This window comes from Camelina sativa, chromosome 4, assembly GCF_030686135.1.
Source record: "Camelina sativa cultivar CO46 ecotype springtype chromosome 4, ASM3068613v1".
Lineage (NCBI taxonomy): Eukaryota > Viridiplantae > Streptophyta > Magnoliopsida > Brassicales > Brassicaceae > Camelina > Camelina sativa.
In genome coordinates, this window is record NC_141883.1 from 232194 (window position 1) to 498897 (window position 266704).

The following is a 266704-nucleotide window of genomic DNA, read 5'->3' on the forward strand; positions in this document are numbered from 1 at the left end:
CCCCCAAACTTAGTCTTTGCTTGCCCTCAAGCAAATGATCAAGACATAAGAAGGTAGGTGAGGTTTGAAAGTGGGATCTCAGCTCCTAAAGCTTGCAAATAGACCATCTAGAATCAATGTCCAAGTTACTAGTACTATGATGCAAGTTGAATTAGCTGTACTTAAAGATTTTGGACAAGCATATCACAACCTTTACTGATTTGAGCCTTAGATGTCCACATGCATTCAAATAAACCATTTCCTTTAACATTCATTAATCAAGAACATGAATCAATTATATGCAATGCTTAAACTCATTTGGCTTGGTAGTAAAAGGTTTAGAGACAATGATGGTCTCTTTTTAGAGTAGGGCTTATCAACATCAAGGTTCTCTCATAAAAAATGGATTGAGCTTTAGAAGAATGCTAAAGGTAAGAACACTTAGACACATACAAGAACAAAACCTTGTCTACCCAAAGGCACCCAAAGTGTTTATCCTATCAATCTAAACCCAATTGATCCTAGTGCTACCCTTTAACTTCTTCTCTTCTCTTTCACCCTTTTCTCTTTTGATTTTAAACTCTTAGGAGAGGTTTCTTATTTGATCTTTCTAGTGGAATGGGAGATTCTTACTTATTTGCTATGGTTTTCTTTTCTTCTTATTCTTAAGACATAAAAGCATTTTGCTATACTCTTCTTTTTCTTTCTTTATTTTCTTTGACTGAAACCATCTTTAAACAGTATCATACTTCCCATTCTTTCACTAGATTTTGATTTTACTTAAACACATTCCCCTCCTAAAGACTCTAACCTTTTTCTTTCTCTTTTCCTCTTTTCTTTTTTTTCTTTTTCAAACAACCAAATCCCAAACCCAACAATGAAATCACCTAGTCCTATCTAGTTTGGAAAATGCAAACTACAACTACACAAGGCATTATTCTTGTCAGTTCAAACCTAACACTTTCTACCAAGCTCAATCCCAAAAAGGCCTCACACACTCAAGAATAAACATGGCTTGAAAGAAGGGTCGATTAAGGGTATTGGAAACTGATTTTAATGATTCAATCAGCTATTTGGATCAACAAGAGTGGTAAAAAGGAGAAAGATGATCCAAATATGTATATGATATCCATGAGTTTAAAGCAATGCACACATTGATATTTAACAGTCAGTATTAAGTTCTTATAAGTAGGAGATGGTGTCAAATCACAACATGCTTCAATTTAGACCAAAGGCAATGCAGGAATTCAAGGCTTGGTTCAATCTTATGCTTCTAACCACTCAACTAGCATCAAAGTACTATTAACTTGGGCATTGATCCTAGTCTAGTGAATAAAACAAGCTAACAAGGCAAAACTCATCATAGATCCCTAATGCAAATATTATATAATCCTACATGAAACATGCTAAACAAGATCCTAATATGTAATGCAAACTACATGAACACTCTTTTTTTTTTATAAAGATTTTGGCAAAAAATTTCAAATTTTTAGGGTTTTTCTATGCCTTAGATGCTAACATGATGATGCTAAAAATGTGAAATAAGAAAACAAAACACAACATTAAATGCTATCTCAAACCCTCCCCCAAACTTAAATCACACAGTCCTCTGTGTGAAAGAAATTTGTAAGAGGATTCAAGATCGAAAACAAAACACAATATCAAATGCTATGGTATTAAGCAATATGTCAAAAATCAAACAAGACTTCTAATCTCTTAGCAAGCCTAATGATAGTCTCTAGATCTAGCCTTATCTATGCTCCTTAGACATTGGTGTGATGCTAAGAGGCTTGAAATCAGATCCTACCCTCTCAGATATAGGATCAGCATTAAGAACATCTAGCCTAGAAGAGATCTACAACAATCAAGCTTGACCAAATCAAACAAACCTCAAACACAATCCAGCCTAACCCATCCTCAAGATCCTAAGCAACTACTCACAAGAACACATGATGAACAACAAAGTCATAAACCCAGAAAATACTGAAACTTACATCATTAGAAAGCTAAATCAAAGATCTACAATATTGAAGAAAGAACCAAACTCAAATTCTCAATATTAAGAAAGTTATGAAACCAACAATATTGAAGAATTTTGTCTTTTTCTCCTTTTAAAGAAGTACAAGATCTAAGAAAAATTGATGTTCATATATTTTACCTTGTTTTCCCTTAGTTTATTCACAACTTTTTCATCTTTTGCTATCCATTTAGGCCATTATTGTGTAGCTTTAGGACTAATCATGCATTAGAGTATAGTTGCATTGTGTTTGCATCTTTTCATGCATAAACAGGTGATTTTGGAGCTTAAGGAGCATAGAAGCAATGCTGAGGAGAAGTGAAGCTGTCCTGAGGAGAAAACAAGAGAGTCAAGGCTGTAGAATCAAGGTCCGGAGTCCAACTCGACCGCACCACTCGACCACCACTCGACCGTGTGCTGAGGAGGACTCGACCGAGTGGAGAATGCACGAGAGAAGCCAGCTCGACCAGCCACTCGACCGAGCACTGGTCGAGTTGACCGAGCCGTTGACCACTTTGACTTTTTGCATTTTTTAGGGCTTCCACCTCACCTCCTATATAAGGCCCTTGTACTTGCAGCCACAAAAAGAATCCAGCTTTTTAGAGAGTCTAAAACCTAGTTTTTACCTTTTTTAGATATTATTCCTTTTGCACTTTTATTTTATTTTTAGATTTTGTACTTGTTTGAGAGAGAAAGACTAGATTCTTATATTTTGTTTGTTTCATAACTTTCAAAGTATTAAGATTTCGAGTTTATTTCCTTCATCAATATTGTAGATCTCTGTTTCATCTTTCTAATGATGCAAGTTTCATTATTTTCTGGGTTTTTGACATATTTCACCATGTGTTCTTGTGAGTAGTTTGCTTAGGACCTTGAGGATGGGTTAGGCTGGGTTGATCTTGTGGTTTGTTTGATTTGGTCAAGCTTGATTGTTGTAGATCTCTTCTAGGCTAGATGATCTTAATGCTGATCCTATATCTGAGAGGGTAGGGTTTGATTTCAAGCATCTTAGCATCACACCAATGTCTAAGGAGCATAGATAAGGCTAGATCTAGAGCTTACCATTAGGCTTGCTAAGAGATTAGGAGTCTTGTTTGGTTTGAGATGTATTGCTTAATGCCTGCTTGTGTAGATTCTTTTCTTTGTGAGAACAAGTCTAGAATTGCATAGGTTTGATTGTTTCTTGCCATGAGAGTGGATTAAACATGTATTAGAATAGTATGTCTAGAGATCAGCTCAATGTTTGCTTGAGATTTGTTGACCAAGTTAGATAACCACAATGATTAGCTCAGCCCATGAATCCCTCCTCAAGGCCTTCTTTGTTTATTGAAATCTTAGTCTAAATATCATTGCTTGCTTGTTGTTTGATTGGTTTTAGCATTGCTCTGTTTTTCTTGTGTTGCTCTGTTTTCACGTTTAAGTCTAGCTCGACCACCCACTCGACCTACACTCGGTCGAGTGCTGCTCGAGTTCATCCCCAGAACTTGTGTTTTTGATTTGTAATTGTCTTGTTTCATTCCTGTTTCATTTCCATTGCATTCACGTAGTTTCCTGTTCATTACTTGTCTTGCATTAGTTCATTAGCATAGTTTCTATCTTTGTTCTAGTTTCATTATAGCTTCAAGTTGTTTGTTCTGTTTGCATTTAGTATCATGTTCTAGTTGTTTTTACCTTCTGCATTTCATATCTCATTTTAGGATTGTTAGTGACAAACAATCTTTACAATTGGCTTGACTTAGACTCATATGCACATCTTAATTGTTCACAATCACTCAGATAGGATTGACACCTCTTATACTGCAACTGCATAAGGGGAATTGAAACACCCTGACTTCTATTCATTCCATACATCATCATTCCATACATCATTCATTCATACACCACAAAGAAAAGTCAGTTTCAATTTGGCGCTGTTGCCCATTTGAGTGTGTTTTGTGACATTTAGGATCCCTATTAGTCTAAGATTAAGTTTATTTTACACACTTGTGCAGTTATTGAACTTGAATCTTCCTTTGCTTGGCTGTTTTGTGTTTCAGGTACCCACTCGACCACCTACTCGACCACCACTCGACCGAGCTGTGATCGAGCACTTGATCGAGCCAGAAGCCGGATCAAATTAGCCATAACTTCCCAGTCGACTCGACCACCCACTCGAGCCTGCGCTCGACCGTGTACCTGTTCGAGTCCGTAGTAGAGTTTGTTGATGCACACAAGGTCAAAAGGCAAAGATAGTCTTCAACAGCCTATTGACAACATCCACAGGCTACAAAAGGGTTTGAGACATAAGCAAGGAAGAGTAGTTCAACAACAACAAGGTCAAGACATCATGGAGCAACAAGCTATCCATGAGCAAAGACCAAGGCACATTGGTGCAGGAGATGCACCCAATACTCACAACCAAAGGGCTGGAATTGTGCCACCTTCAGTAGCAAACAATAACTTTGAGATCAAGAGTGGATTGATCTCAATGATAAAAGCAAACAAGTTTCATGGGTTGCCAATGGAGGATCCACTAGATCACCTTGATGAGCTTGACAGAATATGTGGACTCACTAAGATCAATGGAGTGAGTGAAGATGGATTCAAATTAAGACTCTTCCCATTTTCTCTTGGAGACAAAGCTCACCTTTGGGAGAAGACTCTACCTACTGGAGCTATCACCACATGGTATGCATGCAAGAAAGCTTTTCTGGCCAAGTTCTTCTCCAATGCAAGGACTACTAGGCTGAGGAATGAGATTTCTGGGTTTGCTCAAAGGAATAATGAGAGCTTTTGTGAAGCTTGGGAGAGGTTTAAAGGATTCCAAACTCAGTGTCCTCACCATGGTTTCAGCAATGAGTCACTTCTAAGCACCTTGTATAGAGGAGTGCTTCCCAAGATAAGAATGCTTCTTGACACAGCCTCTAATGGCAATTTCCTCAACAAGAATGTGGAAGAAGGATGGGAGTTAGTTGAGAATCTTGCTCAATCTGATGGCAATTATAATGAGGACTATGATAGGACCATAAGGAGCTCCTCAACTGATCAAGAGGACAAGTATAAGAAGGATTTGAAGATGGTCAATGAGAAGCTTGACAAGATCCTCCTCAGCCAATCCAAGTCCATTCACTTCATAAGTGAAGAGGAAGCTCCAGTTCAAGAGGGGAAGCCTGAATTTGCTGAGTTGTGCTACATGCAGAACCAGGGAGGATTCAAAGGCTACAACCAAGGAGGTTTCAAGACCAACAACAATCTCTCTTATAGGAGCACCAATGTGGCCAACCCTCAAGACCAGGTCTATCCACCTCCTCAACCTCAACAGCAACAAAACTACATCCCCAAGCAGCAACACCAAGTGTTCCAGCCCCAATTGTGTCCCCCACCAGGGTTTCAGACTAACCAAGGCCAGGAACAAGACTTAAGAGCAATGATGCAACAGTTGTTGATTGGGCAAACACAAGGCAAGATTGAGGAAGCCAAGCAGTTTGCTGAGTTGAATCAAAGGCTCACATCACAGTACAATGATCTGAACATGAAGTTTGAAGGTCTCAACTCCAGAATGAAGTATATGGAGAGTAACATTGCCTCTACTTCAGCTCCTAAACCCAACCAACTCCCTGGAAAAGCTGTTCAAAATCCAAGGGAGTTCACTGCAAAAGCCATTCATATCTCTGATGGGGAAGTCACTGAGGACAGTGAAGTCCAAGTTTGGGGGAACTCATTAGTTACTGAAGCCCCAAGTGACGTTTGTGCAAAGCAACTGGAGTCCGGCATCTGGCTCGACCAAGTACTCGAACAGCCACTCGATCAAGCGCATGCTCGAGTGGTCGATCGAGTTGCAGACTCAGAAGCTGTCAAGCCTGCTAAGTACACTCCTCCTGCTTACAAGCCACCTCTTCCATTCCCAGGACGTTTCAAAGCACAAAAGATTAAGGAGCTTAGGGAAATCATTGAGAGAAAGGAGATGATGGCTAAGCAACAAGAGGAAGAGAAGGCTTTGAAGGAAGTGGTTGTGATTGAAGAAGCTGTGGTTGAGGAAGTGTTGGCCATACAAGAGATCACCATTGCTTACCAAGAAGAAGAGAGAGGACCTGCCTTGGAACAGTATGATCCATATCCTCTCTACAAAGACTTTTTGCTTGATTTATCAAAGAAGAAGGCTGAAGCTCAAGATGAGAAGGATCTTGAGGACCTTGGAGGAGTTATCATTCCAATCAAGCTTAAGGATCCAGGTCCATTCTATCTGCCTTGTACACTTAGCTATCTTCACTACAACCAATGCCTTTGTGACTTGGGAGCTTCAACAAGTGTGATGCCATACTCCATAGCACAAAAGCTTGGGAGAACTGATTTCAAGTCCACCAACCTTCATATATGTTTAGCTGATGGGTCAAACAAAGAAATAGTTGGAAGGTTGGAGAATGTCCCAGTCAAGATAGGGAAGGCAAGGGTTCACACTGATTTTGTGGTGTTGGAGATGGACAAGGAACCTGAAGATCCAATCATTCTTGAAAGGCCATTCCTAGCCACTGTTGGAGCAGTTATTGATGTCAAAGAGGGTCTTGTGACCTTGAACATTGCTAAAGATATAGCCATGAAGTTCAACATCCATAACCCAACCAACCTTCCTACCATTGATGATCAACCTTTTACTATCAAGGACAAAGGAGGTCAAGAAGGTTCAAGTGGTGAAGCAACTCCAAAGGCTAAGCTCTCCTTTCAGGATGATTATGTGGAAAAGCTTAAGAGGTCAGTTCAAGAGTTGACTAGTATGGTTGAGGATCTTCAAGTTAAGCTGAACAAGAGGTCCTTAAGGAAGGCAAGACCAAGGCTCAAAATCAAGAAGAAACATGGTTTGTGTGTTAAGGGTGAGGTGATCAAGGATCAACTTCACAGTGATCAAGAGGTTCCAGGGAGGATTTCATCACCTCCTTGGTATCTAAACCAAGTCTAAAAAGGACACCAAAGTCAAGCTTAGTGACTTTAAACAAGCTCACTAGGGAGGAAGTCCCTAAGGTATCCTTTGTAAATATGGTTTATTTTCCTTGTAGTTTTGATATGTTTTCTTTTTTGTTTGTGTTGGACAGGCCTTTAGGTGAGAATGTAGTTGGGTAAGGAGGGAATTAGACTTGGAGAAGGAGACTCGCAAGCCCACTCGACCTACCCACGAGAGGTACTCGACCGAGCTGGAGAGGAATTGAGGCCCATTTGATCTTCAAATCACTAGAACGATCGAGTTGAGGGAAGAACAAGAAGAAAAATTTTGAAATTTCAAAATTTGGTCAATGTGCTCGACCGTGTACAGTCGAGTGTGGGGTCGAGTGGCAGCAAAAAGCAGGTCAAAGATTCCCATTTCAAATTTGAATGGTATGGACGCTCCACCCTTGTCTCTTTGTCCCCTTAGCTTCTTTATATAGACCTTGCACGAAACTATGCCTCTCACATTCTCTCATTTGCTCAAAACCATTGAATTCAAGTTTTAAAGTCTCTCTCTTAGCCTATCTTTTGCTCAAGCTTAGTTCTTTCAAGTTTTTGGTTCACTAACCTATTAACTTTGAGCTTTGAGTCTATTCCCTTCAGTTCTATTTGAAAAAATGTCTTCAAGAATCACTAGGAAGTCTCAACAAACCACTGCAACCTCCATGGAATGTCATGATGCTAGCCTTGAATCAAGAGGACAAGCTGGAAGGACCACTCGACGCCCCACTCGATCATGCACTCGACCGAGTGGTGGTTCGAGCAGCCGGTCGAGCCAGATGCCGCGTCCAAGGGGAGAGAGAGTTGAGGAAGATCCTGAGAGGACTGAGAGTGAGGAGGAAAGAGAGTCAACTCTCAATGAGTTCATGAGGAGACACAAGGCCAAAGGGAAGAGGCCAGCAGTTGAGGTTGAACAAGAGGAGAGTGAGAATGAGAGTGAGGAAGAAAGTGAAAAAGAAGAGATAGAAGATGATGGAGAAGCTGAGTCATGTGGGTTGTCAAAGAGGCAACTCTATGATGCTTTCATGAGAATGGAGTTCTTAGGGACAAGATATCCACACAAAGAAATCATGGAGAAGCTAGTCATTGGTGAAGATGTGGAGTACCTCTTTGAAAAGAGCAACCTGACCAAGTTTATGGGGCTTTGCATGGAGGGCTACAAAGAAGAGAGTTGTGAGTTTCTGGCCACAGTCAAGCTGCATACATATGCAAGGAAGGATGCTGAGTTTGGAGCTGGCCACATTGATTTCACAATCAAGGGGAAAAGGTATGAACTCTCAATGAAGAAGATAGCCAATGTGTTTGGTTTTGAGGTTGGGAGCAATAGGAGTTTGATGATTCCAAGAGATGAGCTCTATGCTGTGTGGGAAACCATTGGGGACAACAAATACTACTCATCCTCCAATTCCAAGAGTTCAAGGATAAGGAGCCCAGTCCTAAGGTACTTCCACAAAGCTCTTGCCAACACCTTCTTTGCTAGGAAGGAAACTGGGAATATTAATGAGGGGGAGCTAAAAATGATTGATTTGGCTCTCAATGGAGTCATCTTCCAAGCAAGAAATGGCACCATCATTCTTGGGAGCACTGTGGAGACTGACCTAGGAATGGTGCTCATTGATCACATGATTAACTTGAGAAGTTGGGTAGGAAAGTTGGAGAATAAGGGATCAAGAGGAGCACTAACCATTGGAGGCATCATTACTCGAATCCTTCAAGCTGCTAAGGTTCCACTTAGAGGAGAAAGGGTTTCACCAAGATGGATTGACTCTAGCTACCTCACCTCTACTCTCATCCTAGCCAAGGAGATGCATCAAGGGAATCACATTTTCAACTTTGAACTTCCAACACTTGGGAAAAAGCAACTGATTTTGCCTAACCAAGAGCTCACCACCATTCAAGAAGGAGCCAATATTGACTTTTGGCCAGCTGAGGAGCATTTGTTTGATGGGATAGTTCAACTTAGAGTTGATGAAGCTGGAGATGTGCAGATGGCTGATGGGGAGGAGCAATTTTACTTTGAGGATTATGAGCTCAACCCAAGAGATAGTAGAGGAGTGAGGGAGGCTACCAAGAGATTAACCCTTCTGCAAAAATGGAACAAATGGCATGGGAAGAGGTTTGATAAGCTGAAGAAGAAGGTGACCAACATGGCTAAGTCCATCAAGGGCTTAAAGAAGGAGATTGCTGAGTTGAAGAGTGGGAATTCTTCACCTACACCATCAAGCCCTTTGAGGAGGAGTAGCTCAACTAGAGCACTTTCTAGAGTTGCGAACCCTGTGGAACCAGCTAGGGCTTCAATGTGTGAGCCAAATCAGAGGAAGAGGAGCTCAAGTACCCGAGAACAACCCTTTTCAAGGTACTCGACCGGGTCACTCGAGCACCCACTCGACCGAGCACCCCCAATGCACTCGGTCGAGTTCCAGCCCAGATCACCCTATGGTTTCCCACCTCCAGCTGCTTATCCAGGATATCAAGGTTACCCTCCCATCCCACCCCAGTACTTCATGGATCCAGCACTCTACCAGCAGTTCTACCAGCAGCAAGGACCGCATTTTGACACTCGTGGTCCAGCTCGACCCCCCCACTCGAGCACGTACTCGACCGAGTCCCGGTCGATCCCCATCGTCGAGCTGCCCCAATCTCCACCTCCAAGTCACCAACAAGACCCCAACTACTCCTATGATAGCATGCAGATGGATGTGGACAGCTACTTCCACAATCCCTAAGGTACCACTATCACCTTCCCTTGTAGATATCATAGCATTTGACATTGTGTTTTGTTTTTTGTTTTTCATCTTGAATCCTCAATCAAATTTCTTTCACACAGGGACTGTGTGATTTAAGTTTGGGGGAGGGTTTGAGATAGCATTTGACATTGTGTTTTGTGATTCTTATTTCAAATTTTTAGCATAATCATGTTAATACTTGCATAGCATCTAAGGCATAGAAAAACCCTAAAAATTTGAAATTTTTTGCAAAAATCTTTATAAAAAAAGAGTGTTCATGTAGTTTGCACTGCACATTAGGATCTTGTTTAGCATGTTTCATGTAGGATTGTATAGTACTTGCATTAGGGATCTATGATGAGTATTCCCTTATTAGCTTGTTTATTCACTAGACTAGGATCAATGCCCAAGTTAATAGTACTTTGATGCTAGTTGAGTGGTTAGAATAAGATTGAACCAAGCCTTGAATTCCTACATTGCATTTGGTCTAAATTGAAGCATGTTGAGATTTGAAACCATTTCCTATTTATAAGAACCTAATATTGACTTTCAATTATCAATGTGTGCAATGCTTTAAACTCATGGATACCACATACATATTTGGATCATCTTCTTCCTTTTTACCACTCTTGTTGATCCAAGTAGCTGATTTCCTCATTAAAAATCAGTTCCCCTACCCCTAAACCAAACCTTCTTTCAAGCCATGTTTGTTCTTGTGTGTGTGAGGCCTATTTTTGGGATTGAGCTTGGTAGAAAGTGTTAGGTTTGAACTGACAAGAGTAAAGCCTTGTGTAGTTCTAGTTTGCATTATTCAAACTAGATAGGACTAGGTGGTTCACTTGTTGGGTTTGGGACTTGGCTATTATGAAAAGAAAAGAGGAAAAAGAGAAAGAAAAGGTTAGAGTCTTTAGGAGGGGAATGTGTTTAAGAAAATTTAAAGTCTAGTGAAAGAATGGGAAGAATAAGGTGGTTTAAAGATGGTTCTAGTTAAAGAAAAGAAAGAAAGAAAAGAGAAGTCTAGCAAAATGCTTATATGTCTTAAGAATAAGAAGAAAAGAGAACCATAGCAAATAAGTAAGAATCCCCCATTCCACTAGAAAGATCAAATAAGAAACCTCTCCTAAGACTTTAAAACCAAAAAGAGAAAAGGGTGAAAAAGAAGAAAAGAAGTTAAAGGGTAGCACTAGGACCAATTGGGTTTAGATTGATAGGATAAACACTTTGGGTGCCTTTGGGTAGACAAGGTTTTGTTCTTGTATGTGTCTAAGTGTTCTTACCTTTAGCATTCTTCTAAAGCTCAATCCATTTTTTATGAGAGAACCTTGATATTGATAAGCCCTACTCTAAAAAGAGACCATCATTGTCTCTAAACCTTTTACTGCCAAGCCAAATGAGTTTAAGCATTGCATAGAATTGATTCATGATCTTGATTAATGAATGTTAAAGGAAATGGTTGATTTGAATGCATGTGGATGTCTAAGGCTCAAATCAGTGAAGGTTGTGACATGCTTGTCTAAAGTCTTTAAGTATAGCTCATTCAACTTGCATCATAGTACTAGTAACTTGGACATTGATTCTAGATAGTCTATTTGCAAGCTTTAGGAGCTGAGATCCCACTTTCAAACCTCACCTACCTTCTTGTGTCTTGATTATTTGCTTGAGGGCAAGCAAAGACTAAGTTTGGGGGTGTTGATGTTCATATATTTTACCTTGTTTTCCCTTAGTTTATTCACAACTTTTTCATCTTTTGCTATCCATTTAGGCCATTATTGTGTAGCTTTAGGACTAATCATGCATTAGAGTATAGTTGCATTGCATTTACATCTTTTCATGCATAAACAGGTGATTTTGGAGCTTAAGGAGCATAGAAGCAATGCTGAGGAGAAGTGAAGCTGTCCTGAGGAGAAAACAAGAGAGTCACGGTTGTAGAATCAAGGTCCGGAGTCCAACTCGACCGCACCACTCGACCACCACTCGACCGTGTGCTGAGGAGGACTCGACCGAGTGGAGAATGCACGAGAGAAGCCAGCTCGACCAGCCACTCGACCGAGCACTGGTCGAGTTGACCGAACCGTTGACCACTTTGACTTTTTGCATTTTTTAGGGCTTCCACCTCACCTCCTATATAAGGCCCTTGTACTTGCAGCCACAAAAAGAATCCAGCTTTTTAGAGAGTCTAAAACCTAGTTTTTACCTTTTTTAGATATTATTCCTTTTGCACTTTTATTTTATTTTTAGATCTTGTACTTGTTTGAGAGAGAAAGACTAGATTCTTATATTTTGTTTGTTTCATAACTTTCAAAGTATTAAGATTTCGAGTTTATTTCCTTCATCAATATTGTAGATCTCTGTTTCATCTTTCTAATGATGGAAGTTTCATTATTTTCTGGGTTTTTGACATATTTCACCATGTGTTCTTGTGAGTAGTTTGCTTATGACCTTGAGGATGGGTTAGGCTGGGTTGATCTTGTGGTTTGTTTGATTTGGTCAAGCTTGATTGTTGTAGATCTCTTCTAGGCTAGATGATCTTAATGCTGATCCTATATCTGAGAGGGTAGGGTTTGATTTCAAGCATCTTAGCATCACACCAATTTCTAAGGAGCATAGATAAGGCTAGATCTAGAGCTTACCATTAGGCTTGCTAAGAGATTAGGAGTCTTGTTTGGTTTGAGATGTATTGCTTAATGCCTGCTTGTGTAGATTCTTTTCTTTGTGAGAACAAGTCTAGAATTGCATAGGTTTGATTGTTTCTTGCCATGAGAGTGGATTAAACATGTATTAGAATAGTATGTCTAGAGATCAGCTCAATGTTTGCTTGAGATTTGTTGACCAAGTTAGATAACCACAATGATTAGCTCAGCCCATGAATCCCTCCTCAAGGCCTTCTTTGTTTATTGAAATTTTAGTCTAAATATCATTGCTTGCTTGTTGTTTGATTGGTTTTAGCATTGCTCTGTTTTTCTTGTGTTGCTCTGTTTTCACGTTTAAGTCTAGCTCGACCACCCACTCGACCTACACTCGGTCGAGTGCTGCTCGAGTTCATCCCCAGAACTTGTGTTATTGATTTGTAATTGTCTTGTTTCATTCCTGTTTCATTTCCATTGCATTCACGTAGTTTCCTGTTCATTACTTGTCTTGCATTAGTTCATTAGCATAGTTTCTATCTTTGTTCTAGTTTCATTATAGCTTCAAGTTGTTTGTTCTGTTTGCATTTAGTATCCTGTTCTAGTTGTTTTTACCTTCTGCATTTCATATCTCATTTTAGGATTGTTAGTGACAAACAATCTTTACAATTGGCTTGACTTAGACTCATATGCACATCTTAATTGTTCACAATCACTCAGATAGGATTGACACCTCTTATACTGCAACTGCATAAGGGGAATTGAAACACCCTGACTTCTATTCATTCCATACATCATCATTCCATACATCATTCATTCATACACCACAAAGAAAAGTCAGTTTCAAAAATAAAAGTGCAAAAGGAATAATTCTAAAAAAGGTAAAAAGTAGGTTTTTTGACTCTCTAAAAAGCTGGACTCTTTTGGTGGTTGTAGGTACAAGCCCTTATATAAAAAAAGTAGTGGAAGCCCTAAAAATGCTAAAAGACAAAATAGCCAGGCGGCTCGACCAACTCGACCTGGTGCTCGGTCGAGTGACCGGTCGAGTTGGCTCCTCTTGTGCTCCTCCCACTCGGTCGAGTCCCTCTCAGCACACGGTCGAGTTGGACTCCGGACCTTGTTTCTTCAGCCTTAGCTCTCTTGCTTTCTCCTCATGATTGCTTCACTTCTCCTCAGCGTTGCTTCCATGCTCCTTAAGCTCCAAAATCACCTGTTTATGCATGAAAAGATGCAAATGCAATGCAACTAAACTCTAATGCAAGAACAGTCCTAAAGCTATGCAATAATGGTCAAAATGGATAGCAAAAGATGCAAAAGATGTGAATATATTAAGGGAAAACAAGGTAAAATATATGAACATCAATCTGAGCGAAAGGATTGTCACATTGTGGAAACAGGTCTTACTCTCATGTCAATGGCATCACTACTGAAGGTTGCCACTGTTGTTTACAAAATCAACCGGATGCCAACTCCAATTCTTGTTATTTAGTCACCGTTTCATAAGATATTTCAACAACACCAAATTATGAGAAGCTTCAGGTATTTGGGTGTTTGTGATTTTTGTGGCTTTGTCCCTATACACAACATAAGCTTTTTGATCGCTCTCAAGGGTGTGTTTTCCTTGGCTACTCAGCTACTCAAAGTGTATACTATTGCTTTCACATCCCGTCTGGCTGCATATATACTTCTTGTCATATTCAATTCGTTGAACATGTCTTCCAGTTTCGTGAAATGGTATCGGACCGTCCTGTACATCCTATATTGAGTATTGGTGCACCGTCTTTTACGTTGTAAGTCACCTTGATTCGGGTGGCTCTGTTGATAGTGCAACTACCACCGTCTCAACCTTCTTCTTCACCACCATCGTCTTTGCCATTGTCTCGACCTCCTCTTCTCTACACTTATCAACGACGTGATAAAAGTGTGGGTCAAACTCAAGGCCCATCAGCAAATTCTCATGTCCAACACAAGTCCACGGCCCAACAACATCCCAATCATCATCACGACCCACTCTTTCTTTGGCTGTCTCTGGTCCGTTGTCAACCCCGTCTTCTTCAACTCCGAGTTTGATACCCTCCGACACCGATCTTCACTTGCCATCGTCACCATCATCCCGTCAGCACCCTCAGGTATCGCCTCCTCTAACTTCCTCTTCTCCTTCTACAATCTCGGAGCCCACTGCTCCTCCTAACAATGAGTCAAGACCCAAGACTAAGCCACACCCTCGATCCATTGAGCCTACTGCTCGACCACAAAATGAGTTGTGACCCACAACTTAGACACAACCAGCACAAATCCAACCACCACACCAAGCTATTCCCAATTGTAACGCCCGCGATCCTGAATCGGATCGTGGGCCGTGACTTAGTTCGAGATGGCAGGGAGATCTCGAACAGGTGGGGAAGGAACTACTCGGTAGCTCGGACATTGAGGGAAGCGTGCCAAGTATGGAACAAAGGATCGACCAGCTAAGGACAGCTCGACCAGCTGCCGGCCAGCTAGGGTCAGCTCTGCCAGCTTCCAGTCAGCTATCACTAGCTCGACCAGCTGCCAAGAAGCTCAACCCAGCTCGACCAGCTGGACGGTAGTTGTATTGACCCTCACTACAGGGTAAAATTAAAATAAAAACCCATGACCAAAGGACCTGGAAAGGACTTGGAAAGAAGGAAAGGAAGGAAGGTAGAAGAATTGTCGAAGAAGTGTCCGAGAGAATGTGGATGGTTTGAGAGATGGCCGAGAGACTGACGATGGTACCGTACCATGTACCATACCATGTACTGTACCGCGTACCGCAGAGTCGTTCGTGTCGTACCGCAGAACCATCTGTGACCATACTTACCGCGCACGGTGTCACGTACCGCGTCGCGTACCGTTGACTGCACCGTGGTATCGCTAACCCGAGCATACAAGAATCTGGAAATTAAGGCTGATTTGTCTCCTTAATCTACCAATAGGATTTCATGCAAGAAAGTGGGAGACATAATTATTACTTTTCTTAAAACGTAACCGATGAGATTTCATGCAAAAAGAGATGGGAGGCATCATCATTTTGTCTTCATTAGATATGGCCAATGAAGACTCATGCAAAGAGGAATGAGAGACAAAGGATAGGAGAGGAGATTCTCTAGCCAAGTGGTGTGCGATTTCACCAAGTATTTTCGTGGCACCAAAGGAGAACACTTGCTCAACATCCATTGGTTGGTAGAACCGCCCAAAATCACACCTTCCACTATATATAGACCCCTTAGGAAGCCATTTCGTTTCCATCCCACCCTTAGAGAAAATTAGAAAAGTTAGAAAGAAGTTAGAGTGTTACAGAGAAGTTAGAGGGTTAGAAAGAGAGTTCTTTCCTTAGAAGCTTTTCTCTTCCACAAGTAGTTAGCCGCGTCTGCTTAGGTCGTTCCGGGTTGCTAGCTAGGACTAGAAGTCTGTTAGATTCGATTCTTTCAGCCAAGTCCAGGTGAGTCTCGAAGCATGTATTATGGTACATAATAGGTTGAGTTTTTGTTGATTTTCGCTTAGGATTTTTGTGTTAAATCTAGGCATTTTTGGGTAGATTTGTTTCTTATCTTCTAGATCAAATTCTAGGTAGTTAAGTCTCGTTTATTGCTTCCTTGCATGTTATAGTGAGGTTGCGTCTAGCTCTTAGTCTCTAGATTTTATTCTAGTTACTTAAGTTGCTTGTTTGTTGTTGCATGTTTGCTTGAGTGCATTGCATGTTAGTATTTAGCGCTTAGTCTCTAGCCTTTATTCTAGTTACTTAAGTTGCTTGTTTGTTGTTACATGTTTGCTTGAGTGCATTGCATGTTAGTACTTAGCGCTTAGTCTCTAGATTTTACTCTAGTTTCTTAAGTTGCATGTTATTGCTAGTGGTTTGCATGTTTAGTGCTTAGTCTCTAGATATTTCTCTAGTTAATTAGGCTTGCATACCAGGCCCATAAAAGTAAAAATTTAAAATATTTCTTTTATTCAAGTTTATTGTTGTTATTGTTTTGATTGCTTGCTAGATTTGTTTGTTTAGCTCATTATCTTCCGCATGCTTTCTCTGATTTATTGTTTGATTGTTTGCTTGCATGTTGATAGCTTAGTCTTGCATGTTGATAGCTTAGCCTTTCATGTTGATAGCTTAGCCTTGCATGTTGACAGCTTAGTCTTGCATTTTGATAGCTTAGCCTTGCATGTTGATAGCTTAGTCTTGCATGTTTGTTTAGCTTAGGCTTGCTTGTTTGTTTTCTTGCTTGTTGGGGTTGGGGTTGGGTTCTGGTTCTTGTTAGGTTCCTCAACTCACTGAGTGATTAGCACTCAAGACTCCATAAATTGTTTTGCAGGTAACCTTAGTGGGAAAAGCCTTAGGGGGAGCACGGGATGTTAGGCTAGCAGGTGTAGTGTTGTATTGCCTTTGCAAGTTGTTGTTTTTGTAAAACTTAAAGTTTATCGTGTTTTTGGCCTTAGGCTTGGTGCCATTTTCGTATAAATGTTTTCTGAACTTATTTATGAAATAAATAAAGTATGAAGTTGTTTTTCGTTTAGGTTGTGTGGATTCAAATGGTACTAGCCTTGTCCGGGCCAACACAACGCACCAGACCGCAAGGGTTGCAAAGCCTAAGTAGTCTCGGTTGCAGGCGGAATTGTGCTAGGGAGGACCAGTCAGGAAGCTCCTGCTTCCGTCCCTCGACTGGACCACCTTGGCGCAGTTCCCATCGTAGTGTTCTGTGACTGTCCGTTGGCCTGTCTGGCCATAGGACGGATCGGGGGCGTTAGAGTAGTGGACAGTGTGCAGGTCAGCTAGGGAGCTTGTGAACGGTCAGGATGGTGGGACGTGGTGACCGAACAGGTACGGTCGAACGTACACGACCGAACGGCAGCGCCATTCATTCCAACACACCATCGAAAACAGAAAACACAACAAAAACTCGAGATAGAACGAGTATAAAATAAAGAAGAAATATTCCAAGACCGAGAGTTCGGAAGGAAGAGTGGAGGGTCAAGAGGTACGGTACAGTACCGACCTTATGGGTTCTGAGAGATGGGGTATTTGCATCTGCAGAAGTATTTATAATGCTTCGGTTGGTCCAGTTGGTCGGAGGAAAAGGGGTGCGGCTCGGAAGTGGATCGGGAACCACTAGGTTCACCGTGATACGACTGAACTGATGTGCATGCTACCTCCCTACCGATCAGCGTACCACCCGGAGTGTCCATGTGCGGACAGTATGGTTGGAGAAAAGTAAACGCGGCTCGGCGGCTGGACTGGGATCTGTACAGATACCTTGGTACACCGTCGAATTGATGCGCGGGATAACTTTCTACCAGCCAATTGCTATACTGGGCAGATATTATGACTTAGCATGCATTGCATGACATTGTATGGCCTTGCACGGCCTAAGGGAATGTTATTGATGGCTACTTGGATTTCATGAAAGGAGAGTGATTGTGGAAAGGGAACTGCTTAAACGCGAGACTCATGGTCGGGAAGATGAGTGGTGGTTCAGAGATATGTATATATCAATATACGAATAGGGATCTTGTAATTATTGTAACCCTAGTCTCCCTATGTACTATAAATATGTGTGTAACTCATTATGATTAATGACGGAATATTTCAGCCTCTATACCTATATCACATTGTAATATACCACGTTTGGAGAGACCGTAACACTAGACGCCACCATAAAGAGCACAGCCCGTGCAGTCACCTCATTACCATCATCGACAAGACCATTCGAGATCATCACCAGTCTTCACTATCAAGGCACCAGCAAATATGCAAAGCTTCAGAACGCTGGCGTAACTGACGAGATAGTTTGTAATGCTCTGTTTTGTCCTCATCTCCTAGCTCTGTTTTGTCCTCATCTCCTAGCTTTTTTCAGCGTAGTTTACTTTTCCAGCTTTTCTTATCAAAACTATGTATACATTTTTTCGTTGCTAACATTTCAACAAACGAAAAAAATATGTATGTATAAATGCCGCATGCGTTACTGTTTTGATAAAGTAGCTTTAGAAGAATGCAGTGTGTTGGGAATAAGAGTAATGTTGTTTTGTGTTTACCAAATTACAGCACATCATAGACATATTCATTCTTCATGCTCATGACAGTACCTAGAATTAAAAACTAGTGATGACATCACTAGAGGAAACTCCTAACTAATAAGGATTAGGATAGACAACACTACATGTGGTACACTCAACAGATGCCATGTGATACAACTCAAAGATTATCTGCTGAAACCTTATCCAACTGATCTTCAGCCCCAAGCAGTGATGTAGATGGCTGGTCGAAGGCGAGAGCATGGTCTGACTGATGGTAAGAAGCGTTCAAGCCTGATTCTAGTATTGGGTGCGCCACTACAATATCAGGTGTATAACCAGCTGCACCTCTCACCAATCTGGGCTTCTTTGATGATCTCTCATCTCCTCCGCTCTCATCTGGAGACCCAATGTTACACCCTGAGTCCGGTGTTAAAGGCTCCCGGTAAGATGAGAGAGACTCGTCAACTGAGAGGCTCTTATCTGGTCCACATTCCTTGCCAGACTTGTCTTGAAGGGGAGACTCAGATGTTGGGGCAGGGGTTGCAGGATCTGATTCCCCTGTAACTGGGGCTGAGGGTTCCCCAAGTACTCCACTGAGTCGTTGTTGCTCTTCGATTATCTTCTTCAAGTACTTCCCTTGTGCCTCTATCCGTAGTTGCAGCTGCCTTTGCACCTGAAAAAAATACACATCAAAGAATGTCATATGTAATGGAAACTAAGTGCTCCACTGAAATCCTGACAAATTGTTTCGTTTTTTCCTTGTCTTTCTTAAAAAGTAAGTATGGTGAAGCATACTTCTAGTTGCTCGTGCAATCGTTTCTGAACTTCCATCTGCAACTTGAGGGCTTCAGTTATCTGCATTCCCCTGTAATCTCGAAAAGATAATGATCACATAATCTGAGGCAACAGGTAAGAGCATCACAAAAAAATCAACTCAAAGAATGAAATTTCACGTACGACGAGCCGTCCAACCCAGAGAGCATATCTCCAGATTCTTTCTTATCAGTTTTTTTCCCTGAAAATTATAAAAGATATCAGTTTTCAGGTAAAAATAGGCAACTGGTAGAATGAGAAAAAAAAAAAAAAAAAGAGAGATGAAGGAAATCAATGTCCACCCTACTACCTTCAGAAGACGAATCTGGAAGATACTTTGCAAGTCGATATTTCTGACTCCAAAAAAACGCAAGTGCAAAAAAATCAGCACGGGTAAGTGGAAGAGAGACGAGACGAGACACATTTGAAAATACCTGTAAGTGACTCTTGACATGATATATAGTTAATCCTTGTACACCCATAACTCTAAGAACGCCTTTGGGTGTAGCTCCTTTTGGAAATCAAAAGAAGAAAAATATTTAGAAAACCTAAAAAGCAAACAGATGATGGGGCTTTCCCTCTCATGACTAGTAGTAGCATAAACCGCAATCTGATCAATCATATTGGTGTGCATACATATTATCACCACAGAATCTATTGATGAGTTACTAATTTACAATAGACTGACTTGACTATACAAAAAAGAAGGCATGCCAGAAAGAAAGAAAAAGGAAACTTACTATCAGGGCCACCAAGTTGAGCAACAGCATCAACGAAGCGTTCATGTAGCTCATGCGTCCAACGCAAACGTTGTTTGGATGCATGACTAGAATTGGTGCCTCCTCCGTTATCTGCTTCCATGAGGGCTGGCTAAGATGAAAAAATCGTTCAAGGGAAATTTATAAATGAGTTGTTGAAAAGAGATATATAGCTCGTCAGAAATATATACAGTACTGTATGAGGCAGTCATTTAATCGCAGTAAATGTAATGGCGAAAGCGAGAGAGAGAGAACTAGGAATGGAAAGAAGGATTTCTCCTAGTCCGTCATGTCTATCATATGAAGAAAAATTGATTGATTGAGAGGACTTTGTTGGTTAATTTACCGAAATAGCACGAATTTGTCGAAAACTATGTAACTTTTGGAGAAAAGAACAGATAGGTAGTAAAAACAGTGAAGTCAAGTTTAAAACTTGCTCCGGCAGATCGATCCACCACCACCACCAGAGGGTTTGAGAGCCGTGTAAATCAGAGACATGAACCACATGGTCACGGGTGGGTTTCGGAGGAATCTGTCACTAAGAAATTAAAATAAAAATAAAAAATCCAAGGAATCTACGAACGAACCTGCGGGGGAGAGGGTGGGATGGATCTATACAAGAATCAGACGACGTCCCTCCATTTCCCGAACTTGCTCTTCTCCGACACACTCCCCCAATCTAATCTAAATCTGAAATAGATTTTGCTGTGTTATAGAGTAGTTTACTGAGTCCGATTGATTGGTTTATTTACTGGGCGGCGATGCAGCACAGCAGAGCAGAGTCCTCCTCAAAATCAAAAACAAAAAGTTCCAGTCGTCCCAGACTCTTCTCTTTTCTTTCCTTTTTTTTTTTTTTTTTTTTTTGTTTCTTATCGCTCGATCGAAAAATTCCAGGACCAGCAGTGTCATTTATTCATTGACTATTTTTTCTCTTTTTTTTGGTGGGCCGGAACACTCGTTATGAGCCTAAAACCATCCTAAAGCCCAAGCATTATATGTTTAAGTAGGTGGCTGGCTGGGTCCAACCAAAGTCAGCAAGGTAGACCAACTCTGCAGCTAGCTGCTGTTCTCTTCTCCCGCTTCCAGTTAATTCCCATTTCCAGGCCGAGAAATCCTCCTCCTCCTCCTCCTCCTCTTCCTTCCCCAATAATATGGAAAAACTGATCCACCTGTCTCTGCTGCTTCTTCTCTCTTTCCACTTTCAAATCGCAGGGGCCTCCACCCACATCTACCCCTCCCAGCCCTTCCACGATGTCGGTAATTCTCTTCTCCTCTACGGTGGCAGCGAGGGCATCTTCGCCTCTTCCCGATCTTTCATCAGGTTGGTAATATTTATATATCCATCCTTCAACTCTTGTGCTGTCCTCACTGGTCTGTCCTGTCGTGCAGGTTTGAGAACATCACTCTCTGGAGAACAATTACTACAACTGATAACCGCCGCCACAGCAATGGGTTAGTCCAAGCAGTGGTCTTTGAAGCCTCCGATCGTAACAATATCGGTGGTTCAGCTTACGGCGGTCAAAGATCTATTTGCTGCACTCCGGATCTGGCCAAGCTTCAAGGTTGTAAGCAGGGTGAGATCATTAGGATTCCTTCTGCACATGACCCTAGATGGCCTATCCTCTTACGTGTCCGCTTCAGAGGAAGACGTTTGTCTGCTAAGATGGAAGACACTCAGATTCTGATCGGCAAGACTGGAATCTATAACCTCTTATTCATATCCTGCGATCCACAACTCAAGGGCCTCAAAATGACCGGAAAGACTGTTTGGAAAAATCCCGACGGCTATCTCCCTGGTAGGATGGCTCCCCTCATGAATTTCTATGTCTATATGTCTCTCGCATATTTGCTGCTCAGTGCTGTCTGGTTCTTCCAGTATGTGAGGTTCCGGATGGATATATTGCCGCTTCAACATTGCATAACTGCTGTCCTTGTTCTCGGATTGCTTGAGATGCTCTTTTGGTACTTGGATTATGCAAATTTTAACAACACGGGGATGAGGCCTTTAGCCCTCACTACATGGGTTGTTACCATTGGTGCTTTCAGAAAGACTTTTTCCCGCATTCTCATACTCTGTGTTTCCATGGGATTTGGGGTTGTCAAATCCACTCTTGGTGGTCTCACCTCTAAAGTCCTCCTTGTTGGAGTTACTTACTTCATAGCTTCTGAGATGCTTGATATAGCTGAGCACGTTGGCATCATTGACGACATGTCCGGAAGATCAAAACTTTTTCTTGTCCTTCCTGACGCCTTCCTGGATGCATTTCTCATTTTGTGGATATTTACCTCTCTTTCGAAAACGCTCCAACAGTTACAGGTTTCTCTTCCTTTCCAAATTAGCAACTCTGTAGTCAGACTCTGTAAGTTGTAAGGTTTTTGTTTGTGGCTAAAAAGTTTCTTTATTGTTTTTTTCTTGCGCAGATGAAGAGGACCTCGGTGAAGTTGGAAATTTACCGCAAGTTCTCAAATGCTCTTGCAGTGATGGTTGTTGTCTCTGTTGTATGGATAGTGTATGAGGTACCATCCTGTCAATCCCGATTTGTTGCTGAATTAGTAACCTCAAATCTTACTTTTAAGGAAATTTAACTGCTCAACTAAAACTGGCATAGAATTCAAGCTAGGAAAAAAGAAGCTCCTTCTTTCTTGGAATATACCCACCTTGCCTGATGATTTGTTCCCTCCCTGCAGGTGTATTTCAAAGCAACAGATCCATTCAATGAACGATGGCAGACTGCTTGGACCATAACTGCCTTCTGGGATGTTATTGCATTCTTGTTGCTATGTATTATTTGCTATCTCTGGACCCCCTCACAGAACTCCCAGAGGTATATTCCATCACTCAAAAGATTTTGATACCTGTTCAGCATACCAACCAATAAATAAGCTTGGTTTTGCGAGCTGCGAGTTACTTGCTTGTGGGAAGTCTTGGTTCACTTTGTTGTCCCAGGATGTGACAGGGATGCATGCTAATATGAAACTAATGATGGACAGATATGCGTATTCGGGAGACGTGGATGAAGAAAACGAGGAAGCTCAGTCACTGACAGGGGGGAAGCAAGAAGGTGATATTAGCTTAGTTAAGCAAGAGAAGAATGCCGACTCGGACAGTGAAGAAGATGTCGAAGAAGATAAGAGAGAGTGAGGAGAGTCGGCAAAGAAACGGCTAGGCATCTGTGTTTGATCATGAGCTGAGGGAAGTAGAAATATCAGCATGAGGGTCAACTATAGCACAAGGCAACAAAGCTACGACGTCTTAATACATATATGTAATTGTGTGTTTGTATTTTATTTTAGTTTATTTTTTCTGAAGTACAGATTAAACTTTGCAATATTCGAGTATCAGTTTTGTGATACAACATATGTCCTTACTGAAGAACCAACATCTGAGTCATCTAATCCTTCTCCCGGTGTTGCTGTCATAGAATTTAGAAATCGCCTCGTACACGGCCCTAGTGATAAAACTTTTGATTCTGTTTGTGGTGTAAGATGAAGAGGAGAGGGTGAGATTTGCCTAAAATAAAATGCTGTAAATCTATATTAACATTTTTGAAGTACATTTTGGTTTATGTCATTGAAGTTTATCTTATTTAATTTGTTTTTTTTGCAACATTAACCCTTACAGATTTTCCTAAAATAACATTTCTACTTAATTAATTCCTACAGATTTTCCTAAACTAACATTTCAAATTAACTCAATTAATGGAACTATAGGAATGGTTCAAATTTATTAATGTTTATTGTCATACACAGCATGACACCATCATTTAAGAGATCGAGAATAAATGCTCAAAACTTATTTAATACATATTTTATGATATGTTGAATGTAAATTGACCCACTTTGAGAAACAAAAAATTACAACCTCAAAGATTATTATGACATCGATAACGTCCTTAAACACGAGAACCAAAATTAAGGAAATCACATTTTAGCAAATATATAACTTTGTAAGCAAGAAATACATTTATTTCTGTACATATCTCCTTTAGAAACTAAATATAATTCTGCAATATTCTCACAGCTCCATTAGGCATACAAAAAAATCTCGTGTTTATTGCTAAGGATCGTTTGACACCTTGCTCAGCAAGCATTTATTCAATTATAAATCTATATATACATTTTTGAAATACATTTTGGGTTCTACCCTTTTAGTTTTGTTTATTTTAAATTTTATTTACAATCTTAATCCCTAGAATATTGCACAAAAAAACAATAAGTAATATATGGTAAAACATAACTGATTACTCTAATAATATATCTTAAAATCGAGAAATCATTTAGCTTCCTAAAATATCTCTACTAATTAATATAGATGAAATCGAGATATTATATCCAATGGAAACTAAATAACTATACATATGAGATTTTTAGAATATTCCTTACCTAAATCAGAAAATCCTTTACTTTGAAACGTAAATGTCATATTTTTAGAGATTTTTTTGCTTGCTCACCAATTTATTCTCAATTCCATATTACACCTAATTCAATCAATCTTAAAGCACTATAAATAACCTCTCGCTAGCTAAATGAGTGCACCGAACATACTTATAACAGCAAAAGAAACTTTATTAAAATCGATGGAAATTGCTTTATATTTTCTTTATTCTTCTCTTACTTTTGATGTTTATTTTTCGTTGTAAATTAGTCACTCTGCTTTTAAGATATGAATCATACTCATCACTAAAGATTCAATGTGTATGTTTTCATCGTGTTGTATATTGTTTTGCTTATCATATCAATAAAATTAAGTTTTCAGTTTCTACTCATGACTAACCACCGTATCTTTCCTCATGTCTATGTTTTTCGTTAACTAATATGCACTATATGCCAATTATTTCGTTGATATATTCGTTTGTCCAAATACTATATGTTGATAATTTCCTTCATCTCTCTCAGTTTTACGGAAACGTTGCATAAGTTTTATTTTAACGTACATGTATGTGATTGTATGAATCCCTTTAAAAGTTAATTATTTCACTAAAATTCTGCTAACCTAGATTCAAATCTAGCCAAGACTATCTAGAAAACTAACCAATGAATTGGCCACACAAGGACAAAGAGGATGACGGATGACTAGCAAATAATAGAGCAACAACGATTAAGATAATAAGTCACATACTCACAAGTCACAACCATATATAAGAGACAAGATGAGTCATGAGCACATCTTTCCGCCGAGGACTCACTCAGAGGACATAGTAGACACATAGAATTCATTAATTCAATATCACCCACTTATAAACAATTTTTGATAGATTTTGTTAGTTTATCTTTTATTATCATTTTTTATATTATTAACTAATTTTTTTACAGCTATTGATTAACTTGAATAACTGTTTAAAACATGTTATCTCTAAGTAGAATGAGTAAGACATTTGAGCTCTTTAATACATACATGTCTATACTAATCAAGTTATATGAGATTCTTACGCTTTTTTTTTCTTTCAAAAGACAAGAAAATAACTGAGATCACCATAGAAAAACAAACACTTATCTTTTTTTCACAGTAACATTATCTTTTCAAAAATAATATTTTCTATATTTTACTTGTTTATCATAACATCATTTCAAAAATTTCAGAGTATGATTATTGATATAACTAAAATTAATAAAAAATAGAATATTATGTATATGTAAACTTATTAATGTTAAAAATATCATAAAACGGGGTTATTTTGCATAAAGGATAATAAGAAAAGACGGTTTATATTAACATTAGTATAAATTTAGTCTGACACTTGAACACGGGTTAAATCTTTATCTGATTATTTTGTTAGTAATTTTAGAATATTAGGCATATCTAATTAAGTTGATTAATTACGATTATGTAAAAAATTGAATAATAGGTGAAATTCTAGAATTAATAATCAAAATAAAATTTTACAATCTTAAACACTAAACAAAACAAACAATATTAATAAACAAACAAATATAAGTTGATAAAAAAACAAATGTAACTTAAAATTAGAATACTTTAATTATAAAAAGTTATTCCACAATGTATTACGGGTTAAAATCTAGTTAATAATATTTTATTGATGGTTAAAATTGGTATTATTGTGCATTATTAATTCGTCAATTACTGTCCAGGACGCGGAAACGGGGACGCTCTCTCTCTCTCTTATTGTGCTTCTAACACACCGCCATTTACAGATTAGTAGACTAGAGATTGCAAGTGGATTGAAGTGAGAGTGGAAAGGGAGAGGGAGCTTCCTGCTTTCACTTATAATTATGCCTCCTTCTCCTCCTACTACTTCCAGGCCAGGTATCAACGGACATGGACGTCCTCCGATCGCGGCTGAGACGGTGTTGGTTAGGCACCAGCAGCCGTATTACCGGAGCTACTCGTCGTCTTCGTCGTCGGCGTCGCTGAAGGGATGCTGCTGCTGCTTGTTCTTGCTGTTCGCGTTCCTGGCGCTGCTAGTACTGGCGGTGGTGCTCATAGTAATACTGGCGGTGAAGCCGAAGAAGCCGCAGTTCGATCTGCAGCAAGTGGCAGTGGTGTACATGGGAATCTCTAACCCTAGCGCTGTTCTGGATCCAACCACCGCCTCCCTCTCCCTGACCATCCGCATGCTCTTCACCGCCGGCAACCCCAACAAGGTCGGGATCAGGTACGGGGAGTCCAGCTTCACGGTGATGTACAAAGGCATGCCACTGGGGAGGGCGACGGTGCCCGGATTTTACCAGGACGCGCACAGTACGAGGAACGTGGAGGCCACCATTTCCGTCGATAGAGTCAATCTTATGCAAGCCCACGCCGCCGATCTCGTCAGAGACGCTTCCTTGAACGACCGAGTGGAGCTCACAGTCCGCGGAGACGTTGGCGCTAAGATCCGAGTCATGAATTTCGATTCACCGGGAGTTCAGGTTCTCCTTCTACTCCCTTCTTCCCTTTCGTCACAATCGGGGATCTGGCCTAGCTAAGCCTAGTGTGAACACTACTAAACTCTTCTTGACTCTTGAGAAAGAAATTACCACCTGGTCCACCCAGTCAACACACACACATTCGTAAAAACAATTGCGGGTAAAAGTTAAAAAAAAAAAAAAAAAAAAAAGAAAGAAAAGAAGTTGTTAAGTTAATAGATTCCTTACACCACTAGTCGTGCTCTCTGTCCCCACTCTGCTTTGCTTTTCGCCTTTGCTTCTCCTTCACTTTTGATATTTTCTAGGATCCACGTACGTATGCGTATGCCACCACCTAAAAAAAGCTAAATAATAATAATAATCCATCTATGTATATTGATTGAGCTGTAAATAATTAACCATCCATCGGCCATCGCCTTCCTGTGATATTGATTAATGATATTGATGTGAAAAAATGACCGATGCATTGCAGGTATCGGTCAATTGCGGGATAGGCATTAGTCCCAGAAAGCAAGCTCTCATTTACAAACAATGTGGCTTTGATGGCCTCAGCGTCTAATTCCAAACTGTAACATAAATATATATTTTATATATTTCTTCTACTGACCACTCCCAGCCTGCGAGGAGTTGCAAAAAGACTAAAAGATCCCAGCCAAAACTGGTAAGTAAAGAAATTGGAACGAGATCCATCCTTCCCCTGCTTCTTTGGGAAATTTTTGTTTGTACAAGCTCAATTTGCAAAAGTAACAATGTTTATTTACCAAAGATAAATTTACTCACCCAGTAATTTACTCACGCTGCAATCCCTTGGCCCATCTAAGGAGCATTCGTTTCTATTTATCAATTAAAGAGATGTGCACTCATCATCCGCTAGCTACACAGCAAGTATATTGAGTGATTTTTGTGAGGCTTGCTCTGAAAAACTCTGACATACGCTTTCTCCTGTTTGGTTGAATTCGACGAAATGCAAATACTCGTGCATCACACGCTGCTAAGTTGAAGTGAACTGCTCCAGAATTGACAGGTGTTAATAGATAGCTTTCAATATTGATTTTCTTGATTCGGTTACAATCCGAGAGTGGATGGTCTGCCATTCATTTGATGGTACCGCAATATGCAAAGCAGTATTAGAATACTTAAATTACCTGGTCAATATGCGACTGAAATGACCCGACACTGTTCTTTTCGGATTACATATCGGAAGATACGTGATCAGTTCCACCAACCTCTCAATCGACTATTTGGTAGCAATCCATCGCAAGTGTCTAGAGCTTGTGAAAAGTGAGTTTCTAATCAAGCCTCCACCTCCTTAATTATTCCCATTGTAACTTGCCTGTTATTATCTTATCCTTGGCAAGTGTCTAAAAGCATGTGATAGAGAGAATAAGGAGTCTAAAGCTTGTGAAAGTGATTTTCTAATTTAGCCTCCACCTCCTTATTCGCTTTTGTAACCTGTTATTACATCTGTAGCATTTTTAGCAGCCTCCACCTCCTTGTTGTCATTCTTTTTGCTTGGCTTTTAGAGTCTTTTATCTTTCTCCTTTACAACCTTTTTCAGTAAAGCTTTCTATATCCTGGTATGTCTTATTGTCCTTCCGGAGCGCCCTTCTTAAAAGGGGCTTCCGTCAGTTTTACCTTGTAATACACCGGAAACCTTCTCACAAGTCACTCAACAATGTTGAACGGCTTACACACTCAAGCACTAAGGCGACTTTGCCTGAGCGTATGTACGAGCACGACCTAAGAAACAAATTTAACTGTACACCAATTGCCCCATCGAGGCTTGTTTATGGAGGAAAAAGACTGGGAAGCTTCCTCTTCGAGCGAAAACGAAGCTGGTTTTCCAAACGATGATGACGAAGAGTTTCATTCTGGTGGTTCAGTGCCCAAGTTACAGCACAGGTGAATAAAAATCCGCGACTAATTTTTCGTTTTACTAGCCCTCATCATAAACTGCTAAGTCAACAGTTCATACGCTCAGTTTCTCTTTTATATTGGTGCTTGCAACATGTAGAGTAGGATCTTCGAAGGCTCGTTGGATTGCCGAATGAGGAATGGCTGAAGTTGAGGTTAAAAGGGGGAAACTTTGGACAACTACTGGAATCATTCGTAGTGGAAAGACATATTGCTTCATAGAAGAGGCTTTGTATGTGGCAAACTAAAGTTTTATGGATCTTTGATTTCTGAAATATTCATATTATGAAGTCTGTTCCTTTTTAGGATTCTCTTCTTCTCGTGGCAGGTATTTGAGTGAAATAGGAGAGTTGCAGATCTTAGGTAGTGAAGATGATGTTGTGATCCCATTGAAGGACTTGTATGAGAAAGTTGCAGAGGAAAAAAGCGGTTGCTGTTGGGAAAACTACGAGGTTTATAGATACTAAGGGTCTTGGTTACATCCTAGGCAGGCATAGGGTTTCTTGGACGTCAAAGGATGCTGCATTTACAGTTCGTTCCGGTGAATGTCCTGAAGACAAGGATACTGTAGCTAAACTCTTGGGAGATATGCAGATCTGTGATGGGAAAGCGGTGTATGACGTGTATTTGCCGAATAGCCGGTTCAAGAAGTCTTCTCCTGGTGTACAGAGCTTTGTGGCTTGCTTCTCGGGGTAAGGGCTTTCGTTTGTTGGAACTATGGAAGCAAGTTTTGCATTACACATCTTACTCAATATGTTCATCCTCTTTTACAGGGACTCTCCACCAAGCAGAGAAGATATTAAAGTGCTGCCAAAACGCATAGCTGTACCATTAATGTTTTGTCATATCGCTCAGGGCCGTGCCAGTTTCTTTTCCTTCAGTTCCATAGACCTCCGTGTCTTACCATAAAATGTTGCAAAAGACTGAATAATCTTGTATTCTTTCGACAAATTCACAATACAAAGTAACTTTGATGTACGTATATATCTACGACTCTTATGTATTTTTACTAAGGGGAGAATCTTGTAAAAGGATTCAGACAAAAAAATGGAAAGACAAAAGCTTCTTTGAGTGAGATTGCTTGTATCCCCCTTAGATCATCTAAGGACTGCAGAGGTTTCTCAGGTCCCTTGACTTGGCAAACCACTTGGGTGTTACAGATTAGGATACAAGTCCTTGTATGTTCCTTTTATCGTTTTTTTTTTCTGCAATTCCAGTGAATTTTATATGACTTGCAACTCATAAACTTTCAGTATGTTAGAGAAAGAGAGACAGCTAGCTTGCTATAGTCTGTATAAAGACTGTTTTCGGTTTCAAGAAAAGGAAATGTGTCATTGCAGCCCCAAGTACACCGATCATCACATTGCTTGGATTCAAACATCTATAGATCTTTGCCAGCTCCGTTGTTTTATCCGGTCTGAAAACCTCGACAACGAATCCAATTTCCTCAGCTTGTTCCACCAAAAGACTCTCATTCAGTATCTCGACAGAATCACTAGTTTCGGTTTCTTGAACCCGTCGTCTCCAACTCCTTTACCAGTCTTGTTCACTGACTCGAGTTTTTCCTCTTGAATCAGTCCACGGATGCGAGGCCAGTAAGCTCGATCCAACACATTTCTGAAATCAAGAATCGTTTTATTCCCAAACATCAACGATGGAGTAAGAGTATATATGGAGTAGCATTTAGAATGACCAAATCTCCAATGATTTCATTAGGAGAGGTTGCTCCTTAATGGTCTCCTGTTTCCCAGGAGACATAAACAAAAACGGCACGCTGTGCTTTGGTCTTGTACATAAACGGCACGCAAACCATATATATGTGTACCTGTATAGAAATAAATATATTTAGAGCACGAGAGAGAAAATCGCGAGACGAACCGAACCGAACCGTCGTCTTTTGTTCTCAAAAAGAAGCGAAGCCCTAGCTAGCGTCTCCGTCCGTCTTCCCCTATCTGTTCCTTTCCTTTAAGGTAAGCTCTCTCTCAGATTTTCAGATTCTCCTAGTTTAAATCAAGATCTGACTTTTTGCCACTCACGGATCATCATCGATCTTTAAGATCTGTGTTCCGATTTCTCCGATCCACTAAATCCGTAGGGATTTGTTTTCTCGTCTCTAGGTCGCTTATTTTTCGTCTCTTCCATGCCAAGAGTCTTATTTTATCGTATACTTTCTGATGTTTGGATGATTCTAGTGATATATATTATGCCCCTAAAATATGATGAGTTGCCCCTCTTTTGCAGATTCATAATCTGTTTTTGTTGTAGGACTGCCTCTCCTCTTTGGCTTATCATAACCTCTCTCACTCGCATCAGGTAAGAAGTTTGGTTCAGATTTAGTGAGGCTTATCGCTTTAGTTTCAAAGCTTATCAGCTCGCCATGTTGGAATAACCTATAATAGCAACAACTGGAATTTTGATCCCTTCTAGATCATCAACAAAACTTAGTTAGTCCCTATTGGATTGATTTTTTAGCTGTTTGATTCAAGAGCCTTTATGTATGATGGAACGCTTTTACCCTAATATATAATAGCAACAACTGCAACTTACTGTAAAGTATGTTTTTTTTTTGTTTTGTTTATTCCTTGTGTGCTTTGGCTTCTATTTATTGCGCTCATGAACCGCTCGTTTGATGGAAGAGCTAACATTGTTTTTTCTTCTCTTTTGTGAGATGCACTTTTGGTTATCTTCATACCAAAATGCAGATTTTCAGTTGCATTTTCAATCCAAATGGACTGCAAGAAGTTCATCCAGATGGTCGAGGAGAAGAAACGAAGAGTTCTAGAGAAGCAAGAAGCTCCTTTGAAATGGGAGCAGAAGCTAGAGGCAGCTGCCAACGCTAAAGCGGACTCGGACACCAAAGCAAAGAAGTCAAAGGCCAGTAAGAGAAAACAAAGAGGTGCGTCTGAATCTAGCTCAGAAAGTGATAGTAGCTCTGAGGTGAGAAGAAAGTCTAGAAGATCTCACCATAAGCACCGGAGACATGCACACTCTGATTCAGATGACGGTGATAGGATGAAAGAGAAGAAATCCAGGAGGCAGAAACGAAGGTCCTTGAATCCAAGCGATGATAGCAGTGATGAGTATAAAAACGGGTCAGAGGATGAGCTGAGGATGAAGATAAAGCACCATAGGAGGCACAAGTGGCATAGCTCAAGAAAGACTTGGGATGTCGACAATACCGAAGATGTAAACAGAAGACATTTAAAGCATCACAGGCGCAGTGAGGTGGTCACTTCAAGTGATGGTGAGGAAGACAGTGGAAGAAGAAGGCGAGGCAAATATAACAGGCACATCAGAGGTTCAGCTTGGTCGAGTGGCTCGGAAGATAGTGGGAAAAGTAGGAAGAGAAGGCATCGTTGGGCAGAGTCTTCAAGTGAGGACGATGGAGCAATAAGAAGGAGAAGGCATAAAAGACATGACAGAGATTCAGCATCCGAGTCTGATGGAAGAAGGATATCAGATGAGAAAAGCGAGCACAACTTGGACAAATGAAAATGGAAATTGTATTTGTTTTAAATTCACGTCATAAGATCTGGATGTTGTGGTAACTAAACGAGCACATGATTTCTACCCAGATGCTGGGACCCAAAGATGATGAATATTCTGTTGAATTACAATTGTAGCACTTTGTCTCTGTTCTTAGATTTTCGTTTCACATTTGTCGCAAGAATGGTTTTTGGTTTGATAGTTCCTCATGTTGCAAATTATCTTTGATCAAGTTGGCTTGTGAACTTCCCTCTGCAGGTCCTGGGTCCAGTTTGATTTTTCTTCATTATTTTGAATATGGAATCACTTGTATTGTATGTTTCATGGAGTGCAGCACACATAGCCATTGCAGCATCTAAAAGATTAGACTTTGATCTCCAGAATTTGAATTATATAATTGACGATATATGACCCTCCCCTTAACCTTGTTGCTCTTTTAGGTCTATAAATTTTGTACATCCAAAGAAGATAAACACTTTTGGATCACAAACTGTGGTCTAATGCATGGAAAGTGTAATAATATACTCTACAAGATACATGATTGAACAACCAAGTTTCTCACCGACCTGTGAGCTTGACCATCCATGCACCACCCAAGTAGAGCCCTAGAAGCGGTGTAGCTAGGAGCATTTGAGTGACAGGGTCTGTCGAGGGTGTGACTACAGCTGCTGCAACCACCGCACCTACCACCACATATCTCCAAATTGAAAGCATTTGATCTCCTGACACCACCCCTACTTGTCCCAGGAGTAACTGAATGACTGGAACCTGTAAACCAAAAAGAAAGAAGCAGCAGGAAAATTCCAGGTGAAGATGGCTAAAGCAATGTTTGAGAACCAAGTATATATATATTATCATCGGCCACATACCTGGAAAGACAGGCCCGTGCTGAACATAAGCACTAATACAAACTCGAAGTACTGGTCGATAGACCACAGAGATTCAACCACACCTTCAGCGTAATTGACAAAGAAATTCAAGGCTGCAGGGGTTAAAACCCAGTAGGAGAAGGCAAGTCCAGCATAGAAGAGCAAGGAGGAACCAAAGACAATTGGCCCCAGAAACCTTCTCTCAGCCTTGGTCAGGCCGGGAAGGACAAAAGCTATAATCTCATACAGGATCACTGGGCTCCCTAGTAGAAGCCCGCAATAACCCGAGACCTGCACCGCAAAACAACAACAACAACAACAACAAAAAAGCATCTTTCTTGTTCATTTGATGCCTCTATCTATCTGTCTATCTGATAATTAAAATTAGCTAGTTGAAGAAGAAGACCTTTAAAGTTGTGAAGAAAAATTCGCCTGGAGCAAGCTGCAGAAACCGCACACCCTGAGTTTTGACGGGAGCTTCAAGAAAGACAATAAGATCTTTGGAGAAGGCGAAGCATCCCAAGATTGCAGCTCCCACAGCCAAAACCGAGACAAATATCCTCTCCCGGAGCTCCTCGAGATGATCGAATATAGTCATTTCTTTGTCATCAGGGAGCTCCTCTTTACGGGGATAGAGAAACTCATAGACCGGACTTGCTCTATCTTCTTGCTCAAAGGACACAGCTGTGTATGTATGTAATCCATCAATCAACCCGGGAAGCTCTACTTAAAAGAGGGTGACCTCTTGACACCAACACATATGATTTTTAAAAAAGCAATCAAAGAAAGGTAGTAGAGTTTCTCTCGTATTACCTGGTGGTCTGTCTTCTACAGCAGAGCCAGCGCCGGGGGTGGACTCCGTTGGTGAATCGTCAGAACTATCATCCAGAGCTGACAAGCGGCCTAAGCCTTTGCTCCGGCGTTGCGTCACAGCGTATCGGAGTCCAGCTTCCCTCCACGAACTGCAGAAATTTACAGCGTGAGGACGCTTTGTAGGCGAATCCAAGTTGCGAGTGGTGAGGCGGAAATGGTGGACTAGAGCAGAGCTGGTGGTGCTTGTGCTGCCCATCTCTAGAATCCAAGAGCTTCACAGAAGGAACGATTGGTTCCGGTCGAGTTTCGTTGCCCACATCTGATATTTCCAAAACCCAATCCTTTATTTTCCTTTTTTTCTGTTGAACACTTCCGTCACAAAACTTGCTAACACCGTGTAAAACGACCTCGTTTAGAGAGAATACCACCATGGCCCTTGATTGTCGGAAATAGCCCATTAAGGCCCATACAGTTCTCATTCACCCCTTCGTGATTGAGTGAGTGAGTGAGGGGGCTGGCCTGCGTAATTTTCCCGCCAAGTTGGGTTCCCGATGGGCAAAGAGATTATTCCGGCGGCGGAGAAATCCCTAAATCTGATTCGCGGGAGACTCTGCGATCCTAGTTATGTCTTCAGACCTCTTTCCGCTTCGTCAGACAGCAACTACAGGTCTGATTGCTTCACCACTTTGGTAACGAATTCGATTATATATATTATTATTATATACGGGCCCTAGGTGTGCCTAATACACAAATTTGTCTTGTCTATAACACACAGTAAGTTGAAGTTCATTGTATCAACCTCTATCACGGAGGGATGCAACAATTCCATCTTGCTTCTCGGCCCTCGCGGCTCTGGAAAAGCTGCTGTATGGCTCCCTCCTCAAACCATCTTCTACTCTCTCCCTTCTTGGATTTTTTTTTTCTTCTAAATGGGTTGATTTCAGGTCTTGGATCTCGTTGTTGGTGATTTATTGGAGGAGTTCCCTGATTCAGTATCACTGGTATGTGTGATTTTTTTTAGCGCATTTTCTTTTTAATCTCATCCCATCTTATCGTATCTTACACTACCCATCTCAAATTGTGATGCAGATCAGACTGAATGGTCTCTTGCATAGTGATGATAACTGTGCTTTTAAGGTCTGATCCCTTAGCATTCTCAATCCCTTAAGGAAGGGTACACCTTTATTATATATTCACCGACTTACACTGATTTTTTCAGGAAATTGCCAGACAGTTGTGCATGGAACACCACCTGCTCTTCTCCAAAATGGTATGCCTTTGTTCTCTCCAAATGTTCTTTTTCTTCTTCTCCTCTTAGCTTGGTTTAGCCGATGCCTCAATTGGCCTGATTCTCCCAGGCATCATTGGATGAGAATTCACAGTTCATAGTAGCCATGTTGCGGTGAGTTTATAATTGACGATATATGACCCTCCCCTTAACCTTGTTGCTCTTTTAGGTCTATAAATTTTGTACATCCAAAGAAGATAAACACTTTTGGATCACAAACTGTGGTCTAATGCATGGAAAGTGTAATAATATACTCTACAAGATACATGATTGAACAACCAAGTTTCTCACCGACCTGTGAGCTTGACCATCCATGCACCACCCAAGTAGAGCCCTAGAAGCGGTGTAGCTAGGAGCATTTGAGTGACAGGGTCTGTCGAGGGTGTGACTACAGCTGCTGCAACCACCGCACCTACCACCACATATCTCCAAATTGAAAGCATTTGATCTCCTGACACCACCCCTACTTGTCCCAGGAGTAACTGAATGACTGGAACCTGTAAACCAAAAAGAAAGAAGCAGCAGGAAAATTCCAGGTGAAGATGGCTAAAGCAATGTTTGAGAACCAAGTATATATATATTATCATCGGCCACATACCTGGAAAGACAGGCCCGTGCTGAACATAAGCACTAATACAAACTCGAAGTACTGGTCGATAGACCACAGAGATTCAACCACACCTTCAGCGTAATTGACAAAGAAATTCAAGGCTGCAGGGGTTAAAACCCAGTAGGAGAAGGCAAGTCCAGCATAGAAGAGCAAGGAGGAACCAAAGACAATTGGCCCCAGAAACCTTCTCTCAGCCTTGGTCAGGCCGGGAAGGACAAAAGCTATAATCTCATACAGGATCACTGGGCTCCCTAGTAGAAGCCCGCAATAACCCGAGACCTGCACCGCAAAACAACAACAACAACAACAACAAAAAAGCATCTTTCTTGTTCATTTGATGCCTCTATCTATCTGTCTATCTGATAATTAAAATTAGCTAGTTGAAGAAGAAGACCTTTAAAGTTGTGAAGAAAAATTCGCCTGGAGCAAGCTGCAGAAACCGCACACCCTGAGTTTTGACGGGAGCTTCAAGAAAGACAATAAGATCTTTGGAGAAGGCGAAGCATCCCAAGATTGCAGCTCCCACAGCCAAAACCGAGACAAATATCCTCTCCCGGAGCTCCTCGAGATGATCGAATATAGTCATTTCTTTGTCATCAGGGAGCTCCTCTTTACGGGGATAGAGAAACTCATAGACCGGACTTGCTCTATCTTCTTGCTCAAAGGACACAGCTGTGTATGTATGTAATCCATCAATCAACCCGGGAAGCTCTACTTAAAAGAGGGTGACCTCTTGACACCAACACATATGATTTTTAAAAAAGCAATCAAAGAAAGGTAGTAGAGTTTCTCTCGTATTACCTGGTGGTCTGTCTTCTACAGCAGAGCCAGCGCCGGGGGTGGACTCCGTTGGTGAATCGTCAGAACTATCATCCAGAGCTGACAAGCGGCCTAAGCCTTTGCTCCGGCGTTGCGTCACAGCGTATCGGAGTCCAGCTTCCCTCCACGAACTGCAGAAATTTACAGCGTGAGGACGCTTTGTAGGCGAATCCAAGTTGCGAGTGGTGAGGCGGAAATGGTGGACTAGAGCAGAGCTGGTGGTGCTTGTGCTGCCCATCTCTAGAATCCAAGAGCTTCACAGAAGGAACGATTGGTTCCGGTCGAGTTTCGTTGCCCACATCTGATATTTCCAAAACCCAATCCTTTATTTTCCTTTTTTTCTGTTGAACACTTCCGTCACAAAACTTGCTAACACCGTGTAAAACGACCTCGTTTAGAGAGAATACCACCATGGCCCTTGATTGTCGGAAATAGCCCATTAAGGCCCATACAGTTCTCATTCACCCCTTCGTGATTGAGTGAGTGAGTGAGGGGGCTGGCCTGCGTAATTTTCCCGCCAAGTTGGGTTCCCGATGGGCAAAGAGATTATTCCGGCGGCGGAGAAATCCCTAAATCTGATTCGCGGGAGACTCTGCGATCCTAGTTATGTCTTCAGACCTCTTTCCGCTTCGTCAGACAGCAACTACAGGTCTGATTGCTTCACCACTTTGGTAACGAATTCGATTATATATATTATTATTATATACGGGCCCTAGGTGTGCCTAATACACAAATTTGTCTTGTCTATAACACACAGTAAGTTGAAGTTCATTGTATCAACCTCTATCACGGAGGGATGCAACAATTCCATCTTGCTTCTCGGCCCTCGCGGCTCTGGAAAAGCTGCTGTATGGCTCCCTCCTCAAACCATCTTCTACTCTCTCCCTTCTTGGATTTTTTTTTTCTTCTAAATGGGTTGATTTCAGGTCTTGGATCTCGTTGTTGGTGATTTATTGGAGGAGTTCCCTGATTCAGTATCACTGGTATGTGTGATTTTTTTTAGCGCATTTTCTTTTTAATCTCATCCCATCTTATCGTATCTTACACTACCCATCTCAAATTGTGATGCAGATCAGACTGAATGGTCTCTTGCATAGTGATGATAACTGTGCTTTTAAGGTCTGATCCCTTAGCATTCTCAATCCCTTAAGGAAGGGTACACCTTTATTATATATTCACCGACTTACACTGATTTTTTCAGGAAATTGCCAGACAGTTGTGCATGGAACACCACCTGCTCTTCTCCAAAATGGTATGCCTTTGTTCTCTCCAAATGTTCTTTTTCTTCTTCTCCTCTTAGCTTGGTTTAGCCGATGCCTCAATTGGCCTGATTCTCCCAGGCATCATTGGATGAGAATTCACAGTTCATAGTAGCCATGTTGCGGTGAGTTTATTATTTACCTTGACATAAATGAGCCTTTTTTCTTTCTTTTTTTTGCTATGTTGATATTTAACGCAGACGAAACTGATAGAGGTGGTATTTCAGGGAATGTGGACTAGCACATAAGACGATCATCTTTGTGCTTGATGAATTTGACATGTTTGCACAGGCAAGAATTCCTGATTTTCTTATAGCTTGCTAATTGTATTCGTACTCGTTTTCCCTATGATCTTTGTCTTGATATACAAAGGAATTGGACACTGGTGTTTTCTATCCACTCACCCTATTTATTACCTGGTTATAATATCTAGGGAAAGCAGCGGTTGCTATACAGTTTGCTGGATGCTATGCAATCTGTAACATCACAAGCTGTTGTCATCGGTCTCAGTTCTCGATTGGTATGAGCATGCCTATATAGATATACATGTTTTGGGTTTTACAAATTGTTTCTTTTTAATTTATCATTCTACAACTGTATGCTGTTTATGTTTGATGACAGCTGACTTTGGTTGTTGTTAACTGTACTCTGGTTCAAAATCTTATAATATCTCTCACCACAGGACGCTGACCAACTTCTGGAGAAAAGAGTGAGATCTCGCTTTTCACACAGAAAAATATTGTTTCTTCCTCCATCCAGGGAAGAATTTGACGGGTAATGAGCAGCCAGCTTCTTTTCTGTTATTACTTATTAGCAGTCAGCTTTTTTTTCCAATGAACTTATTTAATTAATAGAAACTATATACATTATCTAGTTTGTTGGAACACCTGCTGTCTCTACCAGCAGACTCAAGCTTCCCCAACGGATATGTTTCTCGGTTCAATGAAAAGATTAAGGTTCTAATATCCACTCCCAATTAGTACTATGACACGCTTAGCTTTTCTATGATGGTTAATTCTTCTTCTGAAGAACTGATACTTGTACCAATTTCAAAAAAAATAAAAGAAACACCTTCTGTGCAGAATATAACATCAGACACGAGATTTAAAGACATACTCAAGACATTATTTAATGCCAATTCTACCGTAAACAGTTTGCTGAAGTTTATGTAAGTTCTTCGGTTACAATAGTGAGATGTTTCCTTAAGATGTCATTTCCTCTGTGTTGAGTCTATCTCTTGATGTTAGATTCCGCGCTGTTTCTTTAATGAATTTGGAATCTGGCCTCCTCTCTCTTGAGAACTTCAAAGCAGCACTTTCAAGTATGCAAAGGCAACCAAAGTTGGAAGCCGTTAGAGGTATGATAAGCTGCGGTGTTGCTTCTACATTTTCCTAGGGAACATCAATTGACATTATCTTTGTTGAGCAGATTGTTCCATACTGGAGCTTTATCTCCTGGTATGTATGAGGAGACTAGAAGTGAAGGAGCAAAGCGCATACAACATCATTAGTGTGATGAAAGGTAATCTGTAAGTTTGGCTTAAGAGAAAATGCAGGTTGCACTACTACGAAAATGATTTGAGATTTCATGTGTTCCAGAGTATAAGACGATACACGAGTCTTTTCAAACCTCGGACTACTACGCACAAAATGTCTGCCTACGGGTATGTTTACAGCTCTCATGAGATGCCATGGTTTATATGTGGTGGTCTAAATGGTTGACATGACAGGCATTTGAGCACCTAAGAGAGCGACAAGTTATACGCTACACAGAGAATAGAGTACAGTCTCAGACAGGTGAGTACCGTCCCATGAAGCTTTTGATATCAGCCTCTGAGCTTCATCAGGGAATGAGATCTCATGCGTGTTGCCCCGTAAGCCTCCTTTTTTTATCTATACCCTCCTTTTCTTCCCTTTACTTTTGTAAACTGATTTCAACTTCGTGATAATTCCCCCCCCCCCCCCCCCCCCCCCCGCTGGAACAGGCCATCCTTCTCAAGTTATTGGACCATTGATCTCTGTGTTTTTGTCCCTTGGGAATAAGACAGTCTCTGAAAGTCCTGTGATATGTAATGTTACTTCATGGGAAATGTTACTTCATGGGAAAAGCTACTTGGTTAAAAAACAGTATCTTTAGTTTTGCCTTTGCTTTGTGTTTTCATGTAAAGGGAGAGAGCATGTCAAAACAATACTTGCTCAGTTTCTGATTACCAATTACACTACTTCAAGTAGGCAACTTTCTCTAATACATACACCCAAACCCATTCGTGTCTCATCATTAAACCCTTCTACTCATACAATTACACCTCATGCTAACAATTAAAACCCATACAAATTGAACATATTAATTCACAATATCCAGATCAACTCAATCTCTCTCCCTTTCTGTTTGTTGCACCAACGAAGTTTGCTCCCCAGCTCCACCCTTCCACCCGGTTTGATTACACAGAGTTGCTCCGAGTCTATTCTCTTTCTTCTCACTTGTGCTTCCAGGCTGGCCCAGGAAAATTATGGACTCCACAAAAACGGCTTTTTCATTTTACCTTCTACAAGGCAATGGTCTCAGGCTCTCTGAGAAGCAATCAGAGGTGATCCTTCTTGCTTTTCTTCAGCAGCTTTGACATATGGTTCACCTGCTCATGACTTTCCTTAGCCCCGCCCCTCAGCCATTGAATAGCCTCAGCTGCCGCATCTTTCTCAGCACTCTTCTTGTTGCTGCAAGGTTGTCCTATGATCTGTGTCTCATTAAATTCTACTGTTGTTTGGAACTTGTTGCTCATCAATTGCTTAGTCTTATAAATTGGTGCTGCATAACCAGCCCTAGTGAGTACTGTTTGGAGCTGACTCTTGGAATTGTCACCCCCCAGCCCACTTTCGGTCCTTGAAAGCAATGTCGGTTTTGTTGACAAAGCCGATGTTTCTAAAGGCCTACGTATTTGGCGACCAAACACAAATCTCCCATCACATCCATCCCCAGAGACTAACAACCGTATAGCTGATAAGAGTTCACGGTGTGCTTGCACGTCCATTTTAGGATTAAGTAGCTGGAATGTTTTTTAAAAGTATCACAACTCAGATATGGATTCCCTAACCAGATCTGTTATCACAGTAGAAATACCTGACAGAATAAAACAACAACAAAGCCACAAAGGTGGGTTCTTTTGAGGTTTTATGAAACTCACTTTGTTCTGTATCAGCTCGTCAAGCTCTTTCTTCAAGGTTTGGCATATCTCTGCAACAGCAGGTTTCATGAAAAACTCCAAGTATCCTCCCAACATTTTCAGGTGGCCATCCTGCCAAAAAGCCCAAAAAACAAGAAGTTGGTTGGGAATGAAATTGCTGTCAATTCTAACAACAAAAACATCAAGAAAGACCGATAGAGTAAAAAGCTCACAATGTCTCCTTTGGAGATGCTACCGCCAAAGAGGATAAGAGTAGAGTCAGAGACAGCTGTCGAATCCCTCAAGAAAACAGAGTTCACTTTTATCTTCTCGTTGAACACCAACCACGGATATGGTATTTTTGTTTCCCGTGCATTTACAGAATTCTATGAAAAAAACACCCAAAAAAATGAATGTTATAAATTTCCAACCAAAGTATACTATCATTAATTTTGACTGGACGGATGCGTACTGAATAAAGAAGAACTTGGCCATCCTCCATCGTCTTCAGGGAAAATGATCTCTCATTATGCTGCATGTATCATATATATAGATGCTCAATAAAGCAAACTGCTGAATAGAGAGAGGCCACTGCAGGGCAACTAAATTCACGAGAAGTACTCACCACAACTGAGCAGATTCCTGGATACATGCCATAACAAATAACGGCTCTGGTAAGATTCGCATCATTCCCCTCTGAATTGCAGATCGATTTGTTTCCATCTATGAGTCCAGTATCCTTAAGTAATGAGAAGAACTCTTTTCGGAGAGAATCAATAGCTCTCAGCGACTGTATTGACAGAAAGTTTTTCCAGCAGTAATCATATACAGCAGACTCTTCCTCAGCGTTTCTCCACCCCTCATATGCCCGAACAAGTGCAAGATGATCACTGTGATCCCGTGAAAACTGGAATTTTGCAGCTTCTGCGAGCTGGGAAAGTTAAAAACGAAACATCATATTCTATGGTCTTTCAGAGGACACAAGAATTCTCAACACTACGTCCAAAGAGAAGAGTTTTACCGTAATTAACTCAAGGTCAAGTCACCTTGGCTAACAGAGAGACAGAAAACCATAAATGCTAATGAAGAGTTTTACTGTAACTAACTCAAGGTAAAAACATAAACTAAGATTCATATATTTTCCAGCCAGATAAATGGTATAACTATACAGTACAAGGTGGGAGAAGGACTTACATCTTTCTTGTCCTGAGGTGTCAAGAAAGGATCTCTTACACTCAGGCCAGCGACAACAGTCAATATAGGATCAAGGCAACCAAGAATAGCTCCTAGTATGAGCATTTTTCCAAGCTTTGGCTCCATGGGAAGCTTGGACAAATAACGACCTGCAAAGAATTTCAAAAACATGAAATAAATTTCAGTCCTGCCTGCTCAAAACTGTCATGATTCAGCATATTTCCTCTTACCTAGAGTTGTGAGGTATTCATTCTCATCTAATGCGCCTATTATCTTCAGATATTCTATGGCCTTTTGAACCTGCGGGAAAATTTGAAGAAACAAAATTACTGTCTCGTTGATTATTATAAGTATGGTTCAAATCAAACACCTTCACTTGAGTAAAGTTCTAAATCAGAAAATCTTACCAAAGAATTAAACAAATAAGACGTACCGCTAGTAGTTCGGGAGATTGCAGCGCCCTTGACAAGAACTCGGATATGCTCCCGAGATTTAAGCTTTTGATTTGCAGACACAGTGACTGTAAAGGCGTCCTCAAAATTTCAGGCAACTGATATTCTGTAAAAGCTTCATATACACACTTTGGGTAAAGATGATAACACTGCCCAGGTCGAACACGACCGGCTCGTCCTCTTCTCTGCAATCACAAACGGAGCATGAGAATCAACAAAAAAAAAAAAAAAATCAATAAATGTAAGCCCACGGAGCTGTCAGAGAATTAAACTTGTAGGCAATGAATAGTCATACTCAATTTTACTGGTCCAGTGTATTCGAAATGCAACTCCGCATAAGACAAACAAAGAACATCTAATAGCTGATAAATTTACGTCTACTAATCCCTCTCTTTGTTCCTGTCGGTAAAATTGACTAATGGCCATTCCTATTATGAATCTACAGTATGGGGAATTGGCTCTGTAGTCTCATTAATAGTATTATTACAGTTTGGTTCTCAAAAGGTATCAACTCTAACAAACTAAAAATACCTGCTGAGCTGAAACCTTGGAAATCCAAGAAGGAAGCAAACAGGGAGTATTGTTTAATGCATCATAGGAGGTCTCTTTTGCCTTTCCACAGTCGATGACAAAAGCAACATCATTAATCGTGATGCTCGTTTCTGCGATATTGGTGGCCAGAATTATCTTTCTTACTCCACTTGCAGGTTCTTCAAATATTAACCTCTGCATTTACTCAAAAATAAAGTCAATGGTTAATGATAAATATGTTTCCTTTAAATACATGTTCCAGATGCACAGAATTGGTAATAGCTCTGCAACGGATGAACACTAGCATATGATACGGGTTGAGATCAGGAGAAAAAAGTATAAATCACCTGCTCAAAACTTGCCATAGAACCATGGCAGGCAAGCAACATAACCCGATCTGGGTTGCCAAAGATTGGATGAATCTGCAGTTTTTCTTTCAGAGCGCTGATATCATCCCACCCAGTCATAAAAACTAAAATACCACCAGGACCCTCATTCTCACATATATCGCAAAGGAGAAATTCTATGAGATTAAAACCAATGCAATCAGGATTCCAACAAGATAAAGACTCTTGAGTCTCAGGGCTAAACTCCTTGAAGTCAGCAGCTCTCAGTGCGTCCTGTTTACATAAGGGAAAAATAAATGAGGAGGACCTATCATGTAGAATTGAGCTACTGATATTCTTATTCAAATACCTCAACGACAAAGGCAATTTGGCTCTTGCGTTTTTTTGGGATCTGTTTGTTCATCTTCCACATTCTTTCTTGACCATAATCATCAATTTGATTGTATGGAGTCATTCTATACCTGGTCATCTCCAGAATATCCTCTAGGAAATGGCTGCGGACTGGATATGTAAATCCCTATATAGTGAGGAAGACATTACTGAGGTTAATCAGAGCATGTAGATCCAAGGAATATCGAATCAGCCAACATTTAAATATTTGAAATGTTCTAGCGAGGATAAACAAAAATATTCATCCCATGAAGATTGAATAGTTCCAGACAACCTCCTCACTAGTATATTCTGTTTCTTACTTACTGGGATGTGAATGACACCTGCCCCACCAAAGTATGACGAAAAAAGCTCAGCATCTAAAGTTGCACTCATCAGAACCAGCTTAAGCTCTGGGCGACGAGATAGGAGCTCCTTAAGAATGATAAGAAGGAAATCTGAAACACAAAAGTAATATAGTAAGACACCAAAATCAGGTTAAGCGCCTACAAATGAGGAGCTGCGTAATAAGCACAACTTTACCTTCATTCATTCCACGCTCATGAATTTCATCCACGATAACATGAGTAACACCTCTTAAATTTCTATCTACCAACAACCGTCTCAACAAAATGCCTGTGGTGCAGAAGAGTAGGCGGGTATCTCTTCCTCTAACACCTTCCAATCGAACTTTATATCCAACCTTCACCAAAAAAAGCCACATCGAGCTTAATTATGTAGTAAAATAAAGTGAGGAATTCCAAGTATAAGGCTCCAAAGCCAACTACATATAGAAGCATGCAGAGTTAAAACTTACGGATTCACCCAACTGCTCTCCTCTCTCGTAAGCAACCCTCTCCGATACAGACATAGCAGATATTCTCCTTGGCTGAGTACATATGATACTGCAAAAAGCTCCACGGTTTGCTTCAATCTCGGATTCTAATATAAACTGCGGAATTTGTGTGGTCTTGCCACAACCTGTTTCTCCAGAGATAACAATAACCTGTAAGACGAACATTGATGTGGGTAATCGTCGAAACTAATACAAAACAAAGAAGACTGTCAAGTTGAGCACAAGCGTTCTCTTCTCTTCTTTGCAGACCTGATTTTGTGAAATTGCTGTCAATACTGAATCCCTTTGCTTGGAAGCAGGGAGACTTCTCCGAGATTTCACCATTCTTCGGCCTTCTACTGAAGCCTAATCAATGGAACACGTCAAAAATAAAATGGATGCTGAGGGAGAATAGTAAGTTTAGTATCAAGGACCTAATATAATAATAAATATTAGAAAGGAGAGTACACAGAACCTCCCAATATTCTTGTCGATCACGCAGCTGTAAACTCCTTCGCCAAAGAATTTTGTCCAGCGTAGTTTTGCTGGCAGGCATGGGCTCTGGTTGCTCAAAAAGCCATTCATCGGGACTGCTTATGCTACTAGTTCTTGCTAAGGAATTGGCAGGGAATCTATCTACTACACTCTTTGATTTTTTACTGAGGTATACTCTGAGGTAAGCTTCGACTCTTTGAAGGAAGTCAGTATGCAAATTCACCTGTCAAATTTGTTTTATAGTTTGCTCTTTAAATAGGATGCAAGAATAATAAGAAGAGAGCGAGGGAGCAGCAGATAATACCTCCCTCTGTGGCTTCTTGTCATCTAGATCAAACCTATAGTTGGGGAGTGGGACCTTACTGAACACAACAACCTTAGCATATGCATGACTGTCAAAAGAAAAAAAAAGAAAGATATATACATAAAGAAACTGTACTTTTGAGAAAAAAAAAAAAAAAAAAAAAAAAGGAGCATAATAAGGAGTGTGATTGATGTTAGAGAGGAGGGGGTACACCTATACAATCCCAGGGTTGTAGCCAGTGCAGCAAGTTTATCAAAATCCCTTCTATCTTTTTTCTCCCTGGAAACAACTTCTTGCTTTACAGAATCTTGCAAAAGCATAGAAAAGTTCCTATTCCATTCATCCAAGTTGGCACAACGAATTGTACCCTGCTGCAAAGCAAAATTGATATATATATATATATATATATATGGTTCCAGTTCATGAGTTCAAGCCCGGGCAGAGGAGAGGATGAGAAGAAGAAGAAGATGAGATAATAAAGGAACAAAAAAAATTATATAAGGATGTTTCAAGTTGCTCGCTCACATACATTATGATATGATCGTGACTTGCGGAGTCTTTCTCAGAGCCAAAAAAAACAAACAAGAAAAGCACAAAAGGTACAAATTTGGAAGAAAACAAAAAAAAAAGACAACAAGGGTCCTTCTTATTACGACGATCTCTGACAAAATGAACAATCTCAGTAGGTGTAACCTTTGACAAACATTCCTTTCTTGGCGTCCTCGTTCTCTCCCTCGGCTGAGTATTTGCCAAGCTGGGCCAGTGAGTTGGCCTTTGCCCTCACCAACAGTGCCTTCTGCGAGGCCTCGATCTTCTCCGGGTTGCCTTGCCACGTCCTGAGCACAGAGTTCTGCAGGGCACGTGCGTAGGAGAAGGACACATGCCATGGGTTTGGGCTCTGGTTCATGGCGTTCAGGTTCAGTGTGGCCTCTGCCTCCGATTGTCCTCCAGACAGAAACATGATTCCTGGGACAGCTGGAGGGACCCTCCTTTTCAGCATGGTGAGCGTGAAATCCGCAACGGTCTCGGGAGAGGCCTTGTTCTTGTGCTCAGCGCCTGGGGTGACCATGCTCGGCTTCAGCAGAATGCCCTCGAACATGACGTTGTTCTGGGCCAAGTAGAAGAAGACCTCGGACCACACTTTCTCTGCCACCTCGAGAGTCCTCTCAATCGGGTGGTCCCCGTCCAGAAGGATCTCCGGCTCCACAATGGGGACAAGACCATTCTCCTGAGAGATGGCCGCATAGCGAGCAAGGCCCCACGCAGCTTCTTTGACAGCCAGTGCTGAAGGGCCACAAGGAACACTCACAACTGTCCTCCTGGAGAAACACACACACACACATTTTTCAATTTTCATCATCATAATTATTAACTAGGAAGAGCAGATTCACATCAACCAAAGAAGGAATAAAGAGAGAGAGCTATAAGAACACCACATGGTGAGATATTATGAATGACATACCACTTGGCAAAACGAGCGCCTTGCTTGTAGTACTCAGCAGAGCGTGAAGCCAATCCATCGAGGCCTTGGCACCAAGACTCGTCGTTGGAGCCGGGGAGAGGAGACAAGCCCTGTCAGGAGGCAACAGGTGGATTGTCAATTTTTGACACAGATAAATGATATGATTGAATACAACAGATGGATGGAATTGGATAGTTCATAGTTGAATCCAAAAAGAAAAAAGAAAAAAAAAAACAGAACGAAGAAAAAAACCTTGTCAACTTTGATGCCAGGGACGATGTTGGCATCGCGAAGGCAATCGACAAAGGTCTTGCCGTCCTTAGTGGACTGGTAAAGCGTCTCCTCGAAGAGAATGGCACCAGAGATGTAATCGCCGAGGCCAGGAGTGGTAAGCAAAAGTTGCCTGTATGCCTGACGGTTGTCCTCCGTGTTATCCAAGCCGATAGATGCGAGCCTCTTCCCACAGGTTGCGTTCGACTCATCGATAGCGAGGATACCTCTCCCGGGGGATGCCACGCTTTTCTATTACCGCAAAAAAATCACAATACCACAAAAATCTCACATTAAAATCAACAACTAACGTTTGACTTTGTTGAATCGAGTGGACAAGACGACTAATTAAAAAGCGTATTATTAACGATTAAAGGATGATAACAAGGGAATTTGGCATGAGAGAGATCTAGCGCTGGAAAAAGGGACCAAAGAGATGAAAGTATACTCACGGCAGTTTTAACAAGCTCGTCGGAGTAAGCACTGGCACGGATCGCGAAGGAGACTCGAGGAGGAGGAGGAGGAGTAGAAGCAGAGGGGTGGGCGCGCCCAGCGGAGCGCTGGCCGATCCATGGAGAAGAGAGAGTGTTTGGCTTTACAAAGGTGGAAGACGCCATAGTAAAGCAGCAGGCTAGAACAAAAGTGGTGATCGATCGATCTCTCTCGGGGACTCCGCAGCGATCTGGTGTGGAGAGAGTGTAAAAGAGAACCAAAACAAAATGCTTCTTTCCTCTGATTGATGCGAATATTATTTATTTTACTTTTAAGTAGTAGTATTACTAGTCGAGTCGTCTCCTCTGCTTTGGCATCAAATCACCTACTACTCCCACCCTCCTCCAATCGCCTCCTTTTATTTACCATCTTACCCTCTTTCTATCGTAAATGACGCTTTTAACCTTCTCCTAGAGACGATTTTCCTAACTACTAAACACAATTGCAAATCCGGCCCATGACAACCCCCATCGTGCGTGATTCGAGGACCCGAGTCTCTCTGACTCTTTGGTGTAAACAATAGTACACAGTCTATTTAAAGGGCTCATACTGTATTATTATACTATCTTTCTCGGTTTCAACCATTTTGTCTACCCAAACTGCCCTTGTCTCTTCGTCTTAGTCAAATATTAGTTTCTACTACCTCTTTTGTTCACTCTGTTTCAAAATATAGGATGTTTTAGTGAAAATACGCATATTAAAAAATAGTTACTTTTAAGAAGTTTAACCAATCATAAACAAGTCTGCATACTATAAAATATAAATTTAATCTAAAAGTTGCATCGAAAGTTGAAAACATTATATATTATAAAACAAAAATATTTCTCTAAACATCCTATATTATGAAACGGAAGGAGTATAATATAACATTTCTTCCTCCAACCAACAGATGCTATAAATTTTTTCTTAAATTTATCAATACTTACAAGCCCCTAACCACCATCCTATAGGAGTGAAAATTTAGAGGTCGGATATGCCGTTGGGGCACAATACGCCTAAAACAAAACAACATAAAATCCTCTCTTTCACAGTTGGGCCCAGTAATGATGGGGCTTAGTTTCAGTTAAACAATATGAGTCCACGCCAAAGACTGCCATGCTATAGATAGATACGTCTAAATATTGGTGTTTCTCGTAACAGGCGAGGTAGTTGTAAAAAAAAGAGGGATGGATAATGCAAGTTCCGAGGACCGTTTTGTGAAAACTTCATTCTTTTATAGTTTTTTTTACCTTATTAACGTACATGCATGTGTTTTTTCCTTTTTACATATTTTTACATATTTACATAGACTGTGTATTTTTACATATTTTTCCAAATCTGTTGTCTATTATTACGAACAGCTGTTACACTAAATTTTTAAAATATACTACTAGATTTTAACCTGCGTATACCGTGGATCTATATTATTTTTATTATTTTGATTATTTACAAACATAAATTTTTGGGCGCTTGTGCGACTAAATGTTAATACTGATTCAAATTCGCTTAATATGTAAATTATTTTACAGGAAAACAAATAATTAGTTTAATTAAGTATATCACAGAATATAATACAGATAGTGAACTGTAATAAAAATGAATATATAAAACAAAAATAAAATCTGAACATATTAATACTCATACTAGGATTTACCCCGTAGTACACCACCGGTCTATTCGTTTTCATAAATCATTTAAATAGGTTAGTATACTAACATAATCAGGTTTTTTAGTTAGTTAATATAAATATTACAATATTATATATATGTTGTTGTATTTGCAAAATTTATCCCATAGTAAATTTCTTTGTTTTGTAATACCAATGTTACACTGTTATATATATTTTGGTGTTTTTACAATAACTAGGTATGGAGCCCCCGCGATATCGCGGGAGAACTCATTTTAGGAAAATATTTATTACAAAAAAATTTTAATTAAATTTATTTATTAAACTATTGAGATTCTTAAACTATTTAATAAAAATTTCAAAAACATACAATTTTTTGAAAATTTCTTTATATTTTATTTGAAAAATATACTTAAAAAAAAATATTACATTAACATATGATTAAATAGATAATTATTAATGCTACACAGTACACACATCAAATTAAACAAAATTTTACGATTAACTGCCATGAGATTATATTGAAGTCGTGTCATTTCGTTCGCTTTTATTCGTAACCTTTCGTTCGCATCTTTTCAATGTAACATTTTATCTGTGTCTTTTAGTAATAACTTTTCGTAAATATTTTTTAATTTCTGAAAAAATGAATAAATGCAATCTACAGTCGTGTCTTCTCTTCTTAATCTTACAGTCATATTTTTCTATATTTTATGAACCATTACAACTTGTTCTATTGTTGTCAAATATGATATGTAAATGATTATATTTTTAAATTTCTTTCTTTTTGTTTTGTTTTAAACGATAAAAATTATGAATACATTGTGTAAGACACTATAAATTTCTTTAATAATCATATAACAAATTACAAATATTAAAATTATTAATTGAGGACCATTCTTAATATGACATAATGCTTTGTTTAAATTCATTTAAATTAATTATTTTTTATCTTTTTTAGCATAACTGAAACATATTCTATTTCCAAAATCAATTTTTACTTCATAAAAATGAATATTAATATTATTATTCAGTCAATCAGTAAGAAACTTACCAATCCTCTCAAATTTGAATATAACTAAACAGAAAATTATCACATATTTTATTTACTTGAATCAAAACTCAGTTATATATTCATATAAAAAAGAATATATCTATTTTCATAAAGGCAGTATTGTAAATGAATATATAATACAAACAACTATCGTTTTATAGATGAAACATATTTCTATATAAAAAAAACCTATAGTCATTAAACATTTTGGCAATTATAATAGATTATATATATATATAGTTAATCCAATATTGAATGTACTTACTACTTATTTTTCTCCGCCTAAGATGCTGGTTAATTATCTCGAGTCACACATAAATAAATACTAGAGGAGAAAAATAATAGTTAAAATTTATAACAATAATATTTAGGTGTATGATGTAGCATCACAATGTGCGCGTCTAAGGAAGATGGTCGGCCAAGGACGATCGGGTTCATTGCTCTCAACACGCTTCTCTTTTTGTTTGGCAGTCAGAATCTAAAACCTTTTCAAACTTTTAAAATATTTCATATTCAGTATATTTTGTTGTTAAGATTTCAATTTGAGTGTATTATGACTAGAACTAAATATACAAATTCCCTTAACCTATATAAAGTTGTAGATAAGTCTTTGTCGTCAAGATAGTTTATTGGACAATCATCTCAACCGTCAATTTTTCTGTTGATCACCGGTTTTTCATCTCCCAATAAAGTGAATATTCCCAACTGTAGAAAATATAATAGAACGAATTTTAATATTTTATTTTTATTTTTACCTTGATATTTCATAATCAGTTTTTTTTAAGAAATAAAAATATAGAAATCCATCTTGTTTTCTATAATACAATTAGTTTTCTAATCAAAAAGCATGGAGTAGACAAATATATACTTGTGACAAAAAAAAACAAAACGAGCCAATATGCTCTCATTTTCTGAAAACCCAACTTGAACCACATTTTTTAACAACTAAAAACCAAAATTTCGGTTTGGATTCATACCAATAGAATGATAACCCTCGATGAATAGATTTTTAAAGAGAGTGTCTTAAGATTACTTAAACAAAAACAAAAAAATATTTAAATATATTTTAGTATTGTAGACACAACCATAAATATCAAATTTACCAAAAAATTACAACGATTCATAAGATAAATCAAAAGTTTTAATGGTTCATTAAATAAACAAAATTTGTCGTGGTGTAATTAAAAGGTTGCAACAATTCATTTTAAATATATTTTAGTTATTTAAAACTAATAAATAATAATTTATGAATAGTTTATCCAAGTAATGTGATCTTAAATATTAATTATACCAATATTGTAATGGTTCAATTAAATGACTAAAATATATGTTTTAATATATTAAAATTAATAATTTATGAAGATGTATACCTAGAGACTGAATATAATTAAATATTACAACGATTAACAAAATATATTAAACTGCAGTAAATTTTTCACAGTGATGATATGTCATTTCTAACAAATTTTGTTTTAACTAATATAAATATAAAAAAAAATTTGAATACAATGATGAGAAGTTATTTATATATAGATTTATAAAAATGTGAAAATTTGAATAGACACAACTGTTTGTAAAAGACACAACTCTATATTCAACATACACAACTTTTGAGAGAGATGCAACTGTAAAAAATTTCTGTCAAAAATATAAAATTCTCTTATAACTAATACAAATATAAAGAAAATTTGAATACGATGAGAAGTTATTTATATATAGAAATTCCAATCGATTTGCCAGATCTCATATGTTCATTAGCTAGTCATCATAATTCACCTACTTCTTCTAGACTCTTCTATACACTGCCTCTGCGTCTTATAATATATATATATATATATATATATATATATATATATATATATATATATATATATATATATATCTAAGCTGTTGGTGAGGATCTTTGATTAACACTTTGGTCATGCATATGAAATCTAATGATTTTTAAACGATAAACTTCAAACGCGTCTTGATACAGTTCAGATGCACATGTCACCCAGAAGAAAGGATTGACTCTCATCAGATCTTTCTCGGTGTTTGTGTTCACTTGGCCACGCTCCATAATTTAACAACGATTTAAATATAGAAACAAGCTAATTAGACCATGGCCAATAAAGTAATCTATCTGAAATTACTCAAAAATAAATTAATCATATAATTAATATTAAACTAATTTAAGCAATTCAATAAGGATTTAAACCAAAATCATTTTCCACTAGAAAAACTTATGAAAGTTTCTCAATCATAAAACTGAAATTGTTTTGCAAGTTAAAAAAAATTATGTGCTCATTCTCTCAATACTTGCAATAATCATAAATAAAAAAACACAAACATTCAAATCCTAAACAATGGCATATAAAACATATGATGTGTAAGCCTTGAGGATTGAGACATACATATGGAGAATCAGTTGATGTAGGGAAAATCTCAGGCTCACTAGTCTTCCCTACAGCTTCTTTCACAGCATTTCCTAAGAGCTCCAACCATGGATTTGAATCATCTTTAGCTGTAACTAAGTGCTTCTCTGGGATATCCTGATTTAACCGCCAAATCTGACATATACCAAGAACTTGTGAGCTTCAGACCAAAGCTACAGGGAGCAGCCTCTTTCACTCCGAGAGACGAGAGGAAAAAAAAGAGTTTCAAATGAGTTCTCTCGCGTAGCTTGAACTTGAATGAAGTTTACCTTGTGGAGAGAAAAGCTGGCAGAGCCTACTTCGATGGTTAAGTCACTCGTAACGTCCGAGACAGGCCTGAAAATCAGAAGTCAGCAACAACAATATATAAAAAGAAGAGATGCATAACTCAAGATTATAATACTAGACAAAGAAAGCAGAGAGGATGTTTTAGCAATCCGATATTATTGCCAAGACCTGCAAATATGTTCCCATTCCTACAATAAGTCATGCTTCTATCGAAAATATCAATATCAGTGAAGTAGAAGGATACAATTGCAAAAGAAGAAGGTCTTTCGAATATTTTCTAAGCCATACCGAGCACAGGAATCAATCACACCTTTATAGCGTCAGCTCTAGGAAAGTTATCAGAATCCTTTATACCGAGCACAGGAATCAATCACACCTTTATACCGAGCATAGGTATCAATCACAACCGCTAGAAACCTACACAGAAAAATTAGAGAGAGTCTCAGGAACTTACATGTTTGCAAGGTATACCAAAATTCTTGAGTCTAAGCGTACGAGTCACAAGCAGTTTCGAAAGATCACCAATCTCAGTTTCAAGTTTTGCAATGTGAGTCTCAACTCCTCCGCCAATCCCACTCAAGAACTCAGGTATCCCAACCTTCACTACAAAATATGACAACAACAAGCAATAAAAAAACACATTTTAACTCAATCGAAACACACCATTCACAATCCAACCATGAACCTCTGCACAAATGAAACTTCCAAGATCCCTAAGGTAACGAACCATCCAATTCACATTTCACCGAAGCAAAAAAAAATCCGCAAGACTAAAAAATATATTTACCGGAGTTGGAATAGAATCTAGGAAGGGTAAGAGTCGACGACGGTGGTGTTGTCGTTACAACGTGTTGTCGTTTTTGCATGTATCTTCTTCCCCACAAGCCTTCAAATCCCAACCAGATGAAATAATATAACATCCCACCATAGTTTCCAGCATAAGAAGCATGTGAATCCATCTCAGCTGAAGAATGGAGGATCCGAAAACGAGAAATTGTTTATGGGGATTTTGAATTCATTACCTGTTAAACTGATTTGGACATGACCGATCCGAAATTGGTGATGGATAAACCAATAGAGGCGAAGAAACCTCCGCCGTTTTTTGGATCGTTAGAAGCCATCAATCACCACCGCTGATTACAGAAACAACGGAGTATTAGATCGATCAGCGACGGAGAAGACGAAGAAGCTGGTTCACCGTTTCATCGAGAGAGGAAAGAAGAAAATGAGAAGAAAAAAATCTGTCTTTTATATTTTATCGAAACCCAACCAGAAATTGACATTTACCGTGTCTTCACTGTTCCTTCTGATACTTTCCAGAGTAACGGTTCTACTAATTTGTAGGCCAGTTCTTTTAATTTTTCTTTTCTTTTGGGCTTAGAAATGGTCTAGAGTACCCCAATCCACTGGGCATGCTCTTAGTGTTTCCTACTCGGAAAAAAAAATAAATAATAAATAAGACTTGAGTTATATATATATTTGTCTTGTAATGGAACCTATTGAGTATTGTTGACAGGTTTGGTGCGTGGGGATAGCATAAGGTGATAGGACCACGTACGCTTGTTGTTTAGTTTGGCAATTCTTACTTGTGCTTTATCCATCTTCTCTTTATTTGACTTTTTCATTGTTTGTACACAAATTTACATCGATGATAATTATTTACAACAACGTGCTTACGTGGACGGTGGATAAACAATAATGAAAATGGGTTTGGTTTCTTGGTTATGTGAAAAGCATAGCATAAATCATCTTAAAACTTTGATCGATCGTAGCTTCTAATCCCGCCTAAATTTTGAATGGATCTAGTAGAGTTCCTCCTTAAGATTATAGTTCTTGGCTCCTTAAAAGAAAAAGAAAAAAAAAATGTTGAAATTGTATATAACAATTATAAGAAAAACAACGACACAGACAGATTGTCTGGCTAGGTGACGAGAGATGGTAAGTGGTTAAGATTTAGTGCTTATTATGAGTTTATGATGTAGATTAAGTGGAGAGAGGGTCAAATAATTAGGTCAAAGAGAGTCGATGTGGAAATGACTTTTATAAAACACTGACAACGCGACGATGGAGTCTAGAGTTTTCTCTCGAGAGCTTAGCGGCGGCGAATCTGACTTTACTCAGTAAAACCCTCGACCTCTTTCAGCAACTGAATCTTGTCAATTTTGCTGTCTCATTAGGCTAGTTTGGCCTCAGTTCTCTGGTTAGTTCTCGCAGTGAGTCGATTTAGGGATATTTCGGAGAGATAGATCTGTTCTAAAGAGCAGCTTTCTGGCTTAAGTGCTTTTAAGATGAATCGACTAAGGAAGAAGAAAGAACTATCTCTCATGGATGAGTTGAGGGAGCGTAATCTATTAAGGGAAGGAGAAATGGTGGAAGTCCCGGATCTGGGGAACGAAGATTTGATTGAAGAAAACTCTCTGAGTGTTATAGTGCGTTGTCTTAACCCTTCGGTTCATAAGGTGGGAGGTCTAGTTAAAGCGCTGCCACCCATCTGGGGTATGGAAGATAGGGTTAAAGGAAGAGGAGTTGGAGATAATAGAGTTCAATTTATCTTCGAATCCGAAGGAGATTTATACCACGTATTGTTTCAAGGTCCATGGTTTGTGAATGGCTGGATAGTATCACTTGACCAGTGGAAACCTAATCCAGGGCCAGATTTTCTTAATAGGATCCTCTTATGGGTTCGTATTAGAAATCTCCCTATCCACCTTCTGAAAAAACAAGCAGTGGAGAGCATTATAGAACCTCGGGGTCAGGTTGAAGCGGTGGAGCTACACGCAAAAAATTCCTCCTCGCTAGAATATGTGCGGACCATAGCATGGTTTAAGGCAGAGGATCCGCTGGAATTTGTAAAGAATGTGAAATTCTCTTCCAGGGAGATTGTGAAGGTGGAGTTGGAATATGAAAAGCTTTTGAAGGTTTGTTTTTCATATATGAGACTCACTCATGACCAGACAAATTGTCCCTTTGAAATCGCTAAAAGTGCATCCCAGAAAAGGAGCACCAAAAAAGATTTAGGGAAGGACCCTGGAAGATCCAAAAGTAAAGGCAAGAGGGTTGTGGTAGGAAATCAGGAACAATCTAACGAGGCAAAAAGATCTTTTGGGTCTCAATCGGAACACTCTGAACCGTCGACCAAAAACAAGAACGACTTGCAAGAACGACTTCAGTGGCCGAAGAAAGACAATCAGACAACCTCCTCCCGGGTAGCTCAGGTTTGGCAACCTAAGGAGATGGTGACTAGAGATGAGGATCAAAGGTCTGCAAAAGGGGATGGCCCAAAAAGTTCAAAAAGCTCAGGAGAATCAGCATATACGCCTTCCCAGCCTTCAAAAAGAAGGCGATTAAGTAATAGTGGGGACAGAAATACAAAGAGGGCTCGCTTAGGTGACCTAGACATCCCTGATCAGTCTCCTTCTGTTTTTGAAAGGCTAGGGAATCAAGACGACTTACCTTGCTCTCTCTGGATCAAGGAAAGAAAGGAGGATCCCCAGCTGATAAACGGAAGAGCGTCTCGACAGTCTTTGAACGATTGGGTTCCCAAACCTCAAGTTCTAGTCCAAGACATGGAGTGACTTTTACTCAATCGGAACATTCTGCTCCAGTAGCAGCTCATTCTGCTTTTATAGCAGCAAAGTCTCTCGACATCCCTGCTTATGGGAAACGGAGAGCAAACAAGAAAGAAGGGTTGATGATTAATTCCAACCCTTCAAGATCAATATGAGGATATTGAGCTGGAACTGTCAGGGGGTGGGGAATACCCCTACAGTTCGACACCTAAGGGAGATACGAGGTCGGTATTTTCCCGAGGTAACATTCCTCTATGAGACCAAGAAAAGGCGAGATTACTTGGAGAATGTAGTGAATCATTTAGGTTATTTTGATTTGCATACGGTAGAACCCGTTGGTAAGAGTGGAGGTCTTGCTTTGATGTGGAAAAATTCAGGGTCTGTGAAAATTATTCAATCTGATAAGAGAATGATAGATGCCTTGGTCTCTTGGCAAGGAAAAGAATTCTACCTAACTTGTGTGTATGGAGAACCAGTTCAAAGCGAGAGAGGGGAGCTTTGGGAGAGGCTCTCGAGGATTGGTATTAATAGACGAGGATGCTGGCTTTTAACAGGAGACTTTAATGAGCTAATAGATCCTTCGGAGAAGCTTGGAGGCCCAATGAGAAAGGACGCTTCCTGTAAGGAGTTCAGACAGATGCTCTCGGATTGTGGATTATGGGAAATCAAACATATGGGCTACCAATACTCATGGTTTGGCAATAGAAACAATGAACTGGTGCAATGTAGACTGGATCGAACAGTTGCAAACCAATTCTGGATGGAGCTTTTCCCTCAAGCACAAGCGGTATATCTGCAAAAAGTAAGCTCTGATCATAGTCCTTTGATAACCTGTTTCTTGGGTGAACAGTGGAAGAGTTGGGCAGGGTTCAAATATGATCAAAGATGGTGTGCTAGGGAGGGTTTTAAAGAGCTAATTGCTGATTTCTGGAAAGGCGTGGGAAACTCAAATAATGACTCAATGATGACGAGAATTGCTCAATGTAGAAAAGTTATATCCAGATGGAAGAGAGACAATCATCCTAGCTCTGCAAGGAGGATTCATGACTTACACTTCCATATTGATAGAGTTACCCGTCAAATCCCTTTCAGGAAAGAAGAGTTTGCAAGACTAAAAAAGGAGTTGAATGAAGAGTATCGACATGAGGAGCAGTTTTGGAAGGATAAAAGCAGACTGTCTTGGCTTAATAATGGGGATAAGAACACCAAATTCTTTCACGCTGCAACCAAAAATAGACGAGCACAAAACCGAATCCAATGCCTGGTGGATGACGAAGGAAAGGAATGGTTTGCAGACAGGGATTTAGGACGTCTTGCTGAAAAGTATTTTCAACTATTATTCGCCTCGGAGGATGTAGGGCACCAGATTGATGAGAGGGTGAATGCAGGAAATCAGATATCCCCAGAGCAGAATGAGCAGCTTCTAAAACCGGTAACAAGGGAAGAAGTCCGAAGAGCTGTCTTTAGCATTAATCCGAACAAAAGCCCTGGGCCAGATGGTTTGACAGGACATTTTTATCAGCAGCATTGGGATGTCTTAGGAGATCACTTGCTGGAGATGGTCCGAGAGTTTTTCAGAACAGGGCAAATGGATAGAGAAATGAATAAAACTCATATCTGCCTGATCCCAAAGAAGCATAAGTCGATGAAATTGTCGGAATTCAGGCCAATTAGTTTAAGCAATGTATTCTATAAGATCATTGCAAAAGTGTTGGCAAATAGGCTTAAGAAAGTTTTGCCGGATGTTATCTCTGATACTCAAGCAGCGTTTATCCAAGGAAGACTGATTTCAGACAATATCTTGGTGGCACATGAACTAATCCATGCTCTCAATTCGAATAATAAATGCTCCTCAGAGTTCATTGCGATCAAGACAAATGTATCCAAGGCTTTTGATAGAATTGAATGGTCTTTCCTGGCGAACTCACTAAAGCTGCTAGGTTTCTCTGAACAATGGGTGAGTCTTCTATTGAGCTGTGTGACCACGGTAAACTATCAAGTTCTGCTCAATGGTACTCCCTATGGAGAGATTGTTCCGACAAGGGGATTGAGGCAAGGAGATCCTTTATCGCCGTACCTATTCGTTCTATGTACGGAGATGTTGGTCAGAATGTTACAGAAAGCTGAAAAAGAAGGATCAATAACAGGACTTCCAGTTGCAAGAGGAGCTCCTCCTGTCTCTCACCTTCTCTTTGCTGATGACAGTATATTCTATTGTCAGGAGAAGGAGGAGGAGATTCAAAGTCTATTAAGCATTCTTGATGAGTACAGTCTAGCTTCTGGGCAGAGAATAAACTATCAAAAATCAAGCATCTATTTTGGAAAGAATATTCCTCAGGAGAGAAGACCTGCAATCAAAAGTAAAACTGGGATCACAGAAGAAGGAGGAGAAGGATTTTATCTGGGACTCCCGGAAACTTTTGGTGGTTCTAAAGTCACCATTCTGAACTACTTAAAGGAGCGGCTTCAACAAAAAATCTCAGGTTGGCAAACAAACTTTCTTTCTCCTGGGGGAAAGGAAATACTACTGAAAGCGGTGGCAATGGCGTTGCCAACATACACCATGGCATGCTTTAAGATCCCAAAGAAGGTTTGTCAACAAATGGCATCAGTTATGGCTGACTTTTGGTGGAGAAATAATCAAGACTCCAGGGGTATGCATTGGAAAGCCTGGGACCAACTGAGTAAACCAAAGAAGGACGGAGGGTTGGGCTTTAAAGACATTGAAGCATTTGATATTGCTTTACTCGGAAAACAGCTTTGGAGGATGCTAACTTGTCCAAACACGCTGATGGCCAGAATCTATAAAAGTAGATATTTCAGTAAAACCAATCCTCTACAAGCAAAATTAGGTTCCAGACCTTCTTTCGCGTGGAGAAGCATCTTTCAGGCGCAGGAGCTTTTAAAGCAAGGGGCGAGAATGGTAATTGGTGATGGTGGATCAACTAACATATGGCAAGATCATTGGGTTCAGCTGAAACCTGCCAGGAGCATCCAACGAATCAAACACATACCACCTTCACTAAGAAGCTCGGTGTCTAGACTTACCAAAGTAAGCGAATTACTCCTTGACAATGGGAAAGAATGGCGGAGAGAACTTCTGGATATGATCTTTACTGATGACGATAGGAATTGGATTGAGGATTTACGCCCGATGGGAAGGAACAGACGGGACGGTTATACATGGGATTATGCACGGTCTGGTCACTACTCGGTGAAGTCAGGGTATTGGGTCCTCACTCAGGTTATTAATGCCAGAAAACGATTACAGGAGGTGGACCAACCCAGCTTAAATCCTCTCATCCAACAAGTGTGGAAAACTGAAACTAGCCCAAAGATCCAACATTTTCTTTGGAAGTGCCTGACTAACAGTATCTCAGTGGCGAAGAACCTGTATTATCGTCATTTATCCAAAGAAAATGCTTGTCCAAGGTGCCCAAACTTAGAAGAATCGACTAATCATTTGATGTTCTCTTGTACCTACGCTCGTCAAGTCTAGGCTTTGTCACCTATTCCGGCTCCCCCAGGAGGCAATTGGAGTGATTCATTCTATGCTAATATGTACCATGTTCTAAATCTCCAGACAATACTGCCTCAATATGAAGGTTTGAGCAAAGTGATACCCTGGTTGCTGTGGCGAATCTGGAAGGCCAGGAATAATCTCATTTTTCAGGGTAAGGATTACACTGCTCAGGATACGGTCAGGAAAGCTCTGGAGGACATGGAAGAATGGACTCAACGAACAGAACAGAAAGGAAATGAAGGGGAGCGTACTGCAGAGAGAAACAGAGCCATTGAAAAATGGGAACCTCCACAGTACGGTTGGGTTAAATGTAACACTGACGGATCTTGGATGGGGGAGACCAATCACAGTGGTACAGGATGGGTTCTTAGAGACCATAATGATGAAGTTTTGTGGGTAGGAGCGCAGGCTATCCGGAAAGCACACTCTGTCTTGGAGGTAGAATTGGAGGCATTAAGGAGGGCGATTGCATCAATGGTATGTTTGAACTATACTCGTATTATATTTGAATCGGACTCATTAGGGGCAGTCAAATTAGTGCATAGTGATGAATGCTGGCCAGTGTTTGCCCCAATTCTTCAGGACATTCATGAGCAGCTCCTTACCATTTCTGATTTCAAGATCGTTTTTTCTCCTAGAGGTTGTAATAAAGTGGCTGATAGAGTAGCAAGGGAATCTCTTTCTTTACAGAATTATGATCCTAAGTTATACTCATTAGCGCCAACTTGGATAACACATGATGTAATGGTGGATAAACCAAGTGTAATTTGACATTGGTGAATATAAGTTGATGTTGAGCCAAAAAAAAAAAAAGAGAGTCGATGTGGTTGTCGCCGGTTGGCTAATCTCCATTTGCACAAACTTTTGGACGGCGGGACACCTACCTCACTTTCTATTTTTATTTTTAATTTTGTTTTCTCTAAACAAAATGATACTAGTAATTATATTTTTTTAAAAGAAGCTTATGATCGATCATTCAATATAGGTAGCACGAAGTGGACGAATACTAGAATTTTGCGTCAATAGAACTAATCAAGATCAAACATATGTAGTTAAGTGGATTAGTATTAGAGAAAATTTACAAGTAGCTAGCTAGATGTGCGTCACGGGGGAGACAAGAAGCGAGGCGAGGATCATGCTAAAATCTTCGTCAAAGTCACCAGAAATGAATAGAGCTATGAGCTATCTCATCTAATGCTAATGCTAATCTATATATAAAATTAGTTGGTTCCCTGTCAGTTGTTGATTAAGAATAATCCACAAACCGCCCACTTCCTTTTTATATTCCTGAAATGCTTCTTCTCCAATGTTCTAAACTTGAGTAAATCAATATCTATAAACAGGACGTAGATGGGTGAATTATTATTAAATGAAAGCCGTTTTTTAAAAATAGTAATTGAAACATACTCCGTAATTAAATTAGCTGAGGTTTTGTAGTGTGTCAAACAAAATAATAATAAATAATACCATAATGATGAAGGTCGACATAATTGAATACTATTTCATGCAATTTGGGCAGTTCTGAGAAATTTTAATCTATGGGCATTAATTTTTGTAGTGTGTTGGAGAAGGAATATCTTTGACGGGGAATCAAAACATATTTTTCCTTACTAGAGTATTGTCATTGGATTTATGATAAAAAATGTAAAACTAAACTAGTAAGTGGTGGCATTGTCATGTAATAATACTCCACAAACAGTGTAGTAATTCGTAAGAGGTACAGAACATTTAGTGTCTTGTTGGTTGGGGTTAATAATGCCATGAATGAGAATAGAACATGTAGTGTTTGTTTTGGATGTTGGTACTTTATTGTTACCATGATTGATGATTTTCCACGCAACACAATTACACAAGGAACCGGGACACAATAGAATAGGAGATGCCCATCATCATTTTATTTTCCAGTTTTTTTTTTTTTTTTTGGCTTCTCTGTTTTGTCTAAGGTTCCAAAACTCAATGATTGAAGTTGAAGGCCCTTATTAATTTTGCTTGGTCTTTTGGGATACAAAGAAGCTAGGCTAGACTTTATAGATAGATAGACAGTCATCAATCATGCTCGTCCGTGTGAATTCAACAACACTAGCGTCATTCACTTTTGAATCTTTTAATTTAGACTGTAATTATTCTCTCTCACTTCTCTCCTTCCAATAAAACCGAAAGAAATTTGAGGGAGAAAGGGTGGGGGGAGAGAAATGAAAAAGTGAAATGTTCTGGGGCATGTTTGTCAAACAAACAAGATAGCGGGTACAAAAGTATGAAAACAGAGAGAAAAAAAATGAAAAGGACTGAAAGCGAAAAGGCTTAACAAAAGGTAAAAACAGGGGGTCCCACAACACGTGGCCTGTGTCATTTGTCTTTTGTCTCTCTTCTCTCTGCTCTCATCTTCTCTCTTCTCTCTGCTCTCATCTTCTCTCGTCTTCGTCTATCCCTCCATATATATAAAGAAGAAGAGGAAGAAGAGCATATATATGCAACAAAACAAACCTAAAGAAAAAAAATTAAATCGGTATAATAAAGAAGAAGAAGCAAAAAAGAGTGGAAATGGGACTACAAGGTCAGCTCTCCGACGTATCCTCCGATTCGATCCCTCTGATGCTGGTCGCTCTCCTCGCCACTTTCTTCAGGCACGTCCGCTCTCTTCTCCTCCTCCCTTCCGCCCCCGTTGTTACCTCTGGACTCTCAAACATCAGCGCCCTCGCTGACCAGCTCAACCTTAACCGCCTCTTCTCCTACCGCTACGCCGATAACGCATCCTCCGACTGTATCGTGTGCCTGTCCACACTCAAGACCGGAGAAGAAGTGAGGAAGCTCTATTGCAGACACGTCTTCCATAAGCAGTGTTTGGAAGGCTGGCTCCAACATCTCAACTTCAATTGCCCGCTCTGCAGATCTCCGCTGCTGCTACCTCGTCCATGTCGTGGAAGTGATGATGCGGCGATCTCACCCTTCCATCTTGGCTCAACCACCACTACTCCATCATCATCTCATATGTGAACCAGTAGTTCAAAGAAATTAAGGAAGAAGATGGAGAGAGCCCCCGAGGATGTTTTTTTTATCTCGCCGCCCTTTCTCCTCTTTATTCGTCACTTAAGAAGATTCCTCAAAATCTCCCCTGCTCTCTTTTTTTTTTTTTTTCGAGGAATCTCCTCAGATCGGAGAGGTCCTTTCTTCTTCAGATTTCATGTAAATTTTTAGTATTAAATTTAGTCTTATTGTTTTTAGATGAATCGAATCTTTTTTATTAATTTCTTTATTTTTTTTTTGGGTTGAAACTTGAAATAGAGTAGTAGTAATCCAAGCTTGCAATATGCTAAATATTTTCGCACAAGATTGACAACTAGTAGTAAGTAATTCATTTTGCGTACTTCTCTCTCTCTCTATCTCTTATCCATTAGGAGAGTTTAGACAAGAATTGTTACCATTTTGACAATTAGTGAGTTAAGGATCCCTTTAGGGTTGTTTTGACATCTACATATGAGAATGAAAAGAGGACTTTTTTGTTAAGCTGTTGAGATTTCCGATCCGAGCCATTTGTCTTTCATGTCTCCTCTCCTCTCTTTCTTGCCTACTATCACATCTAGTCTTGCTGACATCTTAGTTTCTGGTTGGATTTGGTTTTTGGATATGCCTCCGTCCTGGGAAACATCAACAACAACATACTGGGCTTGAATCTTGCGGACTTTGTTCTCGTTTCCTCACTCCGCATTTATTGCTATTCAAGTGAATGGTAGGAGAATATTTATCATTGTGTCCCGATTTCTCCAAGAAAAATATCATAGCACCTCATTTTGTAACACAATACAACTGGCATTCGTTTTCTTGAATAGTTTATAGTTTTAGGCCCCGAATGGTAGTCCGTTTCGCGTGCGATTACGATTCAAGTGCGGGTGCGATGTGATTTGGGAGTGATGCGATTAGGTAAAATTGTGAATGGAAGTCCAATTCGGGTGCGATGCGGTTATATCATATTTTTGAATAGTAGAGCGATTGGGATATAACTTGAGTGTGATTAGAAAACAAAATTACTAAATTAACCTTTAATTATATTATCTTCTATTTTCAGTTTCCTTTGACATTAATTTAATTTATAATATATGAATATTACTAATATATAAACATTTTTTGAATTAGATTTATACATTAATGATATATGTAACTAACTTTCATTCTAAAATAAAATTATAAGTAGATAAAGTGATAAACTAATATAATTCTGAACAAACTGTCTTTACAACAAAAAGAGATTTTAAAATTCAAAAAAATTGTAGAAGAAATGAAACACAATTCTCAAAAGAGTTTGTCCACAGCTATTGCCTTGAGGACATCAACTGCAGATCATGACGATATTCTTAATCAGACACAATCAATACCCAACAGAGCCATAAAATGGTTCACACTACTGTACAGATAAAAACTAAGAACATCTAATTCAGCTCGTTCATTCACAATCATAAGAGAACAATCTCTAGATAAAAATAGTTAGGATACTCACATCCGACTCTCTCAGCATCAACCATACGGAGATCAACAGGAATCTCAAAAGTGAACTATGTAGAAGCATGAATCTCTTTGTTGTTGTCACTCATCTATAAACAGGGTAAACATACAAAAGTAGATTGCTAGAGAATAGGTTCTAAGGTTAATGGCTCATTATATTTTCTACAAAAATGTATAAGGTTAAACTTAAACTTACCTTGAAACGAGTTTTTTTTGCCCGTCATTCTCTCTAGGTATTCTATCTTCTTTATCTCGTCCGGAAGTGTCATGAAGATTTGTCGTCTCTGTTCATTTTTTTCAAGAAACACAAGGGCAGCCCAATACAACTCACCTTGTTTGTTAAGAAATACCATCTGTTCAAGCACCTTAACACATGCAGCAGAACTGTACGTATAAAAGCTCTCTCTACCTCCCATAAAAAATCTTCCCTGGTCCTCAATAAGATCTAAGACTCGATCCCACTGATTTTCTTTGGACTGCTTTCTAGATGATTTAGGTTGTTTGGATCTTACCCTCTTACCATTGTTATGAGGTTGTTCAGAATTTTGAGCTTCGGGAGAGTTGTTAAGCTCAATATCTTCAACAGAATTTGCTTCAAAAGGCAAATGACTTGCTCCATCATGGTGTTGCCAACCATCATCACCAACTGAAATTGTCTCCTCAGAAAAAAGTTGTTCAATAAGTGGAATATCTCTTATGGGATAGTTACGAAGAGTTTTCGCTTCAGGTTTTTCCTACAATGGAGAGAGACAAACAGAAACATTAGTCTAAAATAGATTATACAAATGAGTTTACTTTAGTTAATAGAATGTACCTTGATTAAATTTTCCCACCAAGAAAAAGGCATTTCGATTGCTCCAGTTTGTTCACAGAATCTCAGTTCAGATGAATCAGGTATAACCCGCTTGTATGATTCATGTTGTCTTTTAACGGTGTCTAGACGATTCCTGAACTTGTCATATTTCCAGTCTAACCCAAACCTTTTAAAAAACTCAGCCCTAAGGTTCATCCTACCAATTTCTGTTAAGCATTTACTTTGCCAATTCCCTTTCCTTTTCTCTTCTACACAGATTTCCAAGTGCCCACGAGCCAAATTAGGTGGCCACTTAAATCTTTTGCTATCAGTAGTTGGATCATCTGTAGATTGTTCCGATCTATGTTGCTTTGTCATTCTCTTAGCTTCTACAACTTATGAAAACAACATTATTAGAATCAAAAGACACAAATTTTGAAGCTTTAGACATAATTAGAATCAAGAGAAACAAATTTTGAATCATGATACTGTAGAATAGGTCCACAATATAATGTTAAAACCAATACCCAACATTAAAAAGAAGTAAAGAATTTATTTAGACATTTAGTCGAACACATGGTATGCAATATATATCAAATTTAACCTACTCAATCAAAACCTTATAAATCCATTACCACTAAAAATTGTTAATGAATGTCAATGTCAGTTACTACAATTTTATGATCAAAGACCCTTAAAATTCAAATTTTTGAATTGGTGAGAAAAGTAAACATACCGATTAGAGCATGAACGCATCAAAAACACGACAACAATGATGAAGAGGCACTGATGATGGAGAAGATGATGGTGACAGAAGACGGTGGTGGCTAAATCGTCGGCGATGAAGGTGGTGGCTGAAAATCACCGACGATGATGGTGTTGAAGATCCGACAACGATGATTTAGAAAAAAATGTTTCGTCAAATATGTATTAGAGTCTTTGTAATTCTTCCCTTGAATAAGGGTAAAATTGTAAATCATATATTAAATGAGACCTTGCCGCACCACAATCGCAGCTCGAGAGTGTGATTCGACGCCTTTTATATTTTTACTAAACTCATCACGGTCTTCACACACCTGAATCATGTCACAGTTGAGCCGGAAGATCATTCGTTGGTGACCCTGTGATTAGGGTCGTCACACCGGAGCCGTACCGGACTTCCATTCAACCTCTTAGTAAGAGTTAGTAATATTCAAACTAACTCATGTAATCAGAATGCTTGAATAGCTCAGTTGGTTAGAGCGTGTGGCTGTTAACCACAAGGTCGGAGGTTCAACCCCTCCTTCTAGCGACTTCTTTTCCCCTATAGGTCGTCTTGTCAGGCCTTAGTTTTCTTTGATGGGCTTCCTCGAGGCCCGTACTAAAACAACACTACACTTTTGTTTTGATGAAATAGGGAAAATGTGAGATTACTGACATGTTGTTGCTTGTTGTACATTAAAAAAAAAAAAAAACCAATTACAGTTTGAATGGCTTTACTATAACGATTGAAGCGTTGTTTCAGCTAAGAATATTGGAGACAGGACCCGTAAACCAGTGCCGGGCGCTGAGAAGCCAATATGAGAGGGTTATGGCCACCAAACCAGCGACCGCTACTGGAGTGTAATTGAGTGTCTCCGCGGTTATTGGATATGCTACAGGCAATGAGAAGAGGACGGAGATGGTTGCAACCCAAACGACTGCCACCCACCCGACTAGCATTCCGTACCTCCCCAGGCTGAATGGTCCAGGCACAAAGGTGTTGCGTGCAAGCGTCACTCTCAGAATGATGGGGATTGCGTATGCTATGTACAGTCCAATCGTTGCTATCGACACCATTGCTTGGAACGCCACTATGCTCCCCAGGGACTGCCAGTTTCATCACGTTAATCCCAAAACAGTAATCCCAACACAGAAAGAGAGAGAGAGACTTACGGTGAGAGCCATACAGAATGATATGAGGACAGAGAGCCAAACTGCATTAATGGGGACCTCTCTGCTGTTCACTTTGTGCCATAAAGGCGACAATGGCATCGCACCGTCTCTCGAAAACGCATAAGCCATCCTGATCAACCCAAACATACATGCATATGATCAAAGCCCTAAATGCAGAAAATGCAGTATAATTAAGCAAAGATGAATATATATACCTGGAATTGCTGGTGACAGAGCTCATGCCGCAGAAAAACACAGCAACGGCAACAATGCCTAAGCACACGATTCCACCAGTACCGCTCCCAAACCTATTCTTGAAAGCTAAGTAGAAGATCTCAGCAATGGCGTACCCACCAGAGTTGTTGGTCTCACTCAGAAGGGAAGGTATGTCTGTGACGGCATAGCTTATGCCCAAAATATAACCCCATCCAAAGATAATCGATATCCCAATTGCACTGATTATTCCTCTCGGCCCGTTCTTGTCTGCGTCGACCGTCTCCTCTGTCTGCAATTTTGCAATTTGTTTTTGGTTCCATCATGACGTATAGAAAAAAATACAAAATATGACTTTTCAAGTGTGGAGACTGACCATGTGGGCAGAGGCATCATACCCTGTAATGGTGTACTGGCTCATGAGGAGCCCCAGAACAAATATGTAAGCGTAGCTGGTGATGCCGAGGTCATTATCAGTGTTGAAATTGGTGAAGACAAACTTAGTGGTGGCTCTTTCCGTAGAAACCAAAGGAATCAGAATCATGAGCACCAAAACCCCTGGTGGTGGGATATTTATATATAAGAAGAGATGCTTGATAAGAGAGCATGGTATGGTATGAAACACACTAAGTTACAAAAGAGAAAGAAAGAAAGAAAGAGACGGGTGGGTACCAAGGAGATTCCAGAGAGCAGCAAGCTGTCCAATGAAAGACAAGACGGAGATGGGGAGGCTGTTGAGAAGAGCATGGATGAAGAGGATTCCACCATGGATGCCAATCACAACGTAGTCGGAACCTTCATATCCACCGCCGTTTCTACCGCCGGTGGAGAGAAGCACGATCACCTGAATCAGCTGTGCCAGAGAGAAGTCAACGCTCGCCGTAACAGCCCACTGCATATTAAACAAACCGTACCTTTAGCCTAAACAGTGATCTAATAAAATTAAAAAAAAAAAAAAAAAAAAGTGAAGCTGATGTGGTAAGATGATGAAAGGTCACCTGACCAACGATGTTGAACCTGAGAAAGATTTTGAAAAGCAACAACATCAAAAATCAATCAGACCGTAGATTGATTGATTCCATTGCAAATTCAAATTACAATTACAAAATCGTACCAGCCGGTCATCCAAGAGGCAAGTGGAGCCCATCGAGGGCCGGCGAGCATAGCACTCCAGTAGTAGAGACCCCCGGAGGTTGGGTAAGAGGAGCAGATCTCGGCCATCGATAAGCCAACACACATTGTGAAGGAGCCGGCCACGAACCATCCGTAGACAAGAGTGACGGTGCCGCCGAACATCAACCCCGTGTTGTAGGTGGTGGTGATCCCCGTGAGCACCGATATGATGGAGAAGGAGATGGCGAAATTGGAGAAGACCCTGAGAATAATATCTAACCATTGTTTTAAAAAAAAAAAATAATAAATAAAAAAAAAAAGCTTACAGAAATTGAAATCTACAAGAAGAAGAAGAAGAAATCAAGAGCGGAGACAGACGAGAGATCACGCTTAAGCTCTTGCTTGTATCCGAGCTCCTTGAGGCGGACTTGACCGGAATCCATGGCGGGCTGATAATCGCCGGAGTCTCCGCCCATAATCCTCGGAGTCTCCACACTTGTTAGTTTGTTGACCTGTCTGTCCGATTCTTCCGGATGAGATATTTTTCTCCTCCAAAGTTTATTTTATTTCTTTTACCTTTTATAGCTTTTTAAAACAAATCTAGTAGTATATATATGTAAAACTCGAGTAATAATAATAAATAAACCGTTAAGAGTCTTTGACCATCCTACTCTAGTTGACAATTTTCTTGATCCTCATACCACACCATTACCATTCCATATTGTGACAAACAAAACTATTGCAGTAGACATTATTAGTTTATTACAAAATAAAAAAAAAAAGGTTATTCATCATTTTTAACGGTAGTTATTTTGTATTATGTTGCTAAAAATGACATTCTTTCAAAAATTAATTCGACACGACATGTAAATGCCGTGTTCAATAGAATAGAGCCGTGTGGGGCTCAGCCTTCATTCGGATGGCTCTCTCAGTTACGAGAGAGGATCAACTTCTCTTCAGTTTTCAACGGTGGAAATTGCTCCCTTATCGTCCACTTAGATCCAGCACATACTATCATGAACATAATCCCCCTATAACTCTCGACCTTTGCGCATTATGAAAACCCAACTCAAACTGTATGTTAGAATTTTATCAAAATAAATTTGTCTCTCTACTTAATAAAAATAAATTAAAAAAAAAGGGCCGAAAAGCCAAAAATGAGAGAGTACATTTACAAATGCAAGGGTTTTTAGGTAGACGGTTTGAGTACACATACTGACATACATACATACGTAAACGTAGCTATACCGTACCATCTACAATCTCACAAACGACCAAAATGAAAAAAAAAAACCAAATAATGAATCAAATAATGGAATAGAAGAAGGATCATCATCATCATCATCATCATCATCTGGGAGCAGTGGAAGTGCCAGATTCCATGTTTTCTAGAGAAGTTGAATCCATCTGCAGAGACATTGTCCTCAAGGCATCTCCGTTTTGGGAGGTCATAGGGACTCCTCGTTCTTGAGCTGCCTTGAAATATGCGTAGGGACCCCATCCTTCTTCATGGTAAGGGTTAGGGTAGAACTGACGGTAGCAGAAGGCGGCTACAAGGGATCCGATGAGAGCTCCGGCGAAGACGTCTTGCCAGTGGTGCCAGTAGTCATCCACACGAGATATCCCAACAAGGCAAGCGGCGAGCAGAGGGAAGATCACGAGGCAGAGCTTAGCCACGTGTCCTTCTCCGTTGAAGGCCTTGATTTTGCCAGAGAGGTAGAGGGAGAGGAAGGTGAGCCCCGCAAAGGACCAGGAGGTGTGTCCGCTCGGGAAGCTCTTGTGGCCTTCCTTGACCTCTCCTGCTTCGCCGTGGCAGATCACACCACCCAAGGCATCATACAGCTCTTTGCCGTCGGGGAAGCAGCGCCAGTAGAAGTTAGGACGAGGGCGTCCGGTGGCGACCTTGATGGAGTCGGTGATGACACCAGTAATCAGAACGGAGAAGAGAAGCCCGAGGATGCTGTGGTGCAGATCGTACACACATGTTCTCTTCAGGTAGAAGCAGACGAAGACTAGGATGGGAAGGAGAACAGCGTAGACGGGGACGGTGTTGTCCTTGAAAGGGTACTTGAGGTCAGTCATCATGTCCTTTCCGACGTAACGGTAGAAAGGCGAGATGAGGTTGAGGCCGATCTCGATGGCAATCAAGATGACGAGTATGATCCAATCGTGCTTGTGTTTAGAGGCGACTCGCCCACAACCTAATGTTAATTTTTGTTGGATCCAAACAACAAACTAAGAAATGTACGTAAGACTTGGGGATGAGGAGGGTTTGAAAGAAACCTCCGGTTTGGGTGATAGTAATAAGGGAATGCAATTCATCATCTCTCTCTCGGATGAACAAAATAAATTGGTAAAAAAAAAGGCAGAAAGAAGAGTTTAACACACACAAAAAAAGAACTTTGTCAAAGGCACGTTGTGCTAAGCACAGTTGTAGTCAGGGGAGGGGTATTTCATCAATATTGTGTTCGTTGACTTGATTTTAACTTGCAACGAGTTGGTTTTTTCTCCTTTCTAAAGAAAACTTTAATTTTTTCAATTTATAATGATTAATAAATTAAAAAAAAAAACGAGAGGATAATTTTGAAGAAAGTAGGGAACAGAGAAGAGTCGCTTTGGGTGGGGACGGTTTACCTGAGAAGTGCCCCAGAACTTGAGAGAAGAGAAAAACGATCCAATTGTCATCGGGAAAGTGAAGATCTTGATTAAGCTTCTCCAAATAAAAGACCAGTAGAGATAGGGAGAGAGAGAGAAAGAGACTTCAAACTTGGGATTCAAATTAAAAAAAAAAAAAAAAAAAAAAAAAAAAAAAAGGAATGTGGATCGAAACTTATTAGGAGTAAAAAAAAAAAAAAGAGACGACGCAGACGAAATAAATCTGATCTGGTGCGATGACTGTGTGTTATAAAAACTTTAAAAGAGGAACAGATAAGCGAGGAAGAAGAAGAAGAAGACGCGTTTGTGTTTTCGTTAAATTTTCAAAATATCTCTTTTTCTTTTCTTTTCTATCTTCAAAAGGTATATTTGTACAAATAAAATAGTAGTTCGTAATTATATACGTTTGGTAAAATGGCGTCGCTTCACTCTGGGGGCGATTTTCTCTGCGATTTGCAGAACGGTCTGTTTTCTGTTATTCTAGTCGAAGTTTTGGTCCGATTGAAGTTTGTGTCACTAAATCTGTAACTTCTTTCGGTGTCTTTCTGTCTAAACGGTTATATGACAGTTTCTTTTGTCCGTTTATCTCGTTGAATAACCGTTCGAGGAAACCGTCATGGGCAAGCCTATATAAATTCATCATTCCCGGCAATTCTTCTCTTCTATCATTGTTCTCTAATCAATCATCTCTGGTTATTTTCACATTATCGTTGAGAATGAGTGATTACATCAGAAAATCCCTTCAAGATTTGGACTTGGGCATATCTGATGCCCCTATCCCACTGCCTCCGCAATTCATTGCAAAATCAGTTACCGCTAACCGGTATGCTTTGGTGGTCTCTACGGTGAACCCTCACAAGAAGAATTTGAGGGCTTTGATTGGACATATGCCCAGAATTTGGCGTGTTGAAGGTACCGTCGTTGGGAGAATCTTGGGGCCGGGAAAGGCTCTTTTTGTCTTTCAATCGGAGGAATCTCTCAACATGGTCTTACGTCACGACCCCTGGTCTTTCAACGAATGGATGTTGACGGTCCATCGATGGCATCCAAACATTACTGAGGAGACTATGAAGATAATCCCCTTTTGGATACAGATTCGAGGGATTCCACTGCTTTATCTCTCCAATGATATGGCCAGGTATGTTGGGGATCAGTTAGGACCAGTGGATACGGTAGACTTTGATGAAAATGCTCATATGGTGGAATTTGTAAGGGTTAGCATAGATTGGAATGTAGACTGACCTTTAAGATTCAAGCGTAACTTTCAATTCACTGTGGGAGATAACACAATCATTAAGTACCGTTTCGAGAGGCTTTGTAAGTTTTGTGCTAAATGTGGTTCTCTCAAACATGATGTTGCTGACTGTGACCTGAATGATGAGGATGCTGATTTCTATCAAGAGGAACCGCCACATGACAATGACGAAAACATGGCTGGTCCTCAGGCTGAGCGTGATGTCCTGTCTGATGGCAATACTTTCGAGACTATTGATCCTTTTGAAGCAATACCAGGATTACAGAATCACTCCTCGACTCCGGGTGCTGGCCCGAGTTCATCCGCTCAAAGTGCGTCCCCAAGTGTTTTTGAGGATACTGAACTTACGGCTGAAAGACTTCGTTACTTACATGCCAAGTTTAGTAAGCAGTTCATAGAAACCTTCTCCCCCATTCATGAGGAAAAGTGTCTGATTCTTGAGTCCTGTATGACAAGTTCTAAACGCAAAAGGGTGGAAGCTGAAGCTTTTTACCAACAATGGGAAGCTGTTGAAGATCAGGCGGTCCTGTGCCAGCTACGAAAGAAAGAACGGGTTGAGTCTGCTGGTTCCTGCTCTGCAACAAATGAGATCGACAGAGGCACGGGGGCCCGGTACCCCCACTGTGTCCATGACGATCATCTCCTGGAATTGCCAAGGCCTTGGCGCATCTATGACTAAATCTTGACTACATAGTATTTGTTGTATCTATAAACCTAATATGCTATTTCTTGTTGAAACTTTTAATAACTGTAATATGGTTGTTGACTTTGCTTATTCCTTAGGATTTACTAATGTAATTATTGTGCCCCCTTGTGGAAGGAGTGGCGGTTTGGCTTTGTTGTGGAAGAACAATGTTTCTGTATCTTTAATTTCTAAAGATGCTAGGATCATTGATGTAAACGTTAAGTATTATAACTTTCAGTTCTATTTGTCTTGTGTCTATGGTCATCCTGTTCAAGATCAAAGACATTATTTTTTGGGATTACCTGAAACACTTATCACAATCTAAAGATGGTCCTTGGGTTTTGGTTGGAGATTTTAATGAGATTCTTTCTAACAATGAAAAAATTGGTGGACCTTTGCGAGCAAATTTGACTTTTACGACAAATGATGTCCTACTGTGATCTATGGGATATAAAGTTTACGGGAGATAGGTTTTCATGGGTTGGTGAACGTCATTCTTACACTGTCAAGTGTTGCCTTGACAGAGTGATGGTGAATTCGGAATGGTCTGCTATATTTCCAAGAGGGGAAGCGGAGTTCTTGACTTTAATGGGTCTGACCACAGACATGTGGTGCTCCGTTTTGGTTGGCATGATCTGATTCTACGGAAACCCTTTCGTTTTGATAAGAGTCTGCTGGATGTTGTAAATTTTAAAAGTTATGTTAAAGAGGGATGGAATGTTTGCAAAGAACAACGTCATCATACCATTGTGGATCAAATACGACAATGCCGTACTTATATGGCTCGATGTAAACGAAGAAGCAATTTAAACTCTGCTAAACAAATAGATGAGCTTCAATATCGCTTAAAAAGAGCATTGTCAAGCCTACACAGGTCAGACAGAATTATGATTGGCATGATCTGATTCTATGGAAACCCTTTCGCTTAAGTATTATAACTTTCAGTTCTATTTGTCTTGTGTCTATGGTTATCCTGTTCAAGATCAAAGACATTATTTTTGGGATTACCTGAAACACTTATCACAATCTAAAGATGGTCCTTGGGTTTTGGTTGGAGATTTTAATGAGATTCTTTCTAACAATGAAAAAATTGGTGGACCTTTGCGAGCAAATTTGACTTTTACGACAAATGATGTCCTACTGTGATCTATGGGATATAAAGTTTACGGGAGATAGGTTTTCATGGGTTGGTGAACGTCATTCTTACACTGTCAAGTGTTGCCTTGACAGAGTGATGGTGAATTCGGAATGGTCTGCTATATTTCCAAGAGGGGAAGCGGAGTTCTTGACTTTAATGGGTCTGACCACAGACATATGGTGCTCCGTTTTGGTTGGCATGATCTGATTCTACGGAAACCCTTTCGTTTTGATAAGAGTCTGCTGGATGTTGCAAATTTTAAAAGTTATGTTAAAGAGGGATGGAATGTTTGCAAAGAACAACGTCATCATACCATTATGGATCAAATACGACAATGCCGTACTTATATGGCTCGATGTAAACGAAGAAGCAATTTAAACTCTGCTAAACAAATAGATGAGCTTCAATATCGCTTAAAAAGAGCATTGTCAAGCCTACATAGGTCAGACAAAATTATGATACCCAGATTGAGACAACAATTAAACTCGGCTTACAGATAGGAAGAGATCTATTGGAAACAAAAAAGTAGAAACTTATGGCTCCATGTTGGTGATCGAAACACGAAGTTTTTCCATGCTTCTACTAAAAATAGATTTGCTCAGAATTATATTACTTCGATCAAGAACGATCAAGAGCACGTTTTTAGTGGGGACACAACTATTGGACATCATGCGGAAGAGTACTTCCAAAACATGTATTCTACAACGAATCACTCGGTTTCACCATTGGAATTTGCTGACTTCATACCAACTGTCACACATGACATGAATGATGACTTGACGAAGGAGTTTTCATCTGAATAAAATTTTAAGGCTCTCTCAATTATTGGTGATGATAAAGCACCCAGTCCAGATGGTTTAACAGCTAGATTTTACAAACAATGCTGGGATGTGGTGGGTGAGGATATAACCAAGGAGGTTAAAGAATTTTTTACAACTGCATACATGAAACCTGGAATTAACAACACAAATATATGTATGATCCCTAAAAATACAGAGCCAGAAACTCTTGCTGATTATCGACCCATAGGACTTTGTAATGTCATCTATGAGATTATCTCTAAGTGTTTGGTCAACTGGTTAAAATGCCATTTGGATTCTATCGTTTCTGTTTCTCAAGCTGCATTCATTCCAGGACGTGTTGTCACTGATAATATATTGATTGCTTACGAACTAATGCACTCTCCCAAAGCAAGGAAATGAGTTTCGCAAACTTATATGGCAGTGAAAACAGATGTAAGTAAAGCATATGATCGGGTCGAATGGAACTTCTTGGAAACTACAATGAAATTAATTGGTTTTTCAACTACTTGGATTAACTGGATAATGGCTACGGTTTGATCAGTTGAATACGCAGTCTTGGTAAATGGTACACCATATGGGAAGGTACAGCCGAGTCGTGGGATAAGACAAGGTGACCCACTTTCTCCATATCTTTTCATACTGTGTGCAGACATTTTAAGTTATCTCATTAAGTCTCAAGTGTCCTCCAAATGCTTACAAGGAATCAAAATTGGCAATGGAGTTCCACCTATAACTCACCTACAATTTGCAGACGATAGTTTATTTTTCTGCAGAGCAAATAATCGTAACTGTCAGGCCTTAAAAGATGTTTTTGATGTTTATGAATACTACTCAGGCCAAATAATCAATAGCTCTAAATCTTTTATCACTTTTGGTTCTCGAGTTTTTGGTCACCGTCAAGCTGCTATGAAAAGAATTTTAGAAATACCAAATCAAGGGGGTGGAGGTAAATATCTTGGTTTACCGGAACAATTTGGTAGAAAGAAAAAAGAAATGTTTGAATACATTGTTGAACGAGTAAGACAACGTACGACAAATTGGAGTGGTAAGTTTTTATCACCTGCTGGGAAAGAAGTTATGCTTAAGTCGGTTGCAGCTGTAATGTCGATCTATGCTATGTCCTGTTTCAAATTACCTCTTGGACTCATCTCTGAACTAGAATCGATACTGATGCACTTTTGGTGGAAGAAATCAACTGCATTTAGAAGCATTCCTTGGATTGCTTGGAAAAGGCTTCAATACTCTAAGAAGGAAGGTGGTTTGGGATTTTGAGATTTAGCTAAGTTTAATGATGCTTTGTTAGCAAAACAAGCTTGGCGTATCCTTACATGTCCTAACAGTTTATTTGCTAAAGTCATGAAAGCTAGATACTTTCCTGATACTTCGGTTCTTGATGCCACGCCTAAAAAAATGCAATCTTATGGCTGGTCATCCATCCTTACTGGCTTAGACCTGCTTAAAAAAGGAGTATGAGTTTGTGTTGGTGATGGTTCTACAATACGTCTCAATGTGGATAATGTTATTGATGAGCATCCCCCACGGCCTATATGCTCCATTGACCCTCATGCTACGGGTTTGCTTTCATCTCTCATCGATGATACTAGTTCTATCAAATCATGGGATACAGCTGCAATTGTTAATATGGTTATACCGTCTGATATCGATGCTTTGAAACAAATTTACATTCCCCAATATAACACTCAAGATAAACTCATTTGGCACTATAATGCTTCTGGTGAATACCCTGTTCGGTCTGGTTATTGGTTGGCTACACATGACCTCTCCTTCCCGGTTCATGACCCTCCCATTCCCCATGGTTCTGTTGAATTGAAAAACAAAATATGGAAGCTACAAATTTTACCAAAAATAAAACATTTTCTTTGGAATGTTTTATCTAAATCATTAGGTACAACTACAAGACTTGTCTCTCGGGGTGTTGCCATTAGTCCACTATGCCAACGTTGTCATAGCGCTGATGAATCTATTAATCACACACTATTCACATGTCCTGCATCAAAGTTGGTTTGGGACTTAACTAACCAGCCATCTCTACCATCCTTTCATAACACAGATTGTGATTTCAATATTTCGGCTTTATTAAATTTGTTTGATGATCAATCATTATTCAAGGAACAGAAGCTACTACCGTTATGGCTTATGTGGAACATATGGAAGGATCGTAACAATTTCATCTTCCAAAATATTGCTTGTGATCATTATCGAATCGTTTCTCAATCTAAGGCTGATGTTTTTGAATGGATTAAGTCAAAACCACCTCGTGCATATGATTCAGTTTCTTTAGACCAGTCTTATAATCCTCATTGGACGCGACTAGCATCTCCATTGGTGAAATGTAACTTTGATGTGAGTCTCAGAACAGATACAAGGAAAACAGTTGGTGGATGGATAATCCGCAACCATCTCGGAGAAGCAATCTATTGGGGTTCGAGTGTTCTTTGAAATACGAATGAGGGAGAGGCACAAGCTTTACTACTAGCCATTCAACAAATTGCTGCTAAGGGATTCACCAATGTGTGTTTTGAAGGAGACTGCAAAACGTTAATTGATTGTCTAAATGGAAATACACAAGATGTCTCCATTCATAGTCTCCTATAAGATATCAAACTCTGTTCAAGAACCTTTTCTCATGTAACCTTTTTCTTTATTCATAGCACAAACAATGAGATTGCCTATTTGTTAGCTAAGTTGGGATGTAATACTGTAGATTTTTATTTAGATTCTTGCAATCCTCCTATATGGTTATTGGAACAGATTTTATTCTGAATAAATTTCATTTGCTGAAAAAAAAAAAAAAAGGTATATTTGTTTCCCTTCCACCTGACGACGACGGTTGAAGAAAGAAAGAAACTCGTATGTTTGATTGACTTTTCAGTTAATCGTCGGTCTAATCCGGCCTTCTTCTCATCCGCGTGATGTGGTGGGTCCCCCCGCATGTTTTTGGAAGTTTCGGAAATCTGAACATGGGGCCTTCCTTCATATGGGCCTTCTTCAGTACTGCTCTCCTTTCCTTTTTACTACATCTTTTAAATTTTATTTTCGAGAGATGATTGTGAGTCATATCCATTTTCCAAACTTTGATACCCGGCCCATATATCATTTTGGAAGCCCAGCCATTCCCTCCCTATACCAGCGGCATTTTCTTCGAAACGCACAAATCACAATAGCAACCAAAAGAATCTAAAATTGGGTAGAAAATAGGAAAGAATCAAAAATCGGATCACAATTGACGAAGAAAGTGGAAACTACTTTTTGCTTTTTTTGTGTGTGTGTGTGGGGGGGGGGGGGGGGGGGGGGGAGGATGCCCAGAGACTTGATGAAGTAAGTAATGAGAGAGGGTCGAAAAGTCACATACTCACAACTCTTGTCTGCATATACAGACATGGCAACTTGATTCGGACGTGACGTCGATGGACTTTCAAACAAATCTATGGTTGAACTAATAAATAACTCGAACATGAGTTTGTGGAGCACTTGATCGGACCCGAGAACGACCTCGTATTTTCCTTTGCAGCTAGCTATCTTTTTACCAACCAATAATATATTTGTAGTCTGTGTGTGATTAATAATAGTTGTGTAAGGACTGATATAGAAGGAATACTACTGATTTTAATAGTTACAGATAAGAGTAATATTTGTTAGCTTCTTATTTATTTTTATTTTGTTGTATTTCTGAAATCATATTTCATGCAATAATATGCTATTGTTTATTGCATTAGGGTAGAAATAACTACAGAAAACCGAAAACGAATTATTATGAGTTTAAGAAAAGAAAAGAGTACGGCTAGTTGGAGACTTGGAGTAAATACGTTACAGAGTGGGTCCAGTAGGTGGGGTGGCCTTTTTAAACTGGGTGCATCTCTTTTTTTTTTAATCCTCAACTTTTTACAAGTTTACAACACTATAGAAACAGATTTAATCTCACGTATGTGCAATGCTGCACGCTATAAATTTTATTTGATGAGGAAAAAAAGACAGTCAAGATTATAACCCGCGGTGTACCGCAGGACAATTTTTTAAAAAATAATAACATTTTAATTTTTTTGTTTTTTATATTTAGTTTGTTTTGTTTAATTAAATAATAATTTTGTTTGGATTGTCAGTTATTAGAATAATAATAGGGGAAATAAATACATAAATATGTAATTTATAAGCTATTGTCGGATTAAGTCACAATTTTACCAATGATTTAATTGTTTTACAAAATTTTAGTTAAATTACCCTGATTTAATATGTCTAATATTCTTATATTAGTGGTATTGACAAAATAATTAAATAAAGATTTAACCCGTGTTTCAAAACCAAATTAATAATATTTTATATTTATACTAATGTTAATTCAAACCGTCATGTTAATAATATGTCCTGCTATATAACAACAAACCGTCATATTAGTGGTTTAACCCGTGTTTCAAAACTGTCATATTAGTGGTTTTGGTTGTGTGTTGTGTTTTGTTTGTGAAGTTGATATTTATACATGGAAAATGCTTGATGAGCAAGGAGTTTACGATCCGTAGCAATAAAAGAGAGATTTTAGTGTTTTCCTATTTGAGTTGATAACATTATCGCAAAATAATATTCAGTTTCTTAACACGGTATATACTATATTAAATTTTTTTCTTGATGCTAAGGTTAAATATACCCGATTATTGAGTTTCTAAAAGTTGGGTTCTCGTTTTTATGAACTTTATTAACGTTAAAATAATTATTGCGATTGTAATAATTTGTTACTCAAACTCGGCTGTGTCATTTAAATTTAAGAGATCATACAGTCACTTAAATGTTAGTTACTAAATGGGCGTGTTAATTTGAAAAAGAGCTTTGTTGGCAAAGCGTTAATTGAGCAGTTATGGCCTGCCCCGGAAAATACCACGGCACTTGTTTATATATCTTAAATACTTTTCCCACGTCTAAAAAATTTGGCTGTCGTTTCGTTCGTTATGACGCTCGATTCTGAAGAGTTTATTTTTAAAAATGTTGCCCTTTCCAATTTCTTGTTAATTAGCATTACTGATAACGTATATACGACTAAGTTGTATTTACTGAAATATTTATGTTAGGAAAACAAATTATTCATCACAAGGCAAGTATCCAAAAACGATTCAATTTTTTGATAAGTAACTGAAAAACCCAAGCAAACACTCCAATTACAGAACCACTCAAAAGGCAAATTACGTTCTAGAGTTTTTAGGATGCATATGAGGAAATATATTAAGGAAGGGGATTACATGGTATGAATCGTTTAAGTAACAAAGCAAGCGATGTATTTTTACTGATACGCATTTGAATAAGAAAAGAGATTATAGAACAAAACCCACCATCGTTGTGACAATTCCCCACACAACCACGCTTTGCCATGCCTACAATCTTGCGTAACATCACCACATATCATTAATTTTTGACCCATAAAAATTCAAATTTCAGCACAAGAAAGGCAAAGCCAACTATTTTGTGATACCTCCTCTACTAGAATTTCATGCCTGAGACTGACCCACCGATTATTTTATAAGCCATCCAAATGTATTCTCTTTACCTAGAAACTGGCAGTGATGACTATGACGTCTATGATAAAGAGATCTTACAAGGTTGAAAGTGACTTATGATTGGCAAAGATATCTCCTGTCCACATTGAAAGTGAATTGCCACTTACATGTCTAGACAGTAACATTTCAAAGTTTAATACCTAGCAAAAAAGAAGTATACTAGTTCTCACAATCTATGGTTCTATAATAGCAAAATCACATATACGAAAGAGAACCCATTGCAGATATGGAATATGGAAGGTTACCACTTAGGTTGTTTCTCGACAGATATCTGCATTATAATTTCTTTCAACTGTTAGTTTGAAAGTGAACACTGTGAGTAAATACTATAAGAACAAACACATCTTTACATGCTTGTGAGATTCGGTGGCAATTGATATGGAAGTGTATCATGGATGGTGTTACCACTAACATCCCTGTAACCAAAATGAGAGAGAAGACCACAGTTGTTAAATCAAAATCTTAAAAACACACAAAGATCAAACAAACAGAAAAACAGAGTAAAATTCCAAAGACAATACAATTTTCTTAGTGACATTAGTCTGGAAGCAAGTATCCAAGAGTGCCAGAGACTCCTAAATCCGATATATATCTGTTCCAATCACGACAACAACAAACATAAGACATTCCAGAATGAATCAAATCCATGCAAGTGGAAATTTTAAAAAGTTGAAAAGCTGATTTTCTTACATAGTGACAACTGCTGAGCCTTCACAAGGAATCCCTTTCCATAACTCTCCACATGGATCACCACCACCATTTTTCCAATTGGTTAGCTGTGAAGGACTATTAAGTGAAGTATACAAAACCTGAAGTGCTTGAACTGCAATAAAGACCAATAAGAAGAGAACAACCCAGATGTCAGCTGACAAAAACCAATAAAGGATCTTTTGCTTCTACTCATTTTGTTCGGTTTCACAAAGGTTTCTTCGATTCAGAATCCAGATTCTAATCTAGATGACTGAAACCAGTACATCTAAATCAGCAATTTAAAACAATTAAGACCAAGATCAAATCAAATACAATGCAAACAGATCAAGAGAAAACATTGGGAACTTTGAAATCTGAGTTTCGAAACGATTAGCGGAACAAGAAATACAAACCCAAGGAGAGCATAGCAATCTTCACCACTGCAGTAAATCACTGACAAAGATTGGACGAACAAGGAGAGAAATAGGAGACTCGAAGCTCAGCACCACCGCTGCGTCACAAGCGACGCCATTCCTGGATTAGCCGTCATCGGCGAATCTACACTTAAAAAAAACCAGAAAGTGAGCTGCAGAATACACGTGGCAGAGTCTTAAGTGTTGAGGTGGCTTAAAGACGATCTCAACAAGTTTCAGTGAATCGGAAACTCACAGAGAGATCGATAGAGGTAAGAGAAGGAAGGACGCCGAAGACAACGGCGGAGCGGAGGGTGGTCGAAACGCCAGCGACGGAAACAAAATAATAACACTCATATATGGTTTTACAGAATTATAGAATATACCCAAACAAAATTACAACACGTTGATATAACCCCTTTTTTTTTATGGCTGACGGTTGAGTGCTCGGTAAACAGATTGTAGGCTAGACTAAGAAGGTTTGAAGCAGAATCACTTGGATTATGGTGGAACGAAGTAGAAGAAATGAAGCATGATTGATCAAGTCGGACCATGGTTTCATGGCGAAGAAGACGAAGAGGAAATCGACAATTTGAGATTTAAAAAAAAAACTGTTCGAGCTTTTATTTTTTTTGTTTTTTGTTTTTAATTTGACCAGCCGATCACTTGTATGAAGCCAAAGTTTTTGCTGTACAGCTGGACTGTGAGTGGTTTGACACTAATGGGCTACATTATAATTAGGCCCAGATTTGTTTTCATTTATTTTGTTGGAAGGAAGAGTACACATGTCACTCTTTTGGGTGCTGACGTGTCAAGCTGATAGTTTACTTTTAAACTATAGATTATTTTTTTAAAATCCAAAACGTCGTGAAAACTGCGTCGTACCTTATTTTATACTCTCTCTTCTTCTCTCTCTCCACCCACGACGTCACATACTGAGTGAGATGGCTCCGCCTTCGTATTTGGCCCATAGAATAGGATGATGGGTATGCAGATATAATAACCGACGTTTTCAGTTGCAATTTGTTGTCTTTTTTTCTTTTGTTGAATGCAAGATGGGGATTGTTGTATTGTCAAATCCTCCTATTTTTTAAAAAACCTCATACAAGTATTTGAGGAAAAGAGGTCGACCCTGTATAATATACATTTGGTAACAAATATATATCTTTTCCTTGGTAACAAAACTAAATTGCCATCAATTAATTTCTTTTGTTTAAAATAAATATTCTACTTACTAAAAATATTATGATAGTTATGATCGCCATCTGAATGATTATTATGCAACATATTTTTTGCATTTTACAAACATTTTTCTTGAATTAGAGCTCGATTTATACGAAAAACTGTGATTTATATTTAATACTATATATGAAAAATACTAATTCCCAATTCTAGTTAAATTTATATTTATTGTTGAGACATTATTAAGAATATACTAAATTTTAAAAGAAATTTAAAAGTTGCACTTAATCTTATAGTTATTTGAAAACTATACATTTTGAAATGAAAATTGACAGAAATATTCTTATTATTAAACAATTTTAAGAATTAAATAAAAATGATAAAAACTAAATTTATATTTAAAAATAATTCAACTTTAAAAACAAATTACTTTTAAAAATTGTTAAATTTATAATATTTAATAAATAAAACATATAATATAAACGTATTTATTGTATTTTAAATAATGACCACATGAATAAATTTTTGATTTAAAAATTTTGAATAAAAAAGAATTGAAATATTTTTGTTGATATTATTTAGATTTAAATTTATTTAAAGATAAATAATTCAATATTATACTATTTATAATATTTCTATATATATATATATCAATATTTTAGACTTATTTTAATGAATGTTGATTTATTTATAATGTCGATTTTTTGAACAATCGTTTTATTTTTGACTTCTGTTGACTTCATTATATTCGTCATCGACTTATATTAAAACAATTGACTTATTATAACATCCGTGAACCAAAAATGTGAGTTTTGGGGATGGGTGTTGATCGACACAAGGGTGGTGTCGGTCGACACAAAGGTGGTATCGTTCGACACCATTGATTTATGGTTCTGCAAGTTTGTTGTAATCGTCAATTTGGACCACTTTGGGTTGATGAAACCTTAGAACCGGTCTATTTAAGTGAGAAGTCGACGAAAAGGGTTTTGGAAGGTATTATTTTGTCGTTGTTTCATAGTTTTTAGAGATAATGGAGAGAAAAGAGTGTTCTTGAGAGTTGGAGGCTTTTTGGAGAGATTCTAAGCTGTTTTGGTGAGATCTGTTCCTATGGAGTGGAGATCTTGTGCTAGGAACAAAGGAGAAGGCTTCTAAGGGTTGGATTCGTCGTTGTTGGGTCAGAAACTTTCTACAAAAGAGGTGAGTGCATGACCATGGCTGATCTAAGCCTGAGAATCCTTTTTTTGCTTGATTTGTTGTTGTTTGTGGTGTTTTCTTGTATGTTTGTGGTTGGGATGTGGTTCCTATGTGTTTCCAAAACTTTTGGATGAGTTTCAGACGATTTGGAGGAGATGAGAAACGGTTCTTCGACTTTCGGCTTCATGCAGATCGTGTCTGCGGAGTCGGTGTCGATCGACACCAAGTGGCCAGTGTCGGTCGACACTAGAGGGTGTCGGTCGACACCAACCTGTTCAGCAGTCGGCTGATGCTTATTTTCCTGGTTTGTTTGTATTTGGTTGTTGTTTGTTAAACAATGGTTTCTCAGTTGCTTGTGTGTATAGCCCAGTAGATGGGAGAATTGTCTCACTAAGTATTTATGATAACTTACACATCTCAATTGTTGTTTGTGGTATCCAGGTATGTGACGTGGAATCATGGCGATGAGGAGGAGGATGATCTAGGGTCTTGGTTACGATGTTATGGTTATGTTGTTGATGTGGGAACCTTAGATAGAGTTATGTTAGGTTGTTGGTTAGAATGGTTAAGAATGTTATTGTATTGATGATATGTTGGTTTTGTATTGTTGGTACGTTTCCGTTGTGCATATTGGTTGTTGTTGGTTTATTGTTGAACTATGGTTTGATTGGTTTAACTAGGTAGTATGAGATGCTTAATTATATATTATATTATTATATAAAAAATGGGTCAGGTTGTTCCACTTATGTTATAGCTAGTGAATTTATAACATAGTCGATTTTTTAATAGTTGACTTATTTTTTTGTTCATCGATTTATATTTGTTTTCTGTTGATTTGTTTATTTATTGTTGATTTATTACATTCTACATTGATTTATTAATAAGGTCGGTATTTTGAATGGTTGACTTAAGTTTAATTTTTGTCGACTTATTATTTTCCATCGATTTATTTTAAAATTGTCGACTTTTTTTTGTTTGATTGTTTTTTTTACATAGTCGACTTTTGATGATGTTGACTTATTTGTTTTGTTTGTTGACTTATATTTTCTCCCGTCGATTTGTTTGGTCTTAGTAGACTTATTTCATTTTAAGTTGACTTATTAATATGATTAATTTTTTGAATTGTCGACTTATATTTTATTCCTGCTGATTTAGGATTTTTCTTTGTTGACTTATATTCAAAAAGTTGATTTTTTATTATTAATTGGTTTGTTATATATTCGATTTTTTGAACTATTGATTTATTTTCTAAAAGCTCACAATTTTTTTATTATTTTATTAAACTTAATAATTTTCTTAAATCCCAATTGAAACCCAGATTTAAAACACAACCCCAATTAAAACCCATACATGCTTTATCACCTGCCTTAAATACAAAACTATGAGATGAAATTAACCACGGTGGAAAATGTAGTCGATGACGGAGAGGACACAAAGGTGAGAGCCGGCGATGGGAAGAAAAGAATATAACTATGATTTTGTCCTTTTTGTATTGTTTATGTTTTATAAAATCACATTTTTATTTCTTTATGTGAATTTTAATTTTTTTATTGATTAATATTATCCATAATAAACTTTATAAACAGTAATTTGTTTAAATAATTTTCTAACATAAATTATTTAATTATTTTGTGGTTTTTTTTAACGTTTACTTAATTATTATCAAGGGCATATTTTATTTATTTTATTTGAATTTAATCTTTTAGTTATGGATTAATATTATATATAATAAATCAATTCATCATTTTCTAAAAACAATTTAGCACAATTCTGAATATCTAGTTTACATAATGTTTTTAAAAAATAATATTTTCTTATGAATTAATTTAATTATATTGTATTTATTTTTAATTAATTTGTAATTGAAGACAAAATAGTCATTTATTGCAATACATAAGGTATATTTCAAAGACTTAAAATTTAGTATAGATTTCAAATTCCCTATTAAGTTTAAGGTATGTATTCAAAAAATTTCTTTATTGTTTGACCGACAATATACATAATCGATCATGCATGAAATGGTATTTTTCTGGATTAATAGTTTCACATGTTGGGTTGTATAATATGTTGATTTTGTTGAAAACTCTTATTCCTAAAATCTAGCTAGATTAACTCATAAACTAAAATATGTCAGGGGCTATAAAGCACGGATCAACATTTTCTCCAAAAATTATAATACAATAATAAAAGTTATTGTTATAGTTGTTCAAAAAAATTATTTTGTTTGTGACAATATTTACTTTTAATATTGCAATTGTTTATTTACTTTTAATATTGCAATTGTTTGGTAAATCAACATATAATTTTTAAATACTAATTATCTTAGAATATTATAGAAATTTAATTTATTTGATGTATATTATCATTTTATATTGTTTGTCGGTTGTATTTACATCATTATTTTGTGAATTATTTTAAAGTATTAATTATTATATTTTAATTATGAGCCAATAAAATTTATTATTTTATTAATCACATAATTTTGGTTTTACCAACCCGTCGATGTGGAACACTAAAAACACCATTTTTTTATCATAGATTGAGTTATATGTCTTCGTTTTTAATAATTCAAATCACAACATATGCAGAAAAAATATACATATTTATTTATCATCAGTATTTTATGATAATTCAAAACAATTTGTATATGAAATAAAAGAAAGATGATAAGAGAATCATAATTTAAAATCTTAACAAAGTCTTCCAAATTTAGTTATTAAAATAATAATTTGTATACTTAGATAAAAATCTTACTTTTAAAAATTTTGATTGGTTTACAGTTTTTTAAAATTAATTAATAATTTTCGCCCATAATTAATTAAAAAGAGAATTTTTTTTTTTGGAAACTAATAATTATTTAAAAGATTATGTTTGTCATATATCTAAATTACATTTTTATCCTTACTAAAAAAAATTAAACATTTTCCTTTAAAACCAATGGTATGACAACGTAATTTTTTACACTTTATAAAGTTAGTTTTATATTTGTATTTCCCAATTAATATAGTAGGATTATACTAATTGACGAAGAATCTACATAATCGATTATGCATTATACAATATGTAAATTTTTGTTAAAGGTTATATGTTGATTTTGTTAATGACACTTATAGTAATCATTGGAAAAAAATCATTTTTCAACAATTAATTTTCTATCTATTTATTTTGAAATTTTTTCATATATGATAATGTGATTAACAACGTAAGATACTTTTCCGTGATTTTTTTTTGATATTCTATAAAAAATTATTTATTAAATAAAGTGAAAAATAAATTTAAAAAAAAACTGAAAGAAATAGGGTTAGAAAGAAAAAAGAATATGATCATAATAGGATAAAAATATTAAGGGATTTTGTATGGATATAATATGGAAATAGCCCTCTAAGGCTCTTATTGGGAGAGACTTTAAAAACTTTAAAATTAATTTGAAGTTTTAAAGCCAAAATTTTACCAATCATGCTTTCATTGCTTTATTATTTTTAAAAGCCTTAAAAGTCTAACTGTCCATTTTCTTAGTTTGTACGTACAAATTTTTAAAGCCACAAAATGTGAGACTTTTTTGGCTGTTAATAAATAAATAAATAAAAGGTGAAGTTATTTTTTCTCTTTCTTATTTTCTATGATGATTGAAATAATAATAAAACTCTCCACAAGTTTATATATATATATTTTACATATTTTATTTTTATATAATATTTATTCTTATTTTTTTCTTTTTTCTTTTAAGATCTATTTCAGTAATAATTAATTTTATTTTTATTATCATCATTTCAATTTTTTAATAATATAAGTAACAGTTATAGCTTTAAAAGTGTTTGTTACCAATCAAATTTTAACAGTTAAAGTTTGTACCGTCAAAGCATGTATAGCCAAATTCTCTACAGCTAAAATTTTAAGGTTAAAGTCTTTACAACCATAAGTAACAGCCGTTACCGATCGGAGCTAAGTATATATATTTTTTTAATTGAATAACTTTTAACAAAAAAAATACTAAACAGCAAAACATATAGTTTTGTACAGTAATTTAAATTAAATTGAAAGAGAAAATAAAGAAAGAAGGAAAAAAACAGCTGTAGTAGTCTTACATTAGTAAAGTAAAGACATACGAATCGTGGACTAGCACACCAGCCCCAGCACCAGCACCAGCACCGGCACCTAGTTATTATTATTGTAGTGAACTCTGATATTTTATGAGATTAACTGGGATTTTAATTTTTTTAGGATTTTGAGAGATTTGAGTGTAATTTTATAAGATTTGGTTATTAAATTTGGGATTTTAGGATTTGGTGAGATTTGGGTTTTGAGATTTGATTATTGAATTTTAGGTGATTTTGATATTTTTTTTTTTTTTAAAAAGAGCAACTGACAGAATCAAATGTCGTTGATTAATTATAAACCCAATAAGCTTCTTTCATACTTTGATTAAGAAGAAAAATAGACATTTGTCATGTTCTTTTTCCAATCGCTGGTGGAGTGACTGCAACATAAACCGGTTACAATGATGATCCTGAACAATATAATATTCCTCAAGTTCTTGAAATACAATCCTTCCTGTTGGGAAAGCTGCCTGAGAAAGCAAGTAAAAATCCAACTGTAGAACAGATATCACAAAAAGAGTGGAGAATGAGTATAAACAAATTGGTCTTACCTTTGAGATTGGAGCAGCTACACATCACCTCGACGTAATCGTCTCCCACATGGACTTGACTTATTTCTTGCAGCTCCTCTTTACTGAACAACTCCTTCGACCCACATTCTCTCTCCATCACCGATCGGGACTAGTAAAGAACGAATAAGGGATTCCTCCTAGTTAGTGTCGTAATATCAAGGTGGTAAACAAATTACGTATGCTCATGAAGAACAAATGGTGGTAAACAAAGTAAAATCTACTAATCTATTGGCAAGTTCATGGCCTCAAAATAGTTGCTAATCACTCTTGTTAAACATAATGATGACTATAAGCTTTAAAACCCCAAAGAGGTATTATAATCCACAAGAACCAAAAAGAAACAAGAACAACAACAAACTTTTTACACTTACAAGAGCCATGACTTGTGATGCGTCTTCTCTCTTCCAGTATTCCTCTCTATTACCTACATATACACAATAAGCAATGACTAATCAGAGCTTTTCAAGAAAGCATAGAGCTTTTCAATTCAGACAAAAGGAACAAAGCAGAGAGCTCTCACCAATCTCCAAAAAAATTGTTGGCTTGTTAGTTATTGGTCCATAATGAGTTGCTTCCAATGTAATCTACACAAAAGCAATTTGCATTCTCATCACCTCAAAACAAACTTCAGTTTAAATCATAAGGAAACAAATCAGCAGTTTTTTTTTTGGATTTTCATGATTGTACTCGTTTCCTTGATTGCAAAATCATATGGAAGTCGCAATATAATTCGCCTCGCGATTCCGAAGTCTGCTTATCGGAAATCGCATGGACCACACCAGGCTTAGGGTCCCTTGGGTCATGATGTTTGCGGGGCTCCTGGTAGTTGTCCCGATTTTTCTCTTTCGTCGAGATTGGATGCGTGGAGGGAGCTTTCGCGGCTCGCCTCTCCTCATCTTCTTCGACGTATGCAAATCGAGATCCCCGATGAAGTGCGTTGTCTAGATCCTTGGCTTCTCGCATATTAAGGTCCACTTGTAGGGGGACCCGGGGATGAGTCCCTTTTTGAAGGCGGCGATCGCGACGTCTTCCATGACCGAAACGTTGGCGTATTTTTCTTTGAACCTGGTCAGGTACTGTCGTAAAGGCTCGCCAAGTTCCTGAATCGTTTCTCATTGACATTTTTGAGGTCCTTCTTGTATTTCTCTTCAGACCCAGCGTCGCCATGAACTATGCGGTCATAGTCCTCATTATAGTTGCCGCCAGACTGAGCGAGATTCTCAACCAGTTGCCATCCTTCATCAACGTCTTTGTTCAGGAAATTACCGTTAGAAGCAGTGTCAAGCAGCATACGTATCTTTGGTAGTACACCACGGTAGAGAGTGCTTAGCAGTGACTCGTTGCTGAAACCATGGTGTGGACACTGGCTGTGGTAACCCTTGAAATGCTCCCAGGCTTCACAGAATGATTCTGAGCTCTTCTGAGTAAAGCTAGAAATCTCATTCCTGAGACGGGCTGTTCTGGAGTTGGATAAGAACTTGGCCAAGAATGCTTTCTTGCAACCATCCCAAGTTGTGATTGATCCCTTGGGAAGGTTTTTCTCCCAGGGAGAACGGGAAGAGGCGCAACTTGAACCCATCCTCACTCACGCCGTTGATTTTGGTGAGACTACACAGACGGTCGAACTCGTCCAAATGGTCCAGTGGATCCTCCATAGGCAACCCATGAAACTTGTTTCCCTGGATCATGGAGATCAGACCGCCTTTGATTTCGAACTTGTTGTTCTGCACGGCGGGAGGGACGATACCAGCACGCTGAGTATGAGTATTTGGAGCATCCCCAACACTAATGTTTCGCGGTCTCGGATTTGGTCATTCTGTTGTTCCATAGTGACTGGTGCGGGATGATCAGTGAGTTGACGAGCTTGTCGTGGTCGTTGTAACCGATTGATGTCATCGATAACAAGAAGGAGATTCTGATGCCCTCTTGACCTGGTGTGCATGCAAGGTTGCTATCAACAGGTTCCTGAGATGCAAAACAAACAAGCAGACAACCAAAACAAATTAGTACTCAGAATGATTGGTGTAACAGAACTTAATCTTGCAAGACTGGAAATCTTAAATGTAGCAAAACGAATCCCCGACAACGGCGCCAAATTGATACTAGGATTTTGTGTGTCTATCCTAGAAGGTTCAATTAACCTTATGCAGTTGTAATACTTAAGGTGTCAATCCAGTTGGGAAACTTTACTAACAATTAAGATGCAATCAAGATTTCACAAGTCAAGCCAATTCAAAGAGAGTGTTTTTATTAGCCCTGGGATTTTAAACCGAACCGAACCGAACCGATATTTTTGGTGTTCGGTTTGGTTTCGGTTATGGCGGCTGAACCGATCGGTACAATTTTTTTTTTTTCAAAAAAACCAAAAATATTTTGGTTATTTCGGTTCGGTTTTCGGTTAACCGAATTTTTTTTTTTAATTATTTTTTAAATTTTTTTAGGAAAAAAACTAATAAAACCGAAATTTATCCTAAAATAACCGAAATAACCGAAACCGAAAAAACAGAAATATTTGAAATAAAACCGAAAAACCCAAAATTATCTCTAAATAACCGAAAAATCCGATTTTTTCATATTTTTAATCAAATTTCGGTTAATTTCGGTTTTGAAATTTTAAAACCGAATTAACCGAGAAACCGAAATAACCGAACCGAAATATATTTCGGTTCAATTCGGTAAGATTTTCAAAACTCAAAAAAATCAAAAAACCGAAATAACCGAACCGAATTCACCAAAATAACCGAAGTCCCAGGCCTAGTTTTTATCTAACAATCCTAGAACGGTCAAAATGCAAAACAGAAACGAGTCACAGAGCTAGAAACAAGAATGCATGATGAGAAACCCAAATGAATGAAAACGGAGACGAGTCTAAGCATGAACTAAAAAGCAAGAAACGAAACAGTCTCAGGAATGTAATAAAAATCAGAAAGAAGGAAGTCCTAAGGATGGGACTAATTGATGTCGGTGGAGTATCCTAGTCTATAGAGTGTTTAACATGCCACAAGCAAACCATCCCTAAACAATGAACATCACTTCTTAGCTAATCCAATCTCTTGACAAAAGCTACTCAAACTCAACCACTTCCAAACCTAGCTCTCGCTAGAGAAACATGATCAAGCATGGCCTGAAGAACAAGTTCATTCACGTCAACACACATCCTAGACAACTAATCTCTTAGGCTAGGAACGTAAGTCTCTGACACTAGTTGGTCAGACATTTCATCGAACACCTTTTGGGTGCGGAAATGTCTAAAACCTAGTTCCAATTGATCAGAGAGAAACTAGTATTTCTAACTCTAGTCCAGAAGGGAATCATACAATCAAAGCTTAAACACTCTACATCCTAAGATCCTCCACCTAATCTATCCCATCCTTAAGAACTACCACACTACTCAGATCCGAAAATCATCATCAAGGATGCAAACACAGAAAACATTGAAACAAGCATTATTAGGTAGATAAAAATAAGATGAACAACTTTGTAGAAGGAATCAAATGCAAAATCTGAATAAATCTCGAAGATATCGGAATACAAGTCTCAGAACGTATTTTGTGGCTAGGTTAAAAACCTTATGGGAAAGAAAACAATATGAGATAAAGGATTCAATGTCTCAGCAAAGACTTAACAAAATGTATATATAGTAGTCCAACATGGAAAGCCCTAAAACTTAAAACGACAAGGTAAAGCGTCGGTTTGGTAATCTCCTGAAGCGTGTGAAAACCAAACGTCTTTCTTCCCGACATGTGCGATCGAGTCCGTGCGCGTCGAATGGAATGCAATGTCATCATGGCTCAGACGGACGGCTGAAGAGCATGGCGGGGGATCATGGCTCGATCAGACAAGCTGGAGTGCGTGGCGAGGGAGCATGGCTCGATCAGACAAGCTGGAGTGCGTGGCAGGGACGGACGCGCTGGGGAGCATGGCTCGGACGGACGCGTTGGGGAGCATGGCTCGGACGGACGCGCTGGGGAGCATGTCTCGGACGGATGTACTGGGGAGCATGGCTCGGACGGATGCGCTTCCAACGTCTCCTCAATACCTGAAATACTCTGAAATGCACAATGTATGCAAGGATGATGCAAGAACTACCTAGACATGCAAAATGCAAAGAAAAGACTAGAAAATGATGCAAACCAATGAGTTATCCTAGCTAAATGAATGATAAATATATGCTAAGGAGAGACAAAATATAGACATATCAAACAAGGTCATATATTGCACTGGATCCTTCTTCCCTTCGTAGGTCGGAAGCTTGAGTTTTATGGCCGGAACGGCTGTCTCCAGGATTCGTTTGGTGAACGGGGTCCGCTGCATGGCCTCGAACATCTTATCGATCTCTGGAGCCGACCTTACGGCGCGGTGGAGGAGTGATCCCATATCCCAAATTTTGGAATGAATTTGTTCTAGTTCAAGGTGGAGGTCCGCCATCAGATCGTCCTGGGAGGACTGTCCGATATGGGGTTGCACCTCCAAAGCTAGCACCGAAGGTACATACTGGTTCTGAGATCGGTAGGCCGAGGGTGGAGGTTCGTTGAACAGCTGTCGACGTAGTGGACTGTTCCTGCGGGCCGTTTGCTGCGGCATGGTACCTTGCTGAGACGGAGGGGGTGGGTGGCGTTCTACCGCATCTAACCGGCGGTTCATATCGGAGATCATCTGAAAGAGATCTTTAGACATTATTCCGAATACGATCTGGAGGTCGTCCATCGAAGCGAGCTGAAAAGGCTGCACGGTTTGCGCTGTCAAAGTCTGTCTAGCATCAGATCCAATGACGGGTAGTTGTCCGTCGGGCACCTCGGTTCCGTGGGTAGGAGCTTCGAGATCCTCTGTCTTGTTTGAGGGTGATGTCGAATCGTCTACTGGATTCCCCGACGTGCTGAGATTATGTTGGACATAGACGTGCGAAGTAGGCACAACTGGGTTGGTGGATGGATCTGTTGTGACACCTTGCGAACCGGTGGCTTTGATGACTGGGTCGTCTTGCTGAGGAGCAGTCGCGTCGATGACACCGTTGTTGGATGCTGGAGACATGGTTTTTCTTGCTTGACGAGTTTTAAAGGAATCTAAGAGAGAAGTAACTTGAGAACTTTGTGTCCCCACAGACGGCTCCAATTGTAGAAACTGGGTTTCACATAATGAATTTGTTTGAAGGGGGAAACAAATTCACTTAAGAACTCTCTCAAAGAATTGGATCAAAACTAGAAATTAAAAGAGGATTTAGATCTCTTGGAAAACAAGCTAGGGTTTTGTTCAAGAACAATGAAGAATTAGGGTTTTTGTATTAATTGCTCGATGGGTCTTACAAGATGGGAGATTTCCCTTATTTATATGTTTCTCTAGATTACAAAATATAGCTACTTTCCTAATGAATCAAATCACGATTAGGAAGGTTTCTTGTTTCTTGCTAGGTCGGCCGCCGGGCGATCTGAGTAGTCAGTTCTTTGCTCCTGAGCTAGACCTTCGACACTATTGGGCCTTTATCCGAAAGGTTGAGTCCAACTCTGAGCTGATCCTCCGGTCCCGATAACCGGTTTACTTATTGGTTTAGTTCGGTGTGTTGGAGGTCAACTGTTAAATTCTGGGATACGAATCAGTAAACTTCTCGTTTCAGGAAATTGGATTTATATGCCTTCTATTGGAAAAACAATATTTTGTTGGGAGGAGTAGGATTGAGAATGGACTTGTGAGGTTTTACTAGCGGACAAGGATATTACCAAAACCAAAGACATTATTGGTCGTCTACAAGGGTTATGGTGTGGATGAAGAAGGGTAACAACAACGGAGCTGCGGGTCAAAATAGTATCTGAAATTTGATCGTTAGTCTATGCTAGGTTGAAATTTGCGCTACGCCGGATTGGTTTTTTAATTTTATTTTTTGTTATATATATATATATATTTGTTTTATTCAATTTCATAATTTAGTATAAACTGTTTGGAGTCAAGTTTCAAATATTTTAAATCAAAAACTCAAACTAATAACAAAAAGAACAACAAAATTAGCATTGAAATTATCAAAAACTTATGAAACTTAATTCGAAACCACATATATTAAATTATAATAAAAAATAATAAAATAAAATAAAAACTAACCCACGGTGTAGCGGGGTTCCAATCTAGTGTGATTAACAACGTAAGATACTTTTCCGTGAATTTTTTTTTGATATTCTATTAAAAATCATTTATTAAAAAAAGTGAAAAGTAAATTAAAAAAAAAAACTGAAAGAAACAGGGTGAGAAAGAGAAAGGAATATGATCATAATAGAATAAAATATTAAGGGATTTTATAAGGGTTTAATCTGGAAATAGCCCTCTAGGTATATATTTTTTAATTGAATACCTTAAAAAAAAGAGAAAATACTAAACAGCAAAACATATAGTTTTTTTTTTTATCGTCTTCAACAATAAAAAAATGTTTGACAGAGGAAGCAAACAAAACAAAACCATAAATAAACAAAAGATGTAGACGAAGGAAAGTTCAAGCTCGACGATCTAATTTTAAGCAATTATGAAGCCACGCCGGCCCTCCCAGAGCTAAATACGAGGTGAACCTACCATCCCGAGTGACACTGCACGCTATATCCCTAGCCACTCTATTCGCCTTAGGAGTAGAAAGATGAAATGTGACTGTCTCCATGCTTCGCACAACTCTGTGAATCCTGGATAATACCGACCTGTATTTTGGCCATTTACCTGGGCTTCCCATTGTTATTACTGCTGCACCACAATCCGTCCTCATCCAGGAGTCTATCATGTGGTATCAGAGCCACTTTGCAACCAGGTTTTGAAATTCCAATCGTCCATTTTTGTTTTTCCAGATTTTTCGTTCATTTTGCGAGAATTTTATAAAATGTTTTACTCGTTCAAAAATTACGAAATCAACTGTTGTCGAACCATCAAGGAGTCTAGTATTTTTGAAAATTGATTTCAGAATTTTTGGATTCGTTTTTATATTTTCCCAGATCCGTTTTCATTTGCATGTTTTTGGAACTATTTACTTGTTGGATCTTTGATTTGTTTTCAGGTACAATGGAAGAAGAAGAGTCATCCACCTCTAGCCTGGAAAGGAGAATCATGAAATCAATCACAGCTGCCATGGCAACGATGCTCGACGAAAAGCTTAGTGCTCTACGTCAAAGGCAACACCAAGATCTTAAGCCCAAGCCACCAGACGACACATCTAGATCAATCCGGAGCAGCCCACAGAAAACCTCTTACACTCCCAAATCTAAATCTGTGATTCATTCTAAAATCTCTCTGGCTCATAAACTCTATAAATTTGCAGGAAAAGGAGACTATCTTGAGTGGGAGAAAAACATGGATGATTGGTTCTACTACAAGGACATCCCAAGAAAGGAGAGATTAGCTTTTGCACTTACCCAACTCATAGGAGACGCTTACAAATGGTGGTTGCAAGAAGTTGATGACCGTTTATATTACAAAGAGCCAGATATCACATTGTGGAGAGATCTTAAGAAGCTTCTAAGGAAAAAGTATGCTCCACAAGCACTACACTGTTTTTCCCAAGTCAATGGCATAATCCAACCAGTTCCAGAAAAGAAACCAGCCAAAGTCCCGGACCAAAAGATAACCCCAACATCCGTGGAGGCAAAGACGCAGTCAGATCTTTTTGAGGCGTTAACCGAGTACATTAAATTTGAGAAGATGAAGGCTAAGTCAACATCTCAACCAAAGAAGGTCCCTGAACTGATTATCTTTCAAGAGAAAAGTCTAGAGTCATCGCTTGAATCATGTGGTGAACCAAAGCAATGTAAGTCTTCTACACTTTCAAAATCCAAGGAAGTAATTGATCAAGGTTTAGAAAATTCCAATTATTGTATGATGCACTTGTCTTTTCCCAAAAGTGTTGAGATAGGTACAGATTCTAATGGAGGACAATGGAAGCAAGCAGAACAAGAAAAGGAGAATAAGGAGTTTGAAAGAAAGGATCAGCCCAGACCCAAGGAGGAACAGCTCAGAGGCAGACCTAAGGAGGAGCAGCTCAGAGACGGACCCGAGGAGAAACAACTTGGAGAAGAATCCAAGGAGAGACAGTTCATTGCTGAGGATGATGTTGCTATACCAACTGGACCTATGACTCTACCTCAAGCTAAGTGTGCTCTTTCTTTTATCCAATCTGATTTGGTGTTTGAAAAACTATCCCATTTGGAACCGGAGCAACCGAGTAGAATTAATTCCTTTTTACAAGTTCAGGAAGAAGAATCACTAGAAACAAAAAAAATAAGTTTGCCATTGATTAGTGATTTGGAGCAGATCAGCATTGTGCCAAACCCAGTCCCTATACCATATCTTTGTGACTACCCAAGAAAGCACTATAAGGAAATTGATTTGGTTAGGACAGATCCTAATTGTTTTGTGATGATTTCTGCTCAAGATGAAAAACGTTTTGGTTTAGAAAATGTGAAAGAATTTTGTGTTTCAAAATCTGTTTTTGACAAAATGATTCCAACTTTTGAAACATTTTCCCTTGAAAAGTTCTTTAAGCCAAAAAGTTTGTTGTTTGAAAAATTTCATGAATTTAACTCTTCTTTGAGAGTTTCTTTGTGTAGCATTGCAATGGAACCATTTAAAAGTAAAATTGAGCATGTAATGGTTAAACATTTTTCTAACATGAGACATTTGCTTGAAAAAGAGTTGTGTGATTGTAAACTGTACAATGAGCTTTGCAAACCAACTGTGAAAGATCATGTTTTTGATTTCTCCATTTCAAGTATAATGCACTTGTTCTTTCCCATGATTGCTAAGAAAGGAACAAGTTACATGAAGAAACAAAATTACTTTGGAGAAGAAACATGTTATGTTCAAATCAAGGAGAAACCACCAGATATATGCCAAAAAATCATTTATCAGTTTGGAGTTAGAAGCTGGAAGTATCTTAGAAAAACTACTTCGATCGCCCAAGGATGCTTCATTCTAAAACTCTATTTTGATAAAAACTACATGAATATCTGTTTGATATTTTCATATGTGCCTAAACTGTTTCCTTTTGATGTAGGAGATCTTGCAGAGCATGGAAAAGTAGTCAAAGTTTTCTCAACACTCAAAGATGAACAACCTGATGCAACACATATGCTCATACCAAACTGTCATAAGATAAATATTGTAATTGTCAAGGATATTTTTATCCAAGATCACACAGATATGATTCGCTTGTCTTTGTCAAGAGAGTCAAATACAGGTTTTAGAGCAACCATGAAGCGCATAAGAAAAATTGAAAAGAAAGTGGAAGACAAACGATTTAACCCACCTGATTTTGATCAAGATGAGCATCAAGATATCAGCAGCCTCATACTGATCCAAGAAGAACCCCCGGATCCACTTCCATTAATCATGATGAGCATGAATCATACCCAAGTCACTATACAACTAAGTACTAAAGAAGAGGCCCCAGATTCAGCAGTTCTTTCATCCAAAGTCTTTGCAAGAACCGGAATTGGAGATGTTTTGATGTCTGATCATAAATTCAATGGTTGTTTTAGGATGATCTTTGAGGTTGGAGAACAACTAATGGTACACCTAAGGAGTAAACAATTTCCAGCTGAAAAGGAGCCAAAACTAATGCCAAAGATTGATGAACCTTTCAAAGTGCACAAATGGATCAACAACAACGCCTACCAACTCGATCGGCAAGGTAAGTACAATTTGAATGGTAGTTTTAACGTTTCTGATCTTCTTCCTTATTGTGCAGATAATTTGGATTTGAGGTCAAATCCTTTTCAAGTGGGAGAGGATGATGAGACCATGGACAGCTCAACCAAACAACATGAACATGAGGAGCAGCTTGAACCAGAGGAAGCATTGGAAGAGCAGCTTGAACTAGAGGAAGCATTGGAGGAGCAGCTTGTACCAGCGGAAGCATCGGAGAAAACATTGATCGTTATGGCGGGTCCTCTAACAAGGTCAAAATCAAGGAGGTTCAACCAAGCCATCAATGGTCTACTTAGAGAGCTGGACAATAAGCAAGAAGACATGGCTCAAGCTATACTAACAATGATCACAGCTCAGGGTGTTCGATAAAGGGTTAAGTGTTGCTTATGCACTCTTTTTCCCTAGTCAAGTTTTGTCCCATTGGGTTTTCTTGACAAGTTTTTTAATGAGGCTTATGTGACACTTTCAAAGCCCCTTTGTCACCCCATTTCATGGTCCAAGACTCATCTTTTTGCCTTGGTCCATTTTCTATTTCTCTCTTGTTCAAACTTGCATTTATTGCTTTTGTATTTTCCTAGGCATTGTGCATGAGCTTTACTTTGTTAATGCTATTGCATGATTTCCTAGGCATTGATTTCTCCCTTCTCTCCTCTTCTCCTTCGTCCCCCCTTCTCCTATAAAAAGACAATGTAGTTCTCTTTTGTTTCTCATCAAACATTTTAATCAAAAAACCTTCTTTTTACTTGTTTGATCAGAGAAGTGTGTAATATCTTCTCAACTTGTTTACTTCTTAGTGTGTCATATCTAAGTTGTAATCAAGTTTGTAGTCTAAGATATCTCCATCTCTCTTAGAAGTTCACTTCGTTCTTCCCCTTCAATCCGCTGCAATTCCACCTCTTCACCTTCTCCGTCGATCATCTCTTCATTCCGCTGCATCTTTCACCCATCCTTCATCATCATTCCGTTCATTCATCATCAAGCCCTTGCAAAGTGTGTTCTTGGGAGTAGATCCTCATCCGGGAGTCTATCACTATGATATGATAATGGGAAGCGTCAGGACATGTGTTATTTTTTTGATACGTATCTACTCAACCACGAGGAATTTGTGCATGAAACCAGTTGGAGAATGTGATCAGATCAATTACGAAACTCCTCGAAGAAGAATCAGATCAAACAGAGTTCAGATAAAGGAGTTACGCAATTTACAAAACAGGTGATCTCTAGCTTACGCGAATTTAGATATACGCTCATTCAAAGGAGGATTCTGACCAGACCAGATTGAATTAAGCTACAAACCAAATTGTTCTAGAATCTTGGTCCATCAAAAAAGCCCAACAAAGTGGATTCAGCCCAAAATCAAGAAGAAAAGAGAGATTTTCGCCCATCCTCAAAACAACATTTATTTATGTGTTTTTCTCTCTCTTACATGCACTTTAGAGTTTGAATTTCAATTCCCAAGTTGTGCTGCATGTTATGGACGAAATTGTTGTATCTTCTCTACGTAATGACGCTTAATTCATGAATAAAAAATAAGTTTTGTTGTTGAGTAAAAACCAGAGAAGTTTCTCTTTTTCAAGATGTGATATCTTGTAATTTTTGGAACTCCATGTTCATGGTGTGTCATATCTATGTTCATGGTTGATTTAGACTTATCATAGATCCTTTCACAGATCTTTGTGGCGTCTGTCGATCCATCTCTCTATCCATTCCTTGTTGGTGTGTCATATCCAGCAAGTTGTCGATCCCCTTTGGTGTGTAATATCCAAAGAATCGATCCACCGGTAAATCAGGAGTCTTCCGCTGCTCTTGTGCGACCATTCGCTCCACATCCTTTGATCCTTTAGACTTCACAGTCTCTTGGATGCAAAGTTTATCCCTTTCACCACCTTAGAATGTCGACTCCTTGGGAAGATCGTATCAGACTACCATCCTGAATTGACGGTGTAAGCTCATCCCGCAGACAAGGATTGTCAAGCATTTGATCCCCTTGTCATAGCTATCCTTTTTTTCACCGCATACTGTACCTCTTTATCAGCAATTCCCTGTGATGAGTCTGCAGCCTCAAAGTCGAAAACAAGACCTTTGCCTTTATCAACATTTGTTGTGAAAGTAGGTGGAGCTTCTAGTATGAGCAAAGTGCTTTGACCACGTGCATCCCCCTCCAAATCCCAGACAGACTTCCGCACTCTCTCTATACGTATCAGCTTCTCTGCCTGATCCGCAACTGATAAGTACTGTTGCATCTCATCCAACACCTCTTTAGCTATCTTTGGTTTGCCAGAGGTTGCATCAATGCCCACATCAGCATCCGTCAACACACCATACAAGGGGTCATCCTTGCTGATTCTCGGAACAAGACAACTTGGAATAGGGACTGATGGTACACCCGATGTTTTAGGACCTCCCTTGACTAGCCCTTGGCTATTGGATGGATTAAGGGGACATCGAGTCTTATCATGTGTAAGACGTTGACACTGATAGCACCTCCTTCGAATACGTTCATACTCAATTCCAATGCTTACTGTTTCTCCTGATGGTATCTGTAATGTCTTCGTATTCCTCAAAGGTCGATTGACATCAAACAGAACCTTGACTCTCACATACCCACGACTTTGTGGCTTCAAAGGGTCGAAAGCCACATGTGTAACATGTCCAATATGACCTGCAATCTCCCTGATCGTATCTGTTGTGTTGTATTTCACAGGGATGTTGCGAAGCCTGATCCAGATTGGGAGAACCTTCAAATAGTCACTTGGAGGGTTCTCAACCCATCAATCCAGAGTCATACTCTAGTCGTTAAAAGTCCACGCTCCAGCCTCTAAAACCCGTGATAATTCCGCTTCGGAATCAAAAATAAACTGGAATCGATCATTCAACAAAGCGATTCCCCGTGCTCTGTTATAGACACGCCACGCCCTTGGCATCTCATGGATCATGCTTGACATCTTTTGATTCTCCGGGCAAAGAAGCCGACCAATGAGACTACACGTGTTCCATTCACACGAGTTAAACTTAGCATGATCTTGCAGCACAATCGGTCTATCTTCCTCAAGAGACATCTCTTTAAGAGCTTTGTCCAATGCATACTCCATTCTTCGTTGTTAACAAGTTGACTATGACAATACCAAATCCCAAATAGGGTGAAAACTCAGCAGATCTGGGTATTGACGGTAGACTCCAGGATGAACTAGGTTAAACTCCAACAAAATCTCTTCACAAACAGAAAAAATCCTTTTAAATCCGGCGAAATAACCAAATATTCCCGGTTTCTGTAGCTTTCTCACTAAAGACATTCTAGTTGAGAAAGAGAGTCCTAAGCCCATCTCTTGGGATATAATATTCCTAATATTTGAATTTTGATTTATGATTTAATTTCTAAATTTTAAAGTTTAAAATTTTCAAAAAATATATAGTTATACCGTAATTTTAATTAAATTGAAAGAGAAAATAAAGAAAGAAGAAAAAAAAAAACAGCTGTAGTAGTCTTACATTAGTACATACGAACCGTCGACTAGCACACCAGCCCCAGCACCAACACCAGCACCTATTATTATTATATAGAAGAAAAATCAGATTCCCCAAATTCAATTTTGCTACTTTTTTTTTTTAATAAAAAAATTATTATATAAACTCTTTAGTATTAATATTTAGTTATAATAAAGTTTTGGTCGAATTTTGTGGAACACACTGGCTGAATAGAATTACATGGAACCACCGCCTTCTTCTCTCTCCTCCACTGCGGTGGCGTCCACCTCCATCCCCGCCGCAACCGCAGCTGTTCCACCTGCTCATGTGACTTCATCTTACCACGAGTCTCTTGACTCCTCCCCTCGTTCACGCACCACCGATGGCTGGGATGACCTCCCTGCTCCTTCCGGCGGTGGCGGCGGAAGCACCGTCTCTTCTAAAATCCGTCTCATGTGCAGTTACGGCGGTCATATCCTCCCTCGTCCTCACGATAAATCCCTCTGCTACATGGGCGGCGACACTCGCATCGTAGTCGGCGACCGTAACACCTCTCTGTCTTCTCTCCTCACTCGCCTCTCCAACACGCTCCTGGACGGCCGCTCCTTCACCCTCAAGTACCAGCTACCAAGCGAAGACCTTGACTCTCTCATCTCCGTCACTACCGACGAGGATCTCGACAACATGATCGAGGAGTACGACCGTACGATCGCCGCCTCCAATTCCACCAAACCCTCGCGCCTCCGTTTGTTTCTCTTCACCTCCAAGCCTGAGGCTACTCAATCTATGGGTCAGATCCTCGAGAGCTCTGCCAAGAGCGACGATTGGTTCCTCAACGCTCTCAACAGCGCTGGTCTCCTCAACCGAGGGTTCTCTGATTCTGACACGAACGTCAATCGTTTACTTGGGTTGGACCATGTTGGAGAAGGAGATCTACGCGATGATGGCTCCGTCAAAAGCGCCAAGCAGCAGCAGATCCAGCAACAACCGCAACAGCAAGGAGGCCAAGATGTTCACTGCTTGCCTGATTCTCCCATGTTGGACACCTCCTCTTCTTCTTTTGGCTCTACTTCTTCCTCTCCCTCTCTAGCCAATTTGCCTCCGATTCGTGTTCATGTTGAGGAACCCAGCGGCGTCCTAGATCAGAGAAATCTGGGAATCGAGGAGCAGTTCGCACGCTTCAACGTTGGGAGTAAGCAACAGCAGGACGACGGATTCGCTGCCATGTCTTCACCTCCGCCGATGCCTGTCACAATCGCGCTTCCTGCTGCGACCGTTTCAAATGAGTCCCACACGCGGGTCATCTCTGACGATGAGAGATCCGATCACGGCGTGCCTGCTGCTGGATACAGGAAACCTCCCACTCCGCGTTCCCAGCCGCAGAATCTGCCGCCTCAGCAGCTCAAATCCAATAGCGAGCTGCCATCACCCAATTCCGTTTCCAGGTACCTCCTCTTCTTCTTGCATGTGCCTCAGTTTTGTTTGATGGTGGTGTATATAGTTAGTTAGTTTCTGATTGTGTTTGCTATATTATTCTTACCCCTCAGTGATAGCAGTATGAGCAACCCTATGTTTCACCGAAGACCTACTGTCTATCAAGAACCAATTGCTCATATGTCTTCTGCTGCTTCCACCGTTGTTACTGGTATGATCAACCCCTCCGATCCAAGCACGCTTTTATCCCCCAATCAGAATCAGAATCAGAATCAGGACCCAGGCTACATCCTTCATCCCCAATTCGAGCAGCAATCTCAGCCACAACAGCAGCAACAGTTCCTACACACTACTGCTGCACCTCAATACATTCATCACCATCCCTCTAGCGGCCTTCCTGTCCAGACTTACATCCAGGTTTACTCTTCACAACAGCCACCGTTGCAGCAGCAGCAGCAGTCTTTCCACCAGCACCCAGGTCGTCTGGATCAGCAGCCTTATCCTGTTTATTACGTTACTGCTCCAGTCCCACCTAGGCCCTACAGTATGCCATCTGCAACTGTTAGCGAGACTCCAGGTTCTCTGTCTTCTAACCATCTCCAAGCACCTCCCAACTCTACCATGATGCCTCCACCTCCTAGCAACCACATGAGAAGTGTTACTGGTGGTAAACCTGAGATGGGACAGGCTGCTGGGATCTACACAACAGCCCCAGGTGTGGGCGGTGCTCAGATGATTCACCAGATTCCAACAAGCCAGCAGCAGTTCATGGGGTATTCGCAAATCCATCACCCACCTCAGTCTGGTTCAGCTGGGAATCCTAACTATGGATATGAATACGCTGACAATGCTCATACACAAATATACTACACCCAACCTCTGGGACACGCACAGTACCAGACAATGACCGGACCTCCACCCGCCATGGTGATGCCTGATGGTTCTGCTGCTTCTAAGCTTCCAGCTGAGAACATGACTCAACAGATCCGGACTTCACAGCCATTGTGACACACACACAACTATGAAGGTGAACCACAAAATTTTGGAGGAAGAAAACCCGGGTTGGTTTTTAAACGTATACATATCTAAATTATTATTATTTTTTTTTTTTTTTACAAGTTGCTGCATCAAAAAAGAGTCTGGCTTCGTGTTGGTTTGGTATTATGGATTATGTTAAAACTTAAAACTGTTGTCTGAGTAATTAGAAAATAAGGAAGTAGTGCTGCTTCGTGGGGGGGGGGGGGGGGGGGGGGGGGGGGGTTCTACATTATAGTTGCAATTGATACTGGTGGTGCTCTTACCATTTTCCTGGATCATATATCATATTATTATCATTCATTTTATATTGTAAATGTATCTCTCCTTGATCATCGCTCTTTTTTTGTTTTCCTACTTGTTGGAGACTTAAGAAGGCTCTAATATTGTTTAGAAATACCCAGAGATTTAAGACACATGAGATTCTGAGATGTATAACATGTAATATTTGGAAGAATGTATGTCTTCTTCTTCGTCGTTTCTTCTTTCCTATCCATGGGAGCATAAGTACAGACATGAATCCATGTTGTGTGGTCTTGCAAAAGTACACACAACCCTACAACTTCTCAGACAAGGTGTGGGTGAAAAAGGTAGTGACAAAGTTGACCTGTCTTCTAATTTAGCAACATAACTATCTCTTTTGAAAGAGAGAGCATTTTGTGTAATTCACGTAACACCAGACCCAAACCTTTCCCTCTCTCTACCCATACTTTCGATTCAGGATATTTTACTCTTGCACTACACTGTTCTTTCACAAACAACACAGAGCATTGATTGAAGTACCGGCTGATAAGTTTTCTGGCAGAGTTCACTGAGTGGAGGGAGATATGTATTTTTGTGATTTTGTGCATCAGAAGCATTGAAGTACCGGCTGGCTCGGTTGGGTTACAAAATCTGAACTAAATCTCTCTGTGGTCAGCTCCCCATCCCTTGCATCAAACCAACTGTATCTTAAATGGGTTCTTCTTGTCGTCTGTCTATTTCATGTCTGCAATTCTGTCTTTTTCTTTCTTAAACTCTTCTAACACTCTTTCAGCATCAGCTTCATGCTATAAATCTTTATCAATGTGCTCTCTTTTTCTCATCCTACTTTCCCTTCTCTGCATCTTTAGACATAACGAAGCATCAGGCAATGGACCCAAACACACCTGCAGACTTCTTCCAAGGATCTTCCAAGTTTCACACATATTACTCACATACCAAGAAGGGTGGTGGGGTAATCGATCTAGGTCTCAGCCTTAGGACCATACAACATGAAACTTACCTCCCATCGGGACAAAGTGAGATTCTTTGCTGAAACGTTATGCTTTCATCTCACTGTTAGTTACTTTTCTTCATCCTTACTTTACTTGGTATCTTCAATATCTACATGTGAATCAAAGTGATAGGTGTTGACGGGTATGGAGATCTCATAGACTGGTCGCAGACCAGATATAGCAGCAATACACAGCTGAAGAGTGAGGAAACTAGAAACCGAAGACTTTCTGAAGAATATTACAATGATGAAAAAGAGAGCAGAAGAAAATTGAATTATGTAAAGGTAAATCTAGATGGCCTAGTGGTGGGCCGCAAGGTTTGCCTTCTTAGTCAAGGAGCTTACTCAACTCTTGCTCTTCAGCTTGACGATATGTTTGGTAAGCCGTGTTCTTATCCCCAAAGCTTCCAGCTACTAGTATGTTTCAAAAACTTTCGCCACATCAATTTGAATTTGCAGGGATGCAGACCACCGTGTCAGGACTGAGGCTGTTCCAGACTGAGTCTGAGTTCTCTTTGGTCTACAGAGACATGGAAGGTATCTGGAGGAATGTTGGGGACGTTCCATGGAAGTAAGCTCTTCCACTTTCTCTATACAATTTTTTTAGTAAATCACTTTTGTAATTTGCCTGAAACTCAATAGAGAGTTTGTCGAAAGCGTGGATCGGATGAGAATTGCAAGAAGAAACCATGTTCTTCCTCCCTTTTAAGCTTTTTAAGTCGAAGCTTCTCTCTTCCAGGGCGTTCACTGTTTTATCTAAGATTCAAATTAGCTCAGTTGTGGTTCTAATATTTAACATCTGATGTACCGGAAACTTTAAGCTATAAAAACGATTATGAAGTGAGGCACAACTTAATTAATAACCACTAACAAAGACGGGACAAAAAAACAAAAACAAAAACGGTAACCACATCAGCATCGTCAGGTGCAAATGCTCCAAGTGATTGCAGCTTCATCTTTTAAAACAAGCTTTATGTGCATATCTCTAGATGTCTCAATCGCCAGCCACAGGTAATCTGTCGAGAGTATCAGAAACGTGCCTCATGGTAGGCCTTTTCTCTGGACTGCTATTTACGCAACTGATCGCAATCTTGAGAACAGCGACAATCTCGTCTTCCTTATTTGCCTCAGGATCCAAACAAGGATCAAGAACATCACATAATGGTTTCTTCTCCTCAATGCATACTTGTATCAATCGAACTATATCCATTTCCGATGTCCCCACCTCCATTGCCGGAGACTTACCCGCTATCAGTTCCAGTAATATGATCCCAAAAGAGTAAACATCCCACTTCTGTGATGGTTTTACCATCTTGAGAGTCTCGGGTGCCTGGTAGTAGGATCCAGACGAAGAGTGAGCAGTGAACTCCGAAGATACACTCTTGTGATGGTGTTGTTGCCTCTCTTGCGGCTGTTGATCCGTTTGGATGATTCTGTTAGACTGTATGGTCGGAGAAGAACCTCCAGCAATGTTAGCCAACCGTGCAAGTCCAAAATCAGAGATCTTAGGTTCCATGTCTTGTCCGATGAGAATGTTGCTGGGCTTGAGGTCTCCATGGACGTATTTTTTTGGACTGAACTCATGGAGATAAACAAGCCCTGTCGCAATCCCTTTCACTATCCTCAGCCGTTCAGACCACGTCAAGGGAGCATTAGTCACCATGCCTGGCTTTCCTGCACAGGCACATATATATTAGAAATAGTGACTTAACATGATGTAGTCGAAGGGTGCATCTCGAAATAAGAAAAAGAGCGACTCACCGTGGAGGGCGGTTGCGAGGTTACCGTTGGGAACATAGTCGTAGATGAGAAGCTTCTCATCCACAGACCAATAATAAGCTCGAAGACCAGCAATGTTAGGATGTCTCAGTTTCCCAATGGCTTCAACTTCTGTCTGAAACTCCTTGAATCTCTGAGACCCTCCTTCACCTAATCTCCGGACGGCCAGTGTGAGACCGTTCTCTAGAACCACTTTGTACACAATCCCGATTCCGCTCTTCCCTAGAACAAAGGCTGACGCTTTTAGTAGCTCCTCCAGGTTAAACACTACCTGAGCGTCAAGGGCCACAATGTCGCAATGCTCTACGTTTTCAGATAGCGTTTCAGATTCGTCTTTCCGGAAACACAGACATTCTGCAGCCCTTTTCTTGGATTCTTTATCGAATCCGAACTGGTTCTCGCGGTTGCAAGGACAGAACTTTGAGTAGCAGTAAGTGAAAAGCAAACCCACGAGGCAGATACCTATAACGTCGCAGAGAACAATGGCAATGACGGCGCTTTTGCTCAAACCACTTGACTTTTGTTTGGCTTCAGAGTTGCTATCCGAATCTTCGGGCGGGTTGTTGCTTGGGATAAAAGGGTAAGAGGCATTGAGGCCGGGTTCATATCCTGGGCAAAGGTCTTTCAATGGCGGGCCGCATAGCCCAGTGTTGCCGATAAACGCCGTTGGTCCTCTGTTCATAAGAGCACCAGTTTGAGGAATGGGACCGGAGAGATTGTTGAAAGTGAGATCAATGTAAACCTTTTCAGGAAGATCTCCCAGCGCAGGTGGGATTGAACCGGTGAAGTGATTATGAGAGAAATCAGCAGTTCCTTGTAGATTAGAGAGGTTTCCGATGTCACCGGGGATCGAACCGTTGATTTGGTTGAAGGCGAGGTCGAGTTTCTCCAGAGAGACGAACGCTGAGCCAAACCCATCAGGCAAAGGACCAGACAGATTGTTGCGGCTGACATCGAGTGTTCTCAACCTGCTGCATTGCAGAATCGAAGGCGGTAGCGACCCGTTGAAGAGGTTCTGCGACAAATCTAATGTCTGAAGAAGCTTAAGCCTACCGATCTCGTCCGACAAGGACCCATCAAAGGAATTGCCGTAAAGGACTAAACTTTGGAGTCCTTGAAGCTCGAAAAGCTGAACAGGCAACGACCCATAAAACCTATTGCTCCGGAGATTCAAGTGACGGAGACTGGAGAGAAACCCTAGAGACGAAGGGAGAGAACCGTAAAGGCTCTTCCTTGGAATGCTTAGAGACACCACCCTGAGTTCTTTGCAAGTAACACCGTTCCACGAACATGCGTCCTCGTCCGATGAGTTCCAATTGCTGAGGGAACCGGTAGGATCATCGTGGACGCTCTGCTTGAACGTTAGGAGCGCGAAGCCCTCGTCGTTTAAGCCACTAACAGTCACATGGGGGATGTAGTTGTAGTTGCAGAGAAGAGCAACGATGATTATCAGCAAAGCCAACATTTCAGATGCAAAATTAGAACAAAAAGACGAGAGGTAAGAACCACTTTGTACAAGAGAGTGATATAGAGTCCTGATAGTGATGGAGTAAAGAGTAAAGTATAAAGAAGAAACAAAAGATACCTTCGTTGAAGAAAAAGGAGGAAGAAAGGATACAAAAGGAAGAGAGAGAGGGAGAGAGAGCTCTGTTTTTTTTTCTATTTTCTTGCATTGGGAGAAGAGAAGCAGCAAAAAAAAAGAAATGACCAAGTTTGTGAGAAAAGAGGTGAAAGTTGGACAAAAGAGAAGCCCATGGCGGACTAATCCATACGCTAATTTGTCCACTAATGCATTTCTTTACTGATTAACATCTCTCTGTCGTTTCTTAGCTCCTTTTGACCAAAATTATAATCGTTATAAAATTAAATCTTAGTGTAAAAACTAAAAATGTTAGTTCAGAACTTTTTTTATTCAAATAGTAGAAACATCCTTTTAAAAAAATTAAAATACCTTTCGTCAGGATTATTGTTTTATTCTGAAAAGTATTATATTGGTCCTTTGATTGATGTGTCAAGTGTCAATTCTGGTAAACATTTACAGTGTTTGTCTTTTTCTAATCCAATCAACCTTCTCAATATTGAAACCAATACAACTTTAATTACCATTAAAGTATCATTTTATGAATCATAGATAATGTGGCTCACAAAATGCAAAAAAAAAAAATCTTTTTGTTTCTCTCCCAACGAAAAGTTTGTCCTAGCCGTCAACGAAAAATCTTTTTGTTGTTGTTGTTTAGTTCATCGCTTCTTTTAACTCATGGATTTCGGTGGAGAATGGCTTCACTTTGGCTGAGACGGCAGATCTTTACGGCGGAGCTTGCGAGTTTCGTCGACGGCCAGCTTCTCCTGAGAGAGTTGTTTCTTAGGTCTTTTAGATCTATTATTTGGAAGATTTTTCAGAATTTTGAGTTTCATGGTGATTCCCAAAATTGCTCACGAATTTGTGGTTGTGGTCTCCTTTGTTTCTTGAGCTCGGTAAGCTGACCTTCTGGTCTCTTCTTCGCCGTTGTTTAGAGCTAAGTGGAACCGTTTTAGTTTGTTTCAATTTCTTGGGTTAGTTGTTTAAGTAGTTGTTTGGCCTTGGAATGGGGAATCTTTTGGTTTTGCTTCGAGTTTTGATTTGGGTTTGAGGAGGCGGTTGGAAGTGTCAAAATGCAGAGAAGATGTTAGCAATTCCAGATCAGGTAGATCCACGGTATGACTCGAAGAATAAGGTATCTTCTTTGCTAGGTCTTTCCCATAGTTCATGTGATGTTCGATTTGAAGCCGTCAGTGTTGTGTGGTTTTGATTGCGTTACCCGCCCAGCCTTTACCTTCCTATCACCCTTGTTTATCTCACCCTACCTTTGATTCCCAGAAGGCTCCTTCCCTATCTAAGTTTAGGCTCCGTTTTGTTTGAAGAAATTCTAGTCTCCTTTGTCTGCAGATGGTTCTTCTCATTGTTGTGGCTTGTTGTGGTTGATAGCTTTCTCGAACTTTCCTCTTGTTTGGTTTCTTTGAGAGGTTAGACTTCGCTCCTTGTCTTGCTTTGCAGATCTGTTTAGATTTGATTGTGTTAGGCTTCTATCTAGACGTTATGGGACGTTGTAGTCGTCGTCGTCGTATCCGGAAATGTTCGAGTCTTGTTTGTCGGGTTATGAAGTTCTTGGTTCTTGTGTTGAGGTATTGGCTCTCTTCTTGATAGGAGGTGGTGGTTGTTATTGTGGGATTGGTTGTGGGCATCCTTAGTAAAAATCAACTACAAGAGCTTCAGAAGAAGAATCTTTGCTTTTTGAGACTAGTTTATTTCTTAAAGGTTTTGTCTAGATTGCCTTTGTTGTTAGTTCTTGGGTTGGTCTTCTTTCCAAAGTTAAATTTGTTTGTTTTGTTGTTTGCTTCTTTGTATGTTTCACTTATGCTTCCGGGGATTTCTACTCGTCCGTCGGCTTTGTTTTCCCTTGTTTTGGCTTTAGACTCCGGGGAAATTTTATCTTCCGCCGGCTCAAGTTATATTTCACAATGTATTCCACCTAGTTTATTAATATTATCAGATGACAAAAAAAATTAATAAAAAAAATAAAGATAATGTGGCTGTAGCAGGAAACTCCCCAAAAATACCAGCTGTTACATACAGTAAAACCTCTAAAAATTAATAATGTTGGGACCAAGACATTTTATTAATTTATAGTGATATTAATTTATCTATAAATTAATAATTATTAATTTATAGTGTAAATTAATAATTATTAATTTATAGATATATTTTTAATAGTTTAACTTTTAAAAATTATGAATTTAGACAATTTTAACAATAATTTCAGAAATTCAAAATTTTATGGTATTGGAATTGAATTTGTAATATTTAGAAAACATTATTAACAATAAATTACAAATACAATAGATAAATTCACTTATACACATGACATACATAAAATTAAATTTATGAAAAATAATATAGATTGTTGTATTTTAATAGTCAATCAAACTATCAAAATGTAAATGATGGATATCTAAAAATTGAAAACTTAAAAAAATATAGCTATATTTATGACATGTTACAAAATATTTTATATCATTATAATTTGAAAATACAACATAACAGTTGTTTTGTAGATATGAGCTTTAGGAGAAACATACATTATATTTTTTTTCGTTACATACATTATATATATATATATATATAAATTTACATGATTATTAATTTATAATATTATTGGAACCATATTTTATATGGGGATTTCAGAAAAATTATTATCTTATTATTTTATCGAATTTTGTTATTTTTTACGTTGGTCCGACTTGGGACTGACAAAATTTATTAATTTATAGTATTTATTAATTTATATAGTATTAATTTATAGAGGTTTTAGTGTATTACTAGACCATACTGCTAAAATTTACAGTACTCAAACAGTACATTACATATGCGTTGATTGGTTAACAGCAGTCAGTAATTGAAGAAAAAAACCATTTTAAGTAAAGTTTGTTTAAATTAGCATTGATTGATTGAACTAACTAATGTAACGTTTGAGAGAGAGATGTAACGTGGAGATTCCAATTATTATTACTAGAGAACGTCACCATAATGGGATACCACGCTCCTTGTTTCTTTATTCCCCAAGCTTCCGTAGGTCATTTGCAATCTCCTTATATTTTAGAGTCAAAACTCTATTTTTTTCGGTCGGAAAGAATCAAAATTCTATTATAAAATGATATTTGCTCTAAAATTATTCTATATTTTACTTAAAAATAAAAAAAATAATGATATTGTTCTATATTTAGAGTAACTCTATTTTCAACTGTAGTTTTTATACTACCTCTATTTTAGAGTCAAATATAAAGTAACACATTGGAGAAAAATATACTCTATATTAGAGAAAAAGAATAAAAATATACATTGGAAATGATCTTAGTTCTATATCTTTAGTTCTTTACTTTACTTTATATATCTTTAGTTCTTTACTTTACCACATAAGTACCATTTAAGAAATAAATCACAGCTCATCATGATATACATAAGTTGTCAGGATTCACAATACCATTACATCTTTAAAGAGAAATAGAGGGAGACTAGTTTTTTTGAAGGAAGAAATGTATAATTTTATCTGAAGAAAGAAATGGTAAAAGCTTAAATTGATCAAACACTGTGATGTTGAATGATTATCCCCTATATAATATTATGGAAGTACACAACCTTTTTTTAGACTATATAATATTTATAGGTTGATTACAAAATATGTTATAGATTAAATATAGGTTGGTTACAAAAATATGTTATATATTATTTGGCCAATCTGTGGCTATATGAATACACTTAAGAATATCTTAAAGAATCTTCTTAAAGAAAATTTCCAATGATTTATACAATTTACAAAAATAAAATTTTTATTATTCCATGTATTGTTAAACCATATATACTGTTAGACATAAAAATATACTGTTAGACGTAAAAAACAATAAATCTAGGAAATTAATCACACTTAATCATGATTTCCGAGATCTTATTGTGTAGTTGAAAATAAAATCTTACTCGTGCTATAGCACATGTTAAATTTTATTTTATACAAAATTTTGTATATTTTATAATTTAAATAATAAAATTTTAATATGTTGTATTAATTTATGTACGTGAAATTATTTCAATAATGTATGTTCTACAATATGACTTGAATGTCATTATAACACATAATTTTGTAAATTTGGTTTTTTAAAAGCGAGATGTTATATTATAAGTAATTTGATATATGTTATAATTTAATATAAATATACTTAAAGAGGATATTAGAGAGAATAATTTTTTTTGTTGAATTGTATAGTTTTATACACTATAATAAACTTTTTAAATAATTTAATTTGAAATATTCAAAAATAGTTTAATTTGATATTTAAAAAATATCATATATTTATGATAGATCAAAAAGTTAATAAATTATAAATACTCCAATTTGATTTGTTATAGCACAGGTCAATAATATGTATATGTTACTATAATATGAAAATGTTTCAAGAAATATGATTTCTTGCTAGAGCACGTGTTGAAATTTCAAGAAATATGATTTCTCGGATTAAATTAAAGTTTGGAATAATGTTGTTTGGTAGACTTTCTCGGTCAAGAGGATTTTGACAAACATACATTACATATTTGGTCCTAAATTTAATATGCAGTATACTATGGGTTAAGTCATATAATTAACAACAAAATACAATATATAATTTTAAACACTAAACAAATCAAATAAAATTAACAAACAAAGATTTTTTTTTATCACACAACTTAACCGCGATATACCGCTGGTAAAAATCTAGATATATTAGAATAGATCTTACAAAATATATGTTATGATCATAAGTCATATTCAACATATGATTTCATGGCATAATGTTCTAATCAAAAAATATTTTTAAAACAAATAAAATAATCAAATATACAATGTTTTGAATAAAAATTACAAAATAAACAAAAAAAATTTAACTTATATTCTAGCACGGATTATATCCTAGTTTTTTTTTCTGAAGAAAGAAATGGTAAAAGATCAACTGTGATGTTGAAGGATTATTAGCAGTTAAAAAAAAAAAAAAAAAAAAAAAAAAAAAAAAGGACAAATATGTGTACACACACTTTGTCCGGCCCTTATTGTCGTTATTCTCGTTTTCATGATACCATTAAAAAAAAAACTCAATTCATGTAGAAAGACTAGAGAACGGGGAGTGAATTTTCATTTCGTAGTTTAGTAGGATAGAGAGAGAGACCCTAAACCTCTATGCACAGAGAGAGTCAGTGGGCCTAATTTCCCACTCACGGACTAACGTCGAGAACCGGCGACGACTCCGAGGGAGCGCCGGGGGCGCACAAGCTAGTAATTCAAACAATTGTGGTTTCAGCGTAATATTCAACTATTTTTGGGAACATATTGTAAATACTAAAACATTTAGGGGCTAATTTGGATTTGATTGGGAACGATCATCATCAATGGGAGTCGGAGACGAGACCGAGAGAAACAATGGGAGAGGCTGCGATTCGTGCCATCGTCGAAGCGATTCACTCCTCTCCGACGCAGGCCGTCGTCTATCTTTCCGGCGGTGCCTCTCTGGTTTCACTCACTCACTCTCTCGCTTTCAATATATATGTGATTGCTCTCTGTGCTTTGAGTAGATACGAAAACTGTATAGTATAATGTATTCGCAGGCTTTAGGTTGGTTGATGTCAGTTCCTGGAGCTTCGAACACGCTTCTCGAAGCCATGGTTCCTTATTCCAGAGTTTCTATGGTCCAATTACTCGGCAGGGTTCGTAATCAGTAATCTCATACATATCTCTCTCTCTCTCTCTCTCTCTCTTTTTTTATATATGGCAGCAAGCAAAATCCTCTTCTCTTGTCCATAATCACCTGGGTTTTTCTTAGGTTCCGAGCCAACACTGCAGCCAAGCAATGGCCAAGGAGATGGCCTTGTTAGCCTACAATCGGGCTCTTAAGCTCTCTAGACCAGGTTTTCTCATATTATTTGGTCTCATTCCTCATCGTTGTTGCCTTGCCTGTTTAGTAAACCCCGGATTGGTCTTACTTGTCGTTATCTGGTGGTGTTTTTTAGGATATCCGGTTCTTGGTGTGGGCTTTACTGGATCTTTGGCAACTTCTCTTCCAAAGCGTGGGGATCACAGGTTGGTTTTAATAATATTTATGATTTTCTTGAAATGTTTAAATGCTACCACAGTAGGTTGTTTATCCAAAACAATCATTTTTAGTGATTGTGAGCATCGCCGCTTAGATCGATTGCTTTCTATTACTCATACTTGTTGTTTTGTTGCTGCCCGAGTAGGTTCTTTTTGTCTATGAGAGCATCCAACCGGATCTGGGAATCTTCTGTCACTCTAACCAAGGTCTTTGCAACCTTCTTTCTCCCGTCCTCCTTTACTCTTTAATATCAACTACTCATGTCTTTTATCTTATTGCCTAATACTTTAGAATCTACGGAGCCGAGAGGAAGAAGATAAGGTGTCAAGCTGTGCACTGATCCAGGTGTGTTACATAGCTAGATTATACAACCTAGTGCATTGCTGTATGGTTTTCCTTTCTCTACTTGTAGGAAAAAAGAAGACTGGCAAGTTAGTTTACTTACTGATATAAGATTCTAAGTACCTTTTGACGTTTCTGTTTCATTTTACTGTATTACTAAGATACATATTCTTCTGGGGAAGTTTTTGTTCATACGTTCCTCGCATAACTTTTCGAAAATCATTGTACTGAGTTCTTAAAACCTTTTCTTGTCAATGTCTTAGGCTATGGCCAAGGCATGCCAAGTTTCTGGGACTCTTGACTCGGGCTTTACCGAGTCTGAGGTGCCTTATGAGTCTGAAACCCAGTTTAGTGAAGAACAAGAACTAGAACAGCTTATAAATGGGGAGTTGTGCTGTAAGATTTATCCATTTTCTGGTGGTAAGGTTTAGGTCATTTGACCCAATGAGACTTATAATTTTTCTTTCAAACTTAGCTGGCATTCGTTGCCAGTAATGATGTAGTTCTAACTTTGTGGCAGAAGCATACGGGGGGTCTGATGAAGATAGAAAGATTATACTGCCTGGCTCTTTTAACCCATTACATGACGGTCACCTCAAGCTGTTGGAAGTTGCTATGAGGTAGGCTAGTATGTCTTTATTATTTGCTTAACGAGTTCCTATTTCACTCTCAGGTGAACATGTTTAAAAGAAAAACAGTGGTTGATGTTAATCATATGTATAACCTAAGTCTTCTGTGTATCTTTTCTGTCTTTGACTCTTTGCTGGCTCTATGTTCCTTTTTTGACATGCTGACTCTCTGTTTCTTAGTTGAATCTAATATGCTATTTTGTGCAAGGTAAGTCGTAATTCATAATTTCTTTCGTTGTGCTCCACTCCACATGTTGTGATTAGATTTTGAGAGACCTCTGGCATTTTAATAATTTTATTATCTCCAAACAACAAATCAGATAACTGTCCTTTTTCTCTGCAACGTAAACAATCTTACTAGCAGATTTGTTTATGCAGCGTTTGTGGGGGCGGGTACCCATGCTTTGAAATATCCGCAATAAATGCCGACAAACCACCACTTTCAGTTGCACAGATCAAAGATCGTGTAAAGCAATTTGAAGCAGTTGGTAGGCGGTTCTCTTATTCACGCACTATCTATTTATGTTTTCAATTCCGTGCACCACTTTTTTTGGCATCTCTAAGTTACAACCATCTTATGATCCAATTGCGTCCAATAAGGGAAAGACCAATCAGTTTTTTGTGATCCAGAATCGAGCTATAAATGTTTGAATGCAATTTTGTGTCTATTTGCATGTGCCATCATTTGATATTGGTTTAGTATCTGGTTGGCAGGAAAGACGGTAATAGTTTCAAATCAGCCATACTTCTACAGGAAAGCTGAGCTCTTCCCAGGAAGCAGTTTTGTAATTGGCGCTGACACTGCAGCAAGGCTTGTCAATGTATGTAATTACTGAGAGTTTGCCTGCTCGTCTTTTTGTTTCTTTCCTTCAACTACAATTATATTTGTATGCTACACTGTTGCGATCAGCGACTTAAAAAACTTAATGAGTCACAGACATTTGAGGTGCTCTATTTCCAATTCCATACTATCAAAGATGATTAAGGAACTGAACTTCTTGCAGCCAAAGTACTATGAAGGAAGCTACAAAAGGATGTTGGAAATACTTGGTGATTGCAAACGGACAGGTTGCAGTTTCCTTGTTGGTGGCCGCAATGTAGATGGTGTATTTAAGGTTTGACTTGAGCAGTAGAACTTCGATCACTACAAATTTACTCTTTTGAGGGTTGTCTATGAGATTGTATACCTAATGCCTTATCTTTGCTCCTCTGCAGGTTCTTGAAGATCTTGATATTCCAAAGGAAATAGTCGACATGTTTATTTCAATTCCAGCAGAAAAATTCCGGATGGATATATCCTCTACCGAGATAAGAAAAAACCAAGGGGGTGTTACTTCATAATACACGAATTAATGAATTTTCGACCCACATTTAAGTTTTGGGGTCGCAAAACAGTTTCTTCTGTGCAGTTGCTTTTTGATATGATCTTTATTGTTCCATTTGATTAGTTATTATGGAATGCTTACGTATTGCACAAACGAGCTGCACCAGCTTGGAAAAGGATATTTTTTTTGTTCTTGCAATGCTTGTGTGTAATACTACTGTAGTTGCAACCTTATACTTTGTATAGAGGTGTCCAAGAACTCCCAAAAGTTTTATTAGTCTGTTTCTGTAATCCTTTAAACACGGTTTTTTAGTAATGGCTAGGAAGAAATACAACAGCCAAGTATCCCTTCTAAATCAAGTATAGTTAAAACTATGATAGTAGCATATAGAGGTGCTTTCATTTCACATGGACTCAACTACTCCACCTTGATGGCCCTAGGAATTTTTGAGACAACTTTGGATTTGAATACTCCAAGTATCTTGTTCTTCTCTTCCGATACCTTCCCGATGAAACTGTCAATGGCCCCTTGAAATTGCAGGTACAAAACCGGAGTTGTCATCGAGCAGACTAAGCCTGGATGCGTGTTGGTTGATATAGTTTATTAGAGACGAATGGAGGACATGATCAAAAGAGAAGTAGATCATAACAGGTTGTGTTCTTACTTATATACAAAATTGTGAGGAAGCTGATGTAGCTCCCAATGATGTCTATGATGGCCACATAAAGGATGGTCTGCCACATGAACGAAGTTTAATAAATGAACAATGAATCTTCATATATTGTATGGAAACTAAAGAAAACGGTGTGAGCGTAGGTAGCAAAGATTCACCCAGAGAAAGGTTTTGATGTCTTTCCCATATGCAATCTCATAAAGCATAAGGAGAAGGCCCTCCATCTTTAATAAAAAGGCTCTAAGTCGGGAATCTGGTAGATTTATCTCTTCTGGAGTGGGAGGCCTCCTGTGTGACATTGGTGACTCTGCGGTTAGTTTTCTTTCATTCCACAGAATGAATGACGTCCTAAATTGTAAAAGATGCATGTCTATATATATTTGTATTTTGGTAGGTACCGTGTTATAAAGAGTTGTCCGAACTTGGCCCAAAGGAAGAGGAGGAGCATGAAGAGCAACAGGATCGAACAGAGAAGTGGAACAATTCGAGCCTCCATGATCTCCAAGAGGAACAAGAAAAGTGTGGCCGTTACAAGTGTTATCCCCGAGTTTATCTTGTCCTTCCACACACATAGATCCGCCACTGCAACAACATTTCCAATGTATGGTAAAGCGTGTAAGTCTCTTCTTTAATACATTTATTCAAAAAGTATCAGTAAGTAGAGCTGTAGATGAGAAGAAAGGGTTTCTTAAGAAAATGCTAAAGCAGATTATAATGTCACCTGCTCCTTCACCAAGTATTTGATTTACAAGAGACATTGGGTATGTTGTGTTTGATTCTTACGAGACTTGCAATGTTCATAATTCATAAACCATAGTCAATCGTGATTATATAAGTAAGATAAATCTCCTCATGTCAGCTTCTTTTGGCATGCTTTTTAGTCTTAATTTAATTGTAATCATTGCTTATTTATGGTAGCAATTAATATACCAAACGCCACGGGGCTCGTTTCCTACGCTCATATGTCTCTATACAACATTTGGACGCAAAAAAATCTTGTAACTTTGTTGATATTTTACCTAAACCCGGTTTTCTAATTTTGTATTTACTTCTTAAACAGCAATATCTTACCTTTTTCATTTATATCTTTCCATTTTAAATTACAGTATACACATCTCTTAATTTTTTTACATAATTTCAAATGAATGTAATACATTATGTGTTTATGTGCTATATACAATATTATTATACATATGAAGAAATTCAATCCGACTTTCGATAACCAAATATATAGGATACACAACATTTGCATGCATAAATCTAATAATCATATCACAGTGATCCAAATTGAAGATTAGTATATATCTTTTAGCAAAAAAGAAAAGATTAGTACATATCTATATCTTTAATTCTCTTGTGTCCCTCTCCCAAAAATTCTTTTCTACATTATACACCTTAATTCTACATACCTCTCTACTTTTACAATAATTTGTAATCTCAGTTTTGCCTTTTTGTCTTGTTTTGCATTATTTAAATAATGTAGATACAGTATATTGAATATATTTTTTTTTACAGAGAAAAAAACAAACCAATCACAATTCATCTCTTTCCCAACTCAAAATCAATCATCCGTACGACCCATAAAAGAAAAATTTTCCACCATTGAAGCTCGTTTTAGGTAATTTCTTGGTCTACTCAACTGTTTTTGTTCAATTTTAACGTATTTGAAACTTGTTTATGGTGTAAGTAGTGTTGATGTGTTAGATTTGTAATGTGTTCTAATTTGGGGACATTCTTAGATTTGTTATAAATTCGTTTTTTTGTTTGTTAATCTTGTTAATTCTCATTTGTTGAAGTCTATTAGAGTCAGAGTACGTTTATAATTTATGGACCTAGTGGTTGAATCGAGCTATATAGAAATTGGATTAGGTTTTCTCGTTTCTGCAGATGTAGGTACAACAGATATTAACTGATACAACTGGTACAACTGAAGGAGAGCGAAAACTGTTCTAATGTTAGTTTGTATTCTATTTGCAGGGAGTAATGAATAATTATCTTCGCACATTCATTCATTTGGATTATGGGGGAAATTATTTAAACAATGGAGATGAATTACAATGAATTTCAAGAGAAGATGTTCGACATGCTCTTTTGATGAAAGCACCTATTGAGCAGGTTACTTATTCTGCATTGGTTGATAAGATATGCAAACAGACATGATCTTCTTGAAAAACAAGCACATAAGAACTGTTTTGAGTTTGTAATAAAGAAGTCCGAACCAAAGCTGTATGTGGTAAAATGCAGTGAAACAAAAAAAGGCTGCAAGTGGTCATTAAGAGTTGCGAAGCTTAAGAATTCAGAGTGTTTCTCCGATTGATGAAAATAAAAAGAAAAGAGGAAGACCACGGACGAGAAGGATTCCTTCCCTAGGAGAACATGGAAGAAAGAAGAGAAAAACTACTACTAGAAGCTTGTATGATGCTTTCCGTGATTAATTTATATATCACTTTGTTGTTCGTAACAGTTTTTGATTGCAAGACTCGATTGTTCTGTTTTTTTGTTGCAAAACTGGTTTCTGCAGTTACAGTACAACTGACTGTAACATTTACAACTATAGTACACCTACATTTAATTAAAAACTTAACAATTTTCATATTCGTGGTACAACTAAGATACGACTAAATATAACTTTGAACTTTATAAGTACTAAATTTTAAAATTCAACTAAATCCATCTATTTCTATGTTAGTTAATACAAAGAGAACAACTATTGTGGTCACTTTGACCATGTAAATTTTATGGTCACTTTGACCATGTAAATTTTATGGTCACTTTGATGGTCATACATAGAGCAAATATTCCTAATGCTTTCATGGTCACTTTGCTATTTGCATCCAAGTAATTATGTCAAAACATGTACATCAATTATTTTAGACATATTATCTTATGAAATTGTATAAAATGTAATATAATTAACTAATATGAAAAGTACAACTATAAAAATTTAATTTATTGTAAAGTACTACTGGTAATAAGGGAAAAGTAGTAAAGTACAACTATGTTTATGCTTGTACAACTATAAGTTTGAAGTAAAATTACATGAAAAAAATTGGCAAAATTTAATTATTTTTCAAAACATGTGGTAAATGAGTTAGATGAGATTCATTTTCATCCACATTTTCAATCTAATCCATTTTTATTACAAAATTTATTTTTTATCCATTTTTTACATAATTTCTATTTGATCCATTTAAAATTCACTTTTAATAAATAAATTTCAATAATTCGTTTTATAAAACGGTCTCAGTTGTACCTAAAATATTCCAGTTGTACCCAAAATATTCAAGTTGTACCTAAAAATTGCATTACCAAAAACATCCAATACAATCCAAATCAAAAACATCCAAATACAATCCAACCAAATCCATTACTAAAAAGTACCAAAAGTAATCTATTACGAGTTGCACACACAACTATGATTCACTTCTTTCCCTTCTTTCCCCTCTTTCCCTTTGTATACGGACCATCTCATCAGTCTCTTCTCTAGTTTCTGCTTCTTCTTCTTCACCAACATCTTCTCTAGTTTTTGCTTCATCTTCTTCACCAGCCTCTTCTCCTGTTTCTGCTTCATCTTCTTCACCAGCCTCTTCTCCTGTTTCTGCTTCATCTTTTTCACTACCCACCTGATCATCATTTTCTGATACTGCATCTGCTGAAGCTTCACCAGCCTCTTCTCCAGTTTCTGCTGATGCTTCATCAACCTCTTCTCCTGTTTCTTCTTCATCTTCTTCACCCGCCTCTTCTCCAGTTTCTGCTGATGCATCCTTCTCAAACCCAGAACCAGATCCGTTCAAAACATCACTAGCCTCAAGATTCATTGGTTGAGTATCCTCATCATTATCCTGCAAATCCACAAAAACAACTGTAATGAATAGTTGTACTCGTAGTTGTACCATTCTGTCGGAGGATCCATAAATCTCATTTTCTTCGAATTTATACCGTTTTCGTTTTTGGAGGCATTGTTATAGCTGGGATTAACAAAAGAAACACAAATATTATAGAGATTTTGGCTTAATTTTGAATTTAAACCCTAAATTGATAAACCCTAAATTACAAACCCTAATTTTAGATGAGATTTAGAGATTTACCTTTGAAAAATAGCAGAAAATGAAGAAATATATTAGATTTGATAAAGATTGTGAGAATGGAGATGAGATGTTTGACCAGAAAAGAAAGAAGAAATCGCTCAATTTGGTTTTAGTTGTTTGGAGAAGAAAGAAGAAATGTCTAGTTTTGAATCGAGAAGAAAGAAGAAAGTGTAGATCCGGTTTTAGTGGATAACGGGTGGATAACCCAAATTAAACTTGGTTGGGTTGACAATTATAAGAATTTCCCAAAGGTTTATGGTCTTTCACCAATTTTTTCTTTAAAGAAAAATCGAAAATAAATAAGTTAATATAGGAAGGAGATATGAGAAAATGATTTTTGAGATGAAGGCATAGTAGAATTAAATCCTATCTCAAAAGGTTGACTTTAGTGATATGATAATTTGTTAGGTTTGGTTCGATGTTTTAGAGCGTAACTTAAAAATATTGCGGACTCGAGATCGTTAAACGGACCAGTGCCTTTTTTTGTATGTTGCTAAGTTTTATGTGTCAATGTGTGAATGCGAAAAAACCGAATCGTAGATACAGTTGTTTAGATATCGGATTTTTTATATTGTCACCGATTGATCTAGCTAGATATTAAATCGACATCAAGAAGTGGACTGTATCATAAAAAAGCCATTGAAGAAAGTGGGGGTGTCCACAACCGATACTAAGGTCCATAGACAATAAAAGAGAAGATTCAAAATGTCGTTTTAACTTGAGAAAGGAGATCAAAATCAAGGAGGAGGCATATAATGAAAACACAGATAAGTTTGACATTGATAAAGAAAACATCCTAATTCATCCTCCTGATAAGCTCATTGATGAAGTTCTCACGGTTTCCAGCATCACCACCTTCCACGTAGTGATTTCTCTTCTTCTTGAGGCCACCGAGAGGTGCCTTGAGCTGGAATGGCCACAGGAAGTTGTTGGCTTCCTTGAAATGAGGTCCAACTGTTAGAATCTCGTGGATCAAATCCTCAGTGCAGATGATGCCGTGCTTTCCCAAAGCCTGTTTTCGTTGTGTATGGGAGAAGAAATCGTGAGTACAACTACTACATCATATCAAAACAACATTTAAGAAATTAGTGTTACAGAGGCAGACTACAAACCTGCTCAACGATAGAGTTGTCAGTCAAAGCTATCCTCTGGTGGTTTAGCTTTCCATAACCTCTCTTGTAGATCAATTCCTTGACACTCTTCAAGTTAGGGAATCTAAAAAAGAAGAGAGGTCAGTCTGTGAATAAAAAGACTTGCTATCATAACCTAAGATTTAAGGTTAGAAAGGCTGAGACGTATACCCGTAAGTCACATAGGGCTCAACACGACGAAGCATGTTCATTGTGGCCTTGTTGACTTTAAGGAAAACGCCATTGAAGATCTGCATTAGACAATGCCAAATTCAATCATAATTCAATTACCAAATGGCACATTTTGTATAGTTGTCTTTACTAAGACAAGTGACAATAACAGACCAGTTGATTATCAATAAACTAAACACAACAGAATCATTCTCTCTTAGGTTCTAAACCCAATTACATAGCAATGAAACACAGTAGCATTTATTTAGTGAAATTTTTTCCAAAGCCTCATCATTTACACATTAGTGACAATTTTTCCAAAGCCTCATCATTTACACAAACCCTATCACTAGAAATATATCACAGCAACAAACAAACAACATAGAAATGAACACGAACCTGTCTCAAACGCAAAAGCTGGAGAATCTTCTTGGTCTTAGGGTCAATGGCATTGATACTGCAAAATAATTCAAGGAACAACAGATTTAAGGGACAACAACATCGCAACAAGTCTTTGGAAATGGTAATAATCGCACAAAGAGAATACATACCCACGGATACGGATGATGAACAAGAGCTTAGCTTCAGGGTCAACATAGAAACCTCCCTTAAGCTTGGCCTCGCGTTTCAACGAGATCAACTCCTTCTCCTGGTAAACTCAGAAACGACAGATCAACTTCAGTTTCAAAAAACAAATCATAGATTTGGAGATTTGTTCTTCATGGGAAGCAAAAAAAAAAAGATAGAAATGTAACCTTCTCGGCGTACTCCTTAGAGTACTGCTCGGCTCTTTTGAAGATGAGCTTCCTGTTCTCGGCGTTCTTCTTCTTGGCAGCTTCAGCATTCTGCTTCTTCTCCAAAGCCCACTCCTCCTCTCTCTTCCTCTTCTTCAGCACCGACTCCGGAACTACAACCTTCGACTCTGCCATTTCCTAAATCCTGCACATCAACACCAGATTTTGATTTTTTTTTTTACCTTCTGAATCCGAGAAACAGGAACACGATACTAATCGATGGATGAGAGAAGAATCCAAAGACAGACGACACTAACCTCTGCGGTGTGGTAGGAGCTCTCTCTCTCTCTACTCGACTCGGAACGGATTTTCTCAGAGGCGATACGGCGATGAGAGATTTTATATATATGCTCTCTGTCTCTCAAATTAGGGTTAAAGTATGAAATTTATGGGCCTCACGAGCCCATTATTCCTTATTGAGCCTGTTCGGTAAAAGCCCATCAGTCTTATCAACGGCTCGATATCTTCTCTTATTGGTGATTCAAATTGATTAGGCCCAATTTTTGAGATCTCTAGTTTTTTTTCTTGACAATTCTTGAATCGCTCTGGGAACATCTCCCAGCCAAAGTGAACCACTTCCTCATGGAGATTGCAAATGGAGGAACATACATATATGGCAATCTGTGGTTACTCTTTAACCTGACATTGGCATCTCATTTTCCCCTGTCAACTAACTTTGTTTGAACATTCACATTGTAGTACTCCAAAAGTTTCTATTGCAGACAACAATGAAATTGGTGTATACAACAAAACGGTTAGCCCAGGGTTCACATACATCATCTGACCAAACAAAATTCGTTTATCTATAACTTACAGATTTAATTTTTTTTAAAAAAGAAGCAACTCCTTTTAAAACTCATATCAACAGTTTTTGAGTTTATTGTTAAAACTCACTCAAAGTGCTTCACAAGCTCGTATCCTTTCGCACTTTTTCTTAGGGAAACTTCCTTTTATAATCCTACTCAACGGCGGCAGAAGAAGAGGAAATCAGGGTGGCTGACATGATAACAACGCAGCCACTTGTCAGCCGCTTGGAACAGAGAGTTCACGAGCTGGTGCTCTGAACCCCCATCGGGCGTCCATAAAGAACCTCTTAGCTTGTATGAAGCAAGCCCAAATACAGGCAATGACATCTTCTCACTCTCCCTTGGTTGTGCACTATCTTCACCTACAATAGCCCAACGATGTGAAAACATCTATCTACCAAACAATTATCCTTCATACAAAAATTTGACTTCGCAACACCTGACTCTAACTCTTGTGCTGAACATCCATCTAGTTATGATGTCGAGTTGATCAATAGTCAAATGATGCTACTAAAAGATTGCTACATTATGCATCCCACTCACGTATATTTTTCAACATTCGTAAAAAAATGAACCATGGCTGATAAGATAAAATTCCTAAGCAAGTTTCCTCATAATAGAATAAAAACAGTTATGTTTTACCTCCAGACGGTGTGTGTAGGGAATGGTACGTCAAGAAACAAGCATCCAGGTCCTTGAGTGTAGGTCCTGTGGGTATTCTATAAATTGGGTACCTGCAAAAGTATATAATAGAATGGATTCTCAGAGACAAAAAGAGATACATTGGCACAGTGCAAGAAAACTGGTACTAAAAAGCACGAGTAACAATACCATGCCACAGAGAACCAGCTTGACGGAAGTAAGTCACAGCTTTTCAACGTCTTCAGCTCGGGAAACTGGGCTGCGAGGTCAAAAACCTGTATTACAACATAGGCACTAGTCATGAGTGGGAGCCCATAAATTAACAACAGGCTCACACAAGTTCCTATTTTTGTGTGAGTTTAGAATGTGGTCTAATTTATTGTCAAAGAAAGAAAGAAAGAAAGAAAAAATGTGGTCTAGTTGAAGTTGAAGATGACCAGTTCGTGAGAAGATTGAACAGTTCTGATTAGTTGATAGCCAACAGTTGACCCAAATTAAGGGGTAAGTATCAACCAACTGTCATTTCTAAGCATCAATTTAAGTTACCTGGTCAGACAAACCATCTTAGTTTTTGGGAGAGTAATTTAGTATCTAGGGCATGCTTTTGAAAAAGTAGGTGTGAGGTTCTTCTAGTAGAGAGAATGAAGGAAGGAAGAAACCTTATCAGCCAAAGGTTCGCGGATGTAAGGAAGGTCTCTTTCAAGATAATCAAAGATCAAACGACCCTGAGAGCTTAAAGGTTCGCCCCCGTCGTCACTGGATGAATCTTCGTGAAGTTGATCTGTCAATGAGATATGGTGCAGACTAGCAGAAACACGTTCAGAATCACTATCGCTGCTGACATCGCTACTTGAATCCCGGAAATCGCTGTCGCTACTATCACCTGGACGCCTGCCACAGGAGAAGTGATTCATACATATATATATATATATATATATATATATAAGAGAGCCAAGGCTATGATGAAAACAAAGAAGGGAAGAGAAAGGACCTTGGCTGAAGAGAGGAATTAAAGGGATGATGATGAGAATGAGCATAGATTTGAATGGCTGACAAAGAAGGGACATAGTATTGGATAACACGATCCTCCTTGTTGTTGTTGTTATTCAAAACAAGAGGCACTCCGGTGCCGTAAGCACTCCACTCAGCAAATGATTCCCAAATATCTCCAAGCACAAAGTAAGGCACAGCAGCAGCAGCAGCATCATCGGCTCTTCTTTCCCGTAGCGATGTCTGCAGAGAGATTTCCCCCCCCCCCCATTACAACAACAACAACAACAAAGACCATATCCATATACATATAGGTACAACAACAACAAAGAAAGCAAGTATGAGAAGAAATTTGAGTTTGTAAAAAGAAAGAAACCTTAGAGAGATACTGGGCGGGAACGGATGGTGTGACGGAGTCTAAAAACCGTTGAAGATTACTACCAGAAGCGGAGGAGGGGAGTAAATGTTGAGAATCGCTGAGGTAATCCTTGGAAGGAGGAGCAGAGGCGGGGACATTAGAGACGTCGTCGTCGATGCGCTGATGATTGGCCCTGCGAGATTTTGCGGAACAGTAGAAAGGATCCTCGCCGTGTCGCCCACGCGTCAACTGAAACCCAGCCCCCAACATCTCCGACTTCGATCGGATTTTAAACAGCAACACACAGTCCGTCCTTGCCGCCAGTACTCGTCGTAGTTGGATTTGATTTGACCTGAGGTCTAATCTAATCTAAGTCTAATGAGTTTGATTTTTATTTCTATTGGCCGTTAAAAAAACAAAAACAAAAAAAAAGCACGTGAATATGTGTCTCCGATCGATGTGACGGCGAGGAAGCAGTGATCGAATCGGAGATTCTAAGATTTGGGAAAGAAAAAAAAAAATTAATAAAGGATCGAATTGATTGAAGTTGAACCAAGCAAAGCAAAAGCAAAAAAAAAAAAAAAAAAAAAAAAAAAAAAAAGAAGAAAAAGGAAATCCCCCTTAAGCCTCTCCTTCGTTGATGAGATATCTAAAGCTCCGATTAAACAGGCAACGATTAGTGGAAGAGGGTATCGAAAGAGATAGAGAGATTCGGGTAATGTATAGAGAGAGAGAAATAGATGAGTTTTTTGGATTTTAAAAAAAGAGAGGTCAATGAAGCAGAAATGACTAAATGAGGCTCTAGCCTCTAGCTAGAGAAATAAAAAAAAAAAAAAAAAAAAAAAAGAATACGATCGGATTGGTTGGTTCTCTCGTATCTGAAGAGAGAGAGAGACAGCCACAGTGAACATAACACATCAGCCCATCGTGATTTTGGTTTTACCACATTTGATCTTTCATTTACAGTTTTACCCCCAAACTTTCGTTTATTCAAAACTTACGCTTCACTTAAAAGAGGTTGGTTAATCATAAGGCAATGCAAAAGTATTTAATTTTAGACTGCTCGGCTGCATTTTCAAGAATTTGAGGTTGTGAATGTATTCTCTGTAGAATCTGATGAGAAATATATGAAAAAGAGAAAGGCGTATATATCACCGAAAAGCCAGCCATATATTATTATTAGGGGGAGTAGAGAGGGGAGGCTGCTTCTTTTAAATTTAATGGTGGATACTGCCTGCTTGCTTGCTAGATGCTGACAAGATGATTTAAATATATATATATATATTTACTGTATATGGCAAATTGGCACATTTTTTTAGTCAAGCTAAAAGAAACAAAAGAATGGCTGTAAAACATTTGGTCTTTTTCCATCTTCTTTTTTTTTTTTTTGGTTTTTTCCATCAAGAATATATATAAACTACTATACCATTCAAGATTGATTCAACTAATGCATTTGTCCACCTACTACGTCCATCATTCAATATTGAGTATTGACAATGACATCAAAGTAACGTACTGTAACATTATAAATTGGTGGGTCTTTCTTATTATAATTAAGGCTTTCAAATTGTGATAGTCAAACAATTATACTTGTACATGATAGATTAACAAAAAAAAAAAAAAAAAAAAAACTCTTGATACGAGTGAAATGCAATCAATCTCATATGTTGCTGTACTATATAGTGCAAGTGACTCTGTATTCTGCCATAGCCGGCTACTTTTTGATCAGTTAAGTAGCCTTTATTATTTACTATTAGAGGGATGTGCACATGACCACCAAATTTATAGTCTTCTTTTTGCCTGGCTTCCAAATTATATGAGTTTAATAATAACAAAATGGATTAGAAAATATTTTCTTATACAAATATGATCAAGTTTTCGAATGAGGTGTGATCTGTGACAGATAGCCCAAAAGGGCCCAACAGCGTTATATGAGTAAAGCCCATTACGAAAAGTAACGGAGTTCAAGAGTGCGACGTCGTTGTAGAGCTTCTATATCACAAAGCGCTTCGTTTCTCTCAATGGAAGAGGAGGGAAGAAGCTTTCTTCTGTAGATCTTCTTCGCTTCCTCCTTTTTGTTGAGAAGAGAAAACCAAAAAAAAGAAAAGATTTTTAAAAACTTTGAAATCTCAGAGGAGGGGTTCGTCTTCTCTCGATAGGACGCTTCGATTCGATTTGATGTCTTTGGTGCATCTGCTTTTGTTCTTCGGCCTTGTAATCGCCGCGTCTTCCACCCCTGGCTCGCGCTTGATTCTCCGGGAAATCGCCGATCAAAAAGACAGAGCTGTTGAATTGAACACTTCCAACTTCGATTCAGTTCTTAAAGACACCCCCGCCAAGTATGCCGTCGTCGAATTCTTCGCTCACTGGTCAGTTCTCCCCTAATCCCGCAGACCATTTTATTATTAAAATTGGATTGCTTTGAAATTAAAAAAAAAAATCTCCAGTTTTGGGTTTGGTTGGTGGGGGTTCTTTTGCACTTTTTGTTCTACCTAAAAGTTTGGTGCTGCTGGATCTAGTAGCGTTGCAAGTGTTCTTATCAGAAATTAAGAGTTTTTAACATTATGGTCCTCCTTCCTTACTATTCGTGATGCTTCTTTCTAATCATTTGCTAATAGATGATTAGCAAATGCTTTTCTTTTTTTTTTTCCACAGTACTAGTTTTTGACGTATACTGATCTGTGTATCGTTTCACTTTATTATTTCTAGGTGTCCTGCCTGTAGAAACTACAAGGTAACAACATAAGCCTCATCTTTGGTTCTTCTACCTGTTTTAATTGACATTCCATAAAACCAACCCTTTTTATACTCTGCAGCCTCATTACGAGAAGGTCGCAAGGCTCTTCAATGGACCAGACGCAATACATCCCGGAATCGTTTTGATGACCAGAGTTGATTGTGCATTGAAGGTACTTACTTCATGGGTCGGTTCTAAATTAAGTTCATCTATGTTGTTGCTTCACTGTTTTCTGATGCTAAGTCCGTCACCATATGATGACTTCCCTGGCAGCACAGACGAATACCAAGCTCTGTGACAAGTTCTCTGTTTCTCATTATCCAATGCTCTTTTGGGGTCCTCCTACAAAGTTTGTCTCTGCCACTTGGGAACCTCAAAAGGATAAAAGCGAGATCCTTGTTATTGATGACGGCCGCACAGCTGACCGTTTGCTCAACTGGATTAACAAGCAGATAGACAGGTTTTTGCCATGAAATGAATGCCCTGGACTTTTATCTTCAGCTTTGCCTCGAACTGTATATCTGAACTTTTTTTTCCAGCTTTTAAGTGTATCTATAACTTTCCTGAGCTAGTTTGCCAAAATCACATCCTACTTATCTCTGTTTTATTTCTCTCCATATTATGCAGTTCTTATGCCTTGGATGATCAGAAATTCGAAAACGAACATTCCCTGTCGAATCTAACCGACTACAACCAGGTTTCAAGACTGATCTCTGCCTAATTTTACTGAGATTATTAGCATTTCTTTTAAGATTAAACAGCTTTAAGATATCTGGGTGGTTTTGCCACAGATTTCTCAGGCTGTGTATGACGTTGAGGAAGCAACCGCAGAAGCTTTTGATATCATTTTGGTGCAGAAGGTAGAGAAAATTTGTGTGATTATTGTGTTTGTATATTACCTTCTTCCTTCCGCTCAGTTTTGTCAATGAATAAGTAGTTTCATGACATGTACAGGCCATTAAGTCATCTGAAACAAGTGCTTCATTTATAAGATTTATCCAGCTTCTAGCAGCACATCATCTTTCCAGGAGGTAAACTAAAGTCTCATCACTCTAACGCCGTCACAAGCATTCCGATGGTTAGTCTCTTTTTCCACACTAATTGTGAAATGATATTCTATAGGTGTCGGAAAGGAGCTGCAGAAATTCTAGTGAACTATGATGATTTATGCCCTTCTGGAAATTGCTCTTACGAAAAATCTGGAGGGAAGGATACCTTGGGAAATTACCCTATTTGTGGAAAGGATGTTCCACGTGGATACTACGTGAGTGCTAGCTACCAACTCTGTTACTGTTTTCCTGTATACCACATTAGAGATCTGCTTATCCTAATATCTTATTTGGTAGATGTTTTGCCGTGGCAGCAAGAACGATACTCGTGGATTCAGGTACTGTAGTTTGTTACCGTGATCCTTCAATTCCATTTTCCCCACTGGTATGTATCTGAAGTATTTCTAATATGCTTGACTGTAGCTGTGGATTATGGGTTCTGATACATTCACTTTCCGTGAGGGTTGAGGATGGAGAAAGCCATTTTGCATTCACGGCAATATGCGATTTCGTCAACAACTTCTTCATGTGTGATGAATGCCGCCTGCATTTCAACGACATGTGTTTGAGGTAACAATAAAAACAACTCATAGCTCGAATAATCGTGGTATTTGCTCAACTAAACGTCTAAGCCACATATATGCATGCGTTTCATGGATAGTGTCAAAACACCTTTCAAAAAGGCACGTGATTTCGTCTTGTGGGTGTGGAGTACACACAACAAGGTCAACGAGAGGCTCATGAAAGACGAAGCTTCTCTTGGTACAGGTGACCCCAAGTTCCCCAAGATCATATGGCCACCAAAGGAGCTTTGCCCATTGTGCTATCTCTCAAGTAATCAGAAAAGCATAGAGTGGGATCACGACCATGTCTACAATTTTTTGAAGAACTACTATGGGCCGAAGCTCGTCTCCCTTTACAAGGAAAAGAGTGTTATCGGGAGGAAGGAAGAGACTGTTCCAGCCACTGGAGACTTGACAGTAGCCACCAACGCTCTGGTTGTGCCGATTGGAGCTGCATTGGCAATAGCCATCGCCAGCTGTGCATTTGGGGCGCTTGCCTGTTACTGGAGGACACAGCAGAAGAATCGCAAGTATTACTTCCATCTATCTATATAAATCTAGTGGTAGCTACCAACTCCTGTGTTTCTTACCAGTTGTGGCCACCTTTTCTTTTCAGGCCGAGGAGAAGCTGGAACTAATCTACAAGAAGCTCTTGATGTTTTCATATCTTACGGACAACAAACACAAGGGTTCTTGTTTGGAGTTGGGATCCCAAAGTTGCTTGCTGCAGGTCCTTTCCTTGTAACTTTTGTCTCTGATTTTGAACGATAGTCCAGATTCTTCTCTTGAATTTTGGGATACACACACACAGAGACACTTGTGAATGTTGGGATCTTTTATAGGAGTCTTTATAGTGTTTTATAATTTTGTATCGGACTATCTGGTTAGAGTTGTTGTGTAAGAAATTCAAGGTGAGTCTTTGTCTATCTGCATATGCAATTTGCAGATCTGGGAAAGAGAAGAGAGCTTTGCGAATGAGATAATTTTCTTTTCTTTTTTTAATCTGTTAAACCAATCCAACATTTTACATGTACAAGCCAGAAATTATATTTACAGTGACATTTGACTTGTGTGTGTGAAAGAAAATAATGGTGCTCATCGCACGCCTATAATGTAAGATTGCGTTTGAGGCAGGCGCCATGATTCTGTTTCATCATCCGATGAATCTTCCGGGTAAGAGGTGTCTAAGGTCTGAGAATGGCGACGGCAGGTAGCGACTGCTTTGGTGACGACATAGATGGGTAGCATGATTCCGAGTACTCTTAGAAACAACAACTGAAAACCAAAGTAATCAATTAGGGCTCATCAATTTACTCCCCTTGAATCTGTTGTGAGAGTGATAAACTCACCGTGAACAAAGGGAAGACATGGAGGTTTGATCCGGTGAGGACTAGAGGGAGGGTATGTCGGAGAATGAGAAGAGCCATGAACTGCAGATTACAAACATAAACATGAGTAAAGACATCAACGTGTTGGTTTGGTGGGGGAAAAAGAGGATAGTGGTGGACCGTACAATGAGGACAAGGGAACGGCAGCATATGAAGCTTGTGGTGGAAGAAAGAGGATATTGTTGATCGATAAAAGTGGAATCAGCAGGTACAACTGTGATGAAACGATGCTCCCGTTGAGAGATCCCCCAGTTTCCCCTGAAATGGAGCGGAACGTGACCCAGCTCTAGCAACGGAGGCGGTGCTGTATAATCTGGCTTGAATTCCTGAACAAATCATACATATGTGATCAGATGAGACTGCTGCGTTCAGAAGGAAAAGATAAAGAGAGAGAGAGAGACAAGGAGAAGGAGGAGACAAACCTGATGGCATATCTCGCAGTTGGTGTCACCTTTCTCGTTACACCATCTCTGCACGCACCTCCGATGCGCATACTGCCAATAACAACAACAAAAAACACATTGATCATATAATCAAAACGATGTTCTCTTAAGTGGTGGGCAAAAGAAAGTTTTGTAATTCTGTGTTTACCTTCAAGCTGCCGCTGCAAGAACAAGGAGTCTCCATGTTTGAATCCAAATCCTCGTCGTGACAGATCCTGCACTGAGCCATTGACAGATCACCGTTACGCAGCTTCTCAAGCGTTTTCTCATCGAGGACCGTACATTCCTCGACGGGTGTACTAGCTTGCAACATACGGTTCCTGCTCTGAATAGCAGCCTCGATGGTGGATTCTGTTATCAACCGATCCACCAGCAGCACGAAATGATCTCCCATGTTGCCTCTCTCTACTATCACGGTATAGAAAGAAACTTGCAGCTGAAGAAACAACTCTTATATATATTTTTCCCTTTCTTCTTTTTTAGCTGCGAATAGAAAATAATGGGGTTAGGGGTCAGCATTTGCATTCAATGCTAAAGGAGATTCCGTACGCAACATGAACATGTGGATTAAATTAGAAGCTGCTCATGAATGAAGATAAACAATTAGATGGAAGCAAACAGTTTTCTGCCGGCCATGGTGGTTAAGGTAAAGCTAAATCAAAAGCTGGTTTGGTTACCAGAACACAAAAGCTGTACTTTTCTTTTCTTTTGACCAAATAAATAAGCTGCACAAGTTTATCGAAACGGTTTACTCGAGAGACTATACAAACATGGAAAATAAAAAGTTAAAAAAAATCAAGGAACAAGAAGGACGCCAAGGGATCTGAATTTTACCCCCAGAAAAATTAAAGAAACTTTTGAATGAATCAAGAATACGCTTATACGAAACCGTACTTAGGAGACAAAATAATAATAGAAAGCAAAGATAAAAAAGTAAACCAAAAACAGAGGAAGAAGCGAGAGGCAGAGCCAAATTTTAGGACAGGGAGGAAAAGAGCAAAGGATGGTTGTTGTACCGTTTTGTTCTGTTATTGTCTGAAAAGAAGAGAAGAAGAAAAGAAGAAGAAGTGGAAAAGCGAAGAAAAAGGAGACTTAAAAGACGAGAATCGTATTTTATTTTATTTTAATTTTACCTTTCCTGACGCTAAAGCCTTCACAAAAGCTTCCTTTCTTTCTCTCTGATTTCCGAATTATTCTCAGTCAGGTTTAGATTTAGAGAGGGGCATCAAAGATAAAGTTGTGTGTGTTTACAGATGAAGCAAAGAGATGGAGTAATAGATTCTCGAATCTTATGATTGTTAGTTTACTCTATTTATATCCCCAAAAGAAAAAAATATCATTATCATCTGGAGACGTATCCGTATAGTAGCAGTAGTACATGGATACACACATACACGTCGTGCCCAGACACTCTTGTGACATGTGCCATTTGCTCTTTAATATTTAATATTTTTAGTATATTTTTCTAATTAACTTTATAGAATAGACATTATATTATGCATATTTATATTTCAACAAAATATAATTGATATTATACATTAAATATTCAGTTTATTCTTTAATTTGTTTAGCATATTGCCCAAAATAATGATTTTTTTTTATTTTATTTTTGAACTTTAATAGAAATAATTAACATGATTTGATTATTACATTATTTTTTTTAATTCTAACTAAAACAAACTAAAGTATATATATATATATATATATATTTGATTATAAATATTTAGAGAGAAATAACTAAAGTATATGTTTATTAAAAAAAATGAATATATAAAATGAATATATATATATAACTATAATTCATTTTGCTTCAAATTCCTATCATGTATTTATTTACCCTTCTCACATATTTGATTAAATTTTATATTCTATCACATATTTTGTAACTCTTATATTAATTTGATTAGACTGAAATTCTTATCATATATTTATAGTTATATTAACTATAAAAAAATGAATACTCAAAACAACTAATAAATGTACCTTTTCACAAATTTTAGTAAATTTCATATTCTATCACATATTTTATAACTCTCATATTAATAATCATATTCATCTTTAAAATACTAAATTTCATTTTAATGAAATTATTTACTTGTGTTATATGTTGACACTTTTGTAACTTCCATAATATTATTAGTATTGTAATGAATGACTAATAACAATTAGAAACATAATAAATAGTAAAATATATTAATATGTATTTATTGCATTTTGTAACTCTCATATAGCTTATATAACTTCTTATAAATATAATAAATTAATATAAGGATTAGTGCATTAACTATCCAATTAAATAATCAATTTATAATAGACTTCTAACTCTAAATTTTCTTATAAAAAGAAAAGACACACATTTCAATAATCCTCATATCTCAAATCTCATATAAGTTTGAAAATTCTATAAATGTTTGTATTCAACTAACATTATCTTAGTGTATTTCTTTATTTTTGTATAATGTAACTCCGATGATGTTTGAAAAAATAAAATAAAAACTTTCAACATATTAATACACTTTAATGTATCAATTCTATAAAATTTATGTTTTACAAAAATAAGAAAAAAACAGAAAGAAAATCCATGGCATATTTATTCTTTGAAATATAACCATAACTAATGATATTTGACAAACAAAACTGAAAACTTCCCATTAACCTAATGATATATTGATAACACACATGTTTCTCCTATAAATAACGAAACAAATTTTTTATCAAACATCATATTCTAACTCACGTAAATTTTAAATTTTATAATAATTAATATTTTATTATTGAATGTACTTTAAAATAATTAAATATATTTTGTTACGTTTATTTTATCTACGTATCTAATAGAACTTTTTCTAGTACTAAATAATATAAGAGACAAAGGACTCAAGAGAAGTAGGTAGACCAAGAAAACAACCCAAACATACAGAAGAATACCTTACACAATATATGAAATTGACAAAAAACCACCAAATTTGTTGGATTATTTCTCTCTCTCTTTTTTTTTTCTTTTGTTTTGTTTGTTCTTCACGAACTGCACGACACGTGTCAGTGTCACGTATGTGAACCGTGTCACGGTGGAATGAGTTGTGGCATCATTTGACAGGTTGATAAACTAACCAAATAACAACAGTTTTTTGTTTATGGATAGTATTTGATTTTCTAGGCCAACCAATACTTCACCGAAACCAATTAAAATGATAATCCCTCGTTCCCTTCTCAACCTCATGGCCCAACCATTGCGTCGAGTATTATTGCTCTTGTGAAAAAATATAGTAGCTGTATAATCGGTCAATTAAAATGTAAATTCGTTTTTAACCTACATGTTACATGTTACCTTCCTGTTCAAAGAGGTGAAGATTCGTCGCAAATTAGGTTTTTAAAAACTTGTCAGAATTTTTGTATTTCAATGTAGCAATTTATATTTTGCAATCAATGATTCGGTCTTAGTCAGTCTCCCGTCACTTCATGTGGCCTATCTTCTTAGTGGATTTTCACTATCTCTATTAACTTTTTTTGTTTGTTATCTTTTGTTATAGTTTGATTCGGGTGTTGTGCACTTGTTTAATCATCATAGTCTGGTTGTATCATGCTCTTAAACTAACAAAAGATAACAAATTTTAACTTATTTTAATAGAATGTTTGTTGACTAAAAAAAAGAAAAAAAAACGGTCTACTTTGCTGCAAAAACTAGGGTGAGCGATATTCCGAATGTAGTTTTTATCTATGGATTCAAACCCAACATGTGATTGTAGTTTAAGGCTTTTGATTGAAAATACAGTAGCGAGCCTATGAATCAAAGCAAAGCAAAGCCCAACAACAGTACTTTAGAAAGAAGAAGCATTCATACTCAAAAGGGCAATGAAGCAACAAAATGCCGTTCACAAAGATAGATGATAATTGTGAATAGTCAATGCATCCAAAAACTGTGTGAAATGAATAATAATCATCATCCCTCCTCACTCACACTCACAGTGACATCCTCCAAAGTCCAAACCTATCTAAATCAATACAACAACCATGATCCGTTTCTCCCATACCAATCCTCTTTTAAATAATCCTAAATTACCCTCCAAACACACAAAATCAAGAGGAGGTGGTGTGTTTGTGCTTGATCTTAACACCAAGCTCACCTGCAATGATAACAGTGGAAGCCATATCCAGAAACATTCCATGCTCCACAACTCCAGGGAGCCTCAGAATCGCATCACTCACTGCTCCCAAATCACCCATGTCCTCCTCCAAGCGCATATCCACTATGTAATTCCCATTGTCCGTCACAAAGGGCTTACCTTTCTCCCCCAATCTGAGATTGGCTTCACAACCGTACCCTTCCAGCAGGTTCCGCAGCTTCTCCGACGTGAATTTCCAGCAGAAGGGCACAACCTCCACGGGGAGAGCAAGCTTGCTCCCACCAATGTGCTTCACCATCTTGGACTCGTCCACGATCACCACGAACTTCTTGGAAGCTCCTTCGATCATCTTCTCCCGAAGCAGAGAGCCTCCTCTGCCTTTGACGAGGTTGAGAAAAGGGTCGACCTCGTCGGCGCCGTCGATGGAGAGATCAATGACGGGGTGTGCGTCGAGATCAGAGAGAGGGATGCCGAGAGACAGAGCCTGCTCCTGGGTCTTCTTAGACGTCGGTATACCAACGATGTTGTCGAGCTTGCCATGGCGGAGAAGCTCGCCGATGCGGTCGACGGCGTGTTTGGCGGTGGAGCCGGTACCGAGGCCGAGGACCATGCCGGATTGGACGAATTCGACGGCCTTGTAAGCGGCGATACGTTTGAGCTCGTCTTGGGTCAAAACCATGGGGTGTGGCGGTGAGGCAACATCGATGGCGGACAAAGATTTGTCGGAGGAGGAAATGAAGAGAGGATCATACGCAAGCGCCATTCGAAAGAAAAGAAACCCTCTTCGGATGGATTTTGCAGAAAAGAAGGAAATGGAGAAGCAGCAGAATTGGGAGAGAAAGGTTTGATTTTTTTTAATAGAGAAATTTAGGGATTGAGGGAAGATGTATATGCAAGGTCGAATGAATGCATATATATATAATATAAAGATAGAGATGAAGAATTCAGAAATAAATAATAGCGTGAGAAATATGCAAAGAAGAAGAATGTGGTTTTGTGTGGTGGCGGAGAAAAGAAAAATTAAAGTGAAGAAGATATGACTGAAGAAGATAGGGTTTGTGTTTGTGTGTTTGTGTTTGTGTCTGTGGGGAGAAGAGAGAGAACAAACGAATACCAGACTTGTCTTTCTCGAGGTTAATTAATGAGGACAGGACAGACCCGAATCTTTCGGATTTTGTAGTTTTATTTCTGTCCCACTTTATTGTCCCTTATTTTCATAAACTACCCCCAAACTCTAATGACCATTTCCACAATCCCTTCCCGTTTTGAACTCTTTTGACGCACACACACACACACACACGCACCCTAAATTAGTAAAGTTGCTTAGGTTAATATAATTAACCTTTTTTAAGTATGATGGAGCTATATAAAATCAAAAAGCGTGACGGCGGAGATTGTACGGGTCAATTTTTGAACAAGAGGAAAAACATTGGGACAACGTTGTTAATGTACAGTCAGCAACTAGAAGTTAAGATTATATATACATGGTCACAGGTCACGCAGTAGTTGTTTGGACCAAAAAGGGGCGACCAGGGACGCCGTTCTATCGTCCACTCGCCTTCTTTTAGGGGAAAAAAAATAAAAACAAATCAGAAAATGAAATTACCAACAAAATTATTACATTGGACCAAAAAAAAAAAAAAAACTCCACTAACTTCATCAACAAATATTTTATTACCATCGCATTCATTAATTGACATATACTAGTACATATCAAGAAAATTACAAAATCCCATGAAAGAATATATAAACGAGCTCTGTACACATATCTTACGGCTTAAGCTAATGTAGAAAAAAAAACATCAGATAAAATAATCAAAGAATATGGGTTGGTTTACAAAGTAAGCAAGTAATATATTTAACATAATCAAATATCAGGCCACGCTGGCAGATGTAGCGGCGGCGAGAAGCCACTGAAGGAGGTCAACAAGGCGAAACGCGATGGCGGTGGAGGAAACGGGAACGCTGACGAGGAGGATGAGCAGGGTTGCGATGGCTACGGTGGGGCGGGAGTTCATGAGGAAGCTCTGAAGGAGACCAACGGAATCGCAGATAACAGAGTCGTAGCTGCTGTAGAAACGCTTCTCCCAATCCATCCAGTGAGAAGGAGGCTCGTAGTTACGCTCAACCATCTTCGTCTCGTGTATGCGTTTCCTAAGGACGATCATGTTCTCGTCCACCAACCTCCCTCCTCCGTAGTAGTAATGGTCTTTTCCTGAAGACGCCCCAGCAGAGACGCTCATCATCTTATTGGTTCTCCGTGATGATGATAACACCAATGGGTGGAAACGGAGTGGTGAAAACGAAGCTAGCGAAGAAAGCAGTGTAGCCTCCATATTTGTCAGATTGATTGTTGTGTTATGATTTTGATTGGAATGTGTTGTTGGTTGGAGAAGATGATGGACAGTTGGAAATGCATGGTATTTATAACCGAATCATTTAGATAACAATAATTAAACCATTTATATGGTAAAGTAATCCATTAATTTAAATAAATAAAAAAAGTGGTGTGGGGTTGTATATGGTTTAATGATTAAGCGCGTTGCCATCCTCTCAATTTGATTAATTGGAACCACTTGTGTTTTTTTACGTTTTTTTATGTATGTTTTCTTTGGCTGTGTTTCCATTCCATCCTTGTTCGTTTCTTGTTTTGTATTCTCATTTTTCTGCTCCGATCCAGCTCGAAAATGTTGATTTTTTAATTGATATATATCCCGCTCCCGGAACTGAGACACTTCAAATTTTCGATTTAATCTGTACATTCGCGTTGGATGATTTAGAATCGTGTATAATGTCCAATCAAATAAGATATGGTAATGATAAAAGAAAGATGGTGATGACGATGCATTGACAAGGTTTGTACCATTGATATGCATCATACGGTACGTTAGCTTGTTGGATTGGGAGACACGGGAATAGGAAAGTGATGTGAAATTGAGAAGAGAAACCCCTCCATTAACAAATAATAGCACATGATGAATTGATGTATGTACCCCAAAATTGCATATAGCGACTCTTTCCTACGACCATATTAATCTAAAAAGATATAACTCTCTAGAATCTAGAATATTATATCTATTTCTTTATAACAGATTTGACCTTCCCATTTGTTTATGTAATTGCACCTGAAAAGGCGTACAAGTCGGTGCCCTACTTTTCAATCCTGCGCTTACTTCTTTAATATTGGATGCTTTATTAGTACACAAGTCGAAGCTTCTATTTGTCTTCTCCAAAACTCATAATTAATGCAGCACTTTGTAACCTTAAGTTTTCATTTTGGCCTTCGTTTGTTTGTTAAAAAATTTATATACATATTTGTTGGCAACGTAAAGGGTACGAGAATGTTTGGACCGGACGCCACGTCCACTCATCATGAATCAGATGGGTGTTTTGACTTTCTCTCAATGGGCGGCTTCTTATATATTATTATCTTAATTCAATTCTTTAGTTATGAATTAATTCGGTTATTAGTATAAAGCAAAATAAATCTTTTAAGTTGAATTTGGTTGAATCGGAATCTTCAGACGTCGGTCCTGACGTTACCAGTATCGAATTTGAAATTTCAGCCAATGTTCAATGTTTCAGGTAGTAGTAATACGTTCTTTCCTTCTTCACAGTTTTTTTGTTTTGTTTGAAAGTCACCGCAATGGACCTTTTCTTCACCTAAAATCTACACTAAATTATGAATATTAGTGTCAAAACCTTGTTTTTATTTTTATTTTTAATATTTATTGTGGATAGAAGAACAAGAGATAAGAAGCCTAAAGAAATGGAGATGGGTCTTACATTGGGTTTAAGGCATTGAGAGGTAAGAGGAGCAACTCTTTTATTCAAATCCCTTTATTCTCTCTCACTTGCGACCTGCTGGAGAATGGAGATGAATCCATAATCACCACAACGCTTAATTTACTAACTGTAATAAGCTATCACGAATGGGTAGTATGTATACATTGATCTTTCTTTCACCTTTTAGTTATTGTGCCTGTTGTTCTTAGTATGTTCTTTTCAATGATTATTAGTAGGAGGCAACTACAATTTTACAAACCTTCGAGGACAAAGGGACGGATTTCGTCAAGCTCATCTGAGTCCGATGTTTTACTTTGCTCGTCAAATGGCTGCTTGAGATCATCTTCAGGCTCCTCCTCCCCTTGATCAACCTCTGGTTCATCCAGCTGCACTCTTGGATTCTCGGTATCTCCATTGTCAAGAAGAAGCTCAAGCTTTTGATACTTTGGCTTGTTTTTCTCCAGGAGAAGGTACGTGGCGCTATACCAGAACATCAGAATCCGGCTTTGAGCTGCTATCGTCTCCCTTATCTGTCTTCCTCCAAACGACAGTATTTCTAATGCCTGCAGCAAACATGTAAATTCCGATGACCTCGAAGACAGTGACAATGAATAGGGTTTAATTGATTAAACTCGTTGTTACCTGTTCTCCAGTTTGGACGTCAAATGAGTTCTGATGATCGAACTTGAGGCCGCTGAATTCGTTGATGGAGAGTCCCTGGAAGGCCCTGAACAAAGAAGAATGGATGCTAAGAGTAAAGAGAGTAGATATATACGCGAGAGGTTATCATTTCTGTATGGTAATTTGAGATGAGGTGATTCACCATCTGATCAATGAAGCACGAGGAATCCAACGGAAGATGATTGGGGTGTTGTCTGCATTGACATAGTAACCTCCAAACACGATGAAAACTGTCATGAGAGATGGTCCCACAGCCATTGCAGCTTCTGTGCTTGGAACCATAGCTCCAACAGTTAGACCCATTGCAGAAGCAGCAAAAGACTCCACAGTCACTATCCCACAAAACTTTCCAAATCTGCCAAGAAAATTGTTTGTTAGGGACATTGCTGTCATGTCATGTACATCTCTCAAGAGTTCATTGGTTGGTCAAGTACACGGGGAAAACTCAAGAATGGCTTATCAGTGCCATGCAGGTTAGGGACCACCTGGCCACAGGAATAGCAAAAGATGAAATCATAGGAATAACCTTGACAAAGCGGGATTGAGGCGAGCCATGGGGTATAGTACAGCACCAAACATCAGAGGAAATGCAGCTCCAATGGGAATCTCAGCTATTGTTTTGGAGAGCAGGTAAGGGCCTAAAGAATAAGACCCTTTGGACCGTTCTCTATCCACAATGGCACGCTCTTTAGGAAAGACACCAACTGTCTTTGTGAGAGCTGCCATTGCCGTGTTTATTGCAGCAACCTGAAGTATACATCATATATCATTGCTTAGTATATATATAAGCTACGCTTACTAAAGAATTGCTTCAAACAACACAAATAAGAGAGATGTATATAGCAAAAGAAAAAATGTGCTAGACCTGAAGCAAACCCATTCTGTCCTGAATTGACGTCTGAGACTTCCCCATTCTCCAGAAAACGGACCCAAATATCAGAGCAGATGCAACAGACATTCTTGCACGAACTTTGTTTGTTGGCCCATCTCGAGAAGCCTATGGAGTCATATGAAAAAAATCAATCAGAAAAACTGTCATGTTATAATAGTATGTACAATTCAAACATGACAGTAGACAATTCCAAGATTCTCCCAGATATCTATTTCTTAAGAGTCTTCCTACATTCTTACCTTCAAATTCGTAAGTCGATATTTTTTTGAAGTCTAGAGAATTTTTTTCAATTTGTAAACATGTTATGGAAAGAGTTCTTTAAATCGTGCATAGATAGGAGCATACCTGCATCCATGCACGCTTAAGCAGCAAAAAAAACTGCCTCCACCAACCATCTTTTCTCTCAACAATGGCTTTTCTGCGAGGTTTCATGCTGTTCTTTGTTTCATCTTTAATGCCGAGGGGAGTGGCATAAAGAACCGATGATGAACGCTGAGAGAACGCATCAACAAGAGCATGTACTCTCTTCTGCGAAGAGTAGACACTCTCTGAAGAACTGTAGTCAACTGATATAAGATCAGCAAGAAACTCAGCCGGGTTTACGTGCTCTGGGCAAAGGAACCTGCTCAAGGATCAGAGGAACAGTTTTCAGATGACAATCCTAAAAGCACTTGCTTGATATATAAAAGGAAACGTTCAGAAAAAACAACCCGAAGTTCCCGAAATATGACAGAGGTTCTTTCCCTGCAGGGCCAGCATAGACTAAAGTTCCTTCTGTAAGTAACACAATGTCGTCAAATTTAGCGTACACGGAACCTCTAGGCTGGTGTATGGAGCAGATGACAGTGTGTCCATCCTGTGCAAGCTTTTGCAATGTCTCCATCACTTTCTCAGCCTGGAAGGCGTCAAGCCCTGAAGACCACAGAGAATATGCATCAGTTTTTAAACCCAACCCATCAAAATGATTAGAATCAGACAAGAGCAGGCATCTACCAGTTGTGGGTTCATCAGCAAATATGACAGAGGGACTAGCGATCAATTCACACGCAAGTGACAGCCGCTTCTTTTCTCCACCGCTGATCCCACGGACTTTTGCATCGCCAACACATGAATCTGCACAGCTGACCTTTTGGAGATAAACAAAGAATAATCAAGAAACAAATTTCAATCCACCACCAGATTATCTAAAAAATGCAGAGATGAATGAAACCTCACCAGACCAAGTTTGAGCAGGAGGTTGTTCACATACTCGTCCCTTTCATCAGCAGAAGAGATCTCCGGAAGCTGAAGCTCGGTTGCGAAAGAAAGTGTTTCCCTGACAGTCAACTGCGAAAAAAAGAGATCCTCCTGTCTCACAAAGGCAAGCCTGCCATTGCAAGAAACTCCGTCAAACAAAAAAAGATCAGAGTTAACACAACTATAAAGACTTGTATAACAACAACAAAAAAGACCTACTTATAAGCCCTGCTAGAGCTGGATTTGCCATTGAACTCCAAGAGACCAGACAAATGCAAACGTGGTGATGAACCAAGCTGTCCAGCAAGAACATTGAGCAATGTTGTCTTCCCAGATCCAGAAGGACCCATAATCGCTAGCAACCTCCCTGGTTTTGCTTCTCCAGAGACATTTTTCAACAAGAACCGCACCTGAGAGAGAGTCACACAATCTCATCAAAGCAAGTATGATTCAGCTAAAAGATCAAAACAACATTGAAATGGATCATATACATAATGTTCAAAAATTGCAAGAGTTCGAAAGACTCATATCAGCACAAAAAAGAGGAGGAAGAAACGTGCTCACCGATTTGGAAGACTTATCGGAGAGAGAGCAGGTGATGTTCCTCCAACGGATTGTCTCCGGGCGAATTTTACCCGGAGAAGAATCACCACCGTCTTCCGTCTCAGCGTAATCATCGTCAGCTTCGTTTTCAGGTAGGAGGGCGATGCCAGGTCCAGCGAAGAGGCGGACCAAGAGAGCGGCGGCCACCGCGGCCAGAGCCCGGCCAACTTCGTTCCCTCCGATGCCTGAAACAGCGTCGACTATGGATTTCCCGCCAAAAGGCGCCATAATATGTAATTTGTTTCGCTGTATCAGTGTAGTGTCGTCTTCTCCTTGGAACCTCCGGTGAGGTAAAGCTTCAACGCCCGTACGAAGCAAAGTAGTAACAAGTAAGAACCAACCAAGGCAAAGGCTAGGCTCCAAAACAAACACTATCTCTTCCCCTTAATTATTTAACCTTTGTTTAAATTTTAATTTTCCCTTAATTAATTAACCATATGTGTCCTTTGACTCGTCATCATTTTATGTATAGTAAATTAGAGACGCTACTAATCACCACGACGGAGTGAGTTGACCATTGAGATTGGCTAGATCTTAGACACGTGTGCACTTGATGATAAGATACTTAATACTTATTATTAAAAGCTTAAAATACAAACAAACCACAGTCAAATAGATAGAGACTACGACAATTTTTCAAGGATGGTTAAAAAAAGCTTATGACAGCAACTCTGGTTTGGGTCATTGAGGCTCGATCTCCCATAAACGAACTGCAGCATCTTCCCCGGAACTTGCTACTGTGCATTCATCGACGAAGCCAACTGCGTTCACTCCGCCAAGATGAGCGTTTCTTGCAGTTATGCGACTCGAAGCTGGCTTGTCCACTTCGTATACAATCACGCAAGTGTCTATGGACCCAGTGGCGACCATCCTGTTGTTTGGTGACCATGCCAAGCAGTTTATACGAGCCGTGTGGAACAACATGTTGTTTAGCTTCACCTGCAAATCCAAAACACCGCCGCACTACCAGATTAGTGTGCGTTTTAAAGCATATGATTAAACATATATGAGACACAAGAACGCCTCTAATCCCGTCACCTGTTTGGTCTCGCGATCCCAGACTACAGCTTCGCGGTTGGCGTCACCAGAAGCAAACATTGTTAAGTCAGGAGAGTAACGTATCACTGTCAAAGCACCTCTGTGTTTCTCTAGCACTGCTTCTTCTTTGAGGCTGTTGTCCCCTGAGACTGAGTAAATGTGTAACTTCCCGTCTTGCCCTCCTACTATCGCTTCTCTCCCATCAGGTGAGATCACAGAGGCTGCTACCGCAAACCCCAGATCGATCTTGCTCAAAATGCTCAGACCATTGAGCAATGCAACTCCAGAATCAAACGACACTAGTGCTGTTGATTCAGGTGAATCAACGGCTATGCTTATGTCCAAAGGCTGATGGCCTATATCTACATGTTCTGCAGCTCCAAATTCGTTGTCAGTTAAAGGAATTCTCCACACCTGTCAAGAATTGAACTAGTCATACTCGATGATGTAACCGACTTCAACAACGATCCAAACTTAAATCCCATTGAAGAAAGACATGCATTTTGAGATCAGAACTTTTTTTACCTTGTTATCAAACCCGGATAAGAGAAGGCCAGATTCAGTAGCCGCTAAGCGCTTGATTTTGGTGTTATCTTTCATTTGCAGCTTGCAACTGTACCCAACCCCTTGTAACCATTTAACAATGAGACCATCATAGCTGCAAGACAGAATCGTCTTCTGGTTTGTCCCGAGAATAGCCAGAGATGTGACGTTCTTTATATGTCCAGAAAAGAGCAAGGGAGGCTTATCCATATCATCAGCAGAGTACAAGGACATGGTACCGCCAAGAGACACTGTAATGAGATGATCGTTCTGCCAAAGACATCCCACAAGCATGTCTTCTGCTCCACCAGATTCCATGAACGTCAATGTCTTAATCACAGAGCCAACAGTTCCGTCTTCAGCTACCTCCCATACCTTGGCAGACTTATCAGCAGAGACAGTGAGCACCTAAAAAAAACTCATCAATGTCAGTAAAAAACTGCAAATAGAACAAACACATTGACAACATTACCCGTTTACTGTCGGGGCTCCAGCTAACAGCGTAGATGCTGCCTTTGTGGCCATCTTCGGAGGCCAATTCTCCAATTTTATCTCCAGTCTTGCCATCGTAAATCATACCCTTCTTGTCGGAGCTTACAGTAATGAATTTAGTGCCGTCAGGTGAATATCTGATGCAGTTGACGAAGTTGGAATGCTCCCTGTGAAGCACAGATGTATTATTACAATTAGTCAAGAATACAAACATAGAGTTGAATATCCGAGAGACAAACATATAATAAGAAATCTTCCTGCCTGTGGGAAGAGTGAAACTTAAAAGGTGGACCGTCGTAAAAGTTAACCAAGAAGTCTTCCCCGCAAGTGGCGATTCTGAAAGGTCGCGTTGGCTTGAAGGCACAACTCAGAACCCTACGAGAATGGCCATCAAAATCTCCCATTGTATTCCCTGAGTCCCATCTATACAACAAACGCATACTGATCAAGCCTCTATAGATAGTTCCAGCTAATCTAATCTAAGAAAATCTCATGGAACCTAACTAGCCAAATTTCCAAGGAAACGCATACAATTCGAAATTGAATCTAAAAATCAGCGAAGAGGAACTCACGCGAAGGATCGAACAAGCGATTTGCCCTTTCCATCGCCGGAAGCGACAATACGAAGGCCATCGAAGGACCATTGGAGGTCATCGATGCGACCAGCGAGGACTCTGAACTCGTTCTTCAACACGAAACCGTTGTGCGTTCCCCAAACGCGAACCGTGCCAGAGACATCAGCGGAAGCGATCCACTCGCCGTTGGGAGAGTAGCGAGCGACGGTAACGGCATAGCCGTGTTCTCCGTAAACCTGTACGTCTTGAGGTTGGCGGAGGCTACGAATGAAGACGGAGCGGCCGTTGCAGTAGAGAATGGAGTCGGATTTGGAGTCGCCGGAGATAAGAATACCCCGGCCTCGTTCGGTGGAGGGAACGCAAGGGAAGGTCTCGAGCAGTTTCGCCATCGTCGAATTGGTAGAAGAGAGGGAGGACGAAGGAGTGCGTGCGTCATCTCTTCTTCTTCTTGAGAGTGTTTAGGAGAAAAAAAAAAAACAATGGCGGAAATTAAGGATTGAGGATTTTGAACGATTCTGTCTCACGGCGGAAGGAGAGAGAGAGAGAGAGATTACCAAATATGGAATCGGAAATGAAATTGTAACGGGCCTGTGAAAACCCATTTATTAATCCCAACCAATCTATTAAACGGGCCTGTGAAAACCCATTTATAAATCCCAACCAATCTATTAAACAGGCCTGTAAAAACCCATTTAATAAACAGATCAGCCTGTTTAAATCCCTTTCCGACCCAAGGAAATCGATCGATATAAAACAGTCACAGCTAGCACGGCACAACTTGAATGGTTCCGATCGTAAATTAGTAAAGCACACAGTCACAGGAGAATTAAACTTAAGTCAAGCTGCGATTTTTGAAGGACGGAGAAGTCCTCCGCCACTATGTAGTACGGGTTCGTCGTTGATATTGGTTTCCGCTATATATATAGATCAGATCCTTCTCTCGCGAATTGGAGTTCTGATTCAATCGCTGATTCCGAGGAGACACACATAGGTCGAACACTTACTTTTTGCGTCACAGAGCTAGCACGGGTATGTATTTACTGAGTTTGTTTATTTTCATACACGAATATGAATGAGAGAATATAGGGACCCTTTTTTACAATTGCTCGCGAGAAAGAATCAGAGATTTTCCTAACAATCAAAATCTCTTGTGAATTTTAGAGAAGGAGGGGCAGCCATGGTGTGGTGTAACCATTGTGCCAAGAATGTTCCCGGAATTCGCCCCTTCGACGGTGGTTTGTAAGTAGAGTTTTGGATTTAAGATTTGAGGGTTTCTTTGCTTGCTAGTTCCTGAGTAGTTGTATGATGATTCGATCTTGGTTTCGTTTCGTTTATGTTGTGCTCTCTTTTGTTTGTTTGTATTTGTTTGTTTGTACTTGTAGGGCATGTGATTTATGTGGGAGGATATTGGAAAATTTCAATTTTTCTACTGATGTTACATTCGTTAAGAATGCGGCTGGACAGGTACTACTAAGAAAGCTCTGCCCTTATTCTTCTGTACACCTATAAAAGACGTGTGTGTGTGTGTGTGTGATCAATCAATAGGATGCCATATTATTAGAGGATGGATCTGATCAGACTATTATTGTTATATAGATTGTCAAAATCTCTTCTAGGATAGGATGTTGTATGACACCTAAGTTAGACTTACATGGTCTACTGATAGTAAATTAGATATACAAATACTTTTCGGTCAGGCTGTTATGGTGCCAGATTTTATATACTATACTACCCGAGAGAGAGTACTGCAAAACATGAAACACCACCTTAATTGGCTACAAATCATTAGAAATATATGAATAATAGAGATTAATAGACAACGGATTTTCAGTGATATCTAGAGAGTTGCTTCTCTCTCTAGGATGCTTATCTCTTTATGGTTTTCATTCTTGCGTTTCTTTGAAATTATTTATTTCTGTGTCCGCAGAGCCAAGCGTCTGGTAACATAGTGAGGAGTGTTCATAGTGGGATTTCAATCTCACGTGAAAGGAGATTGAGAATAGGTATAATAACACTTTCTTCTGTTCACTGCTGTGCTGGCCTGGCCTTAATAGTACTGCCACTTATACATGATCTAGCTAGTCTTCAGCTAGAGAGAGAGAGACATGCTTACCTTTTTTTGTTGTTTTGGCAGCTAAAGATGAGTTAAGGAATTTGAAAGATGCCTTGGGAATTGGTGATGAAAAAGATTATTTGATTGAGACGGCTGCCAAATTCTTTGAAGTATGTTTAGGTTTTTACATATCCTCTGAATATTATTTATTAGTCAATCCGTCAGGATTCTTACACGGTCGCTGTCGTCTAACTTTGTATTTATCTTCTGAAGATGGCACTTCACCAAAACTTCACTAAAGGGCGCAGAACCGAACTTGTACAGTCTTCCTGTCTCTACTTGACTTGCAGGACTTGCAGGTTAGAATCTTAGTAAAATCCTACTTACAGATTTCTTTCCCTCGTTATATATCATGCTGATGAGTTATTATGTTACGGGTGATGCCTTATTTCGCTGTATATATGTTACTAAAATACTTTCTTTTACTTGGTAGGACAGAGAAAATTCCGTTACTTCTTATTGATTTTTCAAGCTACCTTCGAGTTAGCGTGTAAGATGAGTTGTTTTCATTCGCATACTACTTTTCTCTTTATTTGATACAGCCTGTTAAGACTACTGCATGCAGAGTCGTCGAGTAATGCTGGTATATATTAATTTGGTTTCATGTCTAGTTACGAGTTAGGTTCTGTCTACTTGCAACTCTGCGAATTGCTGTACCTTGTGGAAAACAGGAACTATGAGGAGCTTGTTGATCCTTCAATCTACATTCCTCGATTCGTAAACAGTACGTATGTCGTCCTTTTGGCTCCCATTCTTTTTCTTTATCTATCGGGTTGATGATGCACAACATTCTATTTTATGTATATATATATATATATATATTTTAGTTGGTGTGTGTGAACATATCAGTCCAAATACAAACAGTTATATCAAATCCTTGTTTCATTATACACTTGCAGGCTTATTGAAAGGTGCAAACAATATTCCAAAAAATTTCTTGAAAACGGTTACAAGCATTATATCTAGTATGAAGAGAGATTGGATGCAGGTGCGATTTTATTTATAGTTACAAGGATAGTTTCCTACATGTTCTTTTGTCTTAAGAGTTATTTATTATTATGGCTTGTGTTAATGTTGGCCATCTATTTATTGGCTTTGCAGACCGGCCGGAAACCAAGTGGAATATGTGGAGCAGCAATTTACATAGCTGCACTTTCTCATGGTATCACGTGCTCTAGGGCAGATATTGTAAGAATATGATCTTTTAAGCCTCTTTTTTCAAGAATATTGTAGTTTTATAAAGATGAGAGAGCAAGGAGATGTTTCGATTTGATGTGTGTGTTTCTAAATATTTTTCAGGCAAAAACGGTGCATATGTGTGAAGCAACAATAACCAAAAGATTGAATGAGTTTGCTAATACCGAGGCTGCAAATTTGACTGTGAGTTGCAGGATTATGTTCAAATCGTTTCTAGTTGTAGAGTTATACGCTAATATATTAGATGTTGTCAAAAAAAATTTTTTGCCTCATATAATTACTTGTTGATTTTATGCTGATACTTTTTCAATTGTTTGTACATGCTTGTCTAGGTTGATGAGCTTGATAAAAGCGAAAACATATTGCGTAAACAAACTTATACCCCAAGACCAAATTCTGACGAAGGAGTAGTGAACTGTAAACATAAGGATTCAAAACCTTTTGGTTATGGATTATGTAAGGACTGTCACGATGATGTAAGTCTCCGGACTTGTCTCTTTCCATTTTTATTTTATGGTTATGCAACTGGCGACAAATTAATGGCTCCGATCGAGAGTTGACAATCAAAAATAATTTTTCTGGCAGTTCATTCAAATTTCTGGTGGAGTTGTTGGTGGGTCGGATCCTCCTGCTTTCCAGCGAGCAGAGAAAGAGAGAATGGAAAAAGCAGCTAGAGAAGAAAACGAGGGAGGAATTGGTACGTAACTTAAACCACGATGAACAACTATGGAAATAGATTAGAGTTATTTTTTTTTGTGCTATTGGTTGAGCCTTTGAGAACTTTTTTTTTGTGGTGTGTCTCAGAGAAAAGTGAAAGTGAAACAGATTGGGATGCTGAAGCTTCGGATGAATCAGGCAATCTTTCCTATCTCGATGGTGATGATGAGGTGGGCAATAATTTTCCTTGTGTTGTATTAGATTCTAAGTAGAATGTTTTAACCTGGAAGATGGAACATGAAATGGAAAAATTCTTTTCACTCTATTTCGGGCTGTTTTCCTTACAACATTTTAACTTCACATTTGATGATTTGATATTTCACTGTGTCCCAGGTGGGTGGCTGTTTTCTCAATGAGGACGAAATACTCTTCAAGAAGACCATGTTTGAGTTAGAAAACGGACCATATCTTAGGGTATATATCATCCATCTTCTCTTGTATTCCTTGTGAGTTGTTATAAACATAAGAATCTTACCAAATTATATTGTTTTCTAGGAACAAGCAGCTAAGAAGGCAGCTAGTGAAGCTGCGAGCAATGCTAATTTCCCAGAATACGCAGATGTGACTAAATCTAGAAAGGTGCTCTCGATTTAAAAGTTTGCAATTATTATGTTCATGCTTTAGATCAAGTATTTGACTTATGGAAAATATTATGATGTCCATGAATGACCTATATGGTTTCTCTCAATCAAACTCCTGTTCTCTTTTCTCTCTTGATATAGGAAAAGCGACAAAAACGTGCTGAGGAAGCAAAGAACGCGCCTCCACCAGCTACAGCCGCGGAAGCAGTTCGAAGAACACTTGAGAGGAAGGTAAAACTATGCATCTTCTTTGATGCCTTTAATACTTAAAAGCGGAGTATTGTGATGTAACCAAGTTTATTCAGCAATTACCATCTGCGAAATTAAACCCTGAAACCGGAACATATCTAATAATACATAGCTCTGAAGAAAACTTTTGGAGTGTGTTTCTTCCTCTTTCTGACTTCAGTCTTCACTCGTCTCTTACAGAGACTTAGTAGTAGGTGTATCAACTACGATGCTTTGGACGAGCTCTTCGATACTTTCGTAAGTTTATTATCCTCTCTTCTTGTTTCCTTAGTTCTCATCACTTTCAGGTCTTTATTAAGAATTTTGTTCTTGTTTCTTCTTCATTTCAGCCAGCTGAGAAGTCACAGAAGAAATCGAAAACCGAGACAGTTACAGAGAAGAACAAGGAAGATCATGAGACTGTTGAAGATGAAGAAGATGAAGAAGATGACGCAGCACCATACGAGATGAACACAGATGAGAAATTCTATGAAGACGAAGTGGAAGAAGAGGAAGAGGATGGTTATGATTTTGGATTGTACTAATGATACTTTTATCGTATATATTTTGATTCGTTTTTCTTACTAAAATATACGTCGCATTCTATCGGACTTAAATCAAAATGGAAAATATTACAACGGGACTGGAGTAATACAAATCGTTAAGTGGTCTACAAAATTTTGCATAGAAAACATAAGAACACCCAGACGATGATGTCTCATTATTCTTGCAGCAAGTTGAGAAATTTGAATTAGAAATCGAGCTAACTAAGCTTTAAGAACTGGAGAATTCCATTCACAAAACTATAAAGTTATTATTACATAATATTAGTTTTACTAGTTTTTCAGTTGAGACCAGAGAATCATAATAAACCACTCATCGGACACATTCATTAATTGCCTGACTGACTACATAAGTAGAGTGAGTCATCAGACACATTCTTTCTTACAGTTATGCGACTCGAAGCTGGCTTGTAACCTTCGTATACAATGACGCAAGTGTGTATGGACCCAGTGGCAACCATCCTGTTGTTTGGTGACCATGCCAAGCAGTTTATACGAGCCGTGTGGAACAACATGTTGTTTAGCTTCACCTGCAAATCCAAAACACCGCAATACCAGATTAGCGTGCTTTCAAGCATATGACATTCGTTTTTGTCGGGGCTCCAGGCTCAGCTAAACAGCGTCTATGATCAACATTTCTAATTTTGACTCAGCTGAGTTGTACCGGGTTATTTGGTCCGGTTTGACATTTTTTCGGTTATTTCGTTGCTGGATTGACCATAGCTTAAATCTCAATTAGCTTTTCCTATTTATGTGAGTTTTGTGCCCTTTAATTTTTAATTCCTATGTGAGTGCGTTATTTACTGATTTTTTTTTTTTTTTTTTTAAATCTATATATACATTTTTGAAGTACATTTTGGGTTTTACCCTTTTATTTTTATTTATTTACAAAGTTAATTCCTAAAATAATTCCAAAAACAACATTACTTCAAATTTTGTTTCTAAAATATTTTTACATACCATTTCAACTAAAAAAAATACAGCAAACTCAATATGGATTCAGAAACTATGATACTCTATATATAACCACACTTTCTATTATGTATTGAACATATTATATTTTTGAATCCTTTGCAAACATAGAAAACAACAATTTGTTTTATATTTTGTTTTCCAAAACCTGTGAACTTTAATTCTTAACGTAAGAAGAACTTCGATTCACATTTATTTAAATATTATAATTAATATATATAAACTTAATAAAATTTTAAAATATTACTAATCTGTAAAATTAAAAAAAATACTATATAATATGGTTATATAGTAGATGTGTTATAAAGTAAACATGTTGGAATTAATAAAATATCATTAAATTTGTGTAAACACGGGTTAAATCCTCATTTTATTATTTGTCAATACTATTAATATTAGAATATTTAACTTATAAAAACTAAGTTGATTTAACTAAGATTATATAAAATAATTAAATAATTAAAAAAATGTGACTTAATTATAACACATAAATGACTTACTATGTATTTAGATTCTTTATTTTTTGTTATAATAATTAAAAATCAAAATAGAATGTCAAACACTAAACAAAACAAACAAATAGTCATGAAATATATTGCGGGTTAAAAAATTAATATAAACATTCAGCCACACAAACGGCCGGGAAATTTAGTTATTTCTCTATTTGGAAAACATCCAATATTTAACAAATATAAAACATAAATAATAATAAAAAATTATATGCACGCCGTATACCGCGAGTTAAAATCTAGTACAACGTGAAATTGTATTACCAATATGGAACAAAATTAACTATAAAAGCTGGGCAAGGAGGTTCTACGGCCAAGAGAGAATTAAAAAGCCAAATTAAAACTAAACCATACTATAAAACTAGTAGATGAAAAGACTTATATATGGGCCAACCATTGAGATAAGAGTCTTCAATTTCCATAAACATTCACACAAATTGATGTATAAGTCGGTTTCTTTCTTTGTCATACAACTGGTTGAGTAGCAATCCATCTTTTTCAGGTTGTCCAATGGTTTACTTATTGAGGTTGTCGTCATGGCTTGTTCTTTTCATTTTGTATTTGATCATTCTAAAAATGTAAGAATAATTTAGTGGCCATACTATTTGCTAACTAGTTCGCTTCTCCTCACCTGGTCTAAAATGTATGCATGGTCACATTTAAAGCAAGAGAGCTCTAATTTAGTCAAATGATCAAAATCGATCATTTTCAACGTGCAAAGCTCAAAATGTGTATTTTCCGTAACAACAGCTGCTCTCCTAAAACTGCCTAGCTAGGAAATTATATATATCATATGAGTTAGTTAGTTCTGTTCTCGGCCTCTCTAGTCTTTTGTTTGTAACAATAAGGAAATCTCTCTTAAGCATCCTCGTTACTACATGATATCCAACATATATAGGTAAACATCCGGATCATTTTTACCTTCAAAGGTTGGAATTTTAAGTTTTAAACCACCTAAATTGTCATTTCTTGTACCAAAAGGATTAACATCACCTTGATCACGGTTTCTATGATTTCGTCTAGGTTGGTTGATGGATCGATCATCTTCTTCATGGAACTCCTCTTCTTCAATTTCCTCATCGGGCCGGTGAGTCCTCCTTGAACGTTCTCTCCTGGCTGCGGGTCTAGAACGGGTTTGTTGGCTATTCTGAATCTCGTCGAGCATCTGGTGTAGTTCTTCTAGACCTGTATTCATAAGGTTAGTAATAGTGTCATTCAATGCCCTCATTTGCAAGTTAGATAGCCCGGCGACAAACTTTCCTGGCCGATCTCTTTCTCCATCACTTTCCATGGTTTCCTGAAAACTTAACACCAAAAGTTAGCAGATAAAAAATCATCACACACAAAAGTGTTTCTCTCAATTTTGGTAGGTCACTCAAGAGCTTTCTCTCTAAGTTCTAAGAGAACAAATCCAAGCAACCCAATGGAATTCCCAAGCGACAAGTGAAGAAGGAAGATAGAAAGATAAGAGGATTTTGAAATCTGTTTTAACCACTCCAAGGCTGGATTTTTCCTCAGCCAGCAGGATTTCTCTTCCACCACCTAGCCAAATACAAATCTTTTTTTTTTTTTTAATATTAGGATTTTTTTTTTCTCTCTTTTTTTTCTTTTTTTTTTTCTTTTTTTTTGAAAATAGAGATGGCCTAGGTAGGGAGATGGCCCAAATTTGAGATAGAAAGAAGAAGAAGTATTTAGAAATGGAAGATGAGAAGATGAACAGACAAATACCGGTTGAGTGGCTCTGATACCACTTGATACACCCAAATTCGAGGATCACTCAACCGAACTAGAAAGGATAGAAACTCCCCAAGGTGCAAGGTGCAACAAGGGAGATTTGATGGATTGAGGAGTCGCACAGCAGTTGCGGATGGCTGCTGATATTCCCAACTCCAATCGCTGCTAGATATGACACACTAGTCCAGCAAGAGGAGGCTGTTGCTTGGATATTACACACCAAGAAACAAGGAAGTGTTCTAGACAAAGAACAAAGAGATAGACTCTTAAAATGAAAAGAAAAATTGATTGATGATTCTCAAATGAGATTACATGAGTTTATATAGAGATAAGAAACTTGGTAACAAAGCCAAGTATTGATTATTCTTGAAACTAAAAGACAATGAATATAGATAGTTGAATGAAGACTCAACTCTTGGTGCATGTTTCCCTTCCCAAGGTGAGTTGAACTCCATTTTCGTCATCCCTCTTTGACACAACATGAAGTGGTTATTTTGGGCTTTCTTGGAATTGAATTAGGCACAAAGTAGGCAAGACTTGATAGGTTTCATCTCCAATAGTTTTTCTCATGATCTCTTTGGCCATAAGCTCTTGAATAAGCCCATTTAGTGCATTCCTTAGCTTCTTAGGTTTTGCTCTAGTCATTGGTCGTTCAGGTACAAGCAATGGTTCCTCCGCTACAAGCTCCTCGGGTTCAAGCTCAGCTACAAGATCCTCAGGTTCCAGCTCAGTTACAAGCTCCTCCTCATTAGCTCCATCCATGATCACATCAGTATGATTCATAGAAACCATGGTTAAATTTTTGTTCAGTGACGTCCAAGATGGATATGATATATCTATGCTTTTAAGTATCATCAAAGATTGTCCTGGAACAAAAGAATTTTAGCGGACCCAAGAAGATTTCTAAACCAGGTCAAATAGAACAAAAAAAAAATTTGATGGTGTAAATGTGTTTTTTTTTTCTCAAGAATAATTAGGGAAATTTAAAAATTTACCTAGGTCATGCTCTCACCGAGCGTTTTGACAGCCTGGAGGGATAGGTCTCCACCTGTTTGGAGGCAATCACCACGTCAGTAGCCGACCTCTCAGCCTCTCACCGCGCATACGCCGATCGGGTCGATCTCCTGTCTTCCGATCAAAACCCTCGCCGACGTGCTCTGGACTTCACTGGCGTCATTCCGCCTCTCACCACGCAGCCTGCAGTAGCAAACTCCACTCCGGGAAATACTATCCCACCCCAGCTAAGTACTCAAGCAGCGCCACCGCTGGTCGGCGATAGCCACACTCCGGTTCAGCTCGATATTGCTGGATCCTCCGAAGTCCCAGTTCGTCTCCCTCCCCCTGTGGGCGGAAACACTTCGGCTCCGGATATTTTCCGGGACATGCGGTCTGTGATGCACAATGCAACCACTTCAGCTTCGGATATTTTCCGAGTGATCGAGGAGTCAAAGCGAACTCCTTTCTCCGACCAAGTAGCCCGAGTCCGCATCAAAGATACTGGCAAAATTAAGTTCTCGAGCTACGAGGGAAAGGGAGATCCGACCAGTCATCTTAAGACTTTCTTGTTAACAGCTAGCCGCGTAGACCTCGAACCTCATGAAGCAGACGCTGGATACTCCAAGTTTTTCGCAGAGACGTTTTGCGGGCCGGCTTTACTTTGGTTCGCATCTTTAGCAGCTGGCTCCATAAACAACTTCACGGAGATGTCGACCTCTTTCATTAAGGAGTATTCTAGCTTAATCGAAACCGCGGTAACAGACGCTCAGCTTTGGAATTTGAGCCAAAATGCGGGAGAGTCTCTCTGGTCTTATATAACAAAGTTCAAGGAAATCCAGGTTCAGATCCCAGGACTCTCGGACTCGACTGCTCTGGCTGCGATAAAAAATGGCCTCTAGCACGAATCTCGTTTCCGCGAAGAGCTAACCGTAAATTGGTTCCCAACCATTCAGGACGCCTTAGACCGGGCTTTGAACTGGATAATTGCAGAGGAAGACAAGGCCGCCGCCGCACTGAAACATAAAGTTCCACCTGCAGGCAAACCTCGATTCAAAGCACCCACTAAAAAGACTCCACCTACGACTCCGAAGTCCGGACCTGGCACATTCGCAGTCAATCAATCTCCCAAGAAGAATTCTCCAAAGAGTTCGCCATCCAAACCTCCATTTTCACCACGTTCCAAAAGTGGAGTACTCCCAAGTAACAAATGGGTCCGAGATGAGGACACGTACTGCGAGCTCCACAAAACCAATAGCCACTCCACTCGTGACTGCAAGAAACTGATGCACCTTCTCGCAAAAAAGTACGTGGCAGGAGAGATGCCGAATGTAACAATCGAGGAGTTGGAGTAGAAGACAACCCCCGAGGTGGACGAAGACGCTCCACCTTCGAAGAAACCGAAACAATCAGATAGGAACAAAGCCCCTAAGAAAAGATTAGACGTCATAATGGGGGGGTCGCGCCTTTTTCGAAACTCCATCACTGCAATCAAAGACCATCAGCGGAAGCTCACGAGCCCTCAGCCAAAGCGAGCTAAGGTCACAACAAGTGACCTACCTGAAGTCACTTTCTCTGAGAAGGAAACCGAGGAACTAGACACTCCGCACGACGATGCACTCGTCATATCACTAGACATGGCGAACCACGAAGTGTGCCGGATCCTAATAGATACTAGGAGTTCGGTAGATTTGATATTCCTCGAGACGCTTGCTAGAATGGGTATCGGGAGAGAGCACATCATGGGACCACCGTCACCTTTGGTTACGTTCACGAGCGAGACATCGATGTCATTGGGCACAATAACACTACCGGTGTCCACTCAAGGAGTGGTAAAAATGGTGGAATTTACGGTCTTTGACCGACCTGCGGCCTATAACATTATTATGGGAACACCTTGGCTCTATTAGATGAAGGAAGTATCCTCGACGTACCATCAGTGCATCAAATTTCCAACCTCGCAAGGAGTTCGAGAGATTCTAGGGAGCCAAAGGACGGCAAGGAGCTGCTACCTCACGAGTCACAAGCTCCTGGTTCAATAGCAACCACAACTCGAGGTCCCGAAGAACCCAGTTCGGAAGCAATTAAAAGGCGACCTCACTGAGCCCATTTTCATCAACGGTAAGTTTCCAGATCAGGAAATCAAGATCGGAGCTGGGTTGGATGACGAGCTCCGCGCCAGTTTGGTAACCTTTCTGAAAGAAAATATGGCCACCTTTGCGTGGTCCGTAGATGAAATGCCCGGTATCAGTCCAGAGGTAATCTCGCACGAGCTAAACGTTGACCCGACATTAAGACGTATAAAGCAGAAGCGAAGAAAACTGGGTCCTGAGCGAGCTGAAATCGTTAACAAGGAGGTGGAACGTTTACTAAAAGCGGGGCAGATACGCGAAGTAAAGTACCCTGAATGGCTCGCGAACACAGTGGTAGTCAAGAAGAAGAATGGATAATCGCGAGTTTGCATCGATTTTACCGACTTGAATAAGGCGTGCCCTAAGGACAGCTTTCCACTTCCGCATATCGACAGGCTAGTTGAGTCCACTTTGGGCCACGAGCTGATGTCTTTCATGGATGCCTTCTCCGGTTACAATCAAATCCTTATGAACCCAGATGACCAGGAAAAGACCGCATTCATTACGGAGCAACCTTCCAGAGACTAGTAAACCGAATGTTTGAGCACCAGCTCGGAAAAACCATGGAAGTCTACATTGACGACATGTTGGTAAAGTCTATGGAAGTTAGCTCGCATCTCGCAGATTTGAAAGTTTGCTTCGACATCTTGAACCAGTTCGAGATGAAGCTTAACCTCACGAAGTGCACCTTTGTAGTCCCATCGGGGGAGTTTTGGGATACATCGTTACAGAACGAAGAATTGATGCAAACCCGAGGCAAATTAACGCTTTCTTGTCAATGAGTTCTCCTAGGACTTTACGCGAAGTGCAACGTCTTAACGGACGGATCGCTGCCCTCAACCGCTTCATCTCCCGGTCTACAGACAAGTGCCTCCCGTTCTACCAGTTGTTGAGGAAAGGGGGGAAGAACTTCTTATGGGACACAAAGTGCGAAGAAGCATTCACTCAGCTGAAAGCTTACTTGTCTGAACCTCCGGTCTTGGCTAAACCTGAGTTCGGAGAGCCACTTTTCCTTTACGTAGCTGTTTCGGACAGCGCAGTAAGTGGAGGTTTGGTTCGGGAAGAAAGGGGGGAGCAGCGACCAATTTTCTATGTCAGTAAGTCATTTACTGGGGCAGAGTCCAGGTATCGTATGATGGAAAAATTGGCCTTAACAGTAGTTACTTCGGCAAGAAAACTGCAACCTTACTTTCAGTCCCATACAATCGTAATCCTAACGACGCAACCGCTTCGGACGGTCACCAACCAGTTCCTAGGAGAGTACGAGACTAAGGATGGTCGTATGGAGGCTTATTTGTCCACAGCTCGGGAATTATTAACTAAGTTCGAGGATTTTGAAATCACTAAGATCCCACGAAGTGAAAATTCTGCGGTGGACGCCTTAGCAGCTCTGGCATCAACTTTGGATTCTGCAATGACAAGAATTATCCCCGTCGAAGTCATCGAGTTTCCTAGTATTCGACTAGAGAGATCGAACGTAGTCACCCGGGCAATGAAGAAACAATTGGCTGCTGAGGAAGCAGCTTGCACGGCAGCTTCGGATTCTTTGCCACAGGAGGACTCAGCTCCCGTCATGCCTCCGGTCGAGCAAGAAGCAAATCAAACTCCGGAATCATCAAGCTCACCAGTCGACGACCAAGCCGTTATCCCGCACTCCACTTCGAGCAGTACGAGCACTAACAATTGGGGGGCAGGAGACTGGCGGAGCCCGATCCGGGCTTACTTGGAAAAAGGGGAACCCCCAGCCGACAAATGAGCAGCCAGGAAACTCAAAATTGTCAGTGCACGGTATTGCATCCACAATGGAGTACTCCTACGCCGAAGTGTAGCTGGTCCCTATGTAACATGTGTTGCTGGTAAAGAGCCCGCGATGCTGATGCGAGCTGTTCACGACGGTCCCAATGGGAATCACTCCGGAGGACGGACTCTGGCCTTCAAAATCAAAAGGCAAGACTATTTCTCGCCTACTATGGTTACAGACTGTAGAGGGCCTGTCTGTACCCACGATTCGTCATCTCGGATAACAGGCAGAAGGCCTGGGCCGGGCACGCTAAACGGGTCAAGGGTGTAGCACTGGTCGGCCCATCAGGCCCAGAGAGAAGAAGATAGCGCGGAGAGGCGTCATATTAGTCAGCTCGCAGCTCGAGCTCGGTCAAAGATTCCAGCATTCAAGTGAATTAATTAGGACGCGAGAATCGTGTAAAATTAATTACGCATTAATTGGATAATTAATTGGTCTGTATAAATATGTAAGGGGGGGGGGGAGTCTTTGTGGGGGATCGAATATTTTTTCTCTCAGGCAGTAATATACAATTTTAGCATTCAAATACTCTCTTTCAGTTCAGAACTCTTAACGGTGATAAGCTCCTCCACACATAAATCACTTCTGAAAGGAGAGAACTCCTCTCAGTCCCACACACCGACCCGTTTTTTTAATAATAATAATAATATACTACAACTAGTGGTCCCATACCCACTAGCCACCTAACCACAACCACAATCAAACAGCGGAAATAACCAATATCAATAACTAATAATATTTCAATAATAAAAAATCCAATAATCAAATATAACCATAAACCAATATCCAAATCATCAGAAAACATGGAACCAGCAACCTAGCAATGTCTCTAATGACCCAACTCTAGCAACCTAGCAATGCCAGACAACATCTAATCGAGTCCCTAGAACATCCTCCTCGTCATTGCCTTGATTCCACGATCACACTTTGCCTTTACCTGCACCACAAACACAAATTGTAATGCATGAGTATTTTATAAACACTCAGTAAGGTAATCCTCCCATCCACTGGGCTATACACACAAGCAATAGAGACATCTCTTTCAGGCTTGCAAAGCCTTCCTCACACTCCTGTGACCAAACAAAAGGGACATCCTTCCCTGTCAACTTAGTCATTGGACGTGCTCTGCTCGCAAACCCCTGCACGAAACTCTTGTAGTAACCTGCCCAACCAAGGAAACTCCTGATCTCTGTGGCATTCTGCGGTGTAGGTCAATCCCTGATAGCCCATATCAGGGATTTGACTTCGGCATGGAGAGGCGTAAGGCTACGCCTCATATTCGCTGCCCCCATAGTAGTTGCCTCCCCTGAAGGCGATAAACAATACCATCCTCTACCTGCAAATAGTCAGTCGCCTTCCAAGAACCATCTACATAACATAAATAACTAGTGAGATTCCTGACGGGCATAAGCCCACGAGTGGAAGTTATCCCAATAGTCGTTGTATGACCCTCAACCAAATCAGCCGTTTGAGCTGCAAACCAAGCCTTTGATTCAGCCTCCGCAATCTACAAAACTACTCATGGATTAGAATCCACATTAGCAAAAAATGTATCATTAAGCGCCTCCAAATATACCACAATAGCCAAGGGTAGTACTCCTGAGCGGATATCTGCGGGAGCTGCCGAAATAGGAAATCCATGTTTGCATATAACGAGTCCGTTGGAATACTCCATGGTGCCGTCAGAACCTGAGATAAAGCACAGTCTTGTCGTGCCAAGGGGGCAATCAAATAAATCATGATTAATCGTCTCCTTAGAACAGCCGCATACAGAGCCGCCTGTGTCACAACTCAAGCCTCGTTTTCGAAGGTTAGTCATGACGGCGACATAACCTGTAATTGTCTGCCACATAAAATGCTGGATTTTGTGTGGGCATGGAACTCTCCAAACAAAGGCCTGTAAAGGAACCAAAGTCGGACCACACACGCCGGGAATAGAACCGACCGAGGTACTAGAACGCAAGGTATGATAACCAGATTTAATTGTGTACTTTCCTGTTTTTGTAAAATGCCAGCCTAACATGTCAGCCGCATCCAACCGACCGATAGGTAGAGCACAAATAAGGGCAACATCTTCCGGTACAAAAGTAGCCGTGAGATGGGCCAAATCCCAGGAGTTAGAGCTCATGTCAATTAAATTTGTTACTTGGAGCGATGGATCAATGAGCGACCCATTGCTTTGAGATGGTATCGGGGATTGAGCGTGTATCCAAGGGTCATTCCATACTGAAATGGAAGCCCCATAACCCACTCTTTTAATAAGTCCTTTATTAACCAGAGAGCGAGCAGAGAAAATTGATTTGCTGACCAGACACACACTCATACTGACCAGACACACACTCATACTTTTTAAGGAGGTCGAGGAAAACGACACACTCTTCTTTTGTGGCACGGCAGAAAAAAAGACTGTCATCCGCAAATAAAAGGTGAAAAATCATCAGGCTTGTTGTCGACATCTTGATACCGGTAAGAAGCTTCACTTGCTCGGCTTTCCGAATATTCGCGATAAGTACCTCTGTACAGAGAATGAAGAGGTATGGCGAAAGAGGATCTCCCTGCCGAAGACCCCGACAAGGGAGGATTGACCCATGTGGTTGCCCATTAATCAAGACCTTGTACTGCATCGAAGTCACACACCACATTACCCACGAGATCCAATGATCGCAAAAACCAAATTTCCGAAGTAAGTGTTCAATAAAAGACCACTCCATCCGATCATACGCCTTACTCATATCCGTTTTAATGGCCATAAACTTTATTTTACAGGAAGGGTAGTTCGGATCCCACGAAACATCTCCTGAGCTATTAGAATGTTATCAGAAATTAGACGACCTTCCACAAAGGGCGACTGTGTCTCCGAAACTAGGGAAGGTAAGATAGTACAGAGTCGTTGGCATAAAACCTTCGAAATGATCTTATACCCAATATTGCAAAGACTGATAGGCCGTAATTTCGTCATCCTGGTTGGCTCATTCACCTTTGGAATAAGACAAATATTTGTCATATTTAGCCGCTTATCAAAAACTCCATCCTGGAAGAAAGAATTGACTAACAGGACCAAATCAGCTTTTACCATACCCCACGCCTTCTGGAAAAAAGGGCAGTCATCCCATCAGACCCTGAGGCCTTATCTGGATACATCATAAAAATATCTTCTTTAATCTCCAGCTCCGTAACCACCCTTGTGAGAGTGGCATTGATGTCCGCAGTAATCGTCTGGGGAATTTCGCTCAACATCTCGTCAAAATCATTTGGTTCCGTCAAAGTAAATAATCCCTGAAAGTAATCAACCACTGTACGTTGGATAACTTTATCCTCCGTCGACCAAACACCGTTTTCACCATGAAGACCAATAAGGTGATTCCTAACCCGCCGCTGCTTTGTCTGAGCATGAAAGTAGCTGGTATTATGATCCCCTTCCTTCATCCAACGACTCTTGCTCTTTTGATACCAGTAAATATCTTCATCCAGGTACGCCTCCCATAACTGCTCAGAGAGTCCGCCAATCTCTTCCACAGAAGTAGAGTCATCGGCTTGTGCCACCGCCAACCTTATTTTCAGGTCCTCGATTGTTTCCCTACCATACGACACATGAGCTTTCCTCCATCAGGAGATCGACTTCCGGCAGGAAGTGATATTATTAACAAAACTAGATGGGCCCGATCCTTGTCATGAACGCCACCCCTCCGCGATCACACCAAAAAAGCCTTCCTTATCAAGCCAACACTTATCAAAATGAAAATCACATCGACCTCGTCGGACTTTATCTGCAATAGCCACTAGCACCGGTTTATGATCCGAAGCAATCATCGTTTAATATTCGGTAAAAGAATCCTGAAATAACTCATGCCAATCCTCATTAGCAAGAGCACGGTCCAACCGACACCGATTTTTTATCCCGCCAACCCCTCCAAGAGAGACTATCTCCAAGATGGGGGAATTGAAGAAGTCCACAATGTTGAATCATGGAGTTAAAAGACATAAAAGATTTTGCATACCGCAATTTGCCGCCACGTTTCTCATGGTTACCCTTAATTTCATTAAAATCTCCAATTAGAAACAAGGGAGAGTACCTAGTTAAACTAATTCGAGTTAACCGTTCTCAAACAAGATCTCGGTTCTTGGGAACCAGATCACTATACACAAAAGACAAATAAATAAGTTTACCCTTAAGTTGTTCAACATCAATCAAACGATTAGACTCAAATAAAACCAAAACATTGTAATTATTATTATAAAATAAGGCTAAGCCTCCATTACAACCAATAGGTTCAACCGTTGTTAAATCTGAATAACCAAAATGACTAATAAAAGACTCCATAAACGAATAAGATTGTCTAGTCTCTGAGAGAAAAAAAAGAAAATCTGGCTGATGTTGCTTCCATAAATCCCGAAGATACCCGATAGTTGCCTTATTCCCTAACCCTTAGCAATTCCAACTTAGAACCTTCATTTGTCAACCTTTGGTAATGGCGGTTTGGTACCACCAGCAGCTCCCTTCTCTGTTTCCTGGTTCTTCGGGTTGGAGCCATCACCAGTCGAATCACTACTCTTCGGTGCTGGCCTTTTACGTGGAGTAGTCTTTATATAAACATTCAGCTTCTTAGACCTTCTCCATCGGTAAGCTCTTAGAGGAGTTTTAAGTGTTTTGAATAAATAAAATAAATTAGAAGTAAAGAAAAAACTTGAGGAAGCCTCTTATATAATATACCCGATTATGTTCTAAGAGATGCTATGTGTCGTAATGCTGTTGGTCGAACTAAATAATACAAAAGGAAAAAAAAATACTCTAAACTCGATTTCTTTTCCTCTCTCTCTCTTTCTCTCGCGATTGAATACCTGAAACGACGAAGGAATTTGGAATCAGAAGGTAGGAAAAAATTGAAAGAGAATCATCTCGATCCGGTGGCGGTGAAGCTGAAGGAGAAGAGTAGAGAGGTTAAGAGGTAAAAGATAAGCTTTGGAGGATTGTTTATCAAACAGGTAAATTCAGATTTCAAATTCCTTTACCAAATTGAAGTTTTTGATTTGATTCATAGCAATAACACTTCAAATTAAGGTTTTTCCATGCAAGTTCCTCGCTGATTCGATTAAATAGCAGTAGCATCTATATTGAGGGTTCTTGATGTCGTTTGAGTCAATTAGTTTAGGAAAATTGAAATTTTGAATTGATTTCCAATGGTGTACTTATTGATGAATCTCGATGAATTGTTGTTGTTCATGTTGTGCCAACCAAAATTTGTCAACTTCATCAGCTTTCTTTTGTTTTGGTGTGTAAGGATGTGAAAGAGAGGTCCGAGAGGTTCTCCTCACCGTCTTCTTCCTCATGACACGTTCTCCTCCTTTCTTGGCTCAATGGTTCGTCCCTCTCATTGACATGAATGTTACATGGGCATTGTTGTTCTGTATGTCAAGTTGTTCAAGATAAAACCTGAGAAGGTTACAAATGGGAAGCTATGGAGGATGATGTTGAGTGTGGCAGTGCTAGCTACCTTGTGGTTCTTGTGCAAATGCCTATGTACAATGAAAAAGAGGTAACAAATCTAAGCAGCAACTATTTTTTCAGTGCTTGGTGTGTAGTTGAATTCATTTGGTGGGATGTTGCTGTATTTGGTAGGTTTGTGAGTAATCAATTGCAGCTGCTTGCAAAATCTCGTGTTATCTTTTACTGTGTTATCTTGCCAACAACTCTTTTGTTCCCAGAAGTCACAGTTCCAAAATGGGCTGCGTTTTATCCTCCTTCTTTGATTACTCTCTTTATCGCTATCGGTAGACTAAGGTGTCCTCTTTTACTCTTTCTATGTAACTTATCGTCTTTCATGTCTCTTGTCACATTAATAATCCTTTATTATGTTAACAGATCAATCCACCTATTGGCATTTTGGGTTCTGTTCGAGAATTCAATGTCCCTGGTTCGAACAAAGGCTCTGGTCATGGGGCTGTTAGAAACAGGAAGAGTACAAGAATGGGTTGTGACAGAGAAATCAGGTGATGCTCTCAAGACGAAGCTAATTCCACAAGTACCTAACGTCAGATTCAGAGAGAGGTAAGTAAACAAACATTTCTCTCAAACTGAAGCCTTACAGAGTCCGAGCGTAAGCTGATGATGGATATTATAATCTGTTGCAATCAGGGTGCACTTGATGGAGCTACTGGTTGGAGCTTACCTGTTGTCCTGCGGAATCTACAACATCATCTACGGGAAAAACACATTATATGTGTACCTTCTATTTTCAGTTATTAGCCTTCTTCGTTGTTGGTTTTGGTTATGTTGGCAAATATGTTCCTGCTTCCTCCTCTTAACACAGATAGGAACAAAGAGTCACTCTCAATATGTTTTAGAAATTTTTTTGTTGATATCATATTGAGAACAAAGCCTATATATATGTACTAGGCCAATATGGACAATATGGAGAGCTTTCTAGTCTTCGCGGTATGATATTTCTATTGAATGCAAAATTTTCCTATTTTTATAAAATCTTAAATGTTTATACATATATACTAATTTCATTCTATTTAAAATTTTTAAATTTTAAAAAACAATATTTTAAAAAATAAGATACCTAAAATTAGAATCTACCATTGGAGGAGAAAATTTTAACTAAGAGATCATGGGTTCTTATATTCAAAACGATACACAATTAATTCATAAAAAATCAAACAGTGTTTAAGATACTCCTTATAAGAGCCCACCGATAATCTTGCCCTTAGATAACTTATGAAGTGAATTTAAACATTTTTCGCCTAAGAATAAAAATAAAAACTCATAATTAAAACTCCTAATACAGTATTTGAAGCAGCTTAACTTAAGGGGGTGTATTGAAGATGTGATTTGTAAATCCATATAGAATTGTAAATAATGGAAATCAAAACATATGGATTTTGAAATAACATGTTTTATCCTTGGATTTGAATCCTTCTATTTTACACTTTCAAATCCATGTAAATCCATTTAAAACATAATGTAGATTTTGAAATCCAAAAACAAATCATTAAATGAATAACATGAGATTTTAAAAAGTATTTATAAATCATATAACCAATAACACAGAATTTTGATAAGTATTTTAAAATCAATGATTGAATAACTCATAATTTTTATTTGGATTTCCAAATCCATTAAAATCATAGAACCAATAACTCCACCTTAGAAAATGAATAACATATTTCATCTACCTACCAATTACGAAATCTATATATATATCGGATGATGCACGTGTAAATAATGTGTATTAATTAGTATAGCTGTTTAATTTGAACCACGATGTACGTACGTATCCATATATCAACAATTATAAAAATAATCTTTATACTACTCAATTACTACGTACATAAACTATGTTCAATATCGTATTAACAATAATAAAATGTTACTCCTCTGTTGTTGAATGTATTTCGAGACCTCAAATCCATTCGGATTCCAGACGAAAAGTATATTTTTAAGACGTACTGATGACCATATTGACCATAAAAAGATTCAAATGTTTAGTCATTATTAGGAACGAGGTTAGGCAACTTCTCAGGAAAGGCTACTGCGTGAGCTTACAAGTTACATACTTAAGGGCCCATATATATATGCTTCTCACGCAGTGATTACGGTACGTACTTGTTTAAGTAACCCTCCTGGTCTTTTTTTTTTGGATAATAATCTTCATGGTCTTGCCACGACGTTCTTTGAACACTTCTTACTTCTAGACTCCTTATCAGCATTTATAAACAAGTAAACAACCACGTTTAATTCTATTTTGTATATAGAGCTTTTATATATATAAGCATCTTATTATTGCATGTAAATATGTAATCATTAGTTCAGGTAATCTTTTGGTTTCGTCAAAAATGTAGCCTAATTTTGTTTTTCTTTAAATCAAGCTACATAATGCCGACTGATCCTTTTAATCGTGTACAGATAATTGGCAAGTTGATTCAGGAAAAAAAAAAAAAACTACTCAATTTATAATCGATGATTAATGATTTATTTGGAAAACCCTTATGGCCCTATATATATATATATATATATATATTGTGAAAATATTGTGTCAGCTGTTATGTCTTTAGGTCATCTCCAATGCAGAAAAACTCTCATGGTATCCCAACTTTATTTTAATTATAAAATTTGTTTATTTTTAAGTTAAGAGACTCTTTACTATTAACTAAAATTTGATGCCTCCAATGGTAGAAACCTATATGGTTTCTGTACAATCTTCATCAAGTTAAATAACAAAACCTACCCACCATCATCACTAAAATCCATAGTATTTTGTAACGGCTAAAGAGAGATGAATAGCATCATAAAACCTAATACATAAGCAGTGAATCCAAAGAGATACTGTCCAGTTGCAGCTGCTACCTTTCGAGGTTTTGCCTTCACTACAAAAGCTACTTCCACGCTAAACAAACTCACAAGTGCCAAGGTATCAAAGATTCCCAGTACAGCTGCAACAAATATACAGACCAAATTGAAGGGTCTACACAAAGAAGAAGTAAAATCAGGTATATATTGTGATTGTCAAAAAAAAAATCAGGTATATATTGCATAGATTTGGGTTCAAAATGGATGCTGCATCCAAACTCTAGGAACAATGGTCAGGAACGAATCCTAAAAAAAAATCCAACAAGGTGCTAACAATATGAACATTACTGCAAGGGAAAGAGAGCGATCCCAAAACCCATAAGGTCAAAATAAATGGATGAAAACAGATAGAGATATTTTAGACAAAGACGCAATCCCAGACAAAAGAAGTATAAGCAAAAGGTATAAATTATAAAAACTGAGGAATTGATTCAACCATGTCAAACAAACCCCAGAAAAAAATAGTTACTTACAGAAACCAACAAAATGCCCCAAAGTCAATTTGAAACTCTCAATTTAACAAATTCGTAATCAATCAGAGCAATCAAAAAGATGACAAGAGAGACAGAGAACAACTCACACGATCAGAACAAGCTCCGTACTCGATCTCTCCCTCTCTCTCAAGCTGAGCAAATCTTCTTACAACTAATATTAGAAGATAAAGAATCAATTCGCCAAGGAATAAGCTAAGATTAAACCATAAAAGTATCAATTTTCTAACATGAAATAACAAAACCAAAAGAACCTCAAGTGATTGATTAGTTTAATCGAAACTATTTTCCCAGCAAAATTCATCAGAAATATAATTTTTTTTACGGTTGATATGATGCTCAGGATGGATCAAGACGAGTTTATTTCATGACCCATACTGTGACAGGAATATTCTTTCCTATCCTATTTTATGCTGTAACGGATACATCTTAATGTGATCCGGTTTAAGTTTGGTTTATTAACCTTTGGTACCGGTTTGTGGTCCAGGGAAACAATATGTAAGGCAATTGTTGCCATTTCAGGAAAAGCCTAATAAACGAGTGTTGTCTTTTATCCCTCTTATCTCTCTCTCTCTCTTCCATCATCATTTGCGGCGCTTAAGCTTGCTTCCATTATTGAATCCAGTCCTTTGAGGTGATCCTTCTCATCATTTGATCATCTTTCAGCTCTGTTTTCACTATTCTTAGAGCTCACGGTGAGTTCTTAGAGTGGGTTTTAACTTGTACTAATTTACTGTTTCATTGGTATCAGAGCCCTTCGATCCTTGGCTCGAAGTGATCATGGCAGATGCTACCCGTTTCCAAACCCTGAGTAAGCAGATCGACGACTAGAAGCAAACGACCGACGAGATCAAAACCCAAATTGCAGATCTGGTGAAATCCCAGACGGATCTGATCAAATCTCATTCATCGTTGGAAGATATGGTGAAAAAGATGGTGTTGCAGAACTCCGGACAGTCCAGCAGAGCCACCGACTCTCTGATGACGGGTTCCAGCGAAATAACTGTGTCCTCGCAACAACCACGTCCAGCCGACCCCCCATATCTGTCGAATGAGTGTCTCGCGTCCTCCGGTAAGCGACCCATGTGAGCAGACCGAGCACCTCCGTACCCCATGGCTCCAAATGGCTTATCTACGCGGTTAATCAAGATAGGTTTCCCAATCTTCAACGGAAGCTCGCTGAGAGACTGGGTCTACCGATGCGAACCGTTCTTCCTCCTTGACCATATTCCAGCTGAGGGGAAAGTCCAGTTAGCTTCTATTTATATGGAAGGCAAAGCGATGCAGTGGCTCCAAAACTATCTGAACAACCGCTTTGGAGTGTTTCCATCATGGTCCGATTTCATTATGACCTTGTCTAAGCGATTTGCGGAAGCACATGATGATCCGCTGTCTGACTTGGTGAGTCTGAAGCAGTCAGGGGACTCAGTAGAAGATTTTCTGGAGACGTTCGAGGACGCCTTGACCAGACTGTCTTTGCTGGACCAGCATGCTTTGAGCATCTTCTTGACCAACCTCAGCCCACAACTTGCCCTCCATGTTCGTCAGTTCGAGGTAACCACTGTACCCGATGCTGCTCGTTTAGCAAAACTCCATGAGTCCTACCTAGCCTCAACCCAACACAAACCAACCCGAGCTCCCTTCAATCCATACCCGAAGCAGAACTACTCATCCCACTTCAAAAATCCAAACACAACCCCCTTGCTACCATCCCTAGAAAACACCATACCCAAACACTCATCCTTTAAACCAAACGCCTTTATCAAACCACCAGATAAAATCCCACGAAAGTATACCTATCCAGAGATGCAAGAAAGGAGAGCCAAAGGGCTGTGTATGTTCTGTGATGAACCGTACTCCCCGGGGCACCACCTGAAGCATAAGAAATCACAAATCTTTGTGATAGAGGTTGAAGATGATGAGTCTCCAGAAGAGGAGGAGATCATCACAAATCATCAGGATACGCAAGATGAGGAAATAGCGGAATCTGGTCCGGTTATCTCAGTGAATGTGTTGAAGGGGACCGCCCATTTCACCTGTATGATCATGAATGGACATTACAGAAAACGAAAGCTGCACATGTTGGTAGATCCTGGTAGCACACACAGCTTTCTCAGTCGAGCTGTAGCTAACGAGATAGGATGCTTACTGGAACCCACTAGACCACTCACTGTCATCTCAGCTCTTGGTGGTTCCATCCTCTCTAAAGTCAAATGCTCAGCCTTCTCGTGGAAGATGCAAGGCTACAACTTCAACACGGAGGTCAGACCAATCCCACTAGATTGTTATGATCTAGTTTTTTTTTTTTTTTTTTTTTTGACGATCAAACCCCATATATTAAGTTATCGGAGATGACTTTCTTCGAAAGAGAGCCAATTAGGTACCGACGAGCTTACATGGAAAAAACAGAAACCTCATGCTCTTGCACATTTCGCAAGTTTATCGGCACGGATATTATCCTCTCGGGAAATATATCTAATACTAAAATTAGCAAATCTATCTCTGAAATGAATAAAATCCTTCAATTATGATGAAAAGGTCGGCCAATCCTTGATATTAGACGTCATCTTTAGGAGGTCTGAACAATCCGTAGCAAAAAGGGCTTTATCCAAGTCCAACGATAATAAGCACTCCATAGCCCAAATAAGGGTATCTAACTCTGCATGTAATGGGATAAGCTTCTGCGCGATCCTTTTAGACCCATGTGCAGAATTCTATCACCGATAGACGCAATCCAGCCATGCCCACTCCTATCCACCTCTGTATGCCAAGATCCATCTATAAAGCATACAAGGGAGTCTTGAGGAATTGGGATCGAAGGTATGCATGCTTCTACTACCGCTGGTGCTAAGTCTCTGTTATTTGCTCTTCTCCAAACTTCTTCTTCTTGGATAGCTTTCTCCAGTGTATCTTGCGGAGATTCAGAGATATTTTCAAACACTTTCTTATTTCTTGTCTTCCAAATGTACCACATCATCCACGGAAACATTCTCAAGTTTTGATCAGTTGCACCAGAGTCTCTGCCACGCCCATATAGAAAATCGAGGTTGTTATATAGGGAAGATGAAGGGAAAACCATAGGATGGGAAGGGATTGTCGATAAAGCCCATACTTGACGTGCTGGGGGGCATTCAAATAGCATATGGTTTATAGTTTCCTCCTCCGCTCCACATCTAGGACAATCTTTATCTCTACCAATATGGCGATAATGCAGGCATTGACATGTTGCCAAGCACCCAGTCACACATTGCCAAACGAAATGCTTAAGCTTCCGTGATGTTTTTAACTTCCATGCTTGCGCCTTAAGTGTCGTAACACTAGGTCCCTGAGAAGGGAGGTCGCAAGCAGGGCGAGAGATAGCTCTCGCGGCTTCGTATCCAGATTTAACGGTATAATTTCCAGACTTTGTCAGAGTCCAAGAATAGCCGTCCCTCGAGGCATTCAAGCTCGGTTTAATCCCCAAAATAAGGGTAATTTCTTTCGGGGGGAAGAGTTCCCGAAGACGTTCAATTTTCCACTTTTTTGTGTTGAAATCTATCAAGGTGTTAACACAAATCAAAGGATTTCTCTCACTAGTTAAACTTTGGGGTGGCCGTGCTGGCGTATCTGGGATCCATGGTTCAGTCCAGATGCACGTATTAAAACCCGAGCTTATGGTCTTACGAATTCCGTACGAAAGAACCTGCTTTGCTGCCAACATGCTCCTCCAGCCTGACAAAGGTCGATTTGATACTTGTATCTCTAATGGACTACAATATCGAAAGTATCTCCCTTTTAGAACTCGGCTAAGAAGGGAATCTGGATATCTCAGCAATCTCCATAGTTGCTTTGCCAAAAGGGCAAGATTAAATTCTTCTAGTGTTCTAAAACCTAGCCCACCTTCCGAAAGTTGAGTACACAATTGCTTCCATGATATCCAGTGTAGTCCTTTACTGTCTGCTTTATTGCTCCACCAGAAATTGGCTATCGCGCTAGTTAGTTTTGAGCATATAGCTTTTGGTAAGAGAAAACACGACATTACATATGTCGGAATTGCTTGCGCCACTGATTTGATCAGGACTTCCTTGCCTCCCTTGGATAGAAATTTCGAAGTCCATAAGTTTACCTTCTTATGGAGTCTATCCCTCACGAATGCAAAGACTTGTGCCTTTGACCCATGAATCTTCTCAGGGAGACCCAAGTATGTACCCATGCCTCCTTCTTGTGCTATCCCAACAATAGATTTGATCTCTTGACGTATATAGGACGGGACCTCGGTTCCAAACATGATAGAAGATTTGGAGAAGTTAATTTCTTGTCCAGACGCCTCACCATAAAAGCGGATTATATCGATAATTTCCTTACATTGCTGAGGATCGGCTGTGCAGAAGAATAAACTGTCGTCTGCAAAAAGTAGGTGGAAAACACGTGGGCTTGCGTTCGAAATACGTAAACCCTGGATCTTTCCCTCTCTTTCTGCATTCCTAATCTGGGCAATTAGGGCCTCAGTGCAAAGTATAAATAGGTATGGAGAGATTGGATCCCCCTGACGAATCCCACGCGTTGGCCTAATTCGTCCCTTGGGATCTCCATTGATCAAAATACGGTAGGAGACGGAAGTAATGCATTGCATTATCCATCCCACCCATTTTTGATCAAATCCCATTTTTTCCATCAAAGCTCTTAAGAAATTCCATTCCACCCTATCATAAGCTTTACTCATATCCGTTTTTTATTGCCATAAATTTTTTCCGGTTGGCCTGATTGGAACGAAGGGCATAGAAGTTTTCTTGAGCAATGAGTATATTATCTGTGATTAATCTTCCTGACACAAAGGCAAATTGGGTCTCAGATATAAGTTCCGGCAGAAACTTCTTGAGACGTAAGCTCAGAATTTTTGAGATCACCTTATAGCTCACATTACACAAGCTAATAGGGCGAAATCTTGACATTTCACGAGGTCGTTCTCCTTTCGGGATTAAACATATATTTGTCTCATTTAGCTTGCCATCAAAGATTCCAGAGCTAAAGAAATTCTTCACTATCTTAGTGAGATCACCTTTTACGGTTTCCCAAAATTTTTGAAAGAATACTGCAGTCATCCCATCTGGACCTGGAGCCTTTCCTGGATTCAGGGAGAACAATGCTCGTTTGACTTCCTCTTCTAAGATCTCTTTCGTGAGATGCTCGTTCATAGCAGGTGTGACCAAAGTAGGAACATCCTTAATGGCCACTGTAGGATCGCTCGCATTCGAGGATGAAAAGAGGTTGCTGAAGTACTCCACCACTACTTTTTCTATTCCTTCTTCTGTATCAACCCATACTCCGAGCTGATTAAGGATGCCAGTGATCTTGTTCCTTGCCCTCCTTTGTTTTGTGGAAGCATGGAAAATTTTTGTGTTTTTATCTCCTTCTGCAAGCCAAAGTTCTCTGCTTTTTTGGTGCCAATATGCTTCCTCTTCCCTGTAGGCCTCACAGAGCTGCCATTTTAGATTGAGGAGAGTCTCCGACGATGCTTCATCATCTTCGTAGGTCTCATCAATCTTTTCTTGGAGGTCTTTAATCAGCTTTTCCAAATTTTTTTGGTTATTTTTCTTCCAAATAGAGATAGCTCGTTTGCAATTTTGGATTTTTTTCATGATGGATCGTTCGACGGAAATATCATCACCACCCCATCCGTCCAACACCGCCTCTTTGAGGCCTGGCTTATCAATCCACCTCTTGTCAAACATAAACCTTCTCAAAAACTTCTTTGGACGTGTTAGTATCGATGCGAGGAGAGGACGATGGTCTGAACCCCACAACTTCAAATACTCCACATTAGTGTGGGAAAAAATATTGTGCCACTCTTCGTTTCCCATGGCTCTATCCAGGCGACAGCGAATCTTACCATTTGACCGTTGACCAATCCAGGAAAATTGATTCCTTGGAAAGGAAAATCGATTAATCCACATGAATCAATCATAGCACGGAGAGGTAGAAAGGAGGATTCTGATCTTTTTTTTCCTCCTCTTTTCTCATGATTTCCTATTATTTCATTGAAATCTCCCATAATAAACCAAGCTTCAGATCGAGCAACTCCAATATGCATTAATCTTCCCACACATATTCGCGATTTGCGGGGATAGGATCACCGTAGATAAAAGTCATAAAAACTCGGTTTCCATTAATAATAGTTTTGATGTCGATCAGTCGATCATCTAACAACAAGAACTTAACCGGATAGTCCTTTGAATAGAAAAGAGCTAAACATCCACTAGTGCCATCAGGCTCAACAGTTTGGAGATTATCAAATCCTAGCTCAACTTGCAAAGTTTGCAGAAATGTTTTATTATTCTTGGTCTCAGATAAAAACATAAAACCTGGAGAGTACATGCGGCACATCTCTCTCAGTCGACGAGAAGTTTCTTTAGCTCTCGCCCCTTGACAATTCCATGCCAATGTCCTCATTTGTTAGTTCCGGAGGGAGTAACAAACCCCACCGTACTGATATTGATTAGAGTGATCTTTGACTTTGGCAATGGTGACACCTCGCTAAGAGTGAAGTTTGCAAAATGTCGGGAAATCCTTTGCTTCAAAGAATTTGTGAGGACATTTTGATTTGTAATTTCACCATGAAATGGGTTTGTAAATTTTGTAGGCAAAAATCCCCAGAATTTTGTAATTGGGCCAAGATAGATATTTCTGTATGAGTCCACCAAAAACTCACAAATTGGACTTATATTTGAAATTATTAATGGACCAAATTCCCCAACAGGAAACACGATCAAGGCCCATGGATGCCATACGAATCGACCACAAGAGACAAATAGGTGTGATGTTGTTTTGTCGGCGGCTAGGTCAACTGAAGCTATCTCTGCGCCGGTGAGCAATTTTCCGGCGACAGGAAGTTTGGAACAAAATCTAGATTTCATCATGCTTGTGAGAAAGGTTTGGAAGACTCGTCGGGAAGTCCTGGATTGTCGTCGGTGAGAGAGAGAAACCTGTTTCTTCATCTTTAATTGAGAAAGGTCTCGGTTAGGCAGAGCCATGGATCCTCTCCGCTGTGTAAGGGATGTAGCGGCTGCATTGGATAGAATTTCTCCGGAGCTTCTCCGAGGCGTCACTGGGATTAGTATATCTGTCCGGTTTAAAGCAAAGGGAGAAACTGCTCTAGCGTAGATGACATTAAAATCAACAAAAATATCCTCGGCCAAAGCCGGAGCAGATCCAAGGGAGCCATCTCCAGGGGCAGCGACATCTGGGGGTGAGACTTCAGTGGTGACAAGATAGTATGCTGAGATGGGAGGTAGATCAATTAAAAGGCCAGTCTCAGCAGCTCCGAAGGGCACGTCATCACCGTCTGTGAGAATACAGTTACATACACGAGAAGGTTCTCCGGAGGTTTCGACATTGGAGACCAAAGCAAAACCCAGATCTACATCGAGGGCAGTAGTCAATACTTCAATCGAGACCCAGGCAAGGTGAAGCACCTCAGAATGAAAGGATGGGCTAAAAGAAAAGGCCACGGGTGAGTAAATGACCGGCGTCGTAAGAAAAAGAGCGGACCGCAGTAGCAACGCCGACATCAGTACGAGGACCGAGCATGTTCTATGTTTATTTAGCTTTTCATAGAACCAAATCTTCACAAACGTGAGAAAGAGCTTTGATTGGTATGTGACCAAGTCGAGAAAGGTAATAGGAGGAGCTCCTAGAGTATGAAGAGAGCCATCCAAAAGAGGAGGATACACACAGAGATTGAACTTAGGAAAGCAATAAACATCAATCATCATGATCTATCGAAGTAAGAGTAGATCTAAGATCAAAATAGGTGAGAATTTGAATTCTCGGAGGACGAGCCCGAGAGCGTTTTCTCTCTCATGTTATGATCTAGTTCTGGGAGTACAATGGCTGGTTACTCTCGGTATATGATCCACGAGAGTAGAAGAGTTGTAACGCATCCGCATGATGTTGTCAAGTTGAAAATTGCTTACACCGTCCTGTTTTCTTCAACCTATGTAGAATCCATTTCCCAAAAAGTTAGCACTTTTGTCACTAATTATTTTCAATTGAGATAGTATATATAAAGGGACCCTCAATTAACACATAGGTGTCTTTCTATAACAATTTTGGGGTTTTATGGTGACATTTATACCTTCATTAACTGAGTCAAATTTACTTTAATTCTAACAAAAATTTAACAACTTGGCATAAGAAGAAAAAAAAAAGGTTTGAAAAAGAATCGAACGGTTGGGACTTGGGATTATAAAGGGTCAAGCTAATTTTTATAAGACAGGCCTGCGAAATTCTGGCCCATTTAAACATCCTAGGCGAACTTTTGCGTTACACTTTAGACCCGAGCTCGATCGCAAATCTCTCAGCTTTCTGCCTTCTTCAGCCTCCGCCGACGTCGCCGTCGCCGTCACAACTAGCACGGGTATTTGAGTTTTTCTTTTCATACACGAATGAATATACCATTTACACTTCCTCGCGAGCTTTTTCTAACAATGAAATCTCTCTTGTTTCAAATCTCTCTTGTTTGTATTTTGAGGTTTAGAGGAGGGGCAGCCATGGTGTGGTGTAACCATTGTGCGAAGAATGTTCCCGGAATCCGCCCCTTCGACGGTGGTTTGTAAGTAGAGTTTCGGATTTTTTAAAACTTGCGGTTTCTATAGCTCCGAGTTATGATGAGCTTTTGCTTTTGGTAGGGCATGTGATTTATGTGGGAGGATATTGGAAAACTTCAATTTTTCTACTGATGTTACATTCGTTAAGAATGCGGCTGGACAGGTCTATCTATCTACGCAAAGCTTCCTATTATTATTATTTGCCAAATCTCTTCTAAGATATAAAGATGATGATGTTCTTCTCTCTCTAGCTAGTGGTTTGAAATTATTTATTTCTGTGTCTGCAGAGCCAAGCGTCTGGTAACATTGTGAGGAGTGTTCAGAGTGGGATTTCAATCTCACGTGAAAGGAGATTGAGAATAGGTATAATAACACTTTCTTCTGTTCACTGCTGGCCTGGCCCCCTGATACATGATCTAGCTAGTCTTCAGCTTTCGTTTATGTTCGGTTTGACTTTGATCTTTACCACTTGCACACATTCACTGCTGGCTCATCTTTTAGCCTCCTAACTCCTTATTCTGTACTTGTATTTCACATCTTGAGGCCATGCGACTGTCATTGTTAGACTCTTTAATTACCTTTGTGCCAAATTTGATCCTTAGTGTTTTGCTCTGACAGAGAGAGAGAGAGAGACATGCTTACCTTTTTTTTTGTTGTTTTGGCAGCTAAAGATGAGTTAAGGAATTTGAAAGATGCCTTGGGAATTGGTGATGAAAAAGATTATTTGATTGAGACGGCTGCCAAATTCTTTGAAGTATGTTTAGGTTTTTTACATATCCTCTGAATATTATTTATTAGTCAATTCTTACACGGTCGCGTTCGTCTAACTTTGTATTTATCTTCTGAAGATGGCACTTCACCAAAACTTCACTAAAGGGCGCAGAACTGAACTTGTACAGTCTTCCTGTCTCTACTTGACTTGCAGGACTTGCAGGTTAGAATCTTAGTAAAATCCTACTTACAGATTTCTTTCCCTCGTTATATATCATTCTGATGAGTTATGATGTTACGGGTGATGCGTTATTTCGCTGTATATATGTTAACCAAAATGCTTTCTTTTACTTGGTAGGACAGAGAAAATTCCGTTACTTCTTATTGATTTTTCAAGCTACCTTCGAGTTAGCGTGTAAGATGAGTTGTTTTCATTCGCATACTACTTTTCTCTTTATTTGATACAGCCTGTTAAGACTACTGCATGCAGAGTCGTCGAGTAATGCTGGTATATATTAATTTGGTTTCATGTCTAGTTACGAGTTAGGTTCTGTCTACTTGCAACTCTGCGAATTGCTGTACCTTGTGGAAAACAGGAACTATGAGGAGCTTGTTGATCCTTCAATCTACATTCCTCGATTCGTAAACAGTACGTATGTCGTCCTTTTGGCTCCCATTCTTTTTCTTTATCTATCGGGTTGATGATGCACAACATTCTATTTTATATATATATATATATATTTTAGTTGGTGTGTGTGAACATATCAGTCCAAATACAAACAGTTATATCAAATCCTTGTTTCATTATACACTTGCAGGCTTATTGAAAGGTGCAAACAATATTCCAAAAAATTTCTTGAAAACGGTTACAAGCATTATATCTAGTATGAAGAGAGATTGGATGCAGGTGCGATTTTATTTATAGTTACAAGGATAGTTTCCTACATGTTCTTTTGTCTTAAGAGTTATTTATTATTATGGCTTGTGTTAATGTTGGCCATCTATTTATTGGCTTTGCAGACCGGCCGGAAACCAAGTGGAATATGTGGAGCAGCAATTTACATAGCTGCACTTTCTCATGGTATCACGTGCTCTAGGGCAGATATTGTAAGAATATGATCATTGTAAATAATATTGTATTGTTATGAAGATGAGAGAGCAAGGAGATGTTTCGGATTTGATGTGTGTTTTCTAAAAAAATTTCAGGCAAAAACGGTGCATATGTGTGAAGCAACAATAACCAAAAGATTGAATGAGTTTGCTAATACCGAGGCTGCAAATTTAACTGTGAGTTGCAGGATTATGTTCAAATCGTTTCTAGTTGTAGAGTTATACGCTAATATATTAGATGTTGTCAAAAAAGTTTTTTTTGCCTCATATAATTACTTGTTGATTTTATGCTGATACTTTTTCAATTGTTTGTACATGCTTGTCTAGGTTGATGAGCTTGATAAAAGCGAAAACATATTGCGTAAAAAAACTTATACCCGAAGACCAAATTCTGACGAAGGAGTAGTGAACTGTAAACATAAGGATTTAAAACCTTTTGGTTATGGATTATGTAAGGACTGTCACGATGATGTAAGTCTCCGGACTTGTCTTTTTCCAATTTTTATTTTATGGTTATGAAACTGGCGACAAATTAATGGCTCCGATCGAGAGTTCACAATCAGAAATAATTTTTCCGGCAGTTCATTAAAATTTCTGGTGGAGTTGTTGGTGGGTCGGATCCTCCTGCTTTCCAGCGAGCAGAGAAGGAGAGAATGGAAAAAGCAGCTAGAGAAGAAAACGTGGGAGGAATTGGTAGCTATGAGCAAGTAAATGTAAGCAAAAGGGAAAAACAATGTCAGGGTGAGTAGTGTACTTGCATGATGTCTAATAATCAGCAGATTAATGTTTTTTTGCTAGCTATCGTTTTGAGCTCTTTGTGTGCGTGCATTGTCCAGAGAAAGGAGAAGGAGAAATAGATGGGGAGTCGGATGAATCAGGCAACCTTTCTGACGCCGATGATTCTGAGGTTGGCAATGGTTTTGCTTTCTTGTCTTGTCTTGTCTTGTATTAGATGCTAATTATGTCGACATGAAATGGAGCAGTCTTTTACCCTCCTTAGTACTTAGAGTTTCAACTTATTAACATTTGATTCGTTGGTCATAATACTTACCAGGTGGATGACATTCTTCTTGATGAGAAAGAAACGCAGCTGAAGACGATGGGCTGGAATCTAGAAAACAGAGACTATCTTAAGGTGGTTGTTATATATTATATAGGCTATATTTATCTTCTCTTGGATTCAGACACTCTGAGAAGAATTTTATACTGTTTTGGTAGGAGCAAGCAGCAAAGGAAGCAGCCCTGAAGGCTTTAAACCCGGGGAGCCTTGTCGAAGCTTCTAAAGCAGCCGTGGCGAAATCTAGAAAGGAAAAGCGAGAAAAACGTGCTGAGGAAGCAAAGAACGCGCCTCCACCAGCTACAGTCGGGGAAGCAGTTCGACGAACACTTGAGAGGAAGGTAAAATATCTAGTTATATCTTTTGTCAAAAAGATATATAGCTTTCGATAGAAACCGTTTGGAGTTTTCTTGTGTTTCTGATTTTGAGTCTTGTACAGAGACTCAGTGGGTTAATCAACTACGATGCTTTGGACGAGCTCTTTGATACTAATTGCGTAAGTTTATTCTTGTTTCCTTACTTGTCATCACTTCCAGGTCTATACATACAATTTTGTTCTTGTTTCTTCTTTCAGCCAGCTGAGAAGTCACAGAAGAAATCGAAAACCGAGACAGTTACAGAGAAGAACAAGGAAGAGCATGAGACTGTTGAAGATGAAGATGAAGATGAAGAAGATGACGCAGCACCATACGAGATGAACACAGATGAGAAATTCTATGAAGACGAAGTGGAAGAAGAGGAAGAGGATGGTTATGATTTTGGATTGTATTAAGAGATGATACTTTATACTTGTATATTTTGATTCTTGAGTCTTGACACTCAATTTGGACACAGTGAATATTAATCGAGGGTACTATGGTTTGGAAGAACACCCAGACGATCATGATGTCTCATTATTCTAGCAACAAGTTGAGAAAATTGAAAAAAAAAATCGAGCTAGGCTTTAAGAACTCTTCTGAAGAGTTCATTCACAAAACCATAAAGTTATCATTATCACATAATTAGTACACTAGTTTTTCAGTTGAAACGAGAGAAAATAACAGCAAACACTCATCAGACACATTTCTTGCCTGACTGACATCAGACACATTTTTCTTACAGCTATGCGACTCAGAAGCTGGCTTGTCAACTTCGTATACAATGACGCAAAGTGGCAACCATCATGTTAGCATTACCCGTTTAGTAAGTACCGCACTACCAGATTAGTATGCTTTAATATAAGCATATGACATCCCTAATAACATTACCGTTTGCTGTCGGGGCTCCAGGTAACAGCGTCTAACAGCCTTTTCGGTTATTTCGTTGACTCATCCATCTCTCTCCCTCTCTATGATCAACATTTCTAATGTTGACTCAGTTGAGTTGTACCGGGTTGTTTGATCCGGGTTAACATTTTTCGGTTATGTATGTGAATTTTTGTGGCCTTTAATTTTTAATTCCTGTGTGAGTGCATCATTGTTCACCGGAAAAACAACAATTTAATATTTCAATTGAATTAAGAGGGATCTTGGGGCAAGCTTCCGGTTAAAATCGATATAATAACAAGAATGACGAACTAGATTTGCTTTCTCTATTTGTTGGTGGATATTCGAGTTACAAGAAGATGGTCCCTTTCTAACTAGATACGCTGATTATAAAGCGAAGGAGAATTGTTGAGCGACGCCCTGGATTTCCTCCTCAAATCTTGCCTCATCGCTCCAATATATTCTCAACCACTCCAAGCTCCTCCTCTTCGTTTGACTCGGAACCCTTTTCAAACGACGTACTCTTACTGGGATTCTCGCTGGCCCACCTCGAATTCCTAACAGCCTCTTCTTTAATGGGCTTTATCTCTTGGGCCCATATCTGGCGAAACCCAACACCAACAATTGCCCCCCAGCCTTTTAACTTAATGTTCAAGTTAAAGGCGAATATTCGGGGAATCTCCCGACGTTTCGGTTTCGCGATCTGCTTCGAGGCGGACACGCCAAATCCTGATTCCCGAGATCTGTGATGATTACTTTTCTCTCTCTTAAGATCCGACGGTAGATACGAATCGCCCCAACGGCCAACATCGAGAAGAGATAGATTTGCTGAACGGTAAGGATCAGAGAAGGAGAGATTTGTGGGATTACAAAAACCGAAGCAATTATGACTTATAAGTCATTAGTCACACGTCTCGTCATAACTGCACACTCATCCACTACTTCAAGGTAATATTTCTTTCTTCCCCTTCGCTTTTAACTGTTTTAGGGTTTCGCTCTCTCTTCTGCCCTTGCTTCCTTTTCTTTTTTTTTTTCCTTGAATCGTAAGATCTTTCCCATCGTGTTTAGCCGATTTCAAAGTCGATCCTTTAAAACTATGCGTCAACTCGAGCTCTGGGGTAACCACACACCTCCAATCACCACCGAGAAACATCTCACGGAGCTCCGCCAGAAGCATGGCGTTCCTCCCGATGTCAAGATGACGCTCTCTCCCGGGGACTCGTTCTCGCCTGAAACCGTTCCCGACGGTTTTTGCTATGCCTACATCACGTATTTCGAGCGATGCAGGCTCATCTTTCCTATCTTGGAGATCGTTATGCTGATCTTTCAGCGGCTCCGGATGTCGTTCCCCCAGATGTGTCTGAACTTCGTTCGACATGTCATTGGCCTTTACGTACGGGGACGCGAGGTAGGACTTGATTTGGGGGTTGACGACATTCTGCAGTTGTGCCAGATTAAACATAACTCGGGATTCCAGGGAACATTCTACATGTCCCGACGTCAGAACCGAGAGATAACCCAGGCAATCCCTGGAAAGGATGATAGGTGGCAAGAGAAATATTTCTATTTATGTGTCACTCCCGCCTCGGTGGGACGGTTCAAGTTCTCTCGTCTCCCGACCCAGTGGGCCGTTTGCGTGGGTCAGGATGACCCCTGACCCTTTGTAGATCCTATAAATAGTTCATTTTTTTTTTTAATTGTAAATCCATGATACTGAGCCGAATCCTATTTTCGCAGATTCTGGCGACCATCCGAACACTCTGTCAACGCAAGCACTAGTGGACAAGCTACAGGGAGGAGAAGTCAGGTGGAGTTCGTTCACGCAAGCTCACATCATCACAGCGCTTAACGCCCCGATCGCTCCGGCCTTAGTCCCACCCGAGGTTGTCCCCGTCGGTATTCCAAACCCACTGATCCCCGCTGAACAGTCAAGGGTCGACGCTGCTGCACGGTCTCCTGCTCGTCCAGGTAAAGGAGTTTTTCCATAAATTTTATTAGTTTAGCTTTTAGGCAAGTTTTGCAATTTCATGCGGTACTAACTCGCAACCTTATGGTTTTTGAACAGACACTCCTGTCCCACTACGATCTTCTAGTTCATCGTCGACCTATGTACCACTCATCATGACTAGGAAACCAACGCTCAGCGAGCTTCGAGAACAGTCTTAGCCTTCACACCAAGTTCGCGCTGGTGACGTAGATGTCGCGTTGGCTTCTGCCCTCTGAGCCGTTCAACCCGACCCTGCTCGGGCCGAGAGTGAAGAAGTGAACCAGACTCTCATGACCTCAGCCGAGCCTTCGGGCCCAGCTCGAGAGGTAATGCTGGTCAGCTCGTAGTCCACCCACAGTGAGCCTTCCCTGCTTCTAAAAAGAGCTCGCACTGATGCTCCACGAGCTGGTGATGACAAGGGACGCGAGAGCCGAGGAAGTCGCCCTGCAAGCCACCGCAGGACCTTGACGCATTACAGGCTGTAGCCGCCAGCAACAAATTAGTGGCCCTTTATGAGCGGAGGCTGAAGGATGTTCCTCAGATCGCTGAGCTGGAGAACACTACGCGGGTGGTTCACGAGCTGAAAACAGCCGTGAAGGCTGCTCAGGAGAGAGAGGCGGTCGCCGATGGAAAAGCTGCCTCCTTGGAACGGGAAGTCGCCTACTTAAAGGCTGCTCAAGAGAAGCTGGTCGTGGCTGAGGCTGACCTTGCTTCGGCCAAGGCTGTTCAGGCCAAAGCCGTCGGGATCGTGAACTGTTGTTAAAAGAAAACCGGTGGTTAAAGGTAAAGCCGCAGGGGCCAAACAGCGACATGCCGAGGCGATTCGACAGGCGGTTCAAGATGCCAGGGCCAAGCTGACTTAGGACTACCGGGTGATCCTGAACTCCATAAAGATCAAGTAGGAAAGGAAGAAGGAGAAGTCCGCGTGGACGGTGATCTGGCGGAAATCGAGTCCAACCTCCTTCTGGTACAGCAGATCAGAGAAGATAATACCACAATGGAGGAAGAGCTGCGGATTTTGGGGGCTCAGAAGGCGGCTCTCGCTGTTCGATCCGACTCCCTTGTGGTGTCGCACTTCTCGGTGAGCAAGCTTGACCTTCCCCAGATTTTGGAGGACTAGGTTGCCCCAATGGAGGTCGACGCTGGAACCGGAGTCCAGCGTGGTCTGGATGAGCATGGAAGCAATGCTGGTGGGTTGACGGACTCGAGGGCTGAAGCTGATGCCCTGTTCTTTTGTTGTTCCTGTTTTACTTTCCTTTCTTTTCAGACTTTGTTGGGTTTGCCCGGGAGGGTTATTATCCGAGATTTGTTTTGCATGGGAAGGATTTTAAATCCTTGAATCATTTTTTCCCCTTTTGATTGCGTTCTTTTTAGTTACGTTACCTAGTTTCTCTTTTTTATTTAGAAGAGAAAAGTCCCAGTGTTTGTTTTGTGTGAATTCGCTGTCACGAACTCGAGTTCGCCGGATTTGAGCTCATGGGGTTTTCTTTTCCCTTTCCTTTTTTAGGGTGCATATTGTTTGACCGTGTCGTGTGTAGGTGTTCGAGTAGCAAGGTTTTAAGAGACTTGCATGGGGTCGCCTTGTGGCTTCCCGTTGGGACCTCAGGGGGTCGCTATGAGGGATACTCGGAATCGAGATTACATAGTGAGAGGCTTCTTTTTTTGTTTTGTCGATGTTGTTGTTACTTATCGAGTAGATTTGAGAGGGGCGATCTCGTTGGTAAGGAAATTTCGACATAAGGTGGAGAAATTAGTGAGGTGGCTGAGCTCGCGGAGCTGAGCTGCCTACGTACCCTTTAAGGGGATCAAGTCAGATCGTAGTTTCGGTTATTGATGGTACTTAGTGAAAGTACTTCTTTAGGTTCATGACATTCCAAGGCCACAGCTCGGGTTTGCCATTGCTCTCGTCCTCAAGACGGTATACACCATTGCGGATAACTTCGATGATCCGGTAGGGTCCTTCCCACTTAGTTCCCATCTTCCCGACATTTTTCTCCTTTTTTGGTTGAATACTCTACGGAGCACTCTGTCTCCTACGACGAAGCTCCGTGGTCTGACCTTAGAATTGTAAAAGTGAGCTATGGCGTTTTGGTAATTTTGAGCGCGTACTAACGCTTGTTCTCTCCTCTCGTCAATGACGTCGAGGTTGTCACACAAGGCCTTGTTATTCGCGCTCTCGTTTATAGGGCAGACAACTCGATGGATACTCCCCACAGATATTTCCGCCGATACTACGGCTTCAATCTCGTATGCCAGAGAGAAAGCAGTTTTGCCGGTGCTACCATGCGGGGTGGTTCAGGTGGCCCACAAGACACCAGGAAGTTGGGCATCCCAGCCGGACTTGGCGGCCCCCAAGCGTCGTTTGAGGCCGTGCAGGATTAACTTATTGGCTGCCTCGGCTCGCCCGTTGCCTTGGGAGTATCGAGGTGTGGATGGGGTTAGGCGTATACCCCAAACGTCTCAAAACTTCTATACCGCGGAGGACATTAGATTGGTACCATTATCTGTTATGATTTCGTAAGGGATACCGTGACAGCACACCACGTTTTTACACAGGAAATCCTTTACGTGTTCTCCAGCGATAGACTGGTAGGACTCGGCTTCGATCCAGTTAGTAAAATAATCGTTGACGACCAGTAGGTTAGTCACGCGTCGCCTGTCCAACTGCTCGAGAGGACCGATGGCATCCATCGACCATCGCATGAATGGATAAAGAGCGGAGACCGAGCTCATCAACTCTGTGGGCTGATTTATCATGGGCGCATGATGTTGACACCTGTCGCAAGGTCCTTCGTGGGCCTCGATCATAATGTTCTGAATTTCTTCCCCGTGAACGCATCTGAGGTATGGCCCTGAAGAGCATCGCTTGTATAGTTCTCTGCCGATTTGGCAGAACCTAGCGCTATGCGCCTTGAGCTTGCGCGCTTGCCACCGGTCTTCGGGGGTGGTTCCGTTCGTGATGTATTCGCGTATTGAGATTCGCTAATCCGTCTTGGGTTCTTCATCACGTTCGTCCTCTGAGTCGTGCTCTGCCAAGAGTTCGTCGTCTAGGTCAGGTCCTTGCTTGGATTCTGCCATGTTGGGGCGATTTCCTTCCCCGATCTGATTGACCCCGAGGGCTTTGATGGGGATGGAAATGCTGGGCTCGTCTATACTTTCTACGGGTATAATCCATCTGACGGATGGGTCTGAGGTAGAGGCAAGCGCTACAAGGGCGTCGGCTGCGGAGTTCTCTCCTTGGGGAATTTTGGTGAGCTCAAACGAGGTGAACTGCTTGGTTAAGGAGCGGACGACTTGGAGGTACGCGTCCATTCGTTCATTGTTTGCCTCGTAGCTACCGTTGAACTGGCTGGTGATGAGTTGCGAGTCGTTGTAGGCGGTGAGCTCCTTAGCTCCCAAACCTAGTGCCAACCGGAGCCCGGCTATTAAGGCTTTGTATTTTACCTCGTTGTTCGAGGCTGTGAACCCAAGCCGGAAGGATTGTTCCATGATCTCGTTGGTGGGGGAGATGAGTTGAACTCCGACCCCACACCCTTGTCTAAACGATGCCCCGTCCGCGTTTAGCGACCATTTTTGGGGATGATTGTCGGTATGGTTGTTATTTGTGGTGAGCTCGATCACGAAATCTACGAGTACATGTGCCTTAGCGCACGTCTGGGGCCGGTACTCAATATCGTACTCGCTTAGTTCAATTGCCCATTTGGCTAGTCTACCGGATTGGCTGGGACCGTGGAGAATTGTCCGGATTGGCTGGGATGTCATCACCACGATCGTGTGAGACTGGAAGTAGGAGCGTAATTTTCGAGCGGACATCAGGACCGCTAGGGCCTATTTTTCCATTGGGGAATACCGTGTTTCGGCATCGACCAAGGTTTTGGTGACGTAATAAATAGGTTTTTGTCCCCCGTCGTGTTCTCACATTAGTACCCCGCTGACCGCGGCGGTGGATACATTGACATAGAGGAAGACGTGCTCTCCATCCTCAGGTTTGGAGAGGACGGGGGCTTGGTAAGGTACCTTTTTAGCTCTCGGAATGCTTCCTCGCATTTGTTGTCCCAATCAAACTTTCGGTTGCCCTTCAACATCTGGTAAAACGGAAGTCAGCGATCGGTAGATCGGGCGATGAAGCGATTCAATGCGGCTATTCTCCCGTTAGCCTCTGAACTTCACGAGTATTTTTTGGGGACGACATTTCGAGAAAAGTAGCAATTTGCTTGGGATTCGCCTCGATCCCCCGTTCGGTGACCAAGTACCCTAGAAATTCGTCGGATGCGACGCCGAACGTGCACATAGTGGGATTCAACTTCATCCCGTACTGGTTCAGGATCTTGAATCATTCCATGAGTTGAGACACGTGGTCTTGCTTGCGCGTCGACTTGACGAGCATTTCGTCGTTGTAGACTTCCATTGTTTTTCCGAAGTGATCGGCAAAATTTTTATTGATCAACCGCTGGTAGGTTGCACCTGCGTTTTTTAACCCAAAAGGCATTACTTTATAACAGTAAGTGCCTCGGTCTGAGAAGGCGTCCATGAAGGACAAGGTCTCGTGCCCTGCGGTGGCCTCAACGAGTCGATCGATATGCGGGAGGGGGTAGTTGTCCTTTGGGCATGCCTTATTGAGGTCTTTGAAGTCAATACATATTCGTCATTTCCCGTTTTTCTTTTTAACCACAACGGGGTTGGCGAGCCACTCGGCATATTGGACTTCCCGGATTGATCCTATTTTTAGTAGACGATCCACTTCGTCGTTCATCGCCTTTGCCCTTTCAGGATCGACCTTGCGACGTTTCTGTTTTACTCGTTTGAAGGTAGGGGCGACGTTGAGCTGGTGTGACGTAACGCTGATGGCAATACCTTTCATGTCTGCACAGGACCAGGCGAAGGTGTCGCGGTTCTGCTCTAGGAATCTGACGAGCTCGTCCTTAATCATTAATTGCTATTTGGCAGACCTTTTAATTAAGTCGTAACCGCCCATGTAGCATTTTTGGATGTGCGTTGGCTGCCATAAATGGTCATGATTCCATTGCAAGACGGGAACTTGACGCACTAATGGTATGTCGATGGGATTGTTTTCATCCCATGCAGCCACGGTATGTCAAGGATAGCATTTAAGGGCACTGGTCGGTTGACGACGACGAAGTCGACCAAACGTCTCAACCCCCGAGCTTCAACTATTAGCTGGACAGTCCCTTTGGCAAGGGTTATGTCGCCGGCAAATCCTGTTAATGGGATTTGGCTCCCTTTAGTTCGGAGTCGGGGTAACCCATCCGTTTGAAAGCATCATAAAACAAGAGGTCAACTGAGCTCCCGGTATCGATCATTATTCTTGAAAGCTCGCATCCTCCGACATCGAGGCACACGACTAAAGCTTCGTCGTGCGGTTTCCCAGAACGTGATTTCATGGTCAGATTCGAGCGGGGTTTTTGCTCTCGATGATAGGTCTCGACTCTCTGTTGGTATGCTTTGATCGAGTTGACAGAGTCGCGACACAAGAAAGACCCTCCCGAGATGTAGTCGACCCTGTGCTCCGAACTGGAAATTTTGAAGCATTGCGAGATTCGAAGTCGACAGCTCGCAACTTTGCGAGGTGCTGGAGGTGGGGTAAAGATCGAAGTCGGAGAGCTCCGACACAGGACACAGGGTGAGTCCCTTGAACACTAGGTCAATACGCTTTTTTGGGGCTGGAGGGGAGGAAGATCCTTCAGCCTCGTCGGTTCTCTCGCACTTTGGGGCGGAGTCTTTTGCGGTTGCATTTCCCTCTCTAGCTTTTTCACCCTCTTTTTCGAGGTCGATATCCCCGAACTCTCCCGCCTCATGTTTCTTTGCGAGGAGGCGTCCCACACTTCTGCATTCGTCAGTGTAATGGCCTCGCACCTTATGGAACTTACAGAACTTTTTGGGGTCAAAATTTTGATCTTTAGCCTAGGGTCCTGAATCGACCGAAAAGGCGTGAAGGTTAGGTTCGGTGGATTCCTTCCAAAAGTTTCTTTTGGGAGGAACGAAGGGCGCCTTTGCCGACTTGTGGAGTTTGGCCATGGTGGCTTGTTCCTCCTCGGCTCTGGCGAAGAAGATGGATCTGTGGAGTGCGTCGTCGAGGGACGGGGGTTGTCGAACCGTGATTTCTTCTTGGAACTTTGAAGTATACCATAGGCCGTGCCGGAGGGCTGCTAGGGCGACCTCGTCATTAAGATTGGCTATTCTGGCCTTGGTTACCCTAAACCGAGCGACGTACTCGCGGAGCGGTTCGTCCTTTCCCTGGACCAAAAGCCACAGGTCCGACTCCGTTACCTTGGCCTGGAAGAAGACCGAGTACTGTTTTAGGAATGCTGCTGCGAGCTGGTCAAAACTATCAATGGAGTTGGATTCGAGGCTAGCGAACCATTCTAGAGCGGGTCCGACGAGAGTCTCAGCGAAATAACGGCAATAACCGTCCTTGCATTCATCGTCGGTGAGGTATACCGTAGTTATTGCCAATCTTAATGAACAGAGATGTGCTCCTAGATCAGACGCGCCCGCGTTTTCGGGTAGGCGAAGCTTGTCGACGTCCCTTAGGCGGACTTTTGCTATCCGATCGGTGAATGGTGTTTGTCTTGTTTCTGCAATAACACGGTCTATGTTCGAGGCTGCGCTAGTGGCTAGATGGACCCTCGAACGGATCTGGGCCATTTCCGCGCTTGCCTTATTCATGTAATCCGCGAGGAAGCGGGCGCTTACCGCATGTTCCCCCGGGGGCCGGGAGGCGAATGCTGTTTGCTGCAAAAGGGTTCGTTCCTACCAGAAGGTCCCCTGCGAGCGATGGATTAGTCTCAATCAGAGGGTTCCTGGGCGCGCCGAAGGCGTCAAGCCCTGGCGGTTGAGAACTATCGTACCCCGCCAAAGGGGGTGAACGGGTCGTGTGCTCGCGTTGTCGCTGTATCCGGCGGTGTCAGGAGCGTTGAGCTGGACCGAGGATGAGAACACTGGTAGCGCTCTGATCCCAGATGGCGTGACCTGGACCGACATGAAGTCTAGACGAGTCCGAGGCAATGTTTCTGCCGAAGGATCCATCGGGGTGACGCCGGGTTGGCGCATACTCCCCTAGGATGCTTCGGTGTCCCCTAGGACGCTTCGGTGTTCCCTCGGAGCGCGAACTCTTGCTCATGCCACTCGATTCTTCTCATCAGAGCTCGGTTTGTTGCATCCTAACTTTGGGTTTTGTCGATTAGGACGGCAAACATCCCTTGTATTTTGGCGAGATCGGTCGTGCCGGGGGCTGCTACCACCGACGTTGGTGCCGTGGTCTGCCCGATTCTGCTCGTCCCATTGGTTTTAGGGCGGGTCCATACTCGGGATTGGTTCTTGTTTCCCGAGGGAAGTGCGGGGCCTATAGGCGCGATCACGGAGGATCTCCCTTGGGAAGAACTGCTGGGACCCTAGATGGAAACAGGTTCTTGGCGGACGGTATTTGAACCGCCGGAGGAGCCTTGGTCGGTCGTTTGGACAACGGTTGCTCTATGGACAGTTCCATCTCTAGCTGAGCTGGGGTGCTCGAGCTCGGATCGGGTTTGGGATCGCTCCCTGAAAGTTTGGGGGTTGCTAGCAATGGTCCCAAGGTGTACCGGCGACGGCGAGTTGTCGCCAGTCGCATTATGGTCGTAGGGAGATGTCGCTCGAGTGTGATCAAGAATGATTTCTGGGATGGCTGCATTAGACGGATCCATTTCGTCTTAATCTGTTTGGGGTGATTGGTTTTTGAGAATAGAAAGACCTATGTCCCAACAGGCGGCGCCAAATTGTTGACCGAAAAAACAACAATTTAATATTTCAATTGAATTAAGAGGGATCTTGGGGCAGGCTTCCGGTTAAAATCGATATAATAACAAGAATGACGAACTGGATCTGCTTTCTCTATTTGTTAGTGGATATTCGAGTTACAAGAAGATGGTCCCTTTCTAACTAGATACGCTGATTATAAAGCCAAGGAGAATTGTTGAACGACGCCCTGGATTTCCTCCTCGAATCTTGCCTCATCGCTCCAAGATCTTCTCAACCACTCTGAACTCCTCCTCTTCGTTTGACTCGGAACCCTTTTCAACCGACGTGTTCTTACTGGGCTTCTCGCTGGCCCACCTCGAATTCCTTATAGCCTTTTCTTTAATGGGCTTTATCTCTTGGGCCCATATCTGGCGAAACCCAACACCAACAATCATATATATTTCTTTTCCCCCACTAAACTTTGAACCGTTTTCTAGGTGTTTCAGCTTCTTCTCTTTTTTTTTTTTAAAAAAAAAATACAATGTGAAGTTGTATTACCAAAATGGAACCAAATTAACTATAAAAGCTTTAGGGGGCAACGAGCTTCTACGGCTAAAAGAGAATTAAAATGCCAAATTGAAACTAAAACAAACTATGAAATGGGTAAACCATATATTGAGATAAAGAGTCTTCCATAAACAATTCACACAAATTGATGTATAAGTCGTCGTTTTCTTTCTTTGTCATACAACTGGTTTAGTAGCAATCCATCTTTTTCAGGTTGTCCAATGGTTCACTTATATATTCTTCATGGTTTGTTCTTTCATGTTGTATTTGATCATTCTAAAAATGTAAGAATAATTTTTAGTGGCCCTACCATCTGCTAACTAGTTCGCTTCTCTTCACCTGGTCTAAATGAATGCATGGTCACGTTTAAAGCAAGAGAGCCCTCTAATTTAGACAAATGACCATCAAAATCGATCATTTTTAACGTGCAAAGCTCAAAATGTGCATTTTCCGTAACAACAGCTGCTTTTAGGAGAGCAACTAGCAGCTGCCTAGCTAGGAAATGATATATGAGTTAGTTAGTTCTGTCTTTCACCTATCTCTAGCTAGTCTTTTGTTTGTAACAATAAGGAAATCTCTACATCCGACATATATAGGTATAATTGCTTATCAAGGAAACACACTCCGGGTCAACACGTTGTTATTCTTATTTTTGATGATTACTCTTAGTCTCTTAATTAGTTAATTACGTGGAATAGATCCATCTTTGTTGCAAGAGTGATGTCGGTTCATGTGAAGCTCAGGTGCTTACGAAAGTCGAGGAGCGGAAGTAGTATGATTCATAGAAACCATGGTTAAATTTTTGTTCCGTACGTTACGTCCAAGATGGATGATCTATGCTTTTAACAACTATCATCAAAGATCGTCCGGACAAAAGGATATTATGATCTATGCTTCTAACAACTACGAATTACGAAATATATATTTATATATACCGGATGATGCACGTGTAAATAATGTGTATTAATTAATGTAGCTGTTTAATTTGAACCACGATATCCATATATCAGCAAATTATAAAATAATCTTTATACTATTAATTAAATTACTAATACGTACATAAACCAATATTGTATTGATAATAATGTTACTCCTCTGTTGTTGAATGTATTTCGAGACCTCAAAAAATCCATTCCAGACGAAAAGTATAATTTTAAGAGTTACTGATGACCGATATTGACCATAAAGAAAGATTCAAATGTTTTAAGTCATTATTAGTGGACGAGGTTGGCAACTTCGCAGGGAATGCCTGCGTGAGCTTGCTTACAAGTTACATATATATCGATATTAAGGGCCCATATATGCTTCTCACGCAGTGATTACGTTACGTACTTGTGTAACTAACCCTCATGTTTTTTTTTTTTTGGATAATAACCTTCATGGTCTTGCCACGTTCTTTGAACATTTCTTACTTCTAGATTCTCCTTATCAGCATTTATAAACAACCACGTTTAATTGTATTTGTATATAGAGCGTTTATACTGCATATATAAACATATTATTATTGTATTGTGATCACAAGTTCAGGTAATCTTATGATTTCGTCAAAAATGTAGCCCTAATTTTTGTTTTCTTTAAATCAAGCTACATAAATGCTGACTGACTTTCAATAGTGTACAGATAATTGGCAAGATGATTTAGGAAAAAAAAAAATCTACTGATCAACTCATAAATCATAATCGATGATAAAATAATGATTTTTGGAAACCCCCATGATGAAGATACGAGTATATGTGGAAAAATATGTGTAACCCGATTATGAATTCGTGATTATTTGTACACTATTCAATTCATAATCGATGATTAATGATATTTGGAAACCCTCTATATATACATATAGAATTTATATGATAAAGATAGGAGTATGTGGAAATATTTGTATCAGCTGTTATGTATTTAATGAGCTTTCCAAGTTGCAAAGGAGACCATCATTTCGGACTTTTCTTTTCTCATCTTTGTAGTATCAGTCGACACTTGCGGTTAGGTCCACAACCAATATGCATGTTACCTTTTAACTATCTCGTTAGTGGATCATAATTAATTAAGAATTTAGACACGACTGTACCTGTACCTGACAAGTACACTACACTTTCAGATTTCATCGACTAAATAAAGGTGCATCTATAGTATATAGTAAATGAGAGAAATATGTAATTTTCTTTGGCATGCACCTTTTGTCTTCCGTAATCAACGTAAAGTAGCGCAATCGATCGAGTAAACATATATAAAAGGCAAAAGATCAATGATTATCGCAAATTACCAACCCATTAAGCTTTGAACATGTATGCATAAGGCATGCGAATATCAATCAAATCAAAGCATTGATGTATATGGTCCACAAGAGTAGAAGAGTTGTAACGCATCCGCATGATGTTGTCAAGTTGAAATTTTATTTTTTATTTATTTTATTTATTTTTTTTGATAAAAATGTGAATTTATATTACCAAAAAGTGCGATTAAGTACAAAACTTAGGAGTTTAAAGAGGGCTGCTATGACCAAAAAAAATAAAAAGCCATAGGAACTAATGAAAGTGCGCGAAGCTAGGAGTTAGAAGCCATGGGTGAACCATTGGGATAAAAGTCGTGCGCAGCCTTTGCGGTGAAGCCGAGCCAGGAGAGTGTATCTTATACTGCGGTCAATCTGTGAGAAGAGAGCAAAGGGGGTGGCAAGTAAACCTTCGTGAAGCCTTGTATTCCTTTCCTTCCATATCATATAGATAGTGGCTTGAACAGCTATACCTTTAAGAGTGGAGGAGAGGTTTGGAGATCGAGATAGGAGCCAGGAGATCATTGTAGACCAATTGGCGAAGATACTGACATGTTGGCCAAGCCGCATTAAGATTTGTGACCAGACCATTTCAGAGAAGGTGCAATGAAGGAATAAATGGTCTCGGGTTTCTGCTTCAGAGTTGCAGAGGAGATAAACAGGTGAGATGTTCATTCCCCAGTTCAAGAGCCTTACTTTCACTGGAAGACGGTTTAAGTTGGCAATCCAGAAGGTTAAGGCGTGTTTAGGGACACAGCTTTTAAACCAGACTGCTTTGGCCCAAGCTTGAGGCTCAACTGACGGTCTAATGAAATTCCAAGTTTTCTAGGTGGAGAAAGTGGTGGATGTATCGTCCCCCACTGTCCAGTAGTAGTTGTCTTTACCTCTTGCAACATTTGGTGGGGTCACAGTGAGGAGGTCGTTCCGCAGAGCAGCAACCAAGAGGTTCCTGGTTCTATTGGAAGGAAGTCTCCATCTCTGGTTTGTACAAGCATCCGCCACTACTGCGTTAGTAGGAATGCCCAGAAGAAACGGACCGTTTGTGCCCATACGATCACTAAGCACTCCCATGGGTGACCAGTTATCATGCCAGAAACTTTCAGAGAGACCATCACCAACCTGACATTTGAGAAGGGATTTGACGAGAGGTTTCAACTTCAGGAGTGAACACCAAATCCAACTTGAGCTGCTATGTGCAACTGCACTCCAGTAGTTTGATCTTTTGAGATGGTGTTCCTTCATGCATGCTACCCACAGAGAACCACTGTTGGTGAAGAGCAACCATATTAATTTCAGGTTAAGGGCTTTGTTCCACATGAGGAGATTCCGCAGACCAAGTCCTCCTTCTGTTTTTGGCAAGCAGATCTTATCCCAAGCGAATTTTGCATGAGTGTGCCTTGTTGTATCCCCCGACCATAGAAATCCATTGCAAAGCCTCTCAATGACTTTAATACAACCTTTGGGGAAACAGAAGGCTGACATCCAAAATATAACTAACCCGTAGATAACAGAGGAGATTAGTTGTAATCTTCCTGAGAAGGATAAGCATCTTACAGCCCAGCTGTTAAACCTTGCTGCGATCTTATCTGTGAGAGGGGAATAATCAGATTTACGGAGCTTTCTCGGAAGTACCAGAGGGGGTCCCCCTGTCTGAGTCCTCTTTTGCCTTGGAAGTACCCGCATAGACTACCATTGACCTTAATAGAGAAGGAGGTTGTTGTGATGCAGTTCTTGAGCCATTTCTGGAACACAGGGGGGAAATCTGCGGTTTCAAGTATAACTCGAAGGAAGTCCCAGCTTACTGTATCAAAAGCTTTCCGCAGGTCGACCTTGAGCATTCCTCGGGGGGAAATTGAGTCACGATTTGATCCTTGGACCATCTCTGTTGCGAGTAAGACATTCTCAACCAGAAGTTGACCTTGAACAAAAGCCGATTGAGAGTTGATGATCATGTCTGGGAGAAGAGCTTGGAGGCGCCAAGCCAGAATCTTCGACACTATTTTGTAAACCGCATTGCAGCAAGAGATCGGTCTAAACTCACCAATTGTATCTGCGCCAAGTCTTTTTGGGATAAGAGTGATCGTTGTGGCATTCCATTGTTTGAGAATGCGGCTTGAGGAGAAGAATTCCTTAACCGCCATTGTAAGGTCAGGACCTATAAAGTCCCAAGTGGCTTTGAAGAATTCCCCTGTGTATCCGTCTGGTCCTGGGGATTTGCTCCTGGGAAGGGAAAAGGCTTCTCTTTTAATGTCTGCATCAGTTACACTGGCCTGTAGAAAGTCTTTTGCGGCCTGGTCGCATTTAAAGGACCAGAGAGATCTTATCTGTACCTCTTCTTCCTCAGAAAGAGTGGGAGATGCAGTTCCAAGCATTCCAGAGTAAAACCGGATGCAGTGTTCCTGAATCTCTTAAATTTCCTCTATACGCTGACCAGAGTCTGTCTCGAGGTAGTGGATTTGATTTATGCCTCTTCGACTATTCACCATTCTGAAGAAGTAGGCTGTGTTGCAGTCACCACTCGTCGCCCACTTAACTCGAGAGCGTTGGAGGAGAAATTTCTCTTCTGCTAAGGCCAGTGTAAGCCATTTCTTCTGAGCTTGCTTCTCCAATCTAGATAAAAGTGGAGAAGGGTTTGCTAAGAGTCTTGCTTGATGGGCAGCCAGCTTAGAATGAGCTTCCTTGAAGCGCTTTTCAAGGTCCGAGTAGTGTTCTCTGTTTAAGTCTTTGAGAACTCTTTTCAGGAGCTTGAGCTTCTTGGAGAATCTGAACATTTTTGTTCCTTCAATGAAGGTGCTGTTCCAGAACTCAAAAACCCGCGGGAGGATTTCCTCATGCTGGAACAGGAAGTGAGACACCATAAAAGGCCCTTTGGTTCTGGTAGCAGCACCCAGTCTTAGGCAGCATGGACAATGGTCCGACATCTCCGGATCACCGAAGTAGGCGTACGCCAAGGGGAACTCCATGAGCCAATTATCATTGATTAATATACGGTCTAATTTCTTGGCTAGCGGGTTGGCCTCCTGATTGTTCCACCATATAAAGTCGTTTCCTCTATAAGACAAGTCGGAAAACCCCACATTCAGAAGGCATTGTCGAAAATCCACCATGCATTTGTTGATCCTTGTACTGCCAGCAGAACTCTCGCTAGGGTTCAGAGTTTGATTAAAATCTCCCATTGCAACCCAAGGTTTACCGTTAATAGTAGGGTCCATAGCTAGCTTCTCTATCTCATCCCACAGTTGGTGCCTTCTATACTTACAATTTACAGCATAGATGAAGGAGAAGACCACCTCTTTAGGGGAGTTAGGCATGCGTACAATGCAGGTGATCATTTGTCCAGATTTGGAGTGTATAGAGAGCCTGACTCTGTGGTCCCAAACAACCCAGATCCTTCCTAGCTCCGCAAATTCGTAGTTCCCTTCAAAATTCCAATTCGGAAAAATAGAGTCAAATTATCTTTTAGATTTCCGCAGCTTCACTTTCATCTCTATTATGCTACCAAAAGCAGGCTTATTATGCTTGAGCCATTTCTTAAGGCTTCTACGCTTAACCGATTGATTAATTCCCCTAACGTTCCAACAAAAAGTGTATCATAATTATTGATTTTTTGGTTTGGAGCCCTTCCCCGAAGAGTTCCTGAGGATCCTTCTATCTTTTTTGGAGAGAGCCTTGGAGTAAGGAGTGTCATCCTCATCACATCGCCCTGCATCACTATCTGAGCTGTCGGAGAGGGAAGTATCAGAAGAGGAGTTCGGCTCTGAAGCATTTGGGGGCCTATCAGCAAGTGATTTCTTTGTGGGGTTCCTCTTAGAGCTGGAGGGACCCGAGACTGTACCCTTTGGGGGTGCGTTCAGTACTACCTGAAGCATTGGTTCTGAAGGCACCTTCTTCTTCTTTTTTGCCTTTTTGCTGGATCTTTTAGTCTTGCTCGAGTAATCAGAGGTATCAGACTCTTGGACAGGATGCATCTCTTCCTGTTGGGTCTTTTCCATGTGACGTTTGCCCTTTGAGGAGTTTCAGGCCTCTTCTCTGAGGGATCGGGAACCTTTGCCTTCATTTGCTTAGGACAGGATTCAGGAGAGTGAGCAGAGGACTTACAGGTAGAGCATGTGATTGGAGCAGTTGGGCATCGTCTGATACTGTGACCAAGTTCCTGACAATGTTTACAAATTGGAGGAAGCCAAGGGCATGAGACTGAGACTCTGTGGAGTTCACCTGAAGAGAATTGGACATTTACTGACTCTGGCAATGGGATTAGAGGGTTTATAACCGTGAGGACCTTACCGACCTCGAGGTTCATCATGTCGATGGTTGATTGGTGGCATCGAATCGGCTGACCTAGCATTCCAGCGATGTGTTCAAAGCCTTCTTCTGAGAAGAAATGAGGTGGGACTCCCCTGAATTCGAGCCACACTAGAACTTCGGTGAGCTCCGGCAGAACTGGGTTTAGACTGGGTTCCCATGGAGCAACGAACATCGTTTGACCCTAGATAAGGCACATACCTTGGTTTAGAACTCTCTGTCGAGTGGTGGAGTTGGGAATGCGAATAAGAACTGTCCGCGGTCCCAATCTCGATAAGGAAATGTCCCGGAGGCGGTTGCTCCAGATTCCGTTGAGAATAACATGGAGTGTTCCTCTTGGGGGGAGATTCCCATGGAATTGCCCAATGATGAAGAGTTCCCATCTTTTAAGATTCCGGGAGATAACTTCATTTGGGATTTTGACACACAACTCACCAGATTCAAGTGTGAACACCTCACCTTTCTTTGTCATCGTACCTGAGGGATCCTTTAACAGATCGACCCAGAGGGGTCTAGCTTTGGACTGGGCTTGGTCCTCCTGAGGGAGCGAGACTGAGTCAAGGATCTGGGTTTTAGATGTTGAATCCAATGGAGGCGGATCTGATTTCGCCTTAGAGGCCGGGATAGCAACTCCAGAGGCAGAGCTATCCTCGGAAACCGGAGAAGTTTGGGACGAAACTGTGGGAGCTGGCGGTTCCTTCAGCGTCGGGGCACAGACTGACAGACCGATGGAACCTGCGGTCGCGGGAGGAGGAGGCGGGAGGAAGGAGGCTTCGGTAGAGGTTTTGCAGGGAAACGACGTTTCTTTGTCATTGCGCGGAAGGAGGAATGTGTCGCCGCCGAGAACAGCAAGGGCGGGAGCTAGGATTAACTATCGCCTTTCCCCTTGAGGTGTTGAAGTGTCTAACGCCTTGTCGAAAGAATTTGTTTTCATCTACTATTTAACTCACTCAAGTTGAAAATTGCTTACAGAGTCCTGTTTTTTTCAACCTAGAATCCATTTCCCCAAAAGTTAGCACTTTTCTCACTAATTATTTTCAATTTTAAATAGTATCACAAGGGACCCTCAATTAACATATATAGCCTGTCTTTCTATAACAGTTTTGGGGTTTCATGGTGACATTTATACCTTCATCAACTGAGTCAATTACTTAACTCTTACAAAAATTCAACAACTTCAACGTTGGCATAGGAAGAAAAAAAAAAAGTTTGAATAGGAAAACGGCGATTTTTTCTTCTGTTTTAAATAATAATAATTTCTCTTCAAATAAACATGGCACTACAAGCTATAATAGATTAATTAATAGTTTGCAGGTGATTCACACAAGTACAATCTTTTGTTGAATAGTAGTATACTATACTACAATATAATAAAAGAGAATTCAAAATAGTTATAAAAAGCATAACCTAATCATTTTAAATAGCTAGGCTTGTAAAAAATCGTATCGTCGTAGTCAAAGGTAAATTGTCCATTAATTTTGACATTAAAAAAATGGACCAGCTTTTCCACGTATCTATCTGCAACTATATAAATCGACCACCCAATTTGCACATGTCTGCGAACCCCATCATTTAAAACCCCCCCAACCGAGTTGTTGTCTCACTGCCCTCATTTCAAGGTTCCGTATTAAGGTTTATTATCCGTTTTGTTTTGTTGTGGGGAGAGCAATTGATCTTAGGGGTGCATAGATGGGTAACAGTTTAGGCGGCAAGAAAACGACCAAAATCATGAAAATAGACGGTGAGAGTTTTAAGCTGAGAACTCCGGTGACGGCTGAGGAGGTCTTGAAAGACTTTCCCGGCCACGTTGTGTTAGACTCCGAATCCGTCAAGCACTACGGTGCCCGATCCAAACCACTTGAGGTATCATTTTTATATATCAAAACTACTATATATAGTATGATGTACTTTCTTGTTAACTTATACGAACCATGCATATGTTTGGGTGCAGGCGAAGCAAAGGTTGCAGGCGAAGCGGCTATATTTCGTGGTGGAGCCTGTTAAAGAGTGTCCACCGAGAAGGGTAAGATCGGGAATCCACGTGAGTGCGAAGGAGAGGCTTGAGAGCCTCATGCTTGCCCGTAGATCCTCTTCAGATCTCTCCATACTCAGACCGGCAGGAGGATGGACGACGACGACGTCAGAGGAAGAAGGAGGTGCGGTTAGGGTGAAGGTGAGAGTTCCCAAGGCGGAGCTTGAAAGGCTCGTTAAGGAAGGAGCCACGGAGGCCGAAGCCACCCAAAAGATAGCTGCTCTCTTTATGGCCAAACAGAACCACCAGGAACCGCCTCACAATACAGAAGAAGAGCCCGCGGCCTCTGTCTCCGCCGCCACCACGAGAGAAGTCAAATCCCGTTTGGTATGTTCCTTTATATTTTCTCCATTTCTTTGTTTTGGTAATAACAAGCAAAAACATTTTGTAATTACATGGCAACTAACTTAAAGTGGCATATAGCTCGCGTTGAATTTAATAATGTTTTAAGTGTTGAAAAAATTAGCACTTTTAATCGGAAAAATCGGAGTAGATTGAGAAATTTTTGTTGGGGTCAAATTTTGCATGCTATTTTTAACACTTTTATACACTGTTGTTGTTACCTTTCCAGATAAGACAAAACTATTACACAAATTTCGATTCTTTCTTTTGAAAAAAAAAAAAAAGGTTTATATAAATTGCTGAATACAACAATGTTGATTGATTGATGATATTGATATGTTGCAGAAACGAGTGAGTTTCATGGCGGAAAGAGAAGGAGGGAGCGAGATCACCGTCGCTTGAACATATCAATATATATACGCTATTAGAAGAGTGCTTCCCAACGTTTCTTGCAAATTCTATGTACATAAAGAACGCTAAAACGTTTGAGAGAAAGCTATTCAATATTCATCCATGCATGTCTCCACTATATATATGTATTCAGAGTTTATTTATTACATCAAGAAACAGTAATTTTATAAGTTTGTCTCACCTTATTGGTTATATTTTTGACTGTGTTTGCCGGGAATAAAAGAAAGAAAAAAATACGTGGAACTCATATATGCTCTTTTATGCTCGTTTTGTCCTTCTACCCACCTCAAGAGCCAACTCTGTATCGATCTTCAGAGATATGTCTAGTGCTTTCACGGAATGCGTCAGAGCTCCGCTGGATTCATATATTCTTTCAGTTTTCGACTAGACCAAAGTTCAAAATACGTATATAAAACCGGTTTGAAGAAAGAATTCTTACCTGCTAATGAATGTAACACCACTCTGTCCGATCTTGTGTACTGTCTCAAGGGTAACATTCCCCGAAGCCTGCACCATGAAATCAGAGTAGAGTCTTCCATCAAAGGTGTTTCACTAAGAAATGTGTCATCTTTCTTGCTTTCTAACACACAGACATACCTCTGTCTCGAATCTCCCGTTGATTAGCTCTACCGCATCTTTTAGCATTGTGACATCGATGTCTCCATTATCTAACGGCACAACCATATTATCCAGCATTATTCTAGTCAACCGAGTCTTGGATCCACAAACATAACCTAGCACTTCCTTCACTTCCTCAAGCGTCCGCGTCTCCACCTTCAAGTAGAAAGAGATATAGATACTGATTAAAACATGTTTCCATTTGTAACTTGCAGCCACAAAAAGGGTTTTAGAAAGAAAGCTTATTTACCTCAACATCCATTTCGAGATTCTTTTGCTTTAGATATTCGTCGACAGATTTGATGGCATTTACTATACCTCCTGCAGCTGAGATATGGTTATCTTTTATCATCACCATGTCAAATAATCCCATCCTATGATTCCTCCCTCCACCAATCAGAACCTAAGCTTAAGTAAGAAAACTTGAGGTGTATTTAATCTCAGAAATCCAAATGTTCCCAAGAAGAGATTACAATAGCAGCAAATGTGTCTCAATGGTGGGGTTTGAAATAGGTGAACGTACCGCCCATTTATCCACCAACCGCAAACCAGGAGCAGTTTTTCTTGTCTCGAGTATACGTGCAGGACATGCAGCATCTGCCATTAACTGCACAAAACAAACTCATCAATCTAAAAAACTCTCCATAGAATTTACACACACACAATAACCAATTAGATGGACACGCGCGATTCACTATTAACACTGCACTATAGAACCAAAGAAGGAATGGATATAGATGTATTGCCATAAACCATATACTAAGCCAATAAAGCCTTCTCATTAAGAGATATTTTAAGATCCCCTAAGTTAATAATATGAATGCAACCACACCAATGACTAGACAATAATAAATTTTTGAGAATCTATAGAGATAAAAAAGAGAAGACCTTGGTGAGGGTAGCAATCCCGCTCATCCTCTGCATAAAGTTGAGGACAACTCTTTCAGCAACAACAATCTTATGTGCATTCCCTGACACTTTCCCAAACTTCAATCCTTTATGAACATAATCTCCGTCCTTTCGCATCCATTCAACCTGAGATTCAAAAGTAATCACTTAGCCAAAAAGACACATACAAATTCCAGCAAAATGACAAGGGGTAAAAGATGGGAAACCTTCAAAGAGGGATCAACTTGTTCAAAAATCATGTCAGCAAGAGCAATTCCAGCAACGATACCATCCTCCTTGGCCAAGAAATAAGCTTCCACTTCCATATCAAACGGTATCGTGGCCAAACACGTTACATCTCCTTCACTCAAAAATCATCAATTCCAAGAACTCAATTTCCACAAAAATGGAAACTTTACTATAGAGACCGAAGCAAGTGAAGAGAGAGAGAGAGAGAGAGAGAGAGAGAGAGAGAGAGAGAGAGAACCGGTATGACCAGCATCTTCAGATAGGGCTAAATTGACAACGGCTTTCAAATCGTAAGTAGGATGTGAAGGAGGCTTGATGGCCATGGAACCTTGTGAAACTCCTCCGGTCGTTTGAGTCGCAGAAGCAGACATTCTCACAAAGCTCCTGAGAACAATCGAGATTGGGTTTTATCAGAGAAAAATGAACGGAAACCAAAAGATTGGGTTTTTGTTTTGTCGGATGAAAAAACCTTGGAATTGCGGCCAAGTGAGCCGAGAAGACAGAGACAGAGATCATTGTAAGCTACTGACCGACTCAAACTCAGTTTCTTGTTTTTATCGAAAAGAAAAAACAAAAAAAAGACTCTGGTCTTCTTTCTTCTGTGAATATTATCATTATATGAACAGGTCGTCTGTCTCAAAAGAGAGCGAGATGACGTTTGGTTGTTGTTGACTTGAACCAAGAAACTATCTATTGGGCTTTTATATGTCTCCTAAGAAGGCCCATTTTATTTGCTTTCGAAATATGAGATCCAACTTCCAATTTTATTTATTCAAGAACGTTCCCTTACAATCAACAAAGACAACAACCACTAACGGACTAAACCCATTCATTTAATTTAGTTTTAATCCCAACGTCACAAGACCGATCGAGTTTTTGCATTACAGTTTACACCATGAGGATATAATGTGGAAATTGATTGAAATTACAAATTCATTATACCATGAGGAGGATTGTAGCACTGTAGAAGGAGAGACTTGAAACGCACATAAAATCTCTTGAAATTTTGGATAGCGAATGCATTGAACGCTTGAGGAGATGAACAAACGGCATCATGATGGGGCTATTCTTGAAAATTATATTTGTTTAACGCAGAATAATTTTTTTCCTTTTTTATCAAATACACAGAATAAAAATTTATGCTGCTTTTTTTATCAAATACACAGAATAAAATCACATATGTAGTCCTTATCGGTTAGCTTCCAATAATCCTCCAAATCCCCCGGAGATACATAGGAGAAACGAGGATAGGTGAGTGCACTTGGACAGTTTTTGCCGCTGCCACTTGTCCTGAAACCTGCAACAAAACTCATTTGAAATAATTAAATAAATTGTAACTAGATTCAGACCCACATAATTATTTGGTAGTGAAGTGATTCATGCATTATCTTTTAGCTGAGAAGTTCGATACATTTCTTTCAATTTCTTTGATGCTTTTTTTCTTATTTTCTACAGCCAACGTTCTTTTTGTAATCTCCACCGACATGTTAAATTCTTTTTCTATAAAGCATACTTACATTTGAATTTAAAAGATATTGCAAAATTAATAAATTAGTATAACATATTATTGGTTTTTTGAAGTTTATCTAATATATATATATATATATATATATATATATATATATACTATATAGAATTTAAATTTGTTTAAACAATACACGTTTAGACATAATTTTTATTATATTCATTATTCAACCAAAGGATCAATGAAAACATGTTTATTTACGTAAACAATTTAAATGGTTGAGTTTCACTATAAAAGGCTAAAAAGAGTTAAAATGATTATTATACATATACGATTAGATATGGAAATATTATACGATTTAATTCAAAGGTTTTTTACTAAATCAACTAAAACGACAACTTTGTCATCTTACATTGTACGTCGTTCTACTATAAAAATATCTTCTAACAATTGACCGCTTCAAAAAAAAAAAATAGAAAATAATGTGTGACATAAATAACATACTATTCTAGGTATACATATAAACATGTCTGCAAAAGTTTAATAAAATAAACAAATGGTTCTAAATAGGCTGCTAGACAAAATTCAACATAAAAACATAACAAGCACACCTACATAAAACATGTAAACAAGTAAGAATAATAGGTCAAACAGTAAGAAGAAGCAGCCTCCCTCTTTCGTTTATTTCGAAAATTTCACAATATCATCAATTTCAAACAACATTCAAATAAAACCACTCTCTCTCCCCTCTCCATTGTATATATTTCCTCCATCAAAGCAGCTTTTATCTCTCATATTTTTTATCTTCTTCTATCTCAAAAAGTTCCACTGTTAGATAATTCAACGTTCCTTACTACAATCAACCACTAACCTATTCATTTAATTTGAGTTTTAATCGTCCCAACGTCACAAGACCGATCGAGCATTTGCATTACATCATGAGGATCATGTGGAAGTTCATAATTACAGTGATGTATTTTATAGCTTTTGGATCAAGAGGAATAGGCGCCTCGACCGCAAGGTTGAGGATGAAGAATGAAGATATAGGAAGAACTTCCTTCTTGTGTTATATAATTAATCATTCCATCATTAACTATAGCCCTTAATTATGCTCTGATACACCTTGAGATATATGTTGATCGCTTTGTAAAGTCTGGCTCTCACGTGCAATGTGTCTCCGCAAAAGACACGAATTTGGAAGTTGACATATGGACAGCTTGTGCGCCTAAAAGATATTATGAAAGAATGAATATATTGGCTGGGCCTATAAGTTAATTTCAAGCCCAATAACAAACATAAGCATAAGCGAGAGAGATCACGCGTTTATGTATTTCACAACGGTCACTAGATACGCTTTTGTTTCGTTGTGGCTCTCAATCTCATTAAAATCTCAAAAAACAAAAAAAACAAAAAACTTTTGTTATCTTCTCTGGACCGGCGATACTGAGTTCCTTCGAACACCATCATCACCAGGTTTTATTTTGTTTCATCTTTGCTCTTTTGAATTATTTTAGGGTTTTTTTGTGATTTTTTTTTTTTTTTTTTTTTTTTTTTTTTTTTTTTTTTTTTTTAATGTTTATTGCATATACAGAGAGCCCTCTTTTGATTGTCTGATTTTGTGTTGTTAAATTTCGAAACCTCTCTACAGCAGAGATTCATAAACATTTTGTCTGGTTTTGCAATGGAAGGATCCCAGTTGATTTTCTAGGTTTAACATTCTTCCCCAACTTTTCCGAGTTTTTTTCTTTATATAAAAAAATGCTAGTTCTCGTGTTCCTTTGTGTTAGATACATAATAAATTCTCAATTTCATTGATGTTCTTTGACTGTTAAAGAAAAAAAAAATAGAGATTGAATATTGCAAAAATCTTGTGAACAGCTGATCGTTTCGTTCCTAGCTATCTTGGACAAACTGGGACTGTTGAGGACATGCTTCAAGGTGTTAATTATGCATTAGTTGGTTCTGCAGTTCATCTTGTCTGTCTAGTGGATCCCAACTGGTATGGTAATACTCGAAATTTTCAGAGTCTTTTTAAGTTTTTTCTTTTTTTATGGATACTATTTTTTCATCATGTGGAGGAAATTTTGTTGTTGGCAGGGCCAGCCTGTTTCGTTTGCTATGCACGTTGAGCAATTTGTTGATACATTCCAGCTGATGATACCGCTTCCAATATGAGACAGGAGCTCAAGGTTAGACCTTTTTACCTTTAATCAATCTTTATATGTCTGATCTTGGTGTAGAGTGTATCGAGAAAAAACAAGTATGATTCTGAGTTAGGTGACCGTATTTCAAGTTCATAGTTTCTACAAGTTTTCAAATTTTGCAAATTCAAAACCAAAAGCACTCTTTTTTTAACGTTTCAGGTTCTTCAAAGATTTTACCTTTTTTTTGTTGTTGTTACAAATTAGAGTTTCTAATCAAAAGCCCTCTTTTTAGATACGTGATTTCTTACTTACTTTTTGAAAGTTTTTTGTTCATGTAATCACGTTTTAAAGGATTTGTTTCCGTTTTTATGGATTAGAAGAAACCTTTTTTTTATCAAATTTTCTTTTCATACGAACGAACAGACTCATGACTTGTGCTCTGTTCAATATTTCATCGATTTTCAAGTATAAAGTTTTCTGTTTTCTTCAAACCCAAAAGAAAGGGATGACACATTATATCATTGTGCTCTGTCCGGTTTCTAAATTGGGAAAATTGTCCCCAAGTAAGACTAGCATGTGTTTATCATAGCAAGACTTGCCATATAACAGTAAGACTTGTCATATAATTGTCCCCAAGTAAGACAAGCATGTGTTTATCACAGTAAGACTTGTCATATAATTGTCCCCAACTAAGACAAGCATGTGTTTATCACAGTAAGACTTGCCATATAACAGTAAGACTTGTCATATAATTGTCCCCAAGTAAGACAAGCATGTGTTTATCACAGTAAGACTTGCCATATAACAGTAAGACTTGTCATATAATTGTCCCCAAGTAAGAGAAGCATGTGTTTAACACTGTAAGACTTGTCATATAATGTTGCCTAAGAATGTGAATGAAACAGAGATATATGTCCCTAAGCATGTGTTTAACACAGTAAGACTTGTCATATACAATCTCTGCGATTATCTTTATTCATTGCTGGCTGGGAAGCATGATACTAAGGCTTTTCTAAAGATGTCCTTAGAAGGAAACATTCAATATTCTGCTATAAAAACTCTCAATGATCTGCATATTGATGGGGATATATTCAATGTTCTGCTATAAACACTCTTGAGTTTAAAAGTTCTCAATGATCTGCATATTGATGGGGATATATTCAATGTTCTGCTATAAACACTCTTGAGCTTAAAAGTTCTCAATGATCTGCTTTAAAAAAATTGAGTTAAAAAACTCTCAATGATCTACATATTGATGGAGAAGATATATTCAAAGTTCTGCTATAAACACTTTTGAGCTTAAAAGCTCTCAATGATCTGCTTTATAACTTTTGAGTTTAAAAACTCTCAATGATCTACATATTGATGAGGATAAATGTTTCTAAATAAGACTTGGCCACTGTTGTTGTATAGATTGAATGCCTAGCTCTTGAAGCTCTTCTTGTTAGCGAAGGCACATTATTGTGCAACGCTTGATGGGTTGCGGCTCGAGCAAAGCACTAAAGAGAAAGAGAGAAAATCTGACCTCTTAATGAAGAGGTATGTATCTCATCTCCAACTAGATTGTAATTGTCTGTGTAATTATTAACATATGTTATGTCAAACCAGTTCAGTTTAGATGACAATCTCAATTTTTTCTTTTAACTTCGTTCTGTATTTTTTTTACCCGACAGGTTCATTGGCTAAAAAGGATTTGACGTGCTATGTTTATCTTCCATTTGCGCAGACAACACAAAATAAAGGGGATGCTTATTTGTTCACCTTAATGTTATACTAACTTATGGTTTGATGTTTCTAGGTTGAAGCTGGAACCGTAGTTGTTAAAGCAGTTAAACTTGATGCTGTTCTTGGAGGCCGTGATGTCCAACACCGGGAAATTCAAGGCCATGACTCTAACAAAATTCTTGTCTTTTCTTCACTTCTTCATCTGCTTCTGATTTCTCTTCTTCTGATTCCTCAATCTTCTCATTATCAATCCAATCATTTTCTGCAGCAAGGCCTAATCTCTGCTGCTCCTCTCTAATCCGAGTAACCAGCGTTGCTTCCTCTGCTCGTCTCATCAACATGACAAATTATTTTCTTTTCTTCACTTCTTCATCTACTTCTGATTTCTCTTCTTATGATTCCTCCATCTTCTCATTACCAATCCAATCACTTTCTGCTGCTCCCCTCTAATCCGAGTAACCAACGTTGCTTCCTCTACTCGTCTCATCAACATATCTAACCAAAGTTCTCGAGGCCTAGCCATGTTCCTTCCCATTAATCCTGAAATGTCTTGGCATATTTGTGGCGTACATACGGCTCTCTATCTCTCATAACCTCCCTCTCAGAAATACTATCCTTCCTTCTCATACAAGCCAGTCTTCTGTTCCACACCTCGATTTGAACTCTTCTGAAGTCGGACTTAACTTCTTTTTTGACAAACAACCTTGTAGTCGGACTTAACTTCTTCTGCAGGTGTTTTACGTGCCAATCAACCTTGTAGTCATGTTTCAAAGCATCAAACTCAGCCCGTTCATCTACACTCAGAAATCAAAGCAAACCACAACTAATGATGTTTAAGCTCCAAAATCTAATAATAAGGTTTCAGTTTAAAATCAAAACACACTACACAATACTTAGATAATTAAAGAAGCCAATTCGATAGAACAAATAGGAAACAACATACTGTACCAATGCCCACGAATGGGATGTAGACATTAGAGAAGAAGAAGAAGAAGAGTTGCGTAAATCTCGTGTTCAAAATCAGTCTGTCACCAAACAGATCGTCGTTGTCATCTTCTTCACCAACCCCTCTGCCTTAAGTTTCTTCTAAAATCCTTTCACAGGGGAAAAAGAAAACATAAACTAAATCCTAACCAAAAAAAAAAAAAAAACCATGAATATTAATTACAGTTTACATACATCTTCACTTATTGACGGACCATGTTATATAATTGAATTTCACAAAAAGCACTTCCGTATATATTGATCTTTGATAAAGAACAAAAAAAAAAAAAAAGACAAAGTTCATATACACTGCAAACAGAGGTTGGAATAACAATATTGGCTCTCTCCTGGGCGGGCACACTAGCGTTAGTTTCAATTCAACCAGAAAATTTCATGCGCTTCTCTACCATCTTCCGCAACCACACAATCCAATCCTCCAATCGCCTGAGGAGCCCCGTCAAGCTACTTCACTCTCTGCCCCGACCAAGACCTAGAAACCCCTCCGACACCAAGCGATTCTGCCAAAAACCAAAACTTGCGAAAACACAGACCCCCCCAGAGGACCCCAGGGTTTACACAAGAGACGTTGTATCCAACATCTATAACATCCTCAAGTACTCCACTTGGGAATCAGCTCGAGAACAGCTCCCACATCTGGGTCTCAGATGGGATTCTCACATTATCAACCGTGTCTTGAAAGCACACCCTCCGATGCAGAAAGCTTGGCTCTTTTTCAACTGGGCTTCCCAGATCAAGGGTTTCAAACACGATCACTTCACTTACACCACCATGCTCGATATCTTCGGTGAAGCCGGTCGGATCCAATCCATGTTCTCCGTCTTCCACCTTATGAAGGAGAAGGGTCTGTTGATCGATACGGTTACTTATACATCGCTTATTCACTGGGTTTCAAGTTCCGGCGACGTCGACGGAGCTATGAGGCTTTGGGAGGAGATGAGAGATCATGGGTGCGAACCTACCGTCGTGTCTTACACAGCTTACATGAAGATTCTTTTCGCCGATGGGAAGGTGGAAGAAGCCACGGAGGTCTATAAGGACATGTTACGGTCGCGAGTTTCTCCCAATTGTCACACTTATACTGTATTGATGGAGTTTCTTGTCAGCACAGGTGACCTTTCATTCTACGGCACACCAACTGTTTGTTAAAATGCCTAGCTGAAGTTTTACAGCTTTTTTGCTTTATGTCAAATTATTTGAAATAAACATATGGAGTAAGACTAGGAATGTTTTCTGGATATTGGTTCTTGAATGTTTTTGTTTTCTTGACGACGATGATGATGATGTGTTAGTTTCTTCGTTTGAATTGCAGGGAAATGTGAGGAAGCCTTGGACATTTTCTTTAAAATGCAAGAGATTGGGGTGCAGCCAGATAAAGCAGCTTGCAATATTCTGATTGGAAAAGCTTGTAAATTTGGGGAAACATCATTCATGGCTCGAATTCTTCTATACATGAAACACAATGGGATTGTACTTCGTTACCCTATCTTTCTTGAAGCTTGGGAGACCCTGAAAGCCGCAGGCGAAAGTGATGATCTGTTACGAGATGTCAACTCGCATATTTCCGCTGAATCTTTGTGCTCCAATGACATTGATGAGACTCCAACAGCCGAAGTTGATGACACTAAGAGTTCAGATGATATTAGAGTTATCAGCTCCGTTCTCTTGATGAAGCAGAATCTGGTTGCAGTTGATATTATACTTAACCAGATGAGAGATAGGAACATAAAGTTGGATTCTTTTGTTGTTTCAGCTATCGTAGAAACAAACTGTGGCCGTTGTAGAACTGAGGGGGCTTCGTTGGCTCTTGATTACAGCTCGGAAATGGGTATTCATCTCGAGAAGTCAGCATATCTTGCGTTAATTGGTCATTTTCTGAGAGTAATCGAACTTCCTAAAGTGATTGAAGTGGTCAAGGAGATGCTGAAAGCGCAACACTCCCTCGGTGTGTACCAAGGAGCAATGTTGATCCACAGGCTCGGGTTTGGGAGAAGACCTCGCTTAGCCGCAGAGGTTTTCGACTTACTTCCGGATGATCAAAAGGGCGTAGCTGCTTACACCGCGCTGATGGATGTTTATATCTCAGCAGGGAGTCCAGAGAAAGCAATGAAGATATTAGGAGAGATGAGAGAGCGAGAGATAATGCCTTCCTTGGGGACATACAATGTTCTACTGTCTGGTCTTGAGAAAACCAGTGATTTCCAGAGAGAAGCAGCGTTGTTGAGGAAGGAGAAGAAGAGTCTTGCTGCTTCTGCACGTTTCCGGGGAAATGTTCATGTTGAAGACGAGATATGTGATCTTCTGTTTGCTACAAATCTGTAATTTTGATTTCAGGACAGGTGAAGTCAACATGTATATGTTTAACCGAGGCCCATTATTAATGTGCAAATATGAGGCCTATATTACTGTTTTAAGCCCACCACCCATTTATTAAATAATTAAAAAAAATTTCATTTTATTGACAGACATTTCTGATAGATTGATTAGCGGCACAATTGAGTACGGACGCCGGAGAAGAGAGATGGCGAGATCGTGCTCTATCTGGACGCCTGTTTTGACCTCACTTTCTCCGATGACCGCAGAATCACCTAAATTTTCCCGGCGCCGGGTGATCTTAGCCACGAGCGTAGGTTCTCATCAGGTTCGTACAACAGCTTTTAAAGATCAAAATTAGTTTTCTTTTCCCGGAGAGATTTGTTGTGCTCTGTCTATGTGAGAATGAATACGAGGCCGTTGAGTTTTAGGTTGAGCTATTAGAGAATGTTTGATCCAACTGTTTTAGGTTAAGATCGAATTCAGCTGTTATATGCTTCCAACTAGTTTTGTTGATTGGTTTGTGTCATGTGAATTTTGGGCAACAAAAGGCATTCTTTTCATATATTGATGATTGCTTCTGCTGTTTTCTCATGGTCAATAGAAGAAAGAAGAAGATTGGTATTAGTGTAAGTCTGCATTTGCAAGCATCAGTTTTTTGTTAGTTTGTGCAGAGCTCTGAGGTCAGTCTATATTGCGTTTTCTTTGACAGCCTTTACTTGAAGCAAACATTAAGGAACCCAAGAAGCTTCAAGTCCTTGATGCCAAAGATATTTCAAGAAGAAACACCATGTTGTATCTCACGGCTGGATTTCTTGGAGGGGTCAACATTCTCCATGGTGAAGCCGCAGAAGCTCGAGTAGGGAGAAAGGAGAACAGGAAAAAAGCAATGCAGAAGCTGAGGGCGAAAGCAAAAGAGTCAGAGCCCAACAAGTCAGGAAACCAAAAGATAGAGAAAGAGTTAGAGAAAGAAGAAGTATTTCCTCTACTTCCTCCACCTCTGGTGGTTGAGGCAAACATGTTGCAATAAGCTCTCCCTCGCTCTCTCTCTCTTTTGTTAACTCTTAGAGACACAATGTGTGAGAATCAAAAGCTTTTCATTCCAACACCCAATTGAGTAAAAGACACTACATGCTGTTCTGTGCTATAGGTTTACTATTATTACAAAACGTGTTAATAAAAAGTAAAGATGATTGACAGAAGATAAAAGAGTAGAAACAGGACTAGCTAGGTGATCTTTTTGTCCATGTTTGTGATGAGATTCTTCATCTGAAACCTCCAGAAACAGAAGTAAGCGAAGCCAAAGCCGATCAACACATACAACCAGATCTTATCTTCGCCACCTTCCTTGTCCGACCAAACCTCTTCTATCCCAAACCATTCCCTCACCCCTTCTCCTTTGTAACTTTTCATTATGCCTTCCATCACTCTCCCATACAAGACATATATCCTATCCCGCGCCGCCACAGTCACGGCCGTCGGAAACCCTTCCACGTCGAGGTCAATTTCGTCATAAACCACTCCTTCGCTCCAGCTGTCTTGGCTCTTGAGTAACCAAAGCTTCTTCTGCGACACCACCATGATCGTGTCGTCCCTCTTTCTCCTAGCCACCCCATCCGCCGCTATCAGGTCTCTGTTCAGCAACACCAGCCTCGCCGTCCCGCTCTCTTCGTCCACTTTGAACACCTTCCCCGTGTTGCTCTGCACGACCAGGAGGTAGCCATTGCTTATGTACACGATCCCGTTCAAGCCGCAATCGCGGAATGTTTCGTCCGCGTCTGCCGCCACAGGCTGCGAATTGAACACCGGCGATTTCGAGAAGATCGAGGCTGCGCCGTCGCGATCCACTTTCCAGATGAAGTTTTTGGCTGAGTTGGTGACGTAAGCGTTGCCTTTGTAATCAACCGCCACGTCATTGGCGACGCCCCGGGCGATGTCTTCGTCGTCTCCGGAAAGCGAAGGGAGAGGAGAGAGGAAGATGCGACGGCCTCCGCTGCGAAGATCGTAGGCGGCTAGGGCACTGAAGGGAAGGTGAGGCGGCAAACTGTGGATGCAGGCAAGCAGACGGCGATTAGTAGAGTCAACGGCGAGACCGAGGATAGTAGCGTTATCCGGTAGATCGGGATCGGAAATAAGGGTTTCGATGACTCCAGCGTCGGAGACAGAATGAATAGTGCGGCTGTGGAGGGAACCAACCAGAAAGTGCTGCTCCCTTGGATCCCAGGTTAATCCCTCCGGGTAGAGTCCTGGAGATCGGAAGCTGATAACGTGGCGCTTATCGGCGGAGGAGAGAGCCGGAAGTTCCAGAAGTAGGACGACGGCGAAGAGAATTGGGAAGACGAAGAACGATCCGCATCGAGTGGAGGATGACGATGACGACGACGACAACATGTTGGATTCTTTTTTTACAGAAATTTCAGAAATCATCATCAATTCGATCTATTCAAAAGAGACCAAGCCCATTTATGTAACTAAATGGGCTACATTTTGATTCTTTGGGTTTCTCTCTAACTAAATGGGCTACATTTTGATCCTTTATAGACTAATCCATGGTCTTTCTCTGAAACCATAATATTTTAACCATTGTTGAAGTTTTAACTAATTTTTTTCCATTTAAATAACTTCAAAAGTTCTCAACTTGGGCATCTAGATCCTTTCAAGTCAAATAGCTGATTTTTAACATAGTTTCATTCCAAACGTCATTTGAACCTGCGATTTTTAAGTTTTATCTGGAAGTTGTTATACCAGTTGACCTAATTTAACCAACTACTTTTCTATTATTTTCTTCAAATACTTCAATTTCTGATTCCAAGTTTTAGGTACCCACCAATCTATCGGTCTTTTACTTATTTTTCCCCTTCGTTTCTGATCAAACTCTCATTCTAACTTGAACCACATAAGTTCATCAGTTAATACTTAATTTAATAAACCACAATTGTCTCTTACTGCTTCACATTTATCTACACGGCAATTGTTTCCAATAGTACCAGAAGAAAAAAAAAAAGAGAAAAAAAAACAAGCGCAAAACATGGATGGCCACTGTTTGCAAGTGAACACTATACATGTATAACTCTTAATAATCGTGGTTTAAGATAAATCAAGGCTTTTCAGTATTCATCACTTATTATAACTACTGAACTGTTGCTACATGAAAATCAGTTTGGTATTCTTTTATATATGTGCACTAGTCTAAAATAATCAAAACAAAAAAAACTTCTATGTACTATACGATATATATGGCCACCACACCACACCACACCAGACATATAAGGCTTTAGTACTTGGTATTTTGTTGTTTGTATGCACACGCATGGATTTGTTATCCATAAGACATTAAATTGGATATGATAGATACGTTGAGATGTAAATCTTATGCATGTTATGTTATTTGGACCGTTGCATCTAAATGTAAGGAGAACGACCCTACGATTAGACCAGTGTTCGTGGTTCCTCATACATTGCCCATCACCTTTCTCTCTCACTCTACCCCCATTAATTTATTTTTATTGTTTTATTCGATTTAAATTTTTATAGATGGTGCTTTTTTCTCTCTCTCTATACATCTGGATCTCCTTCCTTTTTTTCCTGATAAGTTATTAGGGTTTGAAGTTGTCTCACCGCCTCCATAATTCCACGCCGGAACAACAAAAAGAGGTTGCACGCCACTTTATTATAGGTCAAGTATTGCGGTTCGGAGATTCTTGTATTAGCATCCGTTTGTGTGATTTTTCTTGTCTCAGATCTGTTTTAAATTTTAATTTTCAAAGATTTAAGTTTTAATTATCTATTTTTGGGTCTCTATTTTCTGATCCGGATTGCAATTGAAGAGATTTTATGTTTTAAGTTATTTGGGTCTTTTCCCCTTAGTCTCTAGGATTGTTTTATACTTGCCGGCTTAAGCCTTTGGAAGGATTGATATCCTTGCCAGCTCTTGTATCTCACATTGTAATCCCATCTTGTTATCAATGAAATCCTATTGCCGAAAAAAAAAGATGGTGCTTTTTCACTTTGTTTGCATATTTTTTTCAATTCATTTTATTCAAAGCATGATTTCGTTTCACAAAACTCATATTACTATGTACAACAAAGTATACAATACAACCCTTGATTTGTTTACTTGACTCAATAAAATTCCATCGTAGTCCCACTTCAAAACTTTTTTTTGTTATTAAAAAAGAAAAAACAAAAGAATAGCTGAATAGGTATCTCTACTCTTAACCTCAAAAATGAATATTGAGATATGAAAACTTAGAAATCCAAAACCATAAACATATATCGATGAAACGATCAATAATCCGCTAACGATAAACCATATAGAAGTATTTAATAAAAAAGTTTCATGCGCTTCGAACCTTATAAAACTATATTCAATTAGTTTACAGCCTGTATCTTTTTCCAAAATTTATGTCCAATGGTCGTATCAGTATGTAAAATCGTCCAAATCTGATATATATATGGCTGTTAGTCTTTGTATTTGCACGACTAAAACAAATTAAATTTTTTTTTTTTTGCTTCATGAATTTAGAATAACAACATTATGCTGCAATAATTGAGAAATCAGATCTAGCAGAGAGAAAGAAGTAAGAATATTCGATTAGACTGAAAAGAAACTTGAGCGTAATATATAACAGAAGTATTGGTCCAAAAGAAGCAAAAGTACATATTATTACAGCCAAACGTCCACTTGAATACAATCTTTTCAGACCATATTTATTTACTGGATTTCATGAGGTCCACATTGTGATTTGCGGCAATACTTACGATGACAATTCATATATAAGTATCAATATTGAGATTATGAGATCTGCCAAAACAAGGTGATTGCTAAAGAGAATTACTGAATAACTTTAGTAAAATTGAGATAATTGTTATAGATGCTCCAATACTTAATAAAGTTGTATCTTCTTCTAGATGGATGAAGTTTTTTTTTTGTGAAAGTAGGTTCGTTGTATTGACTAAATCTTGAGAAATTTTAGATCTGTCCCAATAATTTCTGAGTGAAACATATATAACGTCGTACACGGTTTGATTAGTAGACTTTGATCATGCAAAGAAAAAAAATTACTGAAATACTTAAGAGTGACATAAATGGTTTTACTATTTACTTTTTACCGTTATTTTTTTAGAATTTGAAATATTCTGCTAAAGGTAAAAGTATTCATGCAATTAATGTTATTTTATAAAATGTAAAAGTAAATTTTTGTTTACTTATGCCACCTGTCAAATCTCTTTTCATGATAAAACCGATAAACTCATCATTTTTGTTGGATATGGGCTTTACCCCCAACATTTCTGGAGTCCAAACAAAAGATTTCTAAGAGATTTAGGGTCTGAAGTCATGGATCTGGTCCATCTGGTCACAGGGGAGAAATCATCATTTTACAGAGAGAAAGAAGAAGCCCTAGGTCATTGGCCCACTATAAATACCAGAGGTCGTTGTCAGAGCTCTGGATCCGAAATCTTGGCAATCAGAGAGAAAAGTGCATTTACATTCGTATTAATTGCGCTTAGAGCTTTGATTGCATTTTCTGTAAACTCTTCTCTTGAATTATACGTTAATAAAACGACCAGTTCCGATTTATCCCTAAGAATATTCGTATTATTTATATTGTCGATTTCATACATCAACAATTTGGCATCCACCGTGGGACTCACAGAATCCTTTCTTTGACGAAAAGAATTTGAAGACAAAGGCGTTTTCGGAAAACCTGAAGCATGTCTCACACTGATCTCTCCAGCAACGAAGGCGTCGACTCCTCCCCGCCCAGATCTCCTGCAGCTCGCGTCGAGTCCCCAAGGCCAACAATATGGGGCCGCACCCGTTCGAGGACGAACCAGCTCTAAGGCGTCAATCCAACTGACCTCGAAGCCGTAGGCGCTACGCGCGTCGCTCTGACCAATGGCGCTATCCCTCGAGAACGTGTAGCCGTAGGCGACAACCCAAATGACCGTGAAGCCGTAGGCGCTACGCGTGTTGCCCAAGCAAATGGCCTAACCAACGGCACTACCCCTCCTGATCGTGCAGCTGACAGCATCTCGGTCAACCCAACCAACCGCGCAGCCGCAAACATTACTCCTCCCAGCCGCGCGCGTAGAGGCGTTACAATCAGTCAGGTCGCGCTCGATGAAGCCGTACGAAGGACCCTGGACCGTATGAGTGGCCAAGCGGCACATATGGCATCTCAAGGCCAAAATGACCAAGCAAGGCGCCATACGCGACGACCTGAACCTCGACACGAACAAAATGATGACGCACTGCCGCCACACACTCCGCGAGCTGAGCACAACACTCTGCGAGCTGAGCACAACACTCCGCGAACCGTGCCCAACACTCCGCGAATTGAGCACCACGGTAACGGAAGGCCCCGACTCTCGTTGATCATCGTTGGACCCAATGGCGAGCAGCCAAGAGTGCATTTCCAAACTGACTAGTTGCTCATGGATCGACGTGTTGGGCCGAATCAACCCGAGAACGCTGAAAATTGCGGCCTTCAGCAAGAACTTCAGCAGATGTAAGCCCAACTGAAGAAGATTACGTCTCAGATGCACCGTGTAACAAGCGCGGCACTAGAGCTGGAGACTGTGCTGGCAGAAGCACGACGTTCGCCTTTCACCACAAGAGTCTCAGGTGTCAGAGTTAGACGCAACCCCGACACCAGCAAGAACAAGCCAATACTGTATGACGGAAAGGGGGACCCCACTATCTTCCTGAATTCGATGTCCATCCACATTGGTAGTTCATACTTCTCACCAGAAGAAGAAGACGCGGAAAGTTGTCAGCTGTTCGTCGAAAGCCTAACCGGCAAAGCATTGAACTGGTGTTCAAGGCTGAAGGCCAATTCAATCGATGGTTATGAAGCACTGACAACCGCATTCCTTTAGCATCACCAATGCTTTATGCATGTACCTGCGTCGAATGCAGACTTATGGAGAATGTACCAGAAGCACAATGAGTCACTGCGGACTTTCATGGCCAGGTTTAAAGGAGTCGTATCTCAACTCACTAACAGCGACGACGCCGCAATAGGTGCACTTAAGAACGCACTTGCTCACGGAACCAGGTTCAAGATAGATCTAACAATCCAATCCGCCACATCCTTGGGCGAGGTCCTTGCTCACGCCAATCGATACATCGAGGTAGACGAAGACAAGGGAAAATGAAACATGAACCAGGGCGACGCGGTGGAGAAAGCACCCGAAAAAGCCCTGAGCCTCGCCTCGCCAAAATTACAGCAGAGACTACGCCAAAGGCGAGAGGGGAAGGAAGGCAACGATGTTCGCTATCGATGGAAACGAGCAACAGCAAGGCAAGCGCTGGAACAAGTACGATCGCGAGACTGATGGTCCTACCTACAAGGGCAAACATGGTTATTGCGAATTCCACAAATTTGGCGGACATTCCACGGAGGATTGCAAAACACTTCAATACCTTCTCCTTCATAAGTACAAGAGAGGTGACATTTATGTAGAGCGAGAACGGAGGTGACATAAGGATAACCCGTACTGTTTGGCATACCAGCCACAAAACGAAAGGCAGCATGATGAGGAAGCAACGGTACAAAATAACTGAGCACGGGGACAAAATGACCGAGCACGAGAAATCGAACGCCTGCCTCCTCCCCCGAAACGAAACCATGACGCGGAAGAACACGATGAACCACCAGCTCCTCGCCGAAGGATCAACATGATCATGGGCGGCCTGTCAACATGTCGCGACTCTGTTCGTTCAATCTAAGCTTACTGCCGTGAAGCAGAAGCAAAATGCAGCTCGCCTCCCATAGCAGCATGTTCAAAACTTCCTCCAATCCTATCGTGTTTACTGAAGAGGACGCACTCAACGCAAGTCCAAACAACGACCCACTCGTCGTAGAAATGGTGATTGGAGAAAGCTCAGTGATTAGAATCCTTATTGACACTGGGAGCTTGTTCAATGTGATATTCAAGGACGTTCTGATCCAGATGGAGATTGATCTTCGCAGCACGACTCATGAAATGCAACCTCTGACGGGATTCGATGGCGACACTATAATGACGATTGGAACCATAACGCTTCCAATTTACGTCGGCGGCGCAATGCAGTGCTTCAACTTTGCAATTGTAGACAAACCCATCATCTACAATGTCATTCTGGGAACGTCGTAGCTTCACAAGATGCGCGCCATCGCTTCAATTTACCACCACTGCGTCAAGTTTGCAAACAAGTACGGTATCTACACGCTGCGTGGAGATCCTCTGATGGCGCGGACTTGCTTCATCATCGAGAAAAAGATGCGCAATGCGAGAGCATTCGTGATTGTTGAATCGCATTCGTGATTGTTGAATCAGAGCCGCTGCGACATCCACACGCACCATCCTCGAAAGAATCTATGATACAAGTAAACATCAACTTCTCCGATCTTAAACGCTGCGTAGGCATCAGCACCGAGCTACCAATCGCTCTAAGGGACAAACTCGTTCAGTTCTTACGAAAAAACGTAACCACGTACGCCTGGTCCATAGACCATATGACCGGGATTGATCTTGGCATTACCAGCCACGAACTCAATGTCGATCAAAATTATAAGCCCGTTAAGTAAAAGCGTCGAAAGCTCGGTGCGGAACGAACAACTGTAGTTGATGATGAGGTACGGAAACTACTTGATGCGGGTTCAATCACTGAAATTCGCTATCCAGACTGGCTGAGTAACCCGGTCGTGGTTAAGAAGTAGAATGGAACGTGGAGAGTGTGCGTCGACTTCACTGACCTCAACAAAGCTTGTCTGAAAGACAATTTTCCTCTTCCGCCCATTGACCAGCTTGTCGAGGCCACAGCTGGAAACGAACTACTTTCTTTCATGGATGCGTTCTCGGGCTACAACCAGATAATGATGCACAAGGATGACCGCGAGAAGAGTGCGTTTATTACTGAACAAGCACTATATGTTACAGAGTCATGCCATTTGGATTAAAAAATGCAAGAGCAACGTTTCAGCGATTGGTGAACCATATGTTCGCAAGCCAACTTGATCAAACCATGGAAGTCTACATCGACGATATGCTCGTCCAGTCAGCTCAAGCCGCAAACCATGTCGCACACCTGAAACAATGTTTTGATATTATGAACAAGTATAGCATGAAACTAAACCCGGCGAAATGCACGTTTGGCGTCACTTCAGGCGAATTCCTGGGATACCTCGTTACAAAGCGCGGTATAGAAGCCAATCCGAAGCAGATTTCGGCAATCATCAACCTTCCATCTCCAAGGAACACCCGCGAGGTACAACGCCTAACTGGGCGTATTGCCGCACTGAATCGTTTCATCTCTCGCTCAACGGATAAGAGCTTGCCGTTTTATCAGCTGCTTCGTGGAAACAAACGTTTTGAGTGGGACGAAACTTTGTATCTCTACATCGCCATTTCTTGTTCGGTTATAAGTGGCGTGCTCGCCAGAGAAGATCGAGGAGAGCAACATCCTATCTTCTACGTGAGCAAGACTCTCGACGGGGCCGAACTCTGAAATCCGACTCTTGAGAAGCTCGCATATGCGGTTGTAGTATCAGCTTGCAAGCTCCACCCTTACTTCCAGTCTCACACTGTTGAAGTCCTGACGAATCAGCCTCTCCTAACAATCATTGACAGCCCGAGCCAGTCAGGACGCCTTGCAAAATGGGCAGTTGAGTTAAGCGAATACGACATTGAGTACAAAAAGCGCACCTGTGCAAAGTCTCAAGTTCTCGCAGACTTCCTTGTCGAACTCTCGCCTAAACTCGAAGTTGATTCCCCTCCGCCTGAAATCTGGACACTCGACGTTGATGGCGCATCGTCAAAATTGGGCTCAGGAGCGGACGTACGCTTGACCTCAACAACTGGAGAAATCCTTGAACAGTCATTCAGTCTCACCTTCTCCGCTTCAAACAACGATGCAGAGTATGAAGAGTTGATCGCTGGATTGATCCTCGCACACGGAATCAGAGTCAAGAAAATCCAAGCTTATTGCGACTCTCAACTAGTCACGCATCAGTTCAGTGGAGATTATGCGGCAAGACACGCGCGGATGGACGCTTATCTCAAGGTCGTTCGCGACTTATCTCAAAAGTTTGAATCCTTCGAAATCATCAAGATTCCACGAAGTGACAATGCTCCGGCTGACGCACTCGCGATGCTCGCTTCTACTTCTGATCCTGATCTTCGAAGAGTCATACTTGTGGAAAGCATCGAGCAACCAAGTATCGATGTCAACTTATTGCGCCTTCAATAGACACACAAACAAACCCGCTCAACATCTTAGCAATCACAACACCGGCTCCACCCGCCCTAACTCAAGCTTTCGCCCAGTACACGATGTTGGACGACAACTTATTTCGGCGATCGCCTGTTCTCATCTGCGTTAATGCGAAGGACGTCAACGATATCATGCGTGAAGTCCATAAAGGCGCTGGCAGAAACCACTCAGGCGGTCATGCTCTAGCACTTCAAATCCGTTGCAATGGACATTTCTGGCCAACCATGGTCGTCGATTGCACCGACTTCGCAGCCAAGTGCGAAAAGTGTCAACGCCACGCACCATTCATCCATTCTTCGACTGAACTTCTGCAAACAACGTCACCACCTTACCCCTTCATGCGATGGGCGATGGATATTGTCGGTCCGCTAACACCATCTAAGTAGAAGAAGTATCTCTTGATCATGACGGACTACTTCACAAAGTGGATCGAAGCAGAATTGTACGTTTCACTAGAAGCAAATGAAGTCTAGAATTTTGTCTGGAAAAACATCATACGCCGGCATGGGCTTCCGTACGAGATCGTATGTGACAACAGCCTACAATTCATTTCCCTACAATTCGAAGGATTCTGTGCTGGCTGGCGGATTCGCCTAAGTAAATCCACTCCAAGATACCCGCAAGGCAACAGCCAAGTAGAGGCAACTAACAAAACTATACTTGCCAGAATCAAGAAACGCCTCGACGCAAAAAAAGGTCTATGGGCTGACGAACTCGACGGCGTCCTATGGTCGCACCGAACCTCTCCACGTACGTCTACCGGTCAAACACCATTCTCTCTCGCCTACGGCATGGAGGCACTCGCACCGGCTGAAGTAGGAATCCCCACGCTCCGACGTTCCATGCTCGTTAATAATCCTGATTTGAACAACAAAATGTTGTGCGACAGACTCCTGTTCATTGAAGAAGAGTGCGACCAAGCTCTACTACACATCCAAAACTACCAGCAAGCTGCCGCAAAATTCTACAACAAGAAAGTCAAATTTCGCTACTTCGCCGAGGGTGATCTCGTCCTCCGCAAAGTATTCGAGAATATAAGGGAGAAGAATGCTCGAAGGTCCATACTTAATCTCCAAGATCGTCAATCCCGGCTTCTATCAGCTACTCGAGATGAATGGCACTCCAGTTCCGAGATCTTGGAATTTCGCCAACCTCAAGCGCTACTACTATTAGTCCGCCAGTCGCTAAAAAAAAAAAAAAAAAAAAACACCACTCGATCTACTGAGCATTTCCATGTAATTCGAACTACGAATGGTTTGATCCCTTCCGAGGGTACGTAGGCAGCCTTTCACGAGGTCCAACTATAACTTTAATAAAAAAATAAAAGTTTCACTTCGAAACGCTCTTGAGCAATCTATCGACTCTTATTCTGACGCCCTGGCCAGGGGCACAACTCTAAAACGCGCTCCGCGTGGGTGAATAATCCGAGACCCCGACTCGCATACCTAGCAGGAACCGGAGTGAATAAGCCAAGACCCCGACTCGCACAGCCGCAATTCCTGCAGCACCCACAGGGTAAGCCGGTCATGCGTACCGCACCTAAAATAGTACGACAAGTCCTTCTTGTCTACTCGAGACCTTTCGGGGAACAACATATCCAGGGTAAGCCAGGAGACGTCCTGCACTGCAAAATATGCCCCGTAAACAACGAAAACGTCGCATCTCTATTCTACGCAATAATCAATCTTTGAGCGACAAAAAACATGAAATTCAAAAGCAGCTTCATCATAATGAAGGAAACAATAATCGGCAATAATCAAGTTCATAAATCAAAAGCAACCAAGTTTGCAAATATCCAAAGGAAAAGTACAAAAGCAATCAGCAATCGAGTTCGCAATGACAAAAAGAAAATCCAAAAGCGAGAACAACAAGCAATAATACGAGGACATATCACTCGTTAGCAGCATTATCACCAGCGCCTCCGTCAGCGGTCTCCGGAAATGGCTCCAGATCAACATCAGGAAGCGGCGGTACCACAACCCCGTCAACCTTTGCTTGAAACGTTTCCTGGCTAGCTGCAAGACGCTCCATCCTACTCTCGGGAATTGTGGTTCCCCTGTCAATCAACTTCTGAAGACATAGCCTAGTCCCGGTAACTTGGCTGAGAACGAGCAAATGAAGCTGTCTCTCGCACGTTGCAATCAAGGGCGTCCTCATACGCTCAATACGCTCCTGCTGCGTCCCGATCACAACAGCAGCCTTCGCACGCTCTTCCTCCCCTCGCTCATCTCGCGCTTTCCTTAGTCGCGCTGACCCGGAGTTAAGCTTCCGATGTGACTTCTTAAGAGAAGCCGTCAGATCCTTCACAATTGTTGCATTCTCCTTACTCGTTCGCTCAGCCTCAGCAAGCGCATCCTGAACTAGCACGATCTCTCTCTTAGCAGCGCGCACCTTGTCAGCGTGCACCTTGTCCTCGTTCATCCAGCTCATCGCCTAGGAGATCAAGAAAAATAGTTGGATTACGGCTAAGTAAAATGCACAGGAACGACTTGCTCTTATGTACTCGGACAAGCCAAGTCACTAGGAGCAGAAAGCGGAACGAAGTCACCATGAATCTTGCTGGCAAGGTCTACGCAAGCTCGAGAATCACCAGAGAACGCTTGGTCTTTCACGTCGTAGCGAAATGAAAATGAGTGATCGACCCTCTCGCGACCATCCTCTGCGTGATGAGAATGCCTAGCACTTCCTCCAGCATCACTCCGGGAACTCGAGCGTGACGACCTCTTCCGGGAACGATCACCACCACCAGCTGCTGGAGCACTCCCACGGGACACAGAAGAAGGCTTCTTTGCAGCACGAGCTGCAGCAACCTCGGCGGAACGAGTCCTACGACCGGGCTCACCCTCAAGAGCGAGCACCTCGCCATCCTCGTGCTCCACAACAACGACCTCCGCGCCGACCTCAGCATTTGGTGCAACGGTCTTGGTTGCGACAACAGGCGCATCCTCGACATCGAACAAGTCAGCATAGCATGGCATTAGGCAGTCTCCCATTTGCAATCCAGTCTGTGAACCTACAGAATAGATAGGAGCCTGAGACACGAGAGCACACAAGTCTCTAAACGAAGATAAGCCAACCAAATAAAAAATAAAAAAACTTACAAGTCTTGAAGTGTGAGAACACGTCCGGCCACCGCAAAGTCCCACTAAAAAGAAAAGCAGAAGCTTGTTCAACAGTTTCAGAATCGCACGCAGCTGAAGGTGGCGGATTACCTGCGGGTATAAAATAAATACGATCAGCAAACAGAGTAAAAAAAAAAATCTATAGACACAAACCCAACCCAGCAATGGCTACCAGGGGTGAAGTTCCAGGCAGGAGGACAGGTCGTGTCTGGATCTTCAACCGAGATGTCATTTATTTCTACGAAGAAAAATTGCCTCCGCCAATCGTGAATATGACTCTTCTGGCCGCGCAAGATCGTGAGACATGGCGTACATCAAGCGCAACATAGTCCCGAACTAAAAGGGTACGCTTATCTTGATGTCCATATAGGCGCCAATTATCGTAAGCCCCACCGCGTTACGGATGGTGGAGATCGACAGCTGTGAGAATGCAATCTTCCGACGCGCACAGTAACTCGTCAAAAATTCTGGAATGGGGAACCATAATCCACACTCGGTAAAAAAATCCACATAGACGCAGAGGTGACCCGATGGGCAGTCCCACGGACGTTCATCGACACTCGGTAGCATGAGCTGCAAACGTGCGGGCTATGGACTTGTCGTCGCATAGGGTACTTCCCGCATCGCGGGGGATTCTTTGCTTGTCTCCCGAACAATCTTTGCGACGTTTTGGGACTCCGTTTCCAACGGCTAAGCCAGCAACCAGAGACCTAGGAGCACTCTCCGAGCCGGTGCGTTCTTCGTACGCTAACACCTTCCCTCATTGCTGACTTGAAGAATGTGGAATCAAGCTAAGGTCCTGAGCATCTATAGGAAACATAACGTCGAGCTCCCGAACATCTTCTTCCGTCAAATCCGCCAGATCAGTCACGACTCCTCTTCCTTCCGATGGGTCCCACCAGGAAGGATAGCCCATTCCAGTTTCGTCAAGGTCTCTCTCCAGCGCTGGTCAAAAGGTCAATTAAACCCAATGTGTACTCCACCACGATATAGTGGTATCGTTGTAACACTTCATGATCGAATCCACAGAGACCAAACAATTACACTATGAAATTATGTAGATTAAATATAGCTAAGACAATGGAAAAGTTTGTGAATCAAGTAACTATCTACAAAACGGAAAGTAAACAAACTGTTTTAATTCAAAAAGGAAATATTGGGCGCAGGGAATCTATGGGGATATAATTCTCGGACTAAGGTGGAAGATGGGGATGCATTAAACACCGTTCTAGAACTCAAATTACAGTTGTAAAGCTAACCTACTTTTGCAGCGTTAACTATCTATGCAATGAATTCACTAAACCTTAAACCATCGTTTGGACCTAGCAAACCAAGCAAGCAATAAAGGTTCAAGTTTGATCTGTTCACAAGGTGCCTCAACTTCAACTTTCGTTGGCTAAGGTCCACCTTGCTCACCAAAGTTCTTTTTCAGAAACTCAACAACACTTTTGGTGCCCCGATGAATTAAACCTAAAATCTTAATCTAGGTGATCAATCTAGCTTAAGCATTAAGAACAACAATAGATGAAGAACAATAAGATCAATCCCAAATCTAACAACCTAAGTTTAGAGAATCATAAACCCCTTTAAAACCCAAAACCCAATAGATAAACTACTCATACATGGAGATAAAAGAACAGCAAATCAATAATGAAGAAAACATAATTGAATTGCAAAAGAATAGAAAACAGGGTTTAGAATTCTTCTCCAAAGTGTCAAGAAGGATTAGAGATCTTCTCCCCCAGCTCTCAATACAAAATAGTCTCAGAAAAATAATGCTTATGTCTTTAGAGGCCGAGCCTCTAATTAAATATCAAAATAAAACCCTAAAAGTCGGTTTAAAACAAAAAAGGAAAACTTGAGTAGGGTACGGGACTGGCCAATCCCAAATGCGGATCAGCCGATCCTGGATGCTTTTCTCTGTTTGCTCCATCTGCTTGCTAGTCCGATCAGCCTTCACCAAATTGGCTCCAGATGCTTGTTTTCATCCCCAAAACACTCAGTTTCCTTCCAAAGTGACCTAGAACCTGTAAAGACTCTCACAAGACTAAAAAGACTCTATAACCACACTTTGACTCAATAAAAGACTCAAAACAAACTTTAAAACTATGGTTAAAACCTATAAAATACAGACACATCAATTCCCCCGGACTTGAATCTTTGCTTGTCCTCAAGCAAGAACAGACAAAAACTCAGGAACAGAGAAAAGGTTTGAAGGTGGAAACTCACATATTCTTGGGAACCTCTTCTTTGCACTCTTCATCCCATCAAACCGAGAACTACTTTCTGTACTCTGCCCATGATTAGGATCAACACTCCCTACTCTGACCTCCACAGCCTTAAAGAACCTTCGGTCCCCCCATTGTTGTCTCTCTATATCAGAATAGTAAAAGGGTGCGGTCTTACCATGGGAGTATCGATCATTGAACTTTTAGACTCCTTCAACCTCTTAATGCCCAAGACCTCCTCATATTCTTCCTTTCCTCTCTCTTTTCTCACTTCCAAAGGATTGATTTCTCCCTAATTTTCTAGGGTATCATTGTATTTTTTTTTTATCAATCCTTTTCTCTTTTCTTGCGGACAGGTCTCCATGAATTCTGAAGGATGCACGGGTTTACGCACAACCCTCGGTTCACTTCTTTATTACATATATCCTCTTTCTTATTTTTTATTATTATTTTTTATTATTGAGTATTGAAGGGAAGAGAGGGGAAGCATACTTTGTGAGGAGATGCATGTCTTGTATTGCTTAAGGGAGGAGTCTTGTTCGATGTATACTAAGTCCCAAGGCAAGAAGTTAAATCCGGTTAAGTCCTGTCAAAGCTCGAGACAACAGTGGATCAACTTAATGTCCTCTTCGGTGAGGGTCTTTTGGGGTGTGCTGAGACTGCTCATGTTCATTCCAAGCTTCATTCGAAAGTCAAAAGTACTAAAGCAATCATAAGAGTGTTAGTTTAAAGCAAAAGATTCCTAGAAATGCTCATAGTTTCCCAAATTTTTTTTTTAGGTAACCAGCCTTGTCCTGAAAGCGGTAAAAGAAGTTTTTACGAGATGTCCAACGCTATTTCTGGGATTAGCCTTATCTTTACAAGCACTGCGCTGAAGGCCTTTACCGAAGATGTGTTCCTGAATCGGAAGTTCAAGGCATACTTTTCCACTGTCACAGTTCCAACTATGCAGGACATTTCGTCACATTCAAAACCGCGACAAAAGTGCTCCAATCCGGCCTCTAGTGGCCCACCTTATTCCGAGACGCACACGATTTTGTTTCCCAATGTGACTCCTGCCAGTGACGTGGGAACATAAACAAGCAGAACGAGATGCCACAAAACTTTATTTTGGACATCGAGGTTTTTGACTGTTGGGGAATCGACTTCATGGGGCCCTTTCCACCTTATTATGGGAATCTCTACATTCTTTTGGTCGTGGATTACGTTTCCAAATGGGTTGAAGCTGTAGCAAGTCCTACAAATGATTCGAAGGTAGTCCTCAAGATGTTCAAGCACATAATTTTCCCACGGTTTGGTGTCCCTAGAGTGGTTATAAACGATGGGGGGACTCACTTTATCAACAAGCTCTTTGCAAACCTTTTGAGAAACATGGTGTGACACGATAAACCATATAGAAGTATTTAATAAAAAAGTTTCATGCGCTTCGAACCTTATAAAACTATATTCAATTAGTTTACAGCCTGTATCTTTTTCCAAAATTTATGTCCAATGGTCGTATCAGTATGTAAAATCGTCCAAATCTGATATATATATATATATATATATATATATATATATATGGCTGTTAGTCTTTGTATTTGCACGACTAAAACAAATTAAATTTTTTTTTTTTTGCTTCATGAATTTAGAATAACAACATTATGCTGCAATAATTGAGAAATCAGATCTAGCAGAGAGAAAGAAGTAAGAATATTCGATTAGACTGAAAAGAAACTTGAGCGTAATATATAACAGAAGTATTGGTCCAAAAGAAGCAAAAGTACATATTATTACAGCCAAACGTCCACTTGAATACAATCTTTTCAGACCATATTTATTTACTGGATTTCATGAGGTCCACATTGTGATTTGCGGCAATACTTACGATGACAATTCATATATAAGTATCAATATTGAGATTATGAGATCTGCCAAAACAAGGTGATTGCTAAAGAGAATTACTGAATAACTTTAGTAAAATTGAGATAATTGTTATAGATGCTCCAATACTTAATAAAGTTGTATCTTCTTCTAGATGGATGAAGTTTTTTTTTTGTGAAAGTAGGTTCGTTGTATTGACTAAATCTTGAGAAATTTTAGATCTGTCCCAATAATTTCTGAGTGAAACATATATAACGTCGTACACGGTTTGATTAGTAGACTTTGATCATGCAAAGAAAAAAAATTACTGAAATACTTAAGAGTGACATAAATGGTTTACTATTTACTTTTTACCGTTATTTTTTTAGAATTTGAAATATTCTGCTAAAGGTAAAAGTATTCATGCAATTAATGTTATTTTATAAAATGTAAAAGTAAATTTTTGTTTACTTATGCCACCTGTCAAATCTCTTTTCATGATAAAACCGATAAACTCAACATTTTTGTTGGATATGGGCTTTATCCCCAACATTTCTGGAGCCCAAACAAAAGATTTCTAAGAGATTTAGGGCCTGAAGTCATGGATCTGGTCCATCTGGTCGCAGGGGAGAAATCATCATTTTACAGAGAGAAAGAAGAAGCCCTAGGTCATTGGCCCACTATAAATACCAGAGGTCGTTGTCAGAGCTCTGGATCCGAAATCTTGGCAATCAGAGAGAAAAGTGCATTTACATTCGTATTAATTGCGCTTAGAGCTTTGATTGCATTTTCTGTAAACTCTTCTCTTGAATTATACGTTAATAAAACGACCAGTTCCGATTTCTCCCAAAGAATATTCGTATTATTTATATTGTCGATTTCATACATCAACAATTTGGTATCCACCGTGGGACTCACATAATCCTTTCTTTGACGAAAAGAATTTGAAGACAAAGGCGTTTTCGGAAAACCTGAAGCATGTCTCACACTGATCTCTCCAGCAACGAAGGCGTCGACTCCTCCCCGCCCAGATCTCCTGCAGCTCGCGTCGAGTCCCCAAGGCCAACAATATGGGGCCGCACCCGTTCGAGGACGAACCAGCTCCAAGGCGTCAATCCAACTGACCTCGAAGCCGTAGGCGCTACGCGCGTCGCTCTGACCAATGACGCTATCCCTCGAGAACGTGTAGCCGTAGGCGACAACCCAAATGACCGTGAAGCCGTAGGCGCTACGCGTGTTGCCCAAACAAATGGCCTAACCAACGGCACTACCCCTCCTGATCGTGCAGCTGACAGCGTCTCGGTCAACCCAACCAACCGCGCAGCCGCAAACATTACTCCTCCCAGCCGCGCGCGTAGAGGCGTTACAATCAGTCAGGTCGCGTTCGATGAAGCCGTACGAAGGACCCTGGACCGTATGAGTGGCCAAGCGGCACATATGGCATCTCAAGGCCAAAATGACCAAGCAAGGCACCATACGCGACGACCTGAACCTCGACACGAACAAAATGATGACGCATTGCCGCCACACACTCCGCGAGCTGAGCACAACACTCTGCAAGCTGAGCACAACACTCCGCGAACTGTGCCCAACACTCCGCGAATTGAGCACCACGGTAACGGAAGGCCCCGAGTCTCGTTGATCATCGTTGGACCCAATGGCGAGCAGCCAAGAGTGCATTTCCAAACTGACTAGTTGCTCATGGATCGACGTGTTGGGCCGAATCAACCCGAGAACGCTGAAAATTGCGGCCTTCAGCAAGAACTTCAGCAGATGCAAGCCCAACTGAAGAAGATTACGTCTCAGATGCACCGTGTAACAAGCGCGGCACTAGAGCTGGAGACTGTGCTGGCAGAAGCACGACGTTCGCCTTTCACCACAAGAGTCTCAGGTGTCAGAGTTAGACGCAACCCCGACACCAGCAAGAACAAGCCAATACTGTATGACGGAAAGGGGGACCCCACTATCTTCCTGAATTCGATGTCCATCCACATTGGTAGTTCATACTTCTCACCAGAAGAAGAAGACGCGGAAAGTTGTCAGCTGTTCGTCGAAAGCCTAACCGGCAAAGCATTGAACTGGTGTTCAAGGCTGAAGGCCAATTCAATCGATGGTTATGAAGCACTGACAACCGCATTCCTTTAGCATCACCAATGCTTTATGCATGTACCTGCGTCGAATGCAGACTTATGGAGAATGTACCAGAAGCACAATGAGTCACTGCGGACTTTCATGGCCAGGTTTAAAGGAGTCGTATCTCAACTCACTAACAGCGACGACGCCGCAATAGGTGCACTTAAGAACGCACTTGCTCACGGAACCAGGTTCAAGATAGATCTAACAATCCAATCCGCCACATCCTTGGGCGAGGTCCTTGCTCACGCCAATCGATACATCGAGGTATACGAAGACAAGGGAAAATGAAACATGAACCAGGGCGACGCGGTGGAGAAAGCACCCGAAAAAGCCCTGAGCCTCGCCTCGCCAAAATTACAGCAGAGACTACGCCAAAGGCGAGAGGGGAAGGAAGGCAACGATGTTCGCTATCGATGGAAACGAGCAACAGCAAGGCAAGCGCTGGAACAAGTACGATCGCGAGACTGATGGTCCTACCTACAAGGGCAAACGTGGTTATTGCGAATTCCACAAATTTGGCGGACATTCCACGGAGGATTGCAAAACACTTCAATACCTTCTCCTTCATAAGTACAAGAGAGGTGACATTGATGTAGAGCGAGAACGGAGGTGACATAAGGATAACCCGTACTGTTTGGCATACCAGCCACAAAACGAAAGGCAGCATGATGAGGAAGCAACGGTACAAAATAACTGAGCACGGGGACAAAATGACCGAGCACGAGAAATCGAACGCCTGCCTCCTCCCCCGAAACGAAACCATGACGCGGAAGAACACGATGAACCACCAGCTCCTCGCCGAAGGATCAACATGTCGCGACTCTGTTCGTTCAATCTAAGCTTACTGCCGTGAAGCAGAAGCAAAATGCAGCTCGCCTCCAATAGCAGCATGTTCAAAACTTCCTCCGATCCTATCGTGTTTACTGAAGAGGACGCACTCAACGCAAGTCCAAACAACGACCCACTCGTCGTAGAAATGGTGATTGGAGAAAGCTCAGTGATTAGAATCCTTATTGACACTGGGAGCTTGTTCAATGTGATATTCAAGGACGTTCTGATCTAGATGGAGATTGATCTTCGCAGCACGACTCATGAAATGCAACCTCTGACGGGATTCGATGGCGACACTATAATGACGATTGGAACCATAACGCTTCCAATTTACGTCGGCGGCGCAATGCAGTGCTTCAACTTTGCAATTGTAGACAAACCCATCGTCTACAATGTCATTCTGGGAACGTCGTAGCTTCACAAGATGCGCGCCATCGCTTCAATTTACCACCACTGCATCAAGTTTGCAAACAAGTACGGTATCTACACGCTGCGTGGAGATCCTCTGATGGCGCGGACTTGCTTCATCATCGAGAAAAAGATGCGCAATGCGAGAGCATTCGTGATTGTTGAATCGCATTCGTGATTGTTGAATCAGAGCCGCTGCGACATCCACACGCACCATCCTCGAAAGAATCTGTGATACAAGTAAACATCAACTTCTCCGATCTTAAACGCTGCGTAGGCATCAGCGCCGAGCTACCAATCGCTCTAAGGGACGAACTCGTTCAGTTCTTACGAAAAAACGTAACCACGTTCGCCTGGTCCATAGACCATATGACCGGGATTGATCTTGGCATTACCAGCCACGAACTCAATGTCGATCAAAATTATAAGCCCGTTAAGTAAAAGCGTCGAAAGCTCGGTGCGGAACGAACAACTGTAGTTGATGATGAGGTACGGAAACTACTTGATGCGGGTTCAATCACTGAAATTCGCTATCCAGACTGGCTGAGTAACCCGGTCGTGGTTAAGAAGTAGAATGGAACGTGGAGAGTGTGCGTCGACTTCACTGACCTCAACAAAGCTTGTCTGAAAGACAATTTTCCTCTTCCGCCCATTGACCAGCTTGTCGAGGCCACAGCTGGAAACGAACTACTATCTTTCATGGATGCGTTCTCGGGCTACAACCAGATAATGATGCACAAGGATGACCGCGAAAAGAGTGCGTTTATTACTGAACAAGCACTTTATGTTACAGAGTCATGCCATTTGGATTAAAAAATGCAAGAGCAACGTTTCAGCGACTGGTGAACCATATGTTCGCAAGCCAACTTGATCGAACCATGGAAGTCTACATCGACGATATGCTCGTCAAGTCAGCTCAAGCCGCAAACCATGTCGCACACCTGAAACAATGTTTTGATATTATGAACAAGTATAGCATGAAACTAAACCCGGCGAAATGCACGTTTGGCGTCACTTCAGGCGAATTCCTGGGATACCTCGTTACAAAGCGCGGTATAGAAGCCAATCCGAAGCAGATTTCGGCAATCATCAACCTTCCATCTCCAAGGAACACCCGCGAGGTACAACGCCTAACTGGGCGTATTGCCGCACTGAATCGTTTCATCTCTCGCTCAACGGATAAGAGCTTGCCGTTTTATCAGCTGCTTCGTGGAAACAAACGTTTTGAGTGGGACGAAACTTTGTATCTCTACATCGCCATTTCTTGTTCGGTTATAAGTGGCGTGCTCGCCAGAGAAGATCGAGGAGAGCAACATCCTATCTTCTACGTGAGCAAGACTCTCGACGGGGCCGAACTCTGAAATCCGACTCTTGAGAAGCTCGCATATGCGGTTGTAGTATCAGCTTGCAAGCTCCACCCTTACTTCCAGTCTCACACTGTTGAAGTCCTGACGAATCAGCCTCTCCTAACAATCATTGACAGCCCGAGCCAGTCAGGACGCCTTGCAAAATGGGCAGTTGAGTTAAGCGAATACGACATTGAGTACAAAAAGCGCACCTGTGCAAAGTCTCAAGTTCTCGCAGACTTCCTTGTCGAACTCTCGCCTAAACTCGAAGTTGATTCCCCTCCGCCTGAAATCTGGACACTCGACGTTGATGGCGCATCGTCAAAATTGGGCTCAGGAGCGGACGTACGCTTGACCTCAACAACTGGAGAAATCCTTGAACAGTCATTCAGTCTCACCTTCTCCGCTTCAAACAACGATGCAGAGTATGAAGAGTTGATCGCTGGATTGATCCTCGCACACGGAATCAGAGTCAAGAAAATCCAAGCTTATTGCGACTCTCAACTAGTCACGCATCAGTTCAGTGGAGATTATGCGGCAAGACACGCGCGGATGGACGCTTATCTCAAGGTCGTTCGCGACTTATCTCAAAAGTTTGAATCCTTCGAAATCATCAAGATTCCACGAAGTGACAATGCTCCGGCTGACGCACTCGCGATGCTCGCTTCTACTTCTGATCCTGATCTTCGAAGAGTCATACTTGTGGAAAGCATCGAGCAACCAAGTATCGATGTCAACTTATTGCGCCTTCAATAGACACACAAACAAACCCGCTCAACATCTTAGCAATCACAACACCGGCTCCACCCGCCCTAACTCAAGCTTTCGCCCAGTACACGATGTTGGACGGCAACTTATTTCGGCGATCGCCTGTTCTCATCTGCGTTAATGCGAAGGACGTCAACGATATCATGCGTGAAGTCCATAAAGGCGCTGGCAGAAACCACTCAGGCGGTCATGCTCTAGCACTTCAAATCCGTTGCAATGGACATTTCTGGCCAACCATGGTCGTCGATTGCACCGACTTCGCAGCCAAGTGCGAAAAGTGTCAACGCCACGCACCATTCATCCATTCTTCGACTGAACTTCTGCAAACAACGTCACCACCTTACCCCTTCATGCGATGGGCGATGGATATTGTCGGTCCGCTAACACCATCTAAGTAGAAGAAGTATCTCTTGATCATGACGGACTACTTCACAAAGTGGATCGAAGCAGAATTGTACGTTTCACTAGAAGCAAATGAAGTCTAGAATTTTGTCTGGAAAAACATCATACGCCGGCATGGGCTTCCGTACGAGATCGTATGTGACAACGGCCTACAATTCATTTCCCTACAATTCGAAGGATTCTGTGCTGGCTGGCGGATTCGCCTAAGTAAATCCACTCCAAGATACCCGCAAGGCAACAGCCAAGTAGAGGCAACTAACAAAACTATACTTGCCAGAATCAAGAAACGCCTCGACGCAAAAAAAGGTCTATGGGCTGACGAACTCGACGGCGTCCTATGGTCGCACCGAACCTCTCCACGTACGTCTACCGGTCAAACACCATTCTCTCTCGCCTACGGCATGGAGGCACTCGCACCGGCTGAAGTAGGAATCCCCACGCTCCGACGTTCCATGCTCGTTAATAATCCTGATTTGAACAACAAAATGTTGTGCGACAGACTCCTGTTCATTGAAGAAGAGTGCGACCAAGCTCTACTACACATCCAAAACTACCAGCAAGCTGCCGCAAAATTCTACAACAAGAAAGTCAAATTTCGCTACTTCGCCGAGGGTGATCTCGTCCTCCGCAAAGTCTTCGAGAATATAAGGGAGAAGAATGCTCGAAGGTCCATACTTAATCTCCAAGATCGTCAATCCCGGCTTCTATCAGCTACTCGAGATGAATGGCACTCCAGTTCCGAGATCTTGGAATTTCGCCAACCTCAAGCGCTATTACTATTAGTCCGCCAGTCGCTAAAAAAAAAAAAAAAAAAAACACCACTCGATCTACTGAGCATTTCCATGTAATTCGAACTACGAATGGTTTGATCCCTTCCGAGGGTACGTAGGCAGCCTTTCACGAGGTCCAACTATAACTTTAATAAAAAAATAAAAGTTTCACTTCGAAACGCTCTTGAGCAATCTATCGACTCTTATTCTGACGCCCTGGCCAGCACCCACAGGGTAAGCCAGTCATGCGTACCGCACCTAAAATAGTACGACAAGTCCTTCTTGTCTACTCGAGACCTTTCGGGGAACAACATATCCAGGGTAAGCCAGGAGACGTCCTGCACTGCAAAATATGCCCCGTAAACAACGAAAACGTCGCATCTCTATTCTACGCAATAATCAATCTTTGAGCGACAAAAAACATGAAATTCAAAAGCAGCTTCATCATAATGAAGGAAACAATAATCGGCAATAATCAAGTTCATAAATCAAAAGCAACCAAGTTTGCAAATATCCAAAGGAAAAGTACAAAAGCAATCAGCAATCGAGTTCGCAATGACAAAAAGAAAATCCAAAAGCGAGAACAACAAGCAATAATACGAGGACATATCACTCGTTAGCAGCATTATCACCAGCGCCTCCGTCAGCGGTCTCCGGAAATGGCTCCAGATCAGCATCAGGAAGCGGCGGTACCACAACCCCGTCAACCTTTGCTTGAAACGTTTCCTGGCTAGCTGCAAGACGCTCCATCCTACTCTCGGGAATTGTGGTTCCCCTGTCAATCAACTTCTGAAGACATAGCCTAGTCCCGGTAACTTGGCTGAGAACGAGCAAATGAAGCTGTCTCTCGCACGTTGCAATCAAGGGCGTCCTCATACGCTCAATACGCTCATGCTGCGTCCCGATCACAACAGCAGCCTTCGCACGCTCTTCCTCCCCTCGCTCATCTCGCGCTTTTCTTAGTCGCGCTGACCCGGAATTAAGCTTCCGATGTGACTTCTTAAGAGAAGCCGTCAGATCCTTCACAATTGTTGCATTCTCCTTACTCGTTCGCTCAGCCTCAGCAAGCGCATCCTGAACTAGCACGATCTCTCTCTTAGCAGCGCGCACCTTGTCAGCGTGCACCTTGTCCTTGTTCATCCAGCTCATCGCCTAGGAGATCAAGGAAAATAGTTGGATTACGGCTAAGTAAAATGCACAGGAACGACTTGCTCTTATGTACTCGGACAAGCCAAGTCACTAGGAGCAGAAAGCGGAACGAAGTCACCATGAATCTTGCTGGCAAGGTCTACGCAAGCTCGAGAATCACCAGAGAACGCTTGGTCTTTCACGTCGTAGCGAAATGAAAATGAGTGATCAACCCTCTCGCGACCATCCTCTGCGTGATGAGAATGCCTAGCACTTCCTCCAGCATCACTCCGGGAACTCGAGCGTGACGACCTCTTCCGGGAACGATCACCACCACCAGCTGCTGGAGCACTCCCACGGGACACAGAAGAAGGCTTCTTTGCAGCACGAGCTGCAGCAACCTCGGCGGAACGAGTCCTACGACCGGGCTCACCCTCAAGAGCGAGCACCTCGCCATCCTCGTGCTCCACAACAACGACCTCCGCGCCGACCTCAGCATTTGGTGCAACGGTCTTGGTTGCGACAACAGGCGCATCCTCGACATCGAACAAGTCAGCATAGCATGGCATTAGGCAGTCTCCCATTTGCAATCCAGTCTGTGAACCTACAGAATAGATAGGAGCCTGAGACACGAGAGCACACAAGTCTCTAAACGAAGATAAGCCAACCAAATAAAAAATAAAAAAACTTACAAGTCTTGAAGTGTGAGAACACGTCCGGCCACCGCAAAGTCCCACTAAAAAGAAAAGCAGAAGCTTGTTCAACAGTTTCAGAATCGCACGCAGCTGAAGGTGGCGGATTACCTGCGGGTATAAAATAAATACGATCAGCAAACAGAGTAAAAAAAAAATCTATAGACACAAACCCAACCCAGCAATGGCTACCAGGGGTGAAGTTCCAGGCAGGAGGATAGGTCGTGTCTGGATCTTCAACAGAGATGTCATTTATTTCTACGAAGAAAAATTGCCTCCGCCAATCGTGAATATGACTCTTCTGGCCGCGCAAGATCGTGAGACATGGCGTACATCAAGCGCAACATAGTCCCGAACTAAAAGGGTACGCTTATCTTGATGTCCATATAGGCGCCAATTATCGTAAGCCCCACCGCGTTACGGATGGTGGAGATCGACAGCTGTGAGAATGCAATCTTCCGACGCGCCCAGTAACTCGTCAAAAATTCTGGAATGGGGAACCATAATCCACACTCGGTAAAAAAATCCACATAGATGCAGAGGTGACCCGATGGGCAGTCCCACGGACGTTCATCGACACTCGGTAGCATGAGCTGCAAACGTGCGGGCTATGGACTTGTCGTCGCATAGGGTACTTCCCGCATCGCGGGGGATTCTTTGCTTGTCTCCCGAACAATCTTTGCGATGTTTTGGGACTCCGTTTCCAACGGCTAAGCCAGCAACCAGAGACCTAGGAGCACTCTCCGAGCCGGTGCGTTCTTCGTACGCTAACACCTTCCCTCATTGCTGACTTGAAGAATGTGGAATCAAGCTAAGGTCCTGAGCATCTATAGGAAACATAACGTCGAGCTCCCGAACATCTTCTTCCGTCAAATCCGCCAGATCAGTCACGACTCCTCTTCCTTCCGATGGGTCCCACCAGGAGGGATAGCCCATTCCAGTTTCGTCAAGGTCTCTCTCCAGCGCTGGTCAACAGGTCAATTAAACCCAATGTGTACTCCACCACGATATAGTGGTATCGTTGTAACACTTCATGATCGAATCCACAGAGACCAAACAATTACACTATGAAATTATGTAGATTAAATATAGCTAAGACAATGGAAAAGTTTGTGAATCAAGTAACTATCTACAAAACGGAAAGTAAACAAACTGTTTTAATTCAAAAAGGAAATATTGGGCGCAGGGAATCTATGGGGATATAATTCTCGGACTAAGGTGGAAGATGGGGATGCATTAAACACCGTTCTAGAACTCAAATTACAGTTGTAAAGCTAACCTACTTTTGCAGCGTTAACTATCTATGCAATGAATTCACTAAACCTTAAACCATCGTTTGGACCTAGCAAACCAAGCAAGCAATAAAAGTTCAAGTTTGATCTGTTCACAAGGTGCCTCAACTTCAACTTTCGTTGGCTAAGGTCCACCTTGCTCACCAAAGTTCTTTTTCAGAAACTCAACAACACTTTTGGTGCCCCGATGAATTAAACCTAAAATCTTAATCTAGGTGATCAATCTAGCTTAAGCATTAAGAACAACAATAGATGAAGAACAATAAGATCAATCCCAAATCTAACAACCTAAGTTTAGAGAATCATAAACCCCTTTGAAACCCAAAACCCAATAGATAAACTACTCATACATGGAGATAAAAGAACAGCAAATCAATAATGAAGAAAACATAATTGAATTGCAAAAGAATAGAAAACAGGATTTAGAAATCTTCTCCAAAGTGTCAAGAAGGATTAGAGATCTTCTCCCCCAGCTCTCAATACAAAATAGTCACAGAAAAATAATGCTTATGTCTTTAGAGGCCGAGCCTCTAATTAAATATCAAAATAAAACCCTAAAAGTCGGTTTAAACCAAAAAAGGAAAACTTGAGTAGGGTACGGGACTGGCCGATCCCAAATGCGGATCAGCCGATCCTGGATGCTTTTCTCTGTTTGCTCCATCTGCTTGCTAGTCCGATCAGCCTTCACCAAATTGGCTCCAGATGCTTGTTTTCATCCCCAAAACACTCAGTTTCCTTCCAAAGTGACCTAGAACCTGTAAAGACTCTCACAAGACTAAAAAGACTCTATAACCACACTTTGACTCAATAAAAGACTCAAAACAAACTTAAAAACTATGGTTAAAACCTATAAAATACAGACACATCAATTCCCCCGGACTTGAATCTTTGCTTGTCCTCAAGCAAGAACAGACAAAAACTCAGGAACAGAGAAAAGGTTTGAAGGTGGAAACTCACATATTCTTGGGAACCTCTTCTTTGCACTCTTCATCCCATCAAATCGAGAACTACTTTCTGTACTCTGCCCATGATTAGGATCAACACTCCCTACTCTGACCTCCACAGCCTTAAAGAACCTTCGGTCCCCCCATTGTTGTCTCTCTATATCAGAATAGTAAAAGGGTGCGGTCTTACCATGGGAGTATCGATCATTGAACTTTTAGACTCCTTCAACCTCTTAATGCCCAAGACCTCCTCATATTCTTCCTTTCCTCTCTCTTTTCTCACTTCCAAAGGATTGATTTCTCCCTAATTTTCTAGGGTATCATTGTATTTTTTTTATCAATCCTTTTCTCTTTTCTTGCGGACAGGTCTCCATGAATTCTAAAGGATGCACGGGTTTACGCACAACCCTCGGTTCACTTCTTTATTACATATATCCTCTTTCTTATTTTTTTTATTTTTTTTTTATTATTGAGTATTGAAGGGAAGAGAGAGGGGAAGCATACTTTGTGAGGAGATGCATGTCTTGTATTGCTTAAGGGAGGAGTCTTGTTCGATGTATACTAAGTCCCAAGGCAAGAAGTTAAATCCGGTTAAGTCCTGTCAAAGCTCGAGACAACGGTGGATCAACTTAATGTCCTCTTCGGTGAGGGTCTTTTGGGGTGTGCTGAGACTGCTCATGTTCATTCCAAGCTTCATTCGAAAGTCAAAAGTACTAAAGCAATCATAAGAGTGTTAGTTTAAAGCAAAAGATTCCTAGAAATGCTCATAGTTTCCCAGATTTTTTTTTTAGGTAACCAGCCTTGTCCTGAAAGCGGTAAAAGAAGTTTTTACGAGATGTCCAACACTATTTCTGGGATGAGCCTTATCTTTACAAGCACTGCGCTGAAGGCCTTTACTGAAGATGTGTTCCTGAATCGGAAGTTCAAGGCATACTTTTCCACTGTCACAGTTCCAACTATGCAGGACATTTCGTCACATTCAAAACCGCGACAAAAGTGCTCCAATCCGGCCTCTAGTGGCCCACCTTATTCCGAGACGCACACGATTTTGTTTCCCAATGTGACTCCTGCCAGTGACGTGGGAACATAAACAAGCAGAACGAGATGCCACAAAACTTTATTTTGGAGATCGAGGTTTTTGACTGTTGGGGAATCGACTTCATGGGGCCCTTTCCACCTTATTATGGGAATCTCTACATTCTTTTGGTCGTGGATTACGTTTCCAAATGGGTTGAAGCTGTAGCAAGTCCTACAAATGATTCGAAGGTAGTCCTCAAGATGTTCAAGCACATAATTTTCCCACGGTTTGGTGTCCCTAGAGTGGTTATAAGCGATGAGGGGACTCACTTTATCAACAAGCTCTTTGCAAACCTTTTGAGGAAACATGGTGTGACACACAAGGTTGCTACTCCTTACCACCCACAGACCAGTGGGCAGGTCGAAGTTTCAAATCGGGAAATCAAAAGCATTCTGTAGAAGATGGTCAACTCAACCAGGAAGGACTGGTCCACAAAGCTTGATGATGTCTTATGGGCGTATCAGACAGCTTATAAAACGCTTATTGGGACTACTCCTTTCAGGCTAGTTTATGGGAAGTCATGCCACTTACCTGTCGAATTCGAGTATAATTCCTTGTGGGCGACTAAGCAAATGAACTTCAACATCAAGACAGCCGCAGAGAAACGCCTTATTCAGCTGAATGAGCTTGATGAAATTCGCATGGATGCTTATGAGAATGCTAAGATATACAAGGAGCGGACCAAGGCTCTCCACGATAAGAAGATTATTCCCAGGGACTTTGCTGCCAATGATTTGGTTCTTCTTTTCAACTCAAGGCTGAAGATTTTTCCTGGAAAATTGCGTTCTCGTTGGTCAGGACCTTTTCGAATTAAGGAAGTCATGCCTTAAGGAGCTATTGTGCTTTGGGATCAAGAGGGAAAATAATTTACTATTAATGGTCAACGCTTTATGCCGTACCTTGCGGAGTATGATCCGATAGAGATCTCCCTCCCTCTGGAGGAACCCCAAGCTGCTTAGGCAGCAAGAACAGTCAGGCTCGAGACTCTAAACAAGCGCTACTGGGAGGCAACCCACAGGGTTTGCATTCGTTTACCCTTCTTTTCGGATTGTTTTTTTTTTTTTTTCTTAGGAAGTTTGTTATTTTGTATTTTGTACAGAAACACTTGAAAATCACGTTTGGTAGTAAGCCTTATTCTGAGGAACAGGTTCGAAACGCAGAAGATGTGAGTCCTTTTTCAAGGAATGTTCTGTAGCCATCAAGATCAGCCAGTCCACTGTTGGATCAGCCGATCCCCGTTCCAGGTAAGTAAATTGGGAAAAAGAAAGAAAGAGAAAACAATAACAAGGCAAGGAGAAGAGAAGGAAGGGAATTGGTATACCGGGTTTTTTAACTTAAATTGAACCGGGTTAAACCCGGTTTCATGTTCATCCTCCCAATCATTAAACCTAATTCCTTTTCTCTCTTCCTTCTTTCTCTCTCGCCGTCGCCGACTCTGATCTCCTTCTCTTCTCGATTTTCTCCTTTACTTTGCCTAACTTCTGAGTTTCTATCACTCGATTTTTCATCCTTCTTCCAACACATTTGTTGTATCAATCAGCCGAACAAGGTAAGTTCTTCCTCTCCCGATTTCTGTTCAATTTTTGGCGCTTCCAACGTTTAAACTTGAAATCTGTGCTATTTTCTCTTCTTCTTTCCGATTGATGATGGAATTAGTCAGATTAACTGTACTAGACAACTCTTGGAACTAGATTTAAGCTGTTGTGGCTTGAATTTAGCATAGGCTTGTAACATAGGTAGGCTTGATTAGTTAGGGAATTTTTGATTATATTCTTTTTTTCTCACATATTGAATACTTCCTACTTTGCAGAACATGCCTAAACGATGCCGAAGAGGTAAGGAGACTGCCCCTCCTACCGAAGAGCCACCAACAAGGATTTGGAATGATGCTAAGTGGTTGATGGAGCCAACTCGTTTTGTTGATCGAGAGCTTTTTGAGAAGATGGGTTGGTAAGAAACATGGGGTTTGGTACTTTTGCTGAGAAGACATGGGACTTACATGAGCGGCTCACACGAGAATTCCTTGCCACCATACAAGTGGATTTGCCTGGCGGTTCTGATATGGTGGCTGAGCATTGTTCGATCAGTTTCTTCCTGCTTAAGAAGCACTATGTCATCTCCATGTTTGATCTCTGCGACATCTTTGGATTCCCTAAAAACAGGTATGCAAAATGGAGAAGCTAGATAGTAGGACTGCCGTTTGGCAACTGATTGGCGCTGGACATTATGTTTCTCGAGGAGCCAGGCAGTCTCGCATCCGCAACCCAGTCCTCCGAATCACTGCAAAGTTTCTGAGCAACACCATTTATGCTAGGGCTGAGACTAGTACATTGCAGCAACCTGAGTTGTGGATGTTTTTCCATGGCCTTCGCCGGTTCTTCCACCCTCCGGATTCACCCATTTACCAGCAAACTCATGATGTTAATTTTTGATTCCTACTTTCTAAGGAGTTTGAGCAGGTGCGGAGGAACATGGCTCACGCTAAGAACAAGAGAGTTCTGATTGGCAGCTTTGTGACTCCTATTATCGAGTATTGTGGCATCGTTTTGCCATCACATACTTCAGTTTCAAAGCGAAAGCTACTTGACCTCAAGTATATGTTTACCAGTGAAATTTTGGTACGTAATAACTTCCGATACCGCTTTCAGGACAAGGCTGGTCACCTTCGCTACATGCTGATCCCTATGCCCTTTTCGCTTCACTTCGCAAAACACAGAACATCGACTTTGATCCTCCTGCTGACGTCCTTCACGATATTGACGACGTTCTTTTGGAAGGAGAACGTGAACCTGCAGCCACTAGATCCCGTAGCGGCACAATCCATGCGGTTGCATCCACATCTTCACATCCGTCTCATTCCCTTCCACCATTTCCTCCTTTCGATGTGAACCAGTTTGTTGCCACCACACCTAAGGAGCCGCCTCAGTCTGAGTTTGAGAGCTGGGTGTACGACACGCAAAGGAAGAACAACATGTTGCTCACCCGACTGGCTACTTGGCTTCAAGGTCTCGCACCGTCCTGTTTTGCACCACCACCATCGGCTCCCACCGCTGCCAGTGACGCCGAGGATACAACTACTGAGCCTCTCGGTTCAGACCATTCTGCAACCTCCTCACCTTCACGTCAGTTCTGACCCGTTGCTGTTTCCTTACGGGTTATTCTTGTTCTTTTCTAGGATTTTTTATTTCTATTTCTTTTTTTTTATTATTGTCGGCGTTTTCTCTTCCTTAGCTTTGCTTTCACACCGGGACGGTGTGAAGTAAGTCCGGGGGAGGGATGTCTCCAAGTTACTAATGTCGTTTTCTTTGGTTGTTTTCTTTGAATTTTTCTTTTCTTTGAGTCATTTTATCGAGTCTAAAAAAAATGTTGGGAAACTATGATCATTTTCTAGGAATCTTTGCCTTGAACTAACACTGTTATGATTGTTTTAGTACTTTTGATTTGGAATGAAGCTTGGAATGAACATGAGCAGTCTCAACATGCCCCAAAAGACACTCGCCAAGGAAAACAATCGGTTGAACCAGAAGTTGTCTCTAGCCTTGATAACTTCACCGGATTTAATTTCTTACCTTGGGGCTTGGTATACATCCGACAAGACTCTTCCCTTCAAGCCTCACGAGACATGCATCTCCTTGCAAAGTATGCTTCCCCTCTCTCTTCCCTTCAAAAGAAAGAAGAAAGAGGATATAGGTAATAAAGAAGTGAACCGAGGGTTGTGCGTAAACCCGTGCATCCTTCGGAATTCATGGAAACATGTCCAAAGAAAAGAGCAAAGGATCGCTAAAAAAAAAAAAATGATACCCTAGAAAATTAGGGAAAAATCTATCCTTTGGAAGTGAGAAATGGAGAGGAAAGGGAGTATATGAAGGAGGTCTTGGGCAATAAGAGGTTGAAGGAGTCAATAAATTTCAATGATCGATACTCCCATGGTAAGACCGCACCTTTTTACTAATCTGATGTAAAGAGACAATGATGGAAAGACTGAAGATTCTTTAAGGCTGTGGAGTTCAGAGTAGGGAGTGTTGATCCTAATCATGGGCAGAGTACAAAAGTAGTTCTTAAATTGATTTGGTGAAGAGTGCAAAGAAGAGGTTCCCAAGAATATGTGAGTTTCCACTTTCAAACATTTTCTCTGTTCCTGAGTTTTTGTCTGTTCTTGCTTAAGGACAAGCAAAGATTCAAGTCCGGGGGAATTGATCTGTCTATATTTTATAGGATTTAATCTTGGTTTTCACACCTGTTTTGAGTTTTTTGTTAGGTCCTAGTGTGTTTTTAGAGTCTTTTTAGTCTTGTGTGAGTCTTTACAGGTTCTAGGTGACTTTGGAAGGAATCTGAGTGCTTTGGGGACTAAAATATGCATCTAGAGCTGGATTGGTTAAAGACTGATCAGGCTAGCAAGCAGATGGTGTGAGAGCAGAAACAAATATTCTGGATCGGCTGATCTACATTCGGATCGACCGATCCCGAGTCCGACGCAACTTTTCCTTTTTCGTTTTAAACCGACTTTTAGGGTTTTATTTTACTATTTAAGCACGAGGCTCGACCTCTAGAAAGACAACTTTTATTCTACGCAGTTTTTGAGTACTTGTAAGCTTGGGAGAAGATCTCTAATCCTTGTGTATCTCGTTGGAGAAGAATTCTGAACCCTTTTATTTCTTTTTGCAAATCGATTATGTCTTCGTCATCTTTTATTTGTTGTTCTTTTATCTCCATGTCTGAGTATTTTATCTATTGGGTTTCGGGTTTCAAAAGGGGTTTCATGATTTTCTAAACTTAGGTTGTTAGATTTGCGGATTGATCTATTGTGTTCTTCATCTATTGTTGTTCTTATTGCCTAAACTAGATTAGCTACCTAGTTTATGATCATAGGTTTAATTCATCTAGGCATCAAAAGTGTTGTTGAGTTGCTGGAAAAGAACTTAGGTGAACAAGGTGGACCTTAGCCAACGATAGTTGAAGTTGAGACACCTTGTGAACAGATCAAACTTGAACTTATTGCTTGCTAGGATTGTTTAGATTCAAACGACGGTTTAGAGTTTCATCAATACCTTGCATAGATAACTAATGCTACGAGAGTAGGTTAGTTTTACATTCGAGATTTTAGTTCAAGATCGGTATCTAATGCTTTCCCAATCCGACACCTAAATTTAGTGATCATAGCGCCCAATACCTTCTCTTGATTTTTACAAACCCTATTTTATTTTCTGTTTTAATTCGGTTACTTGCAACACAAACTTCTCTTTGCTTTAGCTATACTCGGTCTATATAATTTTATAGTGCATCGCTTGGTCTCTGTGGATTCGACCCTGAAGTGCTACGAAGACACCACTAGATCGTGGTTGAGTGCACCTTGGGTTTTAATTGACATGTGATCAGGAAGTTTGTGTAGCAAGTAATAATTAAAAACGGAAAGTAAATAAGTTGTTTCTAAATCTAAAAGGAAATATTGGGCGCAGGGAATCTATGGGGATATAATTCACAAACTAAGGTGGAAGATGGGGATGCATTAAATACCGTTCTAGAACTCAAATCACGGTTGTAAAGCTAACCTACTTTCGCAGCGTTTACTATTTATGCAATGAATTCACTAAACCCTAAACCGTCGTTTGGACCTAGCAAACCAAGCAAGCAATAAAGGTTCAAGTTTGATCTGTTCACAAGGTGCCTCAACTTCAACTTTCGTTGGCTAAGGTCCACCTTGCTCACCTAAGTTCTTTTCCAGCAACTCAACAACACTTTTGGTGCCCCGATGAATTAAACCAAAAATCTTAATCTAGGTGATCAATCTAGCTTAAACATTAAGAACAACAATAGATGAAGAAGAATAAGATCAATCCCAAATCTAACAATCTAAGTTTAGAGAATCATAAACCCCTTTGAAACCCGAAACCAATAGTGAAATTACTCAGACATGGAGAAACAAAAACAGCAAATCAAAGATGAATAAGACATAATTGAATTGCAAAAAAAATAGAAAATAGGGTTTAGAAATCTTCTCCAAAGTGTCTAGAAGGATTAGAGATCTTCTCCCTTCAGCTCCCAATACAAAATAGGCTCAGAAAAATAATGCTTATGTCTCTAGAGCCCGAGCCTCTAACTTAAATATCAAAATAAAACCCTAAAAGTCAGTTTAAAACGAAAAAGGAAAGGTTGCTTCGGGTACAGGATCGGTCAATCCCGAATGCGGATCAGCCGATCCAGGATGCTTTTCTCTGTTTGCTCCATCTGCTTGCTAGTCCGATCAGTCTTCACCAAATTGGCTCCAGATGCTTGTTTTCATCCCCAAAACACTCAGTTTCCTTCTAAAGTGACCTAGAACCTGTAAAGACTCTCACAAGACTAAAAAGACTCTAAAACCACACTTTGACTCAATAAAAGACTCAAAAAAAACCTAAAAACTATGGTTAAAACCTATAAAATACAGACACATCAAGCGCACGGTACTGATCATCCAAACTCCTCCGGAACGTCACCGAAGACATCATCTCCAGAAACCATAGCGCGAGACCTTGCAAAACCAACCAAGCAACCGATCAGTATGGGAGTAAAGACATATCAAAAGCGCAACAGATCCTGGATAGAACGAACACACCCAAATGAACTGCGCACTGCATACCGCGCACTGTGTCCTACGTACCGCGTACTGCATACCATGTACCATGCACTGTGTACCACGTACTGTGTACTGCGTCCTGCGTACCACGTGCTATGTACTGCGTACTGTGCATTGCGTCCTGCGTACCGCGTGCTACGTACCATGTACTGCGCACTGTGTCCTACTTACCGCGTACTTCGCACTGCGTCCTGCGTACCGCGTCCTGCATACCGCGTACTTCGCACTGCATCCTGCGTACCGCGTCCTACATAACACGTACTGCACACTGCAGCCTGCGTACCGCGTCCTGCATACCACGCACTGCACACTGCATCCTGCGTACCGCGTACCGCATAAACACGCCGCAACATCCATCTCGCTAAGCTCCGAGCTCATCGCATTGACCTCGTACTCAATACCTAGATATCACAAACACGCTGATTTCTGAAGCACGGCCTAGTCTCGCCGAATCGAGTAAACCATTGTCCCGTACGCAAACCCCTGGTCTCGCCATAGTCTCGCAAGAGTCCCCATCTACTCCCCGTACGAAGACCATCTCCCCATAGTCTAGTATGAAAAGGTCTCAACCTCACTAACTCTGAAGCACGATCTTGTACTCTTAAACCCTCAAGCTCTCCATAATCTCGATCCCGCCACTTCACCACCGAGAATCTTGATCTCGCCTTCTCACCACCATACAGAACCGTTTACCGTCCAACCTCTCATATTGTACCGCGCATTGCCTTGACGCCCAAGAATCACCAAATCGATACTCAGACCATCTCGGCCTCGACGCAACCCAGATCTTGCAACTATCTCAACATCGTCAAGTCTCAAGCTCGACGTAACCAGTATCCCGGCTAAACAAGCACCTCGCTAATACGTGCAACTCTTCATCTCGCTGATACGTCCATCTCGCCATACGGCGCCGTTACACTAATCTCGCAGGAACACTATCCACCTCGCCCAAGTCATGAGCTCGCCATTATCTCAACATTTCCAAGCCTCGAGCGCGCCATGACAGCGTCACGTACGCTATCATCGGTCTTTCCACCATAGGACTTGGTCTCTACGCCGCAAGTCTCGATCTCGCAACCCAAAGTCTCGACCTCACCGCCGAAACTCGCGAACACATTACCTCGCACGCCACGACCTCGAGCTCGCCACAACATCACCACGCCTCGCACCGACTTTTTCTCTGTCGAAAATCTGCTCAACGCCATCATCTCATCTCGCGTAGAGACCAGTAGGACGCCTCACGGTCCTGATCTAGGCGGCGGAGAACGGCAAGGCACGTCGGCACGAGACCAGGACGCATCACGGTCCTGATCAGGGCGGCGGAGCATGGCAAGGCACGCCAACAAGAGACCAGGACGCCTCACTGTCCCGATCTGGGCGACAGAACACGTCGAAGCATGGAGGCATGGCAAGATTGGCGGACAAATCAGTGGACCTGGTCGGCGGTTCGGCACAACGGGATCCGACGCTGGATCAGATCGGCGGTTCGGTGCTGACGGTATGGAAACAGTGGCACGGACAACGGCGCACAACGACAGAGGAGCTGAACGTGAAGAAGCCGTAATCAGCGGCGAGAAGTCATGGCCGGAGCAAGGATAGCGCGAGCAAGGATCGATCTCTCAAACAAGGACCACAAAAAAAATCTAACGTAAAAAGATAAGGGAGAAGGAGAAAGAAGTTTACCTTTTGGAGAGGAGAGTAGAAAGTTAGAAGTAAAAATTAGGTCAAGGGGACATATTTATATGGAGGGGACCAGCGCGTTGACCGAGGTAAAAAGGAAAACCCTAATTTTTAAGCTGTCTCCACTTCCTGCGCCTCGGGAAAAGTGCAGAACACGCAAAACTCTCATTTGAAACCCGAGAGACCTATAAAAATGTGCGCAATGCACTATTCATCCTGGAATCTCCTGGATACCTTGAAAAACGTGGGCAATATACTATTCATCCCGGAATCTCCTGGATATCTCGAAAAACGTGTGCAATACACTATTCATCCCAGAAATTCCCAGATTCCTCGAAAAACGTGTGCAATGCCCTATTCATCCAGGAACCTTCCGGAGGATCTTCAAGCTCTTAAAAATCTTCTGTTCCTTCCGCAAGATGGACCTAGAGATGCAGAATTGTACCCGACGGGCTTAAGCAACCAATCGCACATCAGACTAGGGGGACCATTGTTGGATATGGGCTTTGCCCCCAACATTTCTGGACCCCAAACAGAAGATTCCTAAGAGATTTAGGGCCTAAAGTCATGGATCTAGTCCATCTGGCCGCAGGGGCGAAATCGTCATTTTACAGAGAGAAAGAAGAAGCCCTAGGTCATTGGCCCACTATAAATACCAAAGGTCGTTGTCAGAGCTCTAGATCTGAAATCTTGGTAATCAGAGAGAAAAGTGCATTTACATTCGTATTAATTGCGCTTAGAGCTTTGATTGCATTTTCTGTAAACCCTTCTCTTGAATTCTACGTTAATAAAAGGACAAGTTCCGATTTATCTCTAAGAATATTCGTATTATTTATATTGTCGATTTCATACATCAACAATTTTGACTATTGATTACTTCCAGGGAAAAGTATAGTATGATATAATTGAAATGCGAGTAAAAGTGTGGTCCATGTTTGTTATCATTCTTTGATGCTCGGATTTTTTTGTTTGAATTTACATGTGGGAGGTTTTTTTGTTACTTCTTTTTACCTAAAATTTTGAACTATATCTTTCTTACAATACTGTTTAAAATCTTAACTTAATTAAATACCTTAGTCAAAGATTTAAAATTTTACTTTTTTACTAGATTCGAGAGATTCGACTTTTTAAACATATAGTTTTTTATAATTAATTATTAATGGTGTAAATTTTACCAAGAGTCCATAATATCGCATGTAAAACTATTGGATGTGATCTTATGTGTTGTCGAACTCGGAAGAGTAGTTTAATCAGAAAGATATCATACATTACATGCAAAACCGTATGTGTAAATCTGAGTGTTGCTGGAAAAAGGTACGTCACAAACTTATTGTTTGTATGATTTTTTTTTATCACAATCACATATAATTAAAGACCATCACAATAGAATTAGATATCGAATATTTTTAATGCTAATATAATTGTCGAAATTTTTCTTGAGACAAAAGAACTACTCTGAAATTAGGAGGACATATGTTGATATATATATATATATATACACTAATATACCACCCGTACACTACAAGAAAACAGTTGATTTGTGATGGAAGAATACATTCCAAATCCCTCGCAAATCAACAATAGCAAGGGATTTGCGAGACATACCCGTTCCTCGCAAATCGCATCTCGCAATTTGGGGAACATCGCAAATCCCTCGCAAATTTTGCAAGGAATAATCATGCAAATTGCGAGGGATTACCTTCCTCGCGGATGTAACGCATATTGTGAGGGATTGTTTTTCTCGCAAACGACACGCAATTTGCGAGGGATTACTTTCCTCGCGGATGTAACGCACATTGCGAGGGATTTTGTACTCGCAACTGTCAAGCATTTTGCGACGAATTTGTCTCTAGCAAATACATTGCAACGTTGCCATAGTACATCCCTCGCAAATTGTTGTGCATAAATTAAAAAAAAAAAAAGAACAGAATTGATATTTAATTTAAATCATTATGTTTGATATTTTGTTGTGAATTTAAAATCGACAAATAAAATTCTAGATAAAATAAAGAACATAATTGAAAAACGAGAAATAAAATTCTAAATAAAATAAAACATAAATATTACAAAAAGAAGTTGTGTTTTAGTTTTTCCCTCACAGGGGATATAGTCAGCAAAAAAAGAGTTTTTAAAAGGATTGAGAGAGAGAGGTCATGTTTCTGGTCTCAGTTTGGCTACCAGTTGCTCCCGTTTCACCGGTGTTGCCATCTGGGTTGGTGCCATCTGGGATAGTGCCCTCTGGGTTGGTGCCTTCTAGGTTGGTCGCTTGTTGGGTTGTCGGGTTCCGAAACTTCGCAGCAAACTCAGGATCTTTTTCGGCGAGGTAGTCGAAGTATGCATCGTAGCTATGCATTCTTTGTGTCTGGGTTTGGATAAACTCCTCAGCTGCAGCAAGTTTCTGAGCCAATATAACCAGATCATTGGAGACAGAGGTGGTGGACCGCTACTGCTAGAGGACGCTTCAAACTGCAGCGAACCAACCCCAAAAATCCTGTTTTTCTTCTTCGGAGCAACCTAACAACAAAACAACAAACAAAATCGCGAGTTATCACATGCAAAACAATCGAAGATATCACAAAACAATTGCAAGTTATGACATACAAAAGAATCACAAGTTATAACATACAAAACCATCAAAGATATCACATACACAAGAATCACAAATTATCACAAACAAAACAATGGCAACAGTTCAACCATAGAGTATTTAAAACCAACAGTTCAAAACAATGATAACAGTTCAACAGTTCAAACAAAACAATCGCAAGATATCACAAAATCATTAGAAATACAATCATTAGTAAACTTAACAACACAGTTCAACCATCAGTTCAACATAGAGTATTTAAAAAAACAACAGCACTACAAATTTGAAACTTACTTCAGTGTAAATTTTGTTTTTGATATGAATGGGCACCCCACCAGAAGCAGAACTCTCTCCATTATCCCATGTACACAGCTCAGATTCCAACTCTTGAATCTTGGATGACACCTCATTGAACACGGACTCGGACTTGCCATCAGTAAATGAGCCATCCGGTTTTCGATGAGTGTCTTCTAAGATTCGTAGGAAATCCGGAGTTAGCTCACCAGTGATCTCAGACTTGAAAAAAAAAAAAAAAAAAAAAGACATTGATTAGTTAACAAATATAAGAGTTCAGAAGGCATAATTATAAGAAAAAAAACTTAACAAACTTACATGCTTTCGAGCACGGACTTTAAACGACGTTTGGCCTGAACGGTGCTTGTATATTCTGGTGCCATCTAGATCATGATAGCGAGCATTCCGACTGTGGTTGCTCTTGATTTCTGATTTTGGATCAAGCCAATACCTAACAAGACCAACCCATACTTGAGGATCAATCCACCGTGGCTTTGCCTCATCACCTTTAAGCTTCTACTTTAACTTCCACCGTGACACTTGATCACACATCATGTCCTTCAACTTGTCCTCAAACTCTTGCCTCACTCTATCGTTTAAGCAACGGTCCCAATTGTATATTTGCTTGCAAAAAAAAAAGGATTAGTCTATATTTAATTAAGGCAAAGAAAACATATTGTAAATGGCAAACAAAGAGACTTGACAGTAGCCGCAAACGTTTCATACCAACGGTCTACCACTGCAGACGGCGTCTGTGTCCAATTGGCATGGGGCTCTTTGAAATCTCTTTCAAATATGCTTTAAACAGTAGCCGCAACAGATGAGTCTTGGTCAAACCTTCAAAAGAAATACAACTTTCAGAATCCATACAAATACAACTTTTTAATTATATTATCAAATTAAAAACATAAAACAAACTTACCACAGAGATCCTGGAGGTCGGCGAGGATCTAGTTTAGTTAAACCAGATCGTCCAGGACTATCGAGTAACTCCTCCTAAGTCAGGTTGTTGAGACGTTGGGACATGACTGTAGAGGAGGAACGCGCGGGTTGAGATGCAGTAATGTCAGGGTTCGGCGCAGTGCCACCATGCGAATGAGATGGTGAAGGCGTATTAGAAGGAGGCGTCACATGCAGGGGTTGCGAGGTTACACGGCGGTTATTGTGAAAACCGGGGTTTATATTGTTAGAACCGGAGGGACCGTGACGATTAGAAGCACTGGGAGAGGCTAAACCTTGATCCGTCAGAAATCTTGTGTAATCGTTGCCTCCAAACATCTATAACAAAAAAAATCGAAATCAAAATTAGTAATTAATACAAAGTGGTATTATCAGTAACCAAATCGAAATCAAAATTTGAAATCAAAATCAAAATCAAAATCGAAATTAAAACCAAATTAGGGTTTATAAACAAAATTAGGGTTTATACATACGGAATCAAAACCAAATAAAAACGAAAATTAAATTAGGGTGTATACAGATACGAAATCAAAACCCAATTATAAAGAGATTAGGGTTTATACAAAACGAAATCAAAATCAAATATCAAACGAAAACAAAACGAGATTAGGGTTTATAAAAACCGAAATCATAAACGAAATTAAAACAAGATTAGGTTTCTACAAAACGAAATCAAAACCAAATACAAAACAAAATCAAAATTGGATTAGAGGGTTTATACCTTTCAGAATGCGATTGAAGAAGAAGATCGAAAGACGAGAGATTAGGGTTTGCAATTGAAGAAGATTGGAAGACGAGAGAAGCAGATCGGAAGAGGAAGAGGACTAGGGTTTGATCGGAGGAGGAAGAACCAGATCGGAAGAGGAAGAAGATAGTTTGACCGGAGGAGGAAAAACCAGATCGGAATAGGAAGAAGATGGTTTGATCGGAGGAGGAAGAACCAGATCGGAAGAGGAAGAAGATGGTTTGATCGGAGGAGGAAGAAGAAGATTAGCTTTTGTCGGCGACTGGTTTGAGCTTCGCTCAAACTCGATTGAGTTTGTATATATAAACTTTTTGGAATCTCGCAAATCTCTCGCAAAATTTGCGAGGGATTACCTATGCGCCCTCGCAACTCTGTCACACTTATTAAATATTGCGAGAGATTTGCTAGACTATTGGTGTTTAGGGTTTACGATTTGCGAGGGATTAACTAGGGCCACTCGCAAATCCCTCGCAAGATATTAAATATTGCGAGGGATAAGCTAGACTCCAGTTGTGTGTAGGGTTTACGATTTTGCGAGGGATTACCTAGGGGTCCCTCGCAAATACTTAAATATTGCGAGGGATAAGCTAGACTCCAGTTGTGTGTAGGGTTTACGATTTTGCGAGGGATTACCTAGGGATCCCTCGCAAATACTTAAATATTGCAAGGGATAAGCTAGACTCCAGTTGTGTTTAGGGTTTAGGATTTTGCAAGGGATTACCTAGGGATCCTTGCAACTCCCTTGCAATATTTAAATGTTTAGGGTATAGGTTTGCGAGGGATTAACGACGACTTTGCGAGACCTTGCAAGCATTCCCTCGCATATCTATCGCAAATCGATAAATCTTTTTTGAAAAAACAAGAAAAACCACAATTGCTCAATCAAATTCATCTTCTTAACTACTAGAAATTCCATTATCATCATTAGAATCTTCTTCATCATCAGACAATTCAAATTCTTCTAATTCAAGCTCTTCTTCAAATACATCATCAACATCTTCTACTTTAGGGTTTAGTGGATCATCATGTTAGTTGATGATCAAGTTGTGTTGCAACTTGAAAGATGTTAAAATTTCCATTGCAAACCTATCAAAAGAAGATGTTATCCACATTGAGACACAAAAATCCATTGCAATGTGCAAAAGCTTAGGGTTTGAGCATTTAGTGTTTAGGGTATATAATTTGTGAGGGAGTAACGACGTATTTGCGAGAACTAGCAAGAATCCCTCGCTAGTCACTTGCAAATCACTAGCAAATCAATCGCAAATCCCTCGCAATGTTTAAATGTAGGTTATACTCGTAAGTCGCTCGCAAATAATGTTTAGGGTATAGGCTTTTGCGAGGGACTTACGACGACATTGCGAGACATTGTAAGCATTCACTCGCACTTCCAACGCAAATACGTCGCAAATTGATAAATTTTTATTAAAAAAAAAAAACAACAAAAAATACAATTGGTCAATCAAATTCATTTTCTGAACTACTAGAAATTACATTATCATCGTTAGAATCTTCTCCATCATCGGACTCTTCGAATTCGTCTAATTCACCCTCTTCTTCAGAAACATCATCAACATCTTCTACTTGCCTGTTTTGTGGATCAATGTGGATAACATCTTATGTTGATATGTTTGGAATAGAAATTTCACCGACATTTTCTTGTTGCAACATGACTTGATCATCAACTAACCCGATTATACGGTCTCGAGGATTAACTTTAATGACTGATAACCACATTTCACGTCTTGGCCTTAAACGAGGATAGGACAGAAAGCTCACTTGTTGTGCTTGTGATGCTCGGATGAAAGGATCAAATTTGGGGTACGATCTGTTCGCATTCACATCAACAACTCCCCAATTATTTACTCGAACGCTTCGGGCCGATGGATCGTACCAGTTACACTTGAAAAGTACGCATCTCAGATTCAGAAGGCCTGGATAATCAACTTCTAATATTTGTTGCAAAACGCCATAGAAATCGCTATCACGAGCTTGTACATAAATTCCATAATTTTCTGTAGCTTTGCAACTTCTATGTGCGTACATATGAAAAGTATAACCGCAAGTAAAGTACATCGGAGCGGTAGTGATCTTCGCTCTTGGTTCTTGAACAAGCTCATGCAACCAAAGAGGCAAGGGTTCATTTCCACATCCATTCTGAACCTATATAAACGAAAAAGATATTTAGACCATAAGTTTATTTAAATTATAAATTATAATACGTATAGTTTAATTTATTTCATATATATACTTACATAGTATTTTAACAAATTAGCGAAATCCCGCTCTTTATAAGCCTCATAGTCAGATTCTTCAAAATTCGGATATGTTTCACGAATCTGCATTTCAAAAAGTCTTAAAAAATAGAGATTTGTTAGTTCGTTAACTTAGAAAATAAAATTAATTTTAGTTTTTAAAAAAGAATACCTTTCAAAAGGTTGAACATAATCTAGATTCCTCAAGATGTAATTGTGAGCTGTTCGACAATAGCTATGATCTTCCCACCATACTTCCTTTAACTTTCCAGCAAGTCTTCCTATCTGAGCAAAGATATCTGGAACATCAGAAACGTTATATGTAGGTGCAACGCCTCCGTCATCATATCGTCGAGTACGTGTTTTTTTGGTTCTCACGGTGGGGCTAAAGTAGTATGATGTGAAGTGAGATGTTTCCTCTGTTAAACTCCCGACGACTATCGACCCCTCAACTCTGGCAAGATTTTTGGCCTTTCCTTAAAGAGCTTTCATAATCCGCTCAAAAAGATACATCCAGTGAAATTGCACTGGCCCACCAAGATCAGCTTCATGTGGTAGATGGTTTGGAAGATGTCTCATCACGTCAAAAAAACAGGGGAAAGATTTTCTCCAAGTTACAAATTAACACTGGAATATTTTCTCGTAACTTCTTTATGCCATCACTGGTCAATGTTCTAGTGCATAAGTCCCGGAAAAAACTCTGATACCTACGAACCAAAGTATAAAAAATTCATGGGTATATTAATTAAATATATATATATATCAATACATATATATATATATATATATTATTATATACTTATATACCTGTAATAGCTTCATGAACATGTGTTGGCAAGAGCTCAAGAAATACAAATGGTAGTAGCCGTTGCATGAAGACATGACAATCATGGCTCTTCATACCTGAAAATTTTTGGCCTTGCTCCACACATCTTGAAAATTTTGAGACAAATCCATCTGGAAACTTCACTTCAGATTTAACCCACTCGAACAACACCTTCTTAGCCTCTGCTGACAATCGAAACTGGGGTACTGGTAATTTCCCATCTCTTCTAATATGTAAATCGATCCTTGCACATATTTCCGCCAAATCCAACCTAGATCTCCTGCTATCTTTTGTTTTACCCTGCACATTCAGAAGCGTAACGATGAAATTATCGAAAAAGTTTTTCTCGATGTGCATCACGTCAAGGTTGTGCCCCAATAGAAGATCTTTCCAATATGGAAGCTCCCAAAAAATATTCCACTTGTGCCAATTGTGATCAACTCCATATCCATCTGGCATGTTTGCTGGTGTGTGATAGTTACCCCCACGTTTACATGTTTCTTGAGTGCCATAGTAATCAATCTGCTCAAACAAATCATTTCCAGAGACATAAGTTGGTGGAGGAATACGCACATCTTTATTCTTTCTAAACAACTTCTTGTTCTTCCGGTACGGATGATGCAAGGGAAGAAACCGACGATGACAATCAAACCAACAAGGTTTTCGCTCATACTTTAACTAAAATGCATCGGTACGATCCATACAATAAGGACATGATAATCTTTCGTGTGTTGTCCACCCAAATAACATTCCGTACGCAGGGAAGTCACTAATCGCCCATATTAGCGCTGCCCGCATATTGAAATTATGTTTTCGCGACGAATCGAACGTCTGAACACCTTCATACCACAGATGCTTCAGCTCATGAATCAGAGGTTGCAAGAAGATATCTAGAGCTCGCTTCGGATGCTTTGGACCTTGTACCAAAATACTCAAGAACAGATATTCGCTTTGCATACACATATATGGAGGAAGATTGTATGGCGTCAATATAACAGGCCATAAAGAATACTGCCTCCCTGACATACCAAATGGACTGAAACCATTTGTACACAACCCAAGATAAACATTCCTACACTCTTGAGCAAAGTCAGGATATACCGAATGAAAATGTTTCCACGCTTTTGCATCAGATGGGTGTGTAATTTCTCCTTCTTCAGTAGAATGTTCTGCATGTCATCTCATTGCCGCTGCAGTCCGTTTTGATTGGTATAGGTGTTTCAATCTATCAGCAACAGGAAAATACCACATACGTTTATATGGCACTCGCGTCCTTCCTTGAGTAGGCTGATATCTCGGCTTCCCGCAAAACCGATATTCCTGCAACTTAGCATCATCTTTCCAAAAAATCATGTAATAGTCAACGCACACATCAATCATTTCAGATGGTAATCCAAGACCCGCAACCAACTTCTGTATTTCATAGTATTTCTCAGCCGATACATTATCAGCTGGCAAATACTCTTTAATGACTTCAACCCAAGAATCCATGCAATTCTCACTTAAGTTATTATCAGCTTTAACTGTCATCATCCTAGATGCCAATGATAACTTAGAATTCTCTTCTCTACATCCATCGTAGATAGGTTGATTTGCAGCATCTAACATAGCATAAAAACGTTGTGCATCTACGTTGGGTTCTTTCGTATTATTCTCAGGAAATGCAGCAGTAGTTTCATGAAATGCGTCATTAACCATATCATGAAATCTATTTTCCTCATTATACCCATAAAAACCAAATTGATCAGATTCTTGATGCCCATAATTACTAGGTTCATCAACAGCATAATTCATACTACTACTTCCAACATTACTGCTACAACCCTCTCCATGATGAAACCATACATAGTAATTTGGCATAAATCCTCTATTATAAAGATGCTTCTTCACTAGATTAAATTCCAAATATTTATCGTTGCAACACTTAGGACATTGACAAAATATTGTACCGTTTTCACAAGCAAAGTCTTGGTTTGTCGCCCGGTACATGAAAGCGCGCAACCCATCACAAAACTCTCTCATCACATCATTGGTCTCTGGATCTCTGTGATTGTACATCCATTGTCGCATTGTGTATATCTCATGCTGCCCGCCTCCAAACATTATTATAGAATTTAAAAGTTTTTAGGCCTTTTTTCAGCCTTTTTTTCTTTCACAAGATTTTTTTTTGTAGTAAAAGTGTTTTTGTTGCAAGTGTTTTGTGTTGTGGTTTCCATGGATCATGAACTTGCTATTTATAGGCTTACTAAAAATAACTGCTATGGATTTGCTAGGGAAATTTGCAAGGGATTTGCGAGGGATATTTAAAAATTTTATTTTTTTGCAAGGGATTTGCGAGGGTTTTACTGTTTTGCCGACAAAACAGTTACACTCGGGGAAAACGTGGCTGCCGACATCATCGTCTCTTGCAACTCCCTCGCAAATTTGCTACGGAATACGTCATCGCTCATCCGTCGTAATTTGCGAGGGAGTTGCGAGGTTTTTGCGAGAAAGATTCGCGGACTCGTAAAACTGTATTAACTCCCTCGCAAATTTGCGAGGGATTTTGCCGTCGCAAATTTTGCGAGGGAATTGCAAGTACCCTCGTGTTTCTAGCAAATTACTCGCAACCGTCGCAAATTTGCGAGAACGTAATACCATCGCAGATTTCCGTCGCAAATCGACTGTTTTCTTGTAATGAAGATTGATTTTATATGAATGAATAAAATGTTTTCTGTTAATGATGAGCTATGTAAAATTCCACTTAATTAAAACAAAACTATGATCTAAAATTCCAGTTTTCTGATAACATAAAAACTTCTAATTTTCTTAAATAAACTTGAGATTACACTGGGTTATTTTCTCAAAACTTGTTTTTTTTTTTAATTTAAATTCAGAGGTGAAGTGGTTATGAGACATTAGAGAACTAATTATATCTCGATTTGCTAAATGAGTTAATAAACATATATATATATATATATATATATATATATATATCGATCATAAGCTAGTATAAGAATCATTAGTCAGCCGTGAATTAATCTAAGCAAAGATTGATACTTAACAGACATGGATTATGGATATAGCTATATATCAATATCATGCAAGTGAAATGAAAACTATTCCAATTTATTGATAAAATTAAACAAACCTTAGAAAATGAGGCATGCTTTTTTTACTCTTGAATTTGATACAATCTGCACACACGAAAAATGATTGTTTAATGAGAACTTTGCAAAGAATAATTTATTAAAAGACTTGAAAGAAAAAGGTGAAAGGAATCAATCCTTGTTGTTATACAGCAAAAGACAGTAGAGTTCTAATAAATTTTAGTGAAAGAGAGTTATGTAAGAGCCGTAATATGTTCTTGTGCTGCTGTATTAAACAAAATTTTGTGTCACCCATTTTTACAAACAGTTAGTAGACAAAACTTATGGATTTCAGCTTTGATAGTGAAGAATCATACCTTGCCAATAGTTTATGTTCCTTTGGTTTTCAATCTCGTTCCTTCCGTTGGATTGTATAAAAGCAAAATACATTTTCCTCACGTCAAATCATTTTTTTCTACCTTCTATGTCGACAGATCTGAGATAGAGAGAGAGACAAAAAAAAAATTATATTAGATCAAGAGCGAAAGATAATAAACATAATCACATTTCTTACATTAGAAAAAAGGAGAACATGTCAAGCAAAACGAACTCAATTCATGGTGAAGAAAAGTAAAATGGAAGTGTTGCAAAACAGAGAGAAATAGTGAAAGATTTGAGATTTCTTGATTTTGGGTTGTTGGGACTAAGGAAAATGAAGAGAATTTTTTTAAAAAAGTTTGGTATGAAATCATGTTGGTGAAGAATTTAATCGAAGAAATGGATATGATGTGAGATCGTGGGGGGGGGGGGGGGGGGGGAGACAGTTGTACAAGAGATTTTTTTTGTTGCAGTTATTTGTAAAATGAAAAATGGTAATTTTTTTTTTTCCTTTTTTCCCACGATCACTTTTTGTTTTACATATTCTTTTTAATTAGTTTTGTTGTTTTACTGACATGTCAAGTTTTTATGGACACACTAACTTGTGCTTTATATGATAAAGGATATATAAGAAGTTAAAAGTATGGGGGAACTTGCAAAAAAAGATATTTAGAAAAGGTTATCATTTTGACCCAAAAAAAAGGTTAACTTTTGTCGTTGAGTAAAATTGCCTCGTCGCTTTCGGGGGAAGCCTGCCATGTTGGTCGATCGTCTTATTTAGATTTGCATTCATTGAATTTTCTTTAGTTTTAGAATATTTGCTTTGTTTTCTTTTTTTGGGCAAAGATTTGCTCTGTTTTCTAAATGTAGTAATTTGATGCCTTTTATCAAAATAGTACTACTATATTAAGTATGTAAATATATTAACTCTATTAATGACGAACCCTAATACGAAAATCTCAACATTAAAATGTTTGTGTTGATCCGAGTAATCTAGGTTCTTATTAAATAAGATGAGATTCACACTACTTTGGCATAAAGACTATGGTTGATAATCCGAACTCCGAAGACTTTCTCTCTACAAATTCGTATTATGAACCGGCCGAATCAAATCGTGATAAGTCACGAGTTAACATCTTAGGAATTAGGATGCTTTAAAAAACGGAACTGTAAATATGCATCGTAGGGTGCAAATATATTGTATGTCCTGTACTCCAACCCAAACAAAATTCAAAAGCTAGTTTTAGTAGTATTTTTGTATTGTTTACAAACTCACTCTCGCGCATCATCGATTTCGTATCAAAGTAATTACACGGTGACTGTTCCAGTACAAACCACCGGATTATAAGATTCAGTTAAGAAAAAGGTGTATATACACATACGGGTGTGTAATAATGTGTTACATATGCTTAGCTAGGATCTACGCATAAATTAACATAAACAGAAGAAGAAAAAAAAAGATAGATGGAAGAGCTTTTTTGTTTTTGTTTTGGCATCTAACGGAGACAAGATCCTTAATCCATTCAAATCTTGTTCACTAAATCCTAAGTACTTTTGTTGTGTTCCACAAATATTGGAACCAAAAACCAAAGGCATATCTTCTTCTTCACCTTCCACTCTTTCCCACGAAAATAAAGGACTTGTTTATTTCCTGGTTACCGAGGAATAAAGAACCCGATCTCCGAGGCACTCTCAAAAGCCAGTTGAAACTGAAGGGACCAATTCAGAGGCCAAGAAGAATATAGTAGACCAGAGTTATGGGTAAGGCTATTAACATTCCAAATATTACCCTGCATCCATTTTCACCAACATATATATGTGTTAATAACTTAATATACTACTTGACCAAAAATAACGATTTTGTAACAATAATATAATAAATTTGGAACTTACGCAGTACTGAGAATCGTTGGATGCACATTGTACTCTTTTGCAAACACAAACGGAACTATTCCTTGAGGCAACGCAGCCTATAATTCATGCACTCAACATCATCATCATGATCATGTAAGACTATTTTATAGACATACTAGATGGTTGTCGATGATATAGTTTTAGTTGTTGATAAATTTTTATTGATTTGTGATTATAATAGAATCATATATATATACATGATCAGATTTGATTTAATTGTTTGATATGCATTTATGTAATATTTTACATTTTTCTAAAAAAATAAATAAGTAAACTAACAAGATAATAAGCAAAACATATGTTAAATATAAACAAAACATAAGTAAAATACTTTTAAATATGTGTTTTTATAACAAATAAAATAGACTCTCAAATGTCATACCATATTCTTTTTATTGTCACCTTAGCATTTTGTTAGTTTATTAAAGATATATTTTGTATAAAATTTTAATACAAATTCTCAAGTTTCATTTGCTATGCCTTTAGAATCATTTGAACTTCTTTAAATATAAAAATATAAAATATCTATAAACTAATTTTAATACAAATTCTTAAATTTCATGTGCTATGCTTTATTTGAACCTCTTATTTTAATATGTATTTGTTTAGTTAAATTACATATTAGTGTATTTAAATTTGAGAAAAAGACACATGTATTAGTTTATTATATGGGTTTCATTAATTTTGGACATGTGTCAAGCTCTCGTGCACATATGTCAATCTCTAGTTAAAAGTTTCTGGAAGACTCTTTACTTTATTATATAAGATATCATGCATGTAACACTATAAATTTGTATACCTGAACGATGGCTATGCGGAGAAGGTCCCCGTGTAACCCAATGGCAATCCCAGCAATAGCCATGATGGCCGGACCGGTTATGAATCTGACTGCCATGGCAAACGTGGCGACGGAGTTCCCACAAGCAATGATTTTGGGTTGAAGTGCCATGAATAAACCTTAAGAATAGACCAAAAATAAGCAATGAATTAATTAAGGGATTTTGAGAAATTGACAGCAAGAGTTAGGCCAGCTACTTGGTAAGACCCAAATAAGTACACAGAGCCAGTGGGGGGGACCGGACCTACCAACATGTCTGGGTCACAAGGTCAGAGAGGGTCCGTATTCTCTTATGGGTAAGTGCTTTGTACAGTCCATATGACTTTTTTTTTTACCAATTACAAGCTGGACAACTACGACTAATTAAAACACCCAGACCCACCTTTTGCATTAAATGAAATTTTAACAGATATGATTGACAACAAATTGGACCCAACATTACGCTTTATATTAATCTTTAAGATTAGATCATCATCAACAGAAGTCTAGTCCTTCAAACAGGAAGATGGAGAAGTTTTGATTTACCTAAGCTGAACATAGCCATTCCAAGACCAGCATCTGAGAGTATGGAGATGGATTGTTGTAATATTTTGGGCATAGCCACATGCCACCTGCTTCCACAATAACCCATACTCATTATTAGTTAGTTCCCATTACAATTATTCCATGCATATATGTGAATGAATACTATATGATTGATTATGTTATTTCCTTTTATAATGATAATAATATATATCCATTATGGGTAAGTCAGAAAATGATTGGACTGACTGACTGACTGACTGACCGGTACGCAACCAGAGCCCAGATGAGACCGATAAGACTTGAATATGTGTTTGGGTTTCTGATGAGTTTTCGCCACACCATTATCAGAATTAGTCTCGTCACCACACTTGTAGGCGGCATATGTGTTCCCATGCGGACGCCGCCGCCATCTCCTCCTGCCGCTTCTAGCTCCGCCGTAGAATTAGACCCCACTTTGTTTAGCCCTGCCGTAGCTTTCTCTATCTCTCTTTCACCCTCTCCACCATCGTCACAGCCAATATCATCACCACCACCTGACAAAAACCACACAAAAATTAGGATTAATATGAATTTGATTAGATAGTAATAGTACTAAAGTTAAAGCAACCTATTACCTCTGGCGGCATTACTCTTTCGATGTTGATCAGGGACAACCATCCTAATCTCCTTGGTGCCTTGTTCAGATTGCTCTGTGGCACCTCCGGCTCCACCGAACACGTCGGAAACAGGGGAAGCGCTAGAGCTCCAAACAAACATGTGAAGCTCCTTAGCATCATGGCTCGCTTTGTTGTTATTATCCTTATCTTGCGGTTGGTTCTCTCTAGGGACTTTGTTCGGTTGTTTAGTTGAAACAGCCGCCGTACCGGATGAGAACTCCGGGTTCGGAGCCGGGTACGAACCCGCCGTCGCCGGGTTAGGGTCAAATCCATATCTGACGGCGTTGTTCTCTTCGAAATTAGAAGGCCGCGGAGTCGGACCACGAGACCACGACCTGGACCATGAGAGAGCCGGCGTAAGTACCGTACATGGCGATCAACAAAGGGATGCCCATGACGAGAGTGTTTGGGAGAGTGCTGAGAGAGAAGATGGTGATCATCCACTCCAAGCTACCGTTCTTGGTTAGATTGGACCATAGAGCAAGCAAGAAGAGCATGATGATCTTCTGAAGCGTGTCGGCGGCGATGAAGCGGAGGTTCATGGCGTAAGGATCGTTGGTGGAGATGAAGTGGAAGGAGAGGAGTGGGACGGCGAAGATGGCGACGAAGCGGTTGATGCCGGAGCACTGGTCAGGGGAGAATATCTTCCACCACTGCACGGATCCGTAGGCAAGGATCATGGCCACGTAGAGCGGCACCACCGCGGTCAGGACGGTGTACAAATCGTGCCACGTTATCATTTTTTTTCCGGTGGGATTACTTTAGAAGAGAAGTGGCATTAGAGGGGGAAATTAGAAGGGAGAAGAGGGGCAAAATGGGAAGAATAAAGAAACCGTTAAGAAGAGAGAGGGGCCTCCCTCATCACCATTCTCGACATATATATAGAGAGAGGTTTTGATGCAGTGACAGTGTCTGTCATCATCATCAGCATCACTCGTTTGCACACGATTACGTTTTTTAATTAAGCGAATAATAATTAGTAGTTTAATTTATGTGAGATTAAAAATGATAGTGTGTTGTTGAGTGGGGACACGTGGCAGATCGCGTATGGGGGAGTTTCTGGCGGTACGTGGACAGTTTTTTATTTTTATCTAGTCTCTCTCTCGTGTGCTTTCTCTTTTTGCTACTTAAAAAAAAAAAAAAAAAGTGGTCAAGTTTTTTGCACTTTTTAAAGTTGCCAAGGCGAATATATATATACACTACTATTATTTTCACTTGACAACAAAAGTTAGTATAAGGAACAATACGAATTACTGTTTCTGTAATACTCTTCTTTTTTTTTTTCTCGTAGAATGTAATAATCGTCTGATTCCCAAATACATTAAAATAGGTTTTGTCTTCGTTGGTGGTACAGGGAAACAAAATTAGAAGAACAAATGTCATTTATTAATGGATAGTGTTAGGTCCAAACCACTGCTGGACCGTTGAATTTGATTATACGCACACATTTATTCCGTTTTTTAAGGTTTCTATTTCACTAGCGATTTCTATTAAAAAAAAAAAAAAATGTTTACAAGACAATTGAGAGTAGAAAGTAGTAATTTTGAGCTTTATATATAGTTTCCGCAAGAAAATTTAAGGCTTCCTACTTAGCTTTTACTAGTGAAAAACTGTTATGATGATCAGCCTCACTATCT

The 266704-nt window shown here is 40.0% G+C and overlaps 46 protein-coding genes, 5 long non-coding RNA genes, 3 other non-coding genes and 5 pseudogenes across 108 annotated transcripts; 27 read left to right on the forward strand and 32 right to left on the reverse strand.

Annotated features, from left to right (window-relative positions):
* Positions 1 to 4718: 4718 nt before the first annotated feature.
* LOC147945133 (small nucleolar RNA R71) lies at positions 4719 to 4825 on the reverse strand. Its single transcript, XR_015597803.1, has one exon. It is a non-coding gene; the product is annotated as a small nucleolar RNA R71 (small nucleolar RNA).
* Positions 4826 to 18295: 13470 nt separating this feature from the next.
* LOC104779403 (myb family transcription factor PHL7) lies at positions 18296 to 20878 on the reverse strand. Of its 2 annotated transcripts, none has more exons than XM_010503752.3 (7): positions 20488 to 20878; positions 19883 to 20008; positions 19577 to 19653; positions 19453 to 19495; positions 19287 to 19344; positions 19125 to 19194; positions 18296 to 19002 (listed from the first exon to the last, which is right to left on the reverse strand). In XM_010503752.3, exons 2-7 carry the CDS (start codon positions 20001 to 20003, stop codon positions 18508 to 18510), a joined length of 864 nt encoding a protein of 287 aa, XP_010502054.1. In that variant the 5' UTR covers positions 20004 to 20008; positions 20488 to 20878; the 3' UTR covers positions 18296 to 18507. The 2 variants fall into 2 exon arrangements, with proteins under 2 accessions (XP_010502054.1, XP_010502053.1); XM_010503751.3 differs by having other exon boundaries at positions 19883 to 20012; positions 20488 to 20803.
* Positions 20841 to 23296, forward strand: LOC104779404 (uncharacterized). Of its 2 annotated transcripts, XM_087509633.1 has the most exons (6): positions 20928 to 21221; positions 21290 to 21696; positions 21777 to 22217; positions 22322 to 22417; positions 22589 to 22725; positions 22892 to 23296. In XM_087509633.1, the coding sequence occupies exons 3-6, from the start codon at positions 21792 to 21794 to the stop codon at positions 23040 to 23042; spliced, it is 810 nt and encodes a 269-aa protein (XP_087365759.1). In that variant the 5' UTR covers positions 20928 to 21221; positions 21290 to 21696; positions 21777 to 21791; the 3' UTR covers positions 23043 to 23296. The 2 variants fall into 2 exon arrangements, with proteins under 2 accessions (XP_010502055.1, XP_087365759.1); XM_010503753.2 differs by having other exon boundaries at positions 20841 to 21221; positions 21290 to 22217.
* Positions 23297 to 25735: 2439 nt separating this feature from the next.
* On the reverse strand, positions 25736 to 27240 carry LOC147945134 (uncharacterized). The gene is made up of 2 exons (XR_015596353.1): positions 26996 to 27240; positions 25736 to 26881 (listed from the first exon to the last, which is right to left on the reverse strand). It is a non-coding gene; the product is annotated as an uncharacterized LOC147945134 (long non-coding RNA).
* LOC104779406 (uncharacterized) lies at positions 25751 to 27633 on the forward strand. Of its 2 annotated transcripts, XR_015596352.1 has the most exons (3): positions 25751 to 26770; positions 27240 to 27428; positions 27552 to 27633. XR_015596352.1 is itself a non-coding variant. In XM_010503755.3 (2 exons), exons 1-2 carry the CDS (start codon positions 26132 to 26134, stop codon positions 27324 to 27326), a joined length of 726 nt encoding a protein of 241 aa, XP_010502057.1. In that variant the 5' UTR covers positions 25751 to 26131; the 3' UTR covers positions 27327 to 27562. The 2 variants fall into 2 exon arrangements, 1 of the variants encoding a protein (XP_010502057.1); XM_010503755.3 differs by having other exon boundaries at positions 27240 to 27562.
* A 774-nt stretch (positions 27634 to 28407) lies between these two features.
* On the forward strand, positions 28408 to 29756 carry LOC104779405 (uncharacterized; annotated as a pseudogene). The gene is made up of 4 exons (XR_015596351.1): positions 28408 to 28669; positions 28782 to 28913; positions 29010 to 29373; positions 29455 to 29756. The product of XR_015596351.1 is annotated as an uncharacterized LOC104779405 (transcript).
* Positions 29757 to 30502: 746 nt separating this feature from the next.
* On the forward strand, positions 30503 to 32368 carry LOC104779407 (uncharacterized). 6 transcript variants are annotated; one of them, XM_010503758.3, is made up of 3 exons: positions 30503 to 30651; positions 30923 to 30994; positions 31384 to 32368. In XM_010503758.3, exon 3 carries the CDS (start codon positions 31409 to 31411, stop codon positions 32171 to 32173), a length of 765 nt encoding a protein of 254 aa, XP_010502060.1. In that variant the 5' UTR covers positions 30503 to 30651; positions 30923 to 30994; positions 31384 to 31408; the 3' UTR covers positions 32174 to 32368. The 6 variants fall into 6 exon arrangements, with proteins under 6 accessions (XP_010502060.1, XP_010502061.1, XP_010502058.1 ...); XM_010503759.3 differs by having other exon boundaries at positions 30523 to 30651; positions 30947 to 30994; XM_010503756.3 differs by having other exon boundaries at positions 30529 to 30651; positions 31350 to 32368.
* Positions 32369 to 32536: 168 nt separating this feature from the next.
* Positions 32537 to 34333, reverse strand: LOC147945135 (sec-independent protein translocase protein TATC, chloroplastic-like). The gene is made up of 4 exons (XM_087509639.1): positions 33850 to 34333; positions 33443 to 33720; positions 33037 to 33327; positions 32537 to 32935 (listed from the first exon to the last, which is right to left on the reverse strand). The coding sequence occupies exons 1-4, from the start codon at positions 34103 to 34105 to the stop codon at positions 32726 to 32728; spliced, it is 1035 nt and encodes a 344-aa protein (XP_087365765.1). The 5' UTR covers positions 34106 to 34333; the 3' UTR covers positions 32537 to 32725.
* A 50-nt stretch (positions 34334 to 34383) lies between these two features.
* LOC147945136 (origin of replication complex subunit 4-like) lies at positions 34384 to 35255 on the forward strand. Its single transcript, XM_087511333.1, has 6 exons — positions 34384 to 34516; positions 34625 to 34715; positions 34794 to 34850; positions 34939 to 34986; positions 35069 to 35119; positions 35208 to 35255. The coding sequence occupies exons 1-6, from the start codon at positions 34401 to 34403 to the stop codon at positions 35253 to 35255; spliced, it is 411 nt and encodes a 136-aa protein (XP_087367459.1). The 5' UTR covers positions 34384 to 34400.
* A 19-nt stretch (positions 35256 to 35274) lies between these two features.
* LOC104779410 (sec-independent protein translocase protein TATC, chloroplastic) lies at positions 35275 to 36804 on the reverse strand. Its single transcript, XM_087509640.1, has 4 exons — positions 36549 to 36804; positions 36142 to 36419; positions 35736 to 36026; positions 35275 to 35634 (listed from the first exon to the last, which is right to left on the reverse strand). The coding sequence occupies exons 1-4, from the start codon at positions 36802 to 36804 to the stop codon at positions 35425 to 35427; spliced, it is 1035 nt and encodes a 344-aa protein (XP_087365766.1). The 3' UTR covers positions 35275 to 35424.
* Positions 36805 to 37082: 278 nt separating this feature from the next.
* Positions 37083 to 40070, forward strand: LOC104783409 (origin of replication complex subunit 4-like). Of its 2 annotated transcripts, XM_087509637.1 has the most exons (16): positions 37083 to 37215; positions 37324 to 37414; positions 37493 to 37549; positions 37638 to 37685; positions 37768 to 37818; positions 37907 to 37950; positions 38053 to 38116; positions 38259 to 38345; positions 38508 to 38599; positions 38700 to 38781; positions 38908 to 38993; positions 39073 to 39182; positions 39254 to 39346; positions 39424 to 39488; positions 39555 to 39698; positions 39810 to 40070. In XM_087509637.1, the coding sequence occupies exons 1-16, from the start codon at positions 37100 to 37102 to the stop codon at positions 39837 to 39839; spliced, it is 1260 nt and encodes a 419-aa protein (XP_087365763.1). In that variant the 5' UTR covers positions 37083 to 37099; the 3' UTR covers positions 39840 to 40070. The 2 variants fall into 2 exon arrangements, with proteins under 2 accessions (XP_087365763.1, XP_087365762.1); XM_087509636.1 differs by having other exon boundaries at positions 39555 to 39890.
* Positions 40005 to 45966, reverse strand: LOC104779411 (DExH-box ATP-dependent RNA helicase DExH5, mitochondrial). 2 transcript variants are annotated; one of them, XM_087509634.1, is made up of 18 exons: positions 45726 to 45966; positions 45513 to 45600; positions 45189 to 45431; positions 44984 to 45079; positions 44696 to 44884; positions 44422 to 44581; positions 44206 to 44336; positions 43859 to 44026; positions 43510 to 43782; positions 43163 to 43357; positions 42613 to 42816; positions 42410 to 42479; positions 42180 to 42328; positions 41611 to 41916; positions 41458 to 41517; positions 41219 to 41371; positions 41007 to 41117; positions 40005 to 40868 (listed from the first exon to the last, which is right to left on the reverse strand). In XM_087509634.1, the coding sequence occupies exons 1-18, from the start codon at positions 45830 to 45832 to the stop codon at positions 40407 to 40409; spliced, it is 3165 nt and encodes a 1054-aa protein (XP_087365760.1). In that variant the 5' UTR covers positions 45833 to 45966; the 3' UTR covers positions 40005 to 40406. The 2 variants fall into 2 exon arrangements, with proteins under 2 accessions (XP_087365760.1, XP_087365761.1); XM_087509635.1 differs by lacking the exons at positions 45513 to 45600; positions 45726 to 45966 and having other exon boundaries at positions 44696 to 44859.
* Positions 45967 to 45988: 22 nt separating this feature from the next.
* Positions 45989 to 48264, reverse strand: LOC104779412 (fructose-bisphosphate aldolase 3, chloroplastic). Its single transcript, XM_010503765.3, has 4 exons — positions 47697 to 48264; positions 47227 to 47496; positions 46975 to 47084; positions 45989 to 46831 (listed from the first exon to the last, which is right to left on the reverse strand). Exons 1-4 carry the CDS (start codon positions 47859 to 47861, stop codon positions 46192 to 46194), a joined length of 1185 nt encoding a protein of 394 aa, XP_010502067.2. The 5' UTR covers positions 47862 to 48264; the 3' UTR covers positions 45989 to 46191.
* A 4426-nt stretch (positions 48265 to 52690) lies between these two features.
* Positions 52691 to 54325, reverse strand: LOC104779413 (uncharacterized). Of its 6 annotated transcripts, none has more exons than XR_015596095.1 (5): positions 53886 to 54325; positions 53553 to 53701; positions 53387 to 53474; positions 53080 to 53266; positions 52691 to 52945 (listed from the first exon to the last, which is right to left on the reverse strand). XR_015596095.1 is itself a non-coding variant. In XM_010503766.3 (4 exons), exons 1-3 carry the CDS (start codon positions 54055 to 54057, stop codon positions 53123 to 53125), a joined length of 345 nt encoding a protein of 114 aa, XP_010502068.1. In that variant the 5' UTR covers positions 54058 to 54325; the 3' UTR covers positions 52695 to 52945; positions 53080 to 53122. The 6 variants fall into 6 exon arrangements, 1 of the variants encoding a protein (XP_010502068.1); XR_015596096.1 differs by having other exon boundaries at positions 52693 to 52945; positions 53080 to 53146; positions 53409 to 53474; XR_015596094.1 differs by having other exon boundaries at positions 52693 to 52945; positions 53080 to 53146.
* A 7755-nt stretch (positions 54326 to 62080) lies between these two features.
* Positions 62081 to 63435, forward strand: LOC104779414 (E3 ubiquitin-protein ligase RHA2B pseudogene; annotated as a pseudogene). The gene has a single exon (XR_015596354.1). The product of XR_015596354.1 is annotated as an E3 ubiquitin-protein ligase RHA2B pseudogene (transcript).
* A 3262-nt stretch (positions 63436 to 66697) lies between these two features.
* On the forward strand, positions 66698 to 66771 carry TRNAN-GUU (transfer RNA asparagine (anticodon GUU)). The gene has a single exon. It is a non-coding gene; the product is annotated as a tRNA-Asn (tRNA).
* An 86-nt stretch (positions 66772 to 66857) lies between these two features.
* LOC104779415 (amino-acid permease BAT1) lies at positions 66858 to 69541 on the reverse strand. Of its 7 annotated transcripts, none has more exons than XM_087509648.1 (8): positions 69099 to 69317; positions 68722 to 68982; positions 68606 to 68624; positions 68280 to 68499; positions 67984 to 68165; positions 67610 to 67899; positions 67395 to 67524; positions 66858 to 67328 (listed from the first exon to the last, which is right to left on the reverse strand). In XM_087509648.1, exons 1-8 carry the CDS (start codon positions 69194 to 69196, stop codon positions 66981 to 66983), a joined length of 1548 nt encoding a protein of 515 aa, XP_087365774.1. In that variant the 5' UTR covers positions 69197 to 69317; the 3' UTR covers positions 66858 to 66980. The 7 variants fall into 7 exon arrangements, with proteins under 7 accessions (XP_087365774.1, XP_087365772.1, XP_087365770.1 ...); XM_087509646.1 differs by having other exon boundaries at positions 67409 to 67524; positions 69063 to 69307; XM_087509644.1 differs by having other exon boundaries at positions 69063 to 69306.
* A 266-nt stretch (positions 69542 to 69807) lies between these two features.
* LOC104779416 (lipid phosphate phosphatase 1) lies at positions 69808 to 71635 on the reverse strand. The gene is made up of 2 exons (XM_087511334.1): positions 71259 to 71635; positions 69808 to 70955 (listed from the first exon to the last, which is right to left on the reverse strand). Exons 1-2 carry the CDS (start codon positions 71403 to 71405, stop codon positions 70071 to 70073), a joined length of 1032 nt encoding a protein of 343 aa, XP_087367460.1. The 5' UTR covers positions 71406 to 71635; the 3' UTR covers positions 69808 to 70070.
* A 5262-nt stretch (positions 71636 to 76897) lies between these two features.
* LOC147945137 (uncharacterized) lies at positions 76898 to 77716 on the forward strand. Its single transcript, XM_087511335.1, has 2 exons — positions 76898 to 77072; positions 77163 to 77716. Exons 1-2 carry the CDS (start codon positions 76898 to 76900, stop codon positions 77714 to 77716), a joined length of 729 nt encoding a protein of 242 aa, XP_087367461.1.
* Positions 77717 to 81109: 3393 nt separating this feature from the next.
* On the reverse strand, positions 81110 to 81640 carry LOC147945138 (uncharacterized). Its single transcript, XR_015596134.1, has 3 exons — positions 81508 to 81640; positions 81339 to 81409; positions 81110 to 81233 (listed from the first exon to the last, which is right to left on the reverse strand). It is a non-coding gene; the product is annotated as an uncharacterized LOC147945138 (long non-coding RNA).
* An 8671-nt stretch (positions 81641 to 90311) lies between these two features.
* Positions 90312 to 90418, forward strand: LOC147945139 (small nucleolar RNA R71). The gene has a single exon (XR_015597810.1). It is a non-coding gene; the product is annotated as a small nucleolar RNA R71 (small nucleolar RNA).
* Positions 90419 to 96111: 5693 nt separating this feature from the next.
* Positions 96112 to 99305, forward strand: LOC147945140 (uncharacterized). Its single transcript, XM_087509055.1, has one exon. The coding sequence runs from the start codon at positions 96280 to 96282 to the stop codon at positions 98998 to 99000; it is 2721 nt and encodes a 906-aa protein (XP_087365181.1). The 5' UTR covers positions 96112 to 96279; the 3' UTR covers positions 99001 to 99305.
* Positions 99306 to 100601: 1296 nt separating this feature from the next.
* Positions 100602 to 101723, reverse strand: LOC147945141 (uncharacterized). Its single transcript, XM_087511336.1, has 2 exons — positions 101440 to 101723; positions 100602 to 101349 (listed from the first exon to the last, which is right to left on the reverse strand). Exons 1-2 carry the CDS (start codon positions 101721 to 101723, stop codon positions 100602 to 100604), a joined length of 1032 nt encoding a protein of 343 aa, XP_087367462.1.
* A 439-nt stretch (positions 101724 to 102162) lies between these two features.
* On the forward strand, positions 102163 to 105046 carry LOC104779418 (uncharacterized). Its single transcript, XM_010503770.3, has 2 exons — positions 102163 to 103541; positions 103644 to 105046. The coding sequence occupies exons 1-2, from the start codon at positions 102337 to 102339 to the stop codon at positions 104536 to 104538; spliced, it is 2100 nt and encodes a 699-aa protein (XP_010502072.1). The 5' UTR covers positions 102163 to 102336; the 3' UTR covers positions 104539 to 105046.
* Positions 105047 to 105295: 249 nt separating this feature from the next.
* On the forward strand, positions 105296 to 106680 carry LOC104779419 (auxin-responsive protein IAA32-like). 2 transcript variants are annotated; one of them, XM_010503780.2, is made up of 5 exons: positions 105296 to 105479; positions 105678 to 105845; positions 105948 to 106199; positions 106280 to 106391; positions 106463 to 106680. In XM_010503780.2, the coding sequence occupies exons 2-5, from the start codon at positions 105698 to 105700 to the stop codon at positions 106527 to 106529; spliced, it is 579 nt and encodes a 192-aa protein (XP_010502082.2). In that variant the 5' UTR covers positions 105296 to 105479; positions 105678 to 105697; the 3' UTR covers positions 106530 to 106680. The 2 variants fall into 2 exon arrangements, with proteins under 2 accessions (XP_010502082.2, XP_019099961.2); XM_019244416.2 differs by having other exon boundaries at positions 105954 to 106199.
* LOC104779420 (receptor protein kinase-like protein ZAR1) lies at positions 106626 to 109334 on the reverse strand. 2 transcript variants are annotated; one of them, XM_087509651.1, is made up of 3 exons: positions 109185 to 109334; positions 107582 to 108993; positions 106626 to 107494 (listed from the first exon to the last, which is right to left on the reverse strand). In XM_087509651.1, the coding sequence occupies exons 2-3, from the start codon at positions 108279 to 108281 to the stop codon at positions 106815 to 106817; spliced, it is 1380 nt and encodes a 459-aa protein (XP_087365777.1). In that variant the 5' UTR covers positions 108282 to 108993; positions 109185 to 109334; the 3' UTR covers positions 106626 to 106814. The 2 variants fall into 2 exon arrangements, with proteins under 2 accessions (XP_087365777.1, XP_010502083.2); XM_010503781.3 differs by lacking the exon at positions 109185 to 109334 and having other exon boundaries at positions 107582 to 109174.
* A 4873-nt stretch (positions 109335 to 114207) lies between these two features.
* Positions 114208 to 117743, forward strand: LOC104779421 (uncharacterized). Of its 4 annotated transcripts, none has more exons than XM_010503783.3 (13): positions 114208 to 114435; positions 114512 to 114669; positions 114765 to 114863; positions 114980 to 115064; positions 115167 to 115236; positions 115395 to 115455; positions 115541 to 115594; positions 115855 to 116011; positions 116115 to 116211; positions 116599 to 116708; positions 116935 to 117041; positions 117225 to 117335; positions 117436 to 117743. In XM_010503783.3, the coding sequence occupies exons 2-13, from the start codon at positions 114580 to 114582 to the stop codon at positions 117559 to 117561; spliced, it is 1167 nt and encodes a 388-aa protein (XP_010502085.2). In that variant the 5' UTR covers positions 114208 to 114435; positions 114512 to 114579; the 3' UTR covers positions 117562 to 117743. The 4 variants fall into 4 exon arrangements, 2 of the variants coding, with proteins under 2 accessions (XP_010502085.2, XP_010502084.2); XR_015596355.1 differs by having other exon boundaries at positions 114211 to 114435; positions 116112 to 116211; positions 116921 to 117041; XM_010503782.3 differs by having other exon boundaries at positions 114211 to 114435; positions 116112 to 116211.
* A 44-nt stretch (positions 117744 to 117787) lies between these two features.
* Positions 117788 to 119049, reverse strand: LOC104779423 (reticulon-like protein B15). Its single transcript, XM_010503784.2, has 5 exons — positions 118940 to 119049; positions 118617 to 118800; positions 118377 to 118506; positions 118210 to 118279; positions 117788 to 118120 (listed from the first exon to the last, which is right to left on the reverse strand). The coding sequence occupies exons 1-5, from the start codon at positions 118974 to 118976 to the stop codon at positions 117963 to 117965; spliced, it is 579 nt and encodes a 192-aa protein (XP_010502086.1). The 5' UTR covers positions 118977 to 119049; the 3' UTR covers positions 117788 to 117962.
* Positions 119050 to 121502: 2453 nt separating this feature from the next.
* LOC147945142 (uncharacterized) lies at positions 121503 to 122533 on the reverse strand. Its single transcript, XM_087509041.1, has 2 exons — positions 122307 to 122533; positions 121503 to 122060 (listed from the first exon to the last, which is right to left on the reverse strand). The coding sequence occupies exon 2, from the start codon at positions 122034 to 122036 to the stop codon at positions 121632 to 121634; it is 405 nt and encodes a 134-aa protein (XP_087365167.1). The 5' UTR covers positions 122037 to 122060; positions 122307 to 122533; the 3' UTR covers positions 121503 to 121631.
* A 394-nt stretch (positions 122534 to 122927) lies between these two features.
* On the reverse strand, positions 122928 to 125026 carry LOC104783412 (large ribosomal subunit protein uL30y). Its single transcript, XM_087509652.1, has 7 exons — positions 124659 to 125026; positions 124363 to 124546; positions 124159 to 124256; positions 124007 to 124064; positions 123608 to 123687; positions 123419 to 123521; positions 122928 to 123318 (listed from the first exon to the last, which is right to left on the reverse strand). Exons 2-7 carry the CDS (start codon positions 124534 to 124536, stop codon positions 123103 to 123105), a joined length of 729 nt encoding a protein of 242 aa, XP_087365778.1. The 5' UTR covers positions 124537 to 124546; positions 124659 to 125026; the 3' UTR covers positions 122928 to 123102.
* Positions 125027 to 125094: 68 nt separating this feature from the next.
* On the reverse strand, positions 125095 to 128315 carry LOC104779424 (uncharacterized). Its single transcript, XM_010503787.3, has 6 exons — positions 127216 to 128315; positions 126841 to 127082; positions 126509 to 126740; positions 126039 to 126124; positions 125850 to 125941; positions 125095 to 125569 (listed from the first exon to the last, which is right to left on the reverse strand). Exons 1-6 carry the CDS (start codon positions 127465 to 127467, stop codon positions 125364 to 125366), a joined length of 1110 nt encoding a protein of 369 aa, XP_010502089.1. The 5' UTR covers positions 127468 to 128315; the 3' UTR covers positions 125095 to 125363.
* Positions 128316 to 129153: 838 nt separating this feature from the next.
* Positions 129154 to 132607, forward strand: LOC104779427 (sulfhydryl oxidase 2). 2 transcript variants are annotated; one of them, XM_087509629.1, is made up of 12 exons: positions 129154 to 129566; positions 129907 to 129931; positions 130014 to 130106; positions 130213 to 130394; positions 130562 to 130631; positions 130726 to 130794; positions 130889 to 130965; positions 131057 to 131198; positions 131281 to 131321; positions 131407 to 131553; positions 131645 to 132076; positions 132163 to 132607. In XM_087509629.1, exons 1-12 carry the CDS (start codon positions 129376 to 129378, stop codon positions 132182 to 132184), a joined length of 1491 nt encoding a protein of 496 aa, XP_087365755.1. In that variant the 5' UTR covers positions 129154 to 129375; the 3' UTR covers positions 132185 to 132607. The 2 variants fall into 2 exon arrangements, with proteins under 2 accessions (XP_087365755.1, XP_087365756.1); XM_087509630.1 differs by having other exon boundaries at positions 129192 to 129566; positions 130208 to 130394.
* Positions 132514 to 134690, reverse strand: LOC104779426 (uncharacterized). Of its 5 annotated transcripts, XM_087509632.1 has the most exons (7): positions 134212 to 134404; positions 134055 to 134102; positions 133526 to 133860; positions 133357 to 133428; positions 133060 to 133260; positions 132896 to 132976; positions 132514 to 132821 (listed from the first exon to the last, which is right to left on the reverse strand). In XM_087509632.1, the coding sequence occupies exons 3-7, from the start codon at positions 133769 to 133771 to the stop codon at positions 132642 to 132644; spliced, it is 780 nt and encodes a 259-aa protein (XP_087365758.1). In that variant the 5' UTR covers positions 133772 to 133860; positions 134055 to 134102; positions 134212 to 134404; the 3' UTR covers positions 132514 to 132641. The 5 variants fall into 5 exon arrangements, with proteins under 5 accessions (XP_087365758.1, XP_019099965.1, XP_019099966.1 ...); XM_019244420.2 differs by lacking the exons at positions 134055 to 134102; positions 134212 to 134404 and adding an exon at positions 134511 to 134690; XM_019244421.2 differs by lacking the exon at positions 134055 to 134102 and having other exon boundaries at positions 134394 to 134585.
* Positions 134691 to 137194: 2504 nt separating this feature from the next.
* On the reverse strand, positions 137195 to 138721 carry LOC104779428 (putative ribose-5-phosphate isomerase 2 pseudogene; annotated as a pseudogene). Its single transcript, XR_015596357.1, has one exon. The product of XR_015596357.1 is annotated as a putative ribose-5-phosphate isomerase 2 pseudogene (transcript).
* A 431-nt stretch (positions 138722 to 139152) lies between these two features.
* On the reverse strand, positions 139153 to 139942 carry LOC104779437 (uncharacterized). Its single transcript, XM_087509653.1, has one exon. The coding sequence runs from the start codon at positions 139835 to 139837 to the stop codon at positions 139376 to 139378; it is 462 nt and encodes a 153-aa protein (XP_087365779.1). The 5' UTR covers positions 139838 to 139942; the 3' UTR covers positions 139153 to 139375.
* A 1046-nt stretch (positions 139943 to 140988) lies between these two features.
* LOC104779439 (ABC transporter G family member 7) lies at positions 140989 to 145140 on the reverse strand. Of its 11 annotated transcripts, none has more exons than XR_766462.3 (13): positions 144661 to 145140; positions 144316 to 144506; positions 144076 to 144226; positions 143854 to 143986; positions 143571 to 143772; positions 143206 to 143482; positions 142834 to 142965; positions 142495 to 142715; positions 142111 to 142323; positions 141930 to 142014; positions 141547 to 141850; positions 141288 to 141362; positions 140989 to 141171 (listed from the first exon to the last, which is right to left on the reverse strand). XR_766462.3 is itself a non-coding variant. In XM_010503804.3 (12 exons), the coding sequence occupies exons 1-12, from the start codon at positions 144925 to 144927 to the stop codon at positions 141352 to 141354; spliced, it is 2187 nt and encodes a 728-aa protein (XP_010502106.1). In that variant the 5' UTR covers positions 144928 to 145140; the 3' UTR covers positions 141191 to 141351. The 11 variants fall into 11 exon arrangements, 3 of the variants coding, with proteins under 3 accessions (XP_010502106.1, XP_019099970.1, XP_087365780.1); XR_766461.3 differs by having other exon boundaries at positions 140989 to 141176; XR_766460.3 differs by having other exon boundaries at positions 141288 to 141365.
* A 109-nt stretch (positions 145141 to 145249) lies between these two features.
* LOC104779441 (actin-interacting protein 1-1) lies at positions 145250 to 147919 on the reverse strand. Of its 2 annotated transcripts, XM_087509655.1 has the most exons (6): positions 147345 to 147919; positions 147034 to 147195; positions 146753 to 146939; positions 146263 to 146688; positions 145738 to 146151; positions 145250 to 145638 (listed from the first exon to the last, which is right to left on the reverse strand). In XM_087509655.1, the coding sequence occupies exons 1-6, from the start codon at positions 147734 to 147736 to the stop codon at positions 145381 to 145383; spliced, it is 1839 nt and encodes a 612-aa protein (XP_087365781.1). In that variant the 5' UTR covers positions 147737 to 147919; the 3' UTR covers positions 145250 to 145380. The 2 variants fall into 2 exon arrangements, with proteins under 2 accessions (XP_087365781.1, XP_087365782.1); XM_087509656.1 differs by lacking the exon at positions 147034 to 147195 and having other exon boundaries at positions 147345 to 147874.
* Positions 147920 to 148088: 169 nt separating this feature from the next.
* On the forward strand, positions 148089 to 152861 carry LOC104779442 (transcription factor IIIB 60 kDa subunit). Its single transcript, XM_010503806.3, has 19 exons — positions 148089 to 148376; positions 148509 to 148586; positions 148730 to 148811; positions 149275 to 149350; positions 149482 to 149570; positions 149674 to 149759; positions 149894 to 149950; positions 150072 to 150184; positions 150360 to 150448; positions 150562 to 150648; positions 150760 to 150840; positions 150990 to 151133; positions 151243 to 151354; positions 151462 to 151544; positions 151708 to 151788; positions 151870 to 151953; positions 152097 to 152186; positions 152385 to 152441; positions 152534 to 152861. Exons 2-19 carry the CDS (start codon positions 148525 to 148527, stop codon positions 152726 to 152728), a joined length of 1668 nt encoding a protein of 555 aa, XP_010502108.1. The 5' UTR covers positions 148089 to 148376; positions 148509 to 148524; the 3' UTR covers positions 152729 to 152861.
* Positions 152862 to 154870: 2009 nt separating this feature from the next.
* Positions 154871 to 156895, forward strand: LOC147945143 (uncharacterized). 2 transcript variants are annotated; one of them, XR_015596362.1, is made up of 3 exons: positions 154871 to 155125; positions 155251 to 155425; positions 155598 to 156895. It is a non-coding gene; the product is annotated as an uncharacterized LOC147945143 (long non-coding RNA). The 2 variants fall into 2 exon arrangements; XR_015596361.1 differs by having other exon boundaries at positions 155044 to 155156.
* Positions 156896 to 158405: 1510 nt separating this feature from the next.
* On the forward strand, positions 158406 to 159404 carry LOC147945144 (uncharacterized). Its single transcript, XM_087511338.1, has 2 exons — positions 158406 to 158786; positions 158997 to 159404. The coding sequence occupies exons 1-2, from the start codon at positions 158406 to 158408 to the stop codon at positions 159402 to 159404; spliced, it is 789 nt and encodes a 262-aa protein (XP_087367464.1).
* A 4552-nt stretch (positions 159405 to 163956) lies between these two features.
* LOC147945145 (uncharacterized) lies at positions 163957 to 164697 on the reverse strand. Its single transcript, XM_087511339.1, has 2 exons — positions 164570 to 164697; positions 163957 to 164464 (listed from the first exon to the last, which is right to left on the reverse strand). The coding sequence occupies exons 1-2, from the start codon at positions 164695 to 164697 to the stop codon at positions 163957 to 163959; spliced, it is 636 nt and encodes a 211-aa protein (XP_087367465.1).
* A 58-nt stretch (positions 164698 to 164755) lies between these two features.
* On the forward strand, positions 164756 to 167365 carry LOC147945146 (glucomannan 4-beta-mannosyltransferase 7-like). Its single transcript, XM_087509657.1, has 5 exons — positions 164756 to 165870; positions 166167 to 166421; positions 166505 to 166666; positions 166748 to 166933; positions 167021 to 167365. The coding sequence occupies exons 2-5, from the start codon at positions 166276 to 166278 to the stop codon at positions 167253 to 167255; spliced, it is 729 nt and encodes a 242-aa protein (XP_087365783.1). The 5' UTR covers positions 164756 to 165870; positions 166167 to 166275; the 3' UTR covers positions 167256 to 167365.
* Positions 167366 to 168969: 1604 nt separating this feature from the next.
* LOC104779444 (uncharacterized) lies at positions 168970 to 170128 on the reverse strand. 2 transcript variants are annotated; one of them, XR_766465.3, is made up of 3 exons: positions 169983 to 170128; positions 169818 to 169882; positions 168970 to 169320 (listed from the first exon to the last, which is right to left on the reverse strand). It is a non-coding gene; the product is annotated as an uncharacterized LOC104779444 (long non-coding RNA). The 2 variants fall into 2 exon arrangements; XR_766466.3 differs by having other exon boundaries at positions 168970 to 169352; positions 169983 to 170120.
* Positions 170129 to 177873: 7745 nt separating this feature from the next.
* LOC104779445 (transcription factor IIIB 60 kDa subunit) lies at positions 177874 to 182062 on the forward strand. 2 transcript variants are annotated; one of them, XM_010503807.3, is made up of 18 exons: positions 177874 to 178123; positions 178244 to 178318; positions 178395 to 178476; positions 178601 to 178676; positions 178979 to 179067; positions 179162 to 179247; positions 179383 to 179439; positions 179561 to 179673; positions 179843 to 179931; positions 180045 to 180131; positions 180231 to 180311; positions 180462 to 180605; positions 180716 to 180875; positions 180971 to 181041; positions 181189 to 181269; positions 181353 to 181532; positions 181631 to 181687; positions 181766 to 182062. In XM_010503807.3, exons 2-18 carry the CDS (start codon positions 178257 to 178259, stop codon positions 181961 to 181963), a joined length of 1713 nt encoding a protein of 570 aa, XP_010502109.1. In that variant the 5' UTR covers positions 177874 to 178123; positions 178244 to 178256; the 3' UTR covers positions 181964 to 182062. The 2 variants fall into 2 exon arrangements, with proteins under 2 accessions (XP_010502109.1, XP_087365784.1); XM_087509658.1 differs by lacking the exons at positions 177874 to 178123; positions 178244 to 178318; positions 178395 to 178476; ... (2 more) ...; positions 179162 to 179247; positions 179383 to 179439 and having other exon boundaries at positions 179561 to 179677.
* A 13752-nt stretch (positions 182063 to 195814) lies between these two features.
* On the reverse strand, positions 195815 to 197361 carry LOC147945147 (uncharacterized). The gene is made up of 2 exons (XM_087511340.1): positions 196560 to 197361; positions 195815 to 196464 (listed from the first exon to the last, which is right to left on the reverse strand). The coding sequence occupies exons 1-2, from the start codon at positions 197359 to 197361 to the stop codon at positions 195815 to 195817; spliced, it is 1452 nt and encodes a 483-aa protein (XP_087367466.1).
* A 36-nt stretch (positions 197362 to 197397) lies between these two features.
* LOC104783414 (uncharacterized) lies at positions 197398 to 199466 on the reverse strand. The gene is made up of 3 exons (XM_010508574.2): positions 198892 to 199466; positions 198489 to 198556; positions 197398 to 198407 (listed from the first exon to the last, which is right to left on the reverse strand). Exons 1-3 carry the CDS (start codon positions 199464 to 199466, stop codon positions 197398 to 197400), a joined length of 1653 nt encoding a protein of 550 aa, XP_010506876.2.
* LOC104779447 (uncharacterized protein At1g66480) lies at positions 199196 to 202246 on the forward strand. The gene is made up of 3 exons (XM_010503809.3): positions 199196 to 201154; positions 201243 to 201650; positions 202011 to 202246. The coding sequence occupies exons 1-3, from the start codon at positions 200981 to 200983 to the stop codon at positions 202065 to 202067; spliced, it is 639 nt and encodes a 212-aa protein (XP_010502111.1). The 5' UTR covers positions 199196 to 200980; the 3' UTR covers positions 202068 to 202246.
* Positions 202150 to 204506, reverse strand: LOC104779446 (nicotinate-nucleotide pyrophosphorylase [carboxylating], chloroplastic). The gene is made up of 9 exons (XM_010503808.3): positions 204301 to 204506; positions 204070 to 204215; positions 203810 to 203943; positions 203583 to 203729; positions 203218 to 203301; positions 202945 to 203097; positions 202674 to 202850; positions 202516 to 202583; positions 202150 to 202431 (listed from the first exon to the last, which is right to left on the reverse strand). Exons 1-9 carry the CDS (start codon positions 204345 to 204347, stop codon positions 202335 to 202337), a joined length of 1053 nt encoding a protein of 350 aa, XP_010502110.1. The 5' UTR covers positions 204348 to 204506; the 3' UTR covers positions 202150 to 202334.
* A 2331-nt stretch (positions 204507 to 206837) lies between these two features.
* Positions 206838 to 209276, forward strand: LOC104779449 (uncharacterized). 2 transcript variants are annotated; one of them, XR_002037618.2, is made up of 5 exons: positions 206838 to 207004; positions 207175 to 207300; positions 207394 to 207485; positions 208854 to 208979; positions 209114 to 209276. It is a non-coding gene; the product is annotated as an uncharacterized LOC104779449 (long non-coding RNA). The 2 variants fall into 2 exon arrangements; XR_002037619.2 differs by having other exon boundaries at positions 206894 to 207004; positions 207175 to 207295.
* A 1008-nt stretch (positions 209277 to 210284) lies between these two features.
* Positions 210285 to 213689, forward strand: LOC104779451 (pentatricopeptide repeat-containing protein At2g01390-like). 2 transcript variants are annotated; one of them, XR_015596363.1, is made up of 4 exons: positions 210285 to 211278; positions 211480 to 212506; positions 212633 to 212808; positions 213193 to 213689. XR_015596363.1 is itself a non-coding variant. In XM_010503811.3 (2 exons), the coding sequence occupies exons 1-2, from the start codon at positions 210543 to 210545 to the stop codon at positions 212487 to 212489; spliced, it is 1746 nt and encodes a 581-aa protein (XP_010502113.1). In that variant the 5' UTR covers positions 210285 to 210542; the 3' UTR covers positions 212490 to 212631. The 2 variants fall into 2 exon arrangements, 1 of the variants encoding a protein (XP_010502113.1); XM_010503811.3 differs by lacking the exons at positions 212633 to 212808; positions 213193 to 213689 and having other exon boundaries at positions 211480 to 212631.
* LOC147945148 (uncharacterized) lies at positions 212689 to 213510 on the forward strand. The gene is made up of 2 exons (XM_087511342.1): positions 212689 to 212808; positions 213193 to 213510. Exons 1-2 carry the CDS (start codon positions 212689 to 212691, stop codon positions 213508 to 213510), a joined length of 438 nt encoding a protein of 145 aa, XP_087367468.1.
* LOC104779450 (uncharacterized) lies at positions 213559 to 215072 on the reverse strand. The gene has a single exon (XM_010503810.3). The coding sequence runs from the start codon at positions 214908 to 214910 to the stop codon at positions 213708 to 213710; it is 1203 nt and encodes a 400-aa protein (XP_010502112.1). The 5' UTR covers positions 214911 to 215072; the 3' UTR covers positions 213559 to 213707.
* A 5169-nt stretch (positions 215073 to 220241) lies between these two features.
* On the forward strand, positions 220242 to 220622 carry LOC147945149 (uncharacterized). The gene has a single exon (XM_087511343.1). It carries the CDS (start codon positions 220242 to 220244, stop codon positions 220620 to 220622), a length of 381 nt encoding a protein of 126 aa, XP_087367469.1.
* Positions 220623 to 221493: 871 nt separating this feature from the next.
* On the forward strand, positions 221494 to 222717 carry LOC147945150 (uncharacterized). The gene is made up of 2 exons (XM_087511344.1): positions 221494 to 221881; positions 222014 to 222717. The coding sequence occupies exons 1-2, from the start codon at positions 221494 to 221496 to the stop codon at positions 222715 to 222717; spliced, it is 1092 nt and encodes a 363-aa protein (XP_087367470.1).
* Positions 222718 to 234186: 11469 nt separating this feature from the next.
* On the forward strand, positions 234187 to 235410 carry LOC104783415 (uncharacterized). The gene is made up of 2 exons (XM_010508575.1): positions 234187 to 234574; positions 234707 to 235410. Exons 1-2 carry the CDS (start codon positions 234187 to 234189, stop codon positions 235408 to 235410), a joined length of 1092 nt encoding a protein of 363 aa, XP_010506877.1.
* Positions 235411 to 252039: 16629 nt separating this feature from the next.
* On the reverse strand, positions 252040 to 254180 carry LOC104783417 (uncharacterized). Its single transcript, XM_087511345.1, has 4 exons — positions 253932 to 254180; positions 253221 to 253418; positions 252903 to 253124; positions 252040 to 252535 (listed from the first exon to the last, which is right to left on the reverse strand). Exons 1-4 carry the CDS (start codon positions 254178 to 254180, stop codon positions 252275 to 252277), a joined length of 930 nt encoding a protein of 309 aa, XP_087367471.1. The 3' UTR covers positions 252040 to 252274.
* Positions 254181 to 256007: 1827 nt separating this feature from the next.
* LOC104783418 (uncharacterized) lies at positions 256008 to 261552 on the reverse strand. Of its 4 annotated transcripts, XM_087509659.1 has the most exons (6): positions 261331 to 261552; positions 261134 to 261252; positions 260819 to 260864; positions 257035 to 257147; positions 256863 to 256962; positions 256008 to 256770 (listed from the first exon to the last, which is right to left on the reverse strand). In XM_087509659.1, exons 5-6 carry the CDS (start codon positions 256950 to 256952, stop codon positions 256225 to 256227), a joined length of 636 nt encoding a protein of 211 aa, XP_087365785.1. In that variant the 5' UTR covers positions 256953 to 256962; positions 257035 to 257147; positions 260819 to 260864; positions 261134 to 261252; positions 261331 to 261552; the 3' UTR covers positions 256008 to 256224. The 4 variants fall into 4 exon arrangements, 2 of the variants coding, with proteins under 2 accessions (XP_087365785.1, XP_087365786.1); XM_087509660.1 differs by lacking the exons at positions 256863 to 256962; positions 257035 to 257147 and having other exon boundaries at positions 261367 to 261547; XR_015596364.1 differs by lacking the exons at positions 260819 to 260864; positions 261134 to 261252; positions 261331 to 261552 and adding an exon at positions 257670 to 258219 and having other exon boundaries at positions 256535 to 256770; positions 257035 to 257569.
* LOC147945151 (uncharacterized) lies at positions 258367 to 259791 on the reverse strand (annotated as a pseudogene).
* A 937-nt stretch (positions 261553 to 262489) lies between the features above and the next one.
* Positions 262490 to 265935, reverse strand: LOC104779454 (auxin efflux carrier component 4-like; annotated as a pseudogene). Its single transcript, XR_015596366.1, has 6 exons — positions 265026 to 265935; positions 264674 to 264944; positions 264412 to 264497; positions 263848 to 264005; positions 263028 to 263104; positions 262490 to 262924 (listed from the first exon to the last, which is right to left on the reverse strand). The product of XR_015596366.1 is annotated as an auxin efflux carrier component 4-like (transcript).
* Positions 265936 to 266704: the final 769 nt, after the last annotated feature.

Bases quoted from the DNA above. Each gene is read 5' to 3' on its own strand.
- LOC104779403 (XM_010503752.3), bottom strand. From the start codon at position 20,003: ATGGAAGCAGATAACGGAGGAGGCACCAATTCTAGTCATGCATCCAAA. The intron at 19,654-19,882 runs GTAAGTTTCCTT...GATTTCCAAAAG, and splicing joins TCAACTTGGTGGCCCTGATA to GAGCTACACCCAAAGGCGTT. The intron at 19,345-19,452 runs GTAGTAGGGTGG...TATAATTTTCAG, and splicing joins TCCAGATTCGTCTTCTGAAG to GGAAAAAAACTGATAAGAAA.
- LOC104779404 (XM_010503753.2), top strand. From the start codon at position 21,052: ATGGAAAAACTGATCCACCTGTCTCTGCTGCTTCTTCTCTCTTTCCAC. The intron at 21,222-21,289 runs GTTGGTAATATT...CCTGTCGTGCAG, and splicing joins TCTTCCCGATCTTTCATCAG to GTTTGAGAACATCACTCTCT. The intron at 22,418-22,588 runs GTACCATCCTGT...CCCTCCCTGCAG, and splicing joins TTGTATGGATAGTGTATGAG to GTGTATTTCAAAGCAACAGA.
- LOC104779406 (XM_010503755.3), top strand. From the start codon at position 26,132: ATGCCTCCTTCTCCTCCTACTACTTCCAGGCCAGGTATCAACGGACAT. The intron at 26,771-27,239 runs GTTCTCCTTCTA...GATGCATTGCAG, and splicing joins TCGATTCACCGGGAGTTCAG to GTATCGGTCAATTGCGGGAT.
- LOC104779407 (XM_010503758.3), top strand. From the start codon at position 31,409: ATGGACTGCAAGAAGTTCATCCAGATGGTCGAGGAGAAGAAACGAAGA.
- LOC147945135 (XM_087509639.1), bottom strand. From the start codon at position 34,105: ATGGGCAGCACAAGCACCACCAGCTCTGCTCTAGTCCACCATTTCCGC. The intron at 33,328-33,442 runs GTCTTCTTCTTC...TTTGCGGTGCAG, and splicing joins TTTTCTTCACAACTTTAAAG to GTCTCGGGTTATTGCGGGCT. The intron at 32,936-33,036 runs GTATGTGGCCGA...TTTGGTTTACAG, and splicing joins GCACGGGCCTGTCTTTCCAG to GTTCCAGTCATTCAGTTACT.
- LOC147945136 (XM_087511333.1), top strand. From the start codon at position 34,401: ATGGGCAAAGAGATTATTCCGGCGGCGGAGAAATCCCTAAATCTGATT. The intron at 34,716-34,793 runs GTATGGCTCCCT...GGTTGATTTCAG, and splicing joins GCGGCTCTGGAAAAGCTGCT to GTCTTGGATCTCGTTGTTGG. The intron at 35,120-35,207 runs GTATGCCTTTGT...TGATTCTCCCAG, and splicing joins ACCTGCTCTTCTCCAAAATG to GCATCATTGGATGAGAATTC.
- LOC104779410 (XM_087509640.1), bottom strand. From the start codon at position 36,804: ATGGGCAGCACAAGCACCACCAGCTCTGCTCTAGTCCACCATTTCCGC. The intron at 36,420-36,548 runs GTAATACGAGAG...ATACATACACAG, and splicing joins TGTAGAAGACAGACCACCAG to CTGTGTCCTTTGAGCAAGAA. The intron at 36,027-36,141 runs GTCTTCTTCTTC...TTTGCGGTGCAG, and splicing joins TTTTCTTCACAACTTTAAAG to GTCTCGGGTTATTGCGGGCT.
- LOC104783409 (XM_087509636.1), top strand. From the start codon at position 37,100: ATGGGCAAAGAGATTATTCCGGCGGCGGAGAAATCCCTAAATCTGATT. The intron at 37,550-37,637 runs GTATGTGTGATT...ATTGTGATGCAG, and splicing joins TCCCTGATTCAGTATCACTG to ATCAGACTGAATGGTCTCTT. The intron at 38,600-38,699 runs GTAATGAGCAGC...TACATTATCTAG, and splicing joins TCCAGGGAAGAATTTGACGG to TTTGTTGGAACACCTGCTGT.
- LOC104779411 (XM_087509634.1), bottom strand. From the start codon at position 45,832: ATGCTTTTGCAAGATTCTGTAAAGCAAGAAGTTGTTTCCAGGGAGAAA. The intron at 45,601-45,725 runs GTGTACCCCCTC...TTCTTTTGACAG, and splicing joins ACAACCCTGGGATTGTATAG to TCATGCATATGCTAAGGTTG. The intron at 41,372-41,457 runs GTACGCATCCGT...TTTTTTTCATAG, and splicing joins GCCAAGTTCTTCTTTATTCA to AATTCTGTAAATGCACGGGA.
- LOC104779412 (XM_010503765.3), bottom strand. From the start codon at position 47,861: ATGGCGTCTTCCACCTTTGTAAAGCCAAACACTCTCTCTTCTCCATGG. The intron at 47,085-47,226 runs GTTTTTTTCTTC...GCCTCCTGACAG, and splicing joins CTGGCATCAAAGTTGACAAG to GGCTTGTCTCCTCTCCCCGG. The intron at 46,832-46,974 runs GTATGTCATTCA...GTGTTTCTCCAG, and splicing joins GGCGCTCGTTTTGCCAAGTG to GAGGACAGTTGTGAGTGTTC.
- LOC104779413 (XM_010503766.3), bottom strand. From the start codon at position 54,057: ATGGATTCACATGCTTCTTATGCTGGAAACTATGGTGGGATGTTATAT. The intron at 53,702-53,885 runs GTAAATATATTT...CATATTTTGTAG, and splicing joins TAGATTCTATTCCAACTCCG to TGAAGGTTGGGATACCTGAG. The intron at 53,147-53,552 runs GTAAGTTCCTGA...TCTGATTTTCAG, and splicing joins TTGGTATACCTTGCAAACAT to GCCTGTCTCGGACGTTACGA.
- LOC104779415 (XM_087509644.1), bottom strand. From the start codon at position 69,196: ATGGGCGGAGACTCCGGCGATTATCAGCCCGCCATGGATTCCGGTCAA. The intron at 68,166-68,279 runs GTACCCACCCGT...TCCCACCACCAG, and splicing joins TGCTCTCTGGAATCTCCTTG to GGGTTTTGGTGCTCATGATT. The intron at 67,900-67,983 runs GTCAGTCTCCAC...GCAAAATTGCAG, and splicing joins ATGATGCCTCTGCCCACATG to ACAGAGGAGACGGTCGACGC.
- LOC104779416 (XM_087511334.1), bottom strand. From the start codon at position 71,405: ATGACAATTGGATCGTTTTTCTCTTCTCTCAAGTTCTGGGGCACTTCT. The intron at 70,956-71,258 runs TGAAAAAATTAA...TACATTTCTTAG, and splicing joins ATTTATTAATCATTATAAAT to TTTGTTGTTTGGATCCAACA.
- LOC147945137 (XM_087511335.1), top strand. From the start codon at position 76,898: ATGGTTATACCGTCTGATATCGATGCTTTGAAACAAATTTACATTCCC. The intron at 77,073-77,162 runs GTTCTGTTGAAT...CTAAATCATTAG, and splicing joins TGACCCTCCCATTCCCCATG to GTACAACTACAAGACTTGTC.
- LOC147945140 (XM_087509055.1), top strand. From the start codon at position 96,280: ATGGATGATTGGTTCTACTACAAGGACATCCCAAGAAAGGAGAGATTA.
- LOC147945141 (XM_087511336.1), bottom strand. From the start codon at position 101,723: ATGGAGTATGCATTGGACAAAGCTCTTAAAGAGATGTCTCTTGAGGAA. The intron at 101,350-101,439 runs GTGGACTTTTAA...AATCTGGATCAG, and splicing joins CGGGTTTTAGAGGCTGGAGC to GCTTCGCAACATCCCTGTGA.
- LOC104779418 (XM_010503770.3), top strand. From the start codon at position 102,337: ATGGAACCACCGCCTTCTTCTCTCTCCTCCACTGCGGTGGCGTCCACC. The intron at 103,542-103,643 runs GTACCTCCTCTT...CTTACCCCTCAG, and splicing joins TCACCCAATTCCGTTTCCAG to TGATAGCAGTATGAGCAACC.
- LOC104779419 (XM_010503780.2), top strand. From the start codon at position 105,698: ATGGACCCAAACACACCTGCAGACTTCTTCCAAGGATCTTCCAAGTTT. The intron at 105,846-105,947 runs GTGAGATTCTTT...TGTGAATCAAAG, and splicing joins TTACCTCCCATCGGGACAAA to TGATAGGTGTTGACGGGTAT. The intron at 106,392-106,462 runs GTAAGCTCTTCC...GAAACTCAATAG, and splicing joins GTTGGGGACGTTCCATGGAA to AGAGTTTGTCGAAAGCGTGG.
- LOC104779420 (XM_010503781.3), bottom strand. From the start codon at position 109,064: ATGTTGGCTTTGCTGATAATCATCGTTGCTCTTCTCTGCAACTACAAC. The intron at 107,495-107,581 runs GTGAGTCGCTCT...GTGCCTGTGCAG, and splicing joins CCTCGCAACCGCCCTCCACG to GAAAGCCAGGCATGGTGACT.
- LOC104779421 (XM_010503782.3), top strand. From the start codon at position 114,580: ATGGGAGAGGCTGCGATTCGTGCCATCGTCGAAGCGATTCACTCCTCT. The intron at 115,065-115,166 runs GTTTTCTCATAT...GGTGTTTTTTAG, and splicing joins TCTTAAGCTCTCTAGACCAG to GATATCCGGTTCTTGGTGTG. The intron at 116,212-116,598 runs GTAGGCTAGTAT...TTGTTTATGCAG, and splicing joins CTGTTGGAAGTTGCTATGAG to CGTTTGTGGGGGCGGGTACC.
- LOC104779423 (XM_010503784.2), bottom strand. From the start codon at position 118,976: ATGTCTCTTGTAAATCAAATACTTGGTGAAGGAGCAG. The intron at 118,507-118,616 runs GTACCTACCAAA...AATGTCACACAG, and splicing joins GGACAACTCTTTATAACACG to GAGGCCTCCCACTCCAGAAG. The intron at 118,280-118,376 runs GTGAATCTTTGC...TTCATGTGGCAG, and splicing joins ACATCAAAACCTTTCTCTGG to ACCATCCTTTATGTGGCCAT.
- LOC147945142 (XM_087509041.1), bottom strand. From the start codon at position 122,036: ATGAATCTTGAGGCTAGTGATGTTTTGAACGGATCTGGTTCTGGGTTT.
- LOC104783412 (XM_087509652.1), bottom strand. From the start codon at position 124,536: ATGGCAGAGTCGAAGGTTGTAGTTCCGGAGTCGGTGCTGAAGAAGAGG. The intron at 123,688-124,006 runs GTTCGTGTTCAT...TGTCTAATGCAG, and splicing joins AGCTTTTGCGTTTGAGACAG to ATCTTCAATGGCGTTTTCCT. The intron at 123,319-123,418 runs GTTTGTAGTCTG...CAACGAAAACAG, and splicing joins ACAACTCTATCGTTGAGCAG to GCTTTGGGAAAGCACGGCAT.
- LOC104779424 (XM_010503787.3), bottom strand. From the start codon at position 127,467: ATGTTGGGGGCTGGGTTTCAGTTGACGCGTGGGCGACACGGCGAGGAT. The intron at 126,741-126,840 runs GTCCTTTCTCTT...CTCCTGTGGCAG, and splicing joins AATTCCTCTCTTCAGCCAAG to GCGTCCAGGTGATAGTAGCG. The intron at 125,570-125,849 runs GTAAAACATAAC...GGGCTATTGTAG, and splicing joins CCTACACACACCGTCTGGAG to GTGAAGATAGTGCACAACCA.
- LOC104779427 (XM_087509629.1), top strand. From the start codon at position 129,376: ATGTCTTTGGTGCATCTGCTTTTGTTCTTCGGCCTTGTAATCGCCGCG. The intron at 130,795-130,888 runs GTAGAGAAAATT...TGACATGTACAG, and splicing joins ATATCATTTTGGTGCAGAAG to GCCATTAAGTCATCTGAAAC. The intron at 131,199-131,280 runs GTGAGTGCTAGC...CTTATTTGGTAG, and splicing joins ATGTTCCACGTGGATACTAC to ATGTTTTGCCGTGGCAGCAA.
- LOC104779426 (XM_019244420.2), bottom strand. From the start codon at position 133,771: ATGGGAGATCATTTCGTGCTGCTGGTGGATCGGTTGATAACAGAATCC. The intron at 133,429-133,525 runs GTAAACACAGAA...TGTTATTGGCAG, and splicing joins CTTGCAGCGGCAGCTTGAAG to TATGCGCATCGGAGGTGCGT. The intron at 132,822-132,895 runs GTGAGTTTATCA...TTTGGTTTTCAG, and splicing joins ATGTCTTCCCTTTGTTCACG to TTGTTGTTTCTAAGAGTACT.
- LOC104779437 (XM_087509653.1), bottom strand. From the start codon at position 139,837: ATGGAGGCTACACTGCTTTCTTCGCTAGCTTCGTTTTCACCACTCCGT.
- LOC104779439 (XM_019244425.2), bottom strand. From the start codon at position 144,927: ATGGCGCCTTTTGGCGGGAAATCCATAGTCGACGCTGTTTCAGGCATC. The intron at 143,773-143,853 runs GTAGATGCCTGC...TGTGGTCTTCAG, and splicing joins TGCTGATGAACCCACAACTG to GGCTTGACGCCTTCCAGGCT. The intron at 142,015-142,110 runs GTGAATCACCTC...TTCTTTGTTCAG, and splicing joins CGTGCTTCATTGATCAGATG to GGCCTTCCAGGGACTCTCCA.
- LOC104779441 (XM_087509655.1), bottom strand. From the start codon at position 147,736: ATGGCGAAACTGCTCGAGACCTTCCCTTGCGTTCCCTCCACCGAACGA. The intron at 147,196-147,344 runs GTGAGTTCCTCT...TTTGTTGTATAG, and splicing joins TCGCTTGTTCGATCCTTCGC to ATGGGACTCAGGGAATACAA. The intron at 146,152-146,262 runs GTAAAAAAAGTT...AATTCTTGACAG, and splicing joins TATCCGGGTTTGATAACAAG to GTGTGGAGAATTCCTTTAAC.
- LOC104779442 (XM_010503806.3), top strand. From the start codon at position 148,525: ATGGTGTGGTGTAACCATTGTGCCAAGAATGTTCCCGGAATTCGCCCC. The intron at 148,587-148,729 runs GTAAGTAGAGTT...TTGTACTTGTAG, and splicing joins CGCCCCTTCGACGGTGGTTT to GGCATGTGATTTATGTGGGA. The intron at 152,442-152,533 runs GTAAGTTTATTA...TCTTCATTTCAG, and splicing joins ACGAGCTCTTCGATACTTTC to CCAGCTGAGAAGTCACAGAA.
- LOC147945144 (XM_087511338.1), top strand. From the start codon at position 158,406: ATGGGGGGGTCGCGCCTTTTTCGAAACTCCATCACTGCAATCAAAGAC. The intron at 158,787-158,996 runs GTAAAAATGGTG...CTGGTTCAATAG, and splicing joins CGGTGTCCACTCAAGGAGTG to CAACCACAACTCGAGGTCCC.
- LOC147945145 (XM_087511339.1), bottom strand. From the start codon at position 164,697: ATGATTGCTTCGGATCATAAACCGGTGCTAGTGGCTATTGCAGATAAA. The intron at 164,465-164,569 runs GTGGCGTTCATG...GTCGTATGGTAG, and splicing joins TTTGGTGTGATCGCGGAGGG to GGAAACAATCGAGGACCTGA.
- LOC147945146 (XM_087509657.1), top strand. From the start codon at position 166,276: ATGGGCATTGTTGTTCTGTATGTCAAGTTGTTCAAGATAAAACCTGAG. The intron at 166,667-166,747 runs GTGTCCTCTTTT...TTATGTTAACAG, and splicing joins ATCGCTATCGGTAGACTAAG to ATCAATCCACCTATTGGCAT. The intron at 166,934-167,020 runs GTAAGTAAACAA...TGTTGCAATCAG, and splicing joins AACGTCAGATTCAGAGAGAG to GGTGCACTTGATGGAGCTAC.
- LOC104779445 (XM_010503807.3), top strand. From the start codon at position 178,257: ATGGTGTGGTGTAACCATTGTGCGAAGAATGTTCCCGGAATCCGCCCC. The intron at 179,932-180,044 runs GTGCGATTTTAT...TTGGCTTTGCAG, and splicing joins TGAAGAGAGATTGGATGCAG to ACCGGCCGGAAACCAAGTGG. The intron at 180,876-180,970 runs GTGAGTAGTGTA...TGCATTGTCCAG, and splicing joins AAGGGAAAAACAATGTCAGG to AGAAAGGAGAAGGAGAAATA.
- LOC147945147 (XM_087511340.1), bottom strand. From the start codon at position 197,361: ATGCTTGGAACTGCATCTCCCACTCTTTCTGAGGAAGAAGAGGTACAG. The intron at 196,465-196,559 runs GTTTAACAGCTG...TTTGGATGTCAG, and splicing joins ACAGATAAGATCGCAGCAAG to CCTTCTGTTTCCCCAAAGGT.
- LOC104783414 (XM_010508574.2), bottom strand. From the start codon at position 199,466: ATGTTCGTTGCTCCATGGGAACCCAGTCTAAACCCAGTTCTGCCGGAG. The intron at 198,557-198,891 runs GCAAAAAAGAAG...TTGGAACGTTAG, and splicing joins CTAAAAGATCCAGCAAAAAG to GGGAATTAATCAATCGGTTA. The intron at 198,408-198,488 runs GTAGCATAATAG...GGAATTTTGAAG, and splicing joins GCATAATAAGCCTGCTTTTG to GGAACTACGAATTTGCGGAG.
- LOC104779447 (XM_010503809.3), top strand. From the start codon at position 200,981: ATGGGTAACAGTTTAGGCGGCAAGAAAACGACCAAAATCATGAAAATA. The intron at 201,155-201,242 runs GTATCATTTTTA...GTTTGGGTGCAG, and splicing joins CCCGATCCAAACCACTTGAG to GCGAAGCAAAGGTTGCAGGC. The intron at 201,651-202,010 runs GTATGTTCCTTT...GATATGTTGCAG, and splicing joins GAGAAGTCAAATCCCGTTTG to AAACGAGTGAGTTTCATGGC.
- LOC104779446 (XM_010503808.3), bottom strand. From the start codon at position 204,347: ATGATCTCTGTCTCTGTCTTCTCGGCTCACTTGGCCGCAATTCCAAG. The intron at 203,944-204,069 runs GTTCTCTCTCTC...TTTTGAGTGAAG, and splicing joins TGAAGATGCTGGTCATACCG to GAGATGTAACGTGTTTGGCC. The intron at 203,302-203,582 runs GTCTTCTCTTTT...TGTTTTGTGCAG, and splicing joins GGATTGCTACCCTCACCAAG to TTAATGGCAGATGCTGCATG.
- LOC104779451 (XM_010503811.3), top strand. From the start codon at position 210,543: ATGCGCTTCTCTACCATCTTCCGCAACCACACAATCCAATCCTCCAAT. The intron at 211,279-211,479 runs GTGACCTTTCAT...TTTGAATTGCAG, and splicing joins GGAGTTTCTTGTCAGCACAG to GGAAATGTGAGGAAGCCTTG.
- LOC147945148 (XM_087511342.1), top strand. From the start codon at position 212,689: ATGGCGAGATCGTGCTCTATCTGGACGCCTGTTTTGACCTCACTTTCT. The intron at 212,809-213,192 runs GTTCGTACAACA...TTTCTTTGACAG, and splicing joins CGAGCGTAGGTTCTCATCAG to CCTTTACTTGAAGCAAACAT.
- LOC104779450 (XM_010503810.3), bottom strand. From the start codon at position 214,910: ATGATGATTTCTGAAATTTCTGTAAAAAAAGAATCCAACATGTTGTCG.
- LOC147945149 (XM_087511343.1), top strand. From the start codon at position 220,242: ATGCAGCTCGCCTCCCATAGCAGCATGTTCAAAACTTCCTCCAATCCT.
- LOC147945150 (XM_087511344.1), top strand. From the start codon at position 221,494: ATGGAAGTCTACATCGACGATATGCTCGTCCAGTCAGCTCAAGCCGCA. The intron at 221,882-222,013 runs GTTCGGTTATAA...ATGCGGTTGTAG, and splicing joins TCTCTACATCGCCATTTCTT to TATCAGCTTGCAAGCTCCAC.
- LOC104783415 (XM_010508575.1), top strand. From the start codon at position 234,187: ATGGAAGTCTACATCGACGATATGCTCGTCAAGTCAGCTCAAGCCGCA. The intron at 234,575-234,706 runs GTTCGGTTATAA...ATGCGGTTGTAG, and splicing joins TCTCTACATCGCCATTTCTT to TATCAGCTTGCAAGCTCCAC.
- LOC104783417 (XM_087511345.1), bottom strand. From the start codon at position 254,180: ATGTTTGGAGGCAACGATTACACAAGATTTCTGACGGATCAAGGTTTA. The intron at 253,419-253,931 runs GTCATGTCCCAA...AAGTTAAAGTAG, and splicing joins CCGCGCGTTCCTCCTCTACA to AAGCTTAAAGGTGATGAGGC. The intron at 252,536-252,902 runs GTAAGTTTCAAA...TTTTGTTGTTAG, and splicing joins AAAACAAAATTTACACTGAA to GTTGCTCCGAAGAAGAAAAA.
- LOC104783418 (XM_087509659.1), bottom strand. From the start codon at position 256,952: ATGCAGATTCGTGAAACATATCCGAATTTTGAAGAATCTGACTATGAG. The intron at 256,771-256,862 runs GTAAGTATATAT...TCGTTTATATAG, and splicing joins CTAATTTGTTAAAATACTAT to GTTCAGAATGGATGTGGAAA.